Source organism: Ixodes scapularis, unplaced genomic scaffold (assembly GCF_016920785.2).
Source record: "Ixodes scapularis isolate PalLabHiFi unplaced genomic scaffold, ASM1692078v2 ptg001274l_1___fragment_1__unscaffolded, whole genome shotgun sequence".
Classification (NCBI taxonomy): domain Eukaryota; kingdom Metazoa; phylum Arthropoda; class Arachnida; order Ixodida; family Ixodidae; genus Ixodes; species Ixodes scapularis.
The window spans coordinates 1754387-2042744 of NW_024610129.1; the positions used below are offsets into that span (position 1 = coordinate 1754387).

The following is a 288358-nucleotide window of genomic DNA, read 5'->3' on the forward strand; positions in this document are numbered from 1 at the left end:
CTCACATAGTTGATAAACTCCTAAATCAGTGCAATTCTATCTTTCAAAAAGCCACTGCAACTGCGTCTACTCCTTGCCGAAGACGACAGCCGACCACACTTTTCACAGGGTTGAATTCACTTCTCTTTTTTTTTACCTATGGGGCAGGTGACTGCAGGATTTTGGTCGGTTAGTTAATTTATCGGGTACAACAATGTAAGACAACCTGCACATCTAAATTCACACGCTTGTGTCTTACATTGGCGAAATAAGATCCGGCATTTAATTGGCACCACATTACATTACATCTTGTTCGGGCTGGCGTCAAGGATTAATTCTATATGATATTTAGTGAATGTGCCGGAATAGGGTGCACCGCCTCTTTATTTTTGCGAGTTTAAATGCATCCTACACTCGTTTTCAAATCAAGAAAGAAGTATGTCTTACGCATTGTTCATACGCCGCGCGAAGTAGTGCTTACAAGACTTGGTTGTCGGAGTAAGAAACGATGCTTATAGAGTTTGAAGTTGTGTACCTGTTGATAATATAACGTCTGTCTAATCTAAATGCACCTACATAGTGCGAATCGTGAAATGTGTCAACAATTGGCTTAAAACGTATTTTTTAGTAGTGAACAAGTTCCGTTTTTTTTTTTTTTCGAAGAAGTTCTGTTCTTCTTTAGACTAGCTGACGCGAAGATACCCTGCCCTTTTGCGGGACTACATGAGAATAGCTAGAACCGGAGGCGGCGTCAGTTCGTGTCCGTGTCTCCATTCAAAAATTGTGATCTGAATAACCTACTGAAAAGTGTTTTTCTATAACCGACACACTAAAAAACGCAGGGCGCTGCCAGTCCCAAACATCTCATTACCACTCCATATGCTGCAAGGTAGCGAACCTAGACTATAAGAACGTCAAAAACCGCTCACTCACAAAGAGAGAAGCATGAACATAATAAGTTCCGCCCAGCGTTCTTAAACTGTCCGTGACTATGCGGAGTGCAAGTTTGTCATCTTCTTTCGCACGGATTGTGGTCACATCAGAACACGGAGCTGTGATTGGTTCTGAATGAAGGATAGTGGGTAGACCTCAAAGCAAGCTGCCTTGAGGTCTACCCACTTTCCTTCAATCGGAGCCAATCAGAGCTCAGCTTCATTCTGACGTCACCGCGACTCCGGCGCAAAAAGCAGAAGATTTGCTCTCCGCATAGACATTATGAAAACGATTGCGTGGAGCGGTGATCGAGCTAGAGACCAAGGAATACAATTTCGTACAAAGAAAGGTTGTGGAATGTCTGTTGCTCACACACTGAGGACTGTTCACAACGGAGTGCCCTAAACCTCTTTGCGATCCCCAACGACGAGAGAGCACATTGACGCCACCTATTGGGTAGCTGTGAAACACTTGGGATTTACATGAAAGAAGTGGCTGCTGCGGTTACACGAAAGAAGGAATTGTTGCGTGGCTGTTTTTTGACCACCCGTTTCTCTATGGAGTACCCGTCCAATGCTTCGTATAAATGACGGTAACAAGGTCTTATTGATTTGTTATTTTTCACTCCATTGTATAGCTGGTTGTATTCTGCAGGCTTGGGATAGAATGCGTTAAAACAAATTAAGAAAATGGTAATCTCCGCAAGCAAGAATACATTTTTTTTTTAAGTTTCACAGCGAGATGTTTTTGTCAAATGGTCGTTAGTTGAAAACGGAGCACCAGTTGCATGTTCACAGAACTGACTGTTACACTGGGGTGCAGTGTGTTGTTTTAACGTTTTTCAAAGATTTATTAAACAACATTTTTGATTAATGCCCAAGAGAGTATGATTTTTGGCAGTAGAAAATGGCACCAGCTCCTCTTGATACAATCATGCTCCTGGGCGTGCATAGTATATGGCGGGGCCGTACGGCCGTACGCCAGGCAGATACTGATGTTCAACAGGTGCATACCCAGGTAGCACGCCAGAGGAATGCCCAACTTGGGCAAAGGTCCGGCAAACATAAGGGCCCAACTTTGGCGCAGTTAGGTTTTTGCACCATGGCATTCATCAGTGCCAAAGTACGGTGCCTAACTATAGCCTTAGTTGGGCGATCCTATGGCATGCGAAAGTTTGGCTCTTCTCCGGTACGCCAGAGGAGTGCCAAAGTTGGAGCCACACTTGAGCCATAACTGCCATAGTAAATCCTAATCTGGGAATTCGGGGCGTGCCAAGGTTTGGCATTTCTCTGGTCTGCCAGAGGAGCGCCAAAGTTGGTGCCATACTTCAGCCATAACTGCCAGAGCAACGCCTAATTTCGGTATTTGGGACGTGCCAAGGTTTGGCGTTTCTCTGGTCCGCCAGAGGAGCGCCAAAGTTGGTGCCATACTTCAGCCATAACTGCCAGAGCAACGCCTCATTTCGGTATTTGGGACGTGCCAAAGTTTGGCTTTTCTCGGGTCCGCCACAGGATTGCCGAAGTAGTGCAATACTAGAGCTATAACTGCCAGAGCGATGCCCAATTTGGGTATTTTGGACATGCCAAAGTGTGGCGTTGCTCTGGTCCGCCAGAGGAGCGCTAAAGTTGGTGCCAGATTTGAGCCATAACTGCCATAGGAAAACCTAAACTGGGAATTCGGGGCATGCCAAGGTTTGGCGTTTCTCTGGTCCGCCAGAGGAGCGCCAAAGTTGGTGCCATACTTCAGCCATAACTACCAGAGCAACGCCTAATTTCGGTATTTGGTACGTGCCAAGGTTTGGCGTTTCTCTGGTCCGCCAGAGGAGCGCCAAAGTTGGTGCCATACTTCAGCCATAGCTGCCAGAGCAACGCCTCATTTCGGTATTTGGGACGTGCTAAGGTTTGGCGTTTCTCTGGTCCGCCAGAGGAGCGCCAAAGTTGATGCAATAATTCAGCCATAACTGCCAGAGCAACGCCTAATTTGGGTATTTCGGACACGCCAAAATTTGGCGTTTCTCTGATACGCCACAGGAGTGCCGAAGTGTGCCATACTTGAGCCATAACTACCAAAGCAACGCCTAATTTCGGTATTTCAGCCTCGCCGAGTTTGGCTTTTCTCTGGTCCGCCACAGTTGTGCCAAAGTAAGTGCCAGACTTGAGCCATAACTGCCGCAGTAAATCTTAATTTGTCGATTCGGGGCATGCCGAAGTTTGGCTCTTTCCTGGCTACCCACTGAAGTGCCAAGTAAGTGCCAAAAGTGGCAAAGAAAGCCGAGAGGCCAGCCCAAGTTTCGAATATCTCTGGTGTGTCACAGAAGTGCTCTTTTACGCGTCCCAGAAGAGAAATAAAATAAATAAGCGTTGGAAGCACGATAGTAAGATGTCATCACCTCCGTTCCCAAGCAGCACGGCAATACTTTGCAGTATCGTGCCAGTGCCGGCCGAAAGTCGGTTCCAATATCGCTCAACTGTCCAGTTTTGCACCACCGTTTGATACCTGGCAGGTATTGCCGTACAGCTGTTTCGCCCCGGCCTAGCGTTCACGTAATATTGTGCGAAAACTCTACGATGCGTCTGCTTCGTATTGGCCGAACGTCGTGCAAGTATGTGTACGTTGCATGTCATTTGTTGCATATCCAATCACTTATACGGACAAACAAATTTTTTCGATCGCTCCCAGAAGTTTATTAAACAACTATCATTACACACAGTGTATTCTCAACATATTTACAAGGTCACACTTCTCTGTAAAACGAAAAGCGAATTATAAAATACAATTAACACTGTCCTCATGCCAAGCAAAACTCATCACACGTAAAACCGCGGAGAATGAAAGGAAAGCTGGACGACTATCAGAATCATGCTTGCAGTGCACTTACTAATAAAAGAGCGATATCATGTAATCCTTGATAGATGCATAATCCAACTCTGGCACCCCACAAACACATTCGAGGAAGAAGGTTGCGCACATTCAACTGACGTCTCGTCGTCGGCGAAGAGCAGTTTTTGTCGAAGCGTGTCCAACAAACACATCACGAGTATTCCACGAACTCCGGTGCAAAAAATGACTGTTACCGAAAAATTGGCATGGACGTATTCCGACCGTTTACGACGAAAAAACACGGCCGCCTCTGCAACGCACGAAAGCAACAGAACACTGAAGAGCCCAGTTCGAAAACCGGACCTACGTGGCCTGCTTATTTCTATAACTAGGCAAATGGCGAAAACGACAGCCCCAGAGATCCCATCAGCGTGACAGAGAAAGTCACGTGACAAATTTTCGTCCAAACGTTTTTGTCCTACGCGTCCTATGTAGAGAGGTCACGCTGAGTCACGCGTTTCGCTTCATCCTTTTGATTTGCTTAAAGCGGCTGTCGAGCTCGCTGACAGCCACACGAAGACGCAAAACCAGGTGGGGAGGATTTGCAAAAGGCGAGGTCGAAGGGGCATCAACAACGCATAAAAGGAAAGGCCGCTTCTGCCGGTGACCTTGTCGCCTTGCCTAGCCTGTCAGCGTTCGGCTTCAAGTCCGAACTCGTCGACCCGCATGGACGTCAGGACACCAATTTGACATTGACAAGGCATCGACCTTGGAGGGGGATAAAAGGTGGGGACCGAGGAAGCTGCTGGAATCTTGGTTCATCCAGAACGACAAACGCGGAAGTGATTCATCGCTGGTAAACAAGAACCGTGGCCCCCTGCCGGACGTGTACGCAAATTTATGCCTAAATAGCCGAACTTTTTTGTGCGACTCTCACTCGCTCTGTGCTCTACTGAAGATGCCTCCCGCATTGGAGGCGCAACGTTTAATTAAATTGTTATTTTTGTTATGTCAAGCCGTTTTTGTTATTACATAAATTAGGAGCGCAACCGGGACATTTTCTCCCGTGAATGACGATCGGGTGCTTGGACTCCGAAGCAGCTCTTTCGGCGTCCATTTGATGTTCTCGGAGTCGGTCGTTGAGGCATCGCCCCGTTTGCCCGATGTACCTGGTCCCGCAGGACAGGGGGATCGCGTACACTTCCTTCGCTTCCTCTCCTTCCGCCAAGATTTCTCTTTCCGGTACTCCCACGGAGCGGGCGGGTTTCGAGGTTGAAGCCGAAAATAAAGTTCGCTCTTTCCACTTTTTTTTGCGTTTCCTCCTCTCCTGCCCTCCTTTCCTCCCTTCACCGCCCTCCCCCGAGGGGCCAACGCGGAGAATGGATTAGGAGACGCCTCCGTTAATCCGGCATAACCCGCCGTAGAGGGGGCGTGCTGCTTGACTAAAGATTATCTCGCTGCACAAAAAAAAAAAAAAAAAAATAAATAAATAGAAAAAATAAAAAACGTCGCGGGCAGCGATTTAATGCGCTTTGCCGGATGCGTAACGCTTCGCCCGCCTTGAACAAGCTGGTATGCATTGGACTAACATTTTTCGAAGCGCGACAGGTTTAGTGTAGGTTGTATCATAATGGTCCTGCAAGACTTCCCTGTCCGCCACAAGCTAGCCAATAATTCAAGGACATAACGACGGCAGCGTATTCAAACAGTGTAAAATAAAATGTATATAATATTTATAAGAACACCATCGTCTTCACTGCTTGGCTTTCAAATTTTTAGCGCCGCAAATAATGGTAATCAAAATATTTTTTTATAATTGAAGACCCCTCGCCGTGCATCGAACCCAAAATTACGCTTACGTGAAACATGATTCGGCGCGGGAGCAACTCGAGTCACCGTAATTTTTTTTTTTTTTTTTTTTAACGTGGCTTTTGCTTTTTAATCTAACTGAGGTACCACTGGCACAACACGAATCGCATACTTGGAAGGATCTGAAAACTCATATAGCTGGTTGAGTGAATGCAATACTATCGCATTCGTTGAAGCTCGATTTGTTGATTCGAACTTCAACAAATCACACGCACCCATTCTCCCTATTTCTGTTTACCCAGTCATAGTCGTTCCCTCACGATGCGATACGAGTACAAGTAACGGCAGTTTATGCAATGTTGACGATACACAGCCGTGATCGCGCGGTTTTTAGAAGCGCTATAGAACGAGCACAAGCGTCGAATTTCGGTACTCTGATTGATTTCTGTCTTCCCGCCGTCACACCATACGAGAAAAGCGATTTCGTTCTGTCTGTGAAACTAGGAACAAAGAAATCAAGATATAATCCCGTAATAAAACAACGCGAAATGGATCTCTGCCGCCAATACCCAACCGTTCGCGAGGTGACTGGGCAAAAGCATATATTACCTCCGTGCCTTTACCCTCTGCGCACCGCCAGAGAGAGTCATACAAACTCCTTTGCGCTATTATCAACACGATTGCGTTTGTAAGCCGGTAGTTTGACTCGGCTGGGATTCGTCCCTTCTGACTTTCATAGCTCTCTATGAAACCAGAAAGGTAGATACTTTTCTCCATTGGGTTGGTTTGCCCGGGGCCTCCAGTTATTTACGGCCAAAATCACACTAGAGGCGCTTCAGCAATGTTCACTCTGGTCGACACACGTGCTCCTTAAAAATGCCTGTCGTCAACTCTTTCCCAAAAGATACTTGAAGAGCCAATCTTAGAGACCGACGGATAACGAGGCCTTAGACCTCAAAGAAATTATAACACAAATTTGTCGTCGTCATTCCCAAACTGGTTGCCGGACGAAATCCAGGGTTGGTAATAGTAACATAAGATACGTACGGCAGAATTCCCTGCCATAAATAAAACGATTTGGCTAACGCCAATGTAACGCGAAATAGGTGCAAAGAGTTTTGCGATAGGAAACGTAAACCGAAAAAAAAGGAAAAAAAAAGAAAGAAACAAAGAAAGACTGAAGAAAAGGAGAAATTTGAAAAAGAATCTCTGGTGACTTGGCCAAAAAAAATTCTGTTCATGTGATTTTTCTTGTCACGTGACCAAACAAAAAAAAACGAAAAAAAAATAACACGAGAAAAAACAAACATCCCCTGCCCGGTTTCGAAGCTAGGCCCTCTTGATCGTGAAACTAGCGCGTTATCCGCTGCGCCAACATAACTTTTTTTTTCTTTCTTTATTGCAAGTTGCGCCAACATAACTCTGCCTGTAATGCTCATGCATTCCAACATCATAGGCGAAAGCTTAGGTGCCTTCGCCGTTTTTCATGCATGTGTTATTTTTATTTGTGGCAAGAGTTCACGTCCAGTCTGTCTATGCTGGAAAAAGCGATGAAGAAACTTCATCGTGACGTCGCCGGTGGGAGGAGCCTAATCTCAATCGGCGGCGAACTCAACTGGCAGGGAACTTCATCGCGGCGCGTTGATGACGTCGACGGAGAGGGGCGATTGAGTTGAAACTTCATCGGGATTTGTCCCAAAATATGTCCCTAGAGGGAAATGCGCAACGCCGCATCGAAGGGTCTCGTAAAAGCAACATTTTTAACTTCTGAAAATGTATAATGCGGTACAATCTAAATATAATTACCGGTGTCAAGTCTAGGTCGCATGAATCATGTCTTTCTACGTAAGTGAAACAATTTAGATGATCGCAATGCGTGAGCTGCATCGCGATCGTGATGAATCGTCATGGCCGACGGTGGTTGTCGCACGTAAAGTGCTCGTGTGTCTGTACGAAGATTTGCCTCACTTTTGGAATTTTTGCTGTCAAGTCGGGCTTTTTCACGTCGCGATTACCACTCGGCAGTCTGGTGGGGGACGTGAACCAAGTGTCCTCGCTGAACTCGAGGAGTAGGACAGAATCTTGGCCCATATGAGGTATATGATACCTTGCTAAGACACGGAAGAAGGCGCATGATTTCGACGGCGGACGCGCCTCGTCCGTCGCCACACGGCATCTCGGCTGTAGTGTCGGCAAGTAAGTGCATGGCATCTCAATGGGCAGTTTTATCGTACCGTTGCCGTGCGCAGCGAAATTGCTACTGGGAGCTCGCGCTGTAACTTTGAAGCATGCTTTTCAGCGCGCTTAAAGCCTTACCAGCCGTACCGTGGCCACCGCAGATCACGGTAACGGTCTCCTAAAACTTGCTACTTGTAGTAAACAGACACTGTGTTGTTTTTGGTCTTATTGACTTTGCACGAGTGTGCTGCCTCGTGATGTTTCTTTGAAAGCTCGGATCGTAGCGCTCAAAATGCGGCCGGGCATCATACCTCAGCCCTTTGTGTGCAAGCTAAGCACAATAACCATTCGGCCACGGGCAAGCTTGCTCGGAGACGTGCATGGCAATATGAGCAGCCTCTGCCATTAACCACATCTGACATGTACCAAGTGGTGGTCACCAACACGGTGCCCTTGGAAGTACTCAAAGGTCTTGTCTTTTATACTGACATGACATTACCTGCAAACCATGTATGCATGCTACTGAAACTGTGTCATGTCAGCTGTGCACCAGTCATCAGGTAGAGCTGCAGCGGAAAATATAAGCACAAGCGACCAAAGACTGGAGCAGCAAAATCGCGACACACGGTGGTGGCCGGCACAAAGCAGCCCATCCTAAAGCTTGCATTTTGAAAGCTATCTTATCCCTCAATTTTCTGGCAGCCACCAACGTTGAGACATGGAACATGACTGGCACTTGCTATCGGCGCGCTCGGGAACAATAGCGCTGCCTGTCGCAATTTTGCTGCTCCGGTCATCGGTCACTTGTGCTAATCTTTTTCAGCTGCAGCTGTACACTGTCACCCTGGATGGTGAGGGCCTGAACTGCCCCCAGCTGCACTGTTTAGGACCTCTCGCCCACTCAGCGGGAGCAGCTGGTTGCATTGCACATGCTGCTGGGCACCCAACATTACAGCATGAGTGCCCTAGATGTAGAGAAGTGCAGTCAAGGTCTAAAATTGGCTAGCAAGCATTGTTTGGAGAACCGTCGAAAGAAAACCTCTGTCGTATGGCACTAATGAATTATTCCAGGCCAAGTTTCTTCGTCCTTGCTTTATTGAGTTACACCCAGAGCAGCTTGGGCTCACAGTCTTTGTTGTTTGCTCAATGCAGTGCGGAAGAGCTGGACTTCCACAGCACCAAAAACATTGACGGGAACAACAGTTAACTTGTCATTGGGAATCAGTTATGACAGACAGTTATAGCATAAAGGAAAGTGAATGCAGGACTCTTCTGTTTTTGCTCCTTTTCATTTTAGGACCTTGTGTTGTGTTTCGAAGTGAGTGATTTCCAACTTTTCGCTTTCCATTTTTCATGTGATAAACAGAGCAGGCCTGTCTGCTGCAAAGTAATTGGATCATGCTAGGTGCACATTGCTCAAGGCTGCTTGCTTCATAGGTTGCGTGTTGTACTGGAAGACCCACAGCATGAGCTTGCTGATCTGAGCAGTTCCTTGGTTAGGAAGGTGCCCGCATAAACAAATTGTCTTTCAGGAGTCTCGCATTCGTGATATTTCCAGCACTGCATAAGAGTTCTAAAAGATAAAAGCAGTGGTATGCCATACACTAGTGCTCACCACACCCCTGTGATTTTCTTGTTCTATGCAATTTCTGTAACATAGTCTTTAAAAATGCTTGTTTTTATAAACATTCACCCTTTTCGTGTACTTTGTTTGCAGGCTGTGGAAGGACAAGCAGCTGCAGATAGCCAGCAGTCATCTTCACTGACCACACTCGTGCTGCCCCTCATGGGGGTGCAGAATTTCCATGCACAATAAAACATGCTCCCCAGGCACCATTTTGCGTCTGTCATGATTTCAGTATAGCATGGAAAAAAGGTTTGCAGCACTACCTTGGTCATACCCGACAAAATTGTCATACATCGAATACAAATTTTGGGTCAGGAAATCTCGGTGCAATTGTTTATGTGCCGGGACTCGTATCTCGACTTCAGATGTCGATGTATATTTCATATACAGGGAACCAGAAATTTCACAATTAACGGTGACACGGCGGTGCAAGTTCAATCGTCCAGATACCAGCAACCACAGTTAATTCTTCACCTTTTCTTCCTCTATGCTTGGAACAATATACTGTTAGAGCCAGAATGCTTATGCAGTCAATGGGAAACAAGATGCCGCCCATGAGGAGGCCCTCTTTTATTCTCTATTCTAATGCCTCGACGTTTCACTTATGCGGTTTGCATTTTTGCAAGGTTAACCTGCCAAAAACATTGTGTTAAAAAGCTTTTTCAGAAACATCACCTTATTACAAACTTCCATTTTTAGGTGCCATACCAAAACTCCACTTGACCTGTCTTTTAGTAAGAACCACTCGGCAGCCAAAGAGACTTACCATGTCTACTTGATTTGGCAAGTTACAAAGTATGACAAAACGTTGCAAGCGGATACACACAAGTATATTTCACAGATGTGACGAGAGACAAAGCTCGTAGTAGCCTCAACAGCTGCCAGGCTTCAAGTTTGAGCAGGGAGACCTTGGTAGGCAGCACATACTTGCAGATGTGACCACATCTCAGATTTTGAGCACTGCACAGCGTGTCCTCTGCTGTCAAAGCTTACACCGTCCTCGGGGTCGGACTCTTGGGGCTCAAGGAAGAGGCCCCAAAATAGAGCTATACAAGCCCGCATTGTGCAAAAAGTCAAATGATGTTGCTGTGCCTAGTACCTTTGCAACCACCGGAACCTGCTTTTCAGCATCCTATTCACTGCTCTACGACAGAATCCTAAGCAATGCTTTTTGGTAAGCTTGGCCTCAGAACAGCAGAGCATCCATTGGGGTTGCGAGGAATTGGTGTGCAAGCATGGCTTCAGGGTTTTGTCGCTGTCACCTGCACACAACAGTGAGGCGGTATCTGACATGAATGTTTCATAACCTTTTCAGTTGTCCAAAAGCACATCAAGACTAGATAGAAATTATATATGCTAATGCAGCCTCTACTTGGAGATAGTAGTTGCATGGCATCCCAAAAAGGCTGAAAATGTAATAATAAAAAAGTTGAAAAAAAAGTGGAGATATTCCACTTGTCTTGCACAATACCCAAAATTATGCCTTCAGAGCAAAGAGGTGTCAAGTGAGTTTATAATGTCTTTATTTTCCTTTATATACAAAGGTGGGAAATGGGACATATAATGTCAAACGTCAAGCTGCATGGCTTGCAGCTTGACGAGGTGCCCTACCCGGTGTGGCAGAAAAGCAGCAGAAACGTTTCAGACAACACAAGCAAAGAACAAGATACTGTACCAGTTTGAACCTGCAATCGTAAAATGAAAACGTACACAACGTGCTGCAGCAGAACAATTTCCAGATGTTGAGGCCCGAGACATTTGGATGATACACATGCAATCACGAGTAAGCTTGAATCCGTGCGACTATCTCACACGACACTCATCACGGTGAACGAGGCACCCGAGAGCTCTCGTGCAAGCGCATTGAGAAAATGTGTATTGAGCACTTACCGACAACACCGCTGAATTCGCATCGCTGAACTTCTTGGTCGTCGTCTTTCCGTCTTCACTTGGCGCGCGAAGCCCACCCACCTTCAGCCCCGGGTTATCGATTATCGCCTCTGTAGCATCCAAAGAATGCGACTCGCAGCACACCGACGCACGATGACGTCTTCGTCGCAGCAAAATGTGCCGCCAGCAACGCTCAAAGAGAGCACTTGCTGCTCGGCGGTCACTATATGGGGCCCCTCGCGACGCCGACAAACCTTCCACGGCAAATGTCAGCACCAGCGAGTGTCGGGCAGTATTCCCCGATTACGTCCCTGACGAACCTTGAACGGCGAACACATAAAAACGTAGCGATAGTCCGCTTTGGTCCGCCCCGTCCGCGAGATTGAACGTCGCCATCTTCATTGACTTTGGCAACTTTTGCTGCCCGACTACTACAAAGTTATCTCCATCGCCAAACTCATTCGTGACGACATTTTGACGTCACCGCGAACTTCATTATTTCAACAGCATAGCTCGAACTCCATCGGAATCCGTAGGGAAAAACTCAATCGCAACGTCACATCACGTGACCAAAAGGGCAGCCAATCAGCGACCGATTGAGTTAACTTCATCGTTGAGTTTGCGATCTAGCATAGACAGACAGAATGCTTTTAGAGTTTTCGACCAAAACGAGTTTTCTTCTTCCGAGTCACCTTCTAGAACCAGTAGACCGCACTGGGTCGTCCGGCTAATCAAGCAGCTATTTTCAAATTCTCTGGCGTGCCCGTCCTCGGATCCGAGGTCGCCGTTTTACAAGCTTAACTTTCTTCCACCTTTTAGCCGGAACCCCACGGCAGCTTTGTTCCGTCCCCACTCCCTCTCGAGAGGACGGCTCGCCCCGAGGCTAATCCCATTCTCTAAACCTCTTTTCATCCAACGCTTGACCTTTCCCTCCCCGTCCCCCGGCTTCGGGAGAGAAGGTTCTTCTCTGCAGAACGTCCCGTTTGTACAGCGGCCTTTAAAGGGACCGTGAAATGACCTTTTTACTTTTTCCAGATAACTTTTACATTAAACCGTCAATGTTCACTGAATGCCGAACACGCATCCGTTTTCGTCTCGGTTTATTAACTTCTACACAAAAAATTATTGAAATATCGACTTTTTCATTCTCTCCAACTGACCGCAAAACAAGCCGTGACGTGAACCGTTTCCGGAACCGGAAGTTCTCTCGGCAGTAGGAGAATGGGAGTGTTAGCGGCAACGAGTTGGGGTGCGCCGGTAGGTTTTACTGCGCTGATGTCACCGACGTATTTCCAGAATCGGCGCCTCTCATCGCCGCATCGCAGCTGAGCGAAATTCAATGAGATATGTTGCGCTACAGCGACAGCATGGGACTAGTCCCATACGCCGGTATGCCTGTTGGGAAGTGCAGCGAGTTTTCCGGTGAAGACTCCAGAAGTCAACCACCCTGTCATTGTTGGCAGAAGGGCCGGCCCGTGTCAGTCGTTTGCAAAGCGACGTAGATGGCGTTTTTCGCGGCCTCGGAGATGCAGGAGCGAGCCGACGTTAAAAAAGATACGTTTGAACTACGAGTGTCAGCAAGAGCCACGTAAATACCTGTTTACACTCGGAGCGGACGCGCGCGCTCGATGGAAGTGCTGTATTCGCGCTGTTTGTAAGCGCTTCGGGACCGTTCTTTTACGATTGCAACTCGATACTGACGCGACACTCGGCAAAGAAAGGTTGGAACGGGGTTGTACGTATACCTCCCACAAACTGTTATAGCTCGACAGTGACGTGCAGTCTGTCAGAATAAAAATGGCATACCAATAACAAAGTGTACATACCGTGTTACGAATGTAATCCATACGGCGTTTATTTCAGCTCTATATCACACAGAACAAGAAGATAGAATCGACGAGAGTCCCTTTTCGACGAGTGTTCGTCAACACTGCATCGGAAAACAAGGGGAAGAGATTGACCTCACCTCTTAATCTAGAATTGAGGTCAGCGATCAAACTATAATACGGGAAGGGTCCACAAGGGTCGCGCGGGCATATTCCATTTAGCACGCCAGCCGGTCGTAGGCAGACGGTCTTGCGACGAAGCAACGCAGCGCCGAGTCGGAATGCCTGCTAGGCCTATATTCTCAGCAGCTCGCTTCGTCGGAGTCGGTGGATCCAGCGTTCTTGTTCGTCGTGGTCTGTTTTAAGTACTGTTTTCTTGCTGCTTGAAGTCGGCACGCGCGGGAAGAACACGTAGAAAAATAAACGTTCAGTCGGAGTTTTAAGAGGAAGGAAAACAAAGAAAATAAACGCTTGTCGGTCGCCGCCACCGCCGCCACCCAAGTAACTGTCGGCCCTGCCCTACTGCGCACGCGCAGTAGTTGCTTCGTTTACCATACGATAGATGGCGCTTGGCTCTCAGCATTATCAAATTTGGCAATTTTCGCCACACATCTCTAATTATGCTACAAAATGTGGATCTGAATATTATTTAACAAAACTTTTAGGAAACATTAGCCGGCTATTTATTGTTTACGATCGCGGTGCTGGTGAGGTAGGCTCTTACCCAATAGGCGACCTGGATTTGGCTGACGTGCTCCATTTCCGCGGATGCATCGTAGTGAACAGGCGAAGGAAGGAAGGCGCAAAAGAGTCCAGCTTTCTTTTAAAAGTTCAATAGCAAATAATTTTTTTTGGCTCCCGATTTTTGTGTTTTTGTGTTTCTTTTCACACCTTTTACGACGTGCGGTGGATGAAATTCGATTTTAAAATCATTTCATGGTCCCTTTAAATTTCAAAGATTGTCCTGTCTTTATCGTCCCTTTTGTGTCTCCATTTTTTTATGTTTAAAAAGTATCAACAAGCTAAAATAGTACAATTTCCGGGATTTCATCTTCATCCCCCAAGTGTGATGCGGGAACCGCGCCATAGAGCCACGGTCGTTTCCGCACTTTGTTATCGCTAGGATTCGACAGTGCTCAATCACGATGCAAAACACGCACAGAGCCACGCTCGCTTTTGCAATGCGCCGCCTAAAGGGGTGTCCAAACAGGACACGACTCCGAAAAATCGTGAAAATTGAAGCGGGCTTGAAGCGGGCGCGTCCGCTTCACTTTTCACGATTTGTAGGAGTCGTGCGTTTTGTAGTGTCCTGTTTGGACACCCCTTAATAATGATATATCTTGTTGAGACGTGCGCACATCCGTCTTGCGCAGTGTTAGCTCAACGGCAGCACTTTCTGTAAAGGCGGATTCACACCGGGGATAGCAGTCGCGCGATCCAACTAAATCGCATCGCAAAAAAAAAAAAAAGAAAAAAAAAAGTAATTAGTTGGTCAATTCGGCGTGCGCGATGAGCGAGTCCAATGCCTTCGTTGGCGAGTCGCGTCTCAAAAACTCTCGCTCCGAACGCCGTTGGTTGGCTCGGCCTCTCCGCGACTAGAGTGCATCGCAAAACGTCGGGTCAGCAAGCGACTGCTCAAAACCCGTTACTTTTTGCCCGCGATGGTCGCTTTTGCGATGAAAGTTATGGCGCGACTAGATCGCATCGCCGGTGTGAACGCGCCATAATGTCGAACCAGTCTCACGGCGCGTCCCGATATTGGCTTGTGTACCTACGCGCGAGTAAAACATCTGGCACAATTTGCGTTTGCAAAGCCTGCTCCAGCCGCGTCAAAACATTCAGCCAACCTTTGGACTGCAGAAATCAAGAGACAACCAAAATAAGATAAAGTTGCCAGCCGAATAAAACTTGATTTCTATTTAATTAAGATGAAGACCACCCGCGTACATCAAATACCTCATCAGCCGAACTCCAAGGCAGTAAGCCTAGTTCTGGGACTTGTTTGGCACCTTTGGCCCGTCGCTGCCAGATCACAGCCAAACTATCGGGAAGCGAAGCCTAACTTGGGCACTCGCTTCGCGACTTGGCCCCAAATATGCCAGATCTCAACCGAACTACGAGGTAGTAAGCCTAACTCTGGCACATTTGTGGCGATTTTGGCCCGAAGGTGCTAGGTGACAGCCGAACTGTCAAAAAGTGAAGCCTAACTTTGGCATTAGTTTGGCAATTTTGGCCCGAAAATGCCAAAGCTCTGCCGAACTACAAGGTAGTAAGCCTAACTCTGGCACATCTGTGGCGATTTTGGCCCGAATGTGCCTGGTGACAGCCGAACTGTCAAAAAGTGAAGCCTAACTTTGGCATTAGTTTGGCGATTTTGGCCCAAAAATGCCAAAGCCCTGCCGAACTACAAGGTAGTAAGCCTAACTCTGGCACATCTGTGGCGATTTTGGCCCGAATGTGCCAGGTGATAGCCGAACTACCAAAAAGTGAAGCCTAACTTTGGCATTAGTTTGGCAATTTTGGCCCAAAAATGCCAAAGATCTGCCGAACTAACGGGCAGTAAGCCTAAATCTGGCATTTGTTAGGCAATTTAGGCCCGAAGATGCCAGATAATAACCGAACTACCCGGCAGCGAAGCCTAAGTTTGGCACTTGTTTGGCGAATTAGGGCCAAGATACCCAGACTGTTGCCAAGGGAGGTCAGGTTTGGCACTACTTTGGCTTCTTCGGGCTTTTTAACGCCCTAAACTGCCAGACGCAAGCCAAGTTTTGGCCCAGAACTCGGTGCTGCCTGGGTTCGTTGTCTTCTGCCATACCTCGTTGACATTCTCGGCACCTCATAACGGGTGGTATGTCTGAGTGCCCGAGGGTGCAATGTGGGGAACTTTAAAACTGTCATCCCAAAAATGTCTTAAAACAACCGTCTCAGTAAACAGAGCATGACATAATGGAAGATTAATATGATCAATTTTTTTCTAGTTCTGTTTCGGTATCAGTGCCGTATATAATAGCAGACTTGTACGTAATCCGTTACAAGTAACGAAATTACTTGTAATCCCTTATATTTGTCAGTAATTTAGTAACGGAATAATTACATATTTTCTAGAGTAATTTTAAAGTAATTCCCTTACATTTTTGACGTAACGGATTCCTTGTAATCCGTTACATTTTTTTTGTCAGAACCAACCCCCCCTCCCCTTCTAAATAAAGTGCTTCTTTTTTTTTTCATTTTTGTAAAGTCGAGCGCAGTTTCACTATCACGCGAATTGACCAGCGCAAGGGAGGCTTGGCAGTTCAGTTCCGCAAAGCCTTTTTTTTTTTTTCAACATCAAGCCCCTGAACCTATTTTTTTAGACCCTAACAACAATGTCGAAAAATCAAAATAAACATTTCTACATAAAAAAAAAGGGGGGGGGGGAGGGAGGGCGGAGGGGGCCAGGTATTTCCGCTTTTTTTTAGTCCCTCTGTTTTTTCTTTGCGATCGAAGACGGGGAGGGGAGGACACCAAGTGATTGTGCGCCTCTTCGAGAAGCTCGAGGTGGTAAATGCACTGAAAAGAATTAACAATGTCCTTCTACGACCATTTTCATAATGTCACAACACGAGACAACGCTCCGTCTACCCTACCCTTTCTGTGAGTCAGCTTTTTGCGAAAACTTAGAAAATGGTAATAGTCATCCCTTCTTCCTGTTTTGCCCCAGCAGGGCCCATCTTATCTCAAGCAGATATTTTTACAAAAAAAACATAATGGTGGCTGACGTAGACTTGATATTCTGGGCTTGAGGAGAGAGTGAAATTCGTGAGTGGGGCCATAGCGCGGCTTACTTCTTCTACCCTTTGCTGCCCTTGGCATCAGCGGACGTCGATCTGGAGAACACCGGAGTGAACTGCAGTCGGTTCGTGCCCCGTGCGTTTTTGAACGGCGCCAAGAAAGGTACACACGGCAAACGTGCGTTTACAATTCCTTATTTTAACCGACGTTCTAATTAATTGTTGTTATGAGTGTCCTTTTTCTTTTATTACTTATATTTATATACTGGAAACATTCTTTTATTCACCAACGTCTCAAGTTAGGCTCGAACTGTTCAGAACCAAAGGAGAAGAATATCGAGCCAAACATTATTTATTATTTAGTTATCACCTTACTGTTACAACTATGTTTTGCTATTGATGACTTCCACAGCTTCGCGATTTAGACAATGGAGAATTTAGATCGGTCCGATGACTCCGATAACGATATCCGATACTTCGCCACCGTCTTTGCGTATGCATCATATCGTTATCGCGGGTATCGGAGGTATCGGAAGGATCTACTAAATCTCTCGAATAGCAGGCAACGCCTGCAACGACGAAGCTTTGCTCTACATTCGAGGTAAGTAGTACTTCCCTTGCTTCGCTGAAAAAGCTCAATGCAAAGCATGAAGCATTCGTGAGGAACAATATGGCACTCCCATCCAGTGCCTCAGCTCAAATGGTGTTCAGCGTAGCAGTCGACATATTGAGTAAGAAATAACGCAAAATGCCTGACGAGACTTTCGAGGGCCAGCTGTTGCTCAAAATACTCAAGGTCATTAAATGGAACAGGTGGCAAGAATAAGAACTTGAATAACCCTCTTCGCTTTGTTTCTTACTTGAGGACAATAATGTTGAAAGTAACGCCACGAAAGTAACGGATTACATTTTGGGGTAACGGTCAGTTACTTTCATGGAAGGGTAATTGTAATTGTAATAAATTACAATGTAGCCTTGAGTAATTGTATATGTAATTCGTTACTATTTTTCAGTAACGTGTACAAGTCTGTATAATACTTCTAAAAATTCCAGTCAAAATATTGTCAATTTACTTTTGCCATAAAGTAAAACAGCCACCATAAATGGTTATTCCATAGCGAAGAACACTGTAAGCCAAAGCATTAATGACCATCTTTATAACATACTGTGGAACAAGTAATCTCATATTATAAAGTAGACAGGAAACACGTCTAAGCTTTTTACATACAGTTCCCTTGTGCGCATTCCATAAAAGGTCACCTAGATAAATTCAATACCTATATATTTTACATGGTCCACATAACCCACTGGAGTGCATTTATACGAGGGAAAAATTGATGAATGTAAAAATAGTGGAGTATCTGGGATAACAAATTTTAACGGACTCCGGAAACACACCAGACGTGTCTTTGTGTTTTTAATTTGCAAGTCATTTTGCTGAAACCATTCAATCAAATGTGTGGTTTTACGTTGGAGAAGAAAAATTGAATTTTCGTATTCTATATGGCGCAACAACAGTACAGTGTCGTCAGCATACTGATACAGTTTGCAGCTAACTATTGAATTTGACATATCATTGACAAAGACATTAAAAAGTAACGGATACAAGATGGATCCTTGTGCAACTCCGGATCTCAAGGCGAGCTTTGAACTTTTTTGGGACCTATGTGAGCTTGTTGAGATCGTCCAGTTAAATAATCTTTTAGTAGCTCCAGAAATGGACCTCGGAAGCCAATATGATAAAGCTTTTGGAATGGAATGCTGTGGTTAACACTGTCGAATGCCTTTGAAACATCCACAAAAAGAGCACATACGACCTCATTTTCTTCGAATGCGTAATGTAATTCATCTGCAAAATTTTCAAGTAATGGCTGTGTACCACGTCCGGTGACAAAACCATATTGATTATTGGATATGATTTCGAACTTTTCAAGAAACTGACTCATTATTTGCTTTAAATGCTTCTCAAAAATTTGACTTATACAAGACAAAATCGAGATGGGACGATAATTTTCGACCTTACGACGATCTCCTCCTTTATGAAGAGGCCTAACTCTGCATTTTTCAAGTTATTATGGATTTTTTTTTGTGCAATGAAACCATTTAACATATGCAAAAGGACATGTTTAATTGCATCATAATTGAGGATGACGTCATTTGCTCTGATACGATCAACTACAGGTGATTTTCTAGGTTTAAAACTAAACAGCAGACTTTTCAGATCGCATTCTGATAACTCAGGAAGGAAAGCTGACGTCATGTTCGAATCCCTCGAGTGAATTGAATAGGCAACATCATTCTGCGGAACGCCCGAAAACTGTGAAAAAGTTGCGTTAAATTTATCAACAACTGAGCATGTTATTGGGCCAAATGCTTTTTCAAGCTCCTCATCTACTGAATTTGAAGGCTTCTTTCCACGGAGTTGGTTGAGTAGAGACCAAGTTTTTGCTCCATTTGATCTTGCACGATAAAATTCCTTTTGAAAGTGTCTCCTTTTGGTGGCCCAGAGGAGCGCATTTGCACGATTACGTGCGCAACGATATTCTGTTTTCAGTCGTGCATTTTGGGGAGAACGCCTGCATTTTCTCCACAAAATATCCTTATCTTGAATGGCTTGTAGAGTATCTGCATTCAACCAAACATACTCCCCACGGCGTTGTCGAATTGCAAGAACTTTTTTGGAATCTTATATAAAAGAATTCCAACTTAAATGTAAATTAGAGCAGACATCGTCGTAGTTTACGTTCCGTAACAAATCTTGCCACTGGTAAGCCGAAACCAGTTTGTCCTGTCACACCTGAGACTGCGGTGGAAGAAATCGGAAGAACTTTCAGTAGAAGGAACAGACACAGAGAACGTCTCAAAGTGTAATACGTGTATTACGTGTTATAGGTGTAATACGACATGATTAGCTACCACCAGCTCGCCTGCACTCTCACCGTCTTTTCACCAGTTTGTCCATTTTTTTATCTGCAACCTCGACCTGCTTTATTGTAGGACTTGTTTGTTTGATTGTCGCTTCACAAATTACTTGACACGCTGTGAAATAATCATCCGCCAGTTTTTGCAATATTACTGTTGACGTAATAATACTAGATGACGCACGCAAGTGTATATGATCTATGCATGATGATACTAACTTATCTGTCATGTATCCTTCCCGTGTTGGCCAGTTAATGACGTTCACAAATCCTACGTTGAATAGGACATTGAGATAGTCGCAGACAATTGAACTTGATGTTTTCAAAGAATCGATATTAAAATCCCCTACAAGGCAGATCTTTTCTACTGATGAGAGTCCCGCTAGTACTGTTTTTAGCTCGTTTACGAAAATAGTAGGATTTCTGGAAGGGGGCCTGTAAAACGCCAACAGAGACCAGGAGGAGTTTTTGTTACTCAGGTTCAGAGAAAATGACTCTGAATGAGCAAAATAAATATCGGTAACCTCACTAAGCAAAACTTCCCTAACTAGAATTCCTATTCTTTCTTTCTTTCTTTCTTTCTTTCTTTCTTTCTTTCCGGATTGACCGGGAATTGGGCAGAGACTAAAGGCGTGATGCCTGACGAGGTCTCTGTCCCCTTTACAGTTCTACCACAGCAGTGCGGGGTAGATAGATTTTTGAACACGAAAATTAGAGAAAAGAACCTATAAAATTCTATACAACCCAGAAACAATAAAAAACAGGATCGATCAAATATCCCACGATAATTTTTTTCAGCAAAGAAAGATAAAAACCAATTGGTCAGAAACATGTTTTATCAATTCAAAAGTGAAATATGGACATGATTCCACCACCCCTGGCGCCTTGTCGCGTGCGAAATAAACTTTTGTGCCCAGAAATAAAAAAGTATAGAACAGGTTGTCATCGACGTTAATTTCAGTTAAAACAGAGGCATCACAATCTTTGCAACTATTTTTAACGAGTGCTGAAAACGGATCCCAGTATTTTATTAGACTTCTGATATTCACATGCAAAAAGGTAATCGTCTCACCAGAATGAGGACATAACAGTTCACGAAAAGATGACAAGTCGGGACATTTAAAAAACCGTTCTTCCATCACTCTAGCCCATCTTGTCAATGCCCCTTAGGCTATTAATGCGAATGACCGGAGATCCGTCCTTCTGCTTTGCAAAAATCTTTGCGGTTTTTTACCCACACGAACTGATATTCCTTCGTCTTGCCTCTAGATCTAGCCTTCCAAAAAGTTCCTTGTTGATTCAAGTGAGGTTTTCATTAAAGTATAGTATAGGGAAGCCGGGCAGAGATCTCAGTTTGCCCCGCGTTGCTATCCAGGTCTCTTTGTTGGTGACGGAATTAAACCTTACAACCACTAGAGGAGCGAAATTAGAATCCTTCTTCGGAGGCAGGCGATGAACCGTCATTATGTCAGAGGGTTGAAAGTCCTTAATGTTTAGGCTAGAAGCCAAGTTGTCAACCAAACCCCTGACGTTCTCGGTTGGTTGGTAAGGTAGTCGGCGGATTTCCATGTGGCTTAATCGGCTGTACTGATCGGAGTCATTCAACTCTGCCTGTAATCGGCGTATTTCGGACCTCTGCTCGGTTACTGCTGATGTCAGAACGCGTACCTCACTTTTCAGATCTTTTATTTCACTAACATTGACTTTTACCTGTGCCAGCAATGAATCGTATTGCCCCGAGAACTCCAACGACTTCTCGAGGCCCCTCATCGTCTCAGTTAATGTTTTGACAATTACTTTCACTGTGATGTGTAAATATTGCTTTTATTATAAATCGTTCATTTTTGCTGGAAGTTGCGTCAACCCATTAACCTTTTCTTTCAAAGCGAAGAGCACGTGCAGCTTGTCATCGATCGCACTCAGTTGGAGAGTCAGGTTGTCTTCGTTAATCATCGTACTTGTAACCACACCACCAAAGCTGCCGTTCTTATTGTATTTCATAGCGCGGCATTTGGGACACACCCAACTCTCCCTTTTTGCCTTGCCCATGGTATTGAACGCAGCGTCCACAACTCCCGTGCACGTTGGTGCAAGATGATAGGCACCGTGACCCTAAGAACAGCTCAAAACTCGTCCGTCTGAAGGCACAGCCTTTTGACAAGCGTAGCATAAAGACGAATCGCTTGCTAGGGGGAAGCCATCCCACGTTGCGAAGCGGACATTTCCCAGTGGCCACAATAAGGAAGGGCAGCCAAAAGATCCAGTAAAGAAAACGCCGGCTCACCGAACGTAACCGTAGAGTACAAACACACCACGTTGCATAGAATCAGGAGGGCACTTAAGACCCTGCGCTGAAGTTTGCGTTAACGTTTGTGCCGAGTAGGTGTATCCAAAGGCCCGGCTGCAAGCCCAGCGCTGAAGTACCCTCAAAGGGACAAGGCCGGCCGTCGAATTAGGATGACGATCAAGATGGCGAGCATGGAGGTGGTCGAGCGGTTGCCCCAGACGATAATGTCGGCCGCTTTATGGCGAATTCCACTGGGCGTTTTGGAGCGCGCCGGGATCAGTTCACCAGATCCGGACTGGACCACACGATCCGAACGGGGTCACGCCGCCTACGGATCAAAATGGAACATGACCACTGCTCCGGGATCGGCTGATGCCTTTCCCAGGAATCCCCTTTCCGCGGCCGCCGCGGTCGCTTTGAAAACGTTTTCGCAATCGCGGCGCTAACACGTGTTCGACGCACGAGCGGCAGGAATGGCTCAGGCGCTTCTAGCAAAGATTGCCGGAATGCCCGTAGCGCGGCCGAATACCTTCTCTTTTCCTTCCTGGAAAACGAACCGGCTGTCGAGCCAAGGGGTAAGCAAGCGGCCATTACGAATTCTTCTGATGTCGAGACAATCTAGGAGCCCAGCCTGATCTCGCCAGATGGGTGAGATCAGGCGAGATGCCCTACGAGAAAGGAAGTCAGGTGTGTGCGCCGAGGGCTGGCCCGGCTGGCTTCCAGTTGAATCCGCCGAAATCGTGGGAGCGACTTTTCTCGGATCCAGATAGAGATCTGGAGCGGGAGCTAATCCAAAACGACCAGTGAAACACGTCGGTCTCGATCCCGATCGCCCAGTGAAATAGGCTCGCTCCAGAAAAGTCGATCCCGGCACGCTCCAAAACGACCAGTGAATTCGCCATTATTTGAAAGAGCTTCGGGCCACAGATCCAGGAACTTGCTCCGCCTTGTGCAGATTGTAAGACGTCACCAGTGGTCTTACATCGACGAAACCCATGAACGTAAAGAGAAATATTCAGTATGATCAAAAAGAACGACCAATTCCGGCGACATCTTCTTCTTCACTTCAATAATAATAATAATAATAATAATAATAATAATAATAATAATAATAATAATAATTCTATCTGCTCATCCTGGAAGGGGCCCATGTGGTGGTGTGCGGGGCTAGGCAGATAGGTGAAAACCCTTAGGCAGAGCGCCTTCCAGCCCGCCGCCACATGTAAAAAAACAAAACCGATATATAAATGTACAGAAAATACACACTACAGAAAGTGCGTAAAAAGGAAAGAAAAGAAGGGGGAAAACATGTATCACATTATGTCGAGGATGCCAGCTGCATCCCATACATTCTGGCAAGCTCTCGTGACTCTGCCCCGTATGACGGCAGTGGGCTGCGAATACTGAGCGTAGTTGTAAGTTGTCAGTCACTGTTTCAACTACCTCGTTCCATCAATGGAAAGGTCAAATTAAAATCCCGTTATCCAGAATGCACCGCATCATTTGTCACTTGCGCAGTGGACTGCGTGAATTGCTGGTCGATCTTCTGTTCTCGAGGCCGACAATATTGAAGAGAACCATTCTCACAAAAGGTCACAAACGCACAGTTACCGTGTCGCCTACTCCACACCTCGCAGGAACCTTTGGCTGTACTAAACTGTACGATGGTAATCGCGCGACTGCCTCGGCGTCCAGTTGCGATCCGTGGCCCCGTCCCGTTCGTGCGCGTGCGCAGACATTTCCCGAATTTTTGTCGAATCTTTGCCGAACTTTCTTTCTAAACTTCGGCATGCGAGGAACTTCGCCGAAATGAAGTTCGGCAGATTCGGTCCACCACTAACTTTTACGGCGGAGGTGATAGACCCCCTAGCAATGACGCTCACGCCGGACTGGCTGCTCGGCAACGCGCGGGACCTTAAATTTCAGATTCGGACGGCGTGTGTATCACTCGAAGCGCGTTACCCCCCCCCCCCCCCCCCCCCGCGCCTTTGTTCACGCCGCTTCATGGCGACAGTGTGCGGCTGCTAATCGCAAACTATTAACCCACTTAGCCCCCCCCCCCCTCCCCCCCCCCCCCCCTTCTACCCCAGTACACGCCGCTTCGCCGCCGGCAACCCAAGCCCCGCTGTCCCCCATGCACATCAGTAAATAGAGTCCCATGCGATTTAGTTCACCAATGTTTCGTCGACAACTTTCATTTCTTTTTCAGTGTCAATCGTAAAAAAGAGACTTCATATATATCGCCAAATGCCTCGACAAAACAAAAAATTCGAGGAAAAAAAAAAGAAGTCAGCCCACACTGTGAATAAAACCCGGGTCTGCTACGTATGAGGCAGACATCTTACAACTAAGTTTCGCTACCACTTCGGAAACTCGCATTGTAACCACTGCCTATGTTGACGGTGGCAGCGCCTATTTCATTTCATTTAATTACCTCGAATCGCCCGATGGCATTACACGAGGGGGAGAAAAAAAGTGCAAACACGTTGTATTACACAAAATACGCAAGAATAAAAAAATCGAAAATTGGGATTACATAAAACTATAAAAAGTAAAGGGTAACTGCTCATTCAAATTGCATGTATACAAACAAAATTAGCAGAATGAGTCTTCACAAGCATTTGTAAATAAAACGCAAACAGGACTGCTCACCACGCTTTCAGGTAGGTTATTCCACTCGCCAATAACTAGGTTTAAAGGAGATTCGAAATACATTTTTGTGCGACTGGATGGCAACCTGATTTTCTTCGACCGAGAAAAAAAATCGGTAGAGGGGCAGTAGAATCACAGTTTTAAGATACGGATTATGGTAGGAAACTCGGTGGAGAAATGGGAGGCGTGATACTTTGCGGCTAGAGCATAGTGATGTAAGGCAAGCTTTGGACTTGAGAGCTGCCACGCTTGACGAAAAAGAGCAGCCTCTAAAAATAAAACGAACGGCTCTCTTTTGCACAGATTCGAGTTTCTTATTTAAGTAGTCTTCCCAGGGATTCCAAAATATTCCAGCTTATTCGACCGTCGAACGAATAAAAGACTTGTAGGCCAGCAAACATACATCAGAGGATGCCATATACAAATTTCTTCTGAAATAACCGAAGGTACGATTTGCTTTACTAACGATAGAATCGATATGCATTTTGCAACCCAGATTTTCAGTTAGTGTAACACCGAGGTATTTATAATTCGTAACCTTTTCAAGACTATAGCCGCTTATTTTGTAGTTGTTGGTAATTGTCGTTTTTTTTTTCGTACAAAAGGTAAGAAATTTAGTTTTCAACATATTGACGGTCATTTGCCATTTCTCACATCATGGGAATAGAGAATCTAGATCACGCTGCAGGGTGAGGCTGTCCTCTGTTGAGACGATACGCCTATATATTACGCAATCGTCCGCAAAATGTCTAATTTTCTAACAAATAGAGTTAGGAAGATCATTTACATAAATTAAGAAAAGCAGCGGACCAAGGACCGATCCCCGAAGGACTCCAGATTTCACCGAAATTTCGTGAGAGAGACGTTGGACACTGAAACGGATTGAGTTCTAAGGGAAAAAAATTTCCTGATCCAGTGACCAAGAGACTGGTGAATGTTTAATGTTTCTATTTTTGTGTAATAGGCGTTGGTGCAGGACTCAGTCAAGCGCCTTTGTGAAATCGACAAGAATAGCTTCCGCCTGCACCCGTGAGTGAATGTTCTCATGTATATCGGTAATGAATTCAAATACTTGAGTTTCGTAAGATCGTTCCTTTCGGATACCGTGCTGGTTCGGGAAAAAGAAGTTAGTATCTAAAAGGTAATTAGCGAGGTGGGTGTAGATCACATGTTCCAGAAGTTTGCAGGGTATGCTTGTTAGAGAAATTGGAGGGTAGTTATTAGCAAGCAATACGTCTCCAGACTTAAAGACCGGAATAACCTTCAAGGGATCAACAAAACGTTTTCAAAGTTTCTTTTCCCGCTTACTCGCAAAAAAAGTGAAGATTAGAACGGCTTTCATTGGTTTTTTTTATTATTATTTCGAAAACTTGTTTCCATCCGCTCGGTCGTGGTTCATGAGGTTTCTTGCTCAAAAGTATATTTGGCCATGCTTGTGGTGCGCTGCGCTATTTTTCTCTCGGTGGTAGAGAGGTGGTAGCTCTGTGCTACGTTCGCTTGGAACAGCCCCAGTGCCTGAAACGTGACGCCTTCCTCGTATTTTGTTAGGTGGTCGTGTTCGAACTCTTGCACGTTTAAGTACCCCCATGTTAGTTTCATGTCGGGCGTTTCAAATAATGCTGCAACGTATCCCTCCATCAAGATGTCGGCTACCCATGGCACCACCTGAAAGATGCAACATATTGAAGACACAGACATATGGTGTCACCCAAGTTTCGATTAAATCGTCAGCGAAGTAAGGCAAAATATTGATTGTCGCTGATTTTCCTCAAAATCAATGCAACACGTTAATATATAGATCTAAACAAGTAATACGAATTACGAGTCGCAATAATTTTTGTTTTGTTAATTTATTGTATATTTTAAGTTTGTTCCAAGAGGATAAAGTCGGGGTCACACTGCACGTACAAAATACATTCTGCAAACACGAGTCATCGCAATATCCCTGGTTCGAATGCCACGTCCTCAGGTTCCTCCCTGAACTTATAGCCATACGGCATTCAAAGCACGGTTCTCGCGGTGACTCGCGTTCGAATCTGTGTGCAGACAGTTTTTTTTGTACCATGTATAAGCAGTGTGATCCCGGCTTAGAAAACTTTAATGGCAACACTGTAAATGTGACGTTAGATGTTGTATTGCGGGCGCTTTGCTCGCGGCGGGTTACCAGAAGTTCGAGTGGCGTGATATGAATGATGGGGAAGGAATCGAGCCAGCAAAACAAATAAATATGCGCAAAATGCACTTTTCCACACAGACGGGGATTCCTACGTGCCTTTGCGCTGCCCCGGCCTAAACGACCCTTGCGCACCCCACAATGACTTACTTTCTACATGAAAACTGGACTCCGCAGGCGAGCCTCCGGTCATGCGGCAAATACGTCGAGCCTCGTTAAGACATGGTCGTACATATCACAAAATAAAGACTGTTCGCTGCCACATGATGACACGATTACCTGAAGGTACACCTGAATCATGTAGGGAGCATATTTGCTTCGTACATGTCCAGGCAGGTTTTGTGCGCCCAATGTGTCCCTCATAAGCCTCAGACAGTGCCTGCACACTGTCCTTTGAATGATGTGTTAAGTCAGACTCGCACTGATCATACATCAGACAAAAGAGAGTCTGCAGAGAGATTCCAACGCGAGTCGCCGCGAGATCCATGCATTGAATTCCGAATGGCAACGATTTCAAGGAGGAAGCTTTGCACGTGGCATTCGAACCCCGGATGTCACAGTGACTCGTATTTGCAGATTGTCTTTTGTATCAGCAGTGGGACCTAGGCTTTACACATCCAAAGCAAGTCTTCGAGAACCCACGCATATATTCGTCTATTCTACCTAAACTCTTTTGGGTAGTTCAGATCAAAATACGCCAAGAATGCGAGGGCAAAAAAGTACCTGAAGAAAACACATTTTCTGCGAGATCACAAGAGCTACGAAAAAAAAGTAGCGTTCTCTGGAAAGTCAAACTCCAGAAATCTCAAAGGCGATTATGAAACCACCAGCTGTGCACCGCTATAAGCAGCCTCATAGCTAAACCTGGCGGTGGTCTTTCTGTCCTGGACAATCCGTTATAGTGCCGGGAAACATTACCGACGCGAAGAAAACCTACATATTATCCTGGTTACAAGCCTTCTTATTGCGGGTGTGCATTCAGTTGACTTTTTTTTTTTATGAATCTAGTGTTAGACTGGTGCCGTTTTGTTTTACGCTGTTAGCTACGTGATGGTTTATTTTAGGTAGCCAGGAAGGTTGAACGATCTCCATAAAAATTTACTTCGAGGGATTTTCCGGTCAAATGTTTATATTGTCATTGCTTATAGGAATATCATGGTCACAATATCCGAATTTTTCATACTTCGCAGCACAAGTAGTTCAATTTTATACAGCACCCAAATGCTCAGATTGCACCCACGAAACGCACACCGTTTTTTGTTGGCCAATGCGGAAGCTCTGACGTAACATCACGGCGAGAGAGCCACGGCAGCTCTTGACTGCTGTCTCAGTAAAATAACGTGCTCCTAAGAAAGGCAATATTTACGGTATGGAGGAAAGACCAATATTTTCTGACAACGATCTTTGTACGCATAATCCACCATGTTGATCAAAACCAGAAGTCTACGTCGGCGGCTTTGACATTACCATGCCTGATGTCAAGTCACGAGACGAGAAGCCATGCACACTTGCGAAATTTGGCGTCACGTTTCATATTGATGTTAATAATTTATTTAACAAATATGGGTTTTTAATTAAATAAATATCACATTTTACTATGCTTAGGCCCTCTCTACGTGACCAGCCCGAAAACTGAGTAACTTCCAGCTTTCACTGGACAATCCTTCTAAAGTTGTTTGTATGTAGAATAAACATTTCGGTTCTGATTGTCTGTGTCTTTGATAATAATTCCCCATAGAAAGAAAAGGTTTTGCCGCTCATTAACATAAAATGCGAGAATATTTGCGAAAAGTTGGTTCCACGTGGCGTCTCGATGTGCAAGCAATTATAATTCTTTTATTGCGCGTTCACAGATTTGTTCTGACCTTATCACCGTCACTCCCCAGAAAGGAGGCTAAAAAAAACCCGGTGTATTTATAGACACAGTGTGATATTTGACCAACCTTTAAGCGAAATATCAACAAAAAATACCGACTCGTACGCACCACTTGTGCTTCGTTGACGTACCACTTGGCTTCGATATTGGCTCCGGGGGGTATTTTTATATCTTGTTTAATCAGTTGTCGCGTAGTACGTGTTTCCACCCTGGTGGATCCAGAGCTTGTCTTGAGTGTTGTCGAAAATTCTGTCGAGAACTGATAAATTAGTGGCACGTTTATACTGAACTTGGCTTTAACGGTGAGATCAGCCCCCTTGGTGACGGACCACGTATACTCGTCTTCGTGTTCTACTTGCTCCGATATGTACGCCTTACCCTCCTCGCCAGACTGGTTGTTGTGAAATATCTGCACGTATACAGCAGACAGTTTTAGAGACTGTACTTTGGCGGCGAGGTAGACCACTGGGCCGACTTTGATCTTGACTGGTGTGTACCTGCATCGAAAAACTGTATCGTTAAGCTGCGCTCACGCCGCCTATAAAACTATATCTGGAGATACAGTCTAAGGCCTCTTTTTTGAATGGCGGTACTGTGACACGGGCCCTAAACAAACTGTTGGCAGACATGTTTTGCATATGTGCAAAGCAGACATTCTTCGAGTATGCTTGAAAAGATCCCGCAGATAATTCTTTCACCATGTTTGCAGCGACCACAGCGCCCTCTGTAGCTTTAGCTTTAATCGAGCAGATTAAAGCTAAAGCTATGCAGATTAAAGCTGTAGCTTTAATCTGCATCGCGATAACACTTCAAGGCATGGCTACTGCTGCCCCTCGCCGTTGATAAGATTAATCTCCGTAGTACCGCCGACGCTATTAAAGCTAGCATAAGCGATAGTTTTTATCAGTTACTGTAATACCGTTCGTCAGATGATACTTTATTTCACAAATGGAAACCTTAATTAGTAGTAAATAATTACATTCATAATTACCGCGTGGGTGAAATGAATTGAACGCACTTTAAACTGACCGCATAAACCAGTTTCTTATCTTATCGCGCTTGAATTTACTACAGAGGTGCTCGAAGCTGGTGTATTCAACAAATGAAAGTATAAATACATAAAACCTCCGCAGTGAAACAAACACAAAAGAAAAACTTGTTTTGTCTACGGAAAAATTATGGCTGAGCCTTTTTATCTCAAAATCATCAGAAAATCGTTGTGGGATATCCTGACGTATGCTATTAATGAAAACATTTTGAAATGTAAACAAAATAGAATTTGCTTACCTATTCTTCACATAATTTAGCCTAAATAAACGGAAGAGTAACATATAATAGTTTTACTGTATATGCAAAGTATAAGGAAAACATAGGTTTTGATTTTTCTTGATTCACTCAGGTGAATCTTCTCACAATCTTCTCACAATTTCGGTGAAAGCTTCCACCAACTTCAGGCACCTTCTGCACTAAATCCCAGCGAAATAAGTTAGGAAACCGAATTTGGTGGTCCGTTTAAAGAGCGTGCACGTTATTATTGCAACACTTTTTAAGCTTGTTGTAAAGTAGAGTTTGAGAAAAACGTAAACTGATTGTGGTGCGGGAAACATAGTCCGCAATTATCGCTCCAAAACAAGCGAACTACGTTTTCTCCCCGCAAGCTTGTTGCTAAGGGGTGATGCGTCGGCGCGTCGGCTCGTCTGCCTCCCGGGGCGATTGCAGGCGTGCGTTTGCGGGACACGTGCTCCTTCTTCTCGTGGATCCCGACTCCGGAGCCAGCTTTGCGAGCCCTCCATGTCAACGAATCAAACTTTTCCTTGTCATCTGTGGAATGCGACTGCGTGTTGCAATAGCAGCGCGACGGTGCGGTGCGACGAACGACGACTGCCGAGCACAAAGTCCGGAGAGATCCCTCCGCGGGTCGGCGGTCGGCCGCGTTGGTGACGCACAGTGACGCCGGAATCCTTCGCTTATCGGCTGACGCGTAAAGAGATGACCCTCCCGTTTTCCGGGGTCATCTCAGAAAGGGGGGCGTGCCGGGGACTTTGATAGCAATTTTAATAGGGAAATTCGCCGCGCATGACCGTAATTTTATGATTTTTAGGATCCTTAGGGCCTGTAGATTGAGTAACCGCCATAAATAGACCATCGGAGAACGCTCCGGAGGGCCTCTTTAACGTTTATCCATCCACCCGGCTGCGACGTGATGTCAGAAGGGGGTTGTGGTACGTGGTACAACGGGTACAACCAACGTTACTAGATTAGCTAAGTTACGGACCTGCTCATAGATGCTGCAAGCCACGAGCAGTGCCACCCCCCCCCCCCCCCCTCACTCACCCCGACTCGCCTGCCGTCGCTTGACGCGCCGGACGGCTGCTTTGGTAACTGCAGTGCATTCTATGCGATACGGACGTTTCGAAGCACGGCGTCTAGATGGTGTTTCAGCTCTGCTCTATGGAACGCACAGTTGTGAGACGAAAGTTTAGATGGCGCTTCGAACGACGGCAGGCGGATTGAAGTGAGTGAGGGGGGGGGTACCCCCTTCCGGGGGAGTTTCACAACTGAGATAATCTAGTAACGTTGGGTACAACCAAGCGACCGCAGCTCTACTGCGACATGACGTCACAAATGTGCTGCGCCAGTGCTCCTTAACTAAAAGGTAACGCGCTTGCCGCCAGCTGAAGAGCAGCTGGTCGCATCTTTAAAGTAGGGTTTTGTGGGGTACGCGGTTTCACTTTAAAGGAGCGGTGAAACGATATTCGCTTAGAATGTTTTTCACTTTGCACAAACTTATTGGCACTAGTGCGACTCGAGGATACTCGCAGGCTACGCCACTGGCCCAGAAAGTCCTCTGTTGCGGTGTAGTTTCAAGTACAAAAGCGATCACTTTCATTTAATCTCTCCTTTGCAAAATTTGATGACGTAACGCGGGGATCGCAATGCACCCCAATGACGATATTTAAATGCGGCCCATAGATTGGACCCGAGCATTCCGTGGGCACTCGATTTGGGCCCGTGATAATTTCTAGCTCGAGGAGCATTCGGTAGTGACCCGTGTCCAATCGCTGCAACGACGACAATAGCCGGGCCATGACAATGTCTGGAACTCAGCGCGTGTCCTGTGCTTTGCCAACCCCAGCGCGTGACTATGATCAACACTGGTGGCATATAATCGGCTCCAGATCACGCGGCCGCTTGTTCTGGCTGCGAATTGAGGAGGTGAACGCTGCTCGTTTTTCTTTAATTTTTTTTCTGGGACTTCTATTGCGCGGGGTTATAAACGAACGCGTGTATCATAGGTCATTAACGTCAGGGATCCGTTCTAAGCCTCATTTGCGCAAAGTACAAACAATTTTTGTATCGCCCCTTTGAGGTAATATTTCGGCTGTTATCACATTCATGCTACTAAAGTGACACCAGCCATTTATTCTGCTTTCGTTTTCGACCAGAGTTATTCTTTGAGCCGTGGTCACACAGCTGATACTTCATACAAAAAACAGCGTGCATACAGATTCCAACGCTCGTCACCGCGAATCCGTGCCTCGAATGCCGCATGGCAATGAGTTCAAGGGTAAAACTTGGAAGGCGGCATTCGAGCCAAGGTTATAGCGATGACTCGTGTTTGCAAACTGTCTTTGAAGGATGTATGAGCAGTGTGACCCCGGCTTTAGTCTGTGAATTATACCGTGTTGATTCGCACATGTTGCAAGGACCGTCCAAATGATCCGAGAGCTTCCTTGGATAATCTATGCAATACACTCTACAAACAAAATCGGTTTTTCAAAGGACCTTCGACGCATCAAGACCTCTTTCAAGTCGTCAAGAAAGTTCCGCCTCAAATACTCTCGCACTCTGACGTGCTAGAATGTCAACTGGGCGACGAAGAACTCTTTCGCAACAAGAGAGGAGCTTAAGAACCCCTTATAGATTTTTCACGAATGACTCTTTTAGGGCGTATTTTAAATAACTTCTTAGGGCACTAAATATGAACCAGTCAAAGAACGCCGAACTGTTATTTTACGATTAGATCTTTGTAGAGTACAGAGGTACATTTTAAGATAGGATTTAATTCAAACTAAACAATAATTAATAAGCGCAACGTATATTTATTGAATGGTCTCGGATATTGTAAGATTCAGTTGTTAAAAAATTTAGCATTTTCTAAAAAGAAGCGTAAGACACCAAAAATTTACCGGTTTGCTGAAGAAATGACGAAGAAACGAAGCGAACCTTAAGAATTTTTGGCAGTTGTGGCTTCTCTCGGGGTTTCCACGTTGTGTTACTTGCGTTGCTTTTGTAACATCAACGATGTCACCAGCGGTGAGCGTTTTTCACTGTTATGCACCTTTGTTAATTGACAACATGTCTACTGACAAACGCAAATTATAAAAGCAGTTTTTTTTTTGTTGAATTCACTTACTGCTTTTCGGCGCTACTAGCAAGGATAAGCAGATGACACGGTACAAACAAATTCGCGCACAGGAATATTTGAAACACATTTTTAGTAGTCACAAATAGCGATCTGTAGTTTGGCGTTGAAACTTGTTAACATCACTGATTTCAATTTAAATCAACCTTAGTTTGTTCTGTAATTTATTTTTTCGGAATTAATAGTAGCATAACGTACTTGACGAGGTTTTCAATGGGACCTCGGGTTTTGTTATCTCCAGTGACATCAAAAGTTGCCAGCCTTTCATTGTAAGAGCAACTTCGCAGGAGGATTTGGTAAACAACATCTTCGAGGTCAAATAGGGTGCCGCTGCCTAAAAGAAGAAAGTATGTATATGTATATATTAAACCGCTAGACTTATACCTCCCAAGGATTGCAAAAATGCTAAATACCCGGGAACTTTTATATTGGGGAAAAAAAGTATGATAGGGAGATCTGGGTTCGAATTTGATAGGAGCCGCCATTTCGCCTAACTCATGGTCGCACTGCTTACACATCACAACAGTGTGCGCCTCAAAACAGAGCATCGCGCCTTTTGTTTTTGTTAACGCGATAGCGTTTAGGAGCGCGGGACGCAGAGAATTCGGCGTCGGTGTCGACGTCGGCGTCAGTGGAACGGGAAAATTCTGATTGCTCGATAAATCATTACTTTGCCTTAAAGAAAAGAAACCTCGAAGCATATTAGTCGGATCGGGATTGAACCCACGACCTTTCCTATACAAACCAGACTCGATACCCACTATGCCACGCAGACACTTTTTTGATTGTCTTTATTACATGGAAAGTTAGGTTACAAATTAAGGCTACAAGATTAAAAGGTGAAAAGATGATTATGTACAGAGTGTTAGATATGGGGTGAAAAGTTGAGCGGAATGTCTGCCTAAACGGCAGTCCTATAGCGCTCTTTCACAAACAAACGCCACAGTTCTAAGCAGACTGTAACCTGGAAAGTCAGGAAGTCTTAAACACGCATCGAACAGTACAAACCATTCAGGTACTGGTGGTTGAGCTTCGTAAACACTTCATACTTTCGAAATATCTGATACAAAAATAGATTTTCTGGTGCGTAATATGTCAGCGTTCCTATCAATTTTCGGGCATTTCCAGATGCTGTGGAGGCCTATCGGCATAAATAAATTAAAGGAAATGTTTGCCTCACTAGGTATGTGTAAAAAACGAATACTATGGTCTTTATAAAGTCTGTATCTTTTTTAAGAGGTTGTTGGAAGACATTCGAGACGAAAACGGTATTTGTACAGTAGATAAGCAGTGCTCTAATGTTTCCGGTGGGTGACACAATCGACAATCAATTGACCATGGTACAAAATACCACACTCTTGGATCCACGATGTTATAGAAGCGTTGATGTCTTTAACTGAAAGAAAAACGTTTTTAAGCGCTCTGAAATATACACATTCGCTTTGCTCGTTTTAATACATGTTGTCGTTTACAGTCACTAAACCGTGTCCATTGATAGTGGAATAGGAAAGAAAATTTTATTCAGAAATTGTGATAGCCGTTTTCTTGATACTTCAAATAGGTATTCTAATGAAAAGCAGAATTTTAAAAACATAAAGGTATTAACTACCTCTTTCCAAAAGCCTCAGCGTTGTCCTGGAGCAGAATTCGTTGTCGAATTAACCATGGAGGGCAAGTGATGTGTCAGCTTTTGTTTTAACGATCCTAAGCAGGAAAGGATCGGATAAATTTTAAAAAAAAGTCGCAAAACGATTTGGCGAACTAATAAATGTGCCAGACCTAAGCCACCAGCTTGCAACGAAATGAATAAGTAATCGCGTTTCATCCGTTCCCAAGTTGAGCTCCAAATATAGGTCCCAAATGTTCTATGGAAAGCTTGTACCTTTGGACGGTAACGGTGTCATACCTTTTGAGACACACAGTAGTTTAGATAGTTTTAAAAAATGTTGCACACCACTGCATTTGCGAAGATTGAAATATATAGTGCCCTCCATACTAATGATTTTTTGCTTAATCTCAGTTACAACGGAATTTAAATATAGATTATCGAATCTTGTTTGATCTCTAGACGTTTTGGCTAAGCGGCCGTATTGGGATGTCGGTCGCAGTTTCGAGGGACGGAATATAAGTATGAAAATTTAAAGTATAGAAAACTATTAGTTCTCGTCCTTTCTGCTATCTTCATGTGCGCGTTTGCTGCGCGTCGTGGCGGCGTTTAATTAAAGCGAGCTTATTTTTGCGTCGGTAGCAGCAGGCTTGCCGGAAGCGGGCCTCGGGAGGGCATCCCTGGAAGTACCGTGGCAAGCCGCGGGCCGGCGGGAGACCCCTGATCTAGAGCAACGCCGAAATACATGAAGGGACAGCGCTTCCATGATAACTCAGCAAACTGTCCTGGCACGGTTGCGCAAGCGCCTATGAAGAAGCCATTAGATTTTCCTGTGTTCATTCTCCCTCCAGTTGGGTCGCAGTTCTCCTGTTATTTGAAGGCCTTTTTCTACCCTCTTCTCATTCGAACAGAAAAGCGGCACCTCATCAACACACGTTAGTAACTTCACCTCTGCGAAGCAAAGGGTATAACCTCGGATATTATCATTCGTAATAATGCGAAGCAGGGAGGTTCAAGTTCGAAGACAAGAATTAGTAGTGATAGAGGTTGGTTTTGGTTTTGGGTTTTTTTGGCGCAGCAGCATCGGGGCCATAGTGCGCCAGAAACATTGTGTAAAGGAGGCCTACATTCTTTTCGGACTGACTAAAGCCTCAAAGCGGACCTTACTAGGAACTAGACTTATAATTTCCGCAGAATATTAGTTTCTTCCGAAAAATTGAAAAGTTGTGAGACTGGGACAAGAGGCTCGTCACCCAGAAAAAGAGCCAAGTGAAATGGTACATGTTCCCGATAGAATATAGAAACACAGGTTCGACGGTTCTCTTCAAAGTGTGGACAAACTATCAAAATGTGAAGTGTACTTAATGGTTCAGAACAAAAGTCACAGGTCGGTTCACTCTCCCTACGCAAGAGGTAGCTATGGGTAAGGTGAGTATGTCCTATTCTCAATCGGCATAAAACTATCTCATAAAAACGCTCTCGGTGTCTGGCACTGCGCCACTCGCTCAGGATGAGCTTAATCATATAGAGTTTGTTTTGCAGCTGGGAATCCCATTCCCTCTGCCATGCATATTTTATTTTCCTTTTTAGTGGTACTCGGTAATCAGTAGCAGGGATGCTGTAATGGTCAACTGTCCTATCTACACACGCAGAAGCTGCACCGTCAGCTAGCTCGTTGCCTTCAATGCCAATATGGCCAGGTACCCAGCAGAATTCTATCTGTATTTTCTTTGCCAGTGCTTGTGTTAGTGTATTACAAAGCTGAACAAGCAGAGGGTGCTTCCAAGATGTTGGAGAGTTGAGTGCTTTCAGTGAGCTCAGAAAGTTGGAGAAAATGACAGACTTTCTATATCGATGTCTGACAATGTGGTCAACTGCAGTTATCAGACCATAAAGCTCGGCAGTAAAAATTGAGGCATTTTCGTTTAACCTTTTTACAGATCTGTAGCCTTCGCCGATAGCAGCACAGCCAACGTAGTCTGTGGTTTTTGATCCATCAGTAAAGAAGTGCTTGTAGCCATTGTACGAGGTACACAGCTCTAGGAATTCTTGTCTGAGGACACTAGGGCCAACTGTATCTTTTTTGTGCTTGGTCAAAGAAAGATTACAACAAGTATTGGCAACTTTCCAGGGTGCATTTCTTTGTTGAATTTCAAGGACAGAAGAGGGAGCATCAAAATTGTATTATTCTGCAGCAATTCTTACACGTAGTGCAAAGGGAGGGGTTACAGATGGTTTGTGCTGAAATAAGCGCTCATGGTTTATGTTCTTAATTATTTCATAAGCAGGATTTTGCGGAAAAGAACGGAGTCTTAGAAATTACTGAACAGCGATAAAAAGTCCACGTCTCTCCAGCGAGCACTCATGCGATTCAGCGTACAGGCTAAGTACCGGCGACGTACGGAATGCCCCCGTTGCTAAACGGATCCCCTGGTGGTGAATGGGATCAAGCATCTTGTGGGTGGATGGTTTCGCAGATCCGTAAACAAGGCTTCCATAATCCAGGGTAGAGCGCACTACAGCCCTGTAAATTCGTAAAAGACATACCCTCTCCGCGCCCCAGGTGCGATGTGAAAGAACTTTTAAAATGTTTAGTTTCTGCTGGCATTTCAGTTTCAGTGCCTTGATATGGGGGCCGAAAGTAAGCTTGCTGTCAAACGTCACACCGAGGAACCTGTGTTCCGGTCGGACGAGAAGGGGTGTGCCATTTATGTGAAGCGATGGTTCGGGAAACATTCCCCTTCTCCGGGAGAAGCAAACCGCCTCGGTCTTCTCAGAAGAAAACTTGAAACCATTCTCATCAGCCCATTTACTCATTTTATTAATGGTTACTTGGATTTGGCGCTCACAGATAGCTAAATTACATGACGAAAAGCAGACCTGGACGTCATCAACATAAAGCGAGTAGGAGACCGAAGGTGGTATTGCTCGGGACAGAGAGTCGATTTTAATAAAAAAGAGGCTAACGCTCAGAACACGTCCTTGTGGGACTCCATTCTCCTGGATGAAACATGACGAAAGAGTTGTTCCCAATCGCATCTGAAAGGTGCGATCCCGCAAAAAGTCTGCGATGTAATTAAACATATTCCCGCCAATATTCATCTTGATAAGATCTTGAAGGATACCGTACCGCCAAGTGGTATCGTAAGCCTTTTCAAGGTAAAAAAATACTGAAAGGCAAAACTGCTTGTTTATAAAGGCCTCTCGGATGGCCGTTTTCAATCGTACGAGGTGGTCGGCAGTGGACCTGGCGGCACGAAAGCCACACTGTAAATTGCTTAAAAGCGAGTTCCGTTCAAGAATGAAGATAAGCCTATTGTTAACCAGCCGCTCGAATGTCTTTCCCAGGCAGCTAGTTAGGGATATAGGCCTGTAGCTGAGGCTTTACTTCTGTCTTTTCCCGGTTTGAAGATAGGGATGACAATAGCTTTTTTCCACACGCTCGGCAGCTTCCCCTCTGCCCACACTCTATTGAAAAACTGGAGGAGAATGACGAGGAATGCTTCAGGCAGATGGGAAATCATAGTGTAATGAATGTCGTCAACCCCGGGAGATGTTGCTTTTGCTGTGGCAATGACTCGACGCAGCTCAGTAAGAGTAAAAGGCCGGTCATATTCTTCGGCACAGCTATCAGATCGGCGCATTGGGACCTTCTCAGCTTTGGTTTTAAAGCGCAAAACCTTTTCCGTATAATTCTTAGAGCTGGAGACCTGCGCAAAATGTCTACCCAGTGCATCAGCCTGTTCCTGCAAAGGTGAAAACGCCTCTCCATCGTCGGCTGATAGCAGAGGGATTGAAAAGTGGGCGTAATCACCATCCATTCGCCTTACCCTGTCCCATACAATTTTGGCTGGAGCAAAACTATTAAAGGAGGAAGTATAGGAGTGAAAGGAACGGCGTTTCGCTTATCTCCTGACGCGTCGGGCTTCTGTTCGCAGGTGCTTGAATGCGAGAAGGTTGGTGGGGGTGGGATACCGCCGAAACTTAGCCCAAGCGCAATTCTGGCGATTTCTAGACTTTCGGCACTCCCTATCCCACCAAGGCTTTGGGCGCTTGGGTAGCTTACCCGAGGTTTGTGGAATAGCAGCAAGAGCTGCATCAACAATGGCAGCTGTGATGATTTCATTTTCTTCTTCAATAGAGTGTGCTACAGGCAGGACAGAAGACGTTACACATTCCTGGAAAAGTTCCCAGTTTGCTATAGAAAATTCCATCGAGGAGGGCAACAGGGGAGAATAGGTGGGGGCTCTGTGGCGATGAGACGGATAAAGAAGTGGTCACTGCCACGTGGATTGTTTAGGACAGTCCAGGTAAAATTTGTGAACATGGATGAAGAAACAATGGATAGGTCAATGCAGGAAAAGGAGTGGTGAGTCCAGCTGAAATATGTGGCCTCACCAGTATTTAGGAGACTGGCAGCTCTTCGGGAGAGAAACCTTTCTATAACAGATCCTCGGCTGTCGACCCGTTGACTTCCCCAGAGCGGATTGTGGGCATTAAAATCTCCTAGGAGAACATAGGGTTCTGGAAGCTGGTCTGCATGGCGTTCAAGATCGGTCAGCCTCAGGGAAGATGAAGGGGGTACGTAGAGGGAGCATATGCTAATAAGGCGATCTAACATCAACCGTACAGCGACAGCCTCCAGAGAAGTGTTCAAAAAAATTTCAACAGCTGGTACCGTTCCGCCCACAACAATGGCAACTCCTACGGAACTGCCAGACGTTGTTATGCGATCTTTGCGAAAGACTTGTAATGATCGCAGGAAATTACTATTCGACGGTCCCAAATATGTCTCCTGGAGACATACTGCAGAGGGTGTGTACTCCTGAAGCAAGGAGTAAACATCATCCAGGTTGTGAAAAAGTCCTCTGCAATTCCACTGTAAAAAGCCTCCTGCCATAAAAATGTTTTCAGCTAAAAGGGGCATTAGGAATGTGGACCAAATTTTAAAATCGCTAAAAATGAATAATAAAATTAATATTAAAAAGCAAGGTTATTCTGATCTCAAAATATGTATCACAATGCAATACATAAAAGAAAGTAGACAATGTGAAATTCGAGAGCTCCAGAATTAAAATATATGGAGTATATACATGAAGGAAAATGCATGGAGTGAAATTAAACGCCTTGGGTAGAGGGTTTATTTCGGAGGCTTAAAAGGCGTTTTTGCTTTGTTCTTGGGTTTTGGGTTTTGGGGTCTGTCAATCCGTGTCTTCGAAGTCAGACAGGTTTGTGGATGGATCAGCAGCCTCAGCTGCTACTTCCATCTCCCAAGTTTTGCAGGCAGGCTTGCCTGCAGGCTTCGAGTGATCGGGTGTTCGAGAGGGCGGTTGCCGCTCTCGGCCCGATCCACGGGGAGGAGTGGAGGAGGAGCTGGGAAAATTGTCCTGCTCCATCGGTTCCACTCCATTAGAGCCAGGGGCGGTGCGAGAGTCGCGCCGCTCCCCAGAAGAAGAGCCCCTCCCAAGCGAGTTGGTGCGAGGGCTTCGCTCCTTCTCTCTCAGGGAGGGTCCAGGAGGGACAGTGGGCATGGCTGCCGCCGTCCCACTCTGTGAGAGGGCAGCTTGCGTGCTCCCTCGAGGCTTCTGAGGGTGCAGCTCCCTGCGTTCAGGAGTTGGGGGCTTGAGGGCCACTGCCAGCATCTCTGGCGAGACCTGGGTGGCCCTCGACTCCGAGCGTGGTGCAGGGCCCCTGCGCACCACCTCGGCATAGCCTCCCTTTGAGAGGATCGACAACCTTTTCTTAGCCTCTGGGTATGTGATATTTTCCTTGGCTTTTAGTGAAAGAATTTCTTTTTCTTGTTTCCACAGAGGACAGGTGCGGGAGTAGGCTGGATGTGGTCCACTGCAGTTACTGCAGCGGGCCACTGCGTCGCAGATGTCAGCGACGTGGTCCTGCCCTCCGCACTTCGCACAAGTCTCTTTTCTTCTGCAGCTCCGTGAACTGTGGCCAAATCGTTGGCAGCGGAAACATCGTTGCGGGTTGGGGATGTAGGCACGAATGCGGCAGTTCAGGTAGCCTGCTTTGATTGTTGCGGGAAGAGCATGTTTCTCGAAGGTCAGGATGACGTGTCTTGATGGGGTTTCTCTGCCATCTTTTCGGAACATTATGCACTTTACAGCGACAACACCGGCGCCTTTAAGTCCTTCAAGGAGTTCTTCTTCTCTTGTTTCCAGAAGGTTGTCCTCGGAAAGAACTTTACGGATGGTGTTGAGTGTGCGGTGAGGACTCACCGACACTTTCACATCTACAATGTTTGTGAGCTTATATAATGCTTCGCTGTGAAGTTTTGTATCCACCTCAACAAGGAGGTCTCCAGAGTGCAGTTTCTTGGCCTTATACGGGAACCCGATAAGGTGTTCCAGAACCTTCGACACAATAAAAGGGGATATCTTTGCAACCGGTTTTTGTTCATCTAAAGAATGAACAACAGAGAGCTTGGTAAAGTTTTCCACAGGAGGGTCTTTTTCGATGGTTTTGTGCTCAAGGCAGCGCCTTTTCCAGGGCTGTCGTGAGCTGGGTTTAGGAGGAGGGTCAGTCATAAGAGGCGGAAAGTGTTCAGAACCTGTGGTGTGCCGCCCACCACGGAGCCCAACAAGGGAATAGTTAACGGGCCATAACAAAAAGGGCTTTGCTGGAGCCGTTACACTATTAGCACTGCCCAGGTACTATAACCAAGTGTGGTTTTGGACAAGGGGTCTGTCGCCACCCAAGATTACCCTTGCCACCAAAGGAGTTGAAAAAGGAAAGAAGAGAAATGAGGAGAGTGAAAAGTATGAGAAGATAAGGGCGAAAGAAGGGAGGGGATAGTAGAAGTGGCGACTGTCTGAATCATCCTGGTCAGACCAAGCCAGAACTCCCGTCTACGGGAAGCGGGGCCGAAGTGGTGTATTGCATCGCCCGGGGGACCACGAAGGGTCCGAACCTACCCCGGACTCGGCTCAACCACCAGGATGCCCTTTTCCCCGGACACGGGAAAGCCACGCGCAGCCAGACGTGGGCAGGCGAACCCGCACGGCTCGGGGTCTGTGGAGACGCCACTCTCCAAACACCTGCTTTCACAGGTGCCCCCTGCGGGGTTGTAGTGATAGCGAACAACCTTGCCTTACTAAGGATTTTATAAAAATAGATACAGAAAGGAAGTTGTTTAAAATTAGCATTGTGCTGCTGTTTTTTAGAAGAGATGAATGCGTTCGAATAGCATGGCTCCTATGTTTGGACGAAAAAGTATGATGAATAAGAAAGAATGGTTTTCACATTCAAAGGCTTTGGACAAGTCAAGTTAAACTATTGCCACTTGACCTTGCTCATCGGATACAGTCTATCATAGATCTTGCTATGTGTAAGTTTGAATGTTTATCTCTTGTGTACCGCAAGCGTGGTGTTCTCCGATTAGATGATGTGTTACGAGGTGTAAGCGTTCCTTTAAAACTTATGCGAATATCTTATAGTCCACATTACAGAGTGATATAGATCGATAAGCTTCAACCTTTTTGAAGCTATTGTGTCTTCTGTTTTAAGAATTAATACAGTGTGGCCACTATAAAAAATTGTCGGTAGTGTCTCTTGTTGCGGCTTTTAGGACCTCAAGTAGTAATAGACTCAACAGATCAAAAACTATTTTGTAGAATTCAGCGCTTAGGACATTAGGTTCACGTATCTTGTTTGAAGGAAGAAGTTCTCTGACATTTTAAATTTCTTGAAAGGTCAGAAGGCCCTCGACTATTTCTTTTTTGTCATTTGATAACAATGGCAAGAGGTTCGCAAGCTGTTCTATAACTGTATTTTTTGTTTATTTTTATATTGGTATGTCTTTCCCCAAAATGTCAGTGTAATAATCAACAAAGGCTGCTGAAATGTTTGACGTATCTATTCGGATAATATCATTTTGTTCAATTTCAAATATTCCTTCATTTAAAGCATACCTTCGCACATCTTTCAGGGATCTCCGCCCGGGTGTCTCTCAGTGTAGAAATGTTTGATAGCGCGATCAAATCACTGCGCCTCGATGTTTCTCGGCATCGTATCGCTCGAGTTGTGTTTTAGCCATGTTTATTTATTCTGTGAATGCACCGGGATTGTTACTTTCAAGTTCGTAAAGCGTTTATAACGTATTCAAAAGAGTCTTCAGTTGTCACCTTTTTTCGAACATGATAGTGCCCGGGCGTTCGATTTCCAATCTGTAATCTCTTTTTGAACATGTCCCATATTCAAAATACGTGTAGTCAAGGCACATGTTGCACGTGTAAAAACATTTCGGGGATACGATCGGCAAATATTTCGTCAGCGTGAATGGCTGTGCTCAGTTTCCATAGGCTTCATTTAGGGCGTAATAAATGCCTTCTCTTTTCGCCAATGGTACCTGACACAAGACCGTAGCCTGAAAAAAATACCGGTTGAACCGTGTAGTCTGAAATAGCCTTGTAAAGTTTCCCAGAAACGTATATTCGATCCAGTCATGCGTGAGAAGAGCGATCGAAATGTGTTTAACGCACTCTGCTCCCTTTCTGTTCTCCAATGTCCGCTACGTTCGTTGCGGTAATGAAAGACTGCAGTAAAGCTACAGTAGAGTCCACTTTGGTCGTAAATTTGAACGGCCTTTCATATTTATCACACAGTTGGAAATTAGAAGTTTAAGTCATTTTCTATCAGTTCGAATACATGGTTCTATGAGTAAAAGGAAGTCATTCTGTGCATTCACATCATTGGGAGCGTACACACACACACTTTATGGAACATTCGTCATTGCCATAAGTAAGATCGCATACAATGAAGCGCCCGTCCCGATCGGTGGTAAGAGCATTAGCAGTGGGACCCGCTCTCCTTTTCAGTAACAAAAACCAACCCGCCGACATGCCCGTTCCATGGGTGACACATGCATCAAAATCAATTATAAAAGATTTCAACGCGACTTTAGTTTCTTCCTCGCCGGACAATTTTGTTTCTTATGCAGCCAATACATGTACTTGTTGCAGGGATATAAGCTGAAGAAGCTGGCACTTCTATCGCTTTGCTCTCACGTTTAAGGTAGCTATACGGAGCTGAGAGGCGCAGGATATGCGATCGTTTATGTTCGAGCGCTATCGCTCAGTGGCTTGTCTTCGACAATTTGAGTGCCAGAAGATGGCTTCGAATACGGCTTGTGCAATGTTCCAGCCTGTCTTCCGTCGGACAGTTTTGATCTAGTCAAGAGGCCATCACTCAGTGTCGCATTCGTAGGTGCCTCAATTGCAAGAATGGAGCCATGTGCATCGTCGATTCCTTGCGTTGAGTGACCTTGCTCCTCCATCTCGGTGGTTGCTGTGTTTGTTGATTTCCTGTGAACGTTTGTCCGTGTTCTGTCATATGAGAAGTTGTCAGTGCTATTTCTTGGATGGTAAGAGTGCCAGCGCGTTGATCTGCACTCACATCAGGAGAGGGAAGGAAGAGAGGGTTCGGTCGGGGGTGTCTGAAACGATGGACCTAGTGGCTCAGTCATCATGGGGATGTCCCCTCTCGATGCAAGAACCTCGCTTGCATCCATCAGGTGTTTTGTGGTTGAGTTCTCTCCTGCTCCGATTCTAAGCCTGTAGGCGTAGGTGAGGACGCAGTCAGCAAGATCGTGTACGTGCCTATGGCACTTCGCGCACCTCGGAGTCCTACAGTGGCGGCAGATGTGGCCCACGCGGTTGCATCGCCGGCACGAGGGAGGTCGGCCAGGGATCAGTACCGAGATCTGACACTCATGAATAGTCAGTAGGTGAAGAATCTTGCTCACGCTTATGTTGGCTCGGAGTGTCAGTTCTACCTTTCTGTTGAGGGTATCCATATCCTCCATTCTTTCGCATTTCCACTTCTCTTGTGCGATAGAGCGCACGGTACCGAAGGGTTCCTCTGCTTCAACAACTTCCCGGTTTTCGATGTGCGGAAGTAGCTACAGAAGTGTGAGTTTTACCTTTAGCTCTTCGCGGGCCGAGATTGCTTTTTGCGAGAGAAGTCGAACATACGACCATTCAAACATTCGGCATTTAGTACTCTCTTATGGCGTTAATGTCCTTTCGGTTCATTAAGCCACCGAGGGCAATCGAAAAACCTGAGCTCGGTAGGGTCGAGCAGCGAGATCTCCATGGAGGAATACTGAATAAAGAAACGAGGTTACCAGTAGGGGAACGTGGCATCAGCGCTCGGTAGTCATCCATCAGGGAGACGGTAGTAGCAGCAGCAGTGTACGTAATATTTAGGCCAGAGGCCGATTTGTTTTCTTGGGTGGAAAACATAAGAAATGCAGTCATTCGAAACTGCGTCTTCTTCGCTCTCCGGGATACGCAGAAACACTTGAAAGGCTTGAGAACGAGCGGGATTTATATTTGGCCATCGGGTTCCACTCTTAAAGGCGAAGCTAAAGAGACCTCCTGTAATTTGTGTATGGTGCATGAGCACTGTAACTGCCACGTAAACAAAAAGGAGAACATTTGAGATTGCCGTGTTCATAATCAATAACTATACAGGGATCTAAGACATAACACTGTCTCGTCTCGCTTCTTGAGCTGCCGCGATTGAGAAGCCCTCAACCACATATCGTGGAGTCGCTACTAGGCTCCTCCCATAAAATTTGAGCACCATGCCTAACACCAAAACTTTCCCCGGGGACGGATCAAGAAATGTAGAGGCTCTGAAATGGTAAGCACCTGCCCCCTCCCAGTTATTCTAAAAAGAAATATATGCGTAAATGGCGTCGAAAATTAGTGTGGTCCAGCAATATCGCGACAGAGTGTCGGTGTTCGACGCTGTTTTCATTAGATGGACGTTTTCTTTTCCACTATTTTAATCAGAAAGGAAGAGCGTGGTGAAGAAAGTCTGGCAGTTCAGAATAAAAAAAGGGAGCGCACATCAAACCCCGGAGTTTGAACAGATATACAAGTGCAGCTCAAATGCTTCATCGCTAACAGCCTTTAGCGCGTAAAGCGTTCCTCACTTTCGTCCTTTCGTGAACAAAAATGTTTCCGCTTAACTTTGAAAAAAAGATTGGCCTTTACACGATATGCACTCGTCCCGAAACTTGCAGCAGTAATAACAGCTCCACACGTGGCGATCCAAATCTCATTATATGAGGTCTCGTATATTAGGCACGTTAGAATAAATGGGCCCCGTTCCCTTGCTGTCGGAGGTGAGGCCCTTAACTCCAACCAATTGATTCAGCGCAATATTTCTCCCTAGCCCAGGGACACCGCGACACCGTGCCTGGAAGCGAAAATTCGTCCACTCACCTGGTACTCGATTCAGTCAATTCCGCCTAAAAGAAAAGGCCTGCTCGTGACGTCATCATGAGTGGATCCCCAACCTACCTGAAGCGTGCAACACGCTGAAGCTTTACGAGAGTCGACGAAAAGTGGCAAACGCGTCCATCTTGGCGTCGCCGCGTTCTAGCGTTGCGCTCGTTGTGAGACGCAGTGAGACGCGCTGACGGTGACGCTAAGCAAGCTAAGCGTGGGGCCACTTTTGATGACGTCTGCGGAGGAAGATGCAGGCCTTGTCTTCTAGGTGATATTGACTGGGCGAAACAGAAACAAATGGCATAACAGTAACAAACAATATAATATGTGAGAAGTGCCTGAAGGAGCGTACTTACTTTGCTGAACGGTATACTGCAGAGAAGAAAAAATGCTCAAATTAATAATCGATTGCGTGGCTTGGACATCGCGTGCATTTCGAGCAAACACAGAGAAATGTGTTTGCTTCTCACTAGAGCACCTCAAGACAGGCGAGTTGAGTGACATTGTCACATCTGTGTGAAACACACGGATGTGACAATGTTTCTCAACTTACCAAATTTGTAAAAATAAATGCTGCTTCTTCCTTCTTTAAATATTTCTGCGAACACACAAGGTCATCGCTCTAGTATGTTCTAATGAACGAAAAGGTATTTTTTTAGTTTTTTAATAGAGTACGAGTTAAGTGGCAACAAGGATTTTATGCAGTAAGATGCCTTAACTAGTGACTCTAGTATATCCATAATTATCTTAGTAATTGGCATATAAATTTCACGCAATTTCACACTCACCAGAAAGAGGAGAAGGAGGAGAGAGAACTGAAAACTTTGAGACATGTTGCCTCCCCAATGAGCCGAGGAATTAACACGTGCCCCCTTCCTTTTGCGTAAATGCTTTTCTGTCACTATCTTTTATACAAAAACAGAATCTAAAAAAATGCGGGTGCGCTCAAAAAAAAAAAAAATTGACGTCAATAAAGTTTTATTTTCAGGAGAAGGTTCGAGCTTTGTTTTCGAAAGGACGAGGTTCAACAGGGGGCATTCACCGGATGCCACATTTGAGTGCCTGGGCGTGCCTTATTCATCCGCTGACGTTTACAAACCAACCAGAGCGCCCCCAGCGGTACGGCACTAACGCCGTGCATGCGCGATGGGGTGTGAGCAAAAACGCCACGACCCTCATCAACAAATAATTGAAATCTGATGTCGTCGGCGTCGGCGTCAGTCTTCGTGCACGTTTTCGCGTTGGAAGTGCTGATTCTACGTCTTCCCAGCACTGTCTTACCACTCTAGTAGCCAGAACTAAATTAACCAGGCTCATTACACCGCAAAAATTTTGTCTAAATAACGTGACGTGCGTCGATTCATTCAGCGTGAACGCCGCAGAATGTACGTTAAAGCAATATTTACAAACTAAGATTCTGCTCGCAATTTTCAGCCGCGACGTCACTCGGGCTGCGAAAGTGTGTACGGTAACTGCGATGCTCGACGTCGATACTAAAGAACGCAAGCAGAATCGATTTCAGTGAATCAGGCATAACAAGTCGTTGGTTGAAACTGGTAAAATTGATCAACATCTCACTGTATCTACTGTTTAGGCCGAGCCTACTTATCCGAAACAACCTTCAAGCTTAAAAGTAATTTGAGGCATGACTTCTTATCGCTACGTTTGCACTACTGGCGCCTGCGGTTTGAACGGGCAGGCGACAGTTTGAACGAGTTTGAAAGAGAATACGACACTTTGAACAATACCGCGGTCGTTTAACCGTGAAGTCGCACTGAACGTCGTCTGCGAGTGGTCCGGGCAACTTAACGTTTTTTTGTTTTTTTCGGGTTCATGTAAGAACAAAACAAATAGATCTAACGACCACAAATAACCGTGGATTCATCCCAAAGTGCTTCGCGTTCGTGCAATCGTGTTCCGACGGTGTCTGGTTTCCCTTTTCACAGCACCTATCCACGCTTTCGGGATAGCCGAGCATACAGAAAACGCGTGGAAAATAGTCTTCAAACCTTTGCCGACTTTTTTGGTACAGCCCCAGTCGCAAGGTTTTGACCAGAATGCAAATTTTAGTATGGTTGCTTCCAATACAACACAGGAATGTTCATCCCGCATGGTAGCTTCCGTCCACAGCCCCAGAGCGGAAGTGCGCCCGACACGCTACGCCGCGGTGTAACTTAGCAGAGTTGAGTTGGTGCGTACTCAGAGAGAGCTCACACTTAAAGGCCGACGTACGTATTTGTTTTTTGCAGGGCAGAAAACCGGTTTCTAGTTTCCTTCTCTCCCTCTCCTCTTCATATAGCAGCGGGTCTACAGGTGTTAATATGATTGTTTTCATATTTGTCCCGTTTGTAGGGAGTATGTACAGTTATCTTGACGAGTGTTATAATGATGTTCAGGTTTAATTCAGGATGATGGGTAACTTTGTGGCAGAAGTATTCTGTCGTGGTAAACGTAGATCGAAAGTTTACATGTTCATACTTCTTGAAAGCTCGAACTTTTATGTTGCTCGAAAAGGGGAGATATATTAGCGTTATAGTCGAAATTGTTTCTTAGGCGAACAGCTTTCTTTTTTGTAGTGGGTGTAGCCATGGTAAACTTGCTTTCGCTATCTGATCCCAGGCAAAAAGGCAATAATATACCTCGGTGTATACGAGATAATCATAAACTTGATACTTTAATCCCGGTAATAAAGGTTCTACAGAGTAAGGCATGCTACGGATATAGAAATTTCTGCTTGTATTGTGCTCACACGGTGCTTCTAGATGATGTGTTTTGCAGCGGCAGCTGACACTAGAGTAACTGCGTAGGCGCCGCCTGCGGAGCAGACTATCAAATTAAATCAAATCATTTATTCCCATCTGTAAGGAGAGTTGCCGGAGCTACGGACAAAAAGCCAATCTTTGCTGGCTTGACGAGGTCCGGGCCACGAGTGCTTGGCTGATGGTAAAAGAAATGCTGGAAAAAATATCTGAGTTACCGATATGCAGGAAATACGTTAGCTAAATGGTTAACGTAACTTAATACATATTATACATAAAGTAGATATAGTGATTTACAATCGAAACAATAAATTTCAAGATTATTCATGGAGTATTTATTGAGTAATGTGGGTAGGTTATAATAAAGTGACTAAGCCATAATTGTTGACTAATGCGACACCCTCCATTTCCTCCGAGCAGCCGGTGCGGATGGTGTTTACATTTCTGGTGAAATTGAATTTATGACTAAAAAAGAATCGGTTCTGGTGATTAAAAACAAAATGACCTACTCGGGAGGTATTCATAAAATTGAGATATATTGACAATTTTGCATTTTTGAAATAATGATTCAGTGTGGAGTAAACACTGAACGTTTCCAAGAAAGCAAACACTCTCTTTTGAAGCAATAGTATTTTATTTAGATTTGATTTTGTCGTCGTACTTTAAATAAGATCACAATACGTTATTTGAGATTTAAATAACGCGTGCTATATTTGTAATTTTATATTTTCGGAAATAATGAAACGACACCGGGCATTATTACCGACGATATTGCATAATTTGCAGGTAATAGGTTTTGTACGTTAATCCCAAGGCAAATTATCTGAAAATGTAACACCCAACGTTTTACTACTTTTCACTAGTTCAACTGGCTTAGAATTAAAATGGAGAGTTTTGTTCAGAGCTGCATGTTTATTGGTTGACCTAAATAATATTGCTTCGGTTTTTGTTTCATTAATATTTAGCCCTTTTGACTTTGACCACACAGCGAATCTGAAAAGCATTTATATAAATATTAAAGAGTAAGGGCCCCAATATGGCCACCTTGTGGGACACCATATCTGATCGGCATCAAATATTTTAAATGTCCATCAGTGCACACACACTGCACACCATCTTCTAGATATGAACTCAAAAGTGAAAATGAGCATCCACAAATTCCGTAGTGACATAAGTTGTCAACAAGTATTTTTTGATTAATACAATCGAAAGCTTTGCTAAAATCTATCAATATTCCTAATGTCAAAAGATTGTTTTCAATGTTATGTACAATAATTTCCTTTTGTAAGAGGAGTGCAGACTCCGTCGACTTTCCCTCTCTAAAACCGAACTGAGTCTCAGAAAGTACTGAGTGCTTTACAAAAAAAAAAAAAAAAAAAAAAAAAAAAAACTATTTCAACGACACAAAATAATCTTTTCGAGCACTTTGGAAAGAATAGGCAGGACCGATATAGGTCTATAATTAGATTTATAATTATTTTTACCACCATTATGCAGTACTGACGCTTTTGCACGTTTCGTTTTCCTAGGGAGATCTCCGCATGACAAGCATAGATTGAAGATGTGTACAAGATATGGCGTAATAATATCACGAATATATTTAATCGGTTTATATTAGAGGCCATCAATATCACACGTTTTACTATTGTTTAAGCCCATAAATGTTCTAGACACAATCACAATGGTGCTCCCAGGGTGGCCATGTTGGATCCAAGGCCGCACTGCGGGTAGCGACCGTCGCTTCTTCAGGAGATTCGGAGGCGCGGATGGCGTGGCTGTGAGGCGGCGTGCTGGGGGGCGTGCGGAGCAGAGAAGCTATAGTGCGGCGACACGCCGCGCTTCCGCCGTCATCTCGTCATTTGTCTCCCGTTTTTTTTCTCTATACCATCGGTAGAACCATAGCCTCTTCTATACTGACAAAGCCTGGCAGATCGTCACGTGACGCGGCCGCCGAAAGTGAAACGGTAGATATGTTTTACGAAAGTGAAACGGTAGAGCGGCAGACAAGAGTCATATAACGGGCGCCCCGCTGCGGCGAGACGCAGAAACACACTGGTCATGAGCGATGGAATATCCGCTCGTGCTCCTCGCGTTCCTTGCGTTGCCGCTTCTTTTCTCCTCGGGTTTGAAAACCACGTTTCTGGTCCTCGCCACTGCAAAGGTTGTGCGCTGAATACCGGACTCCCGAGGAATGCTCTGTGCTACCAGATCCTCGGGGTCTAAATCTGCGACCGGGCACCCAGTAGCTTCGTCATCGAACTGCCCGACTTTTTGAGTATAGAGGAGGCTATTGTTAGATCCAATTCGGCGCTCGTGACCGCTTGTTCGCCAATACGGAGTTGGAGGCGCAAAGAAAAGGAACGTGATACTCGGTCTCTGCAAGCAGAGCCTATACTGTTTCTCTAGTCGTTACGTGCCCATCCCCTCCGGTTTCGCGACGACGTGAGCGTAAACGAAAAGCTCCCCGGTAAATTTGGCGGAAAAGCCTCTGCACCAATTCCGTTTCCCCACTAAATTTATGGGACAAATTGACGTCATGTGTCCTATGCACCAATTCAGTTTACCCGCTAAATTCAACGGAAAAATTGACGTCACGTGACCAATGTACCAGTTCGGTTTCCCCCAAAATTCGGCGGAAAAATTGAAGTCACGTAACTTGACACCACGGGACCTCCAGACAAATTCAGGTTCCCCTTTTAACTTAGCGGAAAAATTTACGTAACTTGAGATATGCACCAGGTACGTTTCCCTGCTAAATTTAGCTGCAGTATTTAGCGACGATATGATGATCGTCATCGTCATATCATCGATTGAGCAGCACAGCTGCCGCTCTCTAAACTCCATCACGCCTCCCATCGTCCTCTAATTGTTTAAACCGCATTCCGACAAGCTTGTGCTTAGTTAAACCATAAACTGCAGACCCTTTCAAATTTGAGTGCGATTCTTGTTGGAATAAAACACTTTACTGAATAAAAACGGAATTCTTTTTTTCAAATTTACAGATAACCCATTTTCTGAGAGCCAGGATAAGATTGGAAATAACTATTTATTCACAATAATTTCTAACTAAGATTGCAAGCACTTCTGTCGTATCCATAAAATATCAATGTTCAGTACGTATAGAAAGATAGCCAGGTGAAAACAATAATAAATAAAAAATAATTTAAATTAGATTGATTTGATATATATCGAAAAAACTGGATCCAAATACTACCTCCCTCATGATATATCTTTAATAAAGTTTTTCAGACAGACAGACAGACACAGATTAATTTGATTTAAATTACTATAGCTAGAAAATAGCGGCTCTTTATTACTATGTGTATTTTTAAACATGTCAGATTGGTCCATCAATCCGACCACTGATAGCATTGCAGAAGAAAGAAATATTGCAAATTTAAACTACGTTTTAATTACCTACCTTCTATGGCGATAGACCGTTCCATTAGGGTCATAGCAGAGAGGGTAATAGAGAAAAAAAAATGCCCCCCCCCCCTTCTCACCCGATGTCGTCTGCTCCGCCGAGAGGGCTGTACTTAGCATCCGGCTGGCGCACAAACTCTGTTTAAAATCGCGTCATTTTGAAAATTTCAAGCGCAGATGCGCAGATTTTGATATGGCAGTTATCGTGTAATACTATGCTAGATAAAAAGACTAACAGGGTCCTATTGCGCTGTTACCTGCGTGCAAACAAAAAAACGAAATAGGGAAAACTGCGTCAGATTGGCCGGTCTCTTCGGCGAAAAGTAAATCCGGTTGCTGTACATTTTTTACTATGCAAAGTTTGCGCTGGTGTAGGCCTTTAGCGACTATGAGTGGTAGTCTGAAATAATAAATAAAAACGTGCTCTCCTGCCGCAATACACGCAGTAGTTGAGGGTAGTACTGCCGGCTGACTCAACTACTATTTAAGTAACGGAAAAAAAAGATATGCTAGTTGATCATTTACCGAAATAGAACAAAAAGAGAGCTACAGGTTGATTTTGGAGTAGCCGTAACTATTCTAAAAACGCGAACCACTTCACAACGGCAGCTACGAGCGAGAGTTCGATGTTCCGTACCGCCCGCCGGTACAGCCTAAAGATGGAAAATGGCAACCTCCCGGTTTGTCGTCTGCTAGCGGAGTCGGGCGCGTGCTCTCTCTCTCGTTTTGCCCAGCCGAACCCGCTGAATTTCCCGGATGTATGGAGAGGGCGCTGCTGTCGAACAAAATGGTGCCGCCCAGAAAGAGCTAAATGGAATGGTCTATATCCTCAGCCATTCTGGAGCAAAAACAGCTTGATTTTTTTTGTTAGTTTTTGTTCTCGCTCTGATTTCCTTGCGATCAGACCTTACTTTTTCCAGTTTTTGTTTCTTTCCCGTTACAATTTGATTGCAATAGGGTGTTTGTATTCACGTCATGATGTCCACCGTTTTTGTTGATGTAGGCCGTCTGGCGCGGCGTGCCCGAGACGCATCCGACACCATCGAGTAGGTAATGCAGAAGGCCTATGAATTTTATAGTGCGGACACCTAACAACGAAATAGCGGATTGGCATCACGTGAAAACACCCTACAGGACGTTAAGAAACTGACGAAACAAGTGAAAGGTGGAAAGGAAACTCATGATCCGATTTGCTCATGAGAGCAGTGACTTTTGCTCGTATTCAGCCAGATGCCAATCTTTCTTGCTTGCGATTTTCTTTATTTCGGAAAAAAAACACATACATACAGGAAGCCTCAGATGGTAGAGAGACGGCAAATAATAAAAAAAATCGGAATTATTTTTGGGGAAAGGTTTCATTTAAAGCGACGGTGACAGGGTAAATATGCTTGCCAAGGTTTTCATTCGCACATGACATGTGAGAACCCAACTGCGCAGAACACAACTTACAGCTCGAAATTTGCTTGCTTTCCGCCCGAAAACCGCCGATTAGGAAATGGCTAATTTGAGTCACGCTCACTCTCTTCTCCAAGGTCACGTGCCGTAATTTATGGTTTAGACACACACACCAAATACAATCAAAGTAGTGGGTCATCAAAAACATACTTCAATGTTTAAAAAAATGATACCAATTTTTTGTGACTTCTAGAAACCTTGGAAATACGTTGATTGAAACAAAACATTTGCACAGAAAACCAGAGAGGGAGAAGGAGAGAGAAGAGAAGCATTTATTTGAAAACTCGAGGTCATCACTCTTGCGGTCGAGGGGATGATGTCCTCATTCCAGGACTCTGCAGGCCATGGCGGCTGGTCGAACTTCCTGGACAAGCGCTTCTTGGCCGAAGCACTCTGTGCATTCTCTCCGTAATTCTCAACATGGCGTCGTAATGCGGGGGTCACGGTGTGGACGGCTGAACGAGGTGGACTAAGCGATGGCGGCGGGGGACGGGCTTGCGACCTCAACTTCCGAGCTGTTGTTCGCGGTACTGGCGAGTCTGTCTGGCTTTGAAAGAGAAATCGCTCACCGATCGAAACAAATAGGATTTATTTCATGCGACACTCCGGACCACCAAGCTGATTCGCACAAAGACATCGCGGAGTCGTCGCCCCTTCTTCTGGCTGAGGGAAACGCTGGTCTTACAAGCACAAATTAGTAAGAGTTTAAAACACGCGCAAACGTCAAGCGCGGCTTGCTTGACTTTTAAGTTTTTCGTGCGACGTGCGTTTTTTTCTCTCGCCTGCTTTGCACCGACAGAAAAACCAAAAAAGGAGGAAAAAAGGGTAGAAAAAATACGCGGTCGTGTGCATTCACATGACTTCCGGCAAATATGCCCTCTCTACATTTCATATTAATTGAAAACGAGCGTGTTGGTGAATAGGTACGAATACTTGAAATGATTAAACATCGAGGACAGGAACTTGAAGCAGGACTTTTTTTCACTAAGCAACAATTTCATCCTTTCAAGTATTTGTACCTGCATTTCTGCTTTCTCTCTAGTTCACTTTCGGTTATGGTTTCGCGCAGTTTTCTTTTTTTTAAACTTTATTAAAGATAAACCTGACGCTGTAGCAAAATATTGATTGTTGTAGTCCTCCGACACCTTATTAAATCGCCCAACCAAAAATATTTTGCAGTGTCAGTGTCACTTTAAATCATCGTAGTTAAAGGGGCGGTGCAACGATATTCAATTGGAATGTTTTTCACTTTACACGAGCTTACTGGCACTAGTGGGACTCAAGGATACTCGCACGCAACGCCACTGACCAAGAAACTCCTTTGTTGCACTGTAATTTCGAGGACAAAACCGAGCGTTTTCATTCAATCTCTCCTCGCAAAACCTGATGACGTAGCTGGGCGGTAGAAATCCGCCCAGTGACGATATTTGAATGCAGCTCATAGATTGGACCCGAGCATTGCGTCGGCACTCGATTTGGGCTCGTGATAACTTATAGCTCGAGAAGCATTCGGGTAGTGTCCTGTGTCCAATCGCTGCAATGACGACAACAGCCGAACTATAACAATGTCTGGAACGCAGCGCGTGTCCCGTGCCTTGCCCACCTCAGCGCATGGCTATGATCAGCATTGGCGGCATATAATCGGCTCCAGATCATGTGGCCGCTTGTTCTGGCTACGAGTTGAGGGGGTGAGCTCTGCTCGTTTTTCTTAATTTTTTTCTGCGACTTCGATTGCGTGTGGTGAAAAACGAATGGGTATTTCACAGATCATTAACGTCAGGGATCCTCTCTAAGCGGTATTTCCGCAAAATACAAAACTCGTTGCATCGCCGCTTTAAACTGGCCTGATATAAACCAGCTTGAGTTTTATTCTCCAGCCTGATGTTAGGTATGTCAGTGAAGATGTTCTTTCTTGGAGATTGCGCCGGGACCCGACGACGGAGGCAGCTGATGGTCGCTGACGGAAGAGAAAACCAGACAGGACTCCGCGGATAGGAGGAAAAAAAAACACGTCTATTTACAAGCCAAGCTAATTTTCGAATCTCCTCCAAAAGGTTACCGCACGTGCTGTCCTCGTCTTCTTCTCTTTTTTCTCCCGTCCCCTGCGCCAGCTCGCACTAGCGCCGCCAGTCCACCCACACACAGGGGCACACGTGCAAACGCCAACACGCAAAGGAAAGAAAATGAAGCTCGGTCCTGTTCCCGCGTCCACTCACGGTGATGGCGGGGCCGATTCTCACACCTCCCGGCAAAGTATATTTTTTAGACCCAAATGTCGAAAATAATATATAACAACTAAACTCAAACGCGTACGCATATCAGACACACCTTACACAGAGTTTGTGACTCAACCCGTCAGAATCCAAACTATCAAAAATATTTACACCAAAACGCAAATCACACGCCTGTAAAGTGATTCTTACTGTGCCTGCCAAGGCTCCAAAGCAGCGACAAATCTCGCGCCGAGACTAGCGCAGCATCTAGCCTCCTAGCCTAGGCCTCTTTGCCGACAGGTTATTCAAGCCACCCAGATTTCGGCGGGGCTTGAATCGGACGGTGTGTAGCTGTTTCCGGAATTTCTCCGCGCAAGAGCGACGACAGTTTATACTCTGTCTTGATTTACGAATCAGGAAAGGGCCTCGCAGGTGGTCGCCGTCGTCGACGCCTTCTACACTCCCAGCTCTCTCATACGTGGCCGGCTGGCAGGTGGTCGAGTCTTCATCGGCGTCCTTAGCTATAATCTGGGACATCTTCATCTCGAAGACGGTGTCCTCGTCACTGTCCCCGCTTTCCCTGACACCTTCACCGGCCGGCTGTGACGTCAGCCACCCTAACAAGATGTCCGACTTCTTGTCGACACCCACTTCCTTGCCGTGGTCGTCATCAGCTTGCCAGAACGTCTGCCAACAAAGCAAAATATCCGGTTCTTTTTCGTCGTCCACGTTCACGTTCTCGTCATGGTCATCCTGCCGCCCAGGCGATAAGTTCGGTCCTTCGTCGTCCACGTTCTCGCCGTCGTCGTCCTCGGCTTGCCGGAACGCCTGCCGTTCAGACGATAAGTTCGGTCCTTCGTCGCCGTCCACGTTTTCGCCGTCGTCATCTTTGACTTGCCGGCATTTCCGCCTCCCAGAAGATACCCTCGGTTCTTCTTTGTAGCCGGCGCCCACGTTCTCAACGTCGTCGTTATTGGCTTGTAGGAACTTGTACAACCCAGGTAAGATGTCGGGACCGGCCAAGACGTTGTCGAAGTTCACACATGGGTCGTCCTCAGATCGCCGGGACGCCTGCCGCCCAGGCCAAGTGTACGGCCTTTCGTCGTCGACGTTCACCTGCTTGTCGTGGTCGTCCTGGGCTCGCTGGGACGTCCTCCAGGCACGCGAGAGGTTCAGCTCATTTCTGTCGTCAACGTGCGCCTGCACAGACACGCAGCAGCGATTGTTCTTCGACGACCGTTTCGTGTCGTCGGCTTGTAACAGAATCTGAGGCACCTCGCGGACCGATGGGTCCCACCTCTTCTGATCTTGGTTGTCCAAGTTGGTACTGTCGGTCTTGCCCAGCTCGGTCGTCACCTTGTCGGGCTCACGACTGGAATCTTCCTCCACGGTGACATTCTTGGCGTCTACTCTTTTCTTGTGAAACAGAAGTTCTTCTGGTGTCTTCGTCCGGGGACATTCGCGGGAATAGTGCCCCAATTCTTTGCATTTAAAACACTTCACCCGATAATTTTCCGGTACGATGCCCTCCCTTGGGCTCTCGCGTTTTTCCTTGAGAGAAGTGGTGGTTTCAATAAAGGGCCTCCAGACCTCAGCTCGAGACAGTCCGAGCTCTAACAAGACCCGTTCTTTGACCGCACCATACCCACTTCTCTCACCCGTGTTCACCCTATTCACTAGTGCACGCATGCTCTCCGTGAAATAATGTCGCACAAGATATCCTCTGAGCCGCTCAGGGACTTCATATGTCTCGAAGACGCTTTCTACGCCATCAAACCAGCTCGGCACTAATTTTTCGGACGACGGCATAGAAGTCAGTACTCCTTTCATCAATCTTGAAAAGCTAAAAACTTCATCTCGGAGGTTGAACTCCATGTCGCCTCCACTGGCTCGCCTTCGGTTTTCTGAGCGTAGATGTTCTAGTTCTAGCTCGAGGCGTAACAGCCGTTCTTTCTCCCTTATAAGTTCTATCTCCTTTTCAATTGAGCTGTATGATCGGACTCCTCCGTTCCCATCCCCTTGTGTCTGCGAGTTTGCCACTAATCTACTCAAAGGTGACAATTCACCAGGCCCGTCAACATCCCTATTCCGACCCCTATTCTGCTCTGGCGTTAGAACCGGCATCCGCCGTTCTGTGCTGTCTGTATCCATGGCGGGCACACGTCAAAGAACCACCTGACCGTAAGGTCAACGACTGCCGCTGGATCACAGACGCAGCCCGCTGCTCAGAATAGTCACGCACGAAAATGATGTCCGAGCTCTAGATTCAGGCGTTCCTCGCTAGAGTGGGACGGCATCAGGTCCGAGGTAGCTCTGTCATCACGAAGTAGCTCGGTGGTCCAATCTTCAAGGAGCTCGGTGGTCCAGTCTTCTCTGTAGAAGGCTCCACCAGTGCCGCGTCAAGTCGCTGTCCGCCGATTCCGTTGTGAAGATCACGCCGCCGGGGTCCGCTGACGCAATCCTGTCGACTGCGCCAGTGAAGATGTTCTTTCTTGGAGATTGCGCCGGGACCCGACGACGGAGGCAGCTGATGGTCGCTGACGGAAGAGAAAACCAGACAGGACTCCGCGGATAGGAGGAAAAAAAAAACACGTCTATTTACAAGCCAAGCTAATTTTCGAATCTCCTCCAAAAGGTTACCGCACGTGCTGTCCTCGTCTTCTTCTCTTTTTTCTCCCGTCCCCTGCGCCAGCTCGCACGAGCGCCGCCAGTCCACCCACACACAGGGGCACACGTGCAAACGCCAACACGCAAAGGAAAGAAAATGAAGCTCGGTCCTGTTCCCGCGTCCACTCACGGTGATGGCGGGGCCGATTCTCACAATGTCATTACTATAAATAAGAACAGCAAAGGTTCCAGTATTGAACCTTGAGGAACGCCATATTTTATAAAAACGGCAAATGATTTTTGCCATTATAGACTGTGTATTGCATGCTAGATGTAAGATAAGTTGTTAAAAGTTTATGTGAAGTTCCTCATACACCATATGCTCTAATTTTTGAAAAAAGTATTTCATGTTTGATGGAATCTAAGTCTTTATGATGATCAAAAGACAAACCAATTGTGAAGAGCTTGTTGTCAATATTGTTAATTATATCTTGTCAGAATGATGAACATGTGAGTGTTCAGGGATAATAGGCATAATAGGCATAACTCTCGAATATTATCTGCGCAAAACAAGTGCTTTTAAGTTTATATTGGATGATCGTTCACGAATACCAGTTTGATTTCAGCGCCTGAGAATCCAATCGCTCTGGTGCTTATTCTCGGCTTGGGGACGCAGCAAGCAACACTTTTGTGTCTTGAACCCATCTGCAATATTGGCACGAGTGTCAGCGACGGGAAAAAACCACCAACGAGACCGTCAGGACTTCTTCAGCCTATTGCGCCACCATCCGCCCCATTCCAGCAAATCGGAATGGACTTACTTGGCCCATTTCCACCATCGACGCAAGGGAACCGATGGATAATCGTCGCAACCGATTATCTCACACGGTACGCCAAGACAAAAGCGCTTCCATCAGGAACGGCTGTTGAAGTCGCAAAGTTTTTTTATCGAGTCCATTGTCCTCCGGCACGGCGCCCCCGAAGTCTTGATCTCAGACCGTGGATCCTCGTTCATGGCCCAGCTGACAGAGGAAGTCCTTCGTCTCAACCACACCAGCCATCGTCGCACCACGGCGTACCACCCGCAGACCAACGGGCTGACGAAAGACTGAACAAGATTATCGCCTACATAATATCCATGTACGTCGACGTGGAGCACAAGAGATGGGACGAGGTGTTTCCTTTTTTTTATTTTTGTGCACAAGCTCGCCCCATTAAACGTTCAGTTGAGGCGAACTTGTGCCCAAAAATAAAAAAAGGAAACAAAAGATAACTGCAGAGCGTCGCGGGCGTCGATGTCGGCGAAACCGCAGGATCGAGCGCTGGGGCGAGACTGACCCCGCTCGCCTTGCGGAGTCCCTTATGTACCCTCCTCCGTTTCTGGATAATTCGGTGTAGAAATTTCGGTGCGTAGAATATTCGGAACTCGATCAGCCGAGAATGTTCTCGAACTTACGATAAGGCCAAATTGAAAGAATGAATAAAATGACAGACTGAAATCGAACCCACACCTACCGCGCGAAAGTTCAGCGCGGTAACCACTCGGCCACGCAAGCGCTTGCTCGCCGACGCGCGTGGCTATATTATGTTCTTGTTTTCGCAAGAAGGAACAGCTCTAAGGACGTCGATGTGGGCATCTTCGAGCGGGACGTGCGCAAGAGCGCCAATATACTTCTTGCGATCTCAGGAGCTTGCTAAACGCTATGTATGGGCTAGTTGGTTGATGAGCATCTTGGTTTAAAACTGCGCGACAAGGACAAGGTAAAGACGAGACAAACCCCTAAACGCACAGTAGAGTACCTAAGAGAGAGAGAGAGAGTTCATTTACATTGTTGCCAGCACACAAAAAAGGCGGATTTGTAGTGTGGAAAGTTTCTGAGTCTAATCATTCTGTCCTTGCAAAGCTGTGGCGACTTGCCGTTGGTCAATGTTAGAAAGAATATTAAAGGGCTATGTTAAAGCTTGAATCTGTAACAGACATTGGGAGCGATGGATGCAGAATAAAAATACCTGTGTTTAGATATGTTCTTTTCGGCAAAAACATATATATTAGTTTGCCCGGAACGGGTAATAGGGTCCGAAAATGAAACTTAACTGGCAGAAGTCCATAGCGCAGTGTTTTTACAAGAAAACATGAACTTACTTAACAATGACGACCCCTTTTATGGTCAGGCACTCGAAAGATGTCATAAAAGTTTCAAGTGAAAATTCAAATAGGGGCCTTTAAGCATTTTCCGTCGTCATAAACGTTCCGTACTATTCTATTCCCGAGAACAAACTAATGCACAGCGGAACTGAAAAAAGAGGGACGGTAGCGTTAAAAAACGAAAGGTGTATCCCCACAGAGAGCGTTTTAGAATTACTTCATGTCTATCTCAACTCGATTTTCGCGGATTGGGACAACGACATTTTTATTCAAAGACAAAGAGTATGCATTGGCTCCTGCATCACCCCAATGGCGAGTGACATTTTTTTAGCCAATGTTGCCTGGCTAATTGCGGATTGTCTACACGACACCAAACTAGTAAAATGTTTTTAGATTTGTAGATGAATTTTCAGTGTTCAAATAGTGCGAGAAATTATAGATTGGACCCGAATTCACTCCCACTTTGGCCATTTCTAAAGACTGACTTGCATCCTTGCAACTGACGCACGAATTAACAGTCGACAATTTCAAAATATTGTTAGTAGTCCGCTCCAACTCAAGAAGGAAAGGGGGAAACCTCCTTCTCTCCATAGCGTTGCGTCTGCTTCCTCCTCCCCGGCCCGTCTTACCCACGCCATACCTTCATGAGTTGGAACGGACTGTAGGTCTGCAGTTGTCAGCCGGACATGCATGCTGGGCCTTTGATCCCAGAAGTAACAAGCCGAGCCTCTTGCTCACCTCTGCGCATTAAAAGATTATGAAAAGAGGAATTGGGAATTCATGCTTTCATTTCGCATATTGTAAATCGTGTCACCACCGCAGGTCGCACAGCTTCTTAAAACAAAAAGACAGACTTGCGAATGCCGGCTATCCAAAGACGCTTTTAACTTCAGTGGCCAAAAAATTTCGAAAACACACATGGTACAGACTTTCAGGTCGTGCATGTAGTCTTAGACGGAGTGTGTCGAGGGTTTTTTGCGTGCTTCTCAGTGAATCAGTTACCAAACAGTCTTTTCCCACCATCAAACGTCTTGTAATCAGTTGGGAACATGACTTACTGCCCACTTTGTACCATTTTGTGTCGTCACACTTCAATGTTGCCAGTAGGGGCTCCCGGATTGAGAAACACGATGGAAACGAAATTTGAAAATTCAATAACTTCGCGAATTCTTTTTTTCTTTTCACACAATACTCGGGGAACTCGTAGAGCCGTGTCTATCGGTGCGTTGAGCTCATTTTGAGGCAAATCAGCGACAATGAAAAAATCGCCGGAGTCCCCCTTTAAAAGGGCGTGGAAATGAAATGTTTGACATTTTATTTCTTTGTCTAGATGCGGTTCTTGTTTTCCGACCGCCCGAAAACACTAACCTGGTCGAGTGGTTCTGGACTGCACGCAGAGAAGTCAATAAAACTAATTTAAAACGAATCAACAGATTTCAAAATTGCGTCTGGTGGTGGTCTGTGAAGCATCGTCGTAATGCCGTCACGTCATGAGTTCCTAAGGAGCAGCGGCAGTTAGCAGAATTATAACTTTCTCGTGGAGTTACTTAGTACTGAATGTGACTTTGCGGAGAACACTCATAAGCTGAGACTGCAACCCAAACCACAAGCGCGAGCTAGCACGCCCTCCTGGCTTTGAGACATGGATTTCTAGGGGAAGCGCTCGATCGTTCTGCGTAACAACGCTTCAAAGCAGCGACCTGAAGTTCTCGTGGTTGTGGCATTGACTGCAGTCTCAGCTCCCCGGTGCTTCTGCAACGTGCATCCCACACCGTCGAGATCGCCGTTCTCTGCAGACGTTAGGTAGGAGCTTGATCTGAGGATGCGGGGACCTCTGTCAGTTCAACTAGCGATACTAAATAAGCTTAACGACACTTGCACATATTTTGGCTTAAACTCAAGGCTGTCAGTTATCTGGAGCTTTATCTGAAATCACAGAAAACGCTTTGCCGCCCATCACAAATGTTTAAACAGTTCGCGACAAAGCAAAACAATATTAGATGAACTTCCGAACACCGAAACTAATGCTGAGGAAATCGCATTTTTTAATCATGACGATCGGCAGTTGCGTCTGCTTTGCACATATCAATGCTGAATGCTGGGCTAGTTGGTATTGGTTTTGGGTATCCAAAGGCGTGGTAGCGCTTTTTAGACGAGGACAAAAGAAAGAAAGACAAGACAGACACGAACAGAAGAAAGAACAGACAGACACGAGCTCGTGTCTGTCTTGTCTTTCTTTCTTTTGTCCTCGTCTAAAAAGCGCTACCATGCTTTTGGCAACCTAAGATGCTTTGCACAACAACCAAAATGGCGGCGCCCACACCATTGTCGGGGAACAGAGCGCCGATGCTCTAAGCGCAGCTCATTTAGTGACTCTGAAGACAACTATACGCCATTGCTGCGTACTGACAGATATTTCTACTTATTGGTTCCCACGAGTCACAACCTCTGCGGTGTGAAATTAACACGGCGAAGCGAATGCTCGTGGCACATAAAATACTGGCGTGGCCGCAAATGATGTTACGGGCAAGCAATGTACAGGCCATAGGGCGTACAGTCCTCGGATATTATCATTAGGCGAGATTTTCTCGCGTTGACGCCACCAAGCGGCCGTGCGAGAACTATTGCGTCTCGAGCGCGATACGCACTGCGCTTTTCGCAGGCCCACTTTGAAGCGAGGACTAGCAAGGTCGCGGGCTCAAGTCAATTCGTTTCGTGCCCCTTTAAGAGTTGTAGCTGACTTCATAACGATCGCAACCTCTGTTCCAGCACGGCGTGGAAACCAGAGCTGCCGCAATTGCAGCAGACACGGACAGCGCCTGTCCGAACTTGTCCTCGTCTTTAGCGCTACTTTTAATTTCGTAATGTAAACCCAACTAGCCCGTCACATGATCCTTGTACAATCGTTAATGGCCTTGCGGCTTCTGCCGCATTCTGATGAGCGCTTTGAGAGGTATTTTATTTAATTGTTTATTCTCTTTGGCGGTCGAAGACAACCTCCTGTATGTTTTATTACTATTTTTTTTTCTTTCTGCGCCAAGTGTTGTATGCTCCAGCAAGAGACGCATGGCAACATTGTAGGACAAGCAGCGAACGTCCTGACCGGAGAGTGGTTCCGGCTTACCTCGGCGAACGGTTCGAGGTTAAGCCGGGATTCCACTTGCAAGGGTGTATATCCTAAGTTATAAGGTGCTGTGAGTGCGTGTCTTTTTGTGAGTTTTTAGAGCGCAGCTCTTAGGGGCCCGTTCCCGGCTTGAGCGGCGTCGGCGTCGCCGTCGGCGTAACCAAGGTCATCCCAAGGTCACTTGAACACCAAGGTCACGTGACCCCAAGGTCACGTGACCCCCAAGGTCACGTGACACCCAAAGTCACGTGGCTCCCCAAGTCACGTGACCCCCGATGACGTCATCTGTGACATCACTGATGACGTCACAGGCATCCGCATCGTCGGCGTCATCATCACTGATAACGTCATTAGTGACGTCACTGATGACGTCACCGGCATCCGCATCGTCATCGTCATCATCACGGATGACGTCACCGGCATCCGCATCGTCATCGTCATCATCACTGATGACCTCACCGGCATCCGCATCGTCATTGTCATCATCACTGATGACGTCATCAGTGACGCCACTGATGACGTCACCAGCATCCGCATTGTCATCGTCATCATCACTGATGATGTCACCGGCATCCGCATCGTCATCGTCATCATCGCTGACGACGTCACCGGCATCCGCATCGTCATCGTCATCATCACTGATGACCTCACCGGCATCCGCATCGTCATTGTCATCATCACTGATGACGTCATCAGTGACGTCACTGATGACGTCACCGGCATCCGCATCGTCATCGTCATCATCACTGTTGATGTCACCGGCATCCGCATCGTCATCGTCATCATCACTGATGACGTCATCAGTGACGTCACTGATGACGTCACCGGAATCCGCATCGTCATCGTCATCATCACTGATGACGTCACCGACATCCGCATCGTCGTTGTCATCATCACTGATGACGTCATCAGTGACGTCACTGATGACGTCATCGGTATCCGCATCGTCATCGTTACTGATGACGTCATCGACATCGTCATCGTCACGTGACCCCTCTAGGTCACGTGACCCCCACCCAAGGTCACTTGACCCCCCCCCCCAGTACCCTTCCCTCCTCCTCCTCAAGAGCTGCGCTCTAATTCGGCGTTACAGGGAGTTGTAAACGGCTTTCACTTTTAGAGCGCAGCTCTTAGGGGCCCGTTTCCGGCTTGAGCGGCGTCGCCGTCGCCGTCGCCGTCGCCGTCGGCGTCGCCATCGGCGTAACCGCGCGGTGCATCATGGGAAATGTACCATAATGCACCGCGCGAGCGCCCCCACCGGGGTCACGTGACCTCGTGGGGGGTCACGTGACCCCCCCGAGGTCACGTGACTCCCCTGAGGTCACGTGACCCCCTCCTCGAGGTCACGTGACCCCCCGAGGTCACGTGACCCCCGCCGATGTCGCGTGACCCCCCGATGACGTCATCGTCACTGATGACGTCACCGGCATCCACATCGTCATCGTCATCATCACTGATGACGTCACCAGCATCCACATCGTCATCGTCATCATCACTGATGACGTCACCGGCATCCACATCGTCATCGTCATCATCACTGATGACGTCACCGGCATCCGCATCGTCATCGTCATCATTACTGATGACGTCACCGGCATCCACATCGTCATCGTCATCATCACTGATGACATCACCGGCATCCCCATCGTCATCGTCATCATCACTGATGACGTCACCGGCATCCACATCGTCATCGTCATCATCACTGATGACGTCACCGGCATCCACATCGTCATCGTCATCATCACTGATGACGTCACCGGCATCCGCATCGTCATCGTCATCATCACTGATGACGTCACCGGCATCCCCATCGTCATCGTCATCATCACTGATGTCACCGGCATCCACATCGTCATCGTCATCATCACTGATGACGTCACCGGCATCCAAATTGTCATCGTCATCATCACTGATGACGTCACCGGCATCCACATCGTCATCGTCATCATCACTGACGACGTCACCGGCATCCGCATCGTCATCGTCATCATCACTGATGACGTCATCAGTGACGTCAGTGATGACATCATCGGCATTGGGGGTCACGTGACCCCCCCCCTGGTTAGTTTACCCCCCCCCCCGTGCCCTTCCCTCCTCCTCCTCAAGAGCTGCGCTCTAATTCGGCGTTACAGGGAGTTGTAAGCGGCTTTCATTTTTTTTAACACTGTTTATTTGGCTGTTGGTCATGTGTATATATACAGGGAGCGGTGGAAATAAACTTTCAGTTGATAGCACTGTCGTCTGTCTCGTCTTTATTTTGTCTTTGTCCTGTCGGGGGGAAGAAGACGACGACAGCCTGGCGTCTTGCTCTCATTTCGTGTTCCGAATATTTAGCCCCGACACCTGGCTTTCGAGTTTCACCTATTGAAATATTCGTGCAGACCGTGGTTTCGAGGCTTCCAGTTCCCGTTTCACATCATATCATCGGTTGTATGTCTTAATTTTTCGGATTACCAGCGATCTACAGTTCCAAGGCTTCGGTAGCCCCGTTAAGCCTTGCGTCGTCAGCGCCTGACGCCTGACTTCAGACACCCGCCCAGCAATGGATGCCACCGAACTGGAACCGGCGGCCTCAACATGTGTAGGCACGTCGGCTGCTGAAGCTACCTTCGACACCGAGTCGATGCACTACTCCGACGAATTTCACCAGGCAGAAGACCCGAACGAGGGGTGGATCACGCCCCGCAAGTCCAGGAACCAACGCACCCTGCCGCGCCAGGTAAATGAGCTCCATACGGTGGTGGTGCCAATTCCGCATAGCCTGCAACTCCAAGACATCAAACGGTACGATCTCCTCCCTTTCTTCCTGGCCGCAGCCTCCCTGCCACCTCACGCTAGTGAAGAGGTAAATATCGACGTCCGCCTCCAACAAAGAGTCATACTCCTTAAAACCGCCTTTGAAAGTTCAGCACGTCGCCTCAGCCAAACTAAACGCATTCGTGTCAGGAATCAGCTCCATGAAATCAGCCCCTACCTAGCCGCCCCGATAAATTCCTGCAAAGGGGTCATCCACGGTGTAGAAGCGGGACTCACAACCAATGACCTCATGCACTCTCTTGAAAGCTTTCAAACCACCATTATCACCGCACGCATGATGGGGGACACTGAGTCAGTCCTTATCACGTTCGAAGGAGCCAACGTCCCCCGCACCATCCTCTTTCGCCGGGCAACCTACCGGTGTCACCCACACCGCCCACGTGCCCTGAGATGTGAGAAGTGCCGTATGTACGGCCACCGGACCTTTAATTGCCCAGAGAGCCCAACATTTTGGAGATGCCCCCCATGCGCCGCGCAAATACCTCACCAACAAGCCTCTCACGCTTGCTCCCCTCGGTGCTACCACTGCGGGGGTGAACACTCTTCCTTCGACTCGACTTGCCCGGTCCAGCGCAAAAAAGATCAAGCCAGCATGAAAGCGGCATACGAACATCGTGTGCATCTCCGAAAAACCCTTCCACGTAATATGCAAAAGCCCCCAGCTTACCCCGTGCAGACTGCGAACAAAAAGCAATCGGCGGCTCAACACAAGACGGAGCTGAGTTCCTCAAACTCATACCAACCACCATCCTTAAACAAGTACCATCTAGAGGCACAAGCGCAACTGAAAGCATCACTCCGCAACGCGCAAAAACCGACAAAATCGCAAACCCGTAAGGGAATGTTACCTGCAACGGCCACCTGGGGGCACGCCTCTGCGGGCTTCTCAACGACTCCACGTTCACCGTCATCCCAGACTGAAGACTTACCACAACAACGGTCACTTCTGCACCCTGCCGACCTAACAACGTCTCAACCAAAGTCTGACATAGTCTCCCAAGAACCGAAGACCACACGAGCAAACCTCACAGAACCAGCACCATCACCGCCATCGATAGGTGCTCCTGCTCCATCACTTACTCCCTCTCCCTGCAAGCGTTCACCTGCACTCACTTCGCTTACTCCCCCCGTCTATGATTCTCCTAACTACCAACGACACATGGAGCATGAACTCATAATGTTAAAAGAACGACTAACCCCATGTGAAGAACAAATCGCCCAACTCACAGAACGTATAGCCAACATCGAAACACTAGTGTCCAACATATTAGGCACAGTAAACCCTCTCGTATCCCGCATTGAAGAACTAACAAAGGCGGTAGCATCCCTCGAAAAAGCTGTCGGTATGCTCTCTGCATCACCCATACCCATGGAAGCAACATCCCAATCTCTTAAAAGACCCCTTTCTCCTGAATCCAGTGACATAGCCTCCTCTATACGGAGAAAGCCTGGCGCGTCGCGTGAAAAGACGGCCGCCGTAAATGGGAAAGGAGGGGCGGAGAAACGGGGGCGGAGAGAACCTTGTCCGCTAGCGCCACAAAAGAGCGAGCGGCCAAACGCAGAAACAATCTTTTTTTTTCTCTCTCTCTTTTCTTGTCGCTATCGTGGAGAGGAGAAACTCAACGTCCACCCTTTCCCGTTTCTCCCTGCGCCCTTTCGAATCGCCGCGCCCGTTTCTCCCGGAGCACGAAAACGACGGTGACGAAAACACAAAAACAAGCGTGGTTCGGGGAGCGGCCGCTCATGACCCAAGCGCTCGCTGTCTAGGTCTGCTCTTTCTGCTCTGCGCTACCATATTGGTCACCGTTCGGCGCGCTCCTCCTCTCCTTTTTCCTGCGGCCGCGCGCTCCATGGCTCCGTCGTCGATGTGCCAGGCTTTCTCCGTATAGAGGAGGCTATGCCAGTGAACACCCCTGTTCCCTTCAAAGGGCACACCCTCCTGCCCCCTCCGCAGTCACGACCTCATAATGGTAGCAAATTCCCAGTTCCAAGTCATCCAGTGGAACTGCCGGAACATCAAAACAAACCGCACTCCCCTTCATCAATGGCTCCTTACCCTAGATTCTCTTCCCCATATTCTACTACTCCAGGAGACACGCTATGCAGTTTACATACCAGGATACCGAGCTTTGCATGGCCATCCAAACGAGGCCCCTTTAGTTTCCACATTCATAAGACGGGATATCCAGTATGAACCACTGATCATCCCTACATCTCTCAGACAAAATGTAGTGGCATGTGCTTACTATCCCTTCCCTAAACACAGACCTATATGCTTCCTCAACCTATATAATCCCCCCACAGAGCACCGCCTATTCAAATCACTTTTCGACTTTGCTGCAGAGTTGACACCTAATTACGAGGTACTCCTGGGCAGTGATTTTAATGCCCCAAAGGTCAGCTGGGGTTACCTATCCACACTTCGCCCAGGGCGACTTCTGCAATCGTACATTTCACAGCGCCAGTTCACTGTCTTAAATACTCCCGACATGCCAACCCGACAAGGCACACGCCAGCAACACTGTACCACCCCAGATCTCTCACTATACCACGGCAGAAACTCGAGTGTCTGGGTTCATACTCAAGAGAGACTTCTAAGTGACCACTTCATTCTCTCAATATCACTCAGCATCTCTAGCCGCTCACGGAAAATATCAGTCAAAAATACAAACTGGGATAAATTTCGCAGCATCCTTGTTTCACCCGGGCAGCAATCAGGCTCTTACAAGACCTGGATATGCGCCATCAAACAAGCCCGAACACAAGCCACAAAAATAGAAAACACCACAGCCCCGGCGATACGGCCAGACCCGCATCTAGTGCGCCTCTGGAGACGTCGTAAGCGTATCTTAAGATGCATTAGCCAGCAACCCCACAATCAACAACTCCGAGAACGTTTACAACACCTAGATGCAGACATTACTACACACTGCAGCACTCTCGACATCTCGAACTGGAACAGAGTATGTGATCAGATAAACGGTACCCTCCAACAAAAGACCGCATGGCATCTCCTCCGTTCACTTCTAGGGCCTCAGCCACCTCCCGCTCCCACGCTAGACAAACACTTAGCTTTACAAGGTAGCACAGACCTTATCCAAGCCTTACAGAACCTATACATCCCTCCAGCATTGACATCAAACTACCCCTCCTACTCGGGCCCTGAAAACCCGACTTTAGACAGCCCTTTCACACTAGCAGACTTAGACTTGGCCCTAGCAAAAAACTCACGAAAATCAGCCCCAGGAGAAGATACCATCACGTACTGCCTCCTCCGTAACCTTCCAGAAGCGAATAAAAAACAGCTCCTGACCTACATAAATGAACATTGGTCGGAGGGTACATACCCAAAGGAATGGAAATCTTCTACTAATATCATGATCCCCAAACCTGGAAAACCCCCATCACTTAATAACCTCCGTCCCATTTCCTTAACCTCTTGCGTGGGCAAGACGATGGAGCGGATGGTCCTCGATCGTTTTCAAGAACATCTTGAAGCCACTGCATTCCTGCCACACACCCAAATCGGCTTTCGTTCCCATGTTTCCACTCAAGACCTATTCCTTTTACTCCAGCACACATTCCTCTCCCCATCTTCCTGTCAGGTGCATGCGCTCGTCACAGTAGACGTTCGCAAAGCATTTGACAACATAAGTCATGATCACATACTCGCTTCAGTTCGAGAAACAGAATGCGGACAAAATTTGTATACCTACATCCAAAACTTCCTTAAGGACCGCACTGCATGCTTTCGTATAGGGGGCGAGTTGTCCCAACCACTCTCACTCACACGAGGTACACCTCAAGGGGCTGTCCTCTCCCCTATTCTTTTCAATCTGGGTATGGCCCAGCTAGCTCGCTGCCTGCAGCAGATACCCCACCTTTCCCACATATTTTATGCTGATGACCTCACCCTCTGGTGCACTCACGGATCACCAGGGGAAGTTGAATCTACTCTTCAGAAAGGTCTAGACACCATAACTGCGTTCCTAACCCAAGCAGGGCTGAAACCGGCCCCAGAAAAATCGGAATTACTCCTGCTGTCTCAAACCCAGTATCAGCGCTCTGTAAACCATCTCATTTCTCTCTATTTAGACCATCAGACCATCCCGCGAGTATCTTTATGCAAGGTCCTCGGCATCCATCTCCACGATCGATCAAATCAGGCTAACATCACTCCGGCGATAAACACGTGCCACTCGGTAACACATCTTGTCCGCAGAGTCGTGCAAAGACGTGCGGGCCTCAATGAAAAACAAGCGAGTCAATTGGTTCATGCATTGGCTCTTAGTAAAATTCTTTATTCGGTTCCATATTTCACGCTCACACGACAGCAACTTAATAAACTCAGCTCTGCATTAAGCACTCTGTACAAGGCCTCCCTTAACCTTCCAATCCATACCTCAACGCAAAGACTCTACGAGACCGGCCTATTCCTTCCCCTCTCCTCACTCCTACACCTCCATCGTGACCGACAGCTAGCCCGCCTCTCGGGGTCACATCAAGGGCGCTGGATCCTAGAACAAGCTGGACTCTCACCAATTGATTTTTACTTGCACTTACCCGCTTCGCCTTTGCCCTCTAATCTGCGTTTCGCTCTTCTGCCCCGCCGCATGGCTCCGGGCCTGGACGACGGTCGCAGAGATGCTCAGGCCTTGCATCATAATCCACCATTTCAGACACAGACGGTAGCCTATACCGACGCTTCCATCTTGGACACCGGCACGGCTGCGTACGCAATCTACATACCTAAACATTCCTTACCTATTCTTCACACGTGCGGTCCATACAGCGACCCCCCGTCAATCACCACGTTAGAACTTGTCCCCATTATCCATGCCATCATATCATTCTCCCAATTGCCGCGCACGTCCGCTTACACGGTCTACTCTGATTCTATGGCTGCTATACGCTCCTTGCAACAGAGACAAATTCCTGCCGATCTTCGAGAGGACCTTGAAATGGCCCTACACTCTCTCTCCTCATCCTCGGTCACGGTTCGATGGGTCCCTGGTCATGCAGGGATAGCAGGTAATGAGCTGGTACATCAGCTCGCCCGCGAATTTCACAGCCGGGCACCTGCAATCCCCTGGCTAAGCCCCCCGACCAATGACGAGGCAGCAGAGTACAAAAAAACACTCAAGTTACATTACAAACAGATCCGTATATCTCATGAACTTCTACCTCGACCACATCCACAGCTTAGTGTCGCGCAGACCCACATTCTCCGTAAAATCCAGACAAACACCCTCGTCACACCTGCTCGCCTTTACCTCTTCCGCTATCGATCAGACCCTTCCTGTCCCAACTGCCCAGCTCCCTATGCCAATCAAGAACATTGTCTTCTTCATTGCCCGGTCGCCTACACCACCTCATTTCTTCCTAACCCCCCACCACCCTCCTGGAGTGCATGGTTGGCGTCGCCGCAACTGGAAGATCAGCTCGCCCTGGCACTTCAGGCGGAGGATATATTGGGTACTTAATCTGTGCTCTAATTAAAGTGATTTTCTCTCTCTCTTGTCCTGTCGCACTGTTTTAAGCCAAGATGTTGTGAAACGCATGGGCGCTGTTTCCTTTGGAAATCCGCTTTATCTCTGCGTTGGTCCTTCTGCTGTGCCAATCAAGGTTTTGGACTTTTTTCCGAGTGTTGAATAGCTACTCCCTTAGCCAGTGTTTTTCATTTGTTAGCTCGCCACGACATCTTGAAGGCTGTTAACATCTGTACGTAGGTGTTTTATTTCGTGAAGTGACGCCTTAAATTCACCTAGCAGTTACACAGGCGTCGACACTTAAACAAGGGGATCGTATTTTCGGTTGCACTTCTTGTTTGAAATCTCTTATGGCCTATAAAATTTCAGCTATTTCTTTACTACTGGAGACACTCAATATCACAAGCACACCTTTTGTCGGCAGGAGCAGCACGCAATGTCTGGAAGTGTGACAGGAGTGTTGGAGCGTTTAAGTGGTTCGTAATAAGCCATATCACTGGCACGAGGACATCGAAGACGAGGAGAAAATCGACCAGAGACGTCTTAAAAGGGAGCGCGTGGCAAGGAGCTGGCGGCCGGGGGAGCGCGTGGCCTGGGCGCGAGACGAGGCTCGTGTTTGGAACGGTTGGGAACGACACGTCAGATCGCATCGCTTGCAGCTTGTAGATAATGTAAATAAAAGTTTGCTTGAATGTAACCATCGACGACTGCCAGAGGTTCCTACATTGGTGCCGAAACCCGGGAGGAACGACTGAACGAAGGGAACCTGGTGGTTTACAGCAACTTTTCAACAAGCCAAGCCAGAACGATCGACGATCATGGACGTCCTCAAGAAAAAACGGAAGACGCATCGGATGCAAGTGACACGACTGACTGGTGAGGCCGACGCGTTACTACTCCTAGCTACGCCAAGCGTCAACGACCTCGAGGTTCTAATCGAGCGTATTCATCTGGCCCGCGACCAACTGAAGGACGTGGACGCGGCGATCGAACCTCTGATCACGGGACAAGATGCAGAAGCAGAGTTCAGTCATGCGATCGAGTATTCGGACAAGATCGTCACGTACCTCACCAAACTTAAACAAAAGATGAAGAGCGTGGAGGGCAGCCACCCAGCAAGGGGACCATCGAGCGGAGATCGGAACGGAGGATACTCGGTGACATAAAAAATCAAACTCCCAAAATTAAAACTAATCCAATTCAACGGGCACCTAAAGGACTGGCAACCCTTCTGGCAGCAATTCGATACCGCCATTCATCAAAATCCGGAACTCACGCCATCAGAAAAGTTCAACTATCTGCGATCAGCGCTGACCGGCGATGGAGCAGCCGCCATCGGTGGATTGCAGCCGACCGCTGAGTGTTACGCGGACGCCATCGAGCTCCTGCAGCAGCGGTTCGGGAAGCAAGAGACGCTTATCCAGGACCACATGGAAGGTCTCATGGACATACAGCCAGTGCCACCACAACGGAACACCCGAGCCCTACGGCGTTTATACGACACTCTACAGGCGCACATCAGAGGCCTTAGAGCGTTAGGGGTGGGCGAAGAGGCGTATGGAGCTATGCTCTACATAGTTCTTTTGCGAGTGCTACCGAGAGATATCACTCTCGATTTCAACCGGAAGATGTCGGCGGAGGAGACCGGGAATGCCAACGCCGCAAGGGCATCAATGACAGACGCCAGTTTGGAATCCGCCCCACAGCAAGTACATCTGAGGGCTCTGCGGTTTCTCCTCGACTTTCTACGCATCGAGGTGGAGAGCCGCGAAAGGACATCAAAACACCAGCTGGAAGACGTCGTCGGTAAGCCCAGACCTTCTTCTCTGACGCATGGCTCTGTGAAGAGGTCAACGATCAACGCTCAGACTCGCAGTTCCACCGCGGCGGCATTGCACGGCAGCGTGGACGGCTTAGAGTGCTTCCTTTGCAAGTCAAAAGCGCACGGAACACCGGAATGTAACGCAAGAATCGAGCTAGTGGAGAAGAAGCGTAGGTTGCAAGCAGACCGGAGGTGCTTCCGCTGCACGAAGGCCAATCACACGGCAAGATTATGTCGAGGAGCACCCAGCTGTGGCAAATGTCAAGGCAGGCACGCGTCCACCATGTGCGACCCGAATTACGCGCCGGGAAAAACGTCCACCAGATCGAATGAGACGGAACCGAAGGAACCGACACCGGTCGCTATGCATGTACGTGGTAGGAACCGCAAGCCGGCAGTGCTCCTACAAACGGTTACTGCGTGGGCAGAATGTACAAACAGAAGGAAGCTTGCCCGTATTATCTTCGACAGCGGCAGTCAGCGCTCCTTCATAACTGAAGAACTGTCTCAGCGACTGGACTGCAAATTGCTCGGGACAGAGATCCTCACAATAGGCGTGTTCGGGGGCAAAAGCACTGAACGTACGTTTCGCAGGGTTCAAGTAACTTTGCGAGACCAACTCTACAACAAAAGATATGACATCGACGCTCTCGAGACACCTACCATATGTGAGCAGGACCTTCCGAGCCCAGATGAAGCCATCGTGGCAACATTAGAGGAACTTCGCTGTCCCGTGGGAGACAACATGACCGGACTGGAACAACGCGGCGTCGACATACTGCTGGGATCAGACCACTACTGGGGGTGCATCACAGGAAGAATTCATAGACTGAGCGGATGCCTGACTGCAGTAGAAACTGCATTCGGTTGGGCGGTCCAGGGAAGGACAGGCTCGGAATCGACCATCGTGAGTTGCTCCCAGGCGACCGTGCTAATAGCAACGCTGCAGGATCTAGAAGCCACATCGGTTCTCCGACATTTCTGGGAGCTAGAAAGCGTGGGAGTTACCGACCCGCCAGTAGAGGATTCCTCGGACAGCGCCGTGAGACGAGAGTTCGAAGACAACATTACGAAGACCGCCGTTAGATACGAAGTAAGCCTTCCATGGAAATCGGACGTAAGGCTGGCAGACAACATGGAGGTGGCAAGAAGGAGGTTGGAGAATCTACGTAAGAAGTTGACTAAAAATCCCGATCTTCTACAGAAGTATGACGAAGCAATTCGGCAATACCAAGTCAACGACATGGCGGAGAGGGTCGATGAAGAAACACAGAACGAAGGTGCAGCAAGGGTGTATTACATGCCCCACCAGGCTGTTCTCCGCGAGAACAGCAGCACCACCAAACTTAGGATTGTGTTTGACGCTTCCTCTCACGGCGCAAACTGTAAATCCCTGAACGAAAACTTGGAGAGTGGACCGAACATGAATCCAGATCTCGTCGCCCTACTTCTGAGGTTTAGGACGCACCGAGTAGCGTTAGTGGCGGATGTGGAGAAGGCTTTCCTGCAGATCGGAGTCAAGGCTGAGGATCGTGACGCACTGCGGTTCCTCTGGTACAAGGAACCGCCGATCCAAAATCAACCGGTACCAGAGGTAGAGACCTGGCGAATGACGAGGGTGACTTTCGGTGCAACGTCGAGCCCGTTCCTTTTGGCGGCTACCTTGCGGCACCATTTCGCGGCGATGGAGAACACATACCCAACAACGGCCGAACAATTAAGCAAGTCCGTGTATGTTGATGATCTGTTGACCGGAGCGAGCAACGAAGACGAGGCTAAGAAGTTGTACGCCGAGGCGAACGAGGTGTTTAGGCAGGCCGGTATGAGACTCCACAAGTGGGGTTCAAATAGCGCATCACTAGCGGAGGTGTTCGAGGAGGACGGCGCAGGCCAAAAACCACTCAGACAAGTCGCGAACGTGCTCGAGGTGCTCGGAGTAACTTGGGAACCCAAAGAGGACAGTCTCATGTTTTCGCCGGAGCACGTGATGGAGACTGCTCGCCACCAAGAAAATACGAAGCGCTTCGTGCTGCAAACGACAGCTCGCCTTTACGACCCTTTGGGATTCTTGGCACCCTTCGGCGTGAGAGCCAAGATCTTGTTCCAGGAAATCTGGAAACTAAACCTGGACTGGGACGATGTGCTACCAGATCACCTGCAAGACGAGTGGACCGGGTGGTGCAGCGAACTTGTCGAGCTAGAAAGGGTCAAGATCCCAAGGTTTTGCGACGACGGATTGCAAGGCAAGGTGACCCACCGATCACTGCATATCTTCGCCGACGCCAGCACCGCTGCCTACGGAGCCATGGTCTACCTTCGCACTACCGACGACACAGGAGCGACGACGACGACGTTATTGCTCGCAAAAGGCCGAGTTGCGCCCCTCAAGACTGTCACACTGGCGAGATTGGAACTGATGGCCAGCTTGATCGCCTCAAGGCTGTCCAAATACGTTCAAACCTGCCTTGAGCTTGAGGTGAAGGGCGTTCACTTCTGGACGGATTCAATGATCACGCTTTACTGGATCAGGGGAGAGGCCTCCCGATGGAAGCTGTTCGTCAAGAATCGAGTGCAAGAGATCCAGAGCAATTGTGAAGGCGCGACGTGGCACCACTGCCCGGGAAAAGAAAATCCCGCTGACCTCATGACCCGAGGTCTGACCGCATTCCAGTTAGTCTCCAGTTCACTGTGGTGGTCGGGGCCGAGTTGGTTGCCACTGCCAGCGACAGAATGGCCCAAGGAAAGGTGCGGAGAACTCCCTCGAGACGCCCTCGAGGAGAGAGGATCGAGAGCAGAAGCGTTTGAAGTCACAGTAACGCCCATTCCAGAGTTGATCGATATCTCGCGATTCAGCTCTGCTTCAAGGATCAACAGAACAACGGCTTGGATTTTTCGATTCCTCCACAACGTCAGGTCAACTGAAAGACGAACGGGACCACTGACAGCCGAGGAGATCGAGGCAGCGCGAACTCACTGGATAAAGGAGGCGCAGCGCTCGGCGTTCGCTACCGAGCTTCGCTGCGCGACCAACTCTACGAAGACCCCGCCGGGTTCTCCCCTTCAAGACTTCACCACTTTCATCGATCAGCAAGGTGTACTTCGTATTCGAAGTCGCCTCCAGTCTGTCAACATGACGTATGACGAACGAAACCCGATCGTCCTGCCCAAGCAGCATCGATATTCAACTTTGCTGGCAATCGACGCGCACCGACAGCTGCTGCACGCGGGAGTCAGAGATACCCTCGTGCAGCTCCGTAACCAGTATTGGATTCTGCGGGGCCGAGAGCTGGTGAAGAAAGTAGTGCGTGCCTGCGTGACCTGTCAGCGCTTTAGCGCGACCCCCGCGAGTGCCCCCACGGGACCCCTGCCGGATGCCCGGACAACACGAGCGGACCCTTTCGAGGTAGTCGGCACGGACTTTGCGGGCCCCCTCTACGTCAAGGGCAAGGACCTCACATGCAAGTCCTACGTGGTGCTGTTCACGTGTGCAGTCACGCGGGCTGTGCACCTGGAGTTGGTTCCAGACCTGTCGACCCGGAGCTTTCTCTTTGCCTTCCGTCGATTTGTGTCGCGCCGAGGGCTGTGCCGCGTAATTTATTCCGACAATGCGTTGACCTTCAAACGAGCGTCGAAGGAACTCACGGAACTGTGGAAGACGTTGCGCCACCCAGACGTAGTCAACCACTTTGCGAACGCGGGTATCCAGTGGAGGTTTATTGTCGAGAGAGCCCCATGGTGGGGAGGATTTTACGAGAGGCTTGTGCGCTCGGTAAAGGTGTCCTTAAGAAAGGTTATCGGAAGGAACTGTCTGGACACAGAGGAATTGACCACCGTTCTGATTGAGGTAGAGGCCGTGTTGAATTCGCGGCCATTAACGTTTGTGCACGACGCGGTCGGAGAGGGGACCCCGCTGTCGCCGGCCAGTTTCCTAGTTGGAAGGCGGCTGACGACACTTCCGCCGACGGGTGGGGACACGCTCGCTTCCACACCGGAGGAGCTTCGCGTGCTCTGGCGGCAGCGAAAACAACTGCTTAACCGATTTTGGGGAACATGGAGGGAAGAGTATCTTCGAGAACTCAGATCAGCGTACGCCACTCAGAACAGGCAGTCTGCGCCCATCAGAGAGGGTCAAATTGTTCTGTTAAAAGAGCCGCTTCCACGCCTGCTATGGAAGCTCGGGCGAGTAGAAAGAGTGTTCCCCGGCCGAGACTCTCAGATCCGGTCGTGTGAGATCCGAGTGCATCGCGGCACCATATTGCGAAGGCCAGTGCAGCTTGTGTATCCGTTGGAGTTAATGGAAGTTTAGAATGGACTTCCATCCATTCGGTGGGGAGTGTGTTGGAGCGTTTAAGTGGTTCGTAATAAGCCATATCACTGGCACGAGGACATCGAAGACGAGGAGAAAATCGACCAGAGACGTCTTAAAAGGGAGCGCGTGGCAAGGAGCTGGCGGCCGGGGGAGCGCGTGGCCTGGGCGCGAGACGAGGCTCGTGTTTGGAACGGTTGGGAACGACACGTCAGATCGCATCGCTTGCAGCTTGTAGATAATGTAAATAAAAGTTTGCTTGAATGTAACCATCGACGACTGCCAGAGGTTCCTACAAGGAGAAACAATAACCAAAAAGCTTAAACGGAGGTTATATGACGCGTCAGTGTGCCGATTGCTGGTAAGAGGTGGCTGGCCTTCTAACTTTTTTTAATGCATTCTGCACTTCCAAGGCCGACTTTGCTACTGCATAAATTCCTATCGAGTTGGTTTTTGAAGAAGTTCGAATAACCTACTCTGATTTATTTCGGGAGGCATGCGACGTCGCCACATTATCACCTCTGCGTTTGGAAGATTTCAAGGTCGGCGACCGACATTCAGCGTTTGTCTCTTTAGCTAGTAGTAATAAGAAAGACTATTTCACTTTTTTGCCTTATAAAAAGCTGCGATGAAAGTGTTTAGGTTATGGTAGTGGGGGACAAGGGCCTTTATTCTTATTTGCTGTCCCCGTAGGTGCAACGGCGTCAGAGGATAAATGTGCGGTAGTTTCAGGCTTCGTCTTGGCTCTGGGCTGGGTGATGGAGAGCTGAGGGCCTTGAAGCCACGTACCGACAGGGGGAGCTGCAGGGTCAAGGAGGTACTCGAACAGCAATCGCCAGAGCTCGATAGCGGTCGCTTTGGGGGATGAAGGGTCCTGGCAGGCCCAGGCATGCAGTGAGGTAGTACTGAAACCCTGCTGGATGGTAGCTAGGGCGCAGGTCCGTTGCTCCGAGTATAGCGGGCAATCCCAGAGCTGCTGCTTCAGATGAGCGTTTTTCTCGCACAATCCGCATGTACCAAAAAGGGCGTGGTAGCAGCACCACTCTCCCTTTCGTGGTGGCTGCTGCTGCGTTGACGGAGCCGCTGTAGCAGATAAGGGACGAGGATGGTCCCGGTCTGAATATGGCGGGGTGTGACAAGCTGCCGGCGAGAAAAGAGGAGAGAGGGAGACAAAGGTGCAAGGAGGCTATTGGCGGTAGCCAAAAGGTAGGCTCTGCGATAGTGCCGTGCCTTCAATATGTGTTTCCCTGGGTCGGGTGGTAGTGCGCGGGACTCTAATTATTCGCAAGGAAGGCAGATTGTATCTTGGAATCTTGCTCTGGCCTGCAAGGATAGTAAAAGCGCGCGTGCAAAAAGGTGAGCTTTCTCGATCCTGGGTATTCCAGAAATTGGGTTGTGTGTGTGTTTATACAGCCTAGAACTTGGTCTGCCTCACAGGGGCGACGAGTCTCCCAGCTGTAGATGAGAAATTTAGCCAGTGCGGTACAACCGCTAGCCTGGGGCCTTTAACGTGCACCACGCAGTAGTGATACACGACCGCACGCCGGTACGATGCTCATCCAGATCGAAACGGGCAGGGGTATGTCCAAGTACCCAGTGTATTGTGAGGTCGCGCCCGAAAGCCCGTAAGCTTTGCACGGCGAGTTTGAATTGGAGAACTGCCTAACATCCGCACAAGCCCGATGTGCAGCTTGAGAATCTGTAAAAAGGTGGAAATTCGTCTTAGCGTTGCTGTTGTTGGAGGAATCGTTGGTATGTCGAACTTAATCAATACTAGAGTGCATTTCTGCTTGTGTTATGTAAACGGGTTCCATTGTGGCAGGAAGGAGTCGCCCCTGAGTTCATATAGTGGTGTCAACCCAAGCCGTGGCAAAGTCTCTTCTCTCTTGAAGACAGCTGCGTCCGTGTAAACCATGCGGATATAGCCTTCCAGGCAGGCGGTTTCGGTCCACTTGATATGTTTCTTGACGAATGTTCGTCTTGTTTATACTTGCTCGGAGGCATATACTGCGGCGGCGGTGTAGGATCGGTGAATTCGATGGGCTGTCAGGGCGGCGATAGTTGTGCGAGGGCTGGAAGCTTGGTAATTTCATGTCCACGCATGCCTAGTGTGTGCCTTCCCGCGTGGCTGAATCCAAGGCAGACCTCTTCTGTGTAAATGTCTCTCTCGATGAGCTTTGTGAGGTCATTAATTCCACTGCAAATTTTCAGAGCTGCTAGTTGTGTGTAACGAGAGATCCCAATGATTATTCGCCTTGCCTCGTGGTTGAGACGCTCTAGGGCCTGAGGATGCGTCCTTGTGACGGGTGGTATGGGAAACGATAAATACTCTAACGTAAATAAAGGACGAGAAAAACTGGCGAAGTTTCCGGTCTTCTACCCTACCCGTCGCGCCCCCCCTGTACGGTTTGAAATTCTGCGCAGGACGTGTAAAATGTGTTTAGTGGTTGCGGCACTACGGTTGTACCAGGAGTTTGCTGTGCCGTTTTCGTCGATGAGCATCCCGAGCGGTCACATGGAGTCCTAGAGAGCGGTGGGCTGCTCTCCGCTTGATAAGTTGATGTTTTCTTTGTCGGCTTCCTTGGATTCGGTATTTCTGCTTCCATGAACCACGAAGGACTCCGTTGTGTCCGGTGTCGTAGCCAAACCCACTTCGATTAAGTATGCATGTATGGTATCAAGCGCCGCTTGGAGGGCTTTTTCTTGTTTGCCTAAGCATCCCGTGTGGGTCCACACGGAGACATCGTATTTGTATATGGTGTGTTCGATGTTCGGAATCTCTTCCGGTATTTGGGACATTGATATGTTAAACAACGGGGTGGCTATCACAGATCTCTGGGGGATCCCTACCCCGTTATGGTGAGTGTTGCTGGTTTTTTGCCCGATTTAGACTTAAAATGATATATTCTTTAGGAAGGCAACAGTGAAGTTGTCGATCTTTCCTTTCTGTCCGAGATCGCGAGCTTTGGCTAGGACCGCGTCATGAGGAACACCGTCAAAGGCTCTTCCGATATCCACTCCCACCACGATCCTGGAGTGTGGGAAAGCGGTTTCCATGACAGTTTCTTTGAGACAAAGAAGGATATCCTAAGTTGACAAACCAGAACGGAAGCCATAGTAGTAGGAGAGATGAGCTGTTTGTATTCAATAGCCTTGTTATAGTTCGTTTGGTATATTCTGTTCAGTTACCGCAAATTGAGCGATAACAATGCTTGTTATTTGTGTGTTCCTTAGATGACTTGTTTTTATATTGTATGTTGAGTATAGTATGTATTCTCGTTTTTTACATTCACAATTCTTTTTTGATCTTTATATATATGGTCTTTATTGTTGCATATGTGTTAAGTATATGTCTTAGTTCCGTAAAAGTTTTATCATGTTTATTATTTTGTCAGATCGAATGCCCTTCCATGTTATTATTATATGTGGACTGTAAGGAGCCGGCGCCACGTCAGGCCTTTTTAGCGGCGCGAGGGCTTTCAAGGCGTCTGACTAAACAGGCCGACCATAGAGCATTTAAGGCTCCTGCTCTGAAGAGTATGCCGGTCGTTGTCCAGCTATAATGGTGTTCCCGCTCTTTTCAGTCGACATAACTTGGACGCAGCCACGTGCCGCGGCTTGCAGATGTCCAAATTCTTAATATCCGCGCAGGATATCTGGTCCCAGGGTCCAGTAATTGTGCTTTCAACGTAAACTTAAAAAGAAGAGATGATCGTTGTTATTCTGAGTGTGTTTTTGCCACTTACAAAGGGGATTGGACAAAAATTTGATAGGCAAGATCAAGTTATTTGTTGTTGTTGTTTGGTTTGAGTATCCAAGCTGTAGGCAATAAGTGAGTTCGGAAAGGTTTAACAAAGTAATCATCTGGAAGCTGTAATAAATCCTCAAAAATTTACGCTCTCTAACGGTCGATCTGAAAATAGTGCACAGTGGCGTGCGTAAAAACACACATAGTTCCTGATCTAAGTGGGGTAAGACGAAGCGAAAGCCTGCTGCACCAGTTCTTGCCTATGAAAGTACTTAATATGCAGACCCAAGCCACCCTAAGGGTCACCCATAAATCCGCCCCTGGAATACCCCAGTGTTTGCGGAGCTTGATTTTCAAGAACACAAATCTAATCCTCACGATATGTTTGGGTCTAACCTATGAGCCGCATTCAAATATCGTCATTTGGGAAATTGCCAACAAACCTTGCTGCTAAGAGTGCGATCTCCAAGCTACCTCATAAAGCTTTGCGAAAGAGGGATTGAAAGAAAACTCTCGCTTTTATCTTTGAAATTACACCGCAGCAAAGAAGTTTTTTGGTCAGCGGCTTTACGTGCGAGCATACTTGGGTACCACTAGTAAGGGAACATATATTCCAAATTATTATCGTTGCATCGCCCCTTTAACTTTGTAATGCGGATGTAGTACTGGTACCTTCAACAGTAAAACCTGTGGACAGTTACATTTGATTATGTTGGAAACATTGTCAACTTTTCAAACGCTTTTCCTTTTCTTTATGTGGAGCCCAAGTAGCTGACTCTTGTGAATTAGCCAAAAACAGTGAAGTTAAAGGCCATAAAAATAATGAGTGTGGTAGGGTTACGCAGAGTGCAAGCTTAGGGACTTTTCGCAGATCGGTATGCTGAGAATTTAGAGCAGTGCAGTCACGTACTCAATCTGCACTCGAAGTGGCCGCACGAGCTCCCGCTAGCAAAGGTGAACGATCTACGAAGGGTCACTCTTCACATCATTCGTAGTTGAAATGTGCTTCAATAGAATTGGCATTAAAGTTTGCCGTGTGTCAAACAATCTCCTACCGAAAGGTCAGTTTGTAGTGAAACACATTTCCGGCTAAGTTCAATAAATGTTTCCTTGTGATAAAGAACAATAGATGCAGTTGCCACACACAAAAATAAAATGCTCTTTTCATCGACTGTTTCGCCCCGAATTTTATACCCCTTCCGAACGGCAAAGTTCAAGGGGCGATGCAACAATTTATTTTTTTCAGTAAATACCACTTAGAATTATTTCTTGACATCCTTAACTTATGAAACACGCTTTCATTTTTTTCTCCACGCCATGACAGTCGCAAAACAAGTTTATCCCGTAAATGATGACGTCACATTATGGTTCCGTGCTCGAAACAACCCGCTGCTTGGGCTGCTGTTATGCACAAACTCATGGGTGCTCGACGGCAGGTTAAGACTTGTCTGATAATATGGTGAATATCTTTGTAATCATTATATCTTCTCAATATCTAATTGTGAAGACTTTGTCCTCTCAGTGACCCATCAAAGTTTGTAATAAAGCTTTACATCCGGTTTGGCCTTGATAGCAGATGGCACAATAGCATCGTGGGATCAGTGGTTCTTTCTTATGGAGCTGGCAGTTGTGTTGAAATAGTTTGGTGATGAACGACTAAACCTTTTTTCTCGGGGTCATGCTTCCGTGAGATTTCAGAAGCTATCACCGCCCATGTACAGCATTGATCAACCCTTCGGGTGCGCAAGCACGTGAACGCCGGCCCGTAGGGGCGAGAAGGGTGAAACGTAATGCTGATACAAGTTACGACGACGACGCGGTCTGTATCATTGTCGAAGTGCAGGTCAGCACGCGTTTAAAAAAGCATAGCCTCGTCTATACACCAACTCAACTCTCCTACGTCATGCCGCGGTGATGGCGCGTCGGTCGCACTTCCGGTCTGGGGCGGTGGGCAGAAGTCGCCGTGCGAGACATGCGTTCTTGTGTTATTTTCGGAGAAACCAGACAAAAAGCCTGCGTTCTCGTCAAAATGCTGCGACGGGGACTGTACCAAAAGAGTCTGGAAAGGTTTGAAGATCAGTTTTCATGTGTTTCTGCCCGCTCCGTTCGTCCGAGTACGTGGATATAGTAGCCGTGAAAAGGGTAAACCAGACGCTGTCGAACTATACGATTGCTTGCGCGGGCAACACTTTGTAGCCGCCAGATGTATTTGTTTTGTTCCAACATGAACGAAAGAAAACCGCCAGGTTGTCTAGGCCACCTGCGGGTTCAGTGCGTCTTCAAATTCACACGACCGCCTGATCGTTCGAACTTTCGTCTGCTCCTTCGAACTTGTCTGCTTTTTGTGGTCTGCTCGTTCAAACAAAAGCGGCCCGTAGACCAAACTTTGACCCGGTGATTGCAATAAGAAGTAATTGCAGGCCTCAAAAGACTTAAGTAGGCTCGGTGTAACAGTAGATACAAGATTTTGATCATTGGTACCAGCGGGCATCACCGACTTGTTACGCTTCGTCTGTTTCCGCTTCTGAATTTCAGTATCGACGTCGATCCTCGTCGCTACCTCTTACACTTTTGCAGCACGAGCGACCTCGCGACCGAAAATATCTAGAATCTCATCATGGTTTTTGCGTTCATTCTGTGGTGTTCACACGAATTAATCGCCGCATGTCAAATTATTTACGCAAAGTTTAGCGGTGTAACGAGCCTTGATAATTTCGCTCAGGCGATTAAAGTGGTAAGACATTGCTATGAAGACGTAGAATCGACAGTTAAACGCAAAAAAGAGTATGCAGAATCACACAGACACCGACAACATGACATTCCAATCGTTTGTGGACGCAGGACGCGGTGCTTCTTTCCCGCACTCCATTTCGCATGCGTTCAAACTGTCGTCTGCTCTTTCAAACTTGTCTACTTTTTGCCGTCAGCTCGTTCAAACGACAGCGGCCCGTAAACCAAACGTTGACTCGGTAATTGCGATAAGAACTAAGTGCAGGCCTCAAGACAGTTTTGAAGGTTGGTTCGGGTAAGTAGGCTAAGTGTAAACAGTATAGACACAAGAAGGTGTTGATCATTGCTACCAGTGGCCATCACCGATTTGTAATGCCCGATTCTACTTGCGGGTTTCAGTATCGACGTCCACCGTATCAGCTACGGTCAACGCTTTTGCAGCCCGAGCGACGTCGCGACTGAAAATAGCGAGCAAAATCTCATCGTGGTAGTCAGGCTTTAGAGCCCATTCTGCGGCGTCCACGTGAAATGAATCGCCGCAAGTCACATCATTCACGCAAAGTTTTGCCTCGTTAATTTTGCTGAAGCCGCTCAAGTAGTCAGACGTTGTTAGGAGGACGTAAAATCAACCATTCCAACGCGAAAAAGAGCACGGGGACTCCCACCGACGCCGACAACAACGCAATTCGATGGTTTGTTTATTGGCGACGGCGGGCTTCTTGCCCACCGTCCACCGCGCATGCGCGGCGCCGGTGGCGTCCGCTAGGGGCGCTCCGGTTTGTTTGTAAACATGAGTTCGTGTATACGGAGAAAGCCTGGCACATCGGCGGCAGAGCCATACGGAGCGCGGCCGCAGAAAAAAGGAGAGGAGGAGCGCGCGAAGCGGCGACCAATATGGTAGCGCAGAGCAGAAAGGGCAGAGATAGTCCGCGAGCGCTTGGGTCGTGAGCGGCCGCTCCCCGAACCACGTTTGTTTTCGTGTTTTCGTCACCGTCGTTTTCGTGCTCCGGGAGAAACGGCTGCGGCGCAGGGACGGCGAAGGGAAAGGGTTGACGTCGAAATTCTCCTCTCCGCGATTCCGAAAAAAAAAAAAACTGTTTCTGCGCTTGTCCGCTCGCTCTTGTGTGGCGCTAGCAATGAAGGTTCCCCCCGCTCCCGATTCCCCGCCCCTCCTCTCCTACTTTCGGCGGCCACTTTGTTTAGCAACGTGCCAGGCTTTCTCCGTATAGAGGAGGCTATGAAAAAAGTTATGAATGTAAAGAAGAGGCCTCAGTACTTGATAAAACGAACTCCGTAACAGACCTATAGACGCTTTCAGGCAGCTCTGCAAGGGCGCCGCCATAACCGACCTTCAGTTTTTGTTCCCCCTGATTAGTTCGTTCCACTTCATCATTACCACGGCAGGACAGGTTATTGCAATTTTAAATGTTGCTGTCTCCTTCTCCCCACCATAGGCCCCTGTGGAGACTCGTCAACACCCGCTTCAGTGGCTCGGCATCTCAGTAAGACAAAGGAAGGTCGGCTATGGCGGCTCAATCTGGCGCGCGCTGAAAGCGTCTATACCTGATGTTTCCATCCAGTTCTTTCGCTATTTGGGGTCTTGCTGAAAATGAAAGAATCACCAGGAGTTTTTATCACTTTCGTAGTTGAAAGCAGGTATGAAACCCAGTCTCATATTGGAACCCCGCGCCGTAAATATTTCTGAGCTTAATTTTGTTTATGGACGATTGAAGAGGGGGAAAAAGGCAGGTTTGTCGTTCAGTTGCCCACAAAGACCAGCAAAAGTGGCCTGCTGGAAGCAGCGTCACCTTGCATTGCAAGGCTAGAATAGAAGAAAATGCTATTGAGTGTCGGCAGATTGAGCGTTCCTCTCTGTAGAGGTATTGCTTAGCCGTAAAGGAAAACATGTCCGGTTTCAATGTTTGAATACTTTTGCCCGCTTTATTTTATTTAGAACTGAATTTCCGATTAATTACCTGGCATTTGCCGCTAGGGTGCTTCTGCCATCTTATCGATTGCACCGTATGGTATAATAGCGACACATGAGGCATGAAGCGCGTGACCGCCCTCAGCCACTAGGAAAGCAAGAGACCTCCTCACCTCCCCTTCTTGCCCATCATAATAAACCTAAGTTACGAAAGCACATTCGGTTAGTTGTCTGAGGACTTGGTATTTAGGCAAATTTAAGATGCACTGCTAATCCAAACAAATGAAGCTGATGAAGCTACATGACTCCTCGAAACTTGTAGCTTGTAACCGTTATCGTGATCAAAGTAGGGTTAGGGAACTAAAACATGATATGTTGTGTCCATTTTACAGGGACTATAATTACTAATACCAATAAATAGTCATACACATATATCAAATTTATCGATCAGATTTAGTACATGAAGCAATCAGTTATCAGTAAACCGTGCGCGCATTTTGTGCTTGCCGAGCTAAAAAAGGCAACAAATCACAATGATGAGGATAGAGGCTTCAGCGCCGCTCCCGATGATTTGTTGAACGTAAGGAATCGGCAGTTTGTCGGTCTCCCACCCGGTGGCGCAACAAAGCATTACAATTTTTTTTAAATAATCTAGGCCCTAAGTAATTGAATAAATCGGTTGCCAAACACAAAGGTAGTCTAATATATAGCAAAGGCTCGTTCACGCGGTTGCGTCGACTGCGTTGCGCTGCGTTGCGTCGTCCGGCACAAAGCCTTCCCATTGGCTCGTCGTAAGGGTCGCCATAGCAACAGCTCGATGCAAGCATTCTTGACGTAATCAAACACAACTGTGTGAGCGAGTCTTAATGCAAGCCTGTTTATTACAAACCGATTTATTAGGTGCCAATAATTCTATACTTTCATAGAGCAGATGCGTCTAAAACAATAAGGTCTGATAGGCTGCTAAAGTATCAATCTAAAGCGGCAAGTCCACTTTAGATGAATACGTTGCCAAAAGTATTTATGTATATTTTTGCGTGTCTTCGTGATTTAACACCTTACCAAATATTCCATTGTAGTTTAATTACCTGTTAAGCAATCTTAGAACTCCCATCTTTTGTCTAGAACATAAAATATTGCTATGTTTGCAGCAGAGTATTTAACCAACATCACGCCTGCTTTTGAACATTTTCATGAATATAAACAATTCCAATAACTGCAGGCTCAATTCATTTATAGAATCTGATAGTATAATCAGGAAAATATTCGGGCTAAACATTTGTGACATAAGGTTACCATTTAAGGAGCTGTACAAGAAGAACATTCAAAAAGAAGAAAAAGAAAAGAAAGATCATACATAAAAAAAGTGAAAGCCGTTTACAACTCCCTGTAACGCCGAATTAGAGCGCAGCTCTTGAGGAGGAGGAGGGAAGGGTACTGGGGGGGGGGGGTCAAGTGACCTTGGGTGGGGGTCACGTGACCTAGGGGGGTCACGTGACGATGACGATGCCGATGACGTCATCAGTAACGATGACGATGCGGATGCCGATGACGTCATCAGTGACGTCACTGATGACGTCATCAGTTATTATGACAATGACGATGCGGATGCCGGTGACGTCATCAGTGATGATGACGATGTCGATGCGGATGCCGGTGACATCATCAGTGATGATGACGATGACAATGCGGATGCCGGTGACGTCATCAGTGAAGTCACTGATGACGTCATCAGTGATGATGACAATGACGATGCGGATGCCGGTGAGGTCATCAGTGATGATGACGATGACGATGCGGATGCCGGTGATGTCATCAGTGATGATGACGATGACGATGCGGATGCCGGTGACGTCACTGATGACGTCATTAGTGATGATGACGATGACGATGCGGATGTCGGTAACGTCATCAGTGATGATGACGATGACGATGCGGATGCCGGTGACGTCATCAGTGATGATGACGATGACGATGCGGATGCCGGTGACGTCATCAGTGACGATGACGATGACGATGTGGATGCCGGTGACGACATCAGTGACGTCACTGATGACGTCATCAGTGATGATGACGATGACGATGCGGATGCCGGTGACGTCATCAGTGATGATGACGATGTGGATGCCGGTGACGTTATCAGTGATGATGACGATGACGATGTGGATGCCGGGGACGTCATCAGTGATGATGACGATGACGATGTGGATGCCGGTGACGTCATCAGTGACGATGACGTCATTGGGGGTCACGCGACATCGGCGGGGGTCACGTGACCTCAGGGGAGTCACGTGACTTCGGGGGGTCACGTGCCCCCCAGGAGGTCACGTGACACCGGTGGGGGGCTCGCGCGGTGCATTATGGGACATTTCCCATGATGCACCGCGGTCACGTGACCTCGGGGGGGTCACGTGCCCCCCACGAGGTCACGTGACCCCGGTGGGGGGCTCGCTCGGTGCATTATGGGACATTTCCCATGATGCACCTCGCGGTTACGCCGACGCCGACGCCGACGCCGACGGCGACGGGGACGCCGACGGCAACGCCGACGCTGCTCAAGCCGGAAACGGGCCCCTAAGAGCTGCGCTCTAAAAGCCCTCGAGCACTTTTGCTAATGTATATCTTTTTAACAAGACACCATAATCAAAATACTTTTAGCTTTATAAGCATTTTCAGAAATTGGAAAGTAGCCGAGTAAACGAGAGTTTGAGCCTCCCTATAGAAAGTATTCACTGGCGGCCATAGCTGTGTGCGCGACTGCTGAGCGAGTGCTCATGGCTAGCTTCCAGGGTTCTTTTGCAACGTGCATTCCATACAGTCAAAATGGCCGGTCTTAGCAGCCTATAAATGGGGGCTCGTTCTGAGCATGCACTCTAAACAGCACCCACAAATGTGGCACCCAGTGAACACTCCTAAATGGTTACGCTATAGACGCTTTGCAGCAGCTGTGCATGGGTGCCGGCATAACCGACCATCAGTTTTTTTTCTTTCCTCTTATTACATTTACTTCACCTCATCATTAGCACAGCAGGGCTGGTTATTGCCATTTCAGGTTCTACTGTGTCGTTCTCCGCAGCACTGACCTTTGCGGAGGCTGGTCAACGCCCGCTTTAGTGGCTCGGCATCTGGGAAAGATAATTGAAGGTCAGCAAATGGCCGCTGGAATTTGGCGCGTGTGGAAAACGGCCATAGTTCTTCACAAACAACATAAACATGACCTAAGTTTGTGGAATTTTCGCTCACCGCTTGTCAGGAGAAAGGGGCCGAGTTATGGTTGAGACTTGATATTTCGAGCCTGTACTTCGACGGAGTGCACTGCCATGGCTGAACTGTCGTGTTTTTTCACGCGTCTCGTGCCCCGTGCCTTGCACCGCGATCGCATCCTGCACGCCCGCCGCATCTTTGACTAAGTTATCCATACATGTCCGAATCCCCACATCTTCCCGCCTCTCGCCCCCCCCCCCCCTTTTCTAGAATTCTCATGTTTAATCAAATCAACAGCTAGTCTTCATTACTGAAGCTGTTATCAAACTCTGCATTGGAAAATCACGGTCTTCTAAACACGATTTCCGCGTCACTGCGAAGACCTACCACACTCAATAGGAAAATAAACTAGCATTTTAAAATCCATCGTAATAAGTATCTCAGAACCACCACCAACCATTTGTAGAGGATATAAAACCCGATAAGCAACACTAACCTAGCCAAAGTGATAATCGGGTCTTGAAATATCCTAGAATTACAAAAAAAAAGAGAAAATAACAAAACATTTTCATGCTTTTTCACCGGACTCTCTCTGTGACTCACCATCGTTAATAGCGCTATTTACTCTTAAAAGTATTCCACCTTGCGCCAAGACTAGCTCGCGTGAAAAGAGAAAACGTTCGGAAGAGCAGTCATACTTTTGGGTTAAAATAAACACTAATTATAAAGCTTGCGTTCTAATCTGTTCACCCGGGCGAAGTGTCCCGCCGATGCGCCCCACACGGGGCTATAGGAGACAGACGAAAGCACGGGACACTTGAATGATAAAATGAACAGGTTTTCGCTGTACGTGACCATCTCCATCGTCATGTCCTCCAGCTGCTCTTGGCATTATCGAGACTCTTCGGTGTTCGCGACCACCTCGACATTTTCCTTGACTGTGCTGCCCATGGCGTCCTGCTGTGGCATCGTTCTTCATAACAAGAGGACTTCATGCAGGACTGTAGCACAGGCTGCTGGTGACACCTATGCGACTTGATTTGTTGCTAGGGTGATCGTTTTAGCTTGAAGCATTGCAAATATCATGAATTTCTTCATCCGGTTAGCCCCAGTCTTCAAGGCCCGCATTCTCCACAGCTAATCTAACTTTTAAAAGTCTCACAGTGGACCACATTAAAGGACCAGGAAAAGACTGAGAATTACCAGATGATGGCGCACCTCGATGGTTCTGTCTTTAATCTGGGCAAAGCGTCACGGTGATATCTTTTTTATGAATGCAAGACACATGAAACATCTATCCGTTTTCACAGTCCACAAGCTTGATATTATCTTGTCACGCAACGTGAGGGGGTGGACTCTCTTTAGAATTCAGGAGACCCTTTTCAAGAACCAGCCTATCTCCCTGTCTAAAGTCGAACCGATTCTACCTAAAAAAATTCTACCGCAAGACGGGTACGCCTGCCGCATTGCGGCAAATTATCGTCAAACTTTAGCGTGTTTGCCGCATGGCGCGGGTCGGGGATCCACTCACGATGACGTCATAGGCAGGCCTTGTCTTTTGGGTTGTAGAAGTCAAACCAGACGCTCTAATGGCGGCATCTACACAGCTTCTCCACACGAACGTTTTCTAAAAGCAAAGAGCTGAAAGCGAGAAATTAATTGACCAATTTCACCAGGCAGTTTGACTTCACTACCGCTACCGCAATGCATCGAGGGAGCTTTAGGCTTTCTGCACGTGCGAAAGACCCGCTGGAGCTCTGCGCGTGTGGAGCACGAGACTACAGTGTACTAGAATACTTGGGTCGTGTTGGGACCGGAGGGGTTCGCCTGAAGCGCGTGGTATTGATCGCGACAGGTGTCGACACCGGCGCGTTATCCAGAAGGTGTGCGCATGCGCGGCTGCGCGCGCGAAAATATGAATCTTTTTTGCCCCTTTGGTGGAGTGCACATAGGATTTCTGATAGAGCTACGACCTGCCAGCGGTCATACCGCGGCATCAATTACGCTGCGGCACGATCGTTAGCAACATGATGCTTCAATGTATTGGAGGGTACAAGCTACATTACCCTTTCTTCACATAAAAACAATTGCGACTTTAAAGAAGCGGATTGCAAGTTGTTTCAGCGTAGAATTAGCTGCGACTTTCGGTTTGTCGGATGGTGAGCATTTTAAAAGAAATGCCCATTTCCTTGGTCGCAAAGCCCGAACATTAGATATTTGAAAGGGATATCTAAAACTCGGAAGCAGTTTTTTGTTTCCTATCTTACTTTATAATGGAACGAAACGGAACGTACTAAAGTCCTAGATTGTTTTAGTATGTTTTTAATATCCCAGGTTAACTTCTCTGTCTTCTTTTCTGCCCATCTTCTTTTTCTTGACCTTAATCAGCTCGCCCCACTTCTCACTTATTCTTGTGTTTATTTATACGTCCAACCACCCAAGCGACGGTCGCAAAGGGGTGAGAATTTTTTATTTCTTCTTGGCTGCCACGACCATCCGAGGACCACACGACGTTAAGTTGTATGAAATGGCTTATAAGCCATGACAATTTTCATCACATGTTTTAACATTGAACGTAAGTCCAAAAACTGAGACAACGTGGGCTGAACAAGTAATGCTTCATAAGATTCAAAGAAAACAGGCAACTATTTCACATCATTTTGAGCAGAATACATGAGCACACGTAGATCAGGCAAGAAAAGAGTTGTAATAGTTCACAGCACGGCATTGAAATAATGGTTACAATGTGCAGCCCATCCAAGGTTACAATATGCAGCGCATTATCTTTTTGAGTGTAAACCATCTGAAACCTACACGCTCACAACAATATATTTAACCGACAGCTGCTTTCTAACAACCAGGTAAGTCTCGCCTGAGCTGGGTATTCGAAGGGAAAGACCCATGGTTTCACAGGTGGCGTATCTGGTTCACGCAGACATACAGGGTGTTTTTGTTTTATTCTTTACATAACTTTACTTATTTTACAAAAAAAAAAAAAAAGGATTTTTTTTCAGATATGTGGATCCCGTCTTTCGTTATATCTGTAGGGCTCGGTGGACAATAAATGTGTGAATAACCGTTGCAATCTTTAATAATTAACCAAAATCGGTGAGTTAACTTGTTTATTGTCGGCTTAATTGGCCATGGTGCAATTGCAGTTTTAAAAGGAGTTATTATTAAAGGCAAACACAATTTCGGCAATTCGCGAAAAGGCAACGAGGTTCGCGATATTTATCAAAAAAGTTTGCCTTTCTTCGCTTGATTCACAAACCGCGTTATGAAAATAGTACGTAGTATAGCAACATAGTCGTCTTGATCTGTGGCGCCGGCGAGTCCACAGAAGACACGTTTTCGAGTTAGTGACGAGGGGACGGAGACAACTGTGTCATTCTCCTACACATCAATATCAGAACAACATATTCGCGCTTTCAGCGCGCGGTTTTTTAATTATGCAAAGAAAGGCAAAATTTTAGCGATGAATATCTCAGGACAGGACGATCGGGTTGGTAGAGATAATTAAGCTTGAGGAGGAAAACGGGAAGGGACGGACAAACACAACAAAAACGAGCGCCTTCTTGCTTTCGCTCAAAGCTCGTTGTTTGTTCGAGAACTTTCTAAATTGAGTTGGCCTTTAATAATGGCTCCCTTCAAAGCTGCAATTGCAACATGGCCCATTAAGCCGTTCATTAACCCTTTGCCTACCGCAAAAAAAGAAAAAATTAAAATACCGTTTTTTTTTTTTTTTTTTTTTTTTATTACTCTGTTTTACCTTGTGTTGTACCGCAGGAAAGGCTACAAGCGCGAGCTCCTTGCTCTGGGGCACATCTCGGCGGCACAAGCTCTCGTGCGGTAAGAGTAGCTCCCAACGCTATGAGCTCGCGCTTCTAGCCTTCGCTGCGGTGCTATATTAGGTGAAACGGTGTGTATAAAATGCGGTACCGACACGTGCACCGCTCAAAGTAAAGAAAAAAAAAAAAAGGTGGGCTGCGCGAGTTTTTCTGGATAACTTGATACAGCGGCGCCACGAACTGTCAATACAAGCACCCTCACGAGCTCCCGTTGCCGAGCCGCTCCGGTCTCAACACTACCCAAGTATTCTAGTACACTGTAACGAGACGGTACGAGCCCTCGCATGCACGGCCGTCATGCCTCCTGTCAAATAATGTTGTGGCGGCGTCATGCATGCACCGAACGCTTAGTAAGATGGGTCTATATTAGAGAGTTTTAGTAGACCGTTTTCGCTTTCCCGCTCCGCTCTATGGAAAGCGGAGTCGCCATCGCGCATGCGCGACCCGCTCTGGGATTTGAGCGTGTAGCGTCAGCTCCGCTATCGTCGCCATTTTAAGAAGTATGTTCCACTCTCAGTAAAGGTTCACTAGATGGTGTTTTTCTGGAAAGGTGGGTGCTCGCTATTTGAAATCATGCTTGGGAGCGCGCTTGGCCGTTGTGAACCTCGCTGCACTAAGATGGCTGCGCAGACTTTGTTTGAAAAGGCGTCCCCCAGAAAACGTTTTACGGTGGTCAAGAACCTTTGGCTGCTTCGAGAAATCACTGGCCGCAATCTTTTCACGGCCCCTCAACGGTGGGAACAGGTGCTGCCTTGTCTAAGCCAGCGGGCTCGATTTTTCTATGCGAGATGACGACGACGACGTTGAGAGGATGACACACCGGGCGACGGCGGTGTCTCAATCTGAGCCCTGGGCCTCGGTTCCTCGGAAGCGGCAGCTTCTACTTTGGCTGGACTACCACCTTGGAGCATGATTCTTTGACCCCAGTGGACCCCAGTGAGCAATAGCGCCATTATGTTCCATGGTGCTCCTTCATGCACTGATCGAACGGCGTGCAAGATCCTCATAGCTCGCTGCTCACCCGCCTCCACGAAGTCTGGACTTCTGCGAATCAGACTGCCACCCTCCCCAATACTAACAACCCATGTCGTCGTCATCTTGCACGTATATACTCATCACATTACCCTGTTCCCTAGACGCAGCACCGCGGGCCTCGGTGGTACGGGCTGCTGCTTTCCGCGGTGCCGCGGCTCTCCAGAGCCAAAAATCAAAGGTTAAAGACCAAAGACTAAAGCAGTCGGCAAACGGACAGATATTTTGTTTGGTTACTTCAGGCAGCAAGACAGTGAAAATTAGCGAAAGCGAGTGCTTCATTTATATCTCTACTTTTTTTCCCCAATGAAATGAGTATTTTCTTCTTCGTATGCTTCGGTTTGTGATAGGGTGCCTTGGTGTTTATGTACACTGCGCGACATTGTTAGCGGGAGCATTCAATATTCTGTTTTCATTTTTCACCTTAAATTCGAGGGGCTGACGTTTGCCTATTGGTGTGGAATAAAGCGCTCGTTTGGGGCACTAATCTGAGCGACAAATTTTCAGCTTTTTCAATAGCTGTCAAAGAAATAAACTGCAAATAAAAGCGATTTTTTTTGTGTGTTCGTATTAACAGTGGAGCGCAGTGTATGTATCTGCCTTGGGGGTGACATGAAACCATTTTGCTTGACTATACACTTCTTTTTATTTCTTTTGTGTGCTTATGAAAGCGCGTTTTTCTAGTTTCTGCCTCACTTGTGCTACGGTCTTTTCTTGCAATAGAAGGCCACGCAACATAGGCTACTCTTACAATGCTGAATTCAACAGGAACACTGTAATTTGGTTAGATGAAATATTCACACGCACATCTGAGAAGTAAAATGGGAGTCGTTAGTAAACGTTTTTTATTAAAATATTTCTAGATGCCTTACAGCCCAGTTGGACAGGTATTTCGCTCAGTACAAAAGCTTGAATATGATTTACTGTGATAATTTTATGCATTCTAATATTAAACAAACAAAAAAATGCCCGTGATCTTTGTAGGTTTCGTCCAGCCGTCAAATTATGCCGTCTGCGCACATCACTGCCTGGTGCTTCACGACGAGCACCCTCTTGTGGTCCTCTTCTGATTTTTTGATAGACGGCATATGGGCATGCTGTGCGTTCAACAAAACCCCAACAGTTGTTCAGGGGCGTTCCCTTGTCCTTGACGGCCTAATAAAAAAAAAAAAGAAAAAAAGAAAAACACTCTTACAACACGGCAGTATTAAAACACTACCAAAACATGTGATATGGGACTTGTTACTCCTCTAAGATAAAGCGTATTTCCATTGTAGGGTTGTAAAAAACTGGGTATCGTAAATTAATCTATATATATAGTTCCTTAATTCTTCTAAGCTTTGAGGCAGTCAAACTGTGCATGCGAGGCCCGCTACGCCGGAACGCAAAACGGAACTTCTGAAAACTGTTCTAATCTACCACTATTGCTTAGAAGTCCAGGGTTGTGTTTGCTAAATTTTGCATTGTTTATGCTTGTCTGGTTTTCACCAGACAAAAAATTGACGTGGAATATTCTTTCGACCGTTATTGGTAACTCTTTTCAAAACACCACCGGGTAACATATTCGGCCGCCATATTTTGGGCATCGCTTTTAGTGCGAGTCTTGTGACTAGAACCAATTTCATATTCAGTATTGACGCAGCATTCGTGTCTAATACATTTAGACTCGCATCCGCGACAAACAATGACGTAGCTCTCTTGCTCCCTAGACACTTGGCCAAAATAAGGCGGCCTCGAGGACTAGCGGCACCATGGGTTGCACTTTTAAAAAGGCTGCATTCAAGTTTCTATTATTTTCTAAATCTACCAAGGAAATCCAATGCGAACATTTCCTGAGGAAAATTAAACAATTCAAAAGTTGCAAGCGAGTGTGAATAAATAAAGCTGAGATGAATGGTTTCTTTGGTGCAGCTTGCGAGCGCTATGCTCGTGGTCAGCTTTCAGTGGCATTTTCGACAGGAGGGCGCATGCACAGATATCGGCGTTCAAGCACGCGCACCCGTACATCTGACAGCATAGCCATGGGACGTCCACAAAAACGCGACGACTTTACCGACGCCGTGCTGGTTGCAAAGTGATACTCGTTTACTTCGTTTGATTATGCTATCTTGTGTTACATAGAACTCAAATCGAATGGTTTACTTTTTACGCGCGGGGCGTACGCTTTACTTCTTGATTCAACCTCTTTCAAGCTGAGGTCACGGTCAAAAACATCGACGCGTATTGAGTAAGTGCAGCCATCTTGAGATCTAAGAGATCACGCTAAGGACGCTGAGAGCAGTCCGCTCTACAACTTGTGAAGCGGAGCGCACGCTCACTCCGCTAACTATACGCTCCAACTCAGAGCGGGCCACGCATGCGCGGTGGGGACGATGCTTCTCGCAGAGCGTAAAGTAGAGCAAAGAGGGCTCATAAAAGGTACTAATACTCACAGATTACGAACGCGTTCGTCGTGACTTGTCCTGACACTGCCCATGTACACCTTTTCACCAGACAGAGCAGCTGTGCTAGAAACAATGGAAATGCGAACTTTACACAAACCATGCAGGGTCTCACCTGTGAGCACAGCTCCAGTTTCGCCAGGGTCAACCATCTATGTTTGTTCACGTCAGCGAGCAGGTGGCCGAACCTCTCGTTGATGTGACCCACGATGAGGTTCACAGAACTGAAGAACACCGACAAGTTCCGTCCAAACGCTCATCCAAGTACGAACAGACGGTTGGGATAGGCCAGTCGAGGAAGAACCATGCAAAGGGTCTCGCCAGATTGGCAACACCCTGCGCCGATCTGTCGGGTGCTGGTATTTGGAGGCCCGCATGCAGAGCAGCGAGGTCCTTCTTTAAGCAGGATAGCTTCCTAAATGGTTTCTTTTCTACGTTGGAAATATCCAGCAAACCGCGTTCGGAAAGGAAGCTTCGGCGCTTGACGGCACGAGGGATACGAATCATAGATTCGATGTCTCGCCAGCTTAATCTCGTTAGTAGAAGTCTCGTTCCTTGAGAACAGCGGGGATTCATCGTGCAGATGCCTTGCTAGCCTTGAGCAACACTGTACTCGTACTACGCAAAAGGATGTACTCGCAATGCGCAAACTTCGTCATTTTCTCTTATTTTTCTACTTCGAATAAGTAAATCTGTTTTAATTTAATTCGAGTAGAGCAGAAGCTACAAGAGCGAGTGCTGGCCTTTCAGCGTCCTTGATAAGCACGCGCGCTCGTGCAGTGCAAGTACCGTTTAGAGCAACATGCTCATGCTTATACCTTCGGCTTCACTCGCACACAAGGTGGAACGATTATATTTATATTTTATAGCATAATATTTCTTCAGGTGTGTGCCTACTCTTTTGTGTTAATTATTGTCGCCTTCGTTTTTACTACCTCTACAAACAAGCTTCCTTTCACTCTCTTGGTGTTAACGTTTAGGTTTTTTTGTCTTACGAGTACTATAAATGTCCACTTGTGGGGCTACGCAAGCAAATTTTTCGAACCCGCTCAAAACGCTCTTACGCTGAAGAAAAACGCTCTACTAAAACGCGTTTTTGGACCTCCGCTTCCCATTCCGGCGAAGTAAGCCGCGCATGCGCAGTTTGGCACGCCCAGAGCGGAGCGGAAAATGAAAACGGTATACTATAACTCTCTATTAGCAAGTTTGTCGTTGACGCCGCCTTCGAATTCATGAAATCGAGGGTGCACGATATACTAGAGGTTGCTTTCTTTTCGCGACCATTACGCCGTATTCACACTGGCGGTTGAACCGCGTTCGCAAAGCGGCTGCGAACGCGCTTGCTCAACGATGCAATACAAGAGAGTTTTAGTAGACCGTTTTCGGTTTCCCGCTCCGCTCTATGGAAAGCGGAGTCGCCATCGCGCATGCGCGACCCGCTCTGGGATTTGAGCGTGTAGCGTCAGCTCCGCTATCGTCGCCATTTCAAGAAGTAGTACGTTCCACTCTCAGTAAAGGTTCAGTAGATGGCACTTTTCTGGAAAGGTGGGTGCTCGCTATTTGAAATCATGCTTGGGAGCGCGCTTGGCCGTTATGAACCTCGCTGCACTAAGAAGCTGCGCAGACTTTGTTTGAAAAGGCGTCCCCCAGAAAACGTTTCACGGTGGTCAAGAACCGCTGGCTGCTTCGAGAAATCGCTGGCCGCAATCCTTTCACAGCCCCTGAACGGTGGGAACAGGTGCTGCCTTGTCTAAGCCAGCGGGCTCGATTTTTCTATGCGAGATGACGACGACGACGTTCAGAGGATGACACACCGGGCGACGGCGGTGTCTCAATCTGAGCCCTGGGCCTCGGTTCCTCGGAGGCGGCAGCTTCTACTTCGGCTGGACTACCTCCTTGGAGCATGATTCTTTGACCCCAGTGGACCCCAGTGAGCAATAGCGCCATTATGTTCCTGGTGCTCCTTCATGCACTGATCGAACGGCGTGCAAGATCCTTATAGCTCGCTCTTCACCCGCCCAACCCGCCTCCACGAAGTCTGGACTTCTGCGAATCGGACTGCCACCCTCCCCAACACCAACAAGCCATGTCGTCGTCATCTTGCACGTATATACTCATCACATTACCATGTTCCCTGGACGCGGCACCGCGGGCCTCGGTGGTACGGGCTGCTGCTTTCCGCGGTACCGCGGCTCTCCAGAGCCAAAAATTAAAGGTTAAAGACCAAAGACTAAAGCAGTCGGCAAACGGACAGATATTTTGTTTGGTTACTTCAGGCAGCAAGACAGTGACAATTAGCGAAAGCGGGTGCTCCATTTATATCTCTACTTTTTTCCCCCAATGAAATGAGTCTTTTCTTATTCGTATGCTTCGGTTTGTGATATGGTGCCTTGGAGTTTATATACACTGCGCGACACTGTTAGCGGGAGCATTCAATATCCTGTTTTCGTTTTTCACCTTAAATTCGAGGGGCTGACATTTGCCTATTGGTGTGGAATAAAGCACTCGTTTGGGGCACTAATCTGAGCGACAAATTTTCAGCTTTTTCAATAGCTGTCAAAGCAATAAACTGCAAGTAAAAGCGATTTTTTGTTTGTGTTCGTATTAACAGGGGAGCGCAGTGTATGTATCTGCCTTGGGGGGTGACATGAAACCATTTTGCTTGACTATACACTTCTTTTTAATTCTTTTGTGTGTTTATGAAGGTGCGTTTTCCAGCTTAAGCTCCTGCCTAGTTTCTGCCTCACTTGTACTATGGTCTTTTCTTGCAATAGAAGGCCACGCAACATAGGCTACTCTTACAATGCTGAATTCAACTGTAACACTGTAATTTGGTTAGATGCAATATTCACACGCACATCTGAGAAGTAAAATGGGAGTCGTTAGTAAACGTTTTTTATTAAAATATTTCTAGATGCCTTTCAGCCCAGTTGGACAGGTATTTCGCTCAGTAGAAAAGCTTGAACATGATTTACTGTGATAATTCTATGGATTCTAATATTAAACAAACAAAAAAATGTCCATGGTCTTTGTAGGTTTCGTCCAGCCGTCAAATTATGCCGTCTGGGCACATCACTGCCTGGTGCTTCACGACGAGCCCCCTCTTGTGGTCTTCTTCTAATTTTTTGATGCATGACATATGGGCATGTTGTGCATTTAACAAAACCCAAACAGTTGTTCAGGGGTGTTCCCTTGTCCTTGACGGCCTAATAAAAAAGACAAAGAAAAACACTCTTACAACACGGCAGTATTTAAACACTACCAAACATGTGATATGGGACTTGTTACTCCTCTAAAATAAAGCGTATTTCCATTGTAGGCTTGTAAAAACTGGGTATCGTAAATTAATATATATATATATATATATATATATAGTTGTTCCTTAATTCTGCTAAGGTTTGAGGCCGTCAAACTGTGCATGCGAGGCCCGCTACGCCGGAATTTAAAACGAAACTTCTGAAATTTCTAATCTACCACTATTGCTTAGACGTTCAGGGTTGTGTTTGCTAAATTTTGCATTGTTTATGCCTGTCTGGTTTTCACCAGACAAAAAATTTACGTGGAATATTCTTTCGACCGTTATTGGTAACTCTTTTCAAAACACCACCGGGTAACATATTCGGCCACCATATTTTGGGCATCGCTTTTAGTGCGAGACTTGTGACTAGAACCCATTTCATATTCAGTATTGACGCAGCATTCGTGTCTAATACATTTAGACTCGCATCCGCGACAAACAATGACGTAGCACTCTTGCTCCCTAGACACTTGGCCAAAATAAGGCGGCCTCGAAGACTAGCGGCACCATGGGTTGCACTTTTAAAAAGGCTGCATTCAAGTTTCTATTATTTTCTAAATCTACCAAGGAAATCCAATGCAAACATTTCTTTAAAAAAGTTAAACAATTCAAAAGTTGCGAGCCAGTGTGAATAAATAAAGCTGAGAGGGGAATGGTTTCTTTGGTGCAGCTTGCGAGCGCTATGCTCGTGGTCAGCTTTCAGTGGCATTTTCGACAGGAGGGCGCATGCACAGATATAATCGGCGTTCAAGCACGCGCACCCATACATCTGACTGCATAGCCATAGGACGTCCACAAAACGCGACGACTTTACCGACGCCGTGCTGGTTGCAAAATGATACTCGTTCACTTCGTTTGATTATGCTGTTTTGTGTTACATAGAACTCAAATCGAATGGTTTACTTTTTACGCGCGGGGCGTACGCTTTCCTTCTTGATTCGACCTCTTTCAAGCTGAGGTCACGGTCAAAAACATCGACGCGTATTGAGTAAGTGCAGCCATCTTGAGATCTAAGCGATCACGCTAAGGACGCTGAGGGCAGTCCGCTCTACAACTTGCGAAGCGGAGCGCACGCTCACTCCGCTAACTATACGCTCCAACTCAGAGCGGGCCACGCATGCGCGGTGGCGACGATGCTTCTCGCACAGCGTAAAGTAGAGCAAAGAGGGCTCATAAAAGTGGCCTACTAATACTCACAGATTACGAACGCGCTCGTCGAGACTTGTCCTGACACTGCCCATGTACACATTTGGCGTATAGAAAAAAGTAACTTTTCACCAGACAGAGCAGCTGTGCTAGAAACAATGGAAACGCGAAATTTACACAAACCATACAGGGTCTCACCTGTGAGCACAGCTCTAGTTTCGCCAGGGTCAACCACCTATGTTTGTTCATGTCAGCGAGCAGGTGGCCGAACCTCTCGTTGATGTGACCCACGATGAGGTTCACAGAACTGAAGAACACCGACAAGTTCCGTCCAAACGCTCATCCAAGTACGAACAGACGGTTGGGATAGGCCAGTCGAGGAAAAACCATGCAAATCGTCTCGCCAGATTGGCAACACCCTGCGCCGATCTGTCGGGTGCTGGTATTTGGAGGCCCGCATGCAGAACAGCCAGGGGGGCTATGTTGCGCTTTTTGCACTCCCAGGAGACTAGGGAGAGGGAAGTGACGTCAGCGACACAGCAAACACAGATTGGGTGTTGATTTTGTTTTCTTCTGTCAACATCCAATCTGCATTTGCTGTGTCGTTGACGTCACTTCCCTCTTCCAAGTCTCCTGGGAGTGCAAAAAGCGCAACATAGCACCCCTGGTCCTTCTTTAAGCAGGATAGCTTCCTAAAGGGTTTCTTTTCTACGTTGGAAATATCCAGCTGACCGCGTTCGGAAAGGAAGCTTTGGCGCTTGATGGCACGAGGGATACGAATCATACCGGGTGAAACAAGGAGACGGTAGGCTCTTTAAATCGACCGGAAAATTCGGTTTCTTAACCTATCGCGCTACGACTTTGTGCAGCGTTGCCCACACATGGTGCATTTTTTTCGTAAAATTTGCAAAGAGCGGATTTACCTGAGGAAAAAGTAAAGAAAGAAAAAGGCTTAGCTCCTATGGAAACGCAGCGACGCCACCGGTCTGCAATCAACACGGCGCCGTTTCGCACGGTAGACAAGAGATGGCGCAAGCGGTCGCGACGCCAACTGCCGCCAACGAACGAGCAGACGAAGCCGAGAGCCGGCGTAATTAGCAGCAAGCAACAACAAGGAACTGCAGTTCCTTGTTGTTACCGCGCCTGTCTTTTTTGTTTCTGCGACTGTCGCCGCCTGCGGAACGCGCGCCGCTTTTGAGTCGAAAAGATTGTCTCTAAAGACGCTGGCTCTCGGCGCCGTATGCTCGTTCGTTGGCGGCGTTCGTTGCGCCATCTCTTGTCTCCCGTGCAAAACGGCGCCGTGTTGATTGCAGACCGGTGGCGTCGCTGCGTTTCCATAGGAGCTAAGCCTTTTTCTTTCTTTACTTTTTCCTCAGGTAAGTTCGCTCTTCGCAAATTTTACAAAAAAAAAATGCACCATCTGTGGGCAACGCTGCACAAAGTCGTAGCGTGATAAGTTAAGAAACCGAATTTTCCGGTCGATTTAAAGAGCCTACCGTCTCCTTGTTTCACCCGGTAGATTCGATGTCTCGCCAGCTTAATCTCGTTAGTAGAAGTCTCCTTCCTTGAGAACAGCGGGGATTCATCGTGCAGATGCCTTGCTAGCCTTGAGCAACACTGTACTCGTACTACGCAAAAGGATGTACTCGCAATGCGCAAACTTCGTCCTTTTCTCTTATTTTTCTACTTCGAATAAGTAAATCTGTTTCAGTTTTATTTCGAGTGGAGCAGAAGCTACAAGAGCGAGTGCCGGCCTTTCAGCGCCCTTGATAAGCACGCGCGCTCGTGCAGTGCAAGTACCGTTTAGAGCAACATGCTCATGCTTATACCTTCGGCTTCACTCGCACACAAGGTGGAACGATTATATTTATATTTTATAGCTTAATATATTTTCGGGTGTGTGCCTACTCTTTTGTGTTTATTATTGTCGCCTTCGTTTTTACTACCTCTACAATCACGCTCCCTTTTACTCTCTTGGTGTTAACGCTTAGGTTTTTTTGTCTTACTAGTACTATAAACGTCCGCTTGTGGGGCTACGCAAGCAAATTTTTCGAACCCGCTCAAAACGCTCTTACGCTGAAGAAAAACGCTCTACTAAAACGCGTTTTTGGACCTCCGCTTTCCATTCCGGCGAAGCGGGCCGCGCATGCGCAGTTTGGCACCCTCAGAGCGGAGCGGAAGATGAAAACGGTCTACTAAAACTCTCTACAATTGCACGTTTGTTCCATGATGAAAGTGAGCGGATCCAATTCGCGGTTGCGATTCGAGCGCCAGAGTGAATGCACTGTTAGAGCTGTAGTATTGGAGCTGATTAGATTGCCTTTCAATTCCTAATATATATAAACGATATTGTTAACGGGCCGCTTGTATCATGAGCCTACGATATTGTATGCTCATGATACTAACGTGTTCTTTTCATGTGATCATCTACAAGAGCTTCAAGTAACTGCAAAGAGCTTGTTTGTAGAACTATATGTATGGTTAGAGTCTACTCACCTAGTGTTAAGCACAACGAAAAAAATATGTTATATTCAGATCAAAGAACAAACCGCCCAGGCAGCACGCGGTGTTGGGCCAATATTGGAAGAGTACTGGCAAAGAAAGGTCCAATGATGGTCCACTTTAGCCAATCTGTTCCCAATATTGGCTATGCCATTATGTGGAGTCTTCAATATTGGCCCAGCTTATCCACTGACCAACCAATATTGGAAGTACAATGGCATAAAATGGACAATATTCGCCTGTCAGTTCCACTGGCTTGCGAATATTGGATGAACACTGGTATAAAATGGGCAACATTGGCCTCTCAGTTCCGTTGGCTTGCGAATATTGGATGAACACTGGCATAAAATGGGCAATATTGGTCTGTCAGTTCCGTTGGCTTGTGAATATTGAAAGAACATTGGCATAAAATGGATAATATTGGCCTGTCATTTCCATTGGCTTGAGAATATTAGATGAACACCGGCAAAAAATGGCCAATATTGGCCTTTTATGTGCCTTTGGCTTGCTAACATTGGATGAACACTGGAATAAAATGATGAACGTTGGCCTGTCAGCCACGCCGCAGTCGGCATCTTTGAACATCTGCAAAATTGAAGTAATTGTATAGTGCAAATAATGTTACGTTTCGTAAAATAAATATAATACGAACGGAAAAAAAAATATTTGTAGCATATATACGAGCGTGTGTGATGAGTTTTGTTTTTGTGAGTCAAATTTAAAAACCGATACTAGACCACTATAAAACAATGGCGTAAAATTTTGTTGGTATTCCGTCCAATTTTGGGATCGTCTTTCGTGTGATATTTCGCACATCCTTTGACCAGACGCTGTTAGAGCTGTAGTATTGGAGCTGATTAGATTGCCTTTCAATTCCTAATATATATAAACGATATTGTTAACGGGCCGCTTGTATCATGAGCCTACGATATTGTATGCTCATGATACTAACGTGTTCTTTTCATGTGATCATCTACAAGAGCTTCAAGTAACTGCAAAGAGCTTGTTTGTAGAACTATATGTATGGTTAGAGTCTACTCACCTAGTGTTAAGCACAACGAAAAAAATATGTTATATTCAGATCAAAGAACAAACCGCTGGAGTAAAAACCCCATATTCAATTACTAAATTAGACAATAGAGTTTACTACGGCACACAGATTCTTGGAGTATGGTTTGAGGAATTTTTAAGTTAGACAAAGCATGTAAATAACCTAAGATGTAACATCTCACGTTCAATTGAAATGCTGCGCAAACTAAGGGGATTACTACCAAACTGGCTCAAGCTACAGTTGTACTACGCTCTTGTCAATCCTCGCTTACAATATTCTCTATCAGTGTGGGGCAGAACCACAAAAACACGCACTGGAAAAAATATTCCTTTTACAAAAGAAGGCTGCAAGAATTATTAAAAATTTAGGGTACATCGAAAAAAGCACCCTCATTCAAAAATGAAGGTTATTACAAATAAAATATGTCCTCTCACACAAATTGCCGATCCTCGTTTTTGATCAGATAAAGCACGATGTGACATAGTTCTCTGATACTTATCTTAATAAACCTGCGGAATATAATTTCAGGCGCACCGCTTTTAGAAAACCAAACGTTAGAACTAACTGTGGAACTCAAAAACCAGATTACCGATTTCCTAACCTACTAAATAAACACCCAAACATTGTACGAAAAGCACAGCAGTGTAGAAAAAAGCCACAAGTTCAGGAAAAAAGTAAAACATGTTTTCCTTGAAGCTAATCGCTTACCTTAGATTATTGTTATAAAAAGTAAATTTTACGTTTGCATATGGCAAATAAAATGACTTCAGTATGTCTTTTTTTTTCCCATGGTGTTAGGAAGTGTTATGATATGTTGATGCCAGACGGGTGTTGGATGATATTGTGTATAACGACAATGTCAATGTAAATAAATGCAGTTTCCTCTTGTCTTTGTTTTATAATTTGCTTGTTTTGTTTGTTTCAATTTTTTGGTTTTTATTGTGGCGCATTGCTTATGTTCATTTGTTTATATGAATAATACTGATCTTAATAGTTCACAGATGTCTAGGTTTATTTTAATTTTGTTCCTTAATTATTGGGGCGGGGGAGGGGGGGGGAGACACATCAGAAAGCTTTTTGCCTTCTGTTGCTGCAGCCACCCAGACACATGTGTAACACATGTGTGCCTGAACTAAACTATTCTATTCTATAATGTCTTTGACTTTTGAATAGGGTCAATTACTTGTGCAGAGAAAAATAACAAAAAGTAAGAAAATTTCCAGAGAAGATGCTTTTAAAAGGTAATTCAACTGAAATACAATTGTTTTCCTAAAAACGAAAGCTCCCCGGTCAATCTCTTCCCCTCAGCCTACATCAACAAAAAAAATCATAGCGCAACTTTCGTTTTTGTTGCAGGTGCTCATTCGAATCATCCACGTGATGTCCTCATGCTATAAATGGGAGGAGAGATAAAGAGAGAGGAGCATTTGTTACGACTTATGAGAATATTGTTACCATCGACAAAGATCTCAAGATGTTCGTAGTATCCCTCTTCATACCTCTTGTGGCTGGGAACGTCTTTATGGAAAGCAGTATTCGGCGTGTTCCGGAAATAACCGAAAGACAGCACACGCCGACGAAAATCTACATGATATTTGACCCCTGCAACACGAACAAACGTGAGACCACTTTTTCCATTCATCCACGTAGACCGAACAATGTTTCGGGGATATCATTATGTTCGTTAATAGCGACATATCGGGTGCAATGTACAGTGGGCCAATTTTTTTAATAATATGACGCGAGCGTCGACCGCCGGGACGGCCAGCGCTGTGCCGCGGTGGGATGCGGCGACACGCGAGAGATTATGCGCGTGCGCACAAAGCTCTTTCCTGTACGAGCGTCGTCTGCTAGGCTGTTCCTTTGACCACACACAGACCCTGTTGATTATCTGCTGGCATAGTTAAAGGGGCGATGCAACAATTTTTTTACTTTGCGCAAATACCGCTTAAAACGGATCCCTGATAATAATGACCGTTTATCACCCCACACAATGCAAGTTACAGAAAAAGAAATTAAGGAAAAACGAGCACCGGTTCACCCCTTCAACTCGCAGGCAGAACGAGCAGGAAGGAGACTGGCCGGAGTCAGGACTTTCGCAGACGCTGTCAGGAAGACCCGGACGTGCTCTAAGCGGACGCGGCCTCGTACTCTACTCCCATCTCGGGCAGGTGCATCGCGGTGTGCCGCCCGAACGGTGAGAGGCGAACAGCCGCCTTTTTGCTCGGATCACCGTCCGTCGCAGAAGCGGAGGAAGCGGCAATGGCCTTAGCTATAACTAGCACCCAACACACAAGGAGATGCGATCCAAACTAAATGGTTACCATACTCACCGACTCTCAGGCTGATTGCAGGGCCTGGGCAGGAGGACTCGTTTCTGAATGGAGTAGAAGAATCCTAGCCCACCTAACCCACGAAGAACTCCCTTTGATTCACATACTGTGGACACCCGGCCACACTCTTCTTCAGGGTAATGAGAGTGCAAACTCTCTCGCTCAAGGACTGTCCTTCCGAGCAGCCCGGCATGGGGAAGAGGAGTTGGTCGAGAGCAACTCGACTAGACCCGTCTGCAACCGTCAACAGTCAGACGACGAAACCGAAGAACGCCCCACACAAAGTCCGCAACTCGAAACCTCTAATCAGGTTACAGAATATTACCGATCTGGGCGAAGGACATATCCACCTCCACACAAAGACTTAAGCAGACGCGAAGCTACCGAATGGAGGCGCATACAAACACAGACTTTTCCAAATCTACACCATATCCATCTCTTCTTTCCTGGCAGCTATCGAGGCACATGCCCGGGCTGCAATTCCCCGACCCCCACACTCTATCACTCTACCTGGCCTTGTCCGACTCCACTCGGAGAAGAGATTCAACCCCTACCAAATCCTTCCACATCCTCCTGGGAGACTGCCCTACTCGGCTCGGGCCCTGAGCAACACCGAGAGCTGATTGCTCGGGCCAGAAAAATAGTAGTAGCCTGCGGGGCCCTGAACGTGGGGACCATCAAACTATATACCGCAGCCAATGCTACAAGCCATCAAAACCAATCCAGTGATTTCACCCTGCCGTGTGACATTCTGCTTCCACGCGCAGTTGTACCCAACGGGAAGGCCACGAGTTAACGATGGACTGGCCAAGATAACTCGTAGCGACGGCTGCTGTACAACGCAACGTAAAACGGAGTATAGACAGGGTTTTCGCTTTATGTTCGGTATTATCAACTGCGTTGTTGCTCTCGTCATCTAGCCTATGTAGCCGGGTAGTCACACTTTTTTTTGACCAGCGGGCGTGCGCACTTTTTTATGGCACCTCGAGTGCCTATAGAAACACGGGAACGTGTTGTGAGAGTGTCGATGGGCAGCATGACGCAAATGGGTATCGCAATAACCGTCCGGGTTACACAGGGTAACGTCAATAGGATTTTGAACGCATTTCAAGAGGAAGGCGTTCATCGGCGATGCACTTCGACATTGCGAGCGCCCTGCTCTCCCTTGCTACGGAGCGGGGGCTGAGTGCGATCAACGGAATAGCCTAGCAGACCACGCTCGCACTCGAAAGGGCTTCGTGCGAACGCGCTTAATTTCTCCCGCATAGCCGCAAGCCTCCGCGACACGACACTGGTCGGCCCGGCGGTCGACGCTCGCTTGATATTAGAGAGTTTTAGTCAGGGTATCGGAACAAAACGAAAACCAAAAACGAAAAACGAAAAAAACGATATTTTTTGACGGAACGGAAACGTAATCGAAACGTTATTTATTATTTTGTTCCGGAGTGAAACCGAAAAAATTTCTTATCGGTTTTCGGTTCAAGGGAAAATATCAGGTATTTCAGTAATTCGTTTCACGCAGCGAAGAGACAGCCGTTGGTTTGTACCATAATTAAAGAGAAGACAAGCAAGCCATCGCCCCCGCGTCTAAACTCCGGGCGAACAAGCATAGCAAAAACAAAGACAAAAAATACAACGAGAAACAAAAAACATGACGCAAGGCGCCATTGCTTCCCACCAATGAGAGCACGGTGGCGCGACGCCTCCACACGCTCGCAATGCTCTCCTTGGCTTTTGCGCCCTCTCCCTCCATGCTTTCTTCGGACGACACAGACAGACAACAGATCACGGCAAGCGCGGGAAGTTTGTGACCCGGCGTTGTAGAAGTCCATCTTTTGTTTTTCTACGGTTACGGCAGTCTGAGACTCTGTTGCAAAAGTGTACTTCTTGATCCCCATGAGCCTTCAGGGCCTTCTCGGCGCTGAAATTTATTTTATCGGACCAGAGGTCTTGCCTTTCACCGAGCACACTTGATGACGTGCTGCTTCTGAGATCATGGTCGGTGCCTTGATCATGATCTCATTCTCAAGGCAATGAACATGATCTCAGAAGCAATGTCGTTTCCGCGGATTCCTCTAGAGCGCCTGAATTATCTATTTTGGTGTAAAAATAAACGTTACGTACCTTTTAATTTTTGCTGCGATTTGTTTTTTTTTTTCATAGAAAGAAACCGTTACGAACCGTTACGGAGCATTATTTTTTTCGTTCCGGAGCGAAAACGGAACGGAACTTTTTTGTATGGAACGAAAATGAAAACGGAACGAAAAACATTTCGTTCCAACACCCTGGTTTTAGTAGACCGGTTTAGCTTTCTCGCTCCGCTCTATGGAAAGCGGGGTCGCCATCGCGCACGCGTGACCTGGTCTCGGATTTGAGCGTGAAGCGTCAGCTCCGCTTTCCTCGCCATTTTAGTAAGCGCGTTCCACTCTCAGTAAAGCTCGCCACTTGAAAGCATGCTTGGGAGCGCGCACGACCGTTATGAACCTCGCTGCACTAAGATGGCTGCGCAGACTTTGTTTGAAACGGCGTCCTCAAGAAAAAAAATTGCGGTGGCTTAGTTCGGCTATGCCAGGATTTACGTAGCGTGAGCTTATGCGCACAAAATGAGAGGTGCTACCAAGCGGCTCCGGTGCAGCGTCAGACTTGGCTACTGCGCAACGGAGGCTCACAGCTGGGCACGCGGCGCCGCCAGTGCGTCTGCCGCGGCTACGAAGCCACTCCTCTGGAATGTGCAGACCGGCCAGGCACGCGGTGGCAGCGGAGCGCGCAGCGGCGGCGGCTCCGGCGCGCCAGCTGTGCGTCGTGTGACGTCACTGCTGCTCGCGCATGCGCAGCACGGTGCACGGCTCATTATGCGAGCCACGCGAAAGTGCTCAACGTCGGAGAGTGTAGCTCACGCTACAAAACGTTTCACGGTGTTCGAGAAAAGGTGACATACTGAGCCTCCGGCTCAGCAACACTTCCTTTGATTTGATTGCTCTCAAAACTCTGACTGACTGACTGGTGTTCGAGAGCCTCTGGCTGCTTCGGGAAACCGCTGGTCACAATCTTTTTACGGACCCTGACCGGTGGAAACAGATGCTGCCTTGTCTAAGTTAGCGGGCTCGACTTGTTTAATCCGAGCAGTCGGTAAACGAGCAGATATTTTGTTAGGTTATTTTAGGCAGCAAGACAGTGCAAATTAGCTAAAGTGATTGCTCCATTTATATCCCTACTCTTCTGTTGTCCCAATGAAATTAGTTTTTTCTTCTTCGTTTTCTTCGGTTTGCGATAGGGGTACCTTGGTGTTTATGTGGACTGCGGAACACCGTTAGCGGAAACAACCAAAATATCCTGTTCTTATTTTTCACCTTAAATTCGAGGGGTTGGCATCACCTATGGGTGTCGAATAAAGCGCTCGTTAGGGGCACTAATCTGAGCAAAAAACTTTTAGCTCCCTCAATAACTGTCAAAGAAATAAACTGCAAATAAAAGCGATTTTGTCGTGTTCGTAATAACAGTGGAGCGCAGTGTACGTATGTACCTTGGGAAATGACATAAAACCACTTTGCTTCTTTTTCGTCTTTTGTTTTTTTCAATTGTTTTTTTAAAGTACATTTTTCGCTCGAGCTCCTGCCTAGTTTCAGCCTCACTTGTGCTACTTTGTTTTCTAGAGGTGCAATAGAAGGCTACGCCCCCCAATGCAAGTCTACATTTACACTACTGAAGCCAACAGTAGCATTGTAATTTGATTACATTCAATATTCACATTCACACCTGAGAAGTAAAATGGCAGATATTAGTAAATGTTCTTTTATGCAAATATTTCTAGATGCCTTTCAGCCTATAGTTGGACAAGTATTTCGCTAAGCACAAAATATTTGATGTCATTCACTGGGATCATTTTATGCATTCCGATATTGACCCCCCCCCCCCCCAAGAAAAAAAAAAGAAATATGTTAGACCATCTGCATCACGCCCATGGTCTTCGTAGGGTTTGTCCAGCTGACAAATCATGCCGACTCACTGTCTGGTACTTCACGACGAGCACCCTAATGTGACCAGAAAAGTATGGCTTCTGATTCTTTGATGGATGGCATATGGGCGTGCTGTGCGGTCAACGAAACCTCAACAGCTGTCCAGGGGTTCTCCCTTGTCTTTGACGGCCTAATAAAAAGAACAAAAAGGCACTCTTACAACACGGCAGCATTTAAACACTACCAAAACATCTGATATGAGACTTTACTCATATAAGATAAAGCTATTTCCATGGTAGGGTTGTAAAAAAATGTGTATCGTAAATTAAAAAAAAAAAATTTAGTTGTTCCTTAATTCCGCTAAGCTGTCAAACTGTGCATGCGAGGTCCGCTACGCCGGACTTCGAAAAAATACTTCTGAAAAGCCTTTTAATCTACTGTTATTGCTGTGAAGTCCAGCGTCGTGTTTGCTAATGCTTGCATTGTTTATGCCTGTCTGGTTTTCATCAGACAAAATCTTGACGTGGAATATTCTTTCAACCGTTCTTGGTAACTTTTTTCAAAACACCGCCGGGTAACATATTCGGCCGCCATTATTTGGGCATCGCTTTTAGTGCGAGACGCATGACTAGAACCAAGTTCACATCCAGCATCGACGCAGCATTTCCGTCTAATACATTTAGACTCGCATCCGTGACAAACAATGACGCAGCTCTCTTGCTCCCTTGACGCTTGGCCAAAAGAAGGCGTCCTCGAAGAATAGTGGCAGCACTTTTAGAAAGGCTGTATTCAAGTCCATTATTTTCTAAACTTACCAAGGAAATCCAAGGCGAACATTTTCAGACGCAAGTTAAACAATTTCAACATTTGGTGCAAATGTGAATAAATAAACTTGAGAGGAACGGTTTGTTTGGTGCGGCTTGCGAGCGCTATGCTTGTGGGTAACTTTCAGTGGCATTTTCGACAGGAGGGCGCGTGCACAGGTGTAATTGGCGTTCAAGCACGCGTTCCCGTACATCTGACTGCATAGCCATAGAAGGATCACAAAAACGCGACGACTTTACCCAAAGCCCCTTCATGTTTCAAAAGTAGTGCAATGTCCGTCCATGCTCGAGGGACGTGCAACGTGCAGCCCTTGGGGAGATCATGGCGGTACAGCGCAAGACTGAGCTAGATTTCAGACTCCATTAACTTCCTGGAAGTGGCGCGCGGCACGTTCCTCTAGCATTTCTACAACAAAAAGTTATAGCCCCTCTATCCTGGGAAAAGTGGCGCCATTCATTGTTGTAGAAATACTCGAGGCACGTGCCGCGCGCCACTAAAGCCTACGCTTTACTTGTTGATTCGGCCTCGTTCAGGCTAAGGTCATGGTGAAAAACATCGACGCGTTTTGAGTAACAGCCATCTTGAGATCTAAGCGATCACGCTAAGGACGCTGAGGGCAGTCCGCTCTGCAACTTCTGAAGCGGAGCGCACGCTCACTCCGCTAACTAATCGCTCCAACTCAGAGCGGGCCACGCATGGGCGGTGCGGACGATGCTTCTTGCAGAGCGGAAAGTAGAGCATAGAGGGCTCATAAAAGTGGCCTACTAAAACTCACCAATTACAAACGCGCTCTGTCGTGACTTGTCCTGACACTGCCCATGAATACATTGTTGTTTCCTCGTGCCGAAACAAAAGTAAAGACGTAAATTAATGGCGTATCAAAAAGAGTGACTTTTTACCAGACAGTTCAGCTGTGCTATAAACAATGGAAACGCGAAATTTACTCAAATTATGCAGGGTCTCTCCTGTGAGAAGAGCTCCAGTTTTGCGAGGGCCAACCACTTATGTTTGTTCATGTCAGCGAGCAGGTGGCCGAAGCTCTCGTTGATGTGACCCACGGTGAGGTTCACAATACTGGAGAACACCGACGAGTTCCGTCCAAACGCTCATTCAAGTTAGAACAGACGGTTGAAATAGGCCACTCGACAAAGAACCATGCAAAGCTCTTGCGAGATCGGCAACACCCTACGCTGATCTGTCGGGTGCTGGGATTTGGAGGCCCACTTGCAGAGTAGCCAGGTCCTTCTGGAAGCGGGATTGCTTCCTAAATGATTTGCCTTCTACGTTGGCAATGTCCAGCAGACCGCGTTCGGAAGGGAAGCTTCAGCACTTCTTGGTATGAGTATTACAAATCACAGACTCGATGTCTCGCCAGCTTAATTTCGTTAGTAGAAGTCTCCCTTCATGAGGACAGCAGGGGATTCATCGTGCAGGTGCCTTGCTAGCCTTGTGGAACACTGTATAACTCGTACTCGCAATGCGCAAACTTCGTCCTGTTTCTTACTTTTTCTATTTCGAATACGTAAGTCCGTTTCATTTTTAATTAGAGTGTAGCAGAAGCTACGAGAGCGAGTGCCGGCCTTTCAGCGTCCTTGACCAGCACGCGCGCTCGTGCAGTGCAAGTACCGTGTAGAGCAGCATGCTTAGGGTGCCTTCATATGCGCGCTTTGTTTAGGGTGGAGACATCTGGCCATTGTCCCACACTTTTATTTTTATTTTTTGTTCAGAAGCGCGTGAAAGAGCGTGTCCCTGAACGCGTTTTTGGCGCTGACTGTGCTGTGGCAACATTTTGTTTTCGTCGATTTCTTTGTATGTTACCCGTGAGCGCGTGCTGTCGGCATCAAGTACTACAAAGGGTAGCATCACCCTTAATAGAAGGACATTGAGGCACCCTAAACATGCTCATGCTTATAGACGCTTTGCAGCAGCTGTGCATGGACGCCGCCATAACTAACCTTCAGTTTTTGTTTCCTCTTATTCCGTTTATTTCACTTCATCATTACCATAGCAGGTCAGGTTATTGCCATATTAGATTTAACTGTGTCCTTTTCTAAAGCATCGGCTTTTGTAGAGGATTGTCAACTACAGTTTCAGTTGCTCGGCATCTCGGTAAGACAAGAGAAGGTCAGCAATGGCGGCTGTAATTTGGCGCGTGTGTAAAGCGTCTATACCTTCGGGTTCACTTGCACACAAGGTGGAACTATTATATTTATATTTTATAGCTCATTATTCTTCGGGTGTGTGCCTACTCTTTTGTGTTTATTATTAGCAACTTTTAGCGATGGTGGTACCGCGGTGTGAGAATCGCGCTCCCTAGCTCCTGGATGATTGGCCTCATATAAAATAGACTTGCGTACACCTTCCTGGCGTAAAACAATAACGTAAGGCTATAATTCTGCTCGTCTATAGCAAAACAAGAATTACATACGCGTCGCAGACCCAGCCTTGTCCCGCTGTTCTATGACAATCATCCAGATGACAGCCATTTTGACAGACACCAGTGCGCCCCCTATAGGTCGTGAAAGATGCGAATTTTCGCCTTCGTTTTTACTACCTCTACAAGTACGCTCCCTCTCACTCTCTTGGTGTTAATATTTTGTTGTTTCTGTGTTACAAGAACGTCAACTTGTGGGGCTACGCAAGCGAATTTTTTTAACGCTCTCGAAACGTTTTTACGCTGAAAAAAAAACGGTCCACTAAAACGCGTTTTAAGACCTCCCCTTTCAATTTCGCCGAAGCAGGCCGCGCATGCGCAGTTTGACACCCTCTGAGCGGAGCGGAAACTAGAAACGATCTACTAAAACCCTCTATTATTAAAACATTGGGCCACTGTACACGGGGCAACACCATGGAGTTTTCGTTGACCGTTTCAGTACCTCCGCTGCGCTCTCCCGAACGGAGACGCCACTACAGCGCATGCGCGGAGCCATCCTCTCCTTTCAGAGTCCCGGACTTCGTAGCGGGTGTCGGGGAACTTTGCGGGCCAGCGGAAACGATCCACGAAAACTCCCTAGTGTTAGCGCGAACGCGAAATCTACAATTAATTTTCTTTAGTTGTATTTCTAAAGGTTACTGTCGAGCTCGAAATTTAACGGGCTAGGTTACATTCCAAGGTGAGCACTTTCCGCCATCCCAGCAGTTTTTTATTACAGCCTCTAGATTTTAAGAGAAGTGGGAGAAAAAAAAACGGGGATTGCTTTTAGTGCTACGCGCATTGTGCCTTGATATAACGGGTGTTTGCGAGAGATCCGAACCCAACTTTTCGCACCGCAAAAATAAACTAGACATCTCGGGGAGCTCAAACTCATTCAGAATGTAGCCCCAGCCGTTGGAGCAACATGCCAAAGTTTCAGCACCAACCGTTATCTCATTTAAAAGTTACAAGTGATGTTTCCAAATTTCGATGAAAAGATGGGCCCATTTTCGCCCACTTTCGGTTTCTGGCGCCAAAGAGCTCCATGTATTCGAGAGCTCCGTGGGTCGCCATTTTTCTAGTGAAATTTTCATAAAATCGCTTATAATTTATGAATAATATAAGAGTTGATGCTGAAACTTTGGCATCTTGCTCGAACGGCTACGGCTACGTTCTGAAGGAGGTTGAGCTCTCCGCAAAGTCTAGTTTATTTTTGCGGTGCGGAAATTCGTTGTGATTGCCTGAAGCTGAGCAGGTTGGTTATTCATGCTTATGAGATATGCCAGCTGAACGAAGGAAGAAATATACAAGACAGGAGAGAGACGCAAGGAACATACACATGCACTCCGCTGGACTAACAACCATTTACTGAATAACGTCCCCTTCGTCGACTTTCATTTAACGGATAACTTTTTTTTCGTCGACTTTAATTATTGCCTGGATGAAATAATCTCCATCGTATTCATCGCTTCAGTTTAAAAAACCTTGCTTCCCCAGAGGTAACGCCTTCTGTGGGCTCATTCAGGCTATTTTACACACGGGACTTGATTGATTGATTGGGGGTTGATGGCGCATCAGCAACTAAGGCTATATTGCGCCAAGCTTAGACTATTGTAATTCGGGTTTAAGAAGGGGAAAGAACTATAGTAGCGAAATATATGATAAAACCATGAACATGAGTGTGTATAAATGTAAACAATATGACAATGAATTTAGGATAGAAAGTAAAATCACAGTCGGTGTAGGAGGCCGATATCAGTGAGGAAATTAAAAACACAACTGTATGGAATTACACACGGGACGTTTCCTGCAAATACTTCTTTTCTTTTGTGGAGGCAGTGCTTGCACACTCGCCCTTCTTCTCCTCGATAGCTAGGGACACTTGAATTTCCCTTGCGATTTTTTTTTGTATCTAGCCATGATGGTGATGTTTCAGAAAAAGGGAGCACATTGGCATTGACGACAATGCGCTGGAAGATGGCCCGCTGCTGCAAATGTGCGCACGGAGGCGGCGTGTTCTCTGGTGGGGTCACTGACACAGCGCCCAGTTTGTCCGATGTAACATTTCCCACATGACAGCGGAATGTTGTAAACAACAGCGCTTTCACATGGGGCGTGTTGAGTCTTGTGAGCGGTGCCGCACGTGGTCTTTTTGTTGTTGTAGGCCTCACTGATAACCTTCCGGCACATGGCATATGACTTGTTGGGAGCTGAGAAAATGACTTGTATTCCATGCTGGCCAGCGATCTTTTTCAGGCGATTTGCAACCCCGTGGAGTAGGGCAACACCACTAGAGGTGTTGCCCATGTGAAAGCGCTGTTGTTCCGCCCCCAACATTCCGCTGTCATGTGGGGAATGTTAAACCGGACAAACTGGGCGCTGTGTCAATGACCGCACCAGAGAACACGCCGCCTCCGTACGCACAATACAGCAGCAGCGGGCCATTTTCTGGCGCATTGTCGCCAATGCCAAGGTGCTCCCGTTTTCTCAAACATCACCATCATGGCTAGACACAAAAACCAGATCGCAAGGGAAATTCTATACTCTGTTTCACCTTATCTTGTACCACAGCGAAGGCTGAAAGCGCGAGCTCATAGCGTCGACAGCTGCCCCTACTGCACGAGAGCTTGTGCCGCCGAGATCCGCCCCAGAGCAAGGAGCTCGCGCTTACAGCCTTTCCTGGGGTACAAAACAAACAAACACATTAGTTGTTAGTTGTTTATACAGCAGGATCGCGAGGTTGGACATTTGAGAAAAGGTACATGGAAGTGACGTAATGCAAAGGAGGAGCGTATCCTAGCAACACTTACGTGGCGGCTCTGCCCACTTTGACGCCGCTACGTCATCGCAAACTTGACACCCGTCACCCGTTTCAGCGACGTCCGGAGCCAACCACCGACGAGCGGAAGTAGCTACGCATTTCCTGAGGCGTCCCTACGCGCGGGATACGGGGCAGGATTTACTACGACGCGGGGAGCAGTTCCTGCGTTTAGCGAAGGAACGGCAACCAATCCTGTGCGTCGCTGGCCGTCGCATCTGTTCTAGTACAGGTAAAAGTATTGAAAAACAATCAAAACCTTTTGGGCGTTGTTAAAACAAACCGCTTTTTTGTACCCTTTTGCAATACATTTAAGAATTAATTGGAGAGAAAGTTGTTCCAATATTATGCGGGATGTGCGCTACGCGCCTTCTTCAAACCAAAATGTCGAACCATGAGGAGCCGGGTGTGCCGGGGGCAGCGGAGGGGTCGGCGGAACCAACGGGGAGCGCGCGAGTGACGGCTGCTTTAGTCAGAAACAATTTTTTTTATCTTTCGAGAACTTGCTATTGCTGTGCTCAAATAAGAATGTTTGGCGCAACATCTGTGATAATTCTTTCAAAGTGGTCCAGTGTTTATATGCTGGTATGCTAGTCAGAGAATATATATATATATATATATTTTTTTTTCCTTTTGAAATTTAACTATTGTGCTCAACTAAGACCAGAGTGTTCAACAAGATATCTGTGATATATACTTAAGATTGCCCAATTGCTTACATGGTTCCAGTCGATGCTCACTTTTACTTCCAAGAATGAAATATTACATTCCATGTTATCACACTTTTATTCATGAAGTCACAGGTTTTTCTTTAAGAAATAAAGCAATTTTCAAAACAAACTACATGTGCACTGTTAAGATAACACAATCACCTAACTTTGATGAAGTGCCATAAAAGAGATAATGAAATGGAGCAGAAGGCAGGACGCTTTGAAGCATTTGTACTATGAAACAATGTCCACGACAACAATATCCCTGGTTCAATCAGCAACTAAGAAAGCAACCTCTGCTAAAGCAAGCATTTCTTTCTAGAGGTAATCTAAATTAATTCTCAGTTTTTTGCAGGGGCAATCCAGATGACCTGATGGTCTGGCAACTAAACCTCCGAACCTTTTCTGTCACTGTCGACTGCGTCTCGTGCCTTCTGCTAATAAAAATTAAAAAAAAAGGCTGTATCGATTTCACCACGATGCACTCGACACGTATCCGGAGGCAGCACGCTGGCTGTGCGACGAACTTCACAAGGTGTAGGAGCTGAAGAGAGTATGTAGCTTGTGGACGGCCATGACTGTGGAGCAGGAAGCGAAGTGTGCACTTTACGGCTTCCACGGGGAGGGCTTCACTGAGGGCAAGAATGTGACGGGGTCCTTGGTGGTCAGGACCTCAGTCGTGGTGGCGAGAGGTTCCCTGTCGCTGGCGGCGTCCGTGCTGGGCACCACCGCAGCGAGGGCGCTGAGGGGCTTCCCGACGGAGTCCCTGGTGGTCGGGACTACCGTCGTGGCGGCGGACCCCTTGCGTGTGGCGCTCCGCACGGGGACGTCTGCGGCGGGTTCCGAACCGGGCGACAAGGCGCTGCCTCAGAGCCTTCCCCCTGTCCGAGAGGCCGACCGGAAGGCCGACCGGAGGGCCGGCAGGAGCCAGCCTCTCGGGAGCCGACGCTGACCTCTCCGAGCTCGGCTCAGAACCGTCCGAGCTCGGCTCAGACTCCAACTCGGACTCTTCAGCGTCGGAGTCTGACTCCGGTTCTGGCTCGCTCGATGCAAGGCAGATGTAGTGGAGCACTGCACATGCCGAAATAATGGCGGTGGCTGTTGAAGGGTGGTAATACAGAGCCCGGTGCCTTTGCAGACACCGGAATCTGTTTTTCAACAGCCCGATACAGCGCTCCACAACAGACCTTATCGAGGAATGCGCCTTATTAAACCGGCCGCAAGCGGTGGAGGTCGCGTGGTTCCCGGGGACAGGGGTGATGAGCCAAGGCTCCAAGGGGTAGCCGCTGTCACCTGCACATGTAGAGGATGGAACATATTACATTCTTTACTTTTTAAAATAAAAGGCAAGAAAACAGCTGTGTGCAACTATGTCAATTATAATGTAACTTAAGTGTGACTTAAAAGTGTGTTAATATTTATGCACTACAGTATCAGTTTACATTATGATTAATTAGCACCAGCTTGCCTGCAAACTCCCTGTTATTTCATGTAACTATGTGTTTTCCTGGTGGGTTGTATGGGATGTGTGCACGATTCCTTAAGGGTGCTGTGCTGTATGCAAGTGCATTATTAGGCCCTTGCATCCGACAGATAAAAGCTCTGTTGCTTTTGGGAGTGTGGCCGTGACCTTAGGCACGGGCAGAGCAGAACACGCTGGCCTTGTCTTTGGCAAGCAAGGGGATAAGGCGCCAGTTCGACGAACCTCTTTCCTAATCCTCGGTGGAGTTGGAGATGGGGAAAAGAGAGGGGGTGGTTAGATTGGAAAGGAGTCAGGTCCTGTTGGGACACGGAGGGTCTAATAGGAGGAGCTATATAGGCAGACCGAAGAAGAAGGGTCAGGGAAAAGAATCCAGTGTGTGGGACAGAGACGACCCGAGGACAGATTTGGCGAGCCCCAAGTGGCCAAGGAGGAATTGATCCCATTCCGTACAAACTGACGACCGTCAAAGCAACCAGGCGAGCCCTCAGGGATCGGCGAAAGAGCTCCAACTTCATGCAAAAACCAACCAGCAAGAGGGTACAGGCGGACAGTAACAGTGAGTGGGCCGAACCGGACAACGACTCGCACTGCGGTTGCATGCCTTGCATAGTCTATCACTGTCGTGAGATTGGTCTAGTGTGGTTTTCGTAGCCTGCAGAGTGTGAGAGTTATGTGGACATAAACAGAGATTAATGGCCAAACTTTGGGTGTTGTCTCACTTCAAGGAGTTCCAGCAACTGTGTCTGTGTGCCTCACAACAAGCACAGTACGTGTGGTACTGTGGCTTTCAAGCAGTGGGAGCCACCGTATGCGTAAGGAATGAATTTAGTATGCTCACCAAGCAGGAACCGGCCGTCGCGTGGCACCTGCCCTTGCTCGAGTTGGCTTCGGAGCCAGGAAAATTGCCACACGAAGGAGTCGTGCACCGACCCGGGATACCGTGGGTCGATGCACATTATTCGGCAGTCGGCGTCACACACCTGAAAGTGAGAGAGATATTGACATGTAATTACCTGAATCCACAAGTAGTAGATTGTACTTATGGTTCACAAAGCAGTCGGAATTTCAGAACCTTTTAAGTTATTTTGTCTGACACATGCATGTCAACACACCTTCCTGGATGCAAGGTACAACTAACTACCTTAAAACAAAAATAATGTTTTTTTTTTGTTTTTTGTTTTTTTTTACGGAAGCTTGCACGTTTTAACAGACAAGTATTATTTTTGGGAGAAGCGTCGCACGGCTCACATGCTACGTAGAGCACACGCTCGTGCAGTCGTGAGACCCCACAGCCGGCAGTCATAAAACGGCATACTTAAACCGTATCGGCAATACGTTTTTTTTTCTAGAGATTTGGGGCGCGTTTTGACAACGTAACATGAGTGTACTTACCACCATCACGTTGAGGGCGTAGAAGTACTTGCGGCACCAGTACGCCGCCTTCGTGACGGTGGGGTCGTTCTTGGACGGGCCGACGATGGAAACCATGGTCCCGTCCACGCAACTGATGACGCCGGGTATCCTGCCGAACAGCCTGAAGCCCTTCTCCGCGACGAACCTCTCGCTCGGCGTCTCGGGGAAGTGGATCCAGCCACGCTGGACCCCGAGACGACGCACGATAGCGACGGACACGGCGCGGACCGCAACGCTGACTGTCTTTTGGTCCCGCGCTACGTGTTCGTCGCTCGCCACCATGCCTTGGAAGCTCCCCGTGCCGTAGAAGCGCAGTGCACACAACACTTGAAGCTCCACAGTCATGACCGTCCACGAGGTACGCACTCTCCCCACCTCCGGTTCCTCGCGAAGTTCGTCGCACAACCATCGCACCACGATCTTGGGCAGGCGGTATGTATTGCTTCCAAAAGATCTCCTCCGCGAGCTCGAATGCATCGCGGTGTTCCCGATACAGCCTTTCTGGCGAAAAAAAAAGCTCTATTAAAGAAAAAGACGAAATGACGAGACGGCGACGCCTCGCCGCCGAACACATGCTGCCAATGACACCTAGTTCCGAGCAAGTACCTTTTGAAACGTACTCGGTACAAAACGAAACGTCATTTTGTTGTCACGTCCGGTAGCCGACTCCGCCCAGTTTTGCCGACTCCGCCCACATTTTTCTAGGGAAATTAGGTCACTTTTGTTTCCAACCAATCAGACGTGATGACGTCACTTCCGTGTACTAAAAAAAGGTACATGTACAATGTCGAACCTAGCTATCCAGGAGTTTAGTCTGCCAGAACATGGCGACGTTGTTACCCACTGTAGATAAGCACTTTAACCAGTGCAGTACGACTGCTTGCCAGGGGTCTTTAACGTGCGCCACGCAGTAGTGATACACGACCGCACCCCGGTACGATGCTTATCCGGATCGAAACGGGCAGAGGTGGGGATTGAGCCCAGGACCTCTGGGTTCTGCAGCGCGAGCTTTCGCTCCACGTGCTCCGAGCTGGTGTGTGCTAGACCACTCGGCCACCGATCCCCCACCCCTCGGGTACAACATAAGGTGAAACATAGTATAGCCATCGAGGAGGACGAATGCGTAAGCACTGCCTTCACTGTACTACATACAAAAGAAAAGAAGTATTTGCAGGAAGCGCCCCCCGTGTAAAATAGCCTGAATGAGCCCACAGAAGACGTTACGTCTGGGGAAGCAAGGTTTTTCTAAACTGAAGTGATGAATATAATGAATATTTCATTTAGGCAATAATCAAAGTCGACAAAGGAAAAGAAGTTATCCATTAAATGAAAGTCAGCGAAAGAAAAGTCGTTATTCAGTAAATGGTTGTGTCCAGAGGAGTGCATGTGTATGCACCTTGTGTCTCTCTCTCTGTCTTGTATATTCCTTCCTTCATTCAGCTGGCATGTCTCACAAGCGGAAATCTGGGTGCGTGTTTTTCACAAATACCCGGTACATACTATATAATGTTTGATATACTTTTTAGATATATTTGATGCTCGCTATCTTCCTTGTACATCCATGTAATTGTGCTTTCTTCTAAAACAAACGAGAGCATAGCGCGGGGTCGCTAGAATCAGCGACAACATTCCGCTGTCAGGGGGCGTCGCGGCGCTGGGCCACCGTGACACCCCCCCCCCCCCCATTTACTGCCCAGCTGCACCCCCTGACCGCTGCACAAGGGGCTGCTCGTCTCCCCCCCCCCCCCCCCCCCTTCAGTGACGCCACTGAGCGCACTAGATTAGCCCTCTCAGCTAAAAACATTTTTTTTAAGAAACACAAGAATACAAAGAAAAAGACGGACTGATTGATGCATCTTCGGGTTCCCTCTGCACAATGAATTTGTTAGAGAGTGACTAGACACGCCTCGAACATTTCAATCCTCCGATCTTTGGGATTCTGAAGTCAGAGCTCGTCGAGGTCGGTAATGCTGATCCGCTGCTCCACGGGAATGATTCCACACCTGCCAACGAACACTCCAGTGCGACCAAGAATGTTTTCCCAAGATGCCCTCAGAGGCGTCGGAACAATTCGAAAGATAACGGGGGGGGGGGAGGGGGGGGCGTAGCCAGAGGGGAGGTTTATTGCGTTTGAGACCCTTTCCCCCTCAACCCGGAAACCAGCCGACTTTATAATTACACATGCATCTTGACTCCCTTTCTCCCCCTCCGCACACCAAGTCAAGACATCACAGTCCCCTCCGCACCCCTGTCCCCCCCCCCCCTGCACCCCCAACCCCACCCCTCCACTGGGAAAGGGGGTGTCATCTCAGACCAAGGGAAGAGCTTGAAATTTCATGGCGGACGTCTCTCGCGGAGATCGGTCTCAAGTGCGCATGCGGGGCATTGACCAAAAAACGACCCAAAAACCACGTGACCCCCGTCGCGCAGTGAAACCCTCTCTGTACTACAGGCTCTGTGTTATCTCGTTACATGGGAACTCAACGCGGTCCAACACACTCAAAGGCGACTGTGTGAAAGAGCTTTTACCCATTCAACAATAACATGTCGTGACCGAGCTCGAGACCTCAACAACCTACTCAGCCTGCGTTAAACACGCACACACACAAACACCATAGGCTTAACAAAATCATAACACCAAATGTACTCTTAAATTTTGTAGAGCGCAGCTCTTAGGCGCCCGTTTCCGGCTTGAGCGGCGTCGCCGTCGGCGTAACCGCGCGGTGCATTATGCGTAAATTTCCCCGCTAAATCTAACGGAAAGATTTTCCCGCTAAAGCTAGCGGAAAAATTTCCCCGCTAAATCTAGCGGAAAAATTTCCCCGCAAAATCTAGCGGAAAAATTTCCCTGCTAAATCTAGCGGAAAAATTTACCCGCTAAATCTAGCGGGAAAATTTCTCTGGGGGTCACGTGACCCCCAGGTAACGTGACCCCCCCCCCCCCGAGGTCGCGTGACCCCCCTCCCCGAGGTCACGGGGGGGGGGGGGTCACGGGCCCTCGGGGGGGGGGTCACGTGACCCCCACGTGGACCCCCCTACCCCGAGGTCACGTGACCCCACACGTGACCCCCCCCCGAGAACAGGGGACCTTCAGTACCCTTTCCTCCTCCCCCTCAAGAGCTGCACTCTAATTCGGCGTTACAGGGAGTTAAGTTGTAAACGGCTTTCATTTTTAGAGTGCAGCTCTTAGGCGCCCGTGTCCGGCTTGAGCGGTGTCGCCGTCGCCGTCGGCGTAACTAAGGTCACCCCAAGGCCACGTGACCCCCCAAGGTCACCCCAAGGTCACGCGACCCCTACCAAGGTCATCCACGGTCACGTGACCCCAGGTCACCCCAAGGTCACGCGACCCCGAGGTCACCTCAAGGTCACGTGACCCCAAGATGACCCCACGTGACCCCTCAAGATCACCCCCACGTCACGTGACCCCTCCCAGTCACGTGACCCCCCGAGGTCACATGACCCCTTTCAAGGTCACCTCAAGGTCACGTTACCCCCCAGGTCACGTGGCCCCTCCCCGAGGTCACGTGACCCCCCTCCCTTCCCCCCCGAAGTAACGCGACACCCCCCGAGGTCACGTGACCCCCCTCCCTCCTAGGTCAGGTGACCCCCCGGAGAATATTAAAGAATGAGGGGAGGAGTACCCTTCCTTCATCCTCCTCAAGAGCTGAGCTCCAATTCGGGGTTACAGGGAGTTGTAAACGGCTTTCACTTTTTTAATACTACCGTAAACAGGAGTTTATAGACAAGCAGCCCCTGAGGTCTTTATAGTTTATAGACAACTCATCTATGACCGTTTTTTATTGACAGTATAACTTACTTGCATTTAAATTTTCTGTCGTCATATTACTAGTATCTGAAACGAGTTTCATACAGGGGGTTTAGATTTAACTCCAAGAAACAAAACAAAGATCAGTGAAGTTTAAACGAGTGTCGTCTTCACTATTTATCAGGCACGGCCAGCACCTCCTAATAAGAAAGCTTAAGTGCTTTCTTGCGTCAGTAAAGGAGGCCACTTTAGGCCAGAGGTTGGACACGAGTACGGCGTCAGCAGTCATCTGGAACTCGTGTCCAATCAATGAGAACCCGACTGTAAGCCGAACGGTGACGCCGTAGTCGTGTCCAATTTCTGACCTCTGGTGGCCTTCTTTGCTGACCCAGGAAAGCACTTAGGCTTTCTTATCTAGGAGGTGTTGTCACGGCGCACATTAGATGAGAGGACAATCGTCATGGTAAGTTGAGTGAATAGCTCAAATATGTTAGTTATATATTTGTGTTATTGGTTTGGTCATGTTGCGATTGCTGTATGGACGAGAATACAATTAGAGGTGAAACCAATTTAAAAAAAATGCCAAAACGTTAATGCAGTTTCAATATTATTTAATTCAAATTTACGTTTTTACGCTGATTTAAAAATTGTGTGCAAATTTCGCACAATAAAAAAAATCCCGCAGTCATTTTAGACACATCGTCGCTTTTGTCGTCTGCGCACCCACTAAGGACATGCCGCCGATATCATGGCGACATCATTGAAACGACTGCGTCACTCTTTCAAGCGCCGTTGTGGGCAGGGCTTGCCGAGCGCTTTTGGCGCGCGTTTTAAATCGTATTAGAGCACGTGAAACTTTATTGATTATCATAGTGGAAAGGATTACTTTTTTTCAGCTTTTTGTTGGATTGCCCTCTAATATTAATTGATGTCAATAATGCAGTTGCAACCTGACCCGTAATAGCAAAAAATAAAAGGTTAATTAACATAGTTTAGTTCATTAGCTAACTTCCACCATGAGTATATGTTCACCTAGGCTAATAGGTCAATGGTGACGACAGCACTCGTTTAACTGTCACCCACTGTCACCTCCTGACTGTTCCAAGTCTCACCCAAATGGATCCGAATTACTACGGCGGGTCATGTCACGTGACAACACAGACTAAAAAAAAGCTGGGCGGGAGTTGGTTTTCGCGTAAAAAAAGTGGTCCCTTGGTTTATGCCTGATGACGTCATTTAAGTGTCATGCTGTCGCCGGTCGTGATCCTGACGGCGTCTCAGCAGCGGGGGTGTATGTGGCAGACGCCTGTTCTGCTGCTGGTGACAGACCACGGAAGCTCCGGCAGCCACGAGTTGGGACGCCGCGAAGACAGTGACACTCGCGTATGCTTGTACTTTTCGCCAGCATTTAGAAGGCCAACCGCAAGGATCGCGACCTCCGACAGCATAGCACTCCCGCTTCTCTGGCGCCATGTATTGCCATTTCAGGTCCATTTTCGATGTATGGGCAGGATAGGACGCGAAACACATCAGGCACCGTAGTAATATAGCGGAGTGCCCAGTCCAACCTGGGTCTGTGAGCTCTAATCTTGTTTTAGCGTCCAAGCAGTCACCGTAATGTACTGGTCCCATGCAGACCAGTTTACTATATTGACTGCTTGGATGCAGGGTGTGACGGAAGAGTCCCGAACATCTGTTATCGCCCAAGAGTCAATGTAAGAGAACATTCCGGAGATATATAATTCCCCCGCAATTGCTGTACGCGTTGTGACCCTCGGATGTACGGCACGTAAAATTATCCAAGAAGCGAAGACAAAGTTTACGTTGGTTGAACAGTTCGTGATTGCAGAACGCAGAGAAGGCAGACGGAAAGCAAGACATGGTTTGGTTTGGAAAGCGTTTAATACCAAATAGAGGGTTGGGGTAAGAAAGAGTGCGCCGGTGACTCCGAGGGCTGGGCGCTGGCATGAGGATTAAGGAGTTAGGCAAGTATATGTGGATGTCCTGCTTGGCCTCGAAAACAATGTCTGGGAGGCTTCGTAACACCCGTCTTTTGTCTTGTTCCTGTCCGGGAGGGTGACCCAACCTTTAAGTGTAGCGATGTCTTGGTATCGATGTTTATTCCTTGCTTCCTCGAGTGCAGGGCGGTCCCACAGTATGTGGGCCATGTCGTGCTTCAGGCCCGTGTCGCACCTCTTGCAATGGTCGGATTTCTACCTTTTTCCCCAGGTCGCAATTCTGGCCGGGTCTATTGTCGCTTTAGCCCTTATTCTTAGTAGAAGTACTCTCGCCCTTCGACCGAAATCCTTCCTGGGAAGGGGATCAGGGTCTGCAGGGATTTTAGTTTTGTTCTGTATTTTTCCCTTATTCGGATCCTGGCTTCTCTGGGATCGTACTCGCCGCGTAGTCGAATGGGGTCGGTACTGGGTCGCAAGCCGTGAATTACCCGTGGTCGTGTGGTACTGGAAGCAGCTCTACTTGCCCGGATTTAAAAAACACGGGACGGGGAATTCGATCTGCTCCTTCATTTCCTGGGATTCCGGCATGGGCCCATCCAGTTCTTGCTTGTACACCTCTATTTGCAAGTTGCGAGACAATATGCTTGATATGGCGGATAAGTCTGCAAGGACTGTTTCGGGTTCTGCACTCCTTGACGGCATCCTGTGAATCCGAGAATATCCAAAGATTCCCTGGTATGCTTTCAGAGTTAATGATGCATTTACAGGCGCCAAGTGAACAGCACGAAGTAGCATGTAGTTCTTCTTGCTTTGTAGAGGACTTGGCTGGGATATTTTGGTGATGATTTCTGTTTAAAGCAGGGAAATCGACTGCGACCGACTTTCAGGGTATCGGTCTCTCGACGCTTGCCATGTCCGTTTAGGCAGCAACAGTGTGGTTCCGGTCCTAGCTTTCAACTAGCTTGATGTGCGCCTTGGCTCGTCTTGCAACTTGCTCGGCGTCTCCCTCGCGGGGTAAGGGCTTGCTGTAGGTGACCTCCGTCAGGTCTTCCCGAGAAGGAAGACTAGCGGAGAGTTTGGAAGGTAATTAGTAGTCTTTCTTAGAAGTTCAACGATGGCCCTGCCTTGGGTTGTGAACTCAAGCCTTTCGTCCTGGTCATCCATGCGAGCCTTTACAACGTCGTACAGATCATTGATGCCGGCTAAAGTCCAGAGCTCACCCCGGGGGGTAAACTTCGGCAGACCCGTGATCTCCCGTCTTGGCTGGTTGTTAAGGGTTTCCAGTCTTTGCCACTGTCCCTTCCTGAGCCAGAAGTGCCTGGCACCATAGCACACTCGCGATACTACAAGGGCCATGTACATCCCTTCGGCAATGGCTACGGTTGCACCTCCTCGGGCACTGCATATTCGCCTAATGACATAAAGTGCCGAGCTGCAGTGTTCGATGGTGTATTCTAGTTAAGCGTAGGCAGATGCGTTCTCCTCGATCGTGATTCGCAATATATTGATCGAGGGAGATGGCTGGATTTTTTTCCGCGCAAGTATGAGGTTCATCTGCTCAGCGATCTTATTGTCTTGAAGTGCTTTCGATGCTATGACGATGTAGTTGGTCTTTTCTGGTGAAGCATTTATCCCCGACCCGGGCCAGATGAGCTTCAATCACGTCCAGTACGTTTTGTAAAGATTCTTGCTGCGCAGCTATGCTCATGTGATTCTTCGACAGGATGGTAACGTCGTCGGCATACACCGTGAATCCTAAATCTTTTATCTTGACGAGTTCGTGCCGCAGGGTGGCCATGACTATGTTGAATAAGGTCGGCGAGAGTGCAGAACCTTGGGGACTCCGATCCGGTTCACTCGCGTGTTAACCCTCTCGAAAAGACCACAAACCATTGTGTATGTTCTCCCTTCTAAGAAACTTTTGATGAAATTCAAGGTTATGCTTGTTAGTCCCGGTGTCCTTGCTTCTCAATTGATCGATTCATGGGGTAAAGAGTCGAATGCTTTTGATGTCGAGCAACGATTGCGTCTGAGTGTTCGAGCTTGCTTTCTTTGCTTCGGATGATGCCGGCCGAAATGAGAATCAGGCTTTTCTGTGTGCCTAGGCTGGGGCGAAAGCCCTTCTGTGCAGGGTGGAAGGCGCTGGTAGACTCCAGAAACCATTTCATGCAAGTGAGTACCATCCTTTCCATGGTTTGGAAAACGCAGGAAGTCATCGACATGGGTCTGTAATTGCCGATATTTCCCTTGGCATTTCCTGGTTTGGGAATGGGAATTACGGAGGAATTTCCTTTAGCCTCCACCATAGCCCTCGTGATATCATGGCGAGCTGCAGGGATCTTCCGACCGTTGCGGTACTTTTGTACCGACTGAAGCCGCTTAGCCCAGATCTTGCGAAGATTAAGGTCGGGTCTAGGGGCGTCTTCTTCCACGCTGCATTCTATAATGGCTCCCTGGAGCACGCTGTGCAGGAGATCTTCAAAGCCGGAGTCTACGAAGTCATCTCCTGTAGGAATTTTTCTGAATTTATCCCAGTGCACGATATTTATCATCTTTATCGTGCCGTCCTTCAATTAACGACTTGGCGGGAACTTGATTGCTATCGTGAAGTGGCCATTACACAAGTTGTCCGGGAGGCATTTCCATTTGCGATGATGCGTGAACGTGTTCGAAGTTAAAGTCATGTCGGGCGAGGTGTCCTTTTGCCCGGCTCTAGCTGCCATCCTGGTCTTCGCGCCTTGCTTATTAACGAGATGAAGTCGAAATGTCTGCATTCCGCCCAGCAGATCGTCCCTCTTTGCGTCTGGTAATTGTAGCCCCAAGCAGTGTGTTGAAGATTAAAATCTCCGCCGTACAGCTTCTGGTCTCTCGGGTACAAATGGTGTAGGTGAGCGATCCACCCGTGGTCGACCTTCTTGATGCCCGGCCTGTAGTAGACCGATACGAATATGATGTTGTGGTGCTTATGGACCGAGGTTCGCACCGCGATGACTTCTTGATTTTCAGTGCAAAACTTCCTGGGTTCAATTTGGTGCTGAGGCCAAACGCTGCGCATGTAGGCCACTGCATAACTTGGTTTGGAGGGGGATGACAGGTCTGTCTGTCTTGTCACTGGGGTGATCGTAGGGCGTGGGTAGCATAAATACTGCCAAAATTTGAATTGTATGGAGTGAGCTTCTTGAAGTAAAAGAACGTCAGGGTGCTCGTCGGGTACGTCCAGTAGTTTTAGTCGTAGCTCAGCTGCTCGCTGGCCGAGACTCCGGCAGTTCCACTTGAGAACCCTTATCATGCTATTGTGGGGACAGGCTGCAGAGTGATCTGGCCTGAGTCCAGATCGACTAGTGTTTCTTGTCTTCCTCTTGCTGTGCCTTGAGCGCCGCGTGAACGTTGTCCAGCTCAGCCTTCGGGAAGTTGAACTTGCTGCGTAGTTCTTGAATTTTGGCCGTCAAGTTGGATGGCGGTGAGGGCATTGTGCCTTGCATCGCTTTGTTGATCCACAAGGAGCCGCTTGGGGAGATCGGGACTCTGTTTGCCCTGACTTCGGCTTCGGCTTGTTGTTGCTGGGGCTGCCTCTGGTGCTGCCGCTGTTGAAGCAGTTGCTGTTGTTCCTGGAGCATGCGCTGCTCTCGGTAGCTATAAACTTCCTCTCTCATCTTCTTGTTGATTCCTTGCCCCGTCGGACATTGGCGGTTCGTCCAAAGATGGCCCTTCTTCTTGCACCTTTGGCAGAAAGGGGTAATGTCGGCACGCAGGTTCCTGCGTAGGGCTGGTCGGGGCTGGGTTTTGAGTTCCGCAGCGCGGGCACACAGAATCGTTGGGACAGATCTCAGCCTTGTGGCCGGTGCGGTGGCAGTTGCTGGATGTAACCGCTTTTGGCTTGAAGGGGGACAGTCGCATGAACCTCTTCCCGTAGACCACGCATCATAATAGTTTCCCACCGTCAAATGTTAGGATTGCAGTATATGATTTTCCGAGCCGGCGAGCCGCAACTACGTGAATCTTCTCGAATTCAATCTCGATATTCAGCGTGTCATCTTGATGGTCCTCTTGGAGGGGGTAGACATCATAGATAACACCCTTGCTGTAGGTAGGGCCATAGGTTCTAAACACCTGGACGGGATTTTCTGTTCCTTGATGGTGACCACCCTAAACTTTTCAAGTCATTCGGTCGATTCTTTCGAGTCCACGCGGACCGAGATCGTGTTGGCCTTTTCGATGAGGTGCATAGAGAATGCAGTGGCTATTTCTGTGCCTTGCAGATGTATCTCCAGTTTTGGTAGGAGCGTCTTGACTGAGACTCTAGATCGCGCCAGGCGGATCTTGTACTCGTACTGCCACTTCTTCGGAGTTTTGGGTCGCGGAGGTGCTTGAAGCTGAGCTGAACCTCGGTGGAGACACTTCCTTTTCCTCTTGCTCATGATTGTCTTCCACTCGTCTTCTTTTTCTTCGGTAGGGTTCGCCAGAGCGCCACTCCCCGACTCTGCGTTCTTGAAGAGTGACGTTCTGCTTTCCGCAGCCACCACGGCGGCGCTAGAATCGCACTTCGTTTCTCTGTGCTTTTCCGGGAGATCTGTCACCATCTTGGCTTCGATTTCTTTTTGAAGTGCCTTTTACGCGGCTCGGCCCGCTTATTTTTTTTTTTTTTTTTTTGGGGGGGGGGGGGGGGAAGGGGGGGCACGGAATTATGCGAGTCTCCGAGGATATTTTTCAGAATTTCAATGAGATGTTATTTTGATATACTCGAGAGGATCGGCCTTTAAAACTTGCTCATCGGAGCCTGGCTGGTTTAGAGATGGTTGTGTTGACTCACTAAAAACAAAGTATTCTGGTACTTGAAACGTCGGGGGCTTGAGAATGGTGGCCATACCCACCGTTTGACTCGTCGGAATCTCCGCGGCAGTGGCGGTGAGCCCATCTTGACAACCGGCGTTCATGTCCATCTCTTTATATTGCCATGGGTTTGTCTAAAAAACGCTGGAAGTGCCGCTCACCTCATTCGGGTTCTCCGGGGTTGCCTCCCCCCCCCCCCCCCCCCCCCCCCCGACAATCCACGTTGAGTTTAGAACTGGATTAGGCAGTCATAAACGTTCCTTGGGGCCGAGCATATCGGGAACGCCAAAAATACGTCCGTTCTCGTCCGCTGCTTTTTCTTCTTATCAAAGCAAGACAGAATAAGTGATAACATTCTTTTCCCTTCGCTTTATTTTTTTTTTTTGTGTGTGTTGTGAGCTTTTAATGAGAGGAAAGAATGAATAGTGCCGCCACCAGGATATGCAAAGCGTTCGAGTCTGGCACGGGCGTACGTCCGAACAGCCCCAGAATTCTCTTCGTTGCAAGGTCTCCTGGGTTCCCCTGGAAAGCTATATTGCGGCAGTGGCCGATAATAACCGGAAAGAAAGAATCACGACGCGAGTCAACATGAGCTCTTCTCTGCGGTGCTGACTGACTTCGCTGGACGACATATTTGAGTACCATGTTAGGAGGGCATGCTGAGAACGAGCTCACAATAATAGGCTGCTAAGAACGGCAGTCTTGATGATGCAGAATTCAAGTTGCAAAAGAACTGCGGAAGCTCACCGTCAGCACGCGCTCAGCAGTCGCGCATACAACTATGGCCGCCAATGAATACTCCCTACGATCCGTTCACGCTTAATCTTTGAATGCGGCCAATGGTAAAAGCACGAGAGCTCAAGGTCGCTGCTTTGAAGCGCTCTTCTGCAGATAGAGCCCTCGCGCTAGAAGTCCATGTCTAAAAGCATATCCTTCTCTATACTGACAAAGCCTGGCAGATAGCCACGAGAAGCGGCCGCGGAAATTGAAAAGGTAGGGCAGCAGACAGCGGATGAGAGGTAAGCCACGTGACAGGCGCCTCGCTGCGGCGAGACGCCCAAACACACTTCTCCCGAGCGATGGAATGTCCGCTCGTGCTCCTCGCTTTCCTCGAGCTGCCGCTTCTTTTCTTGCCGGGTTTGAAAACCATGTTTCGGGGCCTCGCCGCTGTAAAACGTGTGCGCTGACGTCCAAGTTTCCCGAAAAATCGGGAAAGCGACAGAACAGCACACGACAAAATAGCACGCGACAAAACAGCAAACAAGGTCAAAACAGTGCGGCATCAAAAGTGCGCAGCGACAGAACAGGACGCGTCAAAACAGTACGCGTCTCAACAGCACGGCGTCAGAAGAAAACGGCGTTCAAACAGCACAGTGACAGAAGAGCACTTGCCAAATTAGCACAGCGTCAAAACAGCCTGCTGGTTTTCGGTGTGGTTATATTTTGCTACCTATAATATAATAACTTCCCACCCCATGCCAATGGAGTTCAATCCCTTGCCGTTTTCTTGCTATTGATTCTTAATTACCGTAAAAACCCGCATATAATACGAGGTTTTTTTCAAATTTTGCCATGTAAAATTTTCGGTTCGTATTATACGTGGGTCCCAACAATTTTCAGCTTCTATGAGGCGCGATCTGACGCAGTTTGACGTGGTTTCGGTTTCGTAGCAATATGGCGTTCAAAACAGCTATCATCATCATCATTAAAATCACAATGTCCGAGAAGCCACCATGTATCCACGGTCAGGCTAGGCAATGGCGTCGGCGCGAATCGCCGAAAACGATGCTCAGCCGCCTTCATAAAGAAAAGTAATTTTGGTTGCGGAAGACATCGGCAACAGTGCTGCCGGGCGACAATTCGCCGAAAATGAAGGCGGCATCCGCGGATGGAGACGACGAAAGCAAGCTCTGTTCCCGTGCAACGGAACGAGAAGAAGCTTTGGAGGCCCAAAAAACGGCGTGCTCGCCGACGTCGAGGCAAGTCTCGGCGACTTTGTAAAAGAGGAACGTGAACGGCACGTCGCCGTAGACATCAAGCTGATGCAAGAGAGGGCCAGAAAACTTTGATGAGCCGACATTGGGTACAATGGGTTGTTCGCATTATACGCCACGCCGGGCTTTCACTGCGTCGGTGCACGCCCGTCGCTCGCTCTTTCAAGAAGTACGGAATTTCAAATGTGCTCGACGGCACTAAAGACGACTGCCTGAGGGAGGAGGCATCGGACAAGGAGTCTGATGGAAGTGATGACAGTGATTAAGGTTCAATTACGACGCAAATATACGTTTTTCTTAAGACTTCCTGGGTTGCATTTTAGGCGGAATATTTTCGCGGTCCTTAAATTGTTTCATATTATACGCGGATAAAACTTTTTTTTTTCTTCGCGGTCCTCAAATCATGCCTCGTATTATACGCGGGTTCGTATTATATGCGGGTTTTTACGGTATGTGACGGTGAAAGTGCTAGATTTAATCTTTATTGTTTAAATAACAAAAGGTGTGACATATTTTTCCATGTTTCGCTGATTGCAGATGCTGCCCTCTATTGCCTAATGCAAAAAAAAATAACGTATTGATGTACAGTACTTTTTTACACTGCAACTCTTTTATACTACGGAGACAAAAAGAAGACACTGTTTTTTTTTGTATATTTGACCCCGCTACAGAAAAACGTCAATGTTTTTATTTGTTATTTATTTTCTTTTTGCCGTCAGTCTAGCACCCATTGCTCTCGCGAACAGTCTGTGAGCGAACATTGATAAGCAGAAAACTGGAGGAAACGAACCGCGAGCAGGATGACCTCTTAAAATGCCAGCAAAGCATACCCTAACGTTGAGTGCCTTTCTGTCTGAACGCAACCGACTTGAAGAAGGTGTGACCAGTGCCATGGCTATTATATGTGGGCTCTCTTTGTTTTCATTCACTCATTTCAGTATCCCGTGTTCGTTTATAGTGAACTCCCCATTTAGGGATTATGAATTGTAGTTAAAGGAACACTGACAGGGTATTTAAGGTGGCGAAGGTTTTTATTTGTTATTTTTACATGACATATAAAACCTCAATTACACAAAACACAATTTGCGGCTCGAAAGTAATTATCTTTCCACCCGAAAACCGCCGATCGAGAAGTGGCCGGTTTGATTCCCGCTCACTCTCTTCTTCGTGGACACGTGCCGTTTTCTATGGTTTAGACACAACCACCAAAGATAATCAAATTTATGGCTCATTCAAGGCACTCACTCATACAAAGAGTTGACAAAAATATGATGCCCATTTTTTTCGTAGCTTCTAAAAGACTGTAAACAAGTTGATTGAAAAAAAAAAAGTTGCACATCCACGTGCCTTTCGGTAACTTTCTCCTCTATATTTCTTCTTCCTCCCAATCCAGTTTCGGTTTTGGTTTTGAGCAGTTGCGTATTTTGACTTCATTCAAAATATATGTGACGCTGTAGAAAAATATTGATTCTGTAGTTTTCTGACACTATATTAATCCCCTGGCAAACTATTAAAAAACGTTGGGGAGTGGTAGTGTCCCCTCAAAAGATGGGTCTAATGGCGCCACAAGAAGTGATATTCAGCAATGTCACTATAGCTAAAGCGACCTTTCTTTTGTCCCATAAATGGTGTGTAACTTGTATCAGTGATTTCATGCTCCTTATAGTTGGACTGCATAGAATAGCCCTACGATTTTTTTTTTGTCGTTTTATGCTGTCGCGTGCAAATAAATCATTCTGGTAAACAAGATTTTCTCAACTGTATAATTGTGTTTGTCATAGACGTCGATAAAAATTACGCAACGCGGATGTATCTTCAAGTGTTTGTACTCTACTCCATATACTTTACAGTGTACGTAACTTGAGTAGTAGTTTAAATACTTTATGAAGCAGGTATTTGGTAACTTAAATACTGTTATTGAGTATTTTGTACAACTTTGTTTCAAGGGTTTAGTCTGTGTGTACGCGCGCGTTTGTTTCCTATGCGAAATAATATACAAGACCCGCGTTTTTTATGTTTGAAATTTTAGCAAAGTTCTCCTGCGTCGCTCACTTCGCATGTCTGACCTTTTGTGATAAATTAACAACCGATGTACCGCACCGCTGGCCGAACCACCGGCGGATTTTTACGAAGTCCCTCTCCTTGAAACTTTGATAAGTAATGTCTGCTTTACGCACCTTTCTTTTTCAGCTGGAAATCGAACGGTAAGCTGTTCCCAGATAAAAATGAGGGAACGCAGCAGCACGAAAACAAAATATACAATTTATCCTCGCGACAAATCAGTAGACGTGGAATGTGACATGGAGACCGATGGCGGCGGATGGACAGTAAGTATCTCCTCATAGAGGAGAGAATACAAATTGCACTTTTAAAGATATCTTTGCCCTTTTTATTTTGATGAACAGGCAAGATCGTTCAAAAGGGGCAGTGCAACAATTTTAAGGGGTGTCAGTAGTTGATTGTGTTAATGCACCACAACTAAGAGCACGTGAATTGGAGGCTCCAGCTGCAGAACCCCGGGATCCTTGATTCAGTCTCCACGTCAGCCCGTTCAAACTGGATCATTATCATATATCTTTACGAGTTCGTGTATTGCTATGCACTGCGTGGCTCACCCTAAAAACCGCAGGTTAGCATTCGTACTCCACTGGAAACATTTCTCATCTACGGCGTGCAACAATTTCCATACTCTGGCAGACTAACCAAATACTGTTCAAACGTCGTTACGACGAATGAGCACGTTTCGCAATTATCTGCTGAGTTTAAAGCTTGAATTTGAGTAAATGTGCCAAAAACCTTTCTTCGCCATCAACATTCACTAAATGGAGCTTAATAATAATAATAATAATAGCTTTATTTCCATCACTCTTGATAGGGGAGCCCTGTTGTGCTATCGTAAACCCGACGTCAACAAAAACATCCCCTTTTTTCTGCTTTCGTAACGAACCCATAAAAGCGCGTGTTTACACCTCTCCTCGTTAGAAGTTGACTCCCGGCCGCCAAAATCTTCGAGGCCGACAGATTGTGATGTTCGAACACTACCAAACCGGAGCTTTGAAAGTGTTTTAATCCGACGCGGAAACCTCCAGACCACCAGAGAACGAAAATTAACTTTGAGCGGGTTGGTAAAGATGATTTGAAAAGCACGAAACAGTAAAACATGTGGGCACGAGGACAGACAGTGCAGTTATAGTGACCTATAGTTCACTGTAGTAGAGTTCTTTCAACTAGCAACCGACATTTAATGAGGCCCCCGAAGCCACTTACAATGCCTCAGCCGTTTTTTTCCCTCAACCCAAAATCCCTCGGAAGAAGGAAAAAAAAAAAAACCTTCGGAATGAAGAAGAAACCCGGGAAAAAGAAGAGAGAGAAGAAATATAATTCCGAGGACACCTCAGCTTTCTTATGAGTTGGGAATGCGAAAGCATAAATGTTATCTTTCGTTCCCTCAGTTCATATGCAGAGTACTGGCGTGGTCGGCCACGTTTCGCAACTGCCGAGGTTGCGGTCGCTGGCGAAATAGATGCCTCAGGCGCCGTCATGTTCCTCGGTGCCGGGAGGAGCGGAAGGGGCCGCAGCCCCACCCCCCCTCGGCAACGCCTGACACGACAGCGGCGGCCGAGCGCGCGCTCTCGTGTAGCTGCCGCAGCCCCCCCCCCCCCCCCCCCCCCCCCCCCCGCCTTCCCTCCGGCAACGCCTACTACGAAAGCTTTTTCCCCACAGGTGCTCGACTAAAGGGCCCTCACCCGCCCCCCCCCCCCCCTCCCTTGAAAAAATATATTTTTTGAACAGTCCGGTTGGGACACGCGTATCAGGAAATAAATTTTAAGCGAAAAAAAAAAAAATGACACCCATAATGACGGCGCGAGACGCGATTTAAGCGCAGACCGCATGGAGCGTTTTTGCTCGCGATTCAGGCGCGTCGGCGTCAAATCGGCGTCAAATCAACGTCATTTCCTGCGCGCGGCCGCGCGTTTTCGCGGGAGCGTTGCTTTCTAGCCGACCCAGAACAAGACGCGCGCTCCGAGGCGTCGAAGCGGCTCTCGCCCAATAAGGGTCGGTCGAACTATCACGTGATCCTGCGCAGTACGCTGTTTCGTATTCAGCACATTTCAAAGTGTTTAAAAGCATTTTTATTTTCCATATAAAAATTGAAAAGACGCTCCTTTTGTCACACAAACCCGTTCGTGTGTCATTTTGTAGTATTTGTGTCAACATTTACATCGCGTGTTGAGAATGCTGTTATCTGGCAACGCTGATAACGCGCGGCCGGCGGTGCTTGGCTTTGTCTGCATGCGGGTGCCCCTGCGTCAGCTTCCGCGCGAGCGTTCATAGCGCGTCGCGTTTTCGCGTGCAGAAAACGCGCCATGCGGTCTGCGCTTTAGTCGGCAGCACCTCCTTTCCACTTTTTTTCTCTTTCGGCGTTCCGGGCGCGGGGAGGAGCGGCGGAGCGGATTCGCCTTCACGACCGAGATGGCCATTCCGGAAGGACCAGTGACGTCATGGACTTGGCACGCAGAATTTCAAATAAACCTCTCGCCGTCAATATTGCTCTAAATTTCTTTATCACGCCAAATGTATTGTTTGACCGGCGTGTCTTAACCAGATTGTTTGGATTTTTGTTTCCTTTCGGGAGCCTTTAGTTAACGGAAAACTTTTTAAACGTCCTATATATGATTTAGACTTCCGTAGATTACTAAGTAAACCAACTGACTGTGCGGAAGAACCCCTTACCGTATTATACTATGAATACTATCGATGCATAAGTTTCGGCGAACTGTGTGTGCACTCGAGAATCAATAAAAACTATGATCATGTTACAAAAATAACTAATACTTAAGTGAACAACGAAATGACGGAGGTAAGCGTCGTAGAATGCAGGTGCAAATATATCTTTTCAAACGCACTGCTTAATATGACAATATATCTCAAATAAATTTTATTGCATTTATAAAAACCCATAAAAAGCTTCTCATATATGAAAAACCGTATTTTCTTAAAATGACGTTCAATGTTGTAGTTTTAGCTTTTCTTTTCATATTTACAGTGTTGTGTCTTTTAAACTATACTTAAATTAAGAATATTACAGTTTCTAAATAGTCCCTATTAAAAAAAAACAGCGTATAGACGGTATGCAGCAGCTGTTCATGGGTGCCGCCATAACCGACCTTCATTTTGTGTTTCGTCTTATTTTGATCACTTCGCTCCATCATTACCACCGCAGGGCAAGTTATTGCAATTTTAGATTCGACTGTGTCCTTCTCCCCAGCATTGACCTTTGGCGAGGCTCGTCAAAGCCCGTTTTAGTGGCTTGGTATCTCGATTCGGGAAGCCCAGCAATGGCGGTTCTAATCTGTCGCATGTGTAAAGCGTCCCTACATTTTTCGTGCGAATTTTCATATAGCAATATGGGGTACGCGTCATATGGTTGAGACGGGTCGTACGGTTGGTACGGCTGATTTGGTTTGTATGGTCCATATGGTTGTTATGGATGATATTGTTTATATGATTGATATGCGCTATCGGTCAACGCGCTGTTTACAAACAAGCCCTCACGAGGTGTGGGCACAGCGCGTGCGCAGGAACCAGATTCGCCTGACGTGAAACGTCTGCGCCCTAACAGCGCTTTTGGATAGAACCTTCCAATGGATATGTTTTTGTGTCTAAATAATTTTACATCGATAGCTAGCTCGATTAAAACTTGGCCCATTATTGTCAAAGATGCATGATTCAGGAATCCTTATTTTATAAAATGAAATAAAAAGACACACTTCCAGTGTACTTTAACCCTGATATATAAAGTATTAAAGCTGTAAAAAAAATACCAGTGTTGTGAAAAAGATAATCTAAACGTTGCGAGACTCTAAAATATGTCAAAAGTGATAACAGCTGAAATCGTCAGACCTACCTTCTGCCCTTTCATAAACAAAATCTCAAAAACAAAAAACAAATTCTGCAGTTCTAATTTGCAGTGTTGTTCTAGTAACATATTTTAAAAGAACGTATATTTTTTACGGAATCTTTTAGGACCCATCATTTCTCCCTACACGATTGGAGATTAAATCACCCATATACATATATATATACATACGAGAAGAAAAGAAAATCTTTGCTGAAAAGAGCAACAACGAACGGTTTAATCCTCGGCCTTTCGGCCGGAGTCCGGCCTTTATCCGGAAAACTGACGTAGACCGGACGCCGGCCGAAACGTAAAAAAATAAACCGTCCGTTGTTGCTGTTTTCACCAAGGGTTCTCTTTTCTTCTCAGTTATATATATATATATATATATATATATGGGTGGTTTCATCTCAAATCGTGCAGGCAAAAAGGGTCGAATTTTTAATTTTGATGAAAAAAATATATGTTATGGCGCCGTTTTTAAAAACGCAGTCGCCGCAGACCGCAAGTTCGTCGGATTTTTTGTTCGCGACTTATGAATTTTTAAAGAGGCCGCGGCGAAAAGCAGTGTTTTTCACACCCGTCGTGGGTCGGATGTTTCGCTTGATCTCCCGCCGTGGATTTTCAGTCCACATTATATTATCTTTTTTAAAGCACTCTGTGGACACATTTAAAAGGCTCCAATACCATAAAATAATTTTAGGCGTTTTGCTTTTTTTCTGTAAAAATGTCAAAAACGCCCCCTTGTTCAATTGTTGACGAACTTTGACAATTAATTACTGGCGATTTACTTGGGTTACATCAATACTTTTTATGTCCACGGAGAGCCCAAAACACGTTCTTTATATGTATTATAAAATAACTTGGCTGTATAAAATATTCTTTGCGGTACGTTTACGTTAATGTTATGTGAAAACCAAAAAGTACCATTTTTGAAATTGATTTTCTCAAAAAACCCATTTTTTATTTTTTTTATTTTTTGTTCAAATGTAGATGTGATAGTTTTCTATGCGAAAATCAAGTCTAGAAAGTGTATATTTTGTTTGTATGTTTTATATTTAAGCATCAATATCGTACAAAAACATGTTTTTACGGCACGAAATGGACTTACGAATTGCGCGTCTTCAAAAGCTTGGAAATAGTTTTTTTTATTTTTTTCAACGTTCCCACATAAAAATGAAATACAGTATTTCCACCCTGTTATATTTATTGATTATTTAAATTTTATTATAGGCGGCAAGCTACATTGGGAGGAGTTCCAAAAAGAGAAAGCAACACTTCTTAACAGACCAGCAGGTGTCGTAAATTTTTAACGTGTATGAGTCGGCAGACGTCGTATTGATTCGGGGCCCTCATTGGCCTGCATGAACGTCCCGCCCTTTCGGAGCCAGCAGATGACCACGACCTTTCGCGCTCGTTGTGTTAGATGGGACGGCCCGTGACAGTAAAGCGAGCAGCGCACCCTGTGTCACAAGGAGTGAAATGGTACGATTGTGTCGTTGACGCGGCGAACAGTGACAGCCACCCAGGAGGAGTCAGTCAGAGTATTGCACAAGGGAAAGCAAAGGAATCGTTGCCTGAAAGGATGAGGACACCATGGCCTTACAATATCGACGGTCAACAACTGTTCTGCCAGCCAAAACAACGCCGCGTGCGCGCTAAAACCGGCGGCGCGGGACAGAAATCCCACAGACGCACCCACGAAGATGGGCCGGTTTCGTTAGCGATGTGGGGAAATTTGAAACCAGCCATCCGTGCATGCGTGAAACGATACCGCCTGTTTGCCCCAGCTTCGAGCGCCCTATCCTTACCTTGAAACGGCCGTGCTGTCTCTCTCTCTCCGGGGAGATCCGATAGCACCAAAGGGTTATCTATTAAACTTGAGGAAGAAAACGAGAAGGGGCTGTTTAAGTTTAATTATCCCCACCAACCCGCTCATTCTGTCTTTATAAAGGGCTATCTCTTTTGGAAACAGCAAAGCCCGGAGACTGACATTAAAACGAGCGTGTTGGTAAATATACTTGTGTTTGTATTTTGCCCGGAGACTAGTTGGGTCGAAGTCAGCCTCCTTGTCAACTATAACCGTTTGTGAAGAGTGGGCTTCTCCCGAGATGAAAAGTCAGCGCCGGCTGATGTGCTCTTTTGAAAAAGGGATGGGGAAAGAGAAAGTTTCAGTAACTGCAGAAACTACCTCGAAACCTCCTCTCCCGATATGAAGCTTCAGGCATAGTCTCGGTTACCTTCTCGCGCATCGCCTGCTCGAATCTATTCTTCACTTTCTTTCGCACAGCCACTGTTCCTCACAGCCGTCGTGGATGTGCGTAACAGAGGGAAAAACAGATTCGAGCATCATCTGGACGCCGTCATCCTGCCAGACTTCAGTGTCGTGGGACCGACTCGTGTGTGTTTCTTCGCCCCGCTGAACTTAGTTTCTCGGGTGCGATTTTGAACGTTTTTTTTTTCAATGTTTTCTTACTAACTGTTTGTTACACTCTTAGAAAAAAGGGTCAGTATAGTCCTCCCTAAAGGGAGGAACGCTCTTGACACATATGTTCCTTCAGAAAGGGAGAAACTTTCGTCCCTTAAGCAGGGGAGGAAAAGTTCCTCCGTCGACTGCATCTCATTATGGCGGCCACGAATCGAGCAAATCGAGCTCGGTAAGGCTTAACGAGAACACTAAGCCTATTGCACGAAGCGAGAGGAGCAGGAAATAAAAACGTAACACGAGCTTTCCGCGAACTGTATTTATTTCCGAAGTTTCTTTACCCCTGCAGGTAAAGAAACTTACGTTTCGAAAGCATGCAGTCACTCAGTCTTCTCATCGTCAGCACTGCGATGTTCAACGGAGACAACCGGCACTCAGTTCGCGCACTTTATGTCCTACCTTTGCTATTCCTCGAGCCACAATTCCTTCGTCAACCGTTGCGTCAACCGCACATCACGGAGGAGTGAAAATCATTCGCCCGCAAAACCAAAAGCCGCTCTCAAAAATAAGCAAATCCGAAGCAACCTCTTGGCTTATCTCAACACGGTAACACGAAATTATGGCGTAGCCGCGTAGCGTAAAAGGATGTTAAATCGCTTGCCACCAGATGGCAGGGTCAAGCAGAGTAATCGCACGTAGCTAGGCTAGGTGGCGCTAGGTACCGCCCAATTAATGTTTTACAAAAAAATATTTTTATTTTCTTACGCCACAATTACGTTTCCTTTTCTTCGGAATCTCTAACACATGTAGACACGTTGCGCACACTACAAACATCAGGTCAACATATATTGAACGCATACACAAGCATCGCACATACAAACATGAATACAACAGCACACAACCCCGACCACTACTACCGAGCCCTGCGTTTCCGTCTTTTATAGTGGTCGTTTTGAACGTACGGAATTTTTCGGTGACTCCCTAAGCAAAAAAAAAATATTCCGAACATGTTCATTTCTTTCCAGCAATGTCATACATCTGAGGCTATTTTTAATGGCTCAGGGGATGAATCTCTTATTAAAAAGAAGACGCTCGATCATGCCATAATTATTTGAAAGCCAATAAATCGAGCCGCTCCAATGTGGTTCCAAGCCATGAGTTTGTTTTCCCGCATGGCCCTTCGTAGCCAGTATTTATATTGTAGTGTTCGTTTTTCTATTTGTGCTGTTCGCGCAAAGCTGCAATTGCCGTCTTGAATTAATCTCTGTAGAGCGGATATCCACTCAGCTGGAAGTGATGCTTCACGGGCACAGAAATCGCTTTTCGATCAACTTGAATGCAGTCAAAGCCGCGACTTGCGACAACTGTTAAGTGTACGGAGCTGCGCCGTTGCGAGCTCGAAAACTTCTAGCGCTCATGCCAGCGCGCCACTTAGAGGGCAGTTTCTACAGGAACCGTAATATATTTAAACAGTAAAAAAAGGATAGCGTTTTTTTTTTTTTTTTTTCGATTTTGCCTGTCTTTTTTTTTTTTTATGCTAAACTTCCATTATAAATATACGTACTTTCCGTCATACTTTCGTAGTGTTGTCTTTTCCCCAGAGCGCAATCGCTCTCGGGGACCGACAGTCACATTGGCCACTGTAGATAGGAGCTTACCGTTCAGACCAGCGTTCCAACATGACTATCCACATGTCGATCGACTGCACCTAATCCCTCAAGTGGTTTTAAACTCTTTAATGTAAAGCGGAATGTCATCCTGCGACACCCCGGCCCCTCCGATAACGGCGCGACCAGCGGCATCAATGCCCGACAGTTTACGTCATCTCATCTTGTTGTTACACCACTGATACGCGAACACACGGTCACATCGGCGATAATTCCAGTATTCTGTTCACAACCCACAACACTGCCATCACGATGTCGCTGACACGAAGAAATACAGAACCACGTTGACGATGTTGCTGACACGCAGAAGAATCACGTTGAACGCCGGTTGGCACTCGGCACGGGACAACGGAACCGAACTCAGCACGGAAGGCATCCAGGCAACCGGCAGGAAAACCTGCCTTCCTTGGACGCAGTTCCCGCGATTTCCATAGCGTCGAAAACGTCGACACAGTTCCTCGTGGTTTCGCTGCTGTAGTTCCGCGTGTGTCCCGCAAATTGGAGACGGCGGAGACGGCCGTCTTACCCAGTGTATGTAGCGCTGCTGGCACTGCTCCGGAACTTCGCTGTTTCTAGCGGCTTCGTTAGCTCGTTTGATAAAATTAGTGGTAAAAACGTAAATGCAACCGAAATGTTCTGCACGTTTGGACTAGAAGACGGAATTACAGGCGGCCTTCGCTGCCTCTGAAGCTCAATCAACTCAACGTTAATTTATTAAACAACGTGCGCGGTGTGCTCGAAAAACGAAACCGAAAGAAGATGGGTCGGGAGGGCGAAAGCTTTCTCCGGTCTGCCTGGAGGAGGAAAACGTCTCGGTGAATAATAAGGACTTTAATTTTCCTTTCATCGGTCTGGGTTTGTTTATGTGTGTTTTGGTAAACAAAAATAAAAAAAAAAAACATTACAAGAAAAAAAAAATAAAATCACTTCTCTGGGGATCGAACCGTTGACCACTTGGTCAGTAGCGCGATGTTCTACCCCTGCGCCAACTGAACAAGGAGGATCTCGCCCTCCTCCTTTCATCTGAACTGCCGTTCCTCCCTTCTCTGGGCAACTTGTCCGCAACAAGGAGGAACAGTCGCTTTTGCTACCTTTCTCCTCCCTTTTTTCTTAGAGTGTAGCACTGTTCAGTTGTTGGGTTTATTTTGTCATGGCGTAGCGGCCTAGGCGGTGATGTAGAGAGCGTGTTCGCACGCATTTGGTTGCGTCCCATTTAGGGAATGCCCGGAGGAGTTGGTTTATCTTCTTGCCATGTGCGGCTGAGTTTTCCCGTCTTTATTAAATTATTGATTTTTTGTTTGTTTTACCTTTACGTGCCGTCGACTTCTTTGTCTGACTCTCCACCAGGCGTGGACCTATCGTCTTGCCACCACTCCAACCTAAATACTTTATTTTTTAACGCAATTTTCGTTAAGATCGCAGTTGGGCAATTTAATTCCTATTTATTAATTTTTATTTCCTACCCCTCTCCATGACACACTCTCTATGTGTTGCGGACCGTTTCTGTTTCACCACTTTTGTGTATTACGGAAGTGAAAGGACATTCCCTGGTGACCTGTGCGATGTGCGGTGAACAAACCCCCAGTGTTTGGTTTCGGAAAGAATTGTATATAACATATCGACGGATGTGGTGACTTTCTTTGTCTCAGTAATATGACAGCTATTAGCTAGTCGTGCTAGTTTACTGTGAAAGGTTTATAAATCGAAACAATACAACGTCTGTGCCTTTTGGTTATTCAAAGTCTACTAGGCCTGCTGATTTGGTTAGATATGTATCTCGTGGTTCCCGCTCTTATCAAAACATACATAAATATTCAATACCACAAAATTCGTTTATAATTGATTACAAAATGCAGAAGAAAATTCAAGAAAACTTTTTCACAATTCATAGAGACGCATGGGTCGGAATGTCTGACTTGGGTCTTTCAAAACAAAGACGTTTTTTTCCGATATTGAGGCCTAAATATAAAACATACAAACAAAATATACACTTTCTAGACTTGATTTTCGCGTAGAAAACTATCACATCTACATTTTAACAAAAAATAAAAAAAATAAAAAATGGGTTTTTTGAGAAAATCAATCTCAAAAATGGTACTTTTTGGTTTTCACATAACATTAACGTAAACGTACCGCAAAGAATATTTTATACAGCCAAGTCATTTTATAATACATATAAAGAACGTGTTTTGGGCTCTCCGTGGACATAAAAAGTATTGATGTAACCCAAGTAGATCGCCAGTAATTAATTGTCAAAGTTCGTCAACAATTGACCGAGGGGGCGTTTTTTACATTTTTACAGAAAAAAAGCAAAACGCCTAAAATTATTTTATGGTATTGGAGCCTTTTAAATGTGTCCACAGAGGGCTTTAAAAAAGATAATATAATGTGGACTGAAAATCCACGGCGGGAGATCAAGCGAAACATCCGACCCACGACGGGTGTGAAAAACACTGCTTTTCGCCGCGGCCTCTTTAAAAATTCATAAGTCGCGAACAAAAACTCCGACGAACTTGCGGTCTGCGGCGACTGCGTTTTTAAAAACGGCGCCATAACATATATTTTTTTCATCGAAATTAAAAATTCGACCCTTTTTGCCTGCACGATTTGAGATGAAACCACCCATATATATATATATCAGTGTGTCGAACCGAAAAAAATACGGGTTCGGTTACGGTTCAGGTTCAGGTAAATTTATTTTGTTCCGGTTCAGCTCCGGTTCGATTAATTCGATCCGCGAACCGGTTCGGAAATTATAAGTGACAAATTGCAACATCAAAATAAATTACAAATAAAACATCTGAAATCAGCACATACGAAACGGGATACATCGTACAGCCTCAAGAAAAAAGGGTGTCAAAAGATGTATTCTTACACCCTTTGTCCCGTATAATACACACCCAAACTTCAATTCGACGTACAGCGCCCTACAGTCGAACAGATGGCCCGAAATTTTACGAGGGGCTTGATAGCCGTGGGGTACAACTTATTGAAATAGCTAATGTACGTTTTACTGAACACGAAAAAAAAAATTCGGGTTTTCTTGGCCCTACTGTAAAAGCTCGGTGTTTTCTTTATGTGGTCTTTGATACGTACTTTAGCTATTTAAAATGTTGTACCACACGGCTATCAAGCCCCTCGTAAACTTTCGGGCCCAATGTTCGACTGTAGGGCATTGTACGTCGAATTGAAATTCTGGGGTGTATTATATGGGACAAAGGGTGTAGGAATACACCATTTGACACCCTTTTTTTTTTAGAGTGTAGTGTAAAGCTGAGGGATTTCTACCAGGAATGGTTTCTTTATGTGCACTCAAAGGTTACCTCACCGACTTTTACGCATTCGGACTTCATCTAATTGGGTCTGACGCAGTAGCTGTAAAATCCGCGACCTCCTTACAAACCCACTTACAAGTAGAACTCGCTAACTATCCCGCCACCTCGGCGTGTAAGCAATGGAAGGAACAGTGGGGAGAAAATACAGCTTTCTTTATTTGAATTTGCCTTCGGTAACTCAAATTAGACCCTTAAAGAAGTTTTCATTAGGACGTAATAGGATAAATATTAAAATAGAAGAGTTCGCTGTCTCACAAATATGTTAGCTTCTAAGTGCCTATACGAAACCGGATGCATTATTATCAAGCTCCACAGCCTTTTCTCTTCTCATTCCGATGGAAGCAAGCTTCAAGAACTCGCGCGTTCTAGAAACGATTTATGAAATGTGCACACAGCAGCATTTACGATTTACGATATTATAGGAAAATAAAATCCCGTCACGCGATTTTTTTTTTTTTTTTTTTTTGCACAGTCTTCCAATTCTTTTTCTTCCGTGCAAGCCGCGACCAGCGCAATACTGGTTCCTATGTCAAGATTCATGGATGCAGCGTTTGTCAAGATTCATGAATGCAGCGTTTATATTCCTAAGACTGAGTGGAGAAGAAAAATATGTAAGCGAGCTGTGTGTCAGTTGACGGCACTTAAAAAACAAATGGCATTGATAGCACATTCATTGTCAACAGCGCGTGGCCGAACCGTTTTGACATGAGCCGGTAACCGTTATTTTTTTTCCGGTTCAGTTCCGGTTCGGGTTCATCGCGATAACAATATAACGGTTCGGGTTCGGGTTCAGTTCCGGAAAAAATACCGGTTCGGTTCCGGTTTTCGGTTCGGTTCGGTTCCGGTTCGACACCCTGATATATTTATATATACATATGTACACATATATATATATATTGTTACGAAGACGACGACGCACATCTTTGGGAAATAGGGGCGCGCGCTGCATGTTTTCGCCACGCGAGCTGAGAGCGATTCGGCTGTTCCGCCATTGATCGCCTCTGGTCTTCCCACATCGCACCATCAAATACGTCTCTCATAAACACCCTCGCAAGTGGTGGAGGTGCAGACGATTCCCAACCTCTCGGTTCCTGTGCTATCGCGATCGACCCTGGAGCTTCGCAGCGGACGTTCAACGCGCAACGCAATGCCGGACGAGGCGGACCACCCGCTCCACTGCTTATCAAGAACCGCCAGCGAGATCCACCAGTTTTCAATGGAGCACCAGAGGCCGATGTCAACGACTGGCTAAGAAGTTACGACCGGGCTAGCCTACATAACAGGTGGGACAATACTCTCAAGCTCGCGAATGTTTTTTCATGAAGGATACCGCACTCCAGTGGTTTGATAATCACGAAGAAAAAATAAATTCCTCGGACAGATTCCAATTCGGCTTCGCGGAAATATTTGGCAAACCCGAACGCCGCAAACAACAAGCGAAAGATAAACTTGCCCGAAGGTATCAAACTACAACCGAGTCCTCCACGTCCTACATTGAGGACGTGGAGGACGTGGAGGACGTCCCTCACCTGTGTCGGTGCGTCGACACTAACACGACCGAAGAAGACAAAATCCGGCATTTGTTCAAAGGGCTACCACACCAGCTATTCTCAATCGTAGCTCCAAAATCCCCTCCAACTGTTCAGCGCCTCATTACAGAGTGCAAGAAGTACGAGGAGTTGCAGAGCGCCCGCATAACAAAGGCACCCTTCGAACGCCTGCCCGAAGTGTCCCCACAGACCACAACGGCGTCCGACCTCCCAAAATTAATTCGGCAAATCATCCGCCAGGAACTTCTGGCGTACTTCGGCACACCACGACCGTCAGATGTCGCCCCAAACCAACGGAGCGACACCGAATTTATGCGGAAGGTAGTACAGGACGAAGTACGAGCTGCTCTCCAACCACTCGCTTCGCCTACCCCTACGTACGTGCCAGCACCACCAGCACTCACACCCTGCTGCCCAATGCTGTGTGACACGCAACCCCGCTACCAGACGTCCTTCCTACACCGCCCCCAACCCCCCCGACGAATTTAAGGACAACAGCGACGCACCGATATTTGGAGAACAGACGACCAGCGCCCGGTGGGCTTCTATTGTCACACAGCTGGTCGCATCGCCCGTTACTGCCGTCGACGAATTGATAATAACGCCTATTATCATGCACCTGGCAATCCGTCTCTCTATTCGAGAGATTTTGACGACAGCCGCTCCTCCGACGCACGCCGCTCTGCAATCGATTCACAAACACCTCAAGACCCCCGCGGCCGATCACCCTCGCCGTACCCCAGGCGCCGCCGATTAGTGTCACCCTTCAACCACCCAGCCGCAGCGTCGACGCCGTCGTCAAACTAAGGAGGGCAGCCTGTGGTGCCACCGGTGGTCAGGCTGCACTGCCAGAAGTTGCCGAAAATCCTCCTTTTATTGGACGGACGGCACTCAACGTTCATATTGCAGGACAAACATGCGCCGCCTTGGTCGACACAGGAGCCGCCAAATCATGCATATCAGACAATGTCTGCCGCCGCTTACGTAAGGTAATTACTCCAGCCAACGGACACCTATTGCGCATGGGTAACGGCGAATTGGTGCAACCTCTCGGATCTGCATCAGTGTCCATTCTCATTGCAGACTTATCCTATATTGTGGTATTCCTCGTCGTTTCCAACTGCGTCGCTGACGTTATTTTAGGCTGGGATTTGTTGACGTCCACAGACGCCTTCATAAACTGCGCTAGAGGCGAACTAGAGCTGAGCTGCATCGACCCCGTCGCTGATCACTCCCATTCGAAAAACATTACCCTTCGCACAAACGACGACCTTCTTTTGCCACCACTATTTGCCGTTGCCGTAGCGCTCACAGCCGACCCGTCGTTTATAGGCACCTCTGGACTAGTGGAACCTGTTGAATCACTATTTGCGAAGGAAAGTATTATCGCCCCATACTCCATCGTGTCCCTAGTAGAAGGCAGCGTTTGTCTTTGTCTCACCAACGCATCTACGGAGTCGCAAATACTTCCCCGGAACACTCGTGTCGCCAATATGACCATGTATCAGGAACACCACATTGCCACTCTTTCGGAACTTTTGTACCCCCCTACTTGTCTACCCGGTTCTGCACGCGAAATGAGTGACAACTTTACAAGGATGGTGGACGCTAGTTTGCCTCCCGAGGACCAACATCATTTAGCCACCCTGCTTAAAGCTTATTCTGATATATTTGACTTCAGCAGCCAAGCCCTTGCTCAAACATCTGTTGTCCATCATCACATTCACACTGGAGAAGCACGCCCACTGAAAAGCAGACCATACCGAATTTCACCCACAGAGCGCAAAGTGATCCAGCAGCACGCCACCGAAATGTTGGAGAAGAAAGTCATCCAGCCTTCCTTTAGCCCTTGGTCGTCACCCGTCGTCCTCGTAAAAAAGAAGGATAGGTCCTGGAGCTTCTGCGTAGACTACCGCCGTCTGAATAAAGTAACCAGGAAAGATGTCTACTCGCTGCCCAGGATCCACGACACCCTAGAAGCATTCCAAGGGTCATCCTTCTTTTCATCGATGGATCTCCGGACTGACTACTGGCAAATACCGGTCGCTGATGCTGACAAACCTAAAACAGCGTTCGTCACACCTGACGGCCTCGACCATTTCAACGTAATGCCGTTGGGTCTGTGCAATGTCCCAGCGACCTTCGAAAGGATGATTATAAAAAAAATCGTGAGGGTGCAGGCGAGCTGGTGAATATTAATCATGTTGAATTAACCTGAGAGTGGGGTAGAGAAGAAACATCAAAACGTAGAAGGGACTGAAAACAGACAGGACGACGTCTCAAACTCAGCTCATTTATTTAGTCCACCTCCTTATGTAGTCTCAATCTCAAGGTCATCTCTACCAACACAAAAGGACAAAGTTATACAGATCAAGCGCCACAGCCTTCATCACACAATGCAAGAACGTTGACAACATTTACAGGTCGACGCGATGAGGCAACATCCACCCACCCTCAAACTTGAACAAAAGGATCTCTTCCCCTATTATTCTATACACAGTTCATACTTCTGAATCGTAACATGCCCTCTTTACAAAAAAAGGGGAAAAAAAAAGAAACACTGAAACGATAGTAGGGCCAATACACGTGGAGATCCACAAAAAAAAAGTTTGTACGGTTTTTTGGAAAATCACAAGCACTTAAAACAACCTAAATAACAAAAAAAAATGTTTACACTTTTAGAAAGCTTTTTGAGTTCTTCCAAACTGTAGCGAAGCCTGACTTATGCAGTTGCCTAGAGACTTTGTCCGCACGGTCTCCCTTACTACTCTCTTTACATCGTTCCTCTCTTTGCGTATTATTTCCGTCTCCGACCAGAGCGCCGTGCAGTTGTTACATTCATGAATATGTTTTGCTATTTCCGAGTTTTGTGCATTGTTCTTTACATTTCTTTTATGTTAGTTTAATATGTCATTTATGCAGCGTGACTTCGGTCCTACAAACTTGAATCCACACTCTAATGGTATCTCATACTCAACCCCAGTCTCGAAACATACGGATTTTTCCCGATGAGCCTTTTTGCAGTCGCTCACACCTGATTGAAATGGCGTCAGTTTACTTAATCTGAAATCCGAACTAAAGACAGTGTCTACTCCAAACAGCCTCGCACATGCCTCCAGGTTGTGAGAGATGTCATAAAAATAAGGGATTACAGCAAAGCGGTTCCTTGGTTTCTGTTCAGTATCTCTCCTGCCTTTAATAAACAATTCTAATTGCCGTTGCTTTTCCATTGCCTTTCTAGTGATTCAGTGATATGATAAACACATGACCTTTCTAACGCGTTCCTGACCAATGACTTTACAATCCCCGCCTTTACGGTCTTCGAATGACAACTCATTCTTGGCAAAACTGGTTTCGATTTTTCTTCCGGTTTTTCCTCAGTAAACTTAAATTCTGGAGCCGTTGACCTTATCACACCTTCTGTGGTTTCTGTTATACCTTCCTTAAACGTGCATATTAAGATGTCATCTACATATCGTCTTCCTATTGCCGTACTTGGAGACAACTCCTGTAGATTATCGTGCACTGCGCGATCCAAAGTGTTTAATCATGGGAGGCGTTGTTCAGTGTTATCGATGGACACTAAGAACTTGTATTATTCCTTAGAAAATACCCGGTTAATTCAGAGAGTCAAGGAGGCATTGGAGTTGAATCTTGTTAAATTCCAATCGGGCTCAGGTATATCGGTAGAAAGTTCCTTAACAATTTTGGAGTTTTATCTGAAGTCAACGGTAGTGGAGTGCGAAGGAAGAAAGTATATACAAAAAGAAGGTGTTTCTATAGGGTCATCAGTCGCACCGATTTTAGCAGAAGTTCATTTAAACTCTTTTAATCGCGCAGTGCACGATAATCTACAGGAGTTGTCCCCGGGTACGGCAATAGGAAGAAGATATGTAGATGACATCTTAATATGCGTGTTTAGGGAAGGTCTAACAGAAACCATAGAATTTGTGATAAGGTCAACGGCTCCAGAATTTAAGTTTACTTTGGAAAAATCGGAAGATAATGTTCTGCAGTTTTCTCGATTTACGTATTCACGTAAATCGAGGGTTATGTTGGGAATATGGTAAAGAAAAATCGAAACCAGTTTTGGCAAGAATGAGTTGTCATTCGAAGACCGTAAAGGCGGGGATTGTAAAGTCATTGGTCAGGAACGCGTTAGAAAGGTCATGTGTCCATCATGTCACTGAATCAGTAGAAGGGCAATGAAAAAGGTTGATAATTGTAGGTTATGACGACAGTTTTATAAAACGGCAATTAAAATTGTTTATTAAAGGCAGGAGAGACACTGAACAGAAACCAAGGAACCGCTTTGGTGTAATCCCTTATTTTTGTGACATCTCTCACAACCTGAAGGCAAGTGCGAGGCAGTTTGGAGTAGACACTGTCTTTAGTTCGGATTTCAGATTAAGTAAACTGACGCCATTTCAATCAGGTGTGAGCGAGTGCAAAAGGCTCATCGGAAAAATCCGTATGTTGCGAGACTGGGGTTGCGTATGAGACACCATTAGAGTGTGGATTTAAGTATGTAGGACCGACGTCACGCTGCATAAATGACAGATTAAACGAACATGAAAGAAATGTAAAGAACAAAGCACAAAACTCAGAAATAGCAAAACTTATTAATGAATGTAACAACTGCACGGCGCTCTGGTCGGAGACAGAAATAATACGCAAAGAGAGGAACGATGTAAAGAGAGTAGTAAGGGAGACCGTGCGGATAAACTCTCTAGGCAACTGCATAAGTCAGGCTTGGCTACGGTTTGGAAGCAACTCAAAAAGCTTTCTAAAAGTGTAATTTTTTTATTATTTAGGTTGTTTTAAGTGCTTGTGATTTTCCAAAAAACCGTACAACCTTTTTTTTTTGTGGGTCTCCACGTGTATTGGCCCTACTATCGTTTCCCAACAGCACAAGAAGGAGGTCAATGAGCTCTTGGAGAGCCAGCACAACATAGTGGTGTACGTCGATGGAGCAACAAAAGGGAAGGAGTATGCCGCAGGAGCAGTCTTCAACAGAGGCGAGGGGGCAACTCCCTTTGAAATTGCCACTAGCTGCGGACGAGGCACGGAGGTCACACCGGGCACGGTAGAAGAAGCGGCTCTTCTGTTCACGTTGGGAGTATACGGGCACCTCCCCGGTAAGACGAGAAACCTCGTCATCTATACGGACTCCCAGGAGGCGGTACGAAACATGTACAAGATCAAGGCAACCGCAAGCCCGACGGTACACGCCTTTTTCGACACGGCGCTTAGACTATATCGGGAGCACGGCACAAGAATCAGTGTACGATGGGTCCCGGGACACCAGGAGATCTTAGGAAACGACATGGCTCACGCAGCGGCACAGTGCGGGATGAGAAGAATTTTTTAGTTGCCATCCCAACAGGCGTCCAACTGCGAAGAGTCACTCGAACAGCCAGAAGATTCGGCATGCTACGACCCCGTCGAAGAGCTTCGTAGATGTCGCAAGATGCGAAAGATTCAGCTAGCTGAAAAGTGGCAACCCGAGGACTACCCGCTTCCGGCGAAAACCTTCAAGCGAAAGGAACGGTTCAACTTCGGCGCATCCGTACCGAAGGCGCGGTCACGCCAAGGCTCAAGTACCACATCAACCTCTCGCAATTACAACGGACGCAGCCGTACGCGGTCCCTCCGGACCCGCGATGTCAGAGATGCAAGGATCCAGAAGCCATTCCCAGGCTCGACCATCTCCTATGGGAATGCCAAGCTCTAGCCTTGTGCAGAGTGGAAGCCATCGAGACGCTACCTGAGGAAGAAAGACCCAAGAGACTCGTGGATTGGACGGACCAGCAGGGCGAAGCCCAACGCCGGACGAGGATTCTCCAGTCGCTTCTGGACTTCGTAGCCAAGGCAGATCTGGGGGACTCCATATGAAAACACCCCTCATGACCCATCGCACAGTCATCCCTCATCACCCATAATCACGCAAGAACGAGGCTGCCAGATCCGATGATCACTGCGGCGCGGATAATCTTTTTATTCGTAGTCCTTGGTTTTCAATAAACGTTTTCTACCTACCTACCTACTATCGTTTCAGTGTTTTTGTTTTTTTTCCTTTTTTTTGTGAAGAGGGCGTGTTATGATTCAGAAGTATGAGCTGTGTATAAAATGATAGGGGAAGAGATTCTTTTGTTCAAGCTTGGGGGTGGGTGGATGTTGCCTTATCGCGTCGATCTGTAAATGTAGTCAACGTTCTTGCATTGTGTGATGAAGGCTGTGGCGCTTGATCTGTTTAACTTTGTCCTTTTGTGTTGGTGGAGATGACCTTGAGATTGAGACTACATAAGGAGGTGGACTAAATAAATGAGTTAGCTGAGTTTGAGACGTCGTCCTGTCTGTTTTCTGTCCCTTCTACGTTTTGATGTTTCTTCTCTACTCCAGTCTCAGGTTAATTCAACATGAAAGGATGATGGATACATTTCTCCGCGGCCTCACCTGGGATATATGTCTATGCTACCTCGACGACGTCGTCGTTTTCTCAACCACACTTGATCAACATTCACACCGGCTGAGGCAAGTTCTTGGTTGTTTTCGCTCCGCACACTTATAATTAAACTCAAAGAAATGCATGTTCGCTGCTCGACAACTGAAAGTACTCGGCCATGTAGCCAGTGCCAGTGGCATCAGCCCGGACTGCGACAAACTCAGAGCCGTTTCTGAATTTCCTGTTCCGCAACTTCAAAAAGACGTCCGTGCTTTTCTTGAACTGTGCACTTACTTCCGAAAGTTCATCCCTGGCTTTGCTCACGTCGCTAAACCTCTCAATCAACTCCTTCGCAATAACGCCGCATTCAAATGGGGCCCACTTCAACGCCAATATTTTGAGTCCCTTAAATCGGCCTTGACGAACAGTCCCATTCTTGGCCGCTTTACTGAAGGAGCCGAAACCGAAATACGTACAGACGCCCGTGGACATGGTATCGGTGCCGTCTTGGCTCAAAAATTTTCAAACAGCCAACATGCTATCGCCTACGCGAGTAGCAATCCTACCCAATGTGAACGGAATTACACTATAACTGAACGCGAATGTTTGGCTGTTGTATGGGCTGTGTCAAAATCTCGCCCCTATATCTACGGCATTCAGTTCCATATAGTAACCGGCCACCACGCACTCTGCTGGCTCGCCAGTCTGAAAGACCCCCCAGGACGCCTTGGGCGATGGTCCCTCAAACTGCAAGTTTATACGCTCACCGTCCTCTATAAATCTGGAAAAAAATACCTCGATGCCGATGGCTTCGAGGTATTGTCTCGATGCCCGCTACCGTTGTCGCTCCTCAGCAAGACACAAGAAACTCGCTCACGACAGCACCTTTGACACCAGTTGACATTTCTGCAGCTCAAGCGTCTGATCCTTACCTAAAACCGATAATTGATTACCGTGTTGGGGTAACCCCACATGCCTCACAGAGCACAGCACGCGCAGCGCGTTTATTTGCCCTTCACAACGGCACCCTATGCAGACGAAATTACGAACCGGAAGGACGTCCTTGGCTTTTTGTCATTCCACGAGAGCTTCAAAAAGATGTTATTTGTGCAAATCATGACGACCCAACGGCCGGACATCTAGGCTTCTCCAAAACGTACTTTGGAGTCTGAACCAACTACTTCTGGACCAGAATGTACCGTGCCATCAACAAATATGTTCGTTCTTGTCACCAATGCCAAACCAAGAAGAGTCCAACGACAAAACCATTTGGTACACTGCACTCCATCTCCCCATCACATCATCCCTTTCAGAAAGTCGGAATTGAATTCTTGGGCCCATTTCCCGTCTCCACTAATAACAAGTTGAACCAGGGTTGCCAGGTGGTTTCTAGCTCAATCCGCCAAATGCCAGACGATGTAGCCTAAAACTAGCCAAATGCAAGAGATATATGTAGCCCAAAAGTAGCCATATTCTGCAGAAGCCAAAATGTCGTGCGCTGGAATGTGCGAGCTCAATTCGAAAGCACTGCGTCTGTACACTGTTAAAAAAAGTGCCGTTATATTACAGAACCGTACTGCGCTAACTCATGATGCCAGGCATTATCTGTAACCCTCCGTAATACCACCAAAGCCGTAGCTGACAGTTTACATTATCATTTCTGTACAGCAGACATACAGCGATAGAAGCGCAGTACCCAAGTATAGGACTAAAGCCGCAAACTTAGCTCGAGGTATCCAAGCCGTCGAGTGTTCAGACGGTATTGAAGGCGTAAGGGAAGGGTACGGTTTCAGTCCCGTATTTTCATACTGCACTTCCATTGCCGTATTGTAACGGTAACAGTTCAGTTACCGTACCCTTCCCTTACGCCTTCAATACCGTCGGAACGCTTGACGGCATGCATACCTCAAGTTTAGTTTGCAGCCTTAATCCCGTACTTGCGTACTGCACTTCTATCGCTGTGTGCTCGCTGTACGGTAACAATAATGTGAACTCTCAGCTACGGCCTTGGTAGTATTACGGAGGGTTACAGATAACGTCTGGCATCATGAGTTAGCGCAGTACAGTTCCGTAATATAACGACACATCCTTAGTAACAAGTGTAGTGTGTCTGAAAAAAGGGACAAGACAAAACGGAGGCAGTTTTGAAATTGAAGAACTATATTGTAAACCGTAAAAGAACATAATTATAAAGAAACCTTCATGGCATCCGATCGATCATCAGATGAGCTGAAAATAAAACAAATTCATATTCAGATGATTGAAAAGGCTACGGGAGGACCACAACCACTTGCACAAATTGCAGAGGTGCACGCACATGAAGTCACAAAAACCTGTACAGTGGGGCTCCCAAGCTCACAGAGCGATGCTCTAAGCCTCTGGTAGCAGCGCGCAAAAACACAAGGGCAAAGGGAGGAAATGCACAAGGCGAGCGCTGAACTTCAACTAAATGTTTAATGAAAAGGAAACACCGAAGTCCTGTGCATTCGTCCCTTTGTCCGTGTGTTTTTGCATGCTGCTACCAGTTGTAATCATGCACCAAGTCGCCTGTGCATTGCCACATTGAGCCGCTCAGCACCATGACAGATCAAGGTTGCTGCCCTCGACCCCTGTGAATGCAGTGTCGTGCCGCTATGTGGTTTTCTTTTTAATACAAAACAAGACTGGAAACCTTTTGATACCACATCGTACACATGCCAAATCAAATATGTACTCACACTGTTCCATTTTTTCTCAAAAGCAGCAAGATCTGTGGCGGCTTTGATTGCTCTTGCCCGAGCTCCTTTCGATTTCCCGGCCTCCTGTCGTGACCCATCATGTTGTTTGATACCAACTTGGTATCTGAAACAAATAGCAGATTGGCCCATAAGTATTTGGTCAGAAACCAGACAAGTGAAAAAAAATTGCAGTGAAGGATTTGGGATCAGTACTTGCTGACATTTTACATGCACAAGTAATGTCGAAAGCCCCAAGCTTTGCCACCAAAGTCACATAGGCGCACAGTTCAAAAGTATAAGTGTGTTGAAGGTTCCTAAAATAACAATTAAGCCATAACAAGCTGAGCAAAACCTACATTTAGGCCAGCAGACTGTGCACTTAAAGAAAATATGTCAAGGTACAAATTCATGCCTAGATTTTGAGGAAAATAAAACAATGAGGGAACAAAAAAAAAAATTGTAATAATGTGTCATTTTTCTGCAAGAGGAGAAAATCTGGCACTCAAGGCTTCCCTCACTCAGATGCGATGGGGATACAGAACTCGGAATATTTCAGAAGTTATAAGCCCGATGTGGCACATCTTAACGGGTAGGATTCATATAATGTAACTTTTAGACCTACAAAACACTAAAAACATGTTGATTTAAAAAGATATTGAACAGACCAGCGATGTAATTGATTTGAGTCATTTAGGAGAAGCTTTGGAAGCAAACAAAAGTAAATTTTATAGCAGCGACATAAACAGAAGAACAAGTACTTACTTTGCGCTTATTTCTTTTATTACAATACAGCATTAAAATTTGTCTGTTGTCCTACACAGTCACAAAGCAATTCCTCCTCTGCATTTCTACTCGTAATTAAGCAAGCACTCATTTGCATAATTAGTATTGCAGACAGTTGAATGACCTAAAATACTCAACTAGCTGTTAATGATTGCTTAAAAGCACCAGACATGGCAAAAGGAATGTTGTAAGAGAATCATTCTCTTTTTTTAGGAAGCCACATTTTGGCCAGCCATTGTCGAAAGAACATATGATTGATAAACATGTATAAAGACGAGAAAAAGGTATTCAGGTACAAAATCAAACGTGAACCACATGCTACTAAAACATGCAGAAATAAAGCTTCAAAAAGTTGTGAAAAGGTTGTATATCAGTCAAATTTAGTTATGAATTAGAGATCATCTGCACATATCACTTGTAGACACTCTTAGAGTAATACAGAATAGTGTGGTGCAGTAAAGAAACTCTTAAATAATTAGCTGAGTATATTAAACATATTTTGAGGCTCCAATTTGTTTCCAGCCAAAAATAATTTAATGATGTATACTGCTTATGACACTGCCTTCTAACTGAATGCCAAATAGAATTATAAGTAAATGACACATTCAGTAAAGATAAAACAATAGGAATAGTAGATATATTGACATATTTATTTGTAATTTCTGGGATAGGATCAAACATAGTCACATTGTAACATTAGGTGAAATTTTTAAATCAAATTATTATGCAAGATATAACAACCTTTAAAGTAACTGAAGAGTGTGTTGGTAAAATTCACAGACCACAGAAAGAACAAAACATACCCGGACGAAGGACGACAAACATTTCTTTTAATTAACAACATGAATGAGCTTAAAAGCACTTCCTTCAATTCAGACCGCCAAGGAAATTGAGAGAAAGGGAGGCAGAAAGAGAGAAAGGTAAGTGTCAAAAATTGTAAGGAAGGAAATAAGAAAAAGAGTGAAGTAACAGCATGAGTTACAATTCTAACTTTACACTTTCCTTTTTATCTTCCTGCCTCCCTTTCTCTCCATTTTCTTGGCAGTCTGAATTGCACGGAGTGCTCTTAAGTTCATTCCTGTTGTTCTTAGTTGAAAGAAATGTTTGTCGTCTCCTTCGTCCCAAGCACGTTTTATTCATTCTGTGGTCCGTGAATACAACACCTATTGTGGTTTAATAATGGACTCTGAAATTGAGCTTGGAAATGTGGGTAGCCAGTGATAAATTAAAGGGCAACTCTACTCAATTCAGAAAATTTCAAGATAGTGGATGACCTTACTTTGAAAAGCACTCATGAACAACTCTACATTGTTTCACGAAAAGTAGAATATTGTTTGTGCAACTTTGCTATTTATAACTCAAGTCGCAAATTGAAACCGAAACTTCGGCAAAGGGCGAGCAGCGACGTCAGTTGCATGCACACTCATGTCCATGGCAGATGCATGATTACGTGATTTACCCCACTCACTGGGTCAACTCTAGGTAGTGTAGTCTGAACCGACTGGACATGTGATGGCGTTGAAAGAGAAAAAAGCCGGTGCATACAACAGACATCAACACGACGTCACATCTGAAGGAAGTGCCAAAGTTGGCTAGCCAGCACATCGCTCGCTAAAATTAGCAGATTAGCGCTTGTCAAACTTTGAGGGTCCAATTTTATATACAGAAAGATTTCAGTTGTAGCCTTCCTAGATGATTATAAAGAGAACTAATCGTTTTCTCAGCCAAAATTCAGCAGAGTTGCTCTTTATTGCCTCTCATGAGGCTCAAAATTATGAAGGAAATAAACCATACCTCTGAATGAACTCAAGTGTGATTCCCGCACTTTTGGCATACTGGATGTTTAAACAATAATAAAGGGCGAAAAGGAGCTCCACAGCTTGCAGAAAGCCCACATCTTCCACCATCACCTCATGGTCCACAAACAGCTGGCAGCTGCATTAGAAAAGTGAGCGGCCTAGAAGGGAAACAAGCGATTAATGTAATTAATGCGGAGAAAATGTGTTAGTATCAGATGTATCGACCTATCTAGTCAAGTGACCAGAAAAGTCATGCGACCGACACCACTACGCCGGCTTTTTCTCTAATAGGGCTTTATAACGCTCACGCATTAAATGAAGAAAAAAATACCATCGTCATATTCACATCTGGAAACTTCTATAGAGGTATTACCAGCAGGAACACTGAATAGGTAGGCACACTGATATCGGATTGTGACGCATATCTGAGATTTGAGACTGAGATGCATCACAATCACAGATAAGGCACACCTTATATGCCAAGCCAAATAAGGGTCGCACTAAATAGTGTTGAGCAACCATACCCAGTAATGACATTAAGTTATGCAAAGTGCTCCTGAAGGCTTGAACAAAACAAAAAATTTGTATATGAGCATGCAGAATCAAACACTTTTTGTTGAGTTTATGAACAGAATCAGTAGCATGGAAGTCTGATACCAACGTGCAATGCCAGTCGTCGGTTTCGTTTAAATTGCTTTAGCTAGAAATTAAATGACTGGAGACCGCATGCGACCACACATTCTACGAGCAGAAAATTTGGCTGTTCGGGTTGGACAAGACACAGAATGCAGGCCCAAACAATCAAATGCCTCACAGGCACCTGCTGTTTGGGCTGAATGCCGTTTTGTGGCACCTGCACTCACAAACCAAAATAAAAACTTCTCTTTTTCTTGCTGGATCAATCAAGCATTGATTGTCGAAGTGTGGTATAATACCAGGACATGTGCTTTACATTGGTGCTTGATAAGGCTGCCAAAACCAAACAATGTGGTCGTCCATCTAGCTCTGGTCAAAATCGGCACATCACCTTTTGGTTACACCACTGCAGTATTCCAGCACTCTGGTTACACCACTACAGTATCCCACTACAATTGAGTCACTAGGAGTCATCTGCACTGACCCCTCTTCTCTCTCTCACTCTCAAAATGGCACTACCCACGATAAAACGGTCTAGGTTGTCGTTCCAGAATTCAACACAAATTAAAAAAGAAAGCACCTTCAAAAATACAAAGCATGCGAGGAAAAGACACATGAAGCTCACCCAGTGCAACAATTACAGGAGAAGCAGGCAGACTGTTACGAAACTCCTCTGTGATTTCTGTTGTCACCTAAGAAAAGTCAGAAAACGTGTGGTTAATTGAGAAATGCACGAAAGCACGAAATGCTAGTGAAGGTACCATACATCTATGGGTCTATTTATTCCCACAGAATGTAGAACTGTGGGACACAAGCAAGACGACGTAAGGCGGATCGCAAAGAATGATGCCCGAAGAACTTATCGCGGCCGGCGACTTTACCGCAGATGCACGAATATGGGGATACAAGCGAGACAATGACAGAGAGTGCAATGTCTTCACACCCACCAAGCAGGCCAATCTATGAATTCTCAAAGAAAAACAGACTGCCATTCGCATTGGCAAACGTCGCACTGAGAACGACACCACAAGACTTGACATGTGCCATACACAACATCCAAGCCCGAGTGCGAACTGCTCCGACGCCTTGGGAAGCAAGCACCTACCCGTCGAAATATAATTAATGACAGAAAGGCACCCCAACACTAAATGACAGATCAGCTTCATTAACCTAGCACCTGAAAAAGTGTCTAGGTGAGCGAATAATGAAAGCCACATCCACTCAGAAGTACCAAGCCAAACAAGACGACCCAGACCCCGACCTTCATCTCCTCAACTTGTGTGCTATCGGACTGCAAGCCCAACAATGTTACAGGAGAAATAAGGACTGAAAACTCCAAGCCAATTTCAATGCAACCACGGTGAAGATAAAAAATACACCCAGAAGCTCCGTAAACAACTGAGGTGCAAGCTCCGAGATAACACACGACGAGTGTGGGGCACATTCAAAGGACTCTGGCAGGAAGGCCGACAACTTTAAATCCACTGCTTCCTGGTACACCAAACCATTCCCAAGTAAATGAAACAGCGTCTGCCGCCGCATGCGAGTTCCTGTCTTCCCTTATCCTTACCATCCTTGGTGACAACAGCGCCGCCTTCATTGAAAAAGACACAAAGGATCCCCTATTCTCCCAGGAAGCCAAACAACAGGCCCACTGAAAACACCTCACGGCTCTACTCAAAGAAGACTTAGACCCACTCCCAGATGGTAATTCTACCAGGTGGGAAGAGGTTCGCCTGAAAAGACAACGGACCCACACCACTATAGTTTCCAAGGAAACAGAAAAATGTAACACCCACAAGAACATGGTGCATAAGCCGCCATACACAGGAAAAAGACAAGAGCCTATGCGCCCACTGCGAGGTCACAGTCTCAGAAGCGCACTCCTGGTACTGCCCACACATGCAAGAACCCCAAACCTTGAAAGAGTCTGTTAATCCCACGGGTATTCGGGAATACCAAAAGGCTATTCTCCATTCACCCCTCACTTATGTGAAAGAGGTTCGTCTCACCCACTTTATTTTCATCTCACCCTTATTTCCTTTAACCCTTCATCCCACCTACAGGAGATAGCGTTTGCTGAGATTAAAGGATGCAGTTCCTGTTATTTTCTCAACTAAGGACATTTTTAACTACAAACATTTGTTGTCCTAACGCTCAATAACAACTAAAAAACAACGTTAAATAAGCAGCAATGTATCTGCTGATATCTGTCACAAAGCCTCATTGTTACACCTGCGGGACAAGGAAGTTGCTAATATTAAAAACAAATGATCCTAACTTAGGAGTTGAAGTGGAAGTACAAACGTTTGTCACTAGTTAATTCTCTAGCATAATTTTTGTGTTAACTCTAACACTCGATCCCAAAAATGCAAAACATCAAGTGAACCCATTAGAAGCAAGTGGTACAAGAGTGGGTGCCCACCGCCGCTCCCCCTTTGGTTTAGTGAAATATTTATGTAGAACATACTATAAGATGACCCAGCCTAGAGTTGCATATCTTCCCATTGCACTTTAATGTCAAGTATAATAAGTTGAGCCACCTCAGCCAGGAAAAGATTAAGGAAGGTTTGGCTCCTCGTATAGCAATAGTAATTTCACTTTTTACGTGCTCATTATCAGCATTGTCGTCAGATACCAAGAAAGCGTTCACAAGATTTTGCAGACAATTCTGAAAAAGTGGGGGGATGGTCGCTCAGAAAGTGAAACTGCAGAAAGAGTACAAGGCATTGCTCCAATGGTTAAAAATCACTAGGTAGGCGCCTATTCGGACATAGGTGCATGAGCGGTATGTTACGGTATACAGGAAGACTGATATAGCTGAAAATTTCAAAAAATGAAGAACAGTTTAGTATTTCCAGATGCATAGTTTCTCAGTGGAATGCTGACTGCCTGTGTGAGACTTCCAGGAAGTTATTTTCAACAGGGTCATGAGGATTTGTCTTTGGAAACAAATAGCCTGGTTATTATGAATGCTCCTACCTGATGTAACTGGAAGAGCTCTCCGAGGTTTTCTTGAAAGTAGGATGCAAGCAATGGGAGGAGGCAGACAGCTGCTGCGTTTTGATCTTTGAACTCTGCCTCGGCCTTGTTGATTTTGAGGCTCCACTCGAGCGCAGCATCATTTTTGGGGCTTGAACGTAGGAATGTCACAAGGAGGAGGACATCTTTGGGCAGGCTCAATTTTCCGTCCAGACAGACACCTGTAAGCCTTAAAAAATTCATGTTATCACTGACTCTTCATATCCAAAATCTTTGTAATCAAAATACCTTTTTGTGAAAAGCAAAATATTGAAGGAAAGAAATCTGCAAGGACCACTGTATGGTGAAAGTAGCAATCGTATTCGTCGTTCAAAGCACCTTTTTATGAGCATAATAGTGCATGTTTGTTTTAGGAGTGAGTGACTCTTGCAAAGAACTGAACATATTCTGGCTTTTTTAAAAAGTATATTTGTGCAAAAAGATTTTCAAGCACACATCCCAGGAAAAACTTTGAAACTGCTGCAAGTTTCCAATTTGCCTTCTTTTTATATTCACTCAGTCATGTGTGCCTCCATGCTGCAGTGCTGAAATGTTTCTTGCCCTCTACCACATGCTATTGTGACTGCTCTATCAGAACATTGAAGCCATAGTTACATTTATAGTTAATGATATTCCCCACATTCTAATTGCTTACTCACGCTGCCCTAGTCCATATGCAACTAAAACAGTGGCCACCAAGCCCGAGCATTATAATGGTTAATAATAAAAGGAACACTTTTTTGTCAAATTTGCAGCTCCCATTGTCGTCAATTCTATAACTATAGCTTTGCATTTTTCGACACCCTGTAAATAACTCTAAACCTGAGTAAACTCATGGACAAATATGTATGAAAATTATACCTATGGAAGTGATCAAGGAGGTGCTCCCTCACAAACAGAAGTGGCCACGCTCGTTTGACATCCAATGCTGAATATGGAGGCTCTGACGAATTTATGAACGTCCTGATGTGGGGGTAGCACTCAGTCATGGTCTTTGTTTGAAGGCAAATGTTTTGTTCACATGTCGACTTCAATGCCTCGTCCAATAGAAACTTTCTTGAGGCTTCCACTTCATGAAGTGAAGAACTCGTAGTAGCTGGCTGCCAGTTCACACAACCGTAAGCTGATCGAGATGTCTGCTTCTTTAGCTTGATGGTTCCACCAGTGAGCGCTTCCGCAAGGCGTTTGCATCCTCTTCTGTTGTTTTCCATCCTGTTCTCTATTTTGTAGGCCAGGCCTACAGAAGAAACTGACGTAGCTGAGCAGGAAGTGGGGTCCCCAAGTGCCCCAGGGTACTTTTCAACAAGGTAACTGGCAGCACTCCTTATTTCACGTGCAGATGGTCTAGCCTTGACTTTTTGACAGGCCGCGGCAGCCATGCGCACAACTTCTTGTCGGTCAGTCGGGTTAAGTTGAGTCCCCTCTTGCAATGCTTTCATGACGTCTTTGCTAAGGCTGCTCCAGGGAAACTGAACTTGTGAACCAAAAGGCACATCGACACCTTCATGTTGTGTTGATGTTACATCCCCCTGCTGACCTGAAAACGAAGTGCAAAACATCATTCCAAAAGAGGCAGACAAAGAAAAGAATAGTGATAATAAAATAACAGTGCAGCACCATATTCAGTTTAAACTTAGGGAACATTTCAAAATACAATGCGACAGTAACTGAAGGAGGTCGATATCCAAACTTCGGGCCACCAAGATGCTCTATCACAGAGCAACGATGCAAAGCAATGGAGCTTGAGGGAGGTACACATAAAAGACATGGTATTTATGTAATCATATCAAAAGTAGGAAATTGGCGTTATCATAACAACCGCCATCCCGCCTCATCCGATTGCAAAGACATACTTTTGTAAAGTATCTCCTCGCAACATCATGTCAGATGGTGTCAGCTAGCTGTACAAGCTGACAAAACGTTCGAGAACAAGTTAAAACAATGACTAGGCCAGCAAGGTTGACAAACACGTTTAGCTCAAGCAAGTAATTTCTTTTTTCCTTTGGTCTTTTTGAAGGCCTAGAGATGATCAATCTTTGCCAGTTATTTGATATAAAAGGCTTCCCTTAAAGAGCCTGCACCACCCGACTGTTTGATGTGCCCTTGAACAAGCTTGATCCACCGTTCGTATGAGCCTACTGGCATGTGGACCTGTTTTTTGTGCTTCACGACAAAAAAATGTGCTTTGCCGCGACAAGCCTTAAAGGGAAGCTAAAGTGGTTCTGTATTTTCGAAAAATTAAACACTTTAATTATCTTCTTTTAGCCCCCAGGATCACAAATATTGGAATTATTTTTCAGTCTGATGCAAGGAGCAGTCGTAACAGTGCTTTGGAAATAGCGCCAAAGCCCTGTCATCTCTGAGCGTGACATCGTACCCAGATTTGTCGGAACTTCTGCTCTTGCGTGCCTACAATGCCCAACAAAGCTATGCACGTGCACTCTTGATATTGTCAGAAAAGCCAGACAAAGACGTCACAACCAGTGTCACATGCAGGGTAATATACCTGGCAAGCTTGCAATTCCATGTGCTGCCCACATGAGCAAAACGCGCTTGGCGGCCGAAAAATCTGGATATGACGCAACGACCGGCCTAAGGTCTCTCGAGTTTTCTCGCATTTAGTTACATCTTCAGGATTCACGGGATAACATTATGCTGGAATCTGGCTCAAACTCAGTTTTCTTAAGAACCTCTTTACTCCCCTTTAAAGGCAGACGCACAGGGAGCACTTTCTGCATGGCTGAAATCCCTCCCGTAGTGTCCTTCTCTCCCCTCCCTCTTGCACTCTTCTCTCCTCCTTCCCCGAAAACAGAATGTCCAAAAACTAGCCCCCACAGAGAGGAGGCAGTGTCTCTTCCTCTTTGGGGTGCAAACGAGGAAAGCGAGGGACAGCTTCCTAATCGTTTTGCATTCGTCAGCCTTTAAGAGTGCTGGCTATTCATTCCGGTGAATACAACCACTGGTGCCAGTGCCATTGCTTGTTTTGTTCTCTTCTTGTGCATCTGAGTTCTGTCAGAGAAAAGCAATAAGCTAACTTTTTATGTATTTGATGTGTTCGCTTACAAAACACAATGAGCACAGTACCTATAGGTTTTCCAATTTCTCGAAAGAGAATACCAGCTGACTTTTCTGCACACTAGACATATTCTAGAATATTAATAAATATTGTTATTATATTGTGTAACTAAAATTCCAAGCAAAATAATCCAAGTGCATTTCTTTGTAGTTTGTGGTTACAGTCTTTGAAACTTCTAACTATGCCATCGAAGTGTTACGTTTGAAGCAAAAACTCTATACTGCACGTCTGTTGCTAATTGCCTGCATAATAAAGACTAATTGGCAGAAACTTTGCTAGGGAACCTTTATCAATTAAATAAGTTCTTTTTTTTCCGTTCTATGAAATTGGGCGTTTCGAAGTTATTTTTCATTTCTCATATTACGTTATAATTTGCCTCACATTTGCTTTTAACTGAAAAATTACTACTCCCCCATTCCTAAAGTAAATTCAAGCTTGGACTTGCCTGACACCCAAGAATATGTTGTTGCAATGAAGGTGTAAGTAGCATCCTCAGGTGACTGATTCAAACAATTGAAAGCTTCTTCGTCCACCTCCGTTCCATCCAGCATGTGTACCTGGAAACAGGGTATGTTATTTTGAGAATAAGAATGGCTAAGTACATAATTTCAACTGCTGAAATTATTTTACAAACCTTGATGTCTCCATTGCAGCATATACCGAACTCTATGGCCTTTTTCTTTAAGGCGTCGAAAGTGGCAACCACTGCCAGTTTCTTTATTGTTTTATCAAGGCTCCAGATCTTGACTATCATCTGAAAAACAGTGAACGTACAAATGCAAAGTTTATGTTATGTGCTACAAAACAATTGTAATATAGAAAAAAAAATAAGGGTGCAAGTTAGCTGGTAAAGCATTGCTACAATTTAACAGGGTGTCTACAAAATTAGTGATCTTAAATTCCCCGACTTTTCCCAGTTTTCCCTTGACTATTTTGATAAAATCCCGTGAGCATTTGCGGGTCAAAGGATCATATTTCCGAAACATTATTCGGCATGGCTGTGCTCATGCACAACCATCTAGATTTGTTCCGCATTGCCATTCCACTTTTACTGATCATTTTCCCTGGTGGGGCCAACGTTTTGACGATATTCCCTGATAATTTCACGACTTTTCCAAATGAAAACCTATTTACGTTACTCCCCACTACTGCAAATTAAAGTTATTAGACATCGCGGGTGTAAAAACGAGGGAGCCTTCATGTGCGCTTTGCTAGGGTGATGCCACCTTTGTAATACCACTCACCGACAAACCAGCAGCCATTTTGGTCCTTGGCGATAATCCGTGGGCTTATAACCCTCCCGGAAACAAGCACCTTATCTCACAAGTTCGGAGCAGCGTTGTGGAGCCCACGGAGCGAGGATTAGCATTTCCCCCCTAAGATAGGAGGACCGATGGACACAAAGGCCACTTTCCGGCGCACGGGGAAACAATTAGGAACAAAATGGCGGTGGACGAGGGTGTGGGAAAGGGAAACAGGCAGTTGGCATCACCCTATGCCAACTGCTCATGAAGGCACCTTAGTAAAAACTTGCAACGAATGATATAATATATTTAAAAAAACTAGAAAAGCCTGCCTAGAGGTTTTTTGTTTGGCCTACATTTTCCAATTGTCTGTGCCATACTGAAAAAGTGAGTTGCAGGGCGTCCCCCGTTTTTAAATTTAAGGTAATTTCCACACAAATCACTGGTATCATACCTTCAAAATCGTCGAACAATAGTGAACTCCGCAGCCTGATCCCAAGACAGTTGAGGAGTCTGTACGGGACATATGGATGTATGTCCATCAGCTGAGAGGAAGACAACAACTGTAGCTCTTCCACTTCCAATTCTATCAACTTGTAGAGCCTGAAGTTTGGGAGGAATGCAGACGCTGCTTTTTTCACAAGAAATAATGGAGTTGCCTCATGGCCAGACTCTACCACAATATGCAGAAGCTGGCCGAACTGCAGGTTGTACTGGTCCCCACCAAGCACTATGTAAGAACCTGGCTTGTAATGTGTGCCACATAGTGTCACTGACGAAGCAATCATCAAGGTTTCATGACTAGTGGGCAAGTTTTTCTGAATGAAGCACCACAAGTTTTTGTCGAAACTGGCTATTTCAGATGCAGGAGCCAGGTTTAAACTGAAGTACAAAACAGCCATCCTCAATGTTCTGCGTTAATCTGAAGGCAATGTTTCTATTTACACCAGAAAGATAGAACACCTGCACCTGCCTGTCTACACCTGCAGCGTGCGTGTCGTCTTGCCGTCCAGTCTTAACATACAAAACTATGTTTCCGTGTTCTTTTAGGTTGCCCGAGCCATGAGGAGCTACAGTCTAGCATGCTAACATTGGGCAGTGATATGAATGGCCGCAGTAATTGTCATGTGAAACTTTTCGTTTCTGTGCATCTGGCTTGAGAGGTCAGGTGAACAGAACTGGGCTGGAATGGTATAGCGCCTTGTCATTCATAGCTTGAGCAGTGCAATGAAAGCCAGGACGACGCAGCGCTATTTGATTTAAACTGCTGCCAAGGGCAAGGGAAAGGAACATGGAAAGTAGTAAGTAAACAACGCTGGCAAGGGAAGGGAAGTTCCTCCTCTCCTTGCCAGCTATCCATCTGCTTCCTCCACTCCCACCTTCCTTTCCCTAGCATTTCACGCTTGACTTACTGTTGTTTTTGTTTTTCTTTTTTTTTTCTTGCTCTTTTCCATTTTTTGTTTGCTTGCAGTCTACCGCGAAAATGTTTCACGCTAACGCCTCGCAATTGCACAGTAATGTGACAAATTTTTTTACCACCTTTTGGGGCAGAAAATTGGTTTTCTAGAGATGTGGGCCGGCTTGCATGAAGCAGAGTCTCGGTTGAGACTGCTCAAAGAAAGCGCTGTCAAGGCTAGTGCTAGAGCTTAAACCGAGTCCTAGACGCACGCGCGCCCGAGCCTTGGCAGCGCTTTCTTTGAGCAGTCTTAACCGAGACGCTGCCTCTCGCAAGCCGGCCCAGGCATCTAGTTTATTCTCCTTTCTACCTCAAATACTACAATAAGGCAGATGACTTAACTCCAACTATAAGGCAACATATTTTTTTTTTCCACTGCTGGCAGTCACTTATTACGGTGCAGTTACCAAATCATTTCTTGCCAAGGGAGGAAGTGGCCGAGTGGGCTAACGCGTCTCAGCTCGGAGCGTGGAGCGAAAGCTTGCGCAGGGAACCTCTGGGTTCGATCCCCGCCGCCCCCGCCCGTTTCGATCTGTATGAGTTTTGTACCGGCACGCGTTCGTGTGATGACTACTGCGTGATGCACGTTAAAAATCCCAGGTTAGCGGTTGTACCGCACTGGCTAAATTTCTCATCTACAGCTAAGAGACCGATTACCCGTTGAGGCGCATCTCCATCAAGGCTGTATAAACATAAAAAACAAGCCAATTTAAAAAAAAAAAAAAAAAAGTTTCTTGCCCAATTTTTTTTTTTTTTTTTCTAAACACACGACGCGCTTCGTGCACCCTGCTGTGCTGAGACCGTTTCTTCTCTGAACAGAGCTGCGCCGCGGCAAAATGTTAAGGCTGAAACACATTTGCAAGAAAAGAAACCGAATATAGAACGGAAATCGGAGGGTGCAAAAATTGTTGCACGCAAATTTGGAAGACAAGTTGCACGAGAAGACTGATCCCGCACAAAAGGCAACGTCCTCCGCAGTAAAATTAACGCAAACAACACCAAACGTGCACTCTTGATAGATAGATATATATGACGCCGTGATTAGGACTTGACAGAATCATCGGATAAAAAGAGACTGGCTGTATCAGCTTTGATTTTCGAAGCAACCGAGGCCTTCACGCACCGGTACAAAGACTGCTATTACAACAGATAAAGTAAACAGAAGCAACGTGCGGAAACCAGTGTACGTATGCCACCGGTCACGACATCCCTCTACAGCCACACGCTTGTCTCGTTCTTATTCACGAAGTTCCGGGTAGATTAATTCTCTTACATGCATGGAGTCAGCCACAATCGGCGCTCGATGTTTAGTTGAGATTGAGATGTGCACCGACACGAGCATCGGCCGACGTACAGTCGGGAGCAAAAGTTTGCGGGGCACGGGAGCGCCTGCCGAAAAGACTGGCTGCGCCTTCTCACGGCACGTTGCTGCTCCAAGACTCACGCTATGCGCACGCGCTTCCTTTCTTGTTCGCGGTCATGCTTTTTTCGCTTCCGTTCGACACGCACGACATATAACTGGGACTGGCGCAAGGTGCCGCGAAATGTTATCTGTAGCATGCGCGAGTTTCGTCACCCATCACGGTGGCTGAGGCAGACGCGCGGCGTGAGGGCTGTCATAGCGGCACCTTGCGCCGGTCCCCGGTTATCTCGTGCACGTCGGGCGGAAGCGAGCGAAAAAGTCATGGCTTCGAGCACGAAAGGAAGCACATTCTCGAAGCGTGAATCTTGAGAGCGGCCGCGCGCCGCAGAAGGCGCAACCAGTCATTTCGGCTGACGCTCCCGCGCCCCGCAAACTATTACCGCCGACTGTACACGAGCAAACTCACCGCGATCTTGCTTTGCCCGAATGCCACAACACAGCGAACAGCCCACATAATTTTCAGTCTCCGCAGTGCTCCGTTCACCACGGAGCACTGCGGCGAAAATCCGACTTCGTACAGAGCTGAGCAAAAATCGCGGAAACACTCAACCAGCCTCGGCGGCTGCCGCGGCTGCGCCATAGCGTAGAAAACCCGGAGAGGGACGGAACGGACGGAACTCCCGAAGTAACGTTGCGACATCGCTCCGTCCCCCTCCGGGTTTCCCCGCCGAAAAAAAAAAAAAAGAAGGCAATAGGAGTTGCTGTCTGATTTTCGTTTGCGATTTCTTCATACAATTTGGCCGCTTTTCGCTAATGTGTTTCAGTCATGACTCATTACGTAAAGTCCGACGCCGTCGCTACACAGTAGCGCACCAAAGAATGGAGAAAACTAAACTCAACGAACTCAAAAAAAAAAAAAGACCGCGGACTTAAAGGCGTACTGCAAAGCATTTGAGTACTGGCGGTGTTAGACACGAAGGTTGAATCGATCAATTTAAAGTTTCCTAAATCCACACAAGTCTACCGTAACAATATGAGAGTGCACGGAAGCTAAATGTCGGCTCGGCACAAACGCACAAAAAAAAAAAAAAGGGAATTTTGGCACTAGTTTTTCACACTTCGGTCAAACGTATATAGTATACCATTGTGGGCACTTGAAACCTCATTGCACTGTGTCGCTTTGCATGTTTCGAAACAAATTGCACCTGAACAGCAAGTTATGTCGAACAAGCAGCTACCGAAAAAATCGGCGTGCATGGTCCTCGTACCGGACCAGGGACCTCTGCCTTTCCAGCGGAGCGCTAAACCAAGAGCGTTTCACGTAGCCGAATAATATTTAACTAAGAAGGGAGCAAGAAAAACGTAGAACACCGACACACTACGTCTCATGATAATGCTAGAGTAACACTCGAAAGCAACAAGGCAAAGACCCCGTTACCCTAAACGCTACGCACCTCCAGCGCGAGGAGCACATCGTCAGCACACGCTTGTGGCGAGCAATGCATAATAGTGAATCCAGACAACTGCGCGACTCATCTAAGAAAACAGTGGTGCGACAGGTATTCATCAAACAGTTCAAGGAAGGGGATGTAATGCACTTACCGTGAAATCTCCAGGTTTGAGTGCGGCGAACCATAACACGTCCACAAAGTCGCCGAATTGCGCGGGATCTGCCTGGTCTCGCTCACTGCGCATGCGCCAGGGGTGCCTTCACGCGGACAGCGTCCCACGGGAGCGCGGGAAAGAAGTTCACGTGATCTTCCGCCTCTCCGAATGAAAGGGCTGCATTGACTGCGCCTGCGCTGCGCGCCGGCTATGTCTGCTCGTTCGGGTGCGGAGGAGGGGTTTACGGCAAAACGGCAACGACGGCTCGCGAGCGGCTCTGGTCCCGTTGGCGCTCCCTGTAATTTTACGGTTTTTTTTAACAGTGATATATCTGGGGTTTAGGAGCAGCTCGCAAGATCTACGACATCTTGAAATGTATTGAACGCTTTATTTCAAGCACAACAGTACAAAAACAATTTTCCAGGCGCGTTTTTGCAGTCACATAGTTATGAAGCACTCGCTCGCGCCTCATATATGATTTCCGTCTTAAAACGGGCAAAAACTTCTTTAGGAGAGTTGATGTCCTACAGCACTCGTTCTTTCCATGGAAAGCAAACTTTACATAGAGGACGTTTTGAAGAGTTGGAAGGGACATGTTCTTTCTTAGGCCTGATTTCGTGAGGGATACGTGACAGAATACTTTCTCCACGGCGGCATTCGACATGGGCAGTGTTGGGAGCGCGATGGCAAGCTCGGATAGCAACGGAAACAGAGCTGCTCCTGCGCATCGATCTTGGCCTTGTTCGGAACATACATTGTCCAAAATCCGCTGTATTTTGTTATGGCTCATTGTGCTTTAAGAAGCTTTCACGTTTCGCAGAAAGGCCTCCTTTGTTATATCCTGTCCGCGTACTCTACACAACAACGCGTCCACTAAGTCACCACGACACCAAAGTATCCGCCGGAGTATAGCAGACGCTCCCGCCGGCGACCGGTGCCGCATGTGCGTCGCCGTCAATATTTTGTGCGGCGGTAATCTGGCCAATCAGAGTACGCCGCTCTGCGGCAGATCTGGAAGGGCCAGGTTTTGGAAATACGCATCCGGCGTAGCACGCGTTATCAGGCGACAACATGTTTTGAGTTGCCCTTAGTACAATTTTTCCTCGGACGAGGTGCCTCTTGTAGGAGGATTGTGGGAAACTCGAGAAAATAAGAGACGCCAGTAGGTAGCTGAAAGAGCTTCGGAGCATAAAATAAGCCACAATTAATACAAAAGCGATGTCGTCGGAGCTGAATCTAGGTCACGGTAGCTCACGACCACGAATCTCCACGCAGAAAATCCCTAAGAGCGGGAATATAGAATGGGTGGACTGTCGCTTCGTGTTCACGCTGAAGCATTTTTTGTACATCTACTCTATACCAAGGGGAGAAAAAAGCGGGTTTGCGTTAGGATTTAAAATAGCCCAAAAATAGCCACATAGCCATCCGCCAAATTTCGACGCCAAATGCATGACAAAGTAGCCCAATTTGGCTATTAATAGCCCAACCTGGCAACCCTGATTAACAACCGGTGGAGCTATCGACTGCATGACCCGCTATGCAGAAACCAAATCTGTTCCTGAGGCCACCGCAAGAGAAGTTGCGAACTTTTTCCTCACCTCCATACTACTACGCCATGCCGCTCCGCAGTCCATTACCAGCGACCGTGGCACCCCCTTCATTGCAAACCTTCTGCACGAGGTCCTCAGGCTCGTCAGCACGATTCATCATGTGACGCTTATCATCCGCAGGCTAACGGCCTCACCGAGCGGCTGAATCGCACACTAGCTAACATGATGTCCATGTACATTGCCGACGACCACACCAACTGGGATGAAATCCTTCCTTACGTCACCTACGCCTACAATACCGCACGTCAAACAACTACAGGATTTTCTACCTACTATCTCCTCTATGCTCACGACCCTCTCACTACTCTCGACACTGTTTTGCCATATATTCACTCACCTCTGGACCCCTTCGCCTCTGAGATCATTTGTCGAGCCGAAGACGCCCGTCGACTCGCCCGGCTCCAAACTCCGCAATCGCAACAGCTACGACAACTTCGTCACGCGGATACCCACATACCAGTGTGTTATAATATTGGCGACCTTGTGTTACTCAAGACACTAATTCGCCAGTCTGGAAAATGTGAAAAACTCCTACCTAAATTCACCGCTCCACATCGCGTCCATACGTCGTCTTTCCGACATAAACTACGAGCTGGTTCCAATATCTCCGCCCTGCGACCACCGCTTCAGACCACAAGACATCGCTCACGTCTCCTGCATCAAGCCTTACTCGCGCCAACCCTAACCATTCTACAGTACCGGATGACCGGCACTACCACCACCGGGGGGAACTGTTACGAAGACGACGACGCACATCTTTGGGAAATAGGGGCGCGCGCTGCATGTTTTCGCCACGCGAGCTGAGAGCAATTCGCCTGTTCCGCCATTGATCGCCTCTGATCTTCCCACATCGCACCATCAAATACGTCTCTCATAAACACCCTCACAATATATATATATATATATATATATATATATATATATATATATATATATATATATATATATATATATATATATATATATATATACAACACGGGCACTTCACGTCATCGTACGTGGTCTCCGAGGGGGATATAAACGAATATGTGCAGATGAATGAACCGTACTTAATCCAATGAATTAAAGAATCCAAGTTTTCAGGAACCCGCCGAAAGCCAAAAATTGGCGGAGCCAGGATTAGAATTAGAATTAGCTATAATTATATCAACACAACATATTGACGGCGACGCACATGCGGCACCGGTCGCCGGCGGGAGCGTCTGCTATACTCCGGCGGATAATTTGGTGTCGTGGTGACTTAGTGGACGCGTTGTTGTGTAGAGTACGCGGAAAGATATAACAAAGGAGGCCTTTCCGCGAAACGTGAAAGCTTCTTAAAGCACAATGAGCCATAACAAAATACAACAGATTTTAGACAATGTATATTCCGAAGGGGGTGCCACGGTCGCTGGTAATGGACTGCGGAGCGGCATGGCGTAGTAGTATGGAGGTGAGGAAAAAGTTCGCAACTTCTCTTGCGGTGGCCTCAGGAACAGATTTGGTTTCTGCATAGCGGGTCATGCAGTCGATAGCTCCACCGGTTGTTAATACCCATTCTATATTCCCGCCAGTCAAAACGAGAACACTTCGTTTTCCTTTTCTTTCAATCAAAGAAAAAATGGCCGAAAAGAAGAATTGGAAAAAAGCTAACCGTTTAGCGGGTATCTACTCAACTAATTTCTCGCTTAACAGTTTAATATATACCGATAAAAAAGCAGCGAATAGTATTGAAGTGATGAAATATATCATTATTAACGTCATTATTATCACAGAACCAGTTTTTGGGACATGTGGTTGGACATAAGCCAACTATACCTGGTGTCATGTGAAGCCAATGAGAGGCCCAATGTTAAGCGTTTGCTCGTGTCACATTAAACGTTGAAGCGAGAAAAAGAAAACAACAGTGCGGCACCGATTAGAAGATCTCAATTAAATGTCCATAAAAAAAGACGGCAATGACCCTTTCGAACTGTGAATGCCCTTCGGTTCTACACCATTAAATTTATAAATAAATTCAGATTTTTTTATTTTTTTATCTCTGGTGGTTCGAAAGCCCCCTTGGAGTATAATAAAATTAAAATCCGAACGTCCGTTATGTCCTGCGGAGTTTAAGTGACGAGAAACTGGTCCGGCAACGTGTTTACGTATGTCACTTTTTTGTAAATTCAAGCATTTTCTTATGGTTGTTTTAGTTTCTCCTATGTACTGATTTGGGCATTTGTTGCATTGAATCAAATTAATAACATTTTCCGAATTACAGTCAAAGGTATTATGTTCCAGTTGAAGTTATTTGCTGTGCTACGAATAGAATTAGCTATAATTATATGAACACATAAACCGCATTGGATATTATTGCATTTTATGTAACCAAGAGGGACCAGGCTACGTCCGATGGAGTTTCGGGACTGTCTAAAAAAATTCAATAAATTACGTGGTCTCTTAAACGCTATACCAGGTGGTCGAGGGATAACAGCCTTTAAAGCAGTGTCCATGTGTAAACGAATCATGTTTCGTCTAAGAATATTTTTTTTATGTTTGGAAGTTTTAGTGGTAAGATAAGATTAGTCGTAATTCATAGTTATTTCTTTTCGGTCGCTCTACTAAACACGCGTTTCGAGAGATTGTTCCACTTTTTGATATTGAATTATTTATTAAAGGTAAGGGGTATTTACGGTTAATGAAATCCTCTCCTAGTGTTATAGCGTTTATATCAAAATCCTCATCATCTGAACATAAGCGTCTTAATCGTAGCATTTGGCTCTATGGTATACCTTTTTTGTTTTGTATTGGATGACAGCTTTTATAATGCATAAATTGTCGTCTATTTGTAGGTTTTCGATATAAGGTTGTTTTCAAACCATTTTCAGTAAGTCGGTGGAAAGGCCGCTACGGCGCGAGTCTTCTCAGGGTCAGGACTTACACCTTCGTTGCTCACCACGTGGCCCAGGAACTTCAATTCGCCGTAGGCAAACCGGCACTTCGTCGGCTTGAGGGTGAGTCCTGCGGTCCTGATTGCCTCTAAAACGGCCCGAAGGCGTCGCAAATGCTCGTCGAAGTTGGCCGAGAATACCACGACGTCATCGAGGTAAACGAGACAGCTCTGCCACTTGAGGCCTGCCAGGACGGTGTCCATGACACGTTGGAACGTTGCCGGCGCCGTGCACAGTCCGAAGGGCATCACCTTAAACTCATACAGTCCGTCCGGCGTGACGAAGGCCGTCTTCTCACGATCTCGTTCGTCGACCTCAATCTGCCAGTACCCGCTCTTCAAGTCCATCGACGAAAAGTATCGGGCGTGGCGTAGTCGGCCCAGGGTGTCGTCGATGCGTGGCAGTGGGTAGACGTCCTTTTTTGTTACGGCGTTCAGTCGGCGATAGTCCACGCAGAACCGAAGAGTCCCGTCTTTCTTTTTCACCAGGACTACCGGTGAAGCCCACGGACTGCTTGAGGGCTGAATGATGTCGTCGTTGAGCATCTCCTGTACTTGTTCATGAATGGCCTCTCGTTCCTTTGGGGAGACCCGGTACGGCGGCCGATGCACAGGGAGCGCGTCCTCGTTCGTAATGATGCGGTGTTTCGCAACTGTTGTCTGGCGCACCCTCGACGTCGTCGCAAAGCAGTCGCCGAACTCGGCGAGGAGGTCTCCGAGCTGTCGTCGTTCCGTGGCGCTGAGCTTGGGGTTAACGTCAAGCTGTTGCGGCACTGTACTGGACGGCTGACATGGCGAGGGCTCTTCGGAGATCGCGGCGATTTCGGCGTCGGCCCGGAGTTCCTCGACGTGTCCTATAGTGGCCCCTTTCGTGAGATGCTGCGCCTCCGGTCGAAAGTTCGTCGCGAGGACCACACAACGTCCATCCTGCAGCTCTGCTACGCCCCTTGCGACGCCTATTCCTCTTCCGAGAAGCAGTTGCCCGTCGCCCCCCGATCGCCGACAACTTTCCATGGCGAAATCTATGAAGACGTCGAGGACTGGATCCTTCACTATGAGCGCGTCGCCCGCCACAACGGATGGAACGCCGAGCAGCGCCTCCAGAACCTCTACTTCTCGCTGGAAGGCACCGCGAGGCACTGGTTCGAAAACCACGAGGCTTCGCTTACATCGTGGGATATCTGCGCTGCCGAGTTGAGGCGAACATTCTCGAACCAACACCGGCGACAGAATGCGGAGGACCTGCTCCAGACGCGGACACAAGCCCCCGACGAAAGCGTGACAAGCTACGTTGAAGACGTGCTACGACTCTGTACACGCGCCGACCCTCAAGCCACCGAGGAGAAGAAGTTGCGCTTCCTCATGAGGGGCGTCAAGAGTGAAATCTTCGGTGGCCTTTTCCGCAGCCCCCCGACGACGGTAGATGGCTTCGTGGCCGAGGCAACCAACATCGAGCGAGCGCTGTTGGCCAGAGCTGTGCACTATCAACGACGTACCGGTGTGTCAACGGTTCCGGCTGTCTCACCACCTCGCTCCGATGTCAATAGTATCGGCATCGAACACCTGCGGCAGATAATCCGCGACGTCGTTCGAGAAGAAATCAGGAAGGTTCTGCCCACTGCCGATCGCCCTGCCTCGCTTTCTATGGCGGAAGTAGTGCGGGAGGAGGTGCAGCGAGCCTTCCAGCAGGAGGCTCCCGTCGACCTGCCACCACCGGAACAACCAACGGTGAGCTACGCCGCCATGGCTCGACGACCGCCAGTTCCTGCCCGTCAACCTCCTGCGCCTCAACGACGAGACACACCAGCACCGCCGTACCTCCGACGTCTCGAAGACCGACCTCAGTGCGTCCGGCGAGAACAACCGGCGCCCAGGAAGACTGACGTGTGGCGGACGGCTGATCGACGCCCCCTGTGCTACCACTGTGGTGAAGCAGACCACATCTACCGACGATGCCCCTACCGACAGCTGGGCTTACGAGGGTTTGCGCCCAACGACCCTCGACCACGTCTTGGAGAGCGACCTCGGGACATCGAAGACTACCTCCGCCGCTCTTCATCTCCTGAGTCGTCTCGCCGCCGAGCATTCCGTTCACCATCTCCCCGACGCTCGCCATCGCCCTTCCGCCGGTCCCGCCGAGAAAGCCTGTCCCCCTTGCCTCGCCGGGAAAACTGAGTGCGGCAATACCGGGAGGTGGTATTGCCGGTGACGAACGACGCCAATATCCTCCACTAACGTCGGGGGGCTCCCACACTAGCGACGAAACGGATAGGAGCGACGCTTCTGTGACGGTGTCGAATAACCTCGACGTTACCATCGACGGCCACGACGCGAAGGCACTTGTCGACACCGGAGCAGACTATTCCGTTTTAAGTGGGAAGCTCTCTCGCCGCCTTCGGAAAGTGATGACGCCGTGGGATGGCCCGAAAATACGAACCGCCGGCGGACATCTCATCACGCCAGTGGGAAGGTGTACTGCGCGCGTGGACATCTACGGAGAGTCTTGCCCCGTCAAATTCGTCGTCCTCAAAGACTGTTCGAGAGACGTCATCCTTGGCATGGACTTCCTTTGTGAGTACGGTGCCGTGATCGACCTTGGAGCAAACAGGTGGACGCTGCGAAAGCCCGTGCTACCTCCGGAGGAATCCAAAACGTCGCCAGCCGCCGTCCGAGTCATTGCGGACCACGTGAACCTGCCGCCACGGTCGAGTGTTCTTGTGCCCGTCGTTACCGACGCAGTTGCCAGCGGGAAAGTCCTTCTGGAAGGCAACGTCCAACTGCTTCTCGGAAGAGGAATAGGCGTCGCAAGGGGCGTAGCAGAGCTGCAGGATGGACGTTGTGTGGTCCTCGCGACGAACTTTCGACCGTTGCGGGATAATGCCGCCCGCAGAGCCGAGAAGGCAACGCTTGGTCACGGTCTTCTAGAAGACTCCCGGTCATTCTCGCAGCAGGCGTAACTGTCCCTCTGCTTTGTTATTCTCGAAAGTGCCAGTTCATCCTCGCCCCGAGCGCGCGACGCTCGAACCTGCTTTGCCGAACTTTCGAGATAGTGACGCACGGTAGATAAGCAGCTGCCCGCGACTTTGTCGAGTCAGTCTCAGTCTCGCCCCAGCGCTCGATTCTGCTGACACGCCGACTTCGACGCCCGCGACGCTCTGCTTTCTTCTGTTTCCTTCTTTATTTTTGGCACAAGTTCGCCACATTAAACGTTTATTTATTTCTGTTTATTTCTTGTTTATTGGTCACGACTCACCACCCGTGACATTATCTTAATATCTAGAAACTCTATTTCTGTATCGGGGTATTTATATGTAAATTTAATATGTGGATTAAAATTGTTGGCAAAATTAATAAATTCAAAGAGTTTATCTTTCCCATTATTCCAAATGATAAATATGTCGTCGGGGACACGTTTATAAAAAAAGGGGTTTATGCGGAAAGGAGTTAAATATCCGCCCCTCTAAAGACATCATATATATATATTTGCATAGGAGGGACAGAAACGTGATCCCATCGCTGCGCCATGTATTTGTAGATAGTTGAGTAATGCGGATTCTTGGGCGAGTTTGTACTGAAGCTTGGGGAACATAATAGCGCTTCACGACAGGGACGAAGAGTAGGAACGAGACAACACAATGCGCTAACTTCAACTGGTTTAATCGTCAGAAAATCAAGGGTATCAATACTCTGCATCATCGCGCCATTCAGCCAATCCCATGCCACGCCACTGATCGCAAGAAATGTGTTTCTTTGTCGCCCAAATCAACCGACACCACGCTGACACATCGATCCCCGTAGTTTTTTATCAGGTCTGCCTCTATAAAGAAGCACCTTGCCTCAGGCAGAACCCTGCCTGAGGCAAGGTTCTGCCAACCTCCACGGTCGTTTCTTCCCAAAATTTTATCAAACAATTCCCTGGTTTCCCCAAGATGTTCAGGGAATGTGTTAATTTGCTTGAATGGTGAGATTATCGTTACGGAGCACCTTAAGAATAGAATTATGTAGTTGGGTGGCCATTTAAAGGTTAAATTTGCTTCGTTAAAACCTTTTTACATAATTAAACTGTGTTACTTTGGCCTTGGGTGGTCCCCTAAATTCGCTGTTGTTCCCACTGGAGATTACCTCTGGTCCCTATAACATCCAAAGAAGCCTTTTTCCCGCTGCACTCGGCCGGCACGAGGAGGAAAAAGGGAAGGAACGTGTCTCTACAACCCACTGAGACCCAATTAAAGTCAATCCCTAGATTCGAACAAATTTCTCTTTGTCCCTAGAATATAATGCAACTCCCTAGATATAGGGCAAAATCCTTAAGGTTTTCAGCACTGGCTCTGTCTCTACATGTCTTATTCTTTCGTGTTTTTCAAATTGCCGCAGAACGAAGGCGTGTTCGGGAACATAACCGGAAACTCTCCGGTCTCCTTCTGCACTACACTGCGCAGGTGACAGGCAAGGCGGTGTAAAAGTTCAGAAGACGGCTACAATTTGTGTTATTTTTGATACAAAGGAGAGCTCATCTACTAAAATATTTACCAGTTCCTTCACTAGGAGTGAAAAAACTCCCGCAATTATTAGACCCAAGTCTCATAATCACCGTAACTCATGATTTACCAGACCTCTGCCCCTCTTCAAAAAGGCATTGCTTATTTTTTACTTCAAAAGATATGCATATATTACTTTGTTAAAAATTTAAATGTTTATTATATCAAACAATCTAAATACAACTCAAATTAAGCAAATATGGACTTCTAATAGATCGGTTTAGCCCACCAAGTGAGTACCCTATAACAATATGGCAAACTTCTCAGATCATTTTAGAAAGAACTTATTCCGAATTGAAACGTGATAAATAAGTTCAATTCGGGTAAGAAATCCACAGATTCTGAAATATTCTATTTTTAACAAAATATTTTCGAAATTGACTTTAACCGAAGAAGTGGAGACATAGCTATATTCCCTGTAAGTATTATAGACGGCAATCATACTGTAGTAGTCAATACTAATTAGAACCCTAGAACGTATACTTTTTAAGGCTATGCCCGACATTATTTTTTTTTTTTTTTTGCATTAGGTTATATGAACCATTTTTGCAATACTTGAACTTGCAATCACCATAATATGCCGCCGTAATATTAGTCCAGAGGATGTTATAAGTGACTCGCAGCGTGCAACAAGAAGAAGCACATGCTTATTTTAAAACTTTTATATTCTTCAAGAATAAGTTGAATATCCCGCAGTCTTGCCTATGAGCGTTTTGTGCTTATGGCATGTTATACTTTCCCTATTTATAAAATTAAAACAAAGTGCTCGCATATTGTACGAATAGCCACGAAGGGGAATATAGTATTTTTCATAAAATACTGCTGCCAGAAAGTCATATAAACCCTAGTAAATTAATCTGATATGAATAAACATTTCTCTGTCAATTAAACGCATAGGATCAAATAAGATCACATAAAAGCATAAAAGAACTTTATAAGATCATATAAGGAAAATAGAATATTATCTAAGAAGTTAAAAGTAACTTCTTATCAGTTTGGTATAACTTCTTATATTATCTTATATTGCTTTTATGTACTCTCATAAGGTTCTCGTATGCTTTTCGCATCGATAACAACGACATGAAAAGATCAGTGAGAGAGACCATTAGGATAAAGACGTCTGCCGAATGCATCAGTCAAACATCCGTCCACTTAAGTTCAGACGCCGAAAATATTTTGCGGCTGACTGGTTTGAGGGAACCGGGATGACATCGGGGTGTCGCGGTGCGTGTGTGTTGACAGGAGATTTGTCGGCGGCTTTGTGACTGGTTTGGGAGCACCGGAGTGACCTCGGGATGTCGCTGTGTATGAGCGTTAACACAAGATTTGTCGGCAAATTCGAGTTGGCGACGTCTGAGCTTATTTTTGACTGGAATGTACGGGGGCCTCGGAAAAGGAAGAGGGAAGGGGTAAGGGGTTTCGGGAAGAGAAAAGAAAAAAGAGGGGGACAAAGGGTGGCGAGTGACATGTATGTTTGTCCTATGAAATAAAGTTTGTAGCTGCGTTTGAGACTTCGTCCGTGTCGTTGTGTGTTTGTCCCTGGTCCGCATCGCCAGTCTCGGGTTTACAGCTCTGCTCAATTTACACCAGCTAGCCTGCACCCTCACCGTTGCCACATTCTGATTCCCTTCGCGCTGACTCATCTATCAACTTCCAGGTGATTCAACGTCGGTCCAGATCTGAAGCCGAGAACAACTACTTCGAGAAAGTTATCAAACATTACGAGAGTGGATTTAAAACACAGGGGGGAGCTTCGTGGATAGGCAAGTACAAATGTATAACTCCTTCTGTATTAGCATCCCAGAAAAGGCAACCCAAACCTGGAGCACAAAACAACTGCTTTTAAATGGCGACCTTAGAAATTGCAACGGTAGCGCGACAGCTTTTTGTCACAGGAATGACTGGTTCGGGGCAGTCGCTTCCGGACCAGTTTTTTCGGACCGGAGGCAGAGTCACTTGGTCCCTGAACTAGTCAGCAGCGCCTCGAACATCCGGCACTTCTGCGGCAGTTGCAACAAACATGCCTGTCATTTCGCGGCAACGTAACTAGATTTGCTATAACTAACGTTTGGTCGCTGTAAGGAGCATAAATAAAGAGCCACAGTGGTTTCTGTGGTAGCTCTGATCAGCGCTATTTAATAGTACTCATTTCTCTATAACAAGCAGCATCCATGTTTGAAGGAGCCCCCAAAAATAAACTCAATCTGATAGCCAATCCGTGGCTTATGACTTCACAGGTACGTATATTGTACCGCAAACAAAAAAAAAAAACAAGAAAAAAAAAACGCATCTCCACGTTGTGAATGATGTTGATTGGGGCGAAGCTTTGGTGGTGCGTGTCTGCGTAGACGCTGAGCCGCAGCATGCCGAGCCTTTCGTTCGTTTTCATCCATGTCACGCTGCGGTCAAATGCTCAAATGCGTAAATAACCACTTTCCATACCACACATTCTCTTTCTGACATGGATGAAAACGAACGAAAGGCTCGGCATGCTGCGGCTCAGCGTCTACGCAGACAAGCACCACAAGAGCTTCGCCCGAATCAACATCATCCACCACGTGGAGATGCGGTCGTTTTTTTTTTTTTGTCCTACACGAGCACGGGAGCACGTGCTCACGTGCTCGTGAGCACGTGAGCGCGTAAGCTCACGAGCAGGAGCACGAGCCCCCGACGCCGGACATCGGACGGACATACGGACATTTATTTTTATTTATTTATTTACATACCTCTAAAGGCTCCAAAGGAGCATTACATAGAGGGGGGTGTCGTATAAACTTTTACATAATCATACAATATTTTACAAGAAAAAATAGAAGACATCGTGTCACGCTAAACAGAACCATGAAGGGAAGACATTACATAACAAAAAAGCCACACACGCACTCACATCATTGGAGGCAGTCGACGTGCTAGAAAAAAAGCAATAGACCCAGCGAGCGAGTAACATACAGGGCAATATATGATTCATTCACCCTAAAGATTCACGCAATAACAACATAAATGTATCATGATCAGTGACCGTCGCAATTTCGCTTGCCAACTCATTCCATTCAGTCGCCGATTGGACGAACGGGGAGTATTTGAACAGATTAGTTCTTGCAAATGGAATATGAACTTTGTAACAATGATCATGACGAGGGGAAATGCGAGCCGGTGGGAGAATGTTGTTTTGACGGAAATCTGAGGAACTATGATAGAGTTTATGAAAATGGGATAACCTTGCGAGGTATCTTCGCTGGTGGAGAGTCAATAAACCAAGTGAACTCTTAAGTTGACTGACGCTTATAGGTGAATACGTTTTTAGTATAAACCTGGTGGCCCTGTTTTGTAATGATTCTAAATTATTAATTAAATATTTTTGATGCGGGTTCCAAATTATAGCTGCATATTCCAACTTGGGCCTAATGAGGGTAGAGTATGCAAGTAGCTTCGTTTCTGCTGTTGCCATATATAAATGCCTTCTTAAGAAACCAAGTGACTGGTTAGCCCTCCTAAGGATATAATCTAGATGAGTGTTCCAGGAGAGGTTGAAAGTTAAGTGGACTCCTAAATATTTATATGTGGATACTTTATCCAATTTTGAATCTATAACTTTGTAGTCGTATTGAAAAGATGAGCGACGATTGGTAAATGTCATTATTTTTGTTTTATCTATATTTATCTGCATTTGCCACGTGTCACACCATGAAAGTATGATATCCAAATCACTTTGAAGGGCCTGGCAGTCGCTTTGACTAGATATTTGACGGTATACCACACAGTCGTCTGCAAATAGGCGAATCTTTGAAGAAATGTTGTTGAGGAGGTCATTTATATAAATTAAAAACAAAAGTGGTCCAATAACGGATCCTTGAGGGACACCAGATTTGACATGTATAGGTGGTGAGGTGATGTCATTTGCAAGTACTGATTGTTTTCTATCGTGCAAAAACTCACGAATCCATGTAATTACCTTATCATTAATTTTGAGATATTGTAGTTTTTTTTATCAGACGACTGTGTGGTACACGATCAAAGGCCTTCGAAAAGTCTATAAAAATAGCGTCGGTTTGTGAGGATGAGTGAATACAGGTATGCAAATCCGTTACCAGTTCAAACAGTTGGGTTTCACACGAAAGACCACGTTGAAAGCCGTGCTGATTGGGAAATAGCAGGTTGTTTGAGACTAAGTGTTTCATGACAGATGAATATATTATATGTTCTAAAAGTTTACAAAGAACAGAGGTCAATGAAATTGGTCTATAGTTTGTTGGGCAATTCCGATTACCAGATTTATAAATCGGCACGACATTTGCTGATTTCCATTCGTTCGGAATGTGGCCAGTATTAAGCGATTGCTGGAATAAGCTGGCAAGCACGGCACCTGATGCATCCTTTGTTAGTTAAAGTAGCTTCGAGCATACACCATCAGGACCCGGGCTGGATTTTGTCGGCAAGCGGTTAATGGCACTGATAACACCATCAATATTGATTTGCACATCGTCCATTTCTGGAATGACGATTGTAGGTGTAACATGGCTAGCCCCTAAAGGTGTATCCACACGACGGACCAAATCGCTGTTTTGGTCCGCGGGCCGCGCATCACGTGATCTCACGTCATCGGTCTTTGAGGTCCGCCGGCGATCCGCGGCCCGCGCTTCTGAGAAACGCCAAGCGACTTTTCTCGCCCGGACCTTGGCGGCGGACCGCGGCGTTTTTAGTATAATTGCAGTGCTAAGTCTGGCAACAAGCTGACTTTTGTTGTTTAGATTGGAATCGAAATCCAAAGTCGTGTTCTTTTGGCGCCAACTGTTGAAGACGAAGAAGACGAACCTTTTGTTGTGCGACGATGGCGGCATGGTGCGACGATGCAACTTTTTACTTCATCGCGCTCGTGGAGCAATTCCCCGCTCTGTGGGACAATAGATGCATGCCCTTTTCGGTTCACTTAAGTCCTCCTCGTAGTCAATAGTCAACGCCAGGGCCACCGCGGCCAAAAGTCTTTTTCGTTCAACCTCCATCTCGGTTCCTTTCAAATAGCCTCAAAGCAGCTGGTTGCATGCGTTTGGCAGAGCTGTGAGGTCGAGGGTTAGACCGGCCCGTTCACTCTGTCGTCTGCTCTTTTGGTCCGCCGTGTGGATGCTCATTGCAGCCGGGCGGCCCGCGGGCCTCGCATCACGTGATCAATCGGTCCGCGGCCCGGTCCGTCGTGTGGATACACCACGTGATCAATCGGTCCGCGGCCCGGTCCGTCGTGTGGATACACCTTTAAGGAGCTTCGCCCCTAAAACTCGAGTGAGTGAGCCCTAATGCAGCGATTGTTCTTTCATTGTACGCTTGTGAAAGACCAAGGCTGATATCACTAATCTTTCTCTTGGCTGAAAATTACGCACAATGCGACAACAAATATGCTAAAGCAGCAAAACACGAACCCGACCTCATTGGAAAATTTTATCTAAATTCATACAGAAAGTCTTACGAAAAGGCATTTCCCGTATACTTTTGTGTGGGAAGGCACACAGGAAGCACTTCGTATGCACTTGCAAATAGTAATCCGAAATGTGCAGCTAAATCCTGCATAGTTTCATACGAGAAGTCAAACAGGTAATGAATCATAATTCAAATAACAGTCATTAGAGGCACAATCCTAGTCTCTACAAAATAAGCCCTAGCATCTTTTCACTGCTACGCATATAGTGCTCCAACTCACTTCGTTTTGAATAAGAATCGGGCACTAAAAAAATCTCTGAGTATAGAGCGGGTTATGACCGCTGTGGCGGGCGATTCTTTTCAAGGATTTGGCATTTGACGGACGCCTTACACCGCCAACCGCAACATCAGCAGCCACAACTAATGCGACACTTACATCAACAACGGACGTCATTTCCGCTGGTGGGGATGACGTCCTATCAGGATCCTTTTTGTGGGTATGGATCTTGTATACCTATGCAGGATCCTGTGTCTTCGTATGGCAAGGGCAGAGTTAAAGGAGGGGGGGAGGGGAGCCCGCTCCCCCTTCTCCTTAAATCCCCAAAGTCAAATTTTTTTTTAAAGTAAAATCATTGATAAACACCAGCCAAAAGTTTAGTTTTTGGCGACATAGCAAATATTGGGTCAACACATTATATCGGGGCAACGTTTCGGCCGTAACGCGTCCTAACTGTTTTACTTTTTCACAAAACGTTGCTGTCTCTATGGGACCCCCGGCACTCTCAATCTGTCAACGACAGCTTTTTTGCCCGGGGACCCACAACACTGCGTTAGAAGATAAAATTGAATTGATTGAATATCTCAGCAGACTCACCCCCCCCCCCCCCCCCCCTCCGGCCGCCGAGTGGCCAAAGCCCCTCCCAGGCCTGACCCATAAATCCGCCCCTGGGGTATTCGCGACTCCAACTAACTATAGGTGGCGCCACTCATTTTCCAAGATGGCGGGTTTAGTGAGGGTCAGAGATGCGTGCCGCTGTTGAGCCTGTCTAGCGTGCTGGCTTCACTGAGCGACATAAATTATTTCTGGTAATACGAGGAAGCTAATGTATTATGAGCGCAGGTCACCTCTTTAACCTGAAAACAAGAACGGTGTTTAGCGTATTATTTACGGAAGGATGCACGTTTTTATTCTGGAGCGAAACCGAAACTTACCTCTATTTTGAATTTAATTTCTTGATATAGGTCTTAATTTCGAATTCTTTCATGACTCAAGATGTGTCTCACATCGTAATTATTTACTTAGAAAAGTTGTTCGCGGAAACTTTATTTTGGGCATATTGTTCGATCCAGTCTGATATTTGTAGTTGTTGAAAAAATCAGTGCTTATATCTGTGCGTTCTCGCTGCCGTTTTCACGCTCAGAAAATCGTCATGGAAAATAATGACAATTATTCCAGCACAAGAATAAGAGAATAATTCAAATATTTACAATATGTCCACGAAACGCATAAACTAATAAACGCTGCTCTCACTGCAACAACCCGAAGACGGAATCTGAGTCAGACAGCTGAAGTGCGTGTGTGTTTTTATAGCACCGCGTGACGCGTAGGACTTCATATCACATCCAGTGTTTGACTGTTTGTCTACCTTGATAACTATGTCAGAGTTTTTCATATGCTGAAAAGAAAACAGAATTATACCTTTCTGGAAAGACTATTATGGTTAAATAGCGTATTCTCGTTATCTTGGCGTTAATTAGAGGCATACATTGCCGCGATTTGTATTAATAATAATAATATTAAAATTCACATATTTGAATAAGTAATTCTTGAAGCTCTAATATGATTTGTTAGTTACGATCTAATTTTAAACGCGCGAAGAAATATGACAATGAAAACTGTGCTAATTATCATCACTGGTTCCAATTGCTGCATTTTAATTACCAATAAAATAAAAAAAGAGTTTAAAATCAATTAAAACATTTTAGCTAATGTGAGAAATCCATGTAAAATTACATTAATTGTGGATAAAGTATATTGTGCTATCAAAGCCGAGACTTTTGACAATCGGCGAAACGTCCAGAATCGCCGCCAATATATTTCCAAACCAAATGCCCAAAAAGTGAAAAAAAAGCTGTTTTTTTTAATTATTAGTTTTTTTTATAACATTGATTTACTTTTGTATTTGCTCGCCGTCGTTTTGCCAATCTCAACCTTTCCAGTTCGAAGGAACGCCTACCTGCTTGCACGTCTGCTCACTGCAGCACGTTTCGTTGGTGTTGGAAGCCGGTGAAACAGTATTGAGTTTTAATATTGCGTATTCGAGCGAACGCAAGTGCTGTGTGTCTGCGTTAGCTTTGCGTGCTCCACACTGCGCGTGCGCGGAGCCCACAATGGCGGTCTTGGATGGCGCATGGCGATGAGGCGCACGCACAACGTGGGGCACGCAACTCTAACGCAAACGCACACCGCTTGCGTTTGCTTCTATGCGCAATACTAAAACTCTCCACGTACAATCCCATACCGGCTGCAGCACTGCGTTGGGACAGTGAAGAGTGTTGTTTGCATTCGGAAACGACATTTTGCGAGCCATGATCGCGAGCAGTTCCGCCATGCCCGCTGAGCAGGAGAATCGGGGGACCCTCACTAGAGCGCTTCCCGTTTCCGCCGCGGGAGGGCGAGCGTCGAGCTGGAGACGCGAATACCTACACAGAATCCTGTAAGCGGGTATGGGCTTCATATACCTACACAAGACGCCGTATCCAACAACACTATATGAAATTTATACAAGATCCCTTAGTAGGAATATACACATTTTCCACAAGGGAGCAGCCATTTTGAATGTCGTCACTTCTGGCATGCGGTAAAACATCGTTTTCGTCTCTCCACGCCCCTGAAAGGTGTGCAGGAAAAATGCGTGACCGTCACACATTTTTTTGCCTCACCTATGTTTTCTTGCATATTCCAGGTTGAAATGTTTTATTACTTTTTTGTCCCGTATACCAGACACGGAACCCACGTGACTGAGAACGACAGGAAACAAGAAGCGTCTATGTATAGACCAACACGCTGTTTACAAACAAGCCCGCGTTTGCCCACACAAGGTGTGGGGACTGCGCATGCCCAGAAACGAAATTCGCGTGAAGGGAAGCATCTGCGCATGCGCAGTGCCGTCGACAGTGCCACCGCAGCTGCGTCACGTCAGGGCCGCGTGTTAATCTATAAGACTTTTTTTTTTTTTTTTTACAAGCGCGTGGTTTCATCTGTTCGGTTGCGCGAGAACACGTGCAAGCGATCAAAAGGATCAAGTCTGATGCTTCCGTCAACAGCTTTGACAGCGTATTACCCTAAGTATGAAAGAGATTATTCGCAACTTTCAGCGATGGTGGCACCGCGGTGTGAGAATCGCGCTCCCTAGCTCCTGAATGATCGGCTTCACAATAAAGGTGCTTGCCTACACCTATCCTGGCATGAAATAAATAAATAAGCTCTAATTCTGCTCGTATATTGCAAAACTAGAATTACTTAGGCGTCGCTGACACACCCTCGTACTGCTGTTCTACGACAATCAGCCAAATGACGGCCATTTTTACAGGCGCCAGTGCGCACCCCTATAGGTCGTGAAAGTTGCGATTAGGCGAGCTGTGGTGGGGAGGACGGAAGCGACGGCGGCTCCCGAGAGGTCCCGAGAAGCAACTCTTGGAGAGAGAGAGAGAGAAACATCTTTATTGAACCGAGCTAATTACGACGTCTTCTTAAACGCCGTCGATGGAAGTGGTTCTCTCTTCACGGGACCCATATGCTTCCCTAGCCGTCTGGCCCCTGGAGATCAGGACAAGCTGGTCTTCAAGTGCGGGGCTGGTTAGCAAGGTATCCTATCGCACGGTAAGAGAGGATGAGGGAGTGGGTGGGGTGGTGGGGGCGGTAAGAGGTGTGGGAGGGGAGGGGGGGTGGCTTGACAAAATCTTATGCTCCAATGACGTGTTGGAGTGTGCCTAACTGAGTCCTCCAGAAATTACATTCCTTCTCGTACCTTTCCGGGTACATCTTGTTTTGAAGGTAAAGGGGTATTCACACGAGGGAGAAATCCCGGGGATTTCTCCCCGGCACGCGAGAATCACGAGATGAAAACGCGAGGCTTTTGCACATCGCAAAGCCTAACGTTTTCGTCGTGGAATGCGCGTGCCGGGGAGAAATCCCCGGGATTTCTCCCTCGTGTGAATACCCCTTAAGGGTGCGGGAAAGATTCTGCCTGTACCTGCCTATAAATCGCTTGCTGTTCTCTGCTAAGCGATTTTTGAGGATCGGGGTAACGTCGCCTTTCCATCCTGTAATGGTTCGCAATGTCGCTATCATCAATTACGGACCGTGGCTCACCTTCCTTTACCCGGTGTTTCATCTCTCGGGCAAACTGGTGGGCAAGTTCGTTGCCCTCCAGCCCAGATTGAGCCGGAGTCCTTATCAACTCAACGTTCCTTTCAGGTACACATCGCGACACTGTTAGCGCAAACACGACATCGGCGATTTTTCGCAATTTATTCAGAAAACGTATTAGTGGGCTCATACCTTTACCTCTTATATTAGAGCCCTAGACGAGGTCTTTCTATAACAATAATATCTTTGATGGCAGCCTTTCCGTTCTAAGAGAAAAACACAAAAAACTGGCGATCGCTTGTTCGCGCCAACAGTGTCACGCTCTGTACGTCGCGTTTATTTTGAGAATGTATTGCCGCAAGAGACACCCACCCCTTTCTTTAGCTGTTATATGCCTTTTGCGAGTCAGTGACAATTCTTCCCACTTTGGGCTGCGCGAGTGCTAGAGCTATTGCGACCTCTTCTGCCCATTCCGGAAAAGACGTCTTGATGGAGGTGCAGGTCACAAGCAACTTCCCTGTCGTAACTGCCGGCGTGCTTTCGATGAAAACTTGGGTAACGAAGCGTATGTGTAGAAAGTGACCCCCTCTTCCTCTTCTATTTGAACTAAAGTCTCCGTCAAGGCCGCTATACGAGCCGCTCTACGGCTGTCGTTACGACGCTGCCTCATGTTTCGAGGCAGCGGCTTAGAGTCGATTTTATGCTCCCATAGCCTGGGTAACGGCCCCGTTTCCTTCCGATCTGCCTCTTGCCAGCCAAACTTGGCAAGAACGCGACGTCTTGCCAAAGTATGACTGAGCCGAACTCTTTGATTAGACAGATGAGCTTCTTTTAACTCTTCAACGACGTTGTGCTTGGCCATGCCGAGAAGCTTGTCTGTCGACGAATGCTTCGGCATGCTCAGCGCCATCTTGGTTGCCTTCCGTATAATAACGTTCAACTGCACCCTGTATTTCTTGAGTAACTTGAGATACGGCGCCGCTTAAACGATGCGCGACATCACGAAGGCCTGGACGAACGTCAATGCACCATCTTCCTTGAATTCTCTTCTACACACGCTGGCGCTGTCAGAATGTTCTACACACAGAACCTTCTACGCCGAATCTTCCAGAACCCCACGCGTGTACATAAGGGGCTCCGCGTGGCGAGCCGCAGTTAGTTTCACCTCAGCGTTCGATCTTGCTGCATCGCCGCCTTCGACACCCGCGACGCTCTGTTGTTATCATTCTTTTTCCTTTTATTTGTGGGCACAACTTCGCCCCACTGAACGTTCGTTTACTCAGTCATTCGCCGCCTCATCACTTGCCATTCGTGACATTGTGGTGGAGGTGCGGGGTACCGCATGTCCGTGCAGCGCACCTCCCCTCCCCCCCCCCCCCAAGTTCCCACAGTACAACTCCGAACCCCAGTTTCGGAGGCCCCGACGAAGACCAGATCAAGACCCGATCAAATCGCCGCATCCAAGGTCTACACCTGGAACACGGACTTCTGCCACCCACGACTAAGCCGAAGAAGACGACGATGGTCAACCAGGCGCAGACCCCGACCGCTTCTGCCGTCGCGTAGCTGCCGGTCACACCCAGAACTCCAACGCCTTTTCACGGAGACGTCCACGAGGACATTTAAGACTGGCTGAAAAATTCAGCGTGTATCCCGCCACAACGGATGGACGACTGAGTTTACCGTCGGCAGCGAGCGGAGGACCTTCTCCAAACAAGAGTGCAGGGCCCCAACGAAAGCGTGACCAGCTTCGTAGAGGATGTCATGCGCCTATGCGCCCGAGCCGATCCGGAGGCAGCCGAGGAGAAGAAGCTTCGCGTCCACATGCGTGGCGTGAAGGCTGAAATTTTTGGGAGACTTGTCCTCAATCCCCCGACAACAAGTCCACGGTTTTGTGGCTGAAGCCCCTAAGATCGAGCGCGCGCTGCCGACCCGAGCAAGCTATTACCATCGACTCGCCGGCGTGCCTGCTCCTCCAACCGCCGCATCTTGCCGACTGGACCTGAATACCACCGGTGTCGACGGCCTTCGGAAAATCGTCCGCGACATTGTCCGTGAAGAAATACGCAAGATGCTCCCCGCCGCGGATCGCCCATCCCCACTGTCGCTCACTGAGGTTGTTCGAGAGGAGGTTTACAGAGCTTTCCAACCTGACAACCTGAAGTCCTGATCAACACGACGACTCCAGAGGAACCGACATTGAGCTACGCCACCATGGCCCGACGACCCCCCCCCCCCCCCCCCCCTCCAAGCTAACCGCCAATCCACGGCGCCACGACAGCGAGACACACCGATGCCGTTGCATCCTGGTCGCCGGGAAGGAGAAGTCCAGTATGTCCGCCCGGAACAACTATCGCCGAGAAAAATCGACGTGTGGAGGACGGCCGATCGACGCCCGTTGTGCTACCACTGCGGGTAAGCCGACCATATCTACCTCCGCTGCCCCTACCGGCAAATAGGGCTGCGTGGCTTCCATCCGAACGATCCACGTCCACGCTACGGTGAACGACCGCAGGAGATCGAAGAATACCTCAGACGACCTCAGTCTCCCCCGCCTGCAGCTCGCCGCGTCTCCCGGTCGCCATCGCCACGACGAACAGCTTCGCCGACGCAGCGACCCCGACGTGAAAGCCCGTCGCCCCTCGTTCCTCGCCGGGGAAACTAGGCGCGGCAACCCCTGGAGGTGGAGTTGCCGAAGACGACCGACGCCAAGATCCACCACAAACGTCGGAGGGCCCCCACTCAAACATTACCGGAGACCGAAATGACGCTTCTGCAACGGTGAAGAATAATCTACATGTCGTTATCGACGGCCACGACGCGTCGGCTCTCGTTGACACTAAGCAGACTACTCCGTTCTGAGTGGGAGGCTCTCCCAACGCCTTCGGAAAGTGACGACGCTGTGGGATGGCCCACAGATACGGACCGCCGGGGGACATCTCGTCACGCCAGTCGGAAGATGCACTGCTCCCGCCGAGGTTCACGGCAAGACGTGTCCTGTGAAATTCGCTATTCTATAAGACTCTGCCAGAGACGTCATCCTCGGCATGGATTTTTGTGCGAATACGGCGCTCTTATCGACCTTGGTAAAAACAGATTGACGCTGCGTACACCTCTTCCACCTTCAGGGACACCCCGAACAGCGTCAGCTGCCGCCCGAATCGCTGCCGACCACGTTACTCTGCCGCCGCGATCAAGTGTCGTCGTAACCGTCGTGACTGATGCAGTTATCCGCGGCGACATTCTTCGGGAGGGAAACCTTCAATTGGTACTGGGAAGAGGAATAGGCGCTGCGAGAGGAGTAGCTGAACTTGGGGATGGCCGCACTGTAGTCCTCGTGACGAACTTCCGAAATGAAACGCAACATATCACGAAAGGTGCAGCCGTGGGTCACGTCGAGGAACTCCGGAGCTCCGCCCAAATCACTGGGATTACTGAAGAATCCTCGCCACCTCAGCAAGACAGTACGTCGCCAGCGCAGCTCGACATTGACCCTAAGCTTCCGGGCCCGAAAAGAGGGCAGCTGATCGACCTCCTCGCCGAGTACACCGACTGCTTTGCGACATCGTCGAAGGTACCCCAAATCGCCGTTGCGAAGCACCGCATCATTACCTAGCACGACGCGCGCCCTGTGCATCGATCGCCGTACAGAGTCTCCGTAAAACAAAGGAAGGTAATCCAGGAGCAAGTTCAAGAGATGCTGAACGACGACATAATCCAGCCTTCAAGCAGTCCGTGGGCCTCTCCAGTCGTACTGGTTAAAACGAAGGAGGGAACGCTTAGGTTCTGTGTGGACTACCGGCAGCTGAACACGGTAACGTAAAAAGATGTATATCCACTTCCCCGCGTCGACGACACGTTAGACCGGCTGCGCCACTCTCAATACTTTTCATCGATGGTTCTGAAGAGTGGCTTCTGGCAAATCGAAGTCGACGAACGCGACCGAGAGAAGACAGCTTTCGTCACGACGGATGGCCTGTACGAGTTCAATGTGATGCCTTTCGGCCTATGCACGGCGCCAGCAACTTTCCAGCATGTCATGGACACCGTACTGGCAGGACTGAAGTGGCAGAGCTGTCCCGTGTACCTCGAGGACGTCGTAGTTTTTTTCCGGCAACTTTGACGAGCACTTGCGACGTCTCCGAGCTGTTCTCTAAGCAATACGAACCGCCGGACTCACTCTCCAACCGTCAAAGTGTCGCTTCGCTTATGACGAACTGAAGTTCCTAGGTTACGTGGTTAGTAACGAAGGCGTTTGCCCGGACCCAGAAAAGATTCGCGCTGTCGCAGGATTTCCAGCGCAGACAGACAAGAAGGCCGTACTCAGGTTCCTTGGACTATGTGCCTACTATCGGCGCTTCGTTCGGGATTTCGCTAGGATTTCTGCACCGCTCACAAACCTCACGAAGGACGCCCAGAAGTTCGAATGGGCCGAGGAGCAGCAGCAGGCATTCGACGAGCTGAGGCGACGACTCCAGACTCCTCGTGTTCTTGGACATTTCGGTCAGGATGCGGAAATCGAGATCCACACGGACGCAAGTAACGCAAGACTCTGCGTGATACTGGTTCAACTACAAGAAGGCACCGAGCGAGTAATCGCCTATGCAAGTCGGACACTATCCACGTCGGAGAAAAATTGCTCCACGACTGAGAAAGAACGCCTTGCGGTCATCTGGGCAATCACGAAGTTTCGTCCGTACTTGTACGAGAGCCCGTTCCGCGTAGTCATGGACCACCATTCGCTCTGCTGGCTTGTCAGCCTCAAGGACCCGTCAGGACGCCTCGCTAGATGGAGTCTCCGGCTAAAAGAGTTCAACATGACTGTGGTCTACAAGTCCGGCCACAAGCACAGCGACGCCGACTGCCTGTCTCAAGCGCCCGTCGAAACACCTTCCGGCAGCAGCGACGACAATGAAGACGAGTGCTTCCTAGGCGCAGTGAACATTGACGACATGGCACGACGTCAACGAGACGATCCTGAGCTGCGCGCACTAATAGAGCACCTGGAAGGGCGCGGGAGTACCACGCCACGTGTTTTCTCACGAGCCCTGTCGAACTTCCTGATGTGACAAGGTGTACTCTACAAGGAGAACTTCAGGGACAACAACTTGTCCTGGCTGCTGGTAATTCTGACCGACCTTCAAGAGGAGATCTTCGAAGCCTGCCCCGACGACCCAACGTCCGGACACCTTGTTTACACCCGGACACTGGCCCGTATTCGTGAAACGTATTACTGGCCCAAGCTCCCCAAGACCGTCCACCTATACACACGATCATGCCACGAGTACCAGCGACGCAAGAATCCTCCGATGAGGCCGGCCGGACTCCTGCAGCCAATTTCTCCTCCAACTGCACCCTTTCAGCAGATCGAAATGGATCTACTCGGCCTTTTTGCGACGTCGACGTCGGGGAACCGGTGGATCATCGTCGCCACAGATTATCTCACCCGGTACTCCGAAACGAAAGCCCTTCCTGCAGAGACTGTTGTCGAAGTTGCCAAGTTTTTCATCGAGTCCATCGTCCTCCGGCACGGCTTTCCCCATATCCCAATCTCAGACCGTGGATTATCATTCATGGCCCAGCTGTCGCAAGAAGTCCTTCTTCTCAGCCACACCAGCCATCGTCGCACCACGGCGTACCACCCGCAGACCAACGGGCCGACGGGAAGACTCAACAAGACCATCGCCGATATGACCTTCATCTACGTCGACGTCGAGCACAAGACATGGGACGAAGTGTTGCCGTACGTCACGTTGGCCTACAAAACGGCCGTGCAAGAGTCCATTGGGTAGACACCCTTTCAACTGGTTCATGGCCGCAAGGTAACGACAATGCTGGACGTGATGTTACCCCAAGAACCGGCTGTCGACAGAAGCGACGACCCTCAGATGGTTGCCCAACGGGCAGAAGTCCGTCAGCTCGCCAGACTCCGGATTAAAGCTCAACAACGCTTCGACTTTGGCCGCTACACCTTTCGTCGTCGGGACGTCCACTTCCAGCCCGCAGACAGGGTCCCCATTCGTCGCCGTGGCCTCAGCGAGAAACTCCTGAAACGGTATTTCGGACCGTACAAGGTACTTCGTCGACTTGGAGATCTGAACTACGAGGTGATGCCCGACGGAACAAGAACATCATCACGCCGTCCACCACGGCCTGAATGAATCCGTACTACGCTCGATAGGACTGTGGACCTTATGTGTTCCAAATGATTATTTAGTCTACTTTCCTTTTTATTTGCTCTGTTTTGTTTTGTGTTGCATCGGGGCGATGCACTTTTTTAAAGTAAGGAGTGATGCCGCGAGCGCAGTTGACCAAGCAGGCAGTGCGCTCGTGGCCTAACGGTTATCGAGCGTGCCTTCCACGCAGAAATCTAGAGTCCTGGTCGCGGGGACGCATTTTTGTTGACGCTGACGTAAGGTTCTGGTAAATTCGAGAACCGTGCTGCTTGTTCGAGGTCAGAATGTTCTACACGCAGAACCTTCTATGCCGAATCTTCCAGAACCGCACGTGTGCACATAAGGGGCTCCGCGTGGCGAACCACAATTAGTTTCGCATCAGCGTTCGATCTTACTGCTTCGCCGCCTTCGACGCCCGCGACGCTCTGCTGTTATCTTTATTTTTCCTTTTATTTTTGGGCACAAGTTCGCCCTGTTAAACATTCAGGTTATTCAGTTATTCGCCGCCTCATCACTTGTCATTCGTGACAATATCATCTTCTGAAACCTGGCTCCAGAGTACTTCCAACCAAATGGTAGTCGGTTATATTCGTACACGTCGATTGGTGTTACAAAGGCAATAAAGGACTTGATGTGTTCTTGTAGAGGGACCTGCCAATAGCCTTCACAGAGATCGATCCTGTAGAACCAGGAGCACGTCCTGTCTGGGAATTGATTTGGTGATAATCTGTGCAGAGACGAAATATGCCATCTTCTTTAGGGGCTATGGTGATTGGGGATGACAACGTTGACGTCAAGGGTCTGATGATCCTGGCATCTAGCATTCTCTACACTTCCCGCTTAAGCCATAATTTCTTTTCGTGGGACATGCTGTAGGGTTTTTTCCGCACTGCAGATGTGTCGCGTAGCTTGAATGGAACCTCAATAACCGATGTTGCTGATGGATATGATTCTACACATATCAAATCTGGGAACGATGTTGGTACGTACTTAGACCTCTTCACAGTTCTGACCATTTGACCTGGAGCAGCAGGTGAGCTATCCGCATCCTTGTCTAGGGTTACTTCGTCCTTCCAGGCTATGTTCATTTGGAAGTGCTTCATGTCGAGTCGTGATAAAACGAACACGAGCTCGACGTCTTCTGCGGCGAGTGCCTTGACCGGGATTTTCTTTCTCTTAAACTCGACTTCCAACGTCGTCCAGTTTTGCATTAGCTTAACATTGTCATCATAGCTGTAAACGTCGATGGGCAGCCGACTTCGTATCTTTTCTGGGTCCACGATATTCTTGTTGACAAGGCTGATGGATGCTCCAGTATCAACGAAGGCATCCACGTGTCTCCCACTGACGATAACAGGGGCATAAAGGATGTTGTACTTAACCAAGTAGACAGTCGCTTTCTTCGTCATCGGGAGGGACTGTGCTCCCTCTTATTAGATTTCCGTCTGGTCGTTAGCACCGCTGTTTACGATGCGGTGGCATGTATCGAAGCACGCGCATTGCGGCCCTTCCACAATGCGATGGCACGCGCATGCATTCGCACGTGCTTCGTGGCTGACTGAATTGGGTCTTGTGTTCATTTAAGGCTTGTTACTTGCCCGGTTTACTGGAAGCTTTTGGCCGCTGTGGGTGTTGACGGTCGCGCTTCTGAGCTTCGTTAGTGGTCGTTGTTTTCCGTGGGGAATGGAGTGGTCTACGAACACAACCTTCAGTGAATACAGAAGGTCCTCAATGGTCTTTGGAGAGTGCGCTCTCACTTGTCTTTCTGCCTCTTTGCTCATCCCGTGGATGACCAGTGCGACGATCGATGTTTCGGGTAAATTAGAATCGGCGAGCTGTACAAGTCGCTCTTTCTCATAAAACTAATCTAGTAGGCTGCCTTCTCGATGTTTGTAAAATATTGCCTTATCCCACATTCAACCGCATTTTGTCAGAAGATATTGTGAAGCTCTCCTTCTACGTATCCCACGAATCGCACCCACATGAAATTCGTACCACTTTTTCGCATTCCCTGCGAGAAAGAGCCTTAAATTCTTGATCCGCGCGCTGTTTTTTGTCCCGCGGTTTTTCTCACAGGCATATTTGTAGAAGTTCAGCCACGTAGAAGCAGCTGAAGATTCGCCGTTAAACATATCTGGCTTTACTGTCTTTTCCCGCCTACGTCTTTCCACTCTCATATTTTCTAACATGGTGGTCATGAACTGCCTCTGGCGTTCTATTTGAGATACATGCAACTGCAGCAGCTGAGCAACAACCGATGCCAAGTCTCTACCGGCCGAAATCACCTCACCAGAAGTAGTGGTCGGTTTCTGAAACCACTCCTAGAATTCCTGCACTATGATGTTTAGTTTCACCTTCCGTTTTAGAAGTTCTTTCGGCGACAACTTCGCTTTCCTGGCGATGAAGGAGATAAGTTCTATGCTGTTAGCTTCCCGGGCCATTGGAACTGTTTCCTCACCGTTTAGCTGGTAGCTCTCCAGTATTGGCTGTCCTTCTTTGCCAACCGTCAAAATTAAAGAAAACCACATCTTTCATGTGATCTTCTCGACTGCGCCAAGTGTAACGGTTCGTAACACGCGTCAAGATCAAAACTGCCGCTTTTATTCTATCCACCTCTTCATCCTCCTCTTCTCTTTTGTTTTTATTGAGGTAGAAAAAAGGAAGCCAGAGAAATTCTCTATCCTTCTCTATCCTGGCCTATCGCCGCTTTCCTTCTTGTCTGACTCTTGGAACACTACACTTCTGTTCATGACTCTTCTGATCATGTTCGTATTTTAGTCCTTAGAAACCTTCGTCTTTTCGATCGACGCCCCCGCTTTGCCGCTGTTCGGGAAGATGACACCCAGGACAGGATACGTGCCTGCGTGGTTGGCGTTATGCTTGTCCCGTCGATGGTGATGCCGACGTTCTCTTGTTCTCCTTTCTTTGTTCTTGGCTTGATGACGAGTAACTCCGACTTCTGTGCCGAGCAACTGAGGCCGCACGATTTAGCGAACTGGTGCACGGTCTTTGCCACTCCCTGAAGGGTCTAGTCCAACCAACTCTCCGACCCTGCCTTCGACGTCCACACAGTGATATCGTTTGCGTAGATAACATGATCTATGCCCTCTATGTCTTGAAGCAGGGCCGAGAGCGGGAGGAGTGCCAGGTTGAAGACAATTGGCGAGAAAACCGACTCTTGCGGGGTGCCTCTGTCTCCCAGGGCTATCGGTTTCGACTCCTTTTCTCCAATTTTGATCGTTGCCGTTCTATTGCTTAAGAAATCCTGTGCACACTTGAATGTTCGCTTTCCACACCCCGTTTGCCGCAGGTTACGGAGAATACTTGCTTGTGTAACGTCATCGAAGGCCCCTTGAGATCGATCCCCAGGATAGCTCTTGGCGTAGGATTCTTTGCTTTCCTGATTACCAGCTCGTGTAGTTGCACCAAGACGTCTTGCGTGCCCACGTGCCTCCGGAACCCGTACATGGTCGATGTCCAAATGTCTCTTAAAACCATACGCTCGACCACCTTCCCCACACACGACGTGAGGAAGATGGAGTGCAAGTTGTCGACGTGGGGTGGTTTCCCCGGCTTGGGAATGAAAGGCACCTCCGCTTCTTCCACTCTTTTGGTAACGAACCCTTCTGCGAGGACGCGTTGGCGAGGTTTAGCAGTTCCGCTCGGCTTTCGACACTCATATTTTTAAGCATCTTGTGTGTAACGCCGTTTATGCCTGGTGCGCTGCCTTGATTACTTTCATTGATGGCCGCAACCAGCTGCAGTTCGGTGAAGGCTTCCTCCATCTCGACGTTGCTATCCCCTTCGTACTCCAGAGTCGGATTACCTCTCTTCTCGGTCGTGAGGTATCTACTTGTGAGTTCACGGATGAGCTTCTCCCGTCCCCGTCGTAACTGTTGATCATTCTTGTGAAGTCTCGAGCGCTTTCCCCATCAGGTGCCGCAACAGTTTCGGAGTCTTCCTTGTAGACAGTGTGCCTTGCAGGTCTTCACACATTTTCATCCAATTTTCCCTGCATAGCTGCTGCGCATGCTAGACCGCCTGCTTGTTAAGGTCATGTATGCATCTCCGAAGCTTCTTGTTATGTCTTCGCCTCCTCCATCTTCGAGTAAGACCGTGCCTGCCCGCCCACACGTGGCTAAGCCTCCTGTCTAAGAAGGGAACTCGCGTAGTCGTAGTAATCTTCTGTGTAAATTTCTTCACAAACTTGTGTTGCTTCTTGGCCCATGCCTTATACGTCTTGGTGTCTTGGTCCTCGTCCTTGCTTTCACAGTCTGCGCGTCTACGTAACCGGTCCGAGTCTGTAATGGTGGCTTGACCCAGTTTCGCCCTCATATCGATCCCCCCGAGGGTGACACAAATGATGTCGTGATCTGAGCCAAGATTCTCTCCCGTGTTACGCCAAGTAACGTCGAGGTTCCCCTGAACTAACGTTAGATTAGGAGTGGTGTTTCTGACCGGTGCTGGTGCCTGTCCTGGTCGGCACGCCCGGTTCGTTAACCACCTCCATGTCGTGATCCTCTGCAGCTTTTACCATTTGGTTTCCTCTTTTGGACGAATATTTGTAACCCCACCCCGTGTAGGCCGCGTTGAACTCTCCTACCACTAAGATCGGTTTCATTCTTGCTGCTGTAATGCAGTCCAATATGGTGCCTTCAAAGTCAATGACCCTGCTGGACGGTCGGCAATACGCATTCAGGACAAAGATGTTCTTGTCACCCCCCACTCTTCTGCTTTGAATTTTCATGAGCGTATGTTCGCAGCCTCGCTGAGTGGTCACGTTCTGTGTGGCCGCCACGTTGCTGCGGACCAAGATCGCAGTACCCTTTTCGCTAGGGTCCGTATACGTTATGTATACCGCAAGCTTCGCCCGGCCGTTGGTCTCTTGTAACGCTATGATATCCGGTTACTGGTCCAATTTATCAACGTATAGTTGTAACTTCTGTATCTTGTTTATAACACTCGTACAGTTCTATTGAAGTAACGTCGCAGTCTATTTCTGCTTTCCTTTAGTCTTCGTCATTTTCTACTTTCTGAGCGGTAGATTTGCGCACGGAACCAACTTCTCGCTGCCTGACCCGTAGATTAACTCGTGATGGCTTCATCTTGGCAACCGTGAGATGCTTAGTTTTCGCATGCAACTAACGGAGGGTTCTCTGCATTTGGCCTACACATTTTTCATTCTTACTGTTAGACTCTTCACTGGCTCAGGCAATTGAGAAACTTGTTTGGAGATTTGTGTAAGCATGCTCATGACCGTCTCCATTGTCGGAGGAACGGCGGCCTCGGCCTTCTCTTCCTCCATGGAAACGAGTGCCATTTCTGTCGTTGGAGCTTGCATCTCTAACTGCGTCAACTCCGGTGGCGTGATCAGCGCCGGTGGCGTGATCGCCTTCGGCGCCGCGGGAGCGGCGAAGGTGGTGTATGACTTGGCTACGTTCCTTTTAGCTACGCTGACGTCATTACCATTGTTCTTTGGTCTACTGAGTACCTCGATACACTCCATCATTGCCTCCATCTGATTGTTTTGGCTCTTGATTTGATTGTTCTGCCTCTCTACCTTTTGCTTGAGTTCCAAACAGTGTCAACACTCTGTCTCTGGAAGGGAAGGAGGAGCAAACGGAAGGGAAATTGCTATTCTTGAGAGCGACGGGAAACCCCGCTGCCCGGCCCACCTGCTTCTCGGCGCGGTCGCTCCGCCGGGCCTTCGACTTGGGCCTCCATTGAGATTCGCGCCTGCGAGCCCCAGCTGCCGATGGTGACCTGGTAGCGCTCTTGCTTCTCCCTCGCCTTCTCTGGGAGCGGCTGCGACGCCCGTCCGACGCCTGCCACGTTATCTGCTGTCACGCTGGCACCCTCGGCTGCTGCAGCTACATCTCTTCTTCTCGTTGCTCACGTTCCCAACGCCGTTTACCAACGACGTATGGCGTCTTGAACCTTGCTTTACACTTCTTGTCTGTGGTGAGGTGGTTCTCCCCGCAGAGGCTGCAATTGGGGTTACTGCAGACGTGGCTTTCTTCGTGATTCTTCATTCCACGACCACGGCATATCCTGTCTTCTGGGTTTGGGCAAACGTCCATTTGGTGGCAGGGGGACCACACCGGTAGCACATATCGATCTGCTTGCGATTCAGCGAACACTCGACCCACAGTTTGCCGTATCTGTGGTTCGGGGCCTTGTCGCCGCCGAATGCGATGATCACCGTCGTCGTCTTACCGATATGGTTGACTTGCACAGTAGTCGAATTATAGTCTTGAACTAAGATTCTTCAATTTCTAGAATAGTGTCCGTCGACGGAACACCCCTGATGACGCCCTTAACGGTGCCGTGGGGAGCGGTCTCCTAGGCGCTGACGTCGTGTGCAATGCCGTTGATAGTGAGGTTTCTGACTGCCGGGTAGCGGTCTGCTTTCTCTCGTTTATACGTACTAAAACGACTATGTTTTGCTGTTTGTCCGGGCAGATGACGTTTGCGTTACCTCCTCGCCACTCACGTTCGCAGCTGGGGCGATGGCTCGGCTGATCTCGAATCTAGAAATTTCTCCAAGGTTCAGGCCTCCCCTGGGACGCATGACGATCTTCATATCTTGCCTTGCAACGCAGGCATCCTCGCCGTCTTGAGTAGCTTGCTCTTGAAATTTTTCCGCTGCGGGTGACGATGCCAGGCAGCCGCCGGTCCACCGTTGACCGTCGTTAGGCAACTCTCGAAAGCGGCTCGCCATTTGCCTGCAGTGTGAACGTCACTTCTCGCTTGTCCCGTGTCACTAGTTTTCGCGCGAATGGCAGTGGGAGGTATAAACACTCATGCGGGCGTTCGGACTCGTTTCTCCACCTCCTTGCTCGCCCTCTTGCGGCGGGAACGCGAAGCGCTCTAGCGATCACGCTATACTCCGTTCACCCTTAAGTAGATTCACCCACTCGTCACTAAGTGGGCGAATTTCGCTACACAAACCTGAGTTTCAGGAATGCACGAGAGTGTTGATTCTTTCGGAGGTTCATTACGAAGACGTCATGAAGGTCGTACGACCCTTAGGTTTTCCCCTGAAAGGGCTGTAGATTCTTAATAAATTTTAAACATATGGGTGTTTTCACCGTTTTGAGCGCATTTTCAAACAATTTTAAGATTTACATTACCTAGAAGAAAAATCTGGAAGAGCGTATGGTAGTACATACAAGAGGTTTCTCCAACCTCCATTTTAATACCATGGAGAGAACATTATACATTTTAGTATACAGGGTGTTTTAAGAAATGTGGACGAATTCGATACTGCGAAAACTACGCATCGCACCAAAAAAAAAAAAAAAAAGGTTGTGTCGTTTTGATTCTAAGCCAAGGGCCTATTAGGGAAAATTAATAAAGTTCAGGATAATTAAGTTGCTAATCATTTTCGTGTAATTATTTTTAAGCATTGAGTTTAAGGGCACGGTTTCATTTGGAAACTTGCTGAGCATCATCAGAAATACTAAATGAAAAAGTTGGAGTGCGATAGAAAGCACGTGCTAGATTTTACACCTTTCTCAAAAACCATACAACTTCGACGGGTTTTTAAGTTTCGGTTTACTATCGAAGCGCTCCTCGGCACCGACGGCACCGCGCCCTGTGGAGAAATAGTGCAAGCTGCCTCTGCTGCATTGAGCGAGCACAGCGAAGCAAAATGTTGGTTGCACTATTTCTCCACGGGGTGCGGTGCCGTAGGTACCCAGAAGCGCTCCGATTGCAAACCAAAACTTAGAAACCCGTCGAAGTTCTGCTGTTTTTAAGAAGCTGTAAAATGCAGCGCGTCTATCGAAAAAATCACCCGGAAAAATCCTCATGGTCCATCAGGCTGATTGTCTCATGTGTTTTGGGACATTGCTGTTCTGATTACCTGATCGTAACCTGATGGTGTGATGGTTTGGTGGCTTGATGGCTTGATGGCATGATGGTTTGATGATCTGTCGTATTTTGGGACATTTATGGTGTGATCGTTTCATGGTGCGAACATCTGTTGGTCGGTATGAATTTCTAATTACACATATGTACCGGCAGAAGACAGATTCCATTACAGTCAATTGTGGACTTTATTTTGTGCCAATTATTATTTCAAAAAAGAACATCCGAAGTGTTAGGGTACCTTCCGAAATCCTCGTAGAGACTTGCAAACAATGTTTGTATTTAGGTTATGGCATGTTAATATTTCTATCTGGAAATGATTGGACGTTGAATTATCAAACAGCAAAAACAAAATAGCAGAGAAAATGCGTTTAATCTACTCACTACTTTCAAGACTCCACGATCCGCAGAAACTTCCTCGGTGTCTGTTGCGGGGCTATCTACACTCTGTCCCCATCATCTATGCTGGGCATGACGGCGTCGTGCGACAGCGTGCAATACACTAAGCCTCGTCGGCCCGAGAATGCAGCAGGCCTCGTACTAGCGCATTCGCGGCTTCGTAAACGTTTTTTTTTTTTTTTTTTTTTTTTTCGCAAATATTTAGTTTATAGTATACGTGCACCTGGTAAATAAATTTCCTATCAAGCAAAGTGCGTTTTTCGACGCATTCTCTGCCACTTGGATTGTAAACATGATTTTCTTGACATAGAAAGCAGATCAACAAATTGTTTCAGCAACGGACAATAAAACAGTTTAAAACAAAACTATGGTTGCAAAAACGTACCTGAGTTTATAAGAAGGTGCCTTCGTTACCTTTCGAGTATGCCAGGACAATTGTTGAGGCGGATTAATAGAAATTGAACACCCTGTTATCGAGCCACGCCGCTGTTAGCTTTATGCACCGAATGTAATTCACGAATGCGCAGCGACGCGAGATCATTGGCGCCTTCTCTCGGCCACTCCTGAAACCTCCTGAATGTGGTCACATTATTTCCACCACCGAAAGATGACATGAGAAGCGCCATCAGCCTTTTTTTCGTTCTGATGGTCTATCGAGATATCCTGATGCTCTCACCCGGGCAACATCAAAACGTTTCGACGGTCCGTCAGTCGCAGCAAGAAACGTTTTGAAGGTCCGACCTTTAAGCAGAAGCCTTTAATGGTCCATCAGCCACCATCAGGAAATATTTGATTGTCTCTCAGGCACCATCAAGTAGGCCTGTCGTACAATCGACAGTTAATTCTGATGGTGTGAGCGGGTTTAAAAATGTTCTGTTATTGTATTCATATATATATATACTAGTAAACGACGTATTTTTCGCCGGCTCAATACTTCGCGATTTAGGTCAAATCTGAAGTTTTGTAATAACTCGCGGGTTCTAATTTTTGCGACGCGGTATAATCTCAATATAGATTTTCATGTGTTCAAATTTTACCGGAATTGTTCGCGGGAACTATTTTTCGCGATTTGCCGGCGATTTGCGAAATTCGCGAAAATTAGGTTCTCGCGAAACTTAAGTCGTTCACAGTATATATGCGATTGGTTTAAGCATGCATGCGATCGAGTTCAGAGGAATACGCACTCGCTCAGAACCACTGCAACAACGCGCGCCCACGACTGATGGAATATTGTCGTCACATATAACAGCCACCGCAGAATATAAATCGTGGAAATGCCTATACTTTGTCAAAGCAACACAATTTTTTTTGCGAACTTGTTTTTTTTTTTTTGTATGTTTCTGTATCTGACGACCGTAATTCTTGTGCAAATGGATTCTCACACCTACACCCCCCTCCCCCTGAAATAATTCCTCTTGGCACTGCGGGGCAACATGCAATAAATAAATAAATGCGATTTGATGGTACAAAACACTTTTGATGGTCCATCGCCTGATGGTCTGACGACCCATCAAATGCAGTTATGAGCTTCTGGCCGACCGTCAAACGCTTGTGATGGTCCACCAGAGAGGTTTGATGGACCATTAGCTGCCACTAAAGTACCTGACAGACCATCTAACGCTCTGGATGGTCCATCAAGGAAGTCTGGTGGACCATCAGGTGCCATTGGAGCAACTGACGAACCAAGAAGACGTTTTCAATGGTCCATCAGACGCCGTCAAGGAAGTATGATGGACCATCGAAATTTCTTTGATGGTATATTTGGAGGGTCTGATAGACCATCAAGAGCCATCAAGAAGGTCTGGTGAACCATCAAGGAAGCCTGGTGGGCCATCAGGGAAGTTTGATGGGCCATCAGAGAAGTTTGACGAACCATCAAGAAAGTTTGATGGACCATGATATTTTATTTATGGTCTTTTCTATCGGGGTGTCTTCTATCGCACTTCAATTCTCTTATTTAGTGTGTTTCAATGATGCTCAGCAAGTTTCGAAATTAAACCATGTCCTTAAGCTCAATATTTATAAGATTAATTACTCGAAAATAATTAACAACTTAGTTATCTCAAACTTTAATCATTTGCCTAAGTGGGCCCCTGGCCTAAAAACAAAACGACACAAGCCTTTTTTTTTTTTGTGCAACGCGTAGTTTTCGCAATATCGAATTTGTCCACCTTCAGTGAAACACCCTGCGTATTGTAGTATTTGTGTAAATAAATTGGACGGGACAGACTCTTTTTCATTAAGTTCGACGAGATGGCGACAGCAGAATCAAGCTGCAAGAGCATTTGCTGTTGTTTTCTTCTCTCGAGCTCGTACGAAAGGTGGCTCGCGGCACGCGTTTGCTGCTAGGATCGGTTTTGCCTAGCGTGCCTTTATGTGCACTTTGCTTCGGGGCTCGGTGGCTTGGGGTGATGACACCTTACCAATTTTTTTTTAACTCTTATATTTATTTATTTGCTCTGAAGCGCGTGAAAAAGCATGTCCCTGCACGCGTTCGTGGCGCTGACTGTGCTAGGGCGACATTTTGTTTCCTGCAACTTTTCTATTTTCCATGTGAGCGCGTGCTGTCGTCATCAGGTTCTACGAACGATGGCCTCACCCTCAACAGAAGGACATTGAGGTACTCTAGTTTTGCATGTCGGCTAGATTTTCCCGTCGTGTGATTTATGTCGGCAACGACGCACAATAAATGGGATCAATGAGAGGCAACGGATGTACGACGTAGTGATGCCATGGCAACGTCCAAATTGCATTGTTTACCGCCGTGCCCATCGCCTTTACTTTCAAATAGACCGCGGCCGATCTCATCAGCTATGCCAACCAATCCAGTCATAAAAACATGCACACGACACCGTGGTTTTTGATCCCCGAGACCAAGCGGAAAAGGCATATACTTTCAGCAAAGTCCCTTGGTGTGCTTGTGTTTGCCTTGCAAGCAACGTCAAATGCGCCAGTACACAATGCCTGTGCCACACGAGGCTCTTGGAAGCCAATGGCAGTGCAGCAATCTTTCGTGGCCGTGTCTCTAATGTTCGCACAACAGTGGTTGTCCGTACTTGGAAACGTCGGGCGTGAATTTTAACCAGAGTCTTTAGGCTCTCAGCGCTGGTTTGGCTTCATTGGCTTGTATAACCCATTCCAGATCTTGGTCATTTTCTTGGTCGTCTTGTGTGCTGCGGCATATATCAGCAGTAGAGTTAGAGCTCAATTTATCCAACATTTCAATTTTTAAAAATTTACAGCCCAGCGTGCGATCTCCACAGCCCAGGACGCGCATGTTTGTTGCTTCTGAAGGCAAACACATCACGTGCATGCCATACGCACGAACACTGAAAATGGCCCCGGCCAGAAGCCCGTGTCGAAAGGCCGTACTGTTTTTCGCATTCGTTGCGTGAACAAAGGAGAGCGTCGATAGTGATTCCATAACAACAAAGAATGTCTAAGGCGTCGCCATGGCCTCAAAAGACAATGATACGCGTGTTCGGCCGAGTTTCCAATATACATGGCTTGGAAGTAACGTCATTGCATCATTCTGGTGTTCATCTCAAGTTCTTTTTGACATGAGAAATAAATTTAGTGGTAAGTAACTAAGTAGCGCCTCCACGGTGGTAGACAAAAGGGACCGTCCGCGATCTTTTATGAGAGTACGTGGAGCTCCGTGGCGGAGAATCACCTGGTTCAGCGGGAACGCAGCAATTTAGGGTGCTGTAGCGTTGGGAAGGACCGCTGTTTCTACGTAACATGTTAGATGGTCGATATACACAATTATCCAGTTCTGGGAAGGGTCCGAATAGGTCAACTCACACAACGACGAACGGTAAATGAGGGGGAGCTATGGGTTCGAGAAGTCCTGGGGGAGTTGATGTGGGACACTCTCGACGCTGGCACAGCTGGAAACTCCTGACGCACTTGAATACAGCACTATACACTCCGGGCCAAAAGAACCCATGGATGACAAACTCTTGTGTAGGTTTTAGGAATCCGAGATGGCGGGCAGGGGGCTCATCTTGCAGATTTTGTAATATCTCTTGTCAGAGGTGTTGAGGTATGACAAGGAGCCAACGCTTACCCTGTGGATCATAATTTTGACAAAACAATATCCCGTCAATATAAACAATTGTTGAGCTCTGTTAGTAAAACGTCAACTTTTGGACGGATTGCTGCCTCTCAAGTGGGAGAGTATCTGAATTATTCACACGATCTGCACGCTGCTCGGAAGGCAAAGTCTCACAGGAAATAGGAGCGATTGAAGCTGTGGTATTTGTGTATAGTGCAAGAGTAGTAATGGTGTTAAAGTGCCCCTGGAAAGAAAAAAAAAGTTTTTTAACAGTGTTGTTGGGACATCCGTGTCAAAAAATTAATTATACGCAAAAGAAAACATTTTTAGAGAAATATTCACTACCCGAGACGCGATTTAGTTGCTAGTCACCTCATTTCTACTTGTTTTTCATCTCGGCATGCCGAGCGCCTGGAGGAGAAGTGGACCGGTTTCGCCTTCGCGTCGAGGTGGAAAGAGCGAATTACCATCGCATTGAGCGAATGACCACTTCGTGACGTCATGGACTTTGCGTGCAGAATTTCAAATAAATTTATCGCCGTGAATACCGCTCTAAACATTTTTTTTTTCGCGTAAAATTTGTTTAGTGCCACGCGTGTCCCAACAGACTGTTAAAAAAAAAGTTCTTTTTTTCCTTTCAGAGGCCCTTTAAGGGTAAGCGTACATCGGCAGAGGCCATCAGCGTCTTGATGTTTTTGACCACTTCTGTTGACGATATTAAAATCATACTCCTGCAGTTTTAGCGCCCACCGACCGAGGAGTCCGGTTAGGTTCTTAAGGGAAGCAAGCCAGCACAAAGAGTGGTGGTCGGTGACCACTTCAAAGTGTCTTGCATAAAGCTATGGTCGGACTTTTCCAAGAGCACAAGATTGAGATTTAGACGCTTCGTAAACAACACTTTAATAATATTTTAGACAGCATTCGTAAAACATGTTTTTAGGCGAAAGGCTTACTTGTCCCGATGAGCGAAAAAGCGTCGTATAAACCGATAAATGTATATACGATTGAGCGGCTCGCTCCGCTCATCGAGCGATCTTACTTGTCCCATTGTTTTGGCGTCATCCTTGCGGTCATCCTAGAAGTCGTCCTATACCTCTAGGACGACTTCACTTTTCACAATACTTAAGAAACAAGCGGCGTCGGCGGCGTTGTGCTGTGCCCGAAGGATGATCATAAAATACGTCATCAGGTAACAGCAGCGTGATGCCAAGTGAATAACTTCTGCAAACATGAAATCCAGATAGAATCCATGTAGATGTCTAGTTTTACAATCCAGATAGAGAAACGTTATACTGGGTTTTTCGGTAGGGATGGATCTCTAAAAATTGCAAAACTCGATGTGTAACATACGAGTGTTCGATTTAAAGAATGATCTACCCGTTTAACACATCTAAAGTGGAGTGACTTTTAAGATCACATCTTTAAGTGCCTCAAAATATTATTTAACTCACTAACTACGTTCTGAGACACATTTGTCGGTAGGTGTGAAACCGACATTAACGTCTATACCGAGGCGTTGACTTCAAAACAGTATTTTTGGTACACACCATACTAAACCAGAAACTAACGGACGACAAGGGCGCAAACACACACGTCTCAATCTTTATGAGTGAAGCAAAGTGATGAGGTGGAAAATGTGTGTGTTTGTCCCTTTGTCGTCCGTTCCTCGCTGGTTTAGAATCCTGTGGAACGTTAAGGAGCTCGCCTGCTTTATACATTTGGTTTCTGTTTTGCTCGTGACTTTATGTTTTAAAAAAATGTGGCCGCATCTCCACGTGGTGAATGATGTTCATTGCGGCGAAGCTGTGGTGGTGCTGATGATACTGATTTTATTGTTCATGGGTGGTGCGGAGTTCCGGATTGCGTTTCAACTTCATTATTACTGCTTAATGGTGGGTGAAATGCAGAGCCAGTGGTTCTTCTAGCGGATCAGCTTGGATCCGCTAGAAGCGGGGGGAACGCATCTCCACCGCTTAAGTCAACGGTCCATGTCAGAAAGAGAATGTGTTGTATGGATCGTGGTTATATACGCAGTTGAGCATTTGACCGCAGCGCCATCTCCTGTATAGACGTTGAGCGACTACATGCAACGTTGAAGTGTAGCGTAGTGTGCAATAAAGAAAAAAAAAGTGTAGCGTAGTGGTTAAGACGTCTGCCTCGTAAGCAAGCGGTTCCCAATTCGAGCCCCTAAACAAACGTACTTTTTTTTTTTTTTTTTATTTGGGCCGATTTCGGAGGCAGTGCAATTGATGTGAGCACGGACGCCGGACAAGGCTAGACCCTAAGGAGCTTCGCCCCTAAGAAAAAAAAACTGTACCATGGAGTCAATATTACGCTACGCATATTTGTTGCTTTCGGGAGAAAAATGCGACCTGCCTGCGCACTACTCCAGCTTCCTCGCCAAAGCGGGAATAATTCGTGTCGCTCAGTAATGTCAGCACACCACGAGACAGGCCTAGAAAATGGTATACCATCACGTATCTCCGATCCTCACTATTACCGCCATTTTGATAAACGAGTGGCGCCACATATAGACAGTTGGAGTCGTGGTTGTAACGTGACACCTTCGCGTCACGTCACGGGGTAAACTTTCCCGCGGACTTTAGTGGGCTAAATGCCCCGTGGCCCACATCACATCTGTCAGCCACGTTAACTCTCCTTTGAGAATCTCCCCCAAACCAACAAAAAGAAACAAGAATATTGCGTTAAACAGAAATCACCAGTAGTATTAATATTAATTTTGGTTCACATGTAAAACAAAACCAGTCAATAAAGATACCCTCGGGTGACGTAGCCTATCTGTGTTTATTTGCTTTGCAACTAACATTGATACTCACCATTCAAAACAAGCTCTCACAAATAAGTTTATTCTGCCAGCATTTTAGCTTGCTAATGAATACCAACAATTATCTTTATATAATTCAATGCATATTTTTCTGCTATTGAAGCATATGATTATATAGCATCGTGAAACGAAAAATGTGAGTCGCTACTCTTGTAGGTGTTTCTTGTTTCAATTTACTATCGTTAGCTTGGTTTGATCTATGGTTTTAGTCAGCGCCATGCACATTCCTGCAGCTCATGTTAGGAGTGAGGCCTCACGTCATGGAGGGTTTATGAGTCAGTCTTACCATTTGGAGAGGGTGTTCGTGTTTATTTCTAAGCGCATTTTTTTCCTTCCGTCAAAGGACTTGATAATCTTCATGCACTTACGAGTTTTCCGAACAACCAACAAGCTCTCAGAATCGAACTGACAAAAATAGGACAAAGGGAACCGACAGTATTGCTCTATCACAAATTCGTCGTCGGCTCCAAACAGGAGGGTTACAAGCTGACCGTTGCCGACTACGAGGGTCCTCATCAAGGTAGGTATCGGTTCTGCCGCAGTGCCTTTCGCAACAAATGCGAAGAATGTGGAATGGCGCGTGTTATTGAGGGCTTTGTCAGCAGGGAGCAGGACCTCTGCGGCTCTGCCGATAGAAAACCGAAAATTGAAAACAAGCCCAAACTGTTTTTGAAAGGCTGTAAATGCTTGGGGTGCTTTCTGTCTTTCTACGTGCGCTGATTTTGTGATTCTAGACGGTTGTTAGCTATTTTCTAGCTGAAACATCGTTTAAATTTGTTAATTTAGAAATTCAAATTCCCAAACCTAATTCAGAACTTCGTTATCGCAGACGCTAATGATTGTTCTGAACGTACCCTTTTAAGAAACTAGAACGAAATTAAAATCTTCTGTGTGACGTGTAGTTTCGCACGAACAATTCGGCTCATGTTCCGCGAAACACGCCGGCATGATCCACCTTTTATGAGATGGTAAAAATGATGTGCTATAACAGGGGTGGCCAGAGTGACATGGGGTTAGAGATGCAAACAAAACTATAAACGTTCTGAGAGCCGCAGGACAAAAGGAAGTAGTAATTCAAGTACACTAATTGAATTAATGTAATTTAATTACTTTCTTTTAAATTTGTAATTGCGTTTAATTACTTTGGGCTATAAGGAATTGTAATAGTAATTTAATTACTTTCTAGCTTCAGTAAGTGCAAAATTTCGGGCACAATTACAAATTACTTTTGCAAGACTGCGGCTCTGGCGGAATGCCTCTGAAAGCCTCAGTGCCCGCACCAGCGGCCTAGCTCTCGGTGACACACTCGCAGTTCCAAGTTTATTTTCTGTTGGCTTTACTTCGTATCATATTGGATTTAGCGTTTTGGAGACTGACTTCTCACCTGGGAATATTGTCACCATTGATTCAGGAGCCCCGATTCGGTTCTTACATAATTCTGAACCATCATAGTTCCAACTCAATGTAAATAAATCAATGAATCAATCAATCAATCAATCCTTTATTTCACATCAGAAACTGATGTAGGCTGCAGGGGCAAAAAGTCAAAAGTTTGACTTGACAAGGCCTCTGCAGCCTTACAATTGGCACACGGCGACATACTACACATGAAGTAATAACATTAAGTTTTCAGCTTTTAACATTAAGCAAATAAATAAATAAATAAAAAAGAACCAGAAGAACAGCATAAGTTAAACACGCTGTTAAAGATAACAAAAAAATCATATACATATATATATATATACACATACACATATACATATGTATATACATACATGTATATACACGCATACATACACACACATACATACATACGCATCATACAGACGCGCATATACACACATATATATAAGGCACATAGCATATTTAGGTACATGACAGGACAATAACATAAAACGTCTGTGTGTAAATGCGTTCCTATTAGCACGTGTGGATTATAATAACACTATTAAAATATTCTGAGAAGACTAATTGTCGTATATTTATTTGCCTGGCTAGCGAAATTGTGTCAACCTGATTTTACTTTACCGATCTGGCTCCTTCGAGCATATGAGCTAATTTAATATTATCCCAGGCAGCACCGAGTTCTGGGCCAAAAGTTGGCTTGCGTCTGGCAGTTTAGGGCACTAAAAAGCCCGAAGAAGCCAAAGTAGTGCCAAACCTGACCTCCCTTGGCAACAGTCTGGGTATCTTGGCCCTAATTCGCCAAACAAGTGCCAAACTTAGGCTTCGCTGCCGGGTAGTTCGGCTGTCGTCTGGCATCTTCGGGCCTAAATCGCCTAAAAAATGCCAGATTTAGGCTTACTGCCCGGTAGTTCGGCAGATCTTTGGCATTTTTGGGCCAAAATCGCCAAACTAATGCCAAAGTTAGGCTTCACTTTTTGATAGTTCGGCTATCACCTGGCACATTCGGGCCAAAATCGCCACGGATGTGCCAGAGTTAGGCTTACTACCTTGTAGTTCGGCAGATCTTTGGCATTTTTGGGCCAAAATCGCCAAACTAATGCCAAAGTTAGGCTTCACTTTTTGACAGTTCGGCTGTCACCTGGCACATTCGGGCCAAAATCGCCAGAGATGTGCCAGAGTTAGGCTTACTACCTTGTAGTTCGGAAGAGCTTTGGCATTTTCGGGCCAAAATCGCCAAACTTATGCCAAAGTTAGGCTTCACTTTTTCACAGTTTGGCCGTCACCCGGCACACTCGGGCCAAAATCGCCACAGATGTGCCAGAGTTACGCTTACTACCTTGTAGTTCGGTTGAGATCCGGCATCTTTGGGCCCAAGTAGCCAAACGAGCGCCCAAGTTAGGCTTCGCTTCCCGATAGTTTGCCTGTGATCTGGCAGCTGCGGGCCAAAGTTGCCAAAAAAGTGCCAGAACTAGGCTTACTGCCTTGGAGTTCGGCTGACGAATTATTTGATGTATGCGGGTGGTCTTCATCTTAATTAAATAGAAATCAAGTTTTATTCGGCTGGCAACTTTATGTTATTTCGGGTGTCTCTTGATTTCTGCAGTCCAAAGGTTGGCTGAATGTTTTGACGCGGCTGGAGCAGGCTTTGCAAACGCAAATAAATTGTGCCAGAGGTTGCACTCGCGCGTAGGTACACAAGCCAATATCGGAGCGCGCCATGAGACTGGTTCGACATTATGGCGCGTTCACACCGGCGATCCGATCTAGTCGCGCCATAACTTTCATCGCAAAAGCGACCATCGCGGGCAAAAAGTGACGGGTTTCGAGCAGTCGCTTGCTGACCCGACTTTTTACAATGCACTCTAGTCGCGGAGAGGCCCAGCCAACCAACGGCGTTCGGAGCGAGAGTTTTTGAGAAGCGACTCGCCAACGAAGGCGTTGGACTCGCTCATCGCGCACGCCAAATTGACCAACTAATTACTTTTATTTTTTTTTTTTTTTGCGATGCGATTTAGTTGGATCGCGCGACTGCTTACAGCCCCGGTGTGAATCCGCCTTTACAGAAAGTGCTGTCAATTGAGCTAACACTGGACAAGACGGATGTACGCACGTTTCCACAAGAGATATCATTATTAGGCGGCGCATTGCAAAAGCGAGCGTGGCTCTGTGCGTGTCTGTCTTGCATTGTGATTGAGCACTGTCAAATCCTAGCGATAACAAAGAGCGGAAACGACCGGGGCTCCGTGGCGCGGCTCCCGCATCACACTTGGGGAATGAAAATAAAATCCTGGAAATTGTACTATTTTAGCGTGTTGATACTTTTTAAACATTAAAAGTGGAGACACAAAAGGGACGATCAGACAGGACAATTTGAGCTTTAAAGGCCGCTGTACAAACGGGACGTTCTACAGAGAAGAACCTTCTCTCCCGAAGCTAGGGGACGGGGAGGGAAAGGGCCATCGTTGGGTGGAAAGAGCGTCTAGAGAATGGGATTAGCCTCGGGGCGAGCCATCCTCTCGAGAGGGAGTGGGGACGGAAGAAAGCTGCCGTGGGGGTTGCGGCTAAAAGGTGGAAGAAAGTTAAGCTTGTCAAACGGCGACCTCGGATCCGAGGACGGGCACGCCAGAGAATTTGAAAAAAGCTGCTTGATTAGCCCGACGACCCAGTGCGGTCTACTGGTTCTAGAAGGTGACTCAGATGAAGAAAACTCGTTTTGCTCGAAAACTCTAAAAGCATTCTGGACGTGAACTCTTGCCACAAATAAAAATAACACATGCATGAAAAACTACGAAGGCAACTAAGCTTTCTCCTATGATGGGAGAATGCGTGAGCATTACAGGCAGAGTTATGTTGGCGCAACTTGCAATAAAGAAAGACAAAAAAAGTTATGTTGGCGCGACAGACAGCGCGCTAGTTTCACGATCAAGCGGGCTTAGCTTCGAAACCGGGCTTGTTTTTTTTCTTGTGTTCCTTTTTTTATTTAGTTTATTTTTTTTATTTTCTTTTTGTTTGGTCACGTAACAAAAAAAATCACATGAACAGAATTTTTTTTTTGGCCACGTCACCAGATTTTTTTCTTATTTCTCCTTTCCTTCAGTCTTTCTTTTTTTTTTTTTTCCTTTTTTTCGCTTTACGCTTTTTATCGCAAAACTCTTTGCACCTATTTCGCGTTAAATTGGCGTTAGCCAAATCATTTTTTTTATGGCAGAGAATTCTGCCGTACGTACCCTATGTTACTATTACCAACCCTGGCTTGCAATTTCTGCTATCTAAAGGACTGGACTATGCCCTTGCTCCACGGTACGTTCCAAAACGTGACTTCATAATTGAAATTGAAGAGAAACTCAGACATGTGCACGATGTCACAGGGGTAAATTTCGCGAGAAGCCGCGTTGTCAGTGTTTCGAACAATGTGAAACCGGCCGGGTCAAATTTAGATCAACAAGAACGCATTGCTCTTAATCAGTTGAAGTCAGACAGCTCGATCATGATTTTAAAGGCCGACAAAGGAAAAGGAACCGTTGTGCTTAATAGGGATGACTACCTGAAGAAGATGTATGAAGTTATAAATGACAGTCGCTATTTCGTGAGGCTATCAAGAGATCCCGCCGCTAAGTCCGAAAGAGAGTTAGCTGACCACCTTCGAGAGCTGAAAAAGAAAGGACGCATCAGTGATCACCTATACCGTCATCTCTTCTCCTTTGACGCCGCGACACCCAAGATGTATGAACTCCCCAAAATTCACAAACCGGGTTGCCCCCTACGCCCGATTGTATATGTTATTGATTCATCCACTTACAGACTTTCCAAATATCTGGTAATGATTCTGAGCCCTCTTACGGGAAACAATAAGTTTAGCGTCCGGAATTCCCGTGACTTTGTTGAACTTATACGCGCTCAGACCATGCTACCGCACGAGGCTATGGTATCCTTTGATGTGATTTCATTATTTACGAATGTCCCCAACGCCCTGGCGGTTGATGTCGCCCGTGACCGGTTGCTGGGAGACCAGTCGTTGTCCACTCGCACAACCCTCCTTGTTGATGACGTTATACTCCTTTTTTGCGTTTTCGTGTCAACCAGTGTAATTTTAGTTTTAATGGGGACATATATCATCAGGTCAGCGGATGCCCTATGGCATCCCCCTCAAACCCCTCAATTCAGTTCACCTGCGAACATGAAACCGATAGTACCTTGCCGTTTTTATATGTACGTGTCCATAGAACTAGTGAATCTTTCTTTAAGATGGAGACATCCGTATATGGTAAACCATGTGACAGACAAAACTTTCTTGACTACCACTCTCATCACCCATCTAACTCAACACTTAGCGATCAAGAACTTAGCCATGGGCGGGAGGCTTTGAAGAAACGTAACTACCCCGACCGGTTTATCAATCGCGTTAAGAAACAAATGTCCCGTCGGCGCCCGGATCGAGCCGAACGAACACGAGACGTCGTGTGCATCCCGTACGTTAAGGGGGTTTCGGAGGCATTGGGACGCGCCCTTAGGCCGTTGGGGGTACGAACTGTATACAAACCCTACAGAACAATTGCCAATGTTATCTCCAAGCCAAAAGACCCGACCCCACCAGAGGCAGAAAGGGTCGTGATCTACCAGGTGCAGTGCAAGGAATGTGACGCTTCCTACATTGGAGAGACGGAACGAAAAAGAAAAACAAGACTAAAAGAACACGCACGGGATGTCGCCAATTCCACGAACGCCACCCGCTTCAAGTCCGAACTCGTCGACCATGCATGGACGTCAGGACACCAATTTGACTTTGACAAGGCGAGGGATAAAAGGTGGGGACTGAGGAAGCTGCTGGAATCTTGGTTCATCCAGAACGACAAACGCGGAAGTGATTCATCGCTGGTAAACAAGAACCGTGGCCCCCTGCCGGACGTGTACACAAACTTTATGCCTAAATAGCCGAATTTTTTTGTGCGACTCTCACTCGCTCTGCGCTCTACTGAAGATGCCTCCCGCATGGGAGGCGAAACGTTTAATAAAATTGTTATTTTTGTGATGTCAAGCCGTTTTTGTTATTACATTTATCATGTCTTCGCCCGGCTTCTGGAGTATATTTGCGCTCCTAATTTCACCGGTACGACAGCCATGGGAGGCCACTGCGAGCGAGTGGGGACAGAAATAATTGAGGCTTATCGGATGGCGACAAGCCCGAAAAACATAACCACCCCGTCCATTTCGCTCTCAAGAAAGGAGATTATCTTTCTGAGGCCCTCAATGGAAGCCGAACGCTGACAGACTAGGCAAGGCGACAAGGTCGCCGGAGAAGCGGCCTTTCCTTTTATGCGTTGTTGATTCCCCTTCGACCTCGCCTTTTGCAAATCCTCCCCACCTGCTTTTGTGTCTTCGTGTGGCTGTCAGCGAGCGCGACAGCCGCTTTAAGCAAATCAAAAGGGTGAAGCGAAACGCGTGACCCAGCGTGACCTCTCTATGTAGGACGCGTAGGACAAAAACGTTTCGACGAAAATTTTTCACGTGACTTTCTCTGTCACGCTGATGGGACCTCTGGGGCTGTCGTTTTCGCCGTTTGCCTAGTTATAGAAATAAGCGGGCCACGTAGGTCCGGTTTTCGAACTGCGCTCTTCAGTGTTCTGTTGCTTTCGTGCGCTGCAGACGCGGCTGTGTTTTTTTCTTCGTAAACGGTCGGAATACGTCCATGCCAATTTTTCGGTAACAGCCATTTTTTGCACCGGAGTTCGTGGAATACTTGTGATGTGTTTGTTGGACACGCTTCGACAAAAACTGCTCTTCGCCGACGACGAGACGTCAGTCCTCGAATCCTCGAATATGTTTGTGGGGTGCCTGAGTTGGATTATGCATCTATCAAGGATTACATGATATCGCTCTTTTATTAGTAAGTGCACTCAAGCATGATTCTGATAGTCGTCCTGCTTTCCTCTCAATCTCCGCGGATTTTGTGTGATGAGTTTTGCTTGGCATGAGGACAGTGCTAATTGTATTTTATAATTTGCTTTTCGTTCTACAGAGAAGTGTGACCTTTGTAAATATGTTGAAAATACATTGCGTGCAAAGATAGTTGTTTAATAAACTTCTGGGCGCGATCGAAAAAAAATTGTTTGTCCGTATAAGTGATTGGATATGCAACAAATGACATGCAACGTACACATACTTGCACGACGTTCGGCCAATACGAAGCAGACGCATCGTAGAGTTTTCGCACAATATTGCGCGAACGCTAGGCCGGGGCGAAACAGCTGTACGGCAATACCCGTCGGGTATCAAACGGTGGTACAAAACTGGACAGTTGAGCAATATTGGAACCGACTTTCGGCCGGCACTGGCACGATACTGCAAAGTATTGCCGTGCTGCTTGGGAACGGAGGTGATGACATCTTACCATCGTGTTTCCAACGCTTGTTTAATTTATTTCTCTTCTGGGACGCGTGAAAGAGCACTTCTGTGACACACCAGAGATATTCGAAACTTGGGCTGGCCTCTCGGCTTTCTTTGCCACTTTTGGCACTTATTTGGCACTTCAGTGGGTAGCCAGAGAAAAGCCAAACTTCGGCATGCCCCGAATCGACAAATTAAGATTTACTGCGGCAGTTATGGCTCAAGTCTGGCACTTACTTTGGCGCTCCTCTGGCGGACCAGAGAAACGCCAAACCTTGGCACGTCCCAAATACCGAAATTAGGCGTTGCTCTGGCAGCTATGGCTGAAGTATGGCACCAACTTTGGCGCTCCTCTGGCGGACACGAGAAAAGCCAAACTTTGGCACGTCCCAAATACCGAAATTAGGCGTTACTCTGGCAGCTATGGCTGAAGTATGGCACCAACTTTGGCGCTCCTCTGGCGGACCCGAGAAAAGCCAAACTTTGGCACGTCCCAAATACCGAAATTAGGCGTTCCTCTGGCAGCTATGGCTGAAGTATGGCACCAACTTTGGCGCTCCTCTGGCGGACCCGAGAAAAGCCAAACTTTGGCACGTCCCAAATACCGAAATTAGGCGTTACTCTGGCAGCTATGGCTCAAGTCTGGCACCAACTTTGGCGCTCCTCTGGCGGACCAGAGAAACGCCAAACCTTGGCACGTCCCAAATACCGAAATTAGGCGTTACTCTGGCAGCTATGGCTGAAGTATGGCACCAACTTTGGCGCTCCTCTGGCGGACACGAGAAAAGCCAAACTTTGGCACGTCCCAAATACCGAAATTAGGCGTTACTCTGGCAGCTATGGCTGAAGTATGGCACCAACTTTGGCGCTCCTCTGGCGGACCCGAGAAAAGCCAAACTTTGGCACGTCCCAAATACCGAAATTAGGCGTTACTCTGGCAGCTATGGCTGAAGTATGGCACCAACTTTGGCGCTCCTCTGGCGGACCCGAGAAAAGCCAAACTTTGGCACGTCCCAAATACCGAAATTAGGCGTTACTCTGGCAGCTATGGCTCAAGTCTGGCACCAACTTTGGCGCTCCTCTGGCGGACCAGAGAAACGCCAAACCTTGGCACGTCCCAAATACCGAAATTAGGCGTTACTCTGGCAGCTATGGCTGAAGTATGGCACCAACTTTGGCGCTCCTCTGGTGGACCCGAGAAAAGCCAAACTTTGGCACGTCCCAAATACCGAAATTAGGCGTTACTCTGGCAGCTATGGCTCAAGTCTGGCACCAACTTTGGCGCTCCTCTGGCGGACCCGAGAAAAGCCAAACTTTGGCACGTCCCAAATACCGAAATTAGGCGTTACTCTGGCAGCTATGGCTGAAGTATGGCACCAACTTTGGCGCTCCTCTGGCGGACCCGAGAAAAGCCAAACTTTGGCACGTCCCAAATACGGAAATTAGGCGTTACTCTGGGAGCTATGGCTCAAGTCTGGCACCAACTTTGGCGCTCCTCTGGCGGACCCGAGAAAAGCCAAACTTTGGCACGTCCCAAATACCGAAATTAGGCGTTACTCTGGCAGCTATGGCTGAAGTATGGCACCAACTTTGGCGCTCCTCTGGCGGACCCGAGAAAAGCCAAACTTTGGCACGTCCCAAATACCGAAATTAGGCGTTACTCTGGCAGCTATGGCTCAAGTCTGGCACCAACTTTGGCGCTCCTCTGGCGGACCAGAGAAACGCCAAACCTTGGCACGTCCCAAATACCGAAATTAGGCGTTACTCTGGCAGCTATGGCTGAAGTATGGCACCAACTTTGGCGCTCCTCTGGCGGACCCGAGAAAAGCCAAACTTTGGCACGTCCCAAATACCGAAATTAGGCGTTACTCTGGCAGCTATGGCTGAAGTATGGCACCAACTTTGGCGCTCCTCTGGCGGACCCGAGAAAAGCCAAACTTTGGCACGTCCCAAATACCGAAATTAGGCGTTACTCTGGCAGCTATGGCTGAAGTATGGCACCAACTTTGGCGCTCCTCTGGCGGACCCGAGAAAAGCCAAACTTTGGCACGTCCCAAATACCGAAATTAGGCGTTACTCTGGCAGCTATGGCTCAAGTCTGGCACCAACTTTGGCGCTCCTCTGGCGGACCAGAGAAACGCCAAACCTTGGCACGTCCCAAATACCGAAATTAGGCGTTACTCTGGCAGTTATGGCTGAAGTATGGCACCAACTTTGGCGCTCCTCTGGCGGACCAGAGAAACGCCAAACCTTGGCATACCCCGCATTCCCAGATTAGGATTTACTATGGCAGTTATGGCTAAAGTATGGCACCAACTTTGGCACTCCTCTGGCGTACCAGAGAAGAGCCAAACTTTGGCATGCCCTAGTATCGCCCAACTAAGGCTATAGTTAGGCACCGTTCTTTGGCACTGATGAGTGCCATGGTGCAAAAACCTAACTGCGCCAAAGTTGGGCCCTTATGTTTGCCAGACCTTTGCCCAAGTTGGGCATTCCTCTGGCGTGCTACCTGGGATTTCTTGAAAATAAAAGAATGTAAGACTTCATTGCCCCAGACTGTCCAGTAGTATTAATAATTTAACATAATTCACACGAGTAACGTACAATACATGACATTTACACAGCGATGCCTAAGCCTCCTCCTAAGTGGGGCAAGCAAAGAACAAATGCGTTGCATTCTTAACTACTCGCTTAAAGTCATATGGCCCAAGTCGAATCGCTCTCATAGATAAGTAATTGTATTACATTTTAAAAGTAATTTGTAGTCGTAATGAATTACTTTCACTTACTAGTAATTGTAATTGTAATTAAACTACTTTTAAAACAAAGTAATTGTAAATGTAATTAAATTACATTTTGAGAGTAATTTACCCATGTATGGGGCATCTTTATGCCGAAAAGCAATATGGTTTTATGTACGTTGTCTAGTACAAGACTGCCAAGACTATGAGCTTTTTTATTTTTTTTTATTGTAGAATATTGTTTTGTCTTGGTGACACGGGAGGAGAAAGGGGGCAGACTTACCAAGGAGCCGTGAGCCGCACTTGGACCCGTGAACAGCCGCACGCGGCTCGAGAGCCGCGGTTTGGCCCTTTGCTATCATGTTGACTTTTGACTGCTGTTTCTTACCAGGTTTTGTTTACCATTCAGTTCAACTGCATACATCCGTAGTGACTGGTACAGCTGAAGCCCCAGCACGATTCCGGACATTAATTATTGACACTTTAAGTGGGTTGTCGAACTAGTCAGACTAAATGCATTTTCGAAAAACCCAGGCTTTAGTCTTCCCAACTTGCTATTTATTATCTCTCCATTCAGATTAGCAATTGAGAAAGCAGCAAATGAAGGTTCTGCCAAAATCAACATTCAAATTTTCCCGTGTTCTCCAGCAGTGTGATGTCACACGCTGTATAACTTGGAAGTCGAGCAGACAGTTTAAAACGACACTGTACTTTAAGCGTTTTTTTTTCTTTTTGGCGTGAGCTAGCTTAGAATTTATTGCACGCCACCAAACAAGTACAAACTGTGCTGTCCCCATATAGTAATCCTATATAGGAATCAATAAATGGATTGAAGAATGATAATGGCCGTACCTTTGTAGCGGGCGGTAGCTTGCTCCACTTAGCGTCACGTTTTTGGCGTCGCGTTTTCAGTGTTGTCAATGTTACCATGGAGCCTTTCGGACCAGATTTTAAAATGCATTAACTTCAGAAAAAAAGTACTGTGATTTGTAATTTAAGTTACTAGTTCAGTTGTGTCAATCAATGCGTCTAAACAATTTGTATGCAAATCAGTTTGGAAGTAACGAAAATCATTTTGTGTTCACTGACGCAGTAAAATGATTCTAGATGTTTGCCTATAACAGAACATATTATATCACAGAACATAATATTTTATATTTGCTGCTTGTTAGAATATCATAATGCAAGAGCCGTCAACAGCCTCGCTTGGCTGACACTGGTGTTTTGGCATGCACAGATTACGACGCGTTGTCCTACCACAACGGACAGAAGTTCACCGTCAAGAAGAGCATGACGCAGCCACCCGACGGAGACAGATGCTCCGCAAGACTAAGTGGTGGCTGGTGGTTCAAGGATTGCAACGAGGCAAATCTTAACGGACGTAAATTCACCTACACTTCGCCAACAAAGGCCCTCGGTATTACCTGGCACATCAAAGGCCAAGAAGAATCCTACTATTATCCCTACGACAGTGTGGAGATGAAGATCAGGGACTACGACTATGGTTTCTGCACGGGCGCTTTTAGATCCAAACGTATCTAATTTCTAATTTCTGCTTCGGTGCAAAAAAAGAAAAGCACTAAATTGCGCGGAAGTTGCCATTTACGATATGCTCCGTTAATTTCTCGCTTTTTGACTTTTTTTCTGCAAGCTTTGGAAATAAAATATCACTGCTAGAGAAAACAGCATGAATTGTCTTGGCTCTCCCGGCTACCGCCAACGTCCAACGCTAAAGCGGCGGTCCCACTGCTTATGCATTTTACAAAAGAGACGCTGCAAACACTGTCTGAGGCCTTCCTTGTAGATGAGGGTCCCGTCACACTGGTCATATCAAAACCCATTTTAGACATGTTAAAAGCATACATATGCACGAAGCACACACGCTTGAAACCTGATTGAGGCGTGAAAGCAGTGAAATCATGACTGCAGCCCGTGTCGTTTCTATGACGTACGAGCAGTGTGTGAGCGGCTTAAATTCACCAACTGCGCACCATTAGCGCCGACTAAAGCGCGGACCACATGGCGCGTTTTTCTGCACGCGAAAACGCGACGCGCTATGAACGCTCGCGCGGAAGCTGGCGCGGCACCAAGCACCGCCGGCCGCGCGTTATCAGCGTTGCCAGATAACAGAATTCTCAACACGCGATGTAAATCTTGACGCAAATATTAAAAATGAGAACTAAAGGAACAAATAAGTAAATAAAACTGGTTTGTGTGTCAAAAGACACACCTTTTAATTTTATATGGGAAATAAAAATGCTTTTGAACACTTCGAAATGGGCTGAATACGAAAGAGCGTACTGTGCAGGATCACGTGATAGTTCGACCGACCCTCATTGGGCGAGACCCGCTTCGACGCCTCGGCACGCGCGTCTTGTTCTGGGTCGGCTGGAAACCAACCCTCCCGCGAAAACGCGCGCCCGCGCGCAGGAAATGACGTCAGTTTTACACTGACGCGCCTGAGTCGCGAGCAACGAGGTAGAGGGGCTTAGAGCGATAAACCGGGGTTCCGGTCTGCACTCGAAAGTGACCCCCATAAGGCGGCTGCCATTGTACGCAAATTTGACCACACGTCACATGACCAAACCAAATACGTGACGTCACAGGAAAGATGGCAGCGCCCTTGCAGCGGCTGGCCCCAGCTGGGCCGGAGCTTGTCGGATGCTTTTTTGGTTGTCGTTCGTCTCGGCGAGTTGATTTCAGACGCGGAAGCCGTCATATGAGGCCGGTCGAAAGCGAGTTCAGAGTTCAGCGTGGTGTTTGACGTAGGTATAACGTGAAAATACGGAGAAACGGTGTGCATTTCGCTGGTGACCGTCTGCATTTCGCTGGTGACCGACCGGGATATTGCCACGGAAGAGACAATCTGACCTACGTTGCTCGGACCTCGGATTGATTCGGATACCGCTAGGATAAAATTTAAGGCGACGTTTATGTGCTCTCATTGACCATCGGAATCTTCGAGGTTTGAAGTGAAGCGTGGGCAATATATTTGGATACACAGTTTAACAACGGAAATTGCATGAGTCGTGCTTGGCGGTGTGCAATCGCGGTGCAGCTTCGGTCAAATGACCGAGGGCTCACTTCGGTTGTGCGGCGCACCGGAAGGCTGCCTTGAAGCTGGTAGTTCCCGTGCCGTGCTGAATGATGCTGTGCTGCTTACAAATTGTTCCGGCGTAGAAGTGCACGTTCACGGAGCACAGGTGTGCGGCGCACCGAAGAGCTGCCTTCAAGCTGGTAGTTCCTGTGCCATGCTTTAGGTGATGCTGTGCTGCTTCCGAAATTGTTCCGGCGTAGACGTGCACTTTCACAGAGCACAGGTGTTGCAGTTGGTATTGATCCCGCTGGTCTGTCGCACGTTTCGTCAACACAAACGTTCATCCACACTCGTTACGCGAATTACAAGCTGTCCGGACATTTCATCGAGCGTGTTACGTACCCAGCTCACGCCGCTTTGTGGCAACAGTCTGCAATGGCTCATTGCCAGAAAAGTGGTCCCACATCCATTTCAGTTCAGTACGTCCACGGCAGTCGCCAAACCCCGAAGGAGAGGATTTATTCGGACAAAATGCCACTAAAGCAATGCAGCTTCTTCAGTGTTCAGGATAGATTCTCTTCTGCGAGTTTTGTTATACTGTCACGGATCCTTGTTCCAGTACTCTCTTCTATCAATATTCACTATTTTGGGACACTGCAGGTCATGCTCAGCTCTAATCGTATGTTCAGGTGGAGGTGCTGGGCACTTTACCCATAGCCCTTCACTCTGTGTGAACCCGGCGGCTCTTCAGCCGAGTTACCCGATAATGGGACACGGCTGGCGGACTATCCTGCGTCTTATGCCCCTGTCGAGCCATAAGCAAAGTCCTGACCCGAGCCTGGCAGAACAACCGCAAGACGACCGAGTACCACAAGGAGTAACCTCGGAAATACACCACGAAGCACCTGAAATCCGAGCCAGTTGCTGCTACCAGGAAAAACCACCGGAATTCGGTCTCCTGTCAGAAAATCCGAAGCTGACTAAGCCAACAATGACAAGCCTGTAGGAGCAAACCGTGTCCCCTCCCACCATTGTTTGCATGCCCGTCGCAAATCCCACTCCGACGCTTTTTCACGCAAGCTGTATGAAGACATCAAGGACTGGATTGAACAATATGACAGTGTCGCCCGCCACATTGGGTGGACAGACAACCAGCTCCTGCAGAACCTATACTTCTCGTGGAGGAAACTGCCGGCGCTGGTCTGAGAACCATGGATCCTCCTTAACGTCATGGGAAGTTTGCAAGATCGAGCTGAAGCGCGCATTCGTCAGCCAACATCAACGAGAGAGAGCCGCATTCTTGATTCTGTCCAGGGCACTGCCCCAATGAGAGCGCCACCGCACTCGTGGAGGATGTTTTGCGCTTGATCGAGCGCCCACGCCCACGCCCACGCCGACCTTGATGCTGCAGAAGACAAGAACCTAAGAATCCCATGCCCCTCACGTGAGGGACAACACCTTTGGCAGCCTTGTCCGCAACCCCCCAACAACAGTCGAAGTGTTCATATCACTGAGGCTTCCAACATGGAATGTGCACTGCATGCCCGAGCCTGCCACTATGAACAACTTCCCGGCGTCTCGACACTCGAGTTGTCCAGCTACTACTTCGACGCCAGCCTCCCAGGCATCCACGACGTTGTCTGGGAGGAGATCAGGAAGCTACTTCCTGCCATCAGTTGCCCGGCTTTTATTTTGATTGCCGAGATTGTTTCGGAACACGTTTGACAGGTATTTCAACCGAGACTTCTGCGAGCGAAGCGGCACTTGACAAACCAAGGGCAACTTACGCCACAATGGCACGACGACCGCCACCGGCTGCCCCTTTGTATTCAATGCCAATTCAATGAGACACTCTAACGCCGAAGCATTCCCGGCATCGTGTGTAGGTCTGTGCTCAACAAAGTACACCGAGGAAAACGTAGGTGATGCGAATGTGCGACCGAAAACCACTTTGCTACCACTGCGTGAAGCCGACCATGTCTACCAAAGTAGCCCGTACCAATGAATTGGTCGGCGAGGGTTCGTGCCAAACGACCCTCGATTACGTCTCGAGGAGCGACCACGGGAGATTAAGGATTACCTTCGGCGACCTTTTGTCCCTGATGCCGAAGGTGCTGAAACGAAGATTCTGAATCCCTGATTACCCCAAAGCTCCTCATGTCCATCACCTCAACAAGAGGTAAGCACGACAAAGCAGGTGAACGGCGATGCAGTGACAGTGGATTTGGTGTCGGTTGTCGTCCAAGGACAATACCTAAAAATTTGCTGACACCAATTTTCTGTGTCCACTCCACGAAGTACACAATTTCCAACTTTGAGGGAGAATGCGCCCGAGTGACTTGAAGGAATAGAATGGTTGGTTGCTCTCAAAAGTGAACTGCAAGCCCCACCAGACTTGGATAGCAAACAAAAATTGTTGCCAGCTTTCAAGTCAACGGTACAGCAAAAGGCACAGCCACGTAAGCAATACATGCCCGAGCTTGCTACATTGATGCCGAAAACTACCAGGAAAATTTTCGGATTAGAAGCCAGCCCTGCAGCTTTAGTGCATCAGACGTCAGTGGCCGCACATGACGTATGATTACAAGACAGCATCAGTCGGTCAAAGTTGCCACTCGACCAAACTGAACACCGACGTGCCAGGAGCGTTATCCGACAACAAGGTCCACAGGTACTACGACTGAACACCTGACACGAGACTGTCGCAGAAAGAACTCGTTATGGAACCATTTACTAAGAATCAATAATTATGTAATCAAGTGGAAATAAACATATTTGATACACTAACCCGATAAACATATTTCCGCTTGCCTTCATGCCTTGAGAGTCTACACACCGAGAATTGTGTCCACTGCACGCTCTGGACCTTACGAGGACACTCGCTTCTCTGACCCTTCAATATTAATTAAGGGGTCATACCAGACTCGCAGACTTCTAGCAAGGGGCTGCACTCGTTCAACCTTTCCTGAACATGTGGTGCATCCGAAAACCAACTCCAGTGATGTGAAAATGTTATTTATTAATTTATTCCTTCCAGGGGCCTTCGTAGGCATTGCAGAGAGGATACTTAAAACTACACACATGATAATAGCATTAAAGCACACTGCTGTAACTTGTTAATTGGAAAAACAAACACACCTCTGAGCATATAGTTTAATAGTATGTGTTGATGCATTGTTATATAGCATGACACTTCCTATATGTATGACACACTAGACCCTTTGCAGAACCTTATCAAGCAACACAACCGTCACCATGTTTTTCGGCGTAAAGCACACGAATGGGCCCCAGTTCACGTCGAACGCTAATGCAGCATTCGAGTCCAATAGGTGCTGAGCCGAATTCACAGGGATGGCGGACATAACATTCTTGTCGAACAAATGCCCAAACTCTGAAAGCCTGGGGTAATTACAGTAGTAGCTGCTGTAATTTGTTTCATCAGAATTTGGCAGACGGCAAAGGCTACAGTCTCGGTGAGTCAATACACACATTGGAGAGAGGCACATGACAGCATATCACCAGAGTGCTCGTCTGCACAGATTTGTCACACACCTTCGCTCCGTCTCTCTGATTGGCTCGAGGGGACTGTGGCGGTTGGCCTTTTCCAAGTTACGGTGATGCGAAGTATAGACAGCCCACACTTTTAAAAAGAGTCTATTGAAGAGACCGAAAGGAATGGTAGTCAACATTTTTCAACAAGACTGCTCTCCAGGCAAGGGATGAACACAAATATGAATCATCTTATCCAGGAAATTAGAACAATTAAATAATTGACCGACTAATACAATGCACTCTTGATGGGAAAGGGTATAGCTGCAATAAATCCTACAAAACAGAAAAAAATGCGCAGTTAATCTATGCATGCACCAAAACAGTTGTTCTTATAGCAAGTCGAATTGCTTTGAAGCAGGTGCCTGCAACGATTTATTCTTCCCCATACTCAATAAAACGCCAACCTCGTAGCTGAAAATAAGGGTGCACGTCGCACTCACACACAAAAGAAAAAAGGAAGAAAAGCGATCGAATGTAGAATCGTGGATTAGCACAAAAGGTTAAAATCGCAGGAGCTTCCTCGCTAAAAGTTGCTATGGTTGTTCGGTGACGGAGGGCTGAAACAACTTCCCTTAGGCCCTAACGCGACGTATACATTTCGCGTAGATTCTCAGATATTTCAACGTTCAAACAAAGCTAAGAGAATGCGAAAATTTTATGTTAAAAGCACTCAAAGTTCTATCGATCCTCGGACACATCCCGGAATCCGAGCACCGGTACGGCGATGCAGAGCTGATGCTGTCTCACAGGCGTTAATATCGATATGATCCAGAGCGATCTTGCGCAAAAACGGTATAAAGTCTCATTCCTTCATATTTTCACATCATACCTGCGTCAGCGAGCACGAAGAAGCCCGAAGTCGTCGGAAAGCAGCTGCACATCACGGCTACCGCGCACCGAACAAACTCGCATCCGCCAGCTCTGGGCGCTGCCATCTTACCTGTGACGTCACGGCTCTTGGGAGGTCACGTGACGAGTGGTCACATTTGCGTAAAATATGGCGGCAACCGAGGGGGGGGTGCCACTTCCGAACTTCCGGTTTATCACTCTAAGCCCCTCTACCTCGTTGGTCGCGAGCAAAAACGCGCCATGCGGTCTGCGCTTTAGTCGAAACCGAACGAGCATAGTTCCAAATTGCACAAATAACGTTGTATTTAGGAAGCGGTTTCCAGAGCCGTATGTGTCTGCGCTGTAAAGGAACAACTTGGTCCTCGCTGCACCACTTACGAGGAGTGGTTGTTAAACAACACGTGGCTGAACACTCATTCTCCGCTCGCATGTAACCCTAGCGGTCCGAACCAACAGATGGACACGACAGGCGTCCCCTCATTTTACCTGTCCTTCGTCGCTTTTTTTTTTTTTTTTGCGCTGGGTTTTGTTAGCAACGTAACTTTTGTTCTGAAACGCTGGCATCTCGCTCGAACCAGTTCATACCCCTGGCGCTACATCTGGGCGTAGAACAGCTCATTTCTGCTCATAATTTGTTTTCAGGGTTACAAAAATCAGAAATCTGTGTGTGTGTGGGAGGAAGGGTGTTGCGCATGATACATAAAATGTTTTCTCGTTAGAAACAATGCTGCAGCTCCGGCACAGCCCTTCAGCAGCGCCGCCCTTTTCCTCTTTTGTCTCGTTCACAGTTCCTTGTCTGGCCATTTTAATTGTCGGCGATGCGGGACTTTTTTACAGCATCGATTGTAGCTTTGTTTCACGTCGTACTATAAAATGTCCGCCTCCTCACATGTGATAATATTTTCCAGCGAGTCCGTTTCTGCTGCGAGTTGTTCCATGAAATCAGAAACGTTTCCTCCCGACGTAACATGACGTTGCTTAAATTAGGTTAATTGGTTGCAAAGATCGGCGATTGATTGATTTATTCTGTTATCTACATCGCCCTTACCCGGGCATTATTGTAGGGCGAAGACAATACCAAAAGGCGAATAAAATATAAAACACACATCGAAAATATGCGTACGATTCGAAAACAGTTCAAATGACATCAGGTATAAAAATAATGACATAATATAAAATTTGCGAGAAAACAACAAATTGGCAAGCACACAACCAAACAAATCCACAAATAGACAGTAAGCGAAAAAAAAAAAGTTCTGCAGAACCGAAAAAAAAAATGAGGAAGCTGCAGCCGAGGAGACAATTTTATCTGGTATGCTATTTCGTTCGTTTACAACAAGGAGATATTACAATGATCACTATAGGTTCAGGTATCGCTAGTGTGCTATTGCATATTAAAGCAGACAGCAACCAGTCTAAGCTTACCTTCCGGTAATGCATTCCCATGGAAAACGCAAATGCGTTTTCTCTTGGCGATCGATTATAAGAGCAAAGTCTGCTTAGTGCTGTGACAGAATAAAAAGATTGGAACGTTTTACAATCGGACGTACAAAAATATGTGTCTGTTAGAGCATTTTCCTTTAGAATTCATAATGGTGAACACTGCGCTAAAATACCCCAACATGTATAATACGCGTTTACGTTCCAGACTGCTACTATAGGGCACGTATTTACGCATAAAATCAATGTTATGAAGCCCATAAAGTGAATCAGCTTGATGAAATGCCAGAAGGATGCTAATATAGGCAAAATCAAACAATCTAAACACACAACAAGAACAAAGCATGGAGTTATGGGACGGAGAACACGTACTGGATTAGTAACAAACTGTGCATAAGTAACATGCTGCGTGTCCGTTATCTGAATGCGATTACAGCTTGAATCAACCCTATGCACTTTTTATTTGTTCTTTTTTTTTCAGTTGATAGTTTGGCTTGACATATCATGCTGTACAACGTAGACCTGAGTCTAAATTTTTGCCGACTTAAATATCGCACAGTAATAATAGAAAAACCAATTAATTAAATAAATTACACTTCTATAATGTGAAGGAAGCTACATAGTACCCGTAACGAGTAAAGAAACTACGCTGAATTCTAATATTCCCTGGCGAAGAGAAAAATATCCCGTACGTTTTCTCATAGGAATACGCAGAAGACTGGAAACGTAGACTGTTTGCTGTTTCCTTCAATTCGCAACTGGAAGTCCCGTAGACACTAGCGCCAGCTGAGCCTCTAGCGTTTATTGTAATAACTCTATGGTTTACGGTTCTCGGGGGAAAAAAGACTCCGGTCTTATGGCGACCATCATGAATTGGTACAAATTGTTTTTAACTCACACGAAGAAATCTAAAACTACATACTCGAATACAAGCTAATATAATCATGGCTTAATTATTTAATGACCGAGTAAATATTGTCACGTGTATCTTATTTTTCCTTCCTATATTAACGTGAAAATTTTGCACTGGTAGTATAATATTAAAATAAAATTTCGACCAGAACTTTCATTAATTTTCATTTTACTCTGTATTAACAAATAAGAAATTTGTAAAAATTATGAAAAACGTAAAACAAAAATATAAAAAAAATCCTTGTCCACTTGTATTATAACACTTAGCGAGTGGTGTAACATTATCAGCCAGTTACGCAAACATCCGATAAAAAGTGTAAGCACCTGGCAATAATTACTCTTTATTTATCCAATAAAATAATTAAAACATAACTACATTAGCCTGCCCTAGAACCCACACGAACGTAGAGAATATTGTTCAAGAACAAAAATAAATAATATACGAATGTGAAATTAAATTACATTTTTGAATGAGGCGTGTGCGCATGCTCAGTGCCGACAGCAGCGCCACCATAATGGCGTGACGTCACAAAATAGGGTTGGTCTATACACGAGGTAGGCTCGGTAATGTACCAAACCACAACACTCGCTCACATGCTGCACATTAATCGCAATCTGACAGGAAATCAAAACCAACAAACAATTCCAAATTTAGAGATTTTTCTTATCGCCGTAAAATGCTGTATTTGTCTTACATATTTCTAAAAATTAGTTGATTTAGTGGTTTTCTATAATTCTCGGAAATTTTCGAATTGGAACAATGTGTTTATTTTCACTACTTAAAAGTTAATGCGTGAAATTTTGCTCAATTGGCGGAGAGATGTTTTGGTGGCGCCCTCCTGTTTCCCTCTCGCGACGTCATTACCCTCCGAGCAACAAGTTCGATGGTGCTTGTAATTAGCATGGTGGAAGCTTGAAATCATTGCGTCCTCAAAGCAACACTGCCAACACCGCCGAAACTAAAGTTCTAACATTCCTCTTGTTTGCGTCGATGAGAAATCCTTTGTTGACGTCATAGTCAGCATTCGGCCAACCGTGAAGGGCGCTGTGAGGAACAGGATCACTGAATCGGGGGCGGTAGTGTTTCAGAATTCTGCAGGTATCAGTAGTGAGCATTTTTAGAGCTTTTAGAATTTTATCTGGGTTCTACTTCTGTTAACGTCAGTGGGCAGTTTTTTATACAAAAATCTGGTGTTTGTATTGGTTCGTCCGTTGCCCCTGTTTTATGTGACATTTTTTTAGCATCGTTGGACAAACGGATCTTTGAAGGTCTCGCGCAATTAGATATAGTAAAGGCGTTTACGTATGTTGACAATTTCCTTGTAATTTTAAATACTGCTACTAATTTGGATGAAGTTGTGAAAGTTGTCAGAGCCTTCACAGAGGCATCAGGAGGTCTGAAGTTCACTTGGGAGATGCCAGATGACAAGCGCATCCAATTCTTAGATCTTACGATAAACTTTTCTGGAGACCATTTTTGTTGGATGTATAAACCGCGGTCAAAGAAAAGCCTAGTGTCATTTGACAGTGCTCAGTCTAAGATTATTAAGAAGGAATTCGTTATAACCTGCCTCCAGGCAGCTTTTTCAAAAAGTTGTAATCACCAAAAGTCGACTAGCTTTGATATACAGATTAAACGGTTACGGAATGCAGGGTTCCCTTCATGGCTGATTGCTAGTGTCTGTGAAAACCTGCTTCAAAAAATCAAACAAAAGAACCAAAAGAATGGAAGTATCACAAAAAAAGACAAAAAAGAGTGCAAGTCATTCCACACATGCACAAAGTTTCACACAACATAAAAAAGATTGCCAGCAGATACAATGTTAACATTGTTTTTTCTGCGTCCTGCAAACTGGCTAAGATTTGTCCGATGATGACTAGAAAAAAGAAAGTTTTGTGCTCAAAGAAGCATGCAAGCCAATATACTGACTGTGTCACTAACGTCATCTATGAAATACCGCTTAGTTTCGGGAAAGTTTATATAGGTCAAACAGGACGCTGTTTCAATGACAGGGCAAGAGAGCACAAACTATCTGTACGCAACAAATCGGGGGGTCATCTGTCGGAGCATGGCAAGCGTTGTGGTTGCGAGCCGATTGTGGAGTCAACAACGTTCTTGAAAAAAGCGAAAGAAAAAACAGAGCGGGAGACTATAGAGGCTTTTTTTATTAAAAAGAAGTTTTCGTTTTTTTATCGTTCCCCATCTCAGGGTTTACAAGATGACGATTAATTACCAGCTCGCCTGCACTCTCTCACTGCTAAGAATGACAAGTGCATCAGTGCGCCATCTGTTATCCTACTAGATAAAGAAGTGACCTATCTCGATGGGTGTTTGTAAGGTGTTTTATTGGCTGTTGGCGTTGTTTGAAATGTAAACGGTGGATGAGTTGTCTATAAAAGCGATGAACGGTCTTGCAATAAAATCAGTTGAGAGTCGCGCCTCGTCCCTGTCGTTTGTGTTATTTCCTATTGTCCCTGTCTCTTTGCGTTTTTAAACCTTATACCAATCAAGGGGTTCGTGCCAATAGTTCTACTTTTCTCATGGCGATACTTTCTTATTCTAGTTACGCTGAAACTGCTTAGTGTAGTTTTTGTAGGCCAATTCGACCACGTTTTATTTCAGCATGGCAACCGTCACCCAGAAACGGTCTATACGGGATGTGTGGAGTACGTGGCTGGAGACGAGAGTGAACGGCTGTCTGTTGACAATAGGCATCCGGCCTGATTGAGCGGATTGTAAACGAATCGTTGGGTAGAGACCGTTTGTTTCTCGTGGTGGCTGCCATGTTGAATTCTGATGTAGCTGAGTTGGGAAGGAACCACACATCACTTTATTCGTCGACTGGAAGATGCTATACTTCGTTTCACCTTAAAAGGGTACGGAAACAAAAATTGAAATATTCAGATTTCGTTCGGAAATAAGTAAAGCGTGACGGATAATAACCGTAACTGATAATCGCACGTTTGTATTTTGAACGACTGGCTATATTTGTCGGTCCAAACGGTGCGCTCGAGCAAGCACTCGAAGCGAACGGAGAGCGCGATGCGTCATGGGGATGTCCGGCGCAAACAAAAACAGAAGGAAAAGATTTCCCGCCTTCGTGGAGTAGCAAGGCAGGTGCGGTTATGAGCTTTGTCCTTGGTGGCGTTGTCAGCGTTGTGGTGGTGTCAATAGCGTCAGCGCGTTACAACCGAGCCGTTCGAAGTGCCCGTGCGGTGACGAGCGTGTGGCTGGCCCGAGGAGCACGTAGCTTCCACAACACTGTCAGCTTAGGGCTGAACGAGGTGGGGAAAGCAATTTTGCTCGAGGTTTGAGCGACGGGCTAATCTTCTAGGGGGAGAGTGGCTGTTTCCGGTTGCACAAACGAGGGTCTGAGAAAGAGGGGAGTCCTTCCTTTCAGTCTTCTTGGACCGTTTGGTACAATGCGCGACTTGTGAGTTGAGGAGGAAAGCTAAGAGGGAAAAGGTTGAAATGCCAAAGAGCGGCGCTGCTCCGAAAGAATCTGCTGCGTCACGATTACGTAGCAGATTCCACAACGTTTCTAGACTACCTCCCAAATATAGGCTCCGCATGCATCCACCAGGTGCACATTGCAAGATCGTTTATTTAGCTTTAAAATTAGCTTTCTTGTGCCTTTCAGCGGAAGACTGGTGTTTTTGAGGTTAGGGTGGAACATACAATACATTCAAGCTAGAAAATGAGCTCTGGAATTTCGTTTCCCTACCCCTTTAAGTCCAGACACCGCGGACGCTATAGAGCACATGAGACCAACCAGACAGCGTGAAAAGGGCACCATCATGGTAGTCGTTTTGTTTCTGAACGTGTTCTATCATCTCTGAACCAATCATAAACAAACATTAGGTACAGAGACTTGCGCTTTTGGCACTGTTTGGTTGGTCCCATTAGCTCGTAGCGTCGGCTGCGCCTGGACTTAAGCTAAACAAAGTAAGCACCTTTTCCACAAGGGCGCAGCCACCTTGAATGTCGTCACTTCTGGTATGCGGTAAAACATGGTTTTGATTTCTCCACGACGCTGGAAGGTGTTTACGAGAAATGCGTGAATGTCACACATTGCTGTTTCGGCTCACCTCTATTTTCTCGCCTATTCCACGTTGAAATGTTTTATTACTTTTTCGTCCCGTATACGAGATATGGAACCACGTGATTGAGAACGAGAGGAAACAGAAAACATCTATAGAATTCAAGGGGTTCTTGCCAGTAGTTCTACCTCTTTCTTGGCTATATCTTTTATTGCAGTTATGATCAAACTAGGTATTTACTTTAGTTGCCGTCGCTCAACCCTTTACGTCATATTTTAAGGTGGCAACCGTAATACAAAAACGGTCTATAAAGCAACTGAAGTGACGTGGCTGAGTAGGGCTATTTGGTATACGTTAATAATAATGTAAAAAAAAGGCCCGAAACTACTGACGGAACAGAAGAAATACGCAAACAAAACGAACGCAGACTCGCAGCTGAAGTTTTTATTACTTGCAACAGGAAGCACGAAAATGAAAAGAAGAAACCAAACATGCACCCTCAGTCGCACACGAGTCAAACCCCTCGCCCTATCACCCGCATAGCCGCCACATCACCACGTGGCCACCTCTGACTTTCGCAAGCAAAAATTCGATTTTATTGTTTTCCAAAGTGCTATTGACGCTTCTCTCGCACACTAGTCTCCCGGAGTGACAATGTCAAACGTGTTGAGTACTTCTTTCGTCGTTGTATCTTTGTCTCTTCCTCTAATTGTAGCGTCACCAAAGGGCGGTTTACAGCTGCACCCTCAGCACTGTAACGGGAGGTGGGCTCCCGTTACACGGCCAGGATTAAAGTGCATGACTACCCTCTTGTTGCTATGGTCGGAGGGCACCTCCTATGGCAGGAACCGAATTCGCGTGATGTGGAGCGTCTGCCCATGCGCCGACAGCAGCGCCACCGCAGCGGTGTGACGTCAGAGTGCCGAGCTCTGGTTGGAACGATTAGAGGGTAGACCCGAAGCTTGTCTCCACTGCACTCGTCGAACGCGTTCGAAGGCGAAAGCCGAAAGACTGACACCGGCGTTTCGCGTTCTAACGCGCTCGTCGAGCGCAGTGGTGACCTAATCTTACCGAGTCCTAAGCGTAGTCATTCCGACCAGAGCTCTGCAATCTGACGTCCCCGTGCGCTCTTGTCTCCTCCTTTCCGTCAGTTTTCTCGGCGTATGGCTTGAAGTTCACGCAGCAGGGTTGAGAGTGCCTCGAACGGCAGGCTGCTGCCACAAATTGCTCCTTTCAATGCGTCATTCGTCGTTCGGATCACTCGTTCCCGCAAGCCTCCCCACCGGGGCGCGTTTTACTCAATGAACTTCCACTCTACGAGGGAGTTCGTCACAACAGTCACGAACTTCGGATATTGACAAGGTGGCCAGCACTCGTACACATTATTTAAAGTATTTATTTGTTATTAGAAGATTACACACAGCGCACAAGAAGCGAACACGAAGTAGAAGGTGTACACGGGACAAGCGCTTACTCTCAACTGAAGTTTTTATTAAAAGGAATCATCGAAGAAAACAACAGCATTCCACACCATCATGACCAATTCAGCACGTGTCGAGATAACAGATCTTTTTTGCTATGTTGAAAGACCAGTGTTTGGTTTACACATTGCCCAGTGCCTTCTTTTTTGATCGCGTAGGCCTCTAAAATTTCCCTATTCATTTGATCTCCCTTCTTCCAGAAATTATGACGTGCTGGAAGTCTGGCTGGCATCCACAGTATGCACAAAGGAGCGGCAAATGATCCCAGCTGTCGACCGCAGAGACCAAGTACGCTAACGGGGAGATCAGATGACCAGGGAATTGTTAATGGCCTACATGATCAAAAAGAAGGTACTGAGCACTGTGAAGGCTAAACGTCGGTGCTTCTACATATCAAAGAGATATGTTATCTGGACACGTGGTGAATTGGCCATGATGGTGTGGAATGCTGTTGTTTTCTTCGGTGATTCTTTTTAATAAAAACTTCAGATGAGAGTAAGCGCTTGTCCCGTGTACGCCTTCTACATCGTCTGCGTTTCTTGTGCGCTGTCGAATCTTCTAAGCATGAACCAACTAGAGCGCATCGCCACCCTAATTTAATTATCATAATATAAGGGTTTCCCAAAACAAAGAACTCGAAAGAGTACAATAAAATAGTGTACTTAATCACCTAGCTAATTAAAATGTTCCGCTTTCATATTCCAGCGTCCGCAATGGCCACCAACTTAACTCCAGAACTAAAAAAATCTTTTTTTTTAGTGTGGACTAAATGATATAATAATAATAATAATAAAAAAAAAACTTCGTAGGGTTTTTTAAGCACGAACACGCCCGCGTTTTCCCACAGCAGCTGTGGGCACTGCGCTTGCGCCGAAATCTGATTTGCGTGTAGTGAAGTGTCTGTGCATGAGCCGTACCGACAGCAGCGCCACCGCTGCGACGAGGCGTCAAAGCCGTGAGTTAAAGTATACAGAGAAGTGCGCGCAATAAAATTACATTCTATGATAATGTATTCATTTTTCAAGCAAGTAGGCTACGACGCGTCGCAGCACAGGATAGCTCCGATTAGAAAAAACACTTCCAGCCTTTCCACTGTGGTGAAGTACGAAGACCAGCGAAGCTGTACTATGGTCAGACGACCTCAAGTACGACTTCTAAGACGACCTCGAGGACGACGCCTAGAGGACGACCTCAGGGACGTCATCTAGACACCTCAAGGAGGATGCCTAGGACGATTTCGAAGACAACGTCTAGGACGGCCTCAAGGAAGACTTCTAGGACGACCTCGAGGACGACATCTAGGACGACGCTTACAGAAATTCAGCCACTCCACTCTGGTGAAAACCAGAGTGGAAAGGCTGGAAAGGTGTTCGCCATCTATAAGCGAGGCCGGCAAGCCGATTGTCTGGTTGCTGCCGTTGCTGATAGAAGGCGCTAGCTGTCCAGAGTTTTGTGTCGACATTTCTTTTGGGGGGGGGGGGGGGGGGGGTGGAAACGACCCTGGGGAAACTAGCCCTTAACAGCTCTCCTGTAAAAAAAAGAACACTGTTTCAAGAGAAATACAGATATGAGTTCACCGTCACGCCGCTGATCGGTCAGCGAGTTCATTTTGAGTATTCGCATTCTCAAGACACCGCGGAACGCAGCAACATATAAGACTAGCACCACGTGTCTTTTGACAAACATTCTTCAACCTTTTATTTGATGTTATCGAAGTAGCTGTGTGACGCTTTAGACAAAATAAAGAGTTTCCGCTGAAGCTCACTCTTCATGTTGTTTTCTAGAGGCACGAGGCAGGGTTCTGCGTACAGTACGGCAATGACATCGTTTCAAACAGCTGCAATGAGCCAAGAGTTCCCTGGAACACGCCGCCTAGAGGTAACTACATCGTACGTCATGTAACATGTTGCTGCCTAACGGCACCGTTTTTTCGACGCGAAAAAATTACAGATTAAAAAAAAAAAAAAGAAAAAAAAAAAAGCAGCTTTATTTTTTTATACCGCTGCTCAACTGACGGGAAGTTCGTCTACCCTAAAGTGTAAACAGGATACAAGTGATTTTCCGAACGACGAGACAAGCGGCGGCGACGAGGATCCGCTGTCGCTCGGTCCTATTGGATACGTATCCAAGTGTGAGCCCTAGTGGCACCAACCTTGTGACCGTTGCGCGTCACAAGCGTACGATGAGCTAAGAAAGCACGACCTGTCACGTGACAGGTTGAGACTAGTCGCGTGATGTTCACAATGTCAAACAAAAGACGTGTGCTTTATGCTGCGGCGACCACGCTTCCTTGTGCCCCAGAGACCTCTGACCTGCCCACTCCTTTTTGTTACCAGCAGATGCGTAAAGAGTATTTTTCAAGGATTGAAAAATATTCTCCCTAGTGAAAAAGCTATTTTTATAACAAATATCTTGTGTCCAATATACATATGAATCATACAAGAGATATAAGAACATATAACCACCATATAACTGCTATGCAAGAACTGTATATGATATATAAGAACATATAAGAACCATATAAAAACTATGCAAGAAATGTCTAAGATATATAAGAGCATATAAGAATCATATAATAAACTTATAAGAAACTTCTCTCAAGCTTGTTATATGTACGCATAGCAGAACGCGTTGGATAGAGTACAGTTAACACTGAAAAAATAAAAACACAGAAAGTACACGAGGGACAGACACACACAGTTCTTTAAACGAGCAACTACATTTAAATGATGCCCATTACACTATGATGAACCACCTTGGATACGGAGAAAATTAAGTGAAGACGAAAATACTAGAAGGTACTAGAAAACGATAAAGAAAAAGTTAAAGATGGCGGAATTTTAACTTCCTGAAAAGGAAGAAGAAAAAACGGGAGATCTTTTCTATGACAATTCCGGCGGTAGGAAATCCATCTCTGCTGTCGATAACAACAGTGAGGGCTCGGAAACATTGTCTGTGGCAGTTTTGATCTTAAAGGCTTCGATGATCTCTCGCCCATACTTGTCTTTGTGTGAGCCTAGCTCAGTAGTGTTTGCATAGCAAGAAGAGCAATCTTGGCAGGTGCGGGCGTGGACAACAATCGGATGGTAGGAGTCGGATGACGCCTTGTTGGTTTCGAGAAAGTGTTCTCTAAGGCGAACGTTCAGGCATCGTCCCGCCTGGCCAATGTATTGACGGCCACAACTGAGCGGAATAGAATAAATTGCCCTCTCTTGGCATTTGACGTATTTGTTGACGTGTTTGATGGTGCATTCTGGTGGACGACTTTCTTTATTTACCCTTTGGCACATTTGTTTTAGCTTCATCCGACATGTGAATACTACCTTCGTGTCGAAGCGGGCAGCGAGACTCTTCAGGCGGTGGGAAGTATTATGCACATATGGAATACAAGCCGGGCGTGTGTGGCTGCGTCCATTGTTGTTAGATGATCGGCGGTTGGGCCCTGTAATGAGATGCTGAATGGTAGTACGGAGGAGGTCTGCTGGATACCCGGCTCGGAGAAGCCGGTCATGCTGACGTTGGACGCTTGTTGATGAGAGATGGGGACAGGATTTTGAACAAGAAGAGGCAAACAGGGTTCCAATAATTCCAAGCTTTACCAATTTAGAGTGGTTTCTGCAGAAAGGGAGGACCGGTTTTTAGAGCGCAGCTCTTATGGCGCATTCACACTGGAAGCGGATCCGCGTTCGCGAAGCGGTCGCGGATGCGGTTCGCGAGCGACCCCGTTCAGACTCACCAAGAGGCGGTTGGCGGTTTCTCGGCGATCACGCGTGATCTTTTGAGACTTGCGTTTGGCAACCCTGTTTTACAATCCAAAATCCACTGTAATTCAAGATCCAAAGCCAAAGTTTTGCTATTTTGGCACTCGGAATATTTTTCTCCGGGATGTTCGCACGCATTACAACTCCGAGTTCAGGCAGCGAAAAAAAAAAAGAAAAAAGCATGGATCCGCCAAACTCGCCTGCGATTCCCTCGACTTCGCCCACAAGCAAAGCCCAGCTAGGCGCGCCTTGCTGACTCAAAACAGGATGCCCCCGATCTTTTCTTCGAAGTGGACTCTTCCCGCATGAATAGCTGACCTTGTTTTCGGGATAGAGGGCGAGTTTTCCCCCCTCGTTTTTGAACTTGTTGTTCGCTCTTATCATTTTCGAAGTTGTGAGCGGTGGGGTGGACCGTGGTGCGGGGAAATGTGTTCGGTGCTAGCCGGTCGGGGCTTCGTTGGTGGCGGACTCTTCTCTCGTCACTTGCTCGTCGATCGAGTCTAGGGTTTGTTTGACATTAAGCTCAAATAAACGCCGTATGGATTACCTCTGCATTGTCTGGTACGTACACTTTATTTCTTGAGTACGTTCCCTTTATTTATTTTATTTATTCCTTGAGTACGTTCCCTTTATTTATTTAGTAGTAAACACTACAGGTCGAGCTAGCGCAGGTACCCTGCCCCCTCCGCGGTAGTGCGTTGGCTACGCAATCGAGTTCACGACGTCTCTATCGGTCTTCGTGGTGGTCATGCACGATGTCGAAAGCTTTCAATAGTTCACGCGACTATCTTAGTGGGTAGAAAGGCTGACATTTCGGTCGATCAGGGGCGGGTTCCGACGTTCTACTGGCAGAGATTAACAAGGCAGCGAGCTTGGGCTGTGGCACTCGGAATAATGAACAAACTCTTACCCGAACCAAATCACCGGTGCGAAGCCCGTTAAAATTACGAGTCAATTCTTTTCGCGGCGCATTCAAATGACGGACGTGAACATCAAGTTTCTCCGTTCATTTGTCGAAAGCTAGGACTACAGCGCCTTGGACGCCTCTCCAGCGACAGGTGCCATCTTGTTTCGAAAGTCACTGACGTCACGTCAGCGTCGCGTTGTGGTTGGTTGCCGCTTTGCGGTTCGTGAAAGCGGTTGGGAGAAATCGGTCCCGAAGCGGTTGGTCAAAACCCGCTCCAACCGCTCGATCCTAGCCGCTTTGCGGTTGAGAACGCGCGGATCCGCTTCGCGAACGCGGATCCGCTTCCAGTGTGAACGCGCCATTAGGGGCCCGTTTCCGGCTTGAGCGGCGTCGGCGTCGGCGTCGCCGTCGCCGTCGGCGTAACCGCGAGGTCACGTGACCCCCTGAGGTCACGTGACCCCTGAGGTCACGTGACCCCCTGGTCACGTGACCTCAAGGAGTCACCTATCCCTCAGTACGCATCCATCTTCCTCCTCAAGAGCTGCGCTCTAACCGGCGTTACAGGGAATTGTAAACGGCTTTCATATTTTTTTTTTTAACGTTGCTGGAAACTCCAGCATATGCCTTGTGGATGAAGATAAAGCCTTAAATCCAGATACTGGAGTCCGTCTTCTGTTGGTTCTTCACTTGTAAACCTAAGACCCGACGAGCAGGAATCGAACGCTTCACAAATGGCCCGTGAGGAGATGGAGGTCGAATGAATAACAAGATAGTCATCTACGTATCGAAACACTCGGTATTCGGGGGCGAAAACATCCAGTCGGGACTTAATTGATCGGTCTACGTACATGAGAAAGACTTGACTGAGTATTGGGGCTAGGCAGGAGCCTATACAAACACCATTCTTTTGTCTTAATATGTTGCCGTTGTATTCAACGAGAGTTGGCTGAAGGTATAAGGCAAGGAGATCTGTGAAATCCTTAACTGTGATCCCTGAGGTATTTTGAAACATACAGAGACCATGTTCATGGATCCAGACACGGAATTCAAGAGAATACGGGGGTCTAGGCTGTAGTAAAGCTCTTCTATGTCTAAAGAAAACATGGAGAGTGGCTGGGTGGTGGAGTGTAGGGGGGAAAGGTGCGAGATAAGATCTGTGGAGTTTGAAATTCTAAAGCGCAGGAGGAGCGTCACCGTGGAGAGATGTTTTTGTAGAAATAAGGCCAAGGGTTTCTGCCAGCAGCCTCTTTCAGATACGATGCTTCTGAGCGGCACGCCTTCCTTATGCGTCTTGGCTGTGAAAAATACGGAAAAATACTGTTTTGCAGGTGAACCGAGTGTTTTCTTGAGAGCGGGCAGATTCATCAAAGTGCGACAGTCTTTTTGCCTCTGCGCGCAGAGATCCAGATGGCCTCTTCTTTAGTTGATCAAAGTTCTTTTCCAGTGCATTCGTGACCTTCTCTTCATAGGTTCTTTGATTCGACCACGAAAACACTGGTCTTGTCTGATTCGAGCAATTTGAGTTGCCCCCGCCGCAACTCTTCAACTGCTTTCCGAATCGGGAACTTGCCTGCTTTCGGAGGGGGGTGGTAGCAGATAGTGGAACACAGGGCGAGGCGACTTGATGTACCGAAGTTAATTGGTGAACTTTTGAGGTTTCCATCCAAAAATATGGATGGAAATCAGGCTGGAAAGCATTAGAAGTTGTCACAGGCACTTATTTAGCCAGTCTGCCTGTGAACGTCGATTTCGTCACTATTCTTGCCCTGGACTAGCACCGTAATCACAAAGTCACTAAACGCTTGTGCTTGATTGAGAGAGACTGCATTCGGTGCAGAACGCAGTTTTCTTACTGCTCTGGACAGTGACAATAAATTTGAGGGATGTATTTTCGCCCACAAAATTGTATTTAATTACAATTGTATTTGAAATACCCACGTTTTAGTATTTAAATACAGACGTCAAATACATTACCCAATTTGTAAATAAATACAAATGCAGAATACACAAAGCATTTGAAATACGTATTTCAAATACTTGTATTTGAAATACTGCCCATCCCTGGTTTTTATACTGTACTATTCTCATATGGTTCATACATATCTTGTATCATTCATATGTGTTTATTGGACACAGAAATTTCTCATACCAATTAGATTTTTCGATAGGGCTTTGCACTCTACACGTTAATTGTACGGCGCACCAGGGGTTTGGGGATTCGTATTAGGGTTCAACGAAAAGCCAAATATAACGAAACAAACCAATCAACGCACCTCTTCATGACACCCCTCCTGTTAATTCCCGGGGTCAGTCGTAAGGCTGTTTGGAAAGGCACTGCGTTGATTTTCGGATTTGCACACTAAATACATAACACCCTTAGGCTATTGATGTAACACACTACGTGTGTTGGTTTAACACCAAAACAACATTGGTGTAAGTCTTCGGAACAGTGTTAGGGTGCTTGCGTACGCCCTACGAATAGGGAGGATAGCTTGCGATGTTAGCAGCATCCTAGGGATATTCTTGCGGGCAACAAGTTTGCAAAGAACAAACCCCACATACAGTCCTCACACACGCACAGAAACAGCAAGTACGGGCGTAATAGATCACGCACGAAAGCGGAGCCATTACCCTGCTGACTGGTTCACCCCCTTATATATACTCAACTATTCAAAGACACACATTCAGAGTTGCCTTTGTTTTTTCTTCGGTTTTTTTGTTTTCGTCAACATTTCGCTTAATGCATAATATATCTAAGTTCAGAAATGTTTCTTCAGTAAAGAGCATTGGTAGAGGCTTGCGTTAGTCGAGATCGTCACTAAAACAACCTCGCTAAAACGGATGTCATTGCGGCGAAAGTGTTGTTCGCCTCACCATATATCTTCTTGCAACCTTTTTTTTTTACACCGTTTAAGATAAAGGGTGTTAAATGCAACATAACCCTATTCTATGATCGAAAAGGGCGTATTATGGTGCAGTAACGGTACTGAAAGGGTTTAGTAATGGTGGAAAGTCACTGGAACAGCGTTTTTACACCCCAAAGCGTGTAAAATATTTTAGCGTATGGGCGGAATAGTGTCTCTCACTTCTAGCATTAAAGAAAGAAACTATTTTTGTTTTGGCGCGTTACGTTTTTGGGTAAAAAAAATGAAACACAATAATCTTTGTGGTATTCCGAACTCTTATACCTTCTCTCTCGCGTCACCTGCATCGTGCCGTCATTAAGGGTACATCAAGTTTGCGATTGAGTTTTGTCTTCAACGCTTTCTGCGATTCTTGACTTTTCAAGCTACGGTTCGGTCACAACAGCACACCGCACCCGGCCAGCATCGCCGGTAGTGGCCGATAGTAGAGGAGAGATGGTCTTGTTTATTTGGGGTGAATAGGCCCATAGAAATTTAGTAAGTGTTGGGTGGCAATAGTAACAAGCTTTCAACACATTTAATATTAAACTAAAAGATACTTTAAAACGTATTCATCAACTGAGTAAAACATTCCACTGCTCACTAAGCTACCCCTTGATGACGTCAGATTGTGGTTTCCAGGACCGCGATGACAGCCGCCGATCGAGAAATAGTCTGTTTTTTTCCTTTGGAAATACAAAGTAAAATTGGGATATTAAGGCAAGGTGGCGTGTTTTCTCTTCTTGCCAAGACAGGCAATATATAGCGTCCAAACTGCAAACGTTTCCGACGTTAAAACCGTCTCACACTGCGTTCTTAAAGCAACCGTTGAACAGTCGTATTTTTTTTATTTTTTGTTAAAATTACTACCATCGGTGAACAAGGATTTCTCTTACTTTACCGGTTATGTGGCTGTACCTGTTGAGGTACGTTGAAATCTTCAAAATTAAAAATCTCAGTTTACTAAAAAAAAAAAAAAGAATGCTGCTGTTCCTGAGGCTGCTTCAGTCCAATACACGTGCTAGTGGGACCCTCTGAGACCTCAACGAATCATCAAAGGCAGAAATAAAAAAGTAATAAAATTAATGGTTAGATTCCACTTTCATAGATTTCACAAGGTAGGAAAGGCATTTCATCAACGTATTTTTCTCATCATGCCTACACTTTAGTTTTTATCACCGCGTTTTTGTTTGATTGCTCGCTTTGAAAACCACGAGAGCTGTAGTCTGTAGCAGGCTATAGCAACAGCGGAACAGATGCTCCGACAAAACCCTCTTCCTTTCGAATCGCATTGAACGGTTCGCAGAGCGAACCTTGCAGAGAAGGAGAGTGCGGAGGGGGAAACCACCAATCATGGCGAGCAGGGAGCTGTCCTGCTGTTGTAAAGCTGCTACAGACTATAAAGGGTCGGAGCCCCGACTGCATGCTACCAGCTGACGAGAAGAGCGTCTTCTGGGGTAAATATTGTGCAGGCACTTAATCGAAATCTTCCAAAGTAAGTTGGTACTTTCACTCACTCAAATGACAGGGGCATAGCAATACCGAGGCGGCCGTTGTCACTGACAGCTCAATAAATGCAGGGCGTGCCTTACTTCTCAGGCATCTTTGCTTCAGCCTCCTTATTAAGCAATATCTCGTTCGCTGGGGAGCGACGGTAAGATCCTCGACATACCCTTGAACTGTCGACAGCTCAATGGAGGCCGGAGAGTCATTTAATGATTCGTCGCTGTTTGGTGTTGTTTTTGTTGAAACGCCAGGAAAACTGTCGAGGAACTCTCGTCCTTCTGAAATTAAATTATTGCTGGAGCTAATTTTTTTTTTCTGCACGAGGAGCAGTGTTTTTTTTTAACTCTTGCCTATTTTTTTAACCAAAATGTGAAGTTCTAAGCAGACACCTTTGTTAACCTAACAAATGAAGGAATACAAAAAAAAAAGTTACGCAGACAGGTTTTATACTACGAAGAAAAATATTTCACCTATGTATTTTATCTCCCTTTCGGGACTCGCTTTATCGCCAGGCGAGCACGTGGTAAGATATCTTGAGGTTAATCTATTGTCGCTCGACACAACCTCATAAATATTTCATATGTTGCAGATCATGACACCGAGGAGAGTTATAGCTGGTGTGCTCTTTGCCATTATCGGTACGTGCCACATGATATCTCTTTAAAAACTAGAAACGCCGTACGCCGAGTTTAGATTCCCAATACGTATCTCAGGTCGCACTTTGACAGCTCCACTAATACCGAACCTTGAGCAGCGAAGGGCAATAAAGAATTTTAGTATGTCGTTTCAATACCTCTGATAACGATACTCTTTGAGTATGCCTCGCATCGCTATCAGGTATCGTTATCGGAGGCATAGAAACTATCTGCTCGAACTCCCTGGTGTCAGCGCAGAACGTGTTTTCAAAATTATTAAGATCTACATTTGAAAAGGGTGTCAGTGGTGTATACAAACCATTCCAACTAAGACATCCCCCCCTTTTTTTTTGTTTTAATCACACCCAAACGTCATAGCGTGCGTGACAATACTCTGTTTCATGATAACTTTTCAAACTGTGGAGGCTACGGCTCTGCGGTCCAATGAGAACGTTAGAGAGATGCACGTGACTAGACGAAAGGGGAGAATGTGTGTCACTACACCAAATGCGAGGCGCGTGGCCCGGAGGAACCGCCTGTCGTCTGCTAGCCAAGAGTCGCCTGCTCCGAAACCAACTAACTTCGGATGAACGTCCACAGCAGCAACATTTCCGTCCGCTAGAATAGCGAGCACTTCGGGAACAGTTCATGAGACAACCATACGCTCAATTTAGCCGCGAATTGGTGTCAGGTGCTAATGCCAGGGCGCAATGCGATGTTTTGAGTGGAAACGGCCGATTGCACGGCTGCGGTCAGCAACGGCCACGGCGCAACAAGTAGAAAAAAAAAATCGAGAGTGGATACAGATGTGGCGTCACTTTTTTGCTTCAAGTATAATTAAAACACATTAATTTGTGATTGTTTATTCTTTATTCTTCGTATCTTTTAGTTAGAGATGGAATCGCGCGAGTTCCATTGCTGTTTAAAAAAAAAGAAGCCTAGAACTACTTTTCGTCGCGGACGGCGCTATGGCCGTGGCGGTAACGAGGCCCCCGTGGCCTCGACCATGGAGTGTTATGACGTGCCTTGCTCCGGCGCTCTTATTGGACCGCGGAAGCCGCAGCTTCCACAGTTCGCCAAGTTATCGTGAAACGGTGTATAATGGTGTAGCGCCATGATCGGGAGGGAGGGTGTTAACCAATACAACCTAGAAGACAAGACCTTTTCCACCCCAAACGTCATCACTAGTTGATACACGCAGCGCCACCTAACCTTCGCCAGCCTCGCCCCCAGCGTGACTCGCAGCGTTTCCCACCGAGCGCCACGGAGCTCTCGTATACATGGAGCTCTATGGCCCCCGTAACCGAAAACGGGCAAAAGTGGGCCCCATTTTACCATTAAAATTAAAAGAAAAATCACTTATAACTTCTGAGTAAGATCACGGTTGGTGCTGAAACCTTGGCATCTTGCTCGAAAGGTTGGGGCTACGTTCTGACGGAGTTCGAGCTCTCCGCGGTGTCCAGTTTCTTTTGCGGTGCGAAAAGCCGGGTTCGGATCTCTCACAAACACCCCATACATTCCAAATCTCTTCGCCGCATGTCACATTGCATAGCATTCTTATATAAAAACGCTGCTCATTGGAAACCCCACCATGTGCTTTCGCATACATAAGCAGTAAGCTAGAGAAACAAACGCCTCACTTGACCCACGTTTTGCAACAACCAGAACTAACTCTGGCTCCTGATAGGCGATTCTGAGCAAAACCCAGACTGGGCCGAAAAGGTCACTTTTGGTTCTACCTTGGCTTCTTCGGGCATTTTAAGGCACTAAATGCGCAGGCAAAAAGCACATTTTTGTCCCAAAGAACTGCGATGCCCAAGTGTTCATGGCATTAATATCTGTTTTAGGCGATATTTTTTAATTTGTTCAATATAGCAAACAGCGTCTAGTATCAGCAGCCAAGATACGTGGCTGATACTGAAATAAAACTTGTCCCGACAGCCCTGAGCCAACTTCGCCCCGGTGGCGGAGCATGCCCTGGCACCGAAACGCAGTGCAATGCCGGCTGCTGTCCCCTGAAGAATGCAGTCTGTTGCTCGGACAATCAGCACTGCTGCCTCACTGGCTACGTATGTGACCCCCCTTACTGTATCGGCGAAGCCGGCAGCTCACCCGTTCCGGCGGAAGACATTGAATAAGCTCATATTCGACGTAAGTTCACAACAACCCCCCTTCCTTTTGGGTGACCTGTGCCATGGCAATGTTCTACCCTGTTAGCAAAAATAACACGCCCAGACGTGTAAACCGTTGAACCATAGCGGACACGTCGAAACGTGTTCGTTTTACACGGAGCCATCTGTGTTTTTCGTCTACACATGAGGTGCTGTGTAAAGTTAACACGCTACACCGTGTTTGCCTTCCGAGAAGCACGGTTCAACGTGTTCCTTGTGAAACATGGCGGCCAGCAGCCGAGAACAGGCGAGGGACGAGCCCAGCCAGCCGCGCCTTTCAGCCGAACTGAAAGCATACAGGACGCGTTCGTTCTTGTTCGATGTCTTTTATGCACAGTAAACAGTCTCCGAGCGGCGGACGTAGCTACGTGCAAAGGTACGTACGTGCATCGTCGGCGGTCGGTGGTGTCGGCAGCTACGACAAAACCGCTAGACAAAAAAAAAAAAAAAAAAAAAAAACGAATATTGAATTTACATGGATAAATAGCTCAAGCAAACTCTTGTAATCGGGCGGTAACTTGCGCCACCTAGTGCGATTTCTAGCAACCAATGAAAAAAAAAGCAGGAGTGGGTTAATACGCTGGGAACTATCACGAGTAGACTGCTACTCTACATACCTCACAGACAAGACGAGCACCACGTAGGACACAGCAGCGACACATACACAAACACAACACCGACACTACGCCCGACACTTCCTAACACTAACAACACTAACAACGGACTCTCCCCGCGGCGTATATATGCTTGACATGTACGGGTGAGCTCTTTGGTCGCTGACCGTTACCGATTTATAGAAGAAGACACAGAACACGGCACAATGGACAGCAGTATGTAAGAACTGTTTGCATTTAAAAAGTATGGAGGCAAAATCTGTAAAATTAGTCCTTTGCGAAAAACAACGCTGTACTAACAATAAATCTTAAACCGGCCATGAAAAAGTTCAAATTTTTGTTATTTTCATGGTCGACCAGTGTTATGAGCAGTCCGACTCGCTTGAATCAGATAGAAAAACAAATGATTGGGATTTTATCAGTACGTATTCAATAATCAATGGAAATTATACTTGCGCAAGGCATTTTTTATATATATTATTGTGAAGGACATCCGCCCAACACTTCACTTCCGCTAGTTGTAGTACGCGTACGGGAGCAGACGCCTTCACTTTTGGGGCGTTTTGATGCAGATTGTTGTCGTCTGTCGTGTTGGTGTCGAGCGAAGCGGTGAGGCTTGGGAGTTTGTGACCGGTGTTATTCGTGATCATTAATGTGGCGCTGATGCGTTTTTTTTTTTTTTTTTTTTAATATTTTTATGTAGCCACATTGAAAATTCACGAGCCCGTGGCACTGCATTATGCTAAAATCGCGAGCTCCTTCTCTGTTGACGTCGTTTTTCTGGTAGCACTCGTGGATACTGCAAGCGTTTAAACAGTGCACAGTCTCGCCTACATCCGCGGTGACGTACTCGACCTGTTGAAACATATTGCTTGCGTCATTTTGGAGTACGCAAGGTAATTATCTCGCTGCTCTGGTTTCGGTTATAAAAGCAAGGCAAAACGCTCGTAGTTCCCGCCCTCAGTACACGTTGGACATCTTCCACACTTTGACACTGGATAACTGGATGAACGAGGATTTACATTTACTTCAGAGGTCACACTCGCCGCTTCCTCACCGTCGAGCAGCAGGATCAGCTGGCGACAAGCCGCGTATGAAAGGCTCGAGCATCAACAGCCCAAGTGCACTCGGTGCCGATGCGGGCGATGCGGGTTTCTGTCAACCGCTAGCCCAGCACAGACCGTGACCGTTCCAGCTCTTCGTCATGACGCGGTGTTGCAGAAAGCAGCGTATAATACCACTACACGGACCACCGAAGCGAACGCACTGTTATCGTAAATCTTGGCTTGTGATTGCGCCTAAATTTGTAAATAATCTTATTCTTTTTTCTGGAGACGCAAACAAAGGGCATAACAAAATCGTTTGCATATTCCGCATACCTCGCAAAAGCGTCAGTCACCTTGCGAGAAGCGCAAAACATGGTGTCCGCACCGTCCTGACTTTCCAGTCTTTTACCTGCTTTAGAGCAGTTTGTACCTGTTAGTAGGTATGTCTACTGAAACTGCAACTTGAAACTTGGGGCAGTGCCAGAGGGAAAAGAGACATATTCGGGCCTTTTCCCAATGTAAAGGAAAACCACTATGTTCTCTACGTAAAAAATTGGTCTCAGTTCATGGATCTGTGGGCAGGTAGAAAATCTTGCCCTATAGTTTATTCACACCGCATGATGAGCGCAACAAACTCACACGAGTCACACGAGATTTACAGAAAAACATCGGTGGTGTCTTAAGTTTCCCTGAAATTCTGTATAACCGGTCGTTTGCGGGACCGAATCATCTACTCGAGCGGTGTGCGTCGCTGTGCGAACACGTCGCTGTGCAAATGCAGTCTAACGACACGAAGCATAGAAACGGCAGATTTAGGGAAACTATCCGAAGTCCCTTGTTCAATTAAAACGACGTAATTTTGTTGAAAACGGCCGCAGCATTTTACTCACGGTATGCGTCGGGAATCTTCCACATTTTGAAACGGAACGAAGGAAGATTTACTTTTAAGAACGCTCGCTGCGTCCTCGCCGACCAGCTGGACCGGATCAGCTGACGACGACGGGGCTAAACCCGCCAAACGCAACCCCACAACAACCAATATGAGCTCCGCGTTAGTGCGGGTTTCTACCTACAAGCACCGCACCACACACCACGAACGTTTCGGCCCTTTCTCGCATCGCCGTGTTGCCCCAAAGAGAACGAGATCGCCGAAGAACGCAGCGCTGTCGTGAACCTTGGCTTGTGGTTGCGCACTCGTGGACCCGTGACTCCCCTCGCTTTCAAAGCACACACGACGAATGGTACTTTCCGTCTTCCGGGAACGTCACAGGGGCACTTCTCCGGTCACGTCTTCACTATGTGCTCGCAAACTGCGAAGCTCTATGCGAAGCTTCTCGCGTCCCGTCAAACCAAAACAATAGCGACTGCCAGAAATTTCTCCAGTCAAACAAAAAGAACGAAAGCCAACCGGCGCTTGCTTCCAGCGTACATCGGCGTTGCACTTGCGCCGTGGCCAGATCGCTTGCAGTTGAAGGTTGAAGCAAAAACGAAACCAACTGCAATGTCACGTGTTCACATCGAGGACACGCTTTTTATATCCATTTTAACTGTTTGGAACGAATAATTGGACCCATGACTTTATTTGTGGTGTGTAAGAAACTATTATCAAGAGCCCTAAACTAAATGCAAACATGGGCGACATGAGGGAAGCCGCATTGCCATCGACCAGAAAATGGCGGCGAGCCACGGTAAGCGCGGGTTTCGCCAACGTCCCGCGACATGGCGTAATTGCTTTTGGTGCATATCTGTTTCCGAGACATGTTTCTTTCGGCGGCATTTGTCTCGACGGTCCTTTCTAAGTGTGTCCCCAAGCATTCCGGTGCTTCGATAGCCTGCAATGCCGCGGTCGTCGCCGGAGGCGATGCGTGTTATCGAGGTCGGCTACACGGTTATGCGTGTATGACCGAACCAAAACACGTTTTTTACAACCTCGCATGATATCTGAACGTATTATCCGTTACTCATCGTGTAAATTTATGGTAATTTGTGTAAATAGCGTGTTTTTCACCCCAAATATTCACCAAATACACGGCACTTGCTAACAGTGTAGCAAAAAGATCTGAGGTCCGCATGCCACCAACACGCGTCTCTGACGGCTCACCCCTGGTGTGGCGCTGTGTCGGAACAGCGCACGCGACGGTTCACTTCACTGGATTCTGGTTTCTGCGCACCCGAAGCGGACTTGTTTGGAAGCAGCGCGTTGGTGTATATACTGGGCCTGGAGTCACGAGCGAAGCTATACGGGTCAGCGTAACGGCACTTCTACCCTCTCGGTACTACGAATCATTGTTGCCAGTTAAAAAAGAAAAAAAAATCTTTTAGGCGAAATCGCGGAAAACGCTGTCCGGTCGCCCGGAAGTGTTAAACCAGTCTGACGCGCCAAGCGAAACGGCATTACTTAAACTTCCTGACACCATGTTCAAAGCCGAGGGATCCGGAGTTTCGAAGGCTAGCTATCGCCAATAACGCAGTCTTTCTAGGAAAAAAAAATGGCTGCGCCCACAAGAAAATCAGGGACCAAAGGGACGATACAGTGATGTCTCGTTATTATGGACACCTCCGTTCCCGTAAAACAAAAATGGTCCATAATGTAAGTTGTCCATAATAACGAAACAAAAATGCATGTATTTTCCCAGTCTGTCCACGAAAGTGGCGTCCTCATAGGGGGGCATCAATATTAACGGGGCCCATATTAACGAGACATGCGTGCTTCCTTCGACTTACCCGGGGCTCCTGCACCACACACACACTGTGATTCCCCCAAACCAACCAAACGTATCACTGTGTTGATGTCGCAGTTCAAAAGCATTGTACTTTTTTGTGACCTCTAGCTGTTTAGGTTTTTTGTCTAAACCGAAAGGTGGTTGTGTTTTGTACCAGCCATCACTTAGTTCGTTTTATAACGTGGGTGAGTGTTCTGCGCGCGACCTTGAAAAACAGGATTTTCGGTGGTTTGGTTGCGGTTGTAGTTTTGTGTATAAGGAGGTTGATTGATTAAAATTATTTGCGGAGTTTGAGACGCTATCTGTCCCCTGTTACTTTCTTTTCCACTGTCAAAAAAGGAACTTCTCCTTCGGTTCCAGTTTTGGGTTAAAATCATCCTGGCAAACTTCCACCAGCTCACCTGCGGACTGACCGTAATCTCGCTACTCTTGGCATAGGTATTATTTTGTGGCTTTAGGCAAAGTACACCTGACCGACTTCTGGATGGCAGCTTTGCGTTCCATCGCGTTTTATTTCAAAGGGAAGCTCAAGCACTCTAAGTAATCTGGTCATCGCACTTATCTTCGGGAGAAGAAAACGCAAACGGTATTTATTTTGAAATATGCGTGCAGCAATCGCCTCCGGGCATACGACAATCCCCTCTGTCACCTGCTACCTATCCAGAGTGTTGTGACGTCATTGACGTCATCCGAGGGTCAGCTTAGTGACGAGAAAGGATCATCTGACCCCATTGGCGACGCCACTTTTCCTAGCTTTCACTCCGCTATACTATTTCTTCAAATTCAAGAACCTTTTCAGCTTCTCTTTAAAGCATGAAATCAGGGTGAAGAATATAAATCAATATAATTTAAATTGTGATTTAAATCAGCTTAGTTTTACAATAATGGTTTAAATCAAACCTTTCCAGCAAAAAATAATTAAAACAATGCATTGTTTGTTTAATATTTGATTTATTATATGCAGCCACATTTTTTATTTCATTCGAAAAAAAATCATTAAGCAAGGAAGAGCTGTATAGGGCTTTCGTTCTACCTTACCATAAGTTCATCGGCTGCATGACGGCCTAGACCAACAAGATCCAAACGCGAAAACAAAAAGTTGAAACTAGAAAAGGATGTCCTTCGACAAGAACGACACGTCAAGCGAAGCTTTTCTGACCCTCTAAAAGAAGATCAAGTTTCTTTAGACGTCACCATGTCTATTTTCGATCTCTTCTACTTTTTGATGTTTCTTCTATACTCCAGTGTCAGGTTAATTCAGAACAGTTAAGATCAAGCTCTTTTCGGTCAAATATGGCGGGGATTACAGAAATAAATGTTGTTAATAGATCGATCTAACTAAGCGTTTCATGCATGCGTGACGCCTCCATAACTGTAGTTCACAGGAGACAGGCGTCATGGCACAAGATGGCTCCGGCCGTCTCGTGCTGGGCTCTCTGAGAGCTCCAGCGGGGTTATAGTTTTCCCAATCTCTGCCTGCAGTTGTGGAGTAACGAACTTGACTCTCGAGGTCGGTCTAATAAATTGAACTTTAGATTTCCAGTAACGCTTTCGTCCGCATAGTTTTTAGTTATCAGACGAATGTACCAGTCAATCTGCCAAGTTGAAAAATACAGGTAGTCATAGGAAATCACCATGTCTAGTTACAGTGATTCGAAGAGAAAGAAACGCGTAGCAATCAAAATTTATTTTTTTATTCTTCACCGGGCTATTGAATATGGTGTCAAGAGACTACCCAATCTATATTTTGCTATAGAGTCAGGTATACTTTTAATAAAGATAAAAACTGAAGTGCTCGAAAATGAAACCGAAACATGAGCACTGAAGCTCATGGCCGAGACCCGTGGACGATGTGTATTAAGGAGGAGGGAGAAATGTAGACGAGGAAATGCCAGAAGTCACGTGGCTCCCGCCGACCGCGTTTTTTTTTCTCTGCTTCTTGGGCGAGTGCAGCAGACAACAACGACGACGAACTTGCGTGCACCCATTATCGTGCGATTGTTTCGCACTCATGTCCCTTCGGCTCGACGTTCTGCGCTTGAAGATCGATTCGCCGGAACTACGAACAACATGAACTGAAGAGCGTTTTGGCAACATTGACTGGCAAAAGAACGAATAAAACAAACTCGGGACGAGGGAAGACGAACATTTCCCAAGTAGCGGCCCCACGTCCATTGCAGTGTTGGTTCGTCGTGCAGCGTCGTATAGCGTCGTCCAGCTACGACGCTATATTGAGAATAACCACTGATCACTATGACTCTTTGCTGGATTCACTCGCGTTCGCCCGCTCCGCGAGTGCGGCCAATGCCACCACGATCGCCCATATTTTTGGTAGTGTTATATTATCTCTAGCCACACCATAATAGTAGGGTGGCGCAATCTACCGCCCGTTAGATAGGGTACACATTTTCCACCCGCAGCTGGCTGAAGGGTGGCAGGGCGACTTCGTGGAAACCTTGGGAACAAATAAATAATTTTTACCCCAGCGTATCACTACGCGCCAGGATAGTCACAAAAACACTGAATGCTTGCCGATGGTAAGTTCTTGTCTTTTCGCGATCTGGGCGATTTAAACAGCGCGCCGCACAACATGACGGCATAATCGACCTTCCTCTGTCGCATCCACTGAGTTTCAAGAATCTGCTTGGTTCGTCGAGCGATTTACATTAAGCACGAAATATCACCCATGGTACAATCTGCTAGACCCACGGCTATCTTTATGGCAGCCTGCCTGCCGCCACAGCGTTGTCTGCCATATTATTATCATGGCTAGAGATGGCCGACCGTGGCCACATTTCTGCGCATAGGCGTATCTGTGCAAACGCGATACAGCAAGTATTCTTAGTATGTTTATACGGCCTGAACTTAGTCTGCGTCAACGGGCGACTTGTCTCTCAGCTCTAGATGAGCAATTTAACTAAGTTCAGTACTACCCCTATAGCCTGGTGTCTTTAACGTACACCAGGCAGTAGTAATGCACGACCTCACGCCGGTACGATGCTCATACAGATTGAGAAGAGCAGGGGTGGGGAAGAATGAGGTGTACATGTAGTACAGAGAGTTTCCGAGGAACGCGAGCCATGTTTTTTCGGCCAGGGCAGCCAAAGTATGCATCCCAGGAAGTCTAACATTCTGTGGAAATGTGACGCTGGCAGTTGAGATAGAAAGGAAAAGTTTTATAACAAGGCATTATCTCGATCAGAAGATAATAAAAAAAAGCAAATGTTCGATATGAGCCGACGTCTACCTATGCCTAATATCGTTAAAACAAGAAATGACACGGTGAGAGCATATCGCATTTATTTCAGTGAAAGGTAAACGGAAGAAATGTTTTCAGCCAGAAAGAGGATGTTGTTTTCTTCGCTGCTGACAATTTGTGTTTCCATTGAATTAGATACTACAAGCGCCTACAGTGTGGTTTCTTGTTTTGACGATATTAGGCTTAACTGGACGTCGGCTCATAGAGAAGATTCATCTTTCTTAATTATCTTTTGAACTACGTGACGTCATGTTCTCGAACTTTCGAGTTCTATTCGAACCGCTAGCGTCACATTCTCACGAAGTTAGAGCTTTCTGCGATGCTTTGTTTATTTACCGGAGCTGAAAAACACAGTTCTCGTTCCTCAGGAACTCCAACCACTTCCTGTTATCTGCTCATATTTTTTTTTTGTTATCAACGCATTTCCAGTTTTTTGGAGGCCAAGAAAAAGGATTTCACGTAATTTTTCATTCTTAATATTGAATGTCTCCCTTAGATGACCCTCGACTTTGAACATATTTGGTGCACATAGTTTTACCGCCACGTGACCATAGAAAAGAGAGTGAGCGCGACTGAAACCTGCCAATTCTCGAGCGACTGCTTCCGGGCGGAAAGAAAAACAATTTTGAACCACAAATCGTGTTCTGGGTAGGTGGGCTCTCAGGCCATGTTCAAATAAAAACCTCGGCAGGTATTAACACCCTGTCCAAATTATCTGATGTAAATCAAGTAAATCTGAATTACCTAAATATTTCCACCCTGCATGAAATGTATTTTGACGAAATCCTCAATCCAAACGTTTTTTCCGTCCGTCCGTACCTTTCCCATTGAATTTAACAGGAAATTTATGTCGCGTCGCCCAGAAATCAATTTATTGTTCCTATTATAATTTGAAAAAAAAAAATTTGTTGTCACGTGACCCGACGTCACGAAACCGACACAGAAATTAATTTACTCCGCTAAGTTTAGCGAGAGAATTTATGTCACGTGACCTATAAACCAATTTAGTTTCCTGCTAACTTTTTAAGGGATATTGACTTCACGTGACTTCTGTGCTAAAGTTAGTTTGCCTGTTAGATTTAGAGGAAAAATTAATTAAAAGACAGGTTCTTCTTCACTACCCAAAACGACAGTTTAATGAAGCCATGGGGAATTCTTGCCTTAACTCGCGCGCGTTGTTGGTTTGGTTACATCCATAGCGCAATTAGTAGGTCCAAGTATGTTTTTGAGCCGTCCTATGTATCAGAGAGAAGAAATAATTAAAAAAAAAATTTCCATTTCGCAGCAGAACTGGTGTTCCCGAATGTTCTTTTTTCCCGCTGTCCATTGAAGATTGGAATAACCTGCCAAGGAACATTGTTGAAACGGCATTATCAGAGCTGTTTTTAAAAATATTCAATGTTACCTCTAAATACCGCAGTTCATTACGTCTTGAATAATTGTGTTTCATCTTGTGTTTGTAGTGTACACATTTTATGTATGTGCCCTTCCCCACTATAATGCCTCTTCAGGCGATGTAGGTGTGCAAATAAATAAAAAAACGAATTAAATACGGGTTCCCTCTCTTCCGCCTGTTATCTGTCCAGAGCGTCGGGACGTCATTGAAGGCATCCCAGAGTCAGGTTAATGGTGAGCAAGGTTTAACTGACCTTGCTAATGACGTAACTTTGGCATGGTTTTCTCTCCAGTTTAGCGCTTTCCTACTGTTGACGCGCCGCAATAGGCAAGTTGACGTCGAATTTTCAATTTGCTATTACGACCCTGCTATTTATAAGTTCGAAATAAAATTTAAGCCATAGATGCCTAAACCTCAACATTTACTGTTTGTTTTAATTCAAAAACCTTTTCAGCTCCCTTTTTAAGGGGCACTGGCAGGGTATTTTTGCTCGCCAAGGTTTTATTTGTACATGACATATGAGATCCCAAGTACCGAGAAAAAAAAAACAGTTTGCGGCTCGAAATTCGTTTTCTTTCCGCCCGAAAACCGCCGATCGAGAACTGGCCGGTTTGAGTCGCGCTCACTCTCTTCTCCGCGGTTACGAGCCGTTTTCTATGGTTTCGACACAACCACCAAATATAATCAAAGTCTTAGGTCATCGAAGGCACACACATAATATTAACAATAGAAGAGAAATATGATACACATTTTTGTGGCTTCTAAGAAGCTCTAAATAAGTTGATTAAAAAAAACAAAAAGAAGTTGCACAGCCACGTGATTTCCGCCAATTCTGTCCTCGATATTTTTTCTTGCTCCTCAGTACAGTCTAGGTTTTGGTTTCGAGCAGTGTAGTTTTTTTTTTTATTTTGTTAAAAATATATGTGGCGCTGTAGGAAATTATTGATTCCGTAGTCTTCTAACACAAATAAATCACCTGAAGCCGTTATCGGCGTTGTTTCGCAGCAGATTCCCTGGATGTGAACCATGTAGAGTCGTCGTGGCACGTACCGTCACAAAGTTGCACGACTGCATCGTGTCACATGACGTCACGTGGATCCGAGTCGTTTCTCGGAAAATTTGTTTTCAACCAAAATATAGTGAAGATTTTCCAGAATTTTTATCGTGGAAGCGTACGCAGCATTTCCTGGCTGAAACGTAGAAACCTTTCCATAAATTTAGCGGAAAAGTTGTCCTCTAAATTTGGCGGCTGTGTGCAGCAGAGTTTGTTCAGCAAGCTGTGCAGCACCTCAGTTGTGTCGCGGCAGTTCATGTGCGACGCACGGCAAGGAACCGGGAAATTTAATGTCTCTGCCAGACACGTGGCTGAAATATAGCAACTAAATTCTCATACTCAGTACTTCCTCGAAAAGGAACTAAGTACACTACTCATTACTACGATTCAAAAGAAACGCCTTGTCTCAGCTCGAAGGTAACGCGCTATTTTCTGGTTACTCTGAATCCGTTGTGTTTATGAAACAGCATCAGCTTCCTGTCATTATGATTTCTGGCGTGTGAACGCGCTCATGCGGAGATAACCGTTGCTACACCGACATATCATGGTGCACATCTTTGAATAACCTATCAAGCGTTTTCTCGTTGTGCAAATTACAGGCCCCAGCCGGGGTGAGAACTAGGTTGGACACTGTGTTGTAGACGTCCCCCTCGCCAACTGAACACCGTCACTCGTTACTTCATTAAACAGTAACAAAATTATGCTACTCGGGCTTTCTCCTCAGAAATAACTAAGTCGTTACTTCGTTTCTGAAAAAAGTACAAAGGTACAAGTCACTCGTTACGTACAATTCCCTGTCCTGGAACCTTTTCTTCATGTTGCAGGTGACGCAGTTTTTTTGCCGGCTTTACAGGTGTGTTCCCTCGCCTTTCTCGGTCTGCGCTTTCCCGATGTGAATCCTTTGGAGGGACATTTGTGGCCGTTAACACGCCTCGGCGATCCTCAAGCCGCCTCGCTGAATTTCATCTAGTTTTCTGCAACTCTCAGCCTGCGTCTTTGTGTTTAAATAAACAAAAATATTACAGAATCGGGAGTTTTTTCTTATGACTTAAGAGATTCAACGTACCCTTGCCAGAAATATCACAGTTTCGTAGGGGACGAAATCATTTGACGTTTTATCCGTTGAATTTCCGCCGCTTACGTACTACTCAAATCAGTTTGCACACTTTCCTGGAGGTCCGACATTATCGTGACAACAATAATTTTGACGAAAATAATCCCTGGAGAAGGGGAACAAGAGGGACAGAGGACAAAAACAAATCTCCAAACACAGCTAGGTGACTGTTGAGCGACCGAAAAAATCCGCCTGGTACGGGTATGGAACCCGGAACCGATATCCGGACCAGGAGGATTTTTTCTGGTCGCGCACCAGTCACCTAGTTGTAACAATAATAATAACGGTATATGGTTTATTTTCGGATGCGACGAAGTAGGATTTGGGTCTGCCGAAGCCAGAATTGGCTTGTGTGGCTAAACCACCAGTAGTAAAGTTATAAATCAATTAATTTCAACATTGTGAAGAGTGCATCAGCACATAAGACACACAAACACACGCACACAAGTTTTAAGAAAAAATAACATTGAAGCATTGGTAAAGTTAGAGTCCAGAGTTGATGGTATGTGGATAGTCGCATTACATGAAGAACACGCACACATACATCGAAATATTAAAAAAATGAAGCACAGGTCCATGTCAAGCTGCCACGGTACTTGAGTTGTAATAAAACTCCCATCACTGGCCTAAGAAAAAAAATATTTAGAGCACAGTTTAAGACGTCCAGAAGATGAATCTGGTTCGTGCAGGCACACTTGATTTAAATTAGGTCTCGTAGGGCTTGTTTCAACTTTTTTTTTCGAATCCAGGTCCCACACTCTTTCAGGGAGACTGTTGAAAATGTCCGGTACATGGTATATTCCCCAGGTAGCACGCCAGAGGAATGCCCAACTTGGGCAAAGGTCTGGCAAACATAAGGGCCCAACTTTGGCGCAGTTAGGTTTTTGCACCATGGCATTCATCAGTGCCAAAGTACGGTGCCTAACTATAGCCTTAGTTGGGCGATCCTATGGCATGCCAAAGTTTGGCTCTTCTCCGGTACGCCAGAGGAGTGCCAAAGTTGGAGCCATACTTGAGCCATAACTGCCATAGTAAGTCCTAATCTGGGAATTCGGGGCGTGCCAAGGTTTGGCATTTCTCTGGTCTGCCAGAGGAGCGCCAAAGTTGGTGCCATACTTCAGCCATAACTGCCAGAGCAACGCCTAATTTCGGTATTTGGGACGTGCCAAGGTTTGGCGTTTCTCTGGTCCGCCAGAGGAGCGCCAAAGTTGGTGCCATACTTCAGCCATAACTGCCAGAGCAACGCCTAATTTCGGTATTTGGGACGTGCCAAAGTTTGGCTTTTCTCGGGTCCGCCACAGGATTGCCAAAGTAGTGCAATACTAGAGCTATAACTGCCAGAGCGATGCCCAATTTGGGTATTTTGGACATGCCAAAGTGTGGCGTTGCTCTGGTCCGCCAGAGGAGCGCTAAAGTTGGTGCCAGATTTGAGCCATAACTGCCATAGTAAAACCTAAACTGGGAATTCGGGGCATGCCAAGGTTTGGCGTTTCTCTGGTCCGCCAGAGGAGCACCAAAGTTGGTGCCATACTTCAGCCATAACTGCCAGAGCAACGCCTAATTTCGGTATTTGGGACGTGCCAAGGTTTGGCGTTTCTCTGGTCCGCCAGAGGAGCGCCAAAGTTGGTGCCATACTTCAGCCATAGCTGCCAGAGCAACGCCTCATTTCGGTATTTGGGACGTGCTAAGGTTTGGCGTTTCTCTGGTCCGCCAGAGGAGCGCCAAAGTTGATGCAATAATTCAGCCATAACTGCCAGAGCAACGCCTAATTTGGGTATTTCGGACACGCCAAAATTTGTTTTTTTCTGATACGCCACAGGAGTGCCGAAGTGTGCCATACTTGAGCCATAACTACCAAAGCAACGCCTAATTTCGGTATTTCAGCCTCGCCGAGTTTGGCTTTTCTCTGGTCCGCCACAGTTGTGCCAAAGTAAGTGCCAGACTTGAGCCATAACTGCCGCAGTAAATCTTAATTTGTCGATTCGGGGCATGCCGAAGTTTGGCTCTTTCCTGGCTACCCACTGAAGTGCCAAGTAAGTGCCAAAAGTGGCAAAGAAAGCCAAGAGGCCAGCCCAAGTTTCGAATATCTCTGGTGTGTCACAGAAGTGCTCTTTTACGCGTCCCAGAAGAGAAATAAAATAAATAAGCGTTGGAAGCACGATAGTAAGATGTCATCACCTCCGTTCCCAAGCAGCACGGCAATACTTTGCAGTATCGTGCCAGTGCCGGCCGAAAGTCGGTTCCAATATCGCTCAACTGTCCAGTTTTGCACCACTGTTTGATACCCGGCAGGTATTGCCGTACAGCTGTTTCGCCCCGGCCTAGCGTTCACGTAATATTGTGCGAAAACTCTACGATGCGTCTGCTTCGTATTGGCCGAACGTCGTGCAAGTATGTGTACGTTGCATGTCATTTGTTGCATATCCAATCACTTATACGGACAAACAAATTTTTTCGATCGCTCCCAGAAGTTTATTAAACAACTATCATTACACACAGTGTATTCTCAACATATTTACAAGGTCACACTTCTCTGTAAAACGAAAAGCAAATTATAAAATACAATTAACACTGTCCTCATGCCAAGCAAAACTCATCACACGTAAAACGCGGAGAATGAAAGGAAAGCAGGACGACTATCAGAATCATGCTTGCAGTGCACTTACTAATAAAAGAGCGATATCATGTAATCCTTGAGATGCATAATCCAACTCAGGCACCCCACAAACACATTCGAGGAAGAAGGTTGCGCACATTCAACTGACGTCTCGTCGTCGGCGAAGAGCAGTTTTTGTCGAAGCGTGTCCAGCAAACACATCACCAGTATTCCACGAACTCCGGTGCAAAAAATGACTGTTACCGAAAAATTGGCATGGACGTATTCCGACCGTTTACGACGAAAAAACACGGCCGCGTCTGCAACGCACGAAAGCAACAGAACACTGAAGAGCCCAGTTCGAAAACCGGACCTACGTGGCCTGCTTATTTCTATAACAAGGCAAGCGGCGAAAACAACAGCCCCAGAGATCCCATCAGCGTGACAGAGAAAGTCACGTGACAAATTTTCGTCCAAACGTTTTTGTCCTACGCGTCTTATGTAGAGAGATCACGCTGAGTCACGCGTTTCGCTTCATCCTTTTGATTTGCTTAAAGCGGCTGTCGAGCACGCTGACAGCCACACGAAGACGCAAAACCAGGTGGGGAGGATTTGCAAAAGGCGAGGTCGAAGGGGCATCAACAACGCATAAAAGGAAAGGCCGCTTCTGCCGGTGACCTTGTCGCCTTGCCTAGCCTGTCAGCGTTCGGCTTCAAGTCCGAACTCGTCGACCCGCATGGACGTCAGGACACCAATTTGACATTGACAAGGCATCGACCTTGGAGGGGGATAAAAGGTGGGCACCGAGGAAGCTGCTGGAATCTTGGTTCATCCAGAACGAGAAACGCGGAAGTGATTCATCGCTGGTAAACAAGAACCGTGGCCCCCTGCCGGACGTGTACACAAACTTTATGCCTAAATAGCCGAACTTTTTTGTGCGACTCTCACTCGCTCTGTGCTCTACTGAAGATGCCTCCCGCATTGGAGGCGCAACGTTTAATTAAATTGTTATTTTTGTTATGTCAAGCCGTTTTTGTTATTACATAAATTAGGAGCGCAACCGGGACATTTTCTCCCGTGAATGACGATCGGGTGCTTGGACTCCGAAGCAGCTCTTTCGGCGTCCATTTGATGTTCTCGGAGTCGGTCGCTGAGGCATCGCCCCGTTTGCCCGATGTACCTGGTCCCGCAGGACAGGGGGATCGCGTACACTTCCTTCGCTTCCTCTCCTTCCGCCAAGATTTCTCTTTCCGGTACTCCCACGGAGCGGGCGGGTTTCGAGGTTGAAGCCGAAAATAAAGTTCGCTCTTTCCACTTGTTTTTGCGTTTCCTCCTCTCCTGCCCTCCTTTCCTCCCTTCACCGCCCTCCCCCGAGGGGCCAACGCGGAGAATGGATTAGGAGACGCCTCCGTTAATCCGGCATAACCCGCCGTAGAGGGGGCGTGCTGCTTGACTAAAAATTATCTCGCTGCACAAAAAAATAAAAAAATAAAAAAATAAAAAACGTCGCGGGCAGCGATTTAATGCGCTTTGCCGGATGCGTAACGCTTCGCCCGCCTTGGACAAGCTGGGATGCATTGGACTAACATTTTTCGAAGCGCGGCAGGTTTAGTGTAGGTCCTATCATAATGGTCCTGCAAGACTTCCCTGTCCGCCACAAGCTAGCCAATAATTCAAGGACATAACGACGGCAGCGTATTCAAACAGTGTAAAATAAAATGTATATAATATTTATACACCAACTCATGTTTACAAACAAACCGGAGCGCCCCTAGCGGACGCCACCGGCGCCGCGCATGCGCGGTGGATGGTGGGCAAGAAGCCCGCCGTCGCCCATAAACAAACCATTAAATTGCGTTGTTGTCGGCGTCGGTGGAAGTCCCCGTGCTCTTTTTCGCGTTGGAATTGTTGATGCTACGTCCTACTAACAATGTCTGACTACTCGAGCGGCTTCAGCAAAACTAACGAGGCCAAACTTTGCGTGAATAATGTGACGTGCGACGATTATTTCACGTGGACGCCGAAGAATGGGCGCTAAAGCCTGACTCCCACAATGAGATTCTGCTCGCTGTTTTCCGACGCGACGTTGCTCGGACTGCAAAAGCGTGGGCCGTAGCTGAGACGGTGGACGTCAATACAGAAAACCGCAAGTAGAATCGGGCATTACAAGTCGGTGATGGCCACCGGTAACAATAACGATAAACATCTTGTATCTGTTTACACTCAGCCTACTTACCCCAACCAACCTTCAAAAGTGTTTTGAGGCCTGCACTTAGTTCTTATCGCAATTACCGGATCAACGTTTGGTTTACGGGCCGCTGTCGTTTGAACGAGCTGACGACAAAAAGCAGCCAAGTTTGAAAGAGCAGACGACAGTTCGAACGGATGCGTAATGGGGTACGGGTAAGAAGCACCGCGTCCCGCGTCAACAAACCACTCGAATGTCACGTTGTCGGCGTCTGTGTGAGTCTGCATACTCTTTTTCGAGCTGGAATTGTCGATTCTACGCCCTCGTCGCAATGTCTTACCACTTTAATCGCCTAAGCGAAATTATCAAGGCTCGTACGCGGCTAAACTTTCCGTAAAGAATTTGACGTGCGACGATTCATTCGCATCAACTCCGCAGAATGGACGCCAAAACCATGATGAGATTCTTCCAGCTATTTTCGGTAGTGACGTCGCTCGTCTTGCAAAAGTGTAGAAGGTTGCGGCGATGATCGACGTCTATACTGAAAATCGGAAGTGGGAACAGACCAAGCGTAACAAGTCGGTGATGGCCACCGGTACCAATGATCAACATCTTGTATCTGCTGTTTACACCGAGCCTACTTAAGTCTATTGAAGCCTGCAATTGCTTCTTATTGCAATCACCGGGTCAAAGTTTGGTCTATGGGCCGCTTTTGTTTGATCGAGCAGACGAAAAAAAGCAGACGTTTGAAAGAGCAGACAAAAGTTCGAACGATCAGGCGGCCGTGTGAATTTGAAGAAGCACTGAACCCGTGGATGCTTCGGACAACTTGGCGGTTTTCTCTCGTTTATGTTGGAACAAAGCAAATACATCTGGCGACCACAAAGTGTTGCCCGCGCACGCAATCGTAGTTCGACAGCGTCTGGTTTGCCCTTTTCACGGCTACTATCCGCGTTCTCGGACGAACGGCGGGGGCAAAAACACATGAAAACTGATCTTCAAACCTTTCCAGACTCTCTTGGTACAACCCCCGTCGCAGCATTTTGACGAGAAGGCAGGTTTTTTGTCTCGTTTCTTCCAAAGAAACACAGGAATGCATGTCTGGCACGGCGACTTCTGCCCACCAGCCCCGACCGGAAGTGCGTCCGGCGCGCCACCACCGCGGCGTGACGTAGGAGAGTTGAGTTCGTGTATAAGAACACCATCGTCTTCACTGCTTGGCTTTCAAATTTTTAGCGCCGCAAATAATCGTAATCAAAATATTTTTTTATAATTGAAGACCCCTCGCCGTGCATCGAACCCAAAATTACGCTTACGTTAAACATGATTCGGCGCGGGAGCAACTCGAGTCACCGTAATTTTTTTTTTTTTTTTTTTTTTTTTAACGTGGCTTTTGCTTTTTAATCTAACTAAGGTACCACTGGCAGAACACGAATCGCATACTTGGAAGGATCTGAAAACTCATATAGGTGGTTGAGTGAATGCAATACTATCGCATTCGTTGAAGCTCGATTTGTTGATTCGAACTTCAACAAATCACACGCACCCATTCTCCCTATTTCTGTTTACCCAGTCATAGTCGTTCCCTCACGATGCAATACGAGTACAAGTAACGACAGTTTATGCAATGTTGACGATACACAGCCGTGATCGCGCGGTTTTTAGAAGCGCTATAGAACGAGCACAAGCGTCGAATTTCGGTACACTGATTTCTGTCTCCCCACCGTGACGCCACACGAGAAAAGCGATTTCGTTCTGTCTGTGAAACTAGGAACAAAGAAATCAAGATATAATCCCGGTAATAAAACCAAGCGAAATGGATCTCTGCCGCCTATGCCCAACCGTTCGCGAGGTGAATGGGCAAAAGCATATATTACCTCCGTGCTTTTACCCTCTGCGCACCGCCAGAGAGAGTCATACAAACTCCTTTGCGCTATTATCAACACGATTGCGTTTGCAAGCCGGTAGTTTGACTCGGCAGGAATTCGTCCCTTCTGACTTTCATAGCTCTCTATGAAACCAGAAAGGTAGATACTTTTCTCCATTGGGTTGGTTTGCCCGGGGCCTCCAGTTATTTACGACCAAAATCACACTAGAGGCGCTTCAGCAATGTTCACTCTGGTCGACACACGTGCTCCTTAAAAATGCCTGTTGTCAACTCTTTCCCAAAAGATACTTGAAGAGCCAATCTTAGAGACCGACGGATAACGAGGCCTTAGACCTCAAAGAAATTATAACACAAATTTGGCGTCGTCATTCCCAAACTGGTTGCCGGACGAAATCCAGGGTTGGTAATAGTAACGTAAGATACGTACGGCAGAATTCCCTGCCATAAATAAAACGATTTGGCTAACGCCAATGTAACGCGAAATAGGTGCAAAGAGTTTTGCGATAGGAAGCGTAAACCGAAAAAAAGGAAAAAAAGAAAGAAAGAAAGACTGAAGAAAAGGAGAAATTAGAAAAAAAATCTCTGGTGACTTAGCCAAAAAAAATTCTGTTCATGTGAATTTTCTTGTCACGTGACCAAACAAAAAAAAAAACGAAAAAAAAAAAATAACGAGAAAAAAAACCATCCCCTGCCCGGTTTCGAAGCTAGGCCCTCTTGATCGTGAAACTAGCGCGCTATCCGTTGCGCCAACATAACTTTTTTCTTCTTTCTTTATTGCAAGTTGCGCCAACATAACTCTGCCTGTAATGCTCATGCATTCCCACATCATAGGCGAAAGCTTAGGTGCCTTCGCAGTTTTTCATGCATGTGTTATTTTTATTTGTGGCAAGAGTTCACGTCCAGAATGCTTTTAGAGTTTTCGACCAAAACGAGTTTTCTTCTTCCGAGTCACCTTCTTGAACCAGTAGACCGCACTGGGTCGTCCGGCTAATCAAGCAGCTATTTTCAAATTCTCTGGCGTGCCCGTCCTCGGATCCGAGGTCGCCGTTTGACAAGCTTAACTTTCCTCCACCTTTTAGCCGGAATCCCACGGCAGCTTTGTTCCGTCCCCACTCCCTCTCGAGAGGATGGCTCGCCCCGAGGCTAATCCCATTCTCTAAACCTCTTTTCATCCAACGCTTGACCTTTCCCTCCCCGTCCCCCGGCTTCGGGAGAGAAGGTTCTTCTCTGCAGAACGTCCCGTTTGTACAGCGGCCATTAAAGTTCAAAGATTGTCCTGTCTTTATCGTCCCTTTTGTGTCTCCACTTTTTAATGTTTAAAAAGTATCAACACGCTAAAATAGTACAATTTCCGGGATTTCATTTTCATCCCCCAAGTGTGATGCGGGAACCGCGCCATAGAGCCACGGTCGTTTCCGCACTTTGTTATCGCTAGGATTTGACAGTGCTCAATCACGATGCAAGACACGCACAGAGCCACGCTCGCTTTTGCAATGCGCCGCCTAAAGGGGTGTCCAAACAGGACACGACTCCGACAAATCGTGAAAATTGAAGCGGGCTTGAAGCGGGCGCGTCCGCTTCAATTTTCACGATTTGTAGGAGTCGTGCGTTTTGTAGTGTCCTGTTTGGACACCCCTTAATAGTGATATATCTTGTTGAGACGTGCGCACATCCGTCTTGCGCAGTGTTAGCTCAACGGCAGCACTTTCTGTAAAGGCGGATTCACACCGGGGATAGCAGTCGCGCGATCCAACTAAATCGCATCGCAAAAAAAAAAGAAAAAATAGTAATTAGTTGGTCAATTTGGCGTGCGCGATGAGCGAGTCCAATGCCTTCGTTGGCGAGTCGCGTCTCAAAAACTCTCGCTCCGAACGCCGTTGGTTGGCTCGGCCTCTCCGCGACTAGAGTGCATCGCAAGCGACTGCTCAAAACCCGTCACTTTTTGCCCGCGATGGTCGCTTTTGCGATGAAAGTTATGGCGCGACTAGATCGCGTCGCCGGTGTGAACGCGCCATAATGTCGAACCAGTCTCACGGCGCGTCCCGATATTGGCTTGTGTACCTACGCGCGAGTAAAACATCTGGCACAATTTGCGTTTGCAAAGCCTGCTCCAGCCGCGTCAAAACATTCAGCCAACCTTTGGACTGCAGAAATCAAGAGACAACCAAAATAAGATAAAGTTGCCAGCCGAATAAAACTTGATTTCTATTTAATTACGATGAAGACCACCCGCGTACATCAAATACCTCATCAGCCAAACTCCAAGGCAGTAAGCCTAGTTCTGGCACTTGTTTGGCAACTTTGGCCCGTCGCTGCCAGATCACAGCCAAACTATCGGGAAGCGAAGCCTAACTTGGGCACTCGCTTGGCGACTTGGGCCCAAGGATGCCAGATCTCAACCGAACTACGAGGTAGTAAGCCTAACTCTGGCACATTTGTGGCGATTTTGGCCCGAATGTGCTAGGTGACAGCCGAACTGTCAAAAAGTGAAGCCTAACTTTGGCATTAGTTTGGCGATTTTGGCCCGAAAATGCCAAAGCTCTGCCGAACTACAAGGTAGTAAGCCTAACTCTGGCACATCTGTGGCGATTTTGGCCCGAATGTGCCTGGTGACAGCCGAACTGTCAAAAAGTGAAGCCTAACTTTGGCATTAGTTTGGCGATTTTGGCCCAAAAATGCCAAAGCTCTGCCGAACTACAAGGTAGTAAGCCTAACTCTGGCACATCTGTGGCGATGTTGGCCGGAATGTGCTAGGTGATAGCCTAACTTTGGCATTAGTTTGGCGATTTTGGCCCAAAAATGCCAAAGATCTGCCGAACTAACGGGCAGTAAGCCTAAATCTGGCATTTGTTAGGCGATTTAGGCCCGAAGATGCCAGATAATAACCGAACTACCCGGCAGCGAAGCCTAAGTTTGGCACTTGTTTGGCGAATTAGGGCCAAGATACCCAGACTGTTGCCAAGGGAGGTCAGGTTTGGCACTACTTTGGCTTCTTCGGGCTTTTTAATGCCCTAAACTGCCAGACGCAAGCCAAGTTTTGGCCCAGAACTCGGTGCTGCCTGGGCAGGTACGGGCGACGCGGCGCCGCGGCGCCGCGCCGAAGTGACTCACAGACACCAGCACCGGTAGCTCTCATACTGCCGTTCGCCGCCCGTTTTTACCGCTCATATCTCCCCTGTCTAGGAGCTCTCTGAAGGAACGAAGACCATCTTATCATTGGCGCTCTGTCCGAGACAAGGCTTCGTCACTGATCTCCACTAGGGGGCTAGATTTAGTCCCTTATAGTAGAGTCACAGGAAGTAGGCGGCTTGTCCCGGAAGTGAGCGCTTCACAGACTTTTCAACTCTCTCGACTGCTACTTCAAACAGCGTTCAGAGCGCTAGGTTTTTCTCCTGCTGTCCAAAGAGTGCCTGCTTGTTGCGAAGTAAGTGTATGCGTACCCGAGAAATCTTCTGGGAAGCCATTCGATGTGAAAATTTCGAGATTCTAGTTTAGCAAGTGTGCGTATGTCCCACGTTTAAATGCCTTATTCTAGGGTTTTAATCCAGAACGGGAGCATTGAAACCCAATTAAAGACACAAAAAGAGTGAAAGCCGTTTACAACTCCCTGTAACACCGAATTAGAGCGCAGCTCTTGAGGAGGAGGAGGGAACGGTACTGGGGGGGGGGGGTGAAGTGACCTGGGGGGGTCACGTGACGATGCCGATGATGTCATCAGTGACGTCACTGATGACTTCATCAGTGACGATGACGATGCGGACTCCGATGGCGTCATCAGCGATGATGACGATGACGATGCGGATGTCAGTGACGTCATCAGTGACGTCACTGATGGCGTCATCCGTGACTATGACGATGACGATATGGATGCCGGTGACGTCATCAGTGACGTCACTGATGACGTCATCAGTGATGATGACGATGACGATGCGGATGCCGGTGAGGTCATCAGTGACGTCACTGATGACGTCATATGTGATGATGACGATGACGATGCGGATGCCGGTGAGGTCATCAGTGACGTCACTGATGACGTCATATGTGATGATGACGATGACGATGCGGATGCCGGTGACGTCATCGGGGAGGTCACGTGACCTCGGCGGGGGGTCACGTGACCCTGGGGGGTGGTCACGTGACCTCGGGGGGGGGGGGGGGTGTCACGTGACTTCGGGGGGTCACGTGACCTCGGGGGTCACGTGACCTTGGGATGACCTTGGGGGTCGCGTGACCTTGGGGTGACCTTGGTTACGCCGACGCCAACGGCAACGCCGACGCCGACGCCGCTCAAGCCGGGAACGGGCCCCTAAGAGCTGCGCTCTAAAAGCATAAAAAAATATCGACTCAGTGGACTAGGAAGCCCAGCAGACGCTTGACTTCCGCAACAAGCACCGAGCTTTACTTACGCCAGGTCGGGAGAGCAGCTAAGCACCATACAGCCCCTGATAGTGGAGATCAGATAGGCTTCGTGTTCGGGTAGTTCCCGAAGAAAAACCTATTGGTTCCAGACCTAAGCAAAAACCGAGAAGCAGCGCCGACGCGAACCGAGACACACCCCCACCCCACCCCCACCACCTCGCACACCCACATACCTACATGCAAGCGTGCCCCCCCCCCCCCTTTATTTTCCTAACCGCCCACCTCCGCATGGGAAACGGAACAAATGGTCTGGAATAAATGGTCCCTGAATAAATGGTAACGGAACAAATGGTCTAGGAACTAATGGTCCCAAGCACAAACTAGGAAAAATGGTCCAAAATAATTATCGCCGATGTGGCTTCTGCGTTTTCGGATAAATCCGATAAAATCCAATAGCACTCGCCGAATTTCGAGGCTGCCAGTTTAGCGAAGTCGACCGGTTTTTATATTTTTCTGGGAAGCTCAGAAATGTTTCGCACTTTGGAAACCTAATGCACCTATAAAGGCATCGACCTCAGCTCGATATGTGTGCTACCACTACGCGACATCAGGAGATGGAACACTCTCAAGAAAAAAGGGTGTAAAAGGGTGTATCGTTACACCCTTCGTCCCATATAATACACCCCAAAACTTCAATTCGACGTACAGCGCCCTACAGTCAAACGGACGGCCCGACATTCCCGACATTTTACGAGGGGCTTGATAGCCGTGTGGTACAACTTATTAAAATAGCTAATGTACGTTTTACTGACTACAAAAAAAAAAAATCGGCGTTTTCTTGGCCCTACTGTAAAAATTCGGCGTTCTCTTTTTGAGGTCTTTTGTACGTACTTTAGCTATCGAATAGGTTATTTCACACCGTTATCAAGCCCCTCGTAAAACTTGGGGCCGTCTGTTCGACTATAGTGCGCTGTACGTCGCGATGAAGTTTTGAGGTGTATTATATGGGACAAAGGGTGTAACGATACACACTTTTACACCCTTTTTTCTTGAGAGTGAAGTAATTCGAGTTTAGAGAGCAACTCCGGCCAAAACTCAAAATGAAATAAATTACTGGTATCGCTGTAGTGCCACAAAATACGACACCAGCCAAAATATTACGTCAGTGGGACGCCGCATTCTCAACTAATGCCGATAATAAAAAAAAAATGAAAGCCGCTTACAACTCCCTGTAACGCCGAATTAGAGCGCAGCTCTTGAGGAGGAGGAGGGAAGGGCACTGGGGGGGGTTAAACTAACCAGGGGGGGGTCACGTTACCTTGGGGGTCACGTGACCCCCAATGCCGATGATGTCACCACTGACGTCACTGATGACGTCATCAGTGACGATGACGATGCGGGTACCGATGACGTCATTAGTGACGTCACTGATGACTTCGCCAGTGATGATGACGATGACGATGCGGATGCCGATGACGACATCATTGACGTCACTGATGACGTCATCAGTGATGATGACGATGACAATGCGGATTCCGGTGACGTCATCAGTGATGATGACGATGACGATGTGGATGGCGGTGACGTCATCAGTGATGATGACGATGACGATGTGGATGCCGGTGACGTCATCAGTGATGATGACGATGACGATGTGGATGCCGGTGACGTCATCAGTGATGATGACGATGACGATGCGGATGCCGGTGACGTCATCAGTTATGACGATGACGATGTGGATGCCGGTGACGTCATCAGTGATGATGACGATGACGATGTGGATGCCGGTGACGTCATCAGTGATGATGACGATGTGGATGCCGGTGACGTCATCAGTGACGATGACGTCATCGGGGGTCACGCGACATCGGCGGGGGTCACGTGACCTCGAGGAGGGGGCCACGTGACTTCGGGGGGTCACGTGACCCCCCACGAGGTCACGTGACCTTGGTGGGGGGCTCGCGCGGTGCATTATGGGACATTTCCCATGATGCACCGCGCGGTTACGCCGACGCCGACGGCGACGGCGACGCCGACGCCGACGGCGACGCCGCTCAAGCCGGAAACGGGCCCCTAAGAGCTGCGCTCTAAAATGCGACCCACCGCGAGCTGCTGCTCCTTAGCGGGCGGCCAGCGGGTTGCCGATCGCTAAAGCAACATTTGGCCGTGACGGCAGCATCGTTCTCTTTTTTTCCTCCGGTCCGGGCGTTGCGCGGAGTGCGTCTCTTTGAGCCGCTACCACCACTACTTCGGCTTGTGATTGGCGTGTTTAGCCGTTGCTTTCATCTGTAGCATGTGTAGCTTCAGTATAGCCTTTTGTTTATTTGCTTATGAGGACTCCAAGACTCGTTTTAGCGAGCAACTCGGTGCGCCCAAGACTGCTCAGCTGTTCCTCGAAAGATGCCGAGTACAACTTGTAGCGCTGTGGGCTGCTCAAACAACCCGCTGCGCAACCCGGAGGTGCTTTTTCACAAGTTTCCAACGGACCGGAAATTGGAGAAGGTATGGGTGAACGCTGTTCGACGAGTGGACTGTGGACTTCGGCTCTTACGCGCCCGAAGAAAAAAGAACGAAAAAAACAGACGTGTACAGCCCAGCACACGTGTGTTCGGGCACCGCGGCCCGCACCGGAGAGCCTCAAAGCTTCGTGTCTGGGACTGACCCGCAGCGCAAAAGCGAGAGGGCCTCCAGTACTGTACGTCACTGGCAGCGCGGCGTAGAGCAACCCCGCTCCATCCACGGAGCCCCGATGACAATTTAGGCCTAGTGACGAGTACGGAAGACCGCACACACGGTGACAGACGCTGAGTACGGCACCGAACGAGTTCACTCGTTTTCCAGTCGCTAGTTTTCGGGTATATAGAAGCGACGAGTACGGCATAGGCACGCACGGCGGCGGCCGCCGAGTACGGCACTGTACGAGTTCACGGGTTTTCCAATCGCTAGCGTTTGGGTATACGCACTAACTCTTGCTGTATATGCTGGATAACTACCACGTATACAGAATTAAAACAAAATCAGTTAATCTCCTATCTTTAGACGGCTAGCGCAACAGAGGTAGGTGCCGCTCGGACTGCGTACTCGTTGAACGTGATCAATCCTGACCTCACGTTCACTTAGCGGCTGATTTCCAGTGTTGCCGGGGCCTCGAGCGGCTAGTTTCGGTTTTGTTGGCCGCGCCCCAAACAAAACGTTGAGGCGTCGATATTTTTAAAACCACGCACAATAAGGAGAAAAAAATTACACCTTGCAATTCAGGGACGCTGACTGCACTAAAAACAGTCATAATCTCAAAATAGAATGTATGGACCGGAGTTGCCCTTTAAAGGGATACTGAACCGAAATTTCGAGCACGCTAAACAAGGCCGGGCGAATAGGCGGGAAGCTGCAAAACCAAAAAGTACCTCTCATACGGCGATATATCTAACGGATCGCCGTATTTTTCGGGAAAGAAGTGCGTGATTGAACCCGGCCGACGAGGCCGACGAGACAAGGCACGTCACGATTCCCATTCGCTCTCCTCCTCGCTACGTCCCGTCAAGCTGGTGAACCGAAGCGAGGAGGAGAGAAGCGAGGCCGCTTCTCCTCATTCTCAAATTCTCCCGGAGGACGGTTACGTCAAAGAACTCGCTTGATCGCGCCCTTCTTTTCCAAAAGTACAGCCATCCGTTTGAGATATCGGTGTACGAGTGATGTTTTGGAGTTCATAGCGTCCGGTTCAACACTTCTGCAGCCTTACTTGGCGAAATCCAAATTTTGGTTCAGTATCCCTTAAATGGCTTCAACAGTAAGACTAGGCGGGAGGTCAATCGATCGACTGACGTTTTAGCGAACGCCCACATCTCAACGAATGACACTTTAGCGAATAGTCGGCCGCCGCAAAGCGGCGTCTATTGGTGGGCGAAGTGGAGTCACATTTTTGTAATGAGCCGCCGCAGACTGTCGCCGGCGAAGCGGCGTAATCGCAGCGCGAGGGGGGGGGGGGGGGGATTAACACGCGCCTATGTTAGTCACTAAAACGTCTATTGGCTCAAAGTTCGCTGTGTGCTAAAATGTCGTTCTCTCATGTGATATGGACCCGTCATTACTCTTATACTATCGTATAAGGTAACTAAACTAACAGTTAGGAGATAACTGTTGGACAGTATTCATTTCGAAAATATTGTGACTATTTTGAATAACATTAAGTTTAATACCCGACCACTTTCTTCCAAGTAACCGGCCTCAAAATATAGACGAAATCCTTCATTCCCCCAGTAAGTTAGTAATTCCAAAACAGATGAAGTAGATTGCATGGTATATCTTAGTTCCAAAACAATCTTCTTACGGGACAATTTTTCCTACTTTGGACTTGGAACCATTAGTCTGGGACTATCTGTTCCGGGACCATTTGTTCCGGGACCATTAGTTCCGGGACCATTAGTAGTGGGACCATTAGTAGTGGGACCATTAGTAGTGGGACCGTTTGTTCCTACACCTCCTCCCCATCTCGCACCCGAGAACGAAGACACTCCTTGAGGTCGTAATCATGTCCAGTGCGGTGAGATCTCTAAGCAGTGGACTCTCCCTGCTCGTTTATTCGTCAATGCGGGTGTTCCGACGACTGTTCAAGATCCAAGGAACTAAGCAGACCGGCGCTATTTCTAATTCCCGCTTGATGCGTGTTAAACTTTTTATTTAGGTACGATATGTAGACTGAATGCAGATTGAAGTATGGTGGCAAATGGTTTGTTTATGTGATTTTTTTCGAGACATATATGTTTCGAGAACGGGCGCTTGGGGATTTTGTTAAGGTGTGACTTCTGATAGTTAAATCTTGGACGGGAGGGTAGATCTATCTGTCCAATATACTGCATGTTGCATACCCGGCAGAGCAACCGACAGGCAACATTAGCTGTGTTGGTTATAATTTCCGTTCATTCTTATGGGAAAGTCCAAATTTGTACTTTTTGCCTCCACGGATTCTGTCATGTGGCTGCACACTTGGCACCGCGGCCCAAGGCATGGCCGAGATCCGAGGAACTTCTTGTGTTGCATTTGGATTGTATTTTAATGTCTTTAAGGCTTTTTCCTGGACGGTAGACAACGCGTGGGGCTTGCGGAAATGCAGATTGAAGGCGCCGGTTTTGTGAGTAAATATCAACAAATTTCGCGTAGGATGTTTTTGATATTTCTGAAGGTTACTTGAGTAGGTTAGCACAAAATTATATTGATTATTCCCAGAGTTTTGAACGCTTTTCTGCTGATGACTGTCGCATGGTCTAGTGTGCTAGACTTTTCTATACCACTCGTGATGACGCATGGCGGATAATATTGCCTAATAAGTGCTTTCGTTAGATTATATGTGTATTATCGCATTATATATTGGGCAGGTATTCGTATATACATATATATACATATACATATATATATATATATATATATATATATATATATATATATATATATATATATATATATATATATATACCCTAGTAAAAAAAATCATTTGTATGAGAAATTTCTTGTGTCCAATAAACACATATGAATCATACAAGATATATAAGAACATATAAGAACATATACGAACCATATAAGAATTCTATGAGAACTATATAAGAATCATATAAGATATATAAGAACCCCATAAGAAACTTATAAGAAACTTCCCACTAGTTTCTTATATGGTGATTATATGTTCTCATATATCTTATATAGTTCTTATATAGTTCTTATATGGTTCTCATACGGTTCTTATATGTTCTTATATATCTTGTATGATTCATATGTGTTTATTGGACACAGAATTTTCTCATACAAATGAGAATTTTCAATAGGGTATATATATATATATATATATATTGTTGTTGTTGTTACACTTTATTAAGATAAGGATGGCGCGACGGCGTGGACGGGACGGTTTACAGGGGGGGATTAAAGAAAACGAAAATTAAGGTTATATCCTTCGGTCAATGCCCGTCGCGCGCGCAAAGTCCCAGAGGGACAGCAGCGTCTCTTTCGCACAGGCACTACTCTTGGGGTTAATCCAGTCCTCGTAGGCACGCACATATATATATATATATATATATATATATATATATATATATATATATACGAATACCTGCCTAAGTTCCAAGCGTCGAATAAATCCTCCTGTTTGGTTTTCCACCGTCACTCTACATCCCTGTTTTCTACTTCTTCGGCCTTCAAGCCAACATGTCCCCATATATGTATTATTTCCGTGTTTCTGTGCGTGTGTTGAAAATAGCCCTGAAGTCGAGGTCAGATTCTAGAGAAAGTGGAAAAACATCACGTGATGTTTTTGAAAAGAGTGCGTTTCCACTGTGCGTCACAGCTGGGTGTGTTAACAAACCCAGCTGTGACGGTCATAGGGATGTCATGCCTCTTTTCTGTTTGAAACATAAATGTTATATGAGGTACCCCCTAAAATGTCCACATACCTTACGTTTACAAAAAAAAAAAAAATCTTGCTCTTCTAAAGAAAATTGCGCCTGACGTGAGGTGGAACAACGACTTTTCCAATTGCGGCTAGACGCAATACTAAAGACAGCAGGAATACAAAATAAAACTTTCTACATCGTAAATATGTTAAAACTTAAAGCACAAAAACGGGAATACACGAATAAATTAAATTTATTTTATGTACGTTTAGATCACAAGTAAAATAAAATGACAAACTTGGCCTCTTGGCAACACTTTTATATTTAGTAATTTTTCGGCAATTGTTTGCACATCATAAAATTAAGCTCTTAAGCTGAAAGTTTTTGTACAGATTATTCCATGCTTTGTTAATTTGTAACGAAGATGGTAATGCTAAACTTTTCTGTTTTATTGCATTGCGCTCGTAAAGTTTCTGAAGCTCGAAACAGTCGAAAGTGTCCAATTTTTGTGCGCCAATAAAAAATAACTAATCTTCCTTTATTTTCTACAAACTTCCCTCGATGAACTCTGGAAAATGGGTAATTCAAACTTGCAGTAACATATTGCATTATATTGTTTTAAATTAGTAAACGATAAAAAAAGTATTTAGTCAGACGTATGTTGCATCAATTGCCATTGGTTGGTTCCTTTCTAACGACTAGAGCTACTCGAGCAGCACGTCCAAATTTGGCCATAATTGGTCGCATTATGTCTGAGACTCCATAGAGCATTATACAAAAAAAAAACTATGAGCTCTTTGTCATTAGTTATGTGGCTGGTATTGCCTATGAAAAATAAATTGGCGGCGCATTCAATTCTTAGGGTGGTGTGCTTTGTTAAATTGCGCTGCACTGCCCTACTTTTTTAGAGTAGTACTTTAACGTGGCTAGTCTACCCCCAAAAATATTTGATTTATTTATTTAGGCTAAACTATATTTCGTTTCCAACTCCGATGGTCTGTAGCGGACGGCACGAGCTATCTCAACTCATTCAGCGTATCAAGTAACAACGCGTCGCTGCGCCCCTCTCAAAGGTCACGTGACACTTACAGGGAATTTGATAGAACTGTTTGGCCCGTAGCCTCGATTGTGGTCCAGCGTAAGGTAAAAGCGAACATGCGAAAATAAGGCTTCTTATGCCGAAACCGAAAGTTGGCGTGGCGAGGGCGGAACAATAGCAGGTTACGCCTAAAAAACAAAACGAAAAAGTAGAAAGAAGTGGAAAGCTAGGTAGCGTTATTGGACCAACAAAATGTTCACTTGGGCTGGTGGATTCATGACTGGATACAAGCGCCAAAGGACAGGGACAAAGTGAAGAAGGCAACGGCAGCAGAGCGTAATCTCAACTGAATGTTTATTATAAAGCACACTGACTTAGATACTTTAATAAAACCGCGTCACTTCCAGCCACCCCAATCTCTCTATATCCCTATAAATAGCATTTCGTCATCTAACAGGGCAACAGACGGCTCACTGACACACTTATCGACACCCCTTGTTTTGACGACAATCGCTTCGCGAATTTCCACAGTTGTTTTTCCGATGTGCCGTCCAAAGATGGTTGTGTTTCACAACAAAAAGGTGCAAGGTCATCGATCGAATGCACTTCAGAATGCCGAGACGGCGTCTGTTTTATAGGTGCTGCGTGTTCTCTTGCAAGGTCGATTGCGCAGCAGCCTGTGTGCCCGGCGTAGCTGCGCCCACAGGATAGTGGAATGTCACAGGTAGCGTTGTAGGAAGTCTGTGAAGAGAAAGCACAGTGACAGGAGTTCGTGAAAAAGAAGAACACGTACAAAATATTACTGGTGAGTTTGAAGCACAAGCCAGCAATTTAAATACAGATTTCTCGTATCAGTGAATTTCGGAGCCTACCCTTCGCAGGGAGGCTGGCCTGCTGGCGACCAGGTTTGAATAGTCATAAAAAAGAACACATGTTTAAAGTGGTAATATTGAAACAAGTTTAATGAATGAGGATCCTGTGGGCACATTCGGCGCTTATCGCGTGCATTCTTTGTGCCGGACGGTGACCTGAGTCGATCACGGCGCTCTCCTGGCACTTCGAGGATGAGCATTGTTTGCCCGTATTGCCTGAAGCGATCACTGTTCGTTTCTTCTCAGTAGCACCGCAAGCTCGCGACCTCGATCTACTTTTCGCAGCTATAGAAGACTTTACTTTCAAAGATATAAATTTCCTGCGTTTACTGTTCTTGGTAAAATAGCTGTGGTTGCGAAGTGTCAGACCGCGTACACTGCCACAAGTGACAGGACTGAATTCCACGTACAACAGAAACAGAGTCCCATTCCTTTGCTTCCATTTCTCTGAACGCATTGACGTCAGTTTTCGGGAGGAGGATTAGTTTCACGTTCGGCAGTTTAGTGTTCAGTGGGGCAACATCTCTGACGCCGACTTGATCACCGACGTGGTGGCCGTCGGAGGTTGTACAACGTTGCCTGGTTCTTGACACGACCCCCGACTTGATCGCAGGCACACTTGCCATGTCCAGTTTCGGAAACAATCCACTTTGTTGACGTGTAGCTGTTGCTCTGCAGCTCGTGTAGTTGGAATTTGCACTTAAAGTGGCTTGCTGCACCATTACTGACGTAGGTTACATGAGCATACCCAAATTGGATTTCACGATTCTCCAAGTCGTTATCATATAAATTAAGTTACAGACAATCTCTGTCAATTGCAATTCTTTTATTCTTAATTTGCAGTTACTTTTTTTCTATGGAAATGTGTGGCTTTTCACGGCGGCGGATCTATTGGCGCTCACAGCCGGCGCAGTTTCAGGTTGTGCCGCGCCCTAACCCCTATGCCATGCTACCGCCAAGGTTGTAGGCTGATCTGCTTGAGAAAGTCAATCCCGTTGCTTCTTTGACGTCGCATAGACAAAATCGCTACACGTCGGCCGTTGAAGAAGGTACCGCGAAGCATGTTACAGGGTGGCGTCTCTCGATCGGCCAATGGGCATCTTTGTGTCGCCTGTACAAAAATGTATTAGGAATGTTCGGTCAGTTTGTCTTTTCTTGACCGCCCCGTAGCGTTTGTACGCTTTTTTAATAATAATGCAATTGTGAAGAATGCGTATGTGCACGCCCCATTTATGGCCGCCGCTTTAGCGTCAATTTGGCTGTATAATATCTCGCTTTATAACTTCACAGCCACACAAATATTGCAGTATGTTTTTGCATATTCTGTTAGTACATAATACAAACGTAAAATTGCGTAGAGTTTAAAGAATATTAAAGATGGCATTTCTCTAATTATTTTCAAAATAATGCGTATTTATTTAAATGCGCTTGTGAGAGGAACTCTTGTAAAATTATCCCGTTAACCAGGACAACAATATTTTTTTACAAAGATGAACTATATACTGAGAGACACAGTGGCAAAATGTGAAGATCTCTGCCTTATATAGATACGAAGAAAAAATGTTTAATCCAGAGCGTTATTGCGCAATACGCTGCATTTGCGATTTTGTTTCTCAAAATAACGACCTTAACACTCGGTGACTAATACTTTTTTCTAAATCATTTCTATACCTAATTATTCAGTAAATATTTCTGGACCTGTAGCCAAAACAGTTTCTCGGGGACGCCGCCCGAATTGCCAACATCGCGCGATACGGAAAACGCGCACGTGACTGAGAAGGCGCTTTCAACATTTTTTTTCGCAAGGACAATAAAAAAAAAGGATTAGTTTAATTTTTTGGGCATGGAACCAGAAAAATATTTTAATCAAAATTAAAAATGGTAATTGGACAGGGTTGTTCAACCTTTCCGAACAGCCCATCGAGCATTTTTTAGTAGAAGAAAGCATGCTAAAAAGATGCAAAAGCAACTAAATTATCACGAATTTGAAAGCTAAAGGCATAAAAGAGGCTTCTGTGAAACTCAGACCAGCCAATCATTGAAAACATAAACTCAATGTGTGTGTTCCAGGTCTTTCTATGTATACACGCTGCCAGTTGCACGATCATTTAGTCTTCGGTTTATCGAACTTACTGGGCAATCAACCTCATCTGTGTTACCTGTATTGTGTACTGCATGGCATATATAGCGTGAGCGATACATAAATAGTAATATTTATTTATTATTCAAAACAGTGCTCCAGAGGGTATTACAATACGAAGAGTCACCATCATAAAAAACACTAAAATTTTAACAACCATGGATCAGCAAGACACGCAAGTTACACAAAAATAATATGTACAAACTCATAGACGGATGTAATCACACATAAAGACAACAACTTCGGTTCGCAAGGAAAATAACACAAATACAATATTCAATTAAATACGATTATAAGATACGACGCTGGAGTTGCAAGAAAAATGAATCTGGACTTTGCAAGGTAACATTTCGCTTGGCAGACTATTCCATTATTTTATTCTTCGTGGGCAAAAAAATGCGAAACAAATCAGATTTCGATGTGTATTTCTGAACTTTTAAGTCATGATCGACTCTATGCGATACATAAAATGGCTTAAAGAAGTAAATCAGTGTTTTTTTTTTTACAAACCACGGGAAAAAAATTAAACGATTTTAGACCCGAATACTTACGCCTAACTGCAAGCGATTTCCATCGAGTATAATTTTTTATTGTGGATACACTACTATAAAAGTTAAAGCTCAAGTGGCACGGTTTTGAATTTTTTTAGTTTTAATAATGAAATGCTGTTGGGATGACTCCATAGAAGAGAAGCATACTCGAGAACGGGTTTCGCACAAGAAAAAAAGCAAAAAAAAAACAGTCTGTTTTGGCGATTGCTAAGCGCGCGAAAAGTTTCTCCGTAGAAAACTCATGGTTCTAATAGCTCTTCGCATTACGCAGTTTGCACGTGAAAGCCAATCTCAATTCATCAAAAAAAAGTACTTCCAGGTATTTCGCTTCCTTTTTAACGTTTACAGTTTCTCCGTGTGAGATGGATGTTGACCAGCAAGTCTTATGTTTCCTTGTAAACCTTACATGACAACATTTTGGTGAGCTTAAAGTCATTTACAACTTAGATTCGACATACAGATTCTATCTAAATCAAGTTTATCAGCTGATACATTAGTGTCTGAATTAATTTCATAATACGAAAAGCAGTTGTCTGCGTATATTATCACGTGGGAGGTGATTCCCTGGTTTCTGTCATTAATTAAAATTCGAAAGGGGAGTGGCCAAACCACAGAGCCACGTAGTACTCCGGAAGTTACGACAATACAATTAATTTAGTTTTTTTTCACATTTTACAGCTCAATTTTCACATAAGGCAAGATGGCTTGTGCGTGGAACGCCGCAATTTCAGTACAGAAAAAAAAAAGAACCAATCTGATGACAACACACTTCGAATGTTCAACGAAATGAACAAAAAAAATTATATTGTCGTCACGTTCGCAGCGATCAAAGCACGAGAACAAGCGATAACACTGCCTGCACAAGCGATTTGGTGGAATCATAATGGTTTGTAATGACGCTGGCTTTGGTCCGCCAAGAAATACAATACGGTGTGCAATTTTGTCCGCTCTCTGCGCATATAGTAGGTTAGTTTACTTCTGAAACGCAATCACTTCCATATGTTTCCTTTTTATCTCCACCAATGACGGCACTTGCTCGCCTGCCTCGTAACCACGCACTCTCTGCGCGTTCTCAATGTTGCCATCTTTTACTTGGTTTTTGTGAAACGGCACGCAAAAGTAAGAACTTCTTTACTCCGCGGTCTGAAATATTAAACCCATAGCGATCTTTCTTACGTATTCCAATTCAAATTTGTTAAAGGTTTGCTGGCTAGAAAATCGCTGTTATGTCGAAGTGAGTTGGTCTAATTTTATTTTTTAATAAATACCAAAAAACAACTTTTGCAAAAACCACACTGCCCGCGCACCCATGTTGTTAAATTTTTGGTGGTGCATTGAAGCCAACTCCACACCCATTACTCGCTTCCCACGTAAACAAATAAAAAAGTTAATATCGTTTCCAATAAACGTTTAGAAATATTTGCATCTTGATATCGAGGCCATCACGTAATGAATTATTTGGGAATTCGTTGTTCGTCGAAAAAAAAAGCATATCACGCGGTTGTTGTTTCATAGCTAATGAGAATGTTTTGGTTTTTTTATATGTAGATTTCTCTCACATAGTTGATAAACTCCTAAATCAGTGCAATTCTATCTTTCAAAAAGCCACTGCAACTGCGTCTACTCCTTGCCGAAGACGACAGCCGACCACACTTTTCACAGGGTTGAATTCACTTCTCTTTTTTTTTACCTATGGGGCAGGTGACTGCAGGATTTTGGTCGGTTAGTTAATTTATCGGGTACAACAATGTAAGACAACCTGCACATCTAAATTCACACGCTTGTGTCTTACATTGGCGAAATAAGATCCGGCATTTAATTGGCACCACATTACATTACATCTTGTTCGGGCTGGCGTCAAGGATTAATTCTATATGATATTTAGTGAATGTGCCGGAATAGGGTGCACCGCCTCTTTATTTTTGCGAGTTTAAATGCATCCTACACTCGTTTTCAAATCAAGAAAGAAGTATGTCTTACGCATTGTTCATACGCCGCGCGAAGTAGTGCTTACAAGACTTGGTTGTCGGAGTAAGAAACGATGCTTATAGAGTTTGAAGTTGTGTACCTGTTGATAATATAACGTCTGTCTAATCTAAATGCACCTACATAGTGCGAATCGTGAAATGTGTCAACAATTGGCTTAAAACGTATTTTTTAGTAGTGAACAAGTTCCGTTTTTTTTTTTTTTTCGAAGAAGTTCTGTTCTTCTTTAGACTAGCTGACGCGAAGATACCCTGCCCTTTTGCGGGACTACATGAGAATAGCTAGAACCGGAGGCGGCGTCAGTTCGTCTCCGTGTCTCCATTCAAAAATTGTGATCTGAATAACCTACTGAAAAGTGTTTTTCTATAACCGACACACTAAAAAACGCAGGGCGCTGCCAGTCCCAAACATCTCATTACCACTCCATATGCTGCAAGGTAGCGAACCTAGACTATAAGAACGTCAAAAACCGCTCACTCACAAAGAGAGAAGCATGAACATAATAAGTTCCGCCCAGCGTTCTTAAACTGTCCGTGACTATGCGGAGTGCAAGTTTGTCATCTTCTTTCGCACGGATTGTGGTCACATCAGAACACGGAGCTGTGATTGGTTCTGAATGAAGGATAGTGGGTAGACCTCAAAGCAAGCTGCCTTGAGGTCTACCCACTTTCCTTCAATCGGAGCCAATCAGAGCTCAGCTTCATTCTGACGTCACCGCGACTCCGGCGCAAAAAGCAGAAGATTTGCTCTCCGCATAGACATTATGAAAACGATTGCGTGGAGCGGTGATCGAGCTAGAGACCAAGGAATACAATTTCGTACAAAGAAAGGTTGTGGAATGTCTGTTGCTCACACACTGAGGACTGTTCACAACGGAGTGCCCTAAACCTCTTTGCAATCCCCAACGACGAGAGAGCACATTGACGCCACCTATTGGGTAGCTGTGAAACACTTGGGATTTACATGAAAGAAGTGGCTGCTGCGGTTACACGAAAGAAGGAATTGTTGCGTGGCTGTTTTTTGACCACCCGTTTCTCTATGGAGTACCCGTCCAATGCTTCGTATAAATGACGGTAACAAGGTCTTATTGATTTGTTATTTTTCACTCCATTGTATAGCTGGTTGTATTCTGCAGGCTTGGGATAGAATGCGTTAAAACAAATTAAGAAAATGGTAATCTCCGCAAGCAAGAATACATTTTTTTTTTAAGTTTCACAGCGAGATGTTTTTGTCAAATGGTCGTTAGTTGAAAACGGAGCACCAGTTGCATGTTCACAGAACTGACTGTTACACTGGGGTGCAGTGTGTTGTTTTAACGTTTTTCAAAGATTTATTAAACAACATTTTTGATTAATGCCCAAGAGAGTATGATTTTTGGCAGTAGAAAATGGCACCAGCTCCTCTTGATACAATCATGCTCCTGGGCGTGCATAGTATATGGCGGGGCCGTACGGCCGTACGCCAGGCAGATACTGATGTTCAACAGGTGCATACCCAGGTAGCACGCCAGAGGAATGCCCAACTTGGGCAAAGGTCCGGCAAACATAAGGGCCCAACTTTGGCGCAGTTAGGTTTTTGCACCATGGCATTCATCAGTGCCAAAGTACGGTGCCTAACTATAGCCTTAGTTGGGCGATCCTATGGCATGCGAAAGTTTGGCTCTTCTCCGGTACGCCAGAGGAGTGCCAAAGTTGGAGCCACACTTGAGCCATAACTGCCATAGTAAATCCTAATCTGGGAATTCGGGGCGTGCCAAGGTTTGGCATTTCTCTGGTCTGCCAGAGGAGCGCCAAAGTTGGTGCCATACTTCAGCCATAACTGCCAGAGCAACGCCTAATTTCGGTATTTGGGACGTGCCAAGGTTTGGCGTTTCCCTGGTCCGCCAGAGGAGCGCCAAAGTTGGTGCCATACTTCAGCCATAACTGCCAGAGCAACGCCTCATTTCGGTATTTGGGACGTGCCAAAGTTTGGCTTTTCTCGGGTCCGCCACAGGATTGCCGAAGTAGTGCAATACTAGAGCTATAACTGCCAGAGCGATGCCCAATTTGGGTATTTTGGACATGCCAAAGTGTGGCGTTGCTCTGGTCCGCCAGAGGAGCGCTAAAGTTGGTGCCAGATTTGAGCCATAACTGCCATAGGAAAACCTAAACTGGGAATTCGGGGCATGCCAAGGTTTGGCGTTTCTCTGGTCCGCCAGAGGAGCGCCAAAGTTGGTGCCATACTTCAGCCATAACTACCAGAGCAACGCCTAATTTCGGTATTTGGTACGTGCCAAGGTTTGGCGTTTCTCTGGTCCGCCAGAGGAGCGCCAAAGTTGGTGCCATACTTCAGCCATAGCTGCCAGAGCAACGCCTCATTTCGGTATTTGGGACGTGCTAAGGTTTGGCGTTTCTCTGGTCCGCCAGAGGAGCGCCAAAGTTGATGCAATAATTCAGCCATAACTGCCAGAGCAACGCCTAATTTGGGTATTTCGGACACGCCAAAATTTGGCGTTTCTCTGATACGCCACAGGAGTGCCGAAGTGTGCCATACTTGAGCCATAACTACCAAAGCAACGCCTAATTTCGGTATTTCAGCCTCGCCGAGTTTGGCTTTTCTCTG

The 288358-nt window shown here is 46.6% G+C and overlaps 4 protein-coding genes and 1 long non-coding RNA gene across 6 annotated transcripts; 3 read left to right on the plus strand and 2 right to left on the minus strand.

Moving 5' to 3' along the window:
* The first annotated feature begins 70032 nt into the window (after nt 1–70032).
* On the plus strand, nt 70033–72055 carry LOC121834520. The gene has a single exon (XM_042288217.1). The coding sequence runs from the start codon at nt 70037–70039 to the stop codon at nt 72053–72055; it is 2019 nt and encodes a 672-aa protein (XP_042144151.1). The 5' UTR covers nt 70033–70036.
* A 34520-nt stretch (nt 72056–106575) lies between these two features.
* On the plus strand, nt 106576–224938 carry LOC121046821 (ficolin-1-like). Its single transcript, XM_042288220.1, has 5 exons — nt 106576–106735; nt 135806–135942; nt 183353–183458; nt 213169–213345; nt 224595–224938. Exons 1-5 carry the CDS (start codon nt 106591–106593, stop codon nt 224897–224899), a joined length of 870 nt encoding a protein of 289 aa, XP_042144154.1. The 5' UTR covers nt 106576–106590; the 3' UTR covers nt 224900–224938.
* LOC121834521 lies at nt 157075–171553 on the minus strand. Of its 2 annotated transcripts, XM_042288218.1 has the most exons (8): nt 168667–168809; nt 167603–167722; nt 167414–167525; nt 163854–164074; nt 161497–161563; nt 160231–160393; nt 157654–157777; nt 157075–157165 (listed from the first exon to the last, which is right to left on the minus strand). In XM_042288218.1, exons 1-6 carry the CDS (start codon nt 168736–168738, stop codon nt 160377–160379), a joined length of 609 nt encoding a protein of 202 aa, XP_042144152.1. In that variant the 5' UTR covers nt 168739–168809; the 3' UTR covers nt 157075–157165; nt 157654–157777; nt 160231–160376. The 2 variants fall into 2 exon arrangements, with proteins under 2 accessions (XP_042144152.1, XP_042144153.1); XM_042288219.1 differs by lacking the exons at nt 167603–167722; nt 168667–168809 and adding an exon at nt 171498–171553.
* Nucleotides 184644–185404, minus strand: LOC121046819. Its single transcript, XM_040501491.1, has one exon. It carries the CDS (start codon nt 185360–185362, stop codon nt 184664–184666), a length of 699 nt encoding a protein of 232 aa, XP_040357425.1. The 5' UTR covers nt 185363–185404; the 3' UTR covers nt 184644–184663.
* Nucleotides 224939–247654: 22716 nt separating the features above from the next.
* Nucleotides 247655–261671, plus strand: LOC115331619. Its single transcript, XR_005715687.3, has 4 exons — nt 247655–247735; nt 248336–248384; nt 250323–250532; nt 261498–261671. It is a non-coding gene; the product is annotated as an uncharacterized LOC115331619 (long non-coding RNA).
* The last annotated feature ends 26687 nt before the right edge of the window (nt 261672–288358 follow it).

What these genes read in the sequence shown, in the direction of transcription:
- LOC121834520 (XM_042288217.1), top strand. Translation starts at nt 70,037, where the DNA reads ATGGTCCTCGATCGTTTTCAAGAACATCTTGAAGCCACTGCATTCCTG.
- LOC121046821 (XM_042288220.1), top strand. Translation starts at nt 106,591, where the DNA reads ATGTTCGTAGTATCCCTCTTCATACCTCTTGTGGCTGGGAACGTCTTT. An exon ending in CCGATGGCGGCGGATGGACA is followed by an intron (nt 135,943 to 183,352) that starts GTAAGTATCTCC and finishes ATCAACTTCCAG; the next exon opens with GTGATTCAACGTCGGTCCAG. An exon ending in CTACGAGGGTCCTCATCAAG is followed by an intron (nt 213,346 to 224,594) that starts GTAGGTATCGGT and finishes TGGCATGCACAG; the next exon opens with ATTACGACGCGTTGTCCTAC.
- LOC121834521 (XM_042288218.1), bottom strand. Translation starts at nt 168,738, where the DNA reads ATGTCCCGTACAGACTCCTCAACTGTCTTGGGATCAGGCTGCGGAGTT. An exon ending in ATTGTTCGACGATTTTGAAG is followed by an intron (nt 167,723 to 168,666) that starts GTATGATACCAG and finishes ACTGTTTTTCAG; the next exon opens with ATGATAGTCAAGATCTGGAG. An exon ending in GCTGCAATGGAGACATCAAG is followed by an intron (nt 167,526 to 167,602) that starts GTTTGTAAAATA and finishes CCCTGTTTCCAG; the next exon opens with GTACACATGCTGGATGGAAC.
- LOC121046819 (XM_040501491.1), bottom strand. Translation starts at nt 185,362, where the DNA reads ATGCAGATAAATATAGATAAAACAAAAATAATGACATTTACCAATCGT.